Source organism: Tenrec ecaudatus, chromosome 9 (assembly GCF_050624435.1).
Source record: "Tenrec ecaudatus isolate mTenEca1 chromosome 9, mTenEca1.hap1, whole genome shotgun sequence".
Classification (NCBI taxonomy): domain Eukaryota; kingdom Metazoa; phylum Chordata; class Mammalia; order Afrosoricida; family Tenrecidae; genus Tenrec; species Tenrec ecaudatus.
Genome location: NC_134538.1, coordinates 90317525 through 90605882, shown reverse-complemented (window position 1 = coordinate 90605882; position 288358 = coordinate 90317525). Strand labels below are relative to the sequence as shown.

Here is a 288358-nt window from a genome sequence, read left to right as displayed (position 1 = left end):
TAGGCTAGATTGTTCCAAAGATATCATTAAACTATCTCCCACTTGCAAGGTGTATCCTTTCACCCTACATATTCAGTCTGAATGCCAAGCAAAAAATCTGAGAAACTGGACTAAATGGAAAAAGAATATGGCATCGGGATGGGAAGGAGGTGTATTAACAATCTGTGATATGCACATGACACAACCTTGCTTTTAGAAAGTCAAGCGGACTTGAAACATTTGTTGATAATGCAGGGCTACAGACTTCCATATGGAATAGACTTCAAAGTAAAGAAAATGAAAATTTCACAAATAGACCAATAGGCAGCATCATGATAAATAGAGGAAGCAATGAGAATTTCTTTCATTAAGAAAACATTTTGCAAAAACCTCCTTTATTTATTCTAATTTTTATCATTTTACTGGGGTATCATACAACTCTTATCACAATCCATACATACATCCACGTTTGTACATATGTTACCATCATCATTTTCAAAACATTTTCTTTCTACTTGATCCCTTGGTATCAGCTCCTCATTTTCCCCCACTCTCCCTCCCTAATGAACCCTTAATAATTTATAAATTATTATTATTTTCATGTCTTACACTGAGCAATGTCTCCCTTCACCCACTTTTCTGTTGTCCATCCCCCTGGGAGAGGGATATATGTAAATCATTGGGATCAGTTCCCCCTTTCTCCCCTCACCTCTCCCTAACCCTTCTGGTATTGCTACTCTCATTATTGGTCTTGAGGATTTTATCTGCCCTGGATTCCCTGCATTTCTAGCTCTTATCTGCACCAGTGTGCATGCTCTGGAAAAGACCTCTTTTAAAGTGGTTAAAAAAAAAGGCAGATGTCCCTTTGAGGCCTAAGGTGCACCTAATCCAAGCTACAGTGTTTTTAGGTAGACCAAAGAATAACTAACTAATGCCTTTGAACTATGTTGGTGAAGAATATTGAATAGATCATGTATTTTAAAATATTTAATATATTTTGGACTTCTAGATGATTTGTTTGTTTTGGGAGAAGTATAGTCAGACTGTGCCTTAAAAGTGAGGATGACAAGGATTCATCTCAGGTATTTTTTTTAATTACAGCACACTGTTTAATTTGGGGGTGTATATTTTTGCCATAATTAAAAATTAATATTTACACTAATAATAATGAATATAAGGAAGAAGAAAATGTTCTAATATTAATTGTGAAAATTATTATACAACTCTTTTTGATGATTGCACGATTGAATTGTATATATGTAGATGACGTGCCAATAAAATTTTGTTATTTTATTTTATTGGGGGCTCTTACAGATTTTATCACAATCCATACATATATCCACTGTGTCATACACATCTGTATATATATTGTCATCATCTTTGTTCAAAACATTTTCTTTCTACTTGAGCCCTTAGTATCAACTCTATTTTTATCCTCCCTCTCCCACCATCCCTCTCCCATAAACCCTTGATAATTTATAAATTATTCTTTTTTTCTTTTCCAAGTCTTACACCAACCACAATAATATGTGCAAATAACAAAGCAGAGCAAAACATAGCAACACCAGAAAAGAACTAAAACAACAAACCAAAAGAAAATGTTTTAAATTAAAAACCAACAGCAATAAAAAAAATTTTTTTAAGCCCTCAAACAGTTCCAGGTCTGTCTGTTGACCTTTATCAGTGTTTTGCAGTCGAGTCTGCTGGGGTGCCATAACCTGGCCCCAAAGTCTGCCTTTGGCATTCCTCAGGGACTTCATTGCTTTGCTCCTCTTGCTGCTCCACGGCATGTCCTTAGTGTTTCCCTCAGTGCAGTATGGTCAGATCTGACACATATCCAATGCCTTGTCCCCAGTGCTGTCCCCATACCGCTGTGGTTCAGTTAGGGATGTCATGTCTCCTGCTGGGGCCAACACTGTGATCTTCTTTGTGCATTGGCTGCTCTGACCCAGAATATTGTCCTCAGGGCTTGGTGGGTCAGGATATGTTCCACTCTCTCTCCCTCTTCATTTTCTCCTAAGCAGACGCGCCCCTCTTCCTGAGCTTCCGCTTAAGTTCTGTTCTCTGAAGTGCGTTCCTCTGAGGGGTTGGGGGTGGGGGGTTCCTATGTAGTTGGGAGTGAGGCCCAGCCATGCAGGCCTCTCTATTGGTTCTTTGCTTCGTGCCTGTATGTTGCTTCCATGTCTTGGTGCACCAGGTTGAAGTCTGGTCCATTTCTCACTCTCCTGTGACAATATAAACAATACCCTTGGTTGGGCTATGCCCTGTTCCCCCACTACCCCTGTCTCTCTCTCTTTCCACCCACCTCCCTCTTTTTTAGTTGGCCACCATACCTATGCCTGAGTTGGGTTTGGCTCCTGCCCTGGACCTCACCCCAGGCATGTATGTGTATAGTAGCTTTCCCCTATGCCCCTTTTGCATTGTTAAACTTACTTCAGTGGACTCGTGTTATACTTGTCCTTTTGTGCTTGGCTTACTTTGCTTAGCATAATTTCCTCCAATTCTCCCCCTGTAGCCATGTAATTCAGACGTTCACCACTGCTTTTTAAAGGATGCGTAGTACTCCATTGTATGTACGTACCACAATTTTTTAATCCATTCATCCACTAATGGAAATTTGGGTTGTTTCCAACTCTTTGTGAACTGCACTACGATGAACATTGGAGCACAGATGTTTGGCCATAGTCTGTTTCTTGCCTCTTCAGGGTACATGACCAGCAGGGGAATTGCTGGTTCGTATGGTAGCTCAATTTCCATCTGTTTTAGTTAATGCCAAATCGATTTCCATAATAGCTGTACATACTTACAGGTCAGCCATCAGTGCACAAGCGTCCCTATTCCTCCACATCCCCTCTAACACCTGTTACTTTCTGATTTCTTGCATTGGGCTATCTTTCAGGGTGTTAGGTGGTATATAATAGTTGTTTTAATTTGCATTTCTCTTATGGCTAATTACTGGGAACATTTTCTCATGTTTGCCAAATAAGGCTGTTTTTTAATTATTTTGGGGGGGCTCATACAATTCTTATCATACATCCATTGTGTCAAGCACATGTGTACATTTGTTGCCATCATCATTCTCAAACCATTTGCCTTCTACTTGTGCCCTTAATATAGGCTCCTCCTTTTCTCCCCTCCTTCCCCAACTCCCTCCTCCCTCGTGATTTTTTAAAAATGTGTTTGTGATTTTCTTTGTGTGGGTGTATAAAATTAACTCTTCAAACAATTTTTAAAAACTGAATTGTTCCACGTTGTGGGGCAAGAGTTAGGAATGACAGGTGGGTAAGGGTGTTGGCTGGTGGCCCCTTTGGTGTCACAGGGATTGGGGTGTCACTTGCAGTGAGCACATCACTACAGGGGTCTTGATGTGTCAACACAATGCAAGAAGCACCTCCAGGACTCTGCCCCCTAGAGCAGGAACGTATGGCCTGCGGGTACACTAACCTAAACCTGCTCGTGGGCCCCAGAGCCAGGCCAACTGACGTTTCTTGGTCCTTCATACCATTATGACAGATGTAAGTAGTTCAGCGAGATCTGGAATTTATGATTGGTCTAATTGACTTACATATGTATAGACATGGCGGGTATTCAGCAAAGTCACTTAGAATCCATGTGAGCCCCAAAGTCTCAGGCTCATAGCAACACTTGGCACATTCCACCTTCTTTGTGCAATCAATTAATTAAAAATAGGGTCTTCATTTTAAGAAAAGACCCACTTCTTTCTGTATTTGGTTCTCTACAATTAGCAGAAGGTTTTTAAAACTCAAATTGCTGCCATTTACTGCAGATTATTATCTCAGCCCTTTACCCAGAGCCTCAAAGCACTGGGCACCCTCCCAGCAAAATGAGATGTGTGGCAGTAAAGTCAATTTGCTAATTTTTAATGAATCTAAAAAAAAGCCCAATAAATGACTTAATCATTTTAAGAATGTGTTGCCGCTTCAACCCTATTCTTCCTTCCTGTATATGAAAAAGCTTTTTAAAAAATCATTTCCATTCCTCCTTTTATCCTCCTCAAGGCTATAATAAATCTCTACTTTTACCACCACTAACAAAAGCAACCCATAAAATTGAAGATCAAATATAACAAGAGAGTATTTCATAGCACGACAGGCGTTTCAAAGCAACCAGATTCTTTGACTCCACTTAGAAACTGAGGATGATAATTCATAGTCCTGACATGAGAGTTAACATATTACGGGGCTTCCTCATTGTGGGTGACAATTTACTACATTATGAGGCTTTGGCTCATTTCTACACGACTAATGGATTAGGTTATATACTAATGTTCATTTTAATTGATCATTTCCTTAATTAACTAAATGTTTACGTAACGGTTAACAAGTGTGTGGGAAGACATTCCAAAGCAGACAATTAAAAATCCATGAGGGTGCAAATCCATGGATACTTTCTTCCCTGTGTACCCTCAGGACGTTGAAGCATGTCCAGCACATGGCTCACAGCCATCAAGTCACTCACTACCAATTCACAGCCACAGGTTTCTGAAGCTATAAATCTTTACCAGAGCAGAAAGTTGGTGGGTTGGAACCACTGTTGGTGCCCAAGGGGTAAACCCCTCTGTCGCCAAGGATTTTTTTCCAACTCACCCCACTACCAGACAGCCAATTCTGACCCATCTTGACCCCACAGGGCAGAACAGAACTGCCCTCATTGGTGTCCTGGGCTGTCAATCTTTACAGGAGTGGAAAGCCTGGTTTGTCTGTCTGAGCAGCTGGCAGTTGCGCACCGCTGACCCTGTGTTTAGCAGCACCATGCACACCCACTAGGCCACCAGCATTCCTCCAGGCACATTAGAGGTGCTTAATAAATACATTTCCATGAATAATGTTTCAAAGATTTCCCACTGCCCCACCAGTAAGGACTCTGTCCCTTGAGGATAATGGAGTCATCAGCAGCACAGGTTGCAGGCAGTATCAAACATGCGACTACTGCCCGTGACACCAAGTGCTTTCCCGGGATGGAAGGTAAAGATGTACTACCCAGCCTGTCAGACTTCACATACTGTAAAGCATGAAAGCCCCTTCTCTTCGAGGCCACTGGAGGGCACTTTCCCAAGTATGGTGGTAAATTAAAGATGTGTCCAACAATTTCAACCCAAGAAGTCACTTTAAGGAAACCTACAGGGCACATGACAAAAATCTTCACTACTTCATCCTGCTGGGAGGTGCACGCCCAAAGGCTGGGGTCAGCAGCTGTCATCCTGTCCCCTCACACCTAGAGTGATAAGACAGCATGGAAATTGAAGTCATCACACCCCGACCTAAAGCCCAGCTCTACTCCTCCTCCACTAAATGTGCAAGGAAAGTTTCTCCGAGTCTCCATGGCTTTCTCCGCGAAGGGCAGCTAACTCCCCTTTTACAGAGCGGGGTGATGGTCAGGCCCTGAGTGCTGCATTTTGTGCAGACAGGCCACAGGCCACGTGATCTTCCCGGAGGTGTCCTGCAGCGCTCATGTTCTGAGTGCAATCTCTCTATCCCAAATGAAGAAACCGAGGCCCAGGCAGCATGAAGTGGATTACTGAAGGACTCTCCAATACCTTGAGGCAGACTGAGTGAGGGGGGATACCAAGGGCAGACAAGCAAGCACGGATTTATGCCTTGATGGACACTGCCGTCATCTCTACAGAAGGGGCAGACCATTATTCAAAGCATGCTCCTTTCGGATTTCTTTTCAACTGATGATCCTAACTTGCCATTCATTTTCTCTCTCTGTTGTGAACTGAGTGGGAAGTTGCTATTTCAGATCATCAACTGCATTAAACAGTTCAGACCACTCATCATCTCCCCAGCCCCTGCATCCTACATCACCCCCTTCCTCTAGTTTCTCTTCTCCCTCGTGTGGGCCTCCACCCTCCCTTTTTCCCAGGCCAGTACCTGTCAGCCTTCTGGTTCATGCTTCACCTTTCCTGTCTTGCCTCCCCACTTGGTAGCCTCCAACATCTGTTCCTTTGGTTGCTTTTTATCCTTTTAGTAGGGGTCACATACAATATTCATCCTTTTGTGATTGACGAATTTTACGCAGCCACGTCATCTGCTTTCCTCAAGGATTGTAAATAGTTACTTTTCCACCAGCAGTGTATGAGGATCCCCATCTCTCCACACCCTCTCCAGCATTTGTTGCTTTGTTTTTGTTTTTATTTGGACTCTCATTGTTAGTGTAAGATGATAGCTCATCCTCTTTTGATTTGCATCTCCTGCATGGCTAATGAGCATCTTTTCATGTTTGTTAGCCATTCGAGTGTCATTTTCTGTTCATGTCCTTTGCCCACTTTTTCACTGGGCTGTTCATGCTAACTTATTGAGGTATTTCAGCTTGCCATAGATTTTAGAGATTAGTCCTTTATGGATTGTATTGTTATCAATGATGCTTTCCCAATCCATGGCTTCTCTATTCTTTTGATGAAGACTTTTGATGTACATAAGTGTCTTATTTTTAGTAGGTCTCAATCATCTAGTTTGTCTTCTACTGTGTGTACTTCCTTCATTATGTTTCATAGTATGTCTATACTCTGTAACAAGGCATTACGTTTGTCCAGGTATGGGTTGCGTTTCAATCTTCTGCAGATGAAGATTCCATTTTTCCAGCACTGTTTGTTAAAAGGACTAGCTCTCTCATTTAATGTGTTTTGGGGGTTGGTTTGGTTGGGTTTTTTTGTTTGTTTGTTTTCAGGATTGGTTTGGTTTGGGGCTGCTAGCTGAAAGGTTGATGGTGTGAGTCCACCCAGAAGCACCTAGGAAGAAAAACATGGACATCTACTTCTGAAAACTCAGCCATGGAAAGCCGTATGGCGTACACTTGTACTATGATACACATATGAGTGGTCACCAGTCAGATAGACTCCATTGCAACTGTATTTGTGTGTGTGTGTGTATGTTTTATACCATTTCACACTTCACCTGCAAAAAAGGGTGTGATAGTTAGGTTTATTGTGCCAACTATGCCTCCATGGGAACACATGGGTGCAGTTTAATCAAGTTGAAGCTTGATTGGAGGTCAATCGAGATACTTTCCAAGGACAACATCCCATTTCCCTTCGTCCCTGGTGACTGGACCAGCGTGCCGCTGCTTGAGCTAGTTCTTTGCCTTAACATTGTGCTGCACTACCTGTGGACTGAGCCAACCCATGGATTGTGTTGCTAGACCTTGAGGCTCCTTTGAGACCTGCTTCACAGTGTTGCTGGTGGATCTTGTCCCTGTGCATACATCGATGAGTTTTAGATCCTATCAGGTCCTGTCTCACTAAGCTCCCAGTGCTACTGACTGTTGCTGCCCTACCCTGGTGTCTGCTGCCTGTCTTACCTAGGAGCAGACTCTGCTATCTGCTTCCTTCACCTTGAACCGGCAGCCCGAGTGAGTTGAAGGGCCTTCAGTATATTAACTGGTCATTGATAGTGAGTTGAACTGAGCCTTCTGTACTGCTGTGTGAATTAATTTGCCATTATATTCCTTCTCACTATAAATTATATATATACATCTATTATATACTCGCATATAAGCTGAGTTTTTCAACACATTTTTATGCAGTTTTTGTGGTAAAATTAGGTGACTCAGCTGATATTCAGGTCAGCTTATATGCTAATAATATATATTTATATAGCACCCCGGTTTTGTCTCTCTAGAGAACTCTGCCTAACTCAAACAGGATAATTAATTTTTGTCTGTGCAGTCCACTTGTGGTTGTTGTTGTTTGTATCACTCACCCAAAATATTAAGCAACTAAGCATTTTCTGCAACTGCAGTATATATGAGCTTATGTAACACTATCTACATCGGTTGTTCACAAAAGTTAGTGTGGATAAAAATCATCTGAGGATCTTGTTGAAATGCAGATTCTGACTCGCTGTCTCTGAGGTGGACCCTAACATTCTGTATTTCAGATGATGCTCTCAGATGATGCCAACGCTGCCAGGTCCTGAATTACACTACGAGTAGCAAGAAACACATTTAATAAACTGAGGACATATATATAACAGGGCATCATCTCTCAGTCCCTTACTCCAGTGATTGTCGACTATGATTCCACAGTACAGTCATAAGACTCGCTGCATGAGGAGAAAATAAGTGGAACTGAGTCTAATACCTCGAATATTTCTCACTATCACTGCCATGGAGTCAAAGCTGACTCATCGCCGCCCTGTGTGGGCTTCCAAGACTGTAACTCATTATTGGAGTAGAAAGCCCAATCTTTCTGCCCAGGAGCTGTTGGTGGTTTTGAAGTGCCGGCCATGCAGATTCCGGCCCAACACTTAACCACCTTGAGAATTACACAATTACACCTCTGCCTCCATGCAACTATGAGTTACTGGTGAAGCTGCGTTGCAGATTCAAGACGTGTGAGCTGGTGTGTGGAAGAAGAGAAAATAGACTTGGAAGCCACCAGCTCAAGCACTTCTGGACTGCAATACAGGAGCAGTCACCTGTGTGTCGCAAGTGCAGCCCTTTAGGCTAGGTTGAATACGTGCGTAAAGTCAGTAGTCATGGAAGGGTGATAGGGTTGGAGGGCACCATGAAACTGTGACTATTGTAATCCTTCCCTTCAATTGCTACGAGAGTATGTTAAAAGATATATATATGTAAATATATACACACATCGATTATAAAGCTACTATTTAGCAGCATATCTTTCACCAAGATCTACATAGTTCTGATGACAGTGTTTTCATCTCTCCAATCCTCCCATCAAAGAATTCTGCACTCTCTGTTGTACACACAACAGTTTTGACATCCTCAAGGGACTCGAATTGGGATCCCTTAAATGACCTTGTGATCATGCTCTGAGGGGGGCATGTCCAGGGCTATAAGGTGGGGAAGGTAAGGTTTCTCCTTGAAATTCTTAGGACAGTCCCGTCCAAGATGAGCAGGTGCATTGTCACGATGCGGCAGGGAGTGCTGAGATTTCTCCAAACAACCTTCCTAGCCTTTTCCTTACCTATGTAGTTTTCAGTTTTCTTAAAGCTCTTCCTAATAAGTCCCTGTGCTAATCAAGAAACCCTTAGGAATCCACAAAAACAGTTGTCATAACCTTCTGAGCTGACCGCTTGATAACAACGGGTTTGAAATTTTGAAAATAGCCCAAATTCTTTGAACTCAAGTATAATGCACCAGGCAAGACAAATTCTGTTTGAGATTAAACACAGGGAAGTCATCAGGACTGATTTTCTTTTGTGACAAACAAGTTCTATTTTTGAGAATTCCAAAGCTGGGGCTCCAGAGAAACGCTGGGTTTCCAAAGCATCATTTGATTAACCTCACAATGTGTTGCCGAGGGTGGGATTGGCCTTTCCTTCACAGCCAGTCTTGACTGCAGAGAACAGGGAAGCTGGTAAAGTCCCTAGAGTCCCAGGGGAAAAAGAGAGATGGCCCATCTAAAGTCAGGGGAGGGTAGCCTGGAAACTATTCCATCAACTGGCCAAAGCAGCTCAGCAGGAGAGATGAACTTTTAACCAAGTTCAGTAGTAATTTAGACATTTCTTTAAAAACAATATCTGGTGTGTAGTTTGGCTGTCATTGCCGTGTGGGCCATTATTTTGCATACTCTCTGCTGGGAGAAGCAATGTGGCCCAGACTAATTTTACACTGGTCATCAACGCTGGCGTTTAGAAACACCCAAAGGGAGTTTTAGTCAAATGAACTTGATATCTGCTCTATAACACTGTTCCTAGGGGAAAATATTTTTCAGATGCTTGAAGTTACTCCAAAGGACGATATGAATACCTAGTAACATTCATGTACTTTTTAAACACTTATTGTTTCCACAGGACTTCTTATCAACAGTCTCTTTTTATTCTTTCAACAGACTTATTCTTTCAAGAACTATGTTTGAGGCCCTACTATATGCCCTAGAGACGCTGTGGATTAGCCACTGGGCTGCTAACAGCAAGATCACGGTTCAAACTTTCTGACTGCCATGTGGGAGAAAGATGAGGCTGTCAACTTCTGTAAAGATTTACAATTTTGGAAACTCCACCCAGAGTCACGATGAATAGGAATCGAGTTGGTGGCAGTGTGTTTGTTTGGTTATCGGGTGCCTCGCTCTACTTCGGGCACTGGGAATACAGTCATGACAGGACAGAGTATATATACTGTACATACTCGAGGATAAGCCGACCTGACCATCGGCCAAGGCACCTACTTTTACCACAAAAACTGCATAAAAATGTGCTGAAAAAAACTTGGATTATACATGAGTGTAGACGGTATATGTACGTATATTATAAGCTTGTAACATATATAACTGGATGAAAACGTGGGAGCTTTCGCTTGATCAGGAACTAGGCTTGGCAGAGAACTACATGAATAGGTAAAGAGAGAAGATCATGCCTCACTTGTAAGTAGAGCTTCAAAATGAGTTACTGAGTGGATAAGATTATTCTTAAACTAGAGCTTTAGAGTTGTTTTTAAAAAAGTGGATCTTTTAAAAAAGATAAACAATGTAGAAAATTGCAAAGAGAGCAGCAAGCCCCCCTTTATCCCTCTTCCCAGGTTAGCCCATGGTATCTCCAAGGAACACATCTCCAGGCATCTTTATGCAGTGTTAAAGGAAGGTAGCTAGAGAAGCTGTTATATAATTGGATCATACTGTAAATGTTATTTTAATTAAAATACTAAAAAAATGGATTTCAATGAAAAGAAACTGAAATAGAAATTATTGAACATCAAAAAAGTAGTCTTCAATTGTTTCTGGTGCCACCGGATGGGTTCAGACTCGTGCTATCCGTATGCCCAACAGAGCAAACCGTACCCAGTTCTGTACCTTCCTCTTAACTGATGTCCCACCCGGGCCCATAGTTTCAGCCTCTGCACCAGTGCCTCTTGCTGACGGTCCCTCTTGATTTCACTGACACTTTCCTTTGCCAAGCACGAGGGGCCTTTTCAAGTCAATCCTCAGAAGTATGTTCTCCACAGTGCTCTTCACAACTCCCAAATATTATTGCCATCAAATGAACTCCGGCCAATACTGACCCTGGGGAGCCGGCTGGAACGGCCATCAGACCTCCAAGGATGGCATCTTCAAGAAAGCAGACATCTTTCCTCCACGAAACAGTCAGTCCGCACCACTGACCTTTTGGTTAGCGAGACAACCATTGTGCTACCAGATCTCCTTATTTACAAACACAGACACCAACCGATCCATCCAAGGGAAGGCTGGCAAATGCAAACGCATGCCGGGGGCAAGCAGAGAGAGTGGGGCTGGAACAGAAGGGAAAACTGAAAACACAAACTGACCTTTGAGGAAGCAGCCAGTGCACAGGCCCAGACCGTGCTGCCCTTTTTGGTTAGACTCTGGTTATTTCATATCTTCCACATACACAAGAAAATCCAGAAGTGAGTGTTTTGTTTTGTGTGTTTTTTTAACATTAGCCCTGATTTAAAGACATAGACACATACTTTTTAGGAGAATCATACTGAAAGAAAAAAATTTTAAGTTGATCCCTGCCTATTCTTTCTGACTCATTCATCTCAATCCCCTAAAATAAGCACCATGGATGGCTTGCATTTTTCAGTTAGTGATCCCCATATTTCTCAAAGTTGTGCCTGTTATGATATTTCTTGATTTATCATAAGCTACAACATTCCATTCAAGAGGATAGCTAACTTATCTCCGCCTCCCCACCCCCCCCCCCACACACACACTATTTTTGTTGCCATGGCCAGGACTGTCCACACCACTCGCTGCTTTGTCAAGTGGTGAGATACAATTATTTCCTTCACGCATAACTTGGGTTTGTTTTTCCAGAAAGAACTAACATGCTCAAATTTGGTTTTCAATTTTATTTTTGGCTTTTCGTTACTATGTCACACTAGGTAATCCTTTACCCACTACCAAATAGAAACTCAAAACAAATTTTCACATTCTGAAATACCAAATTCTAAGCATTCCACTCTTCCAACCTGAAGATTTCTCGCATTCTTTCTTTCCTTTTTCTTATTTTGCTACAATATTTAATGCCTTTTTCTACACATTTCCTAATGTCCCCATAGATTCTTGTGGTGAAAGACAAGAAATAATGACACTTTCTTTTTCTATTTTTATATTTTAATAAATCATTCTATTGGTGGCTCTTATATCTCTTGTAACAATCCACATATCTATGGTGTCAAGCACATTTGTACATATGTTGCCATCATCCTTTTCAAAACATTTTCTCTCTGCTTGAGCCCTTGGTATCAATCAGTGCATTTTCCCCCTCTCCTGCCCTCCCACTTTCACGAACCTTTGATCAATTGTAAATTATTATTCTTTTCATATCTTACACCATCTGCTGTCTCCCTTCACCCATGTTTCTGTTGCTCGTCATCCTTGTGGTCGGGGGTGGGGGGAAAGGGCAGGCTTATACATCGATCATTGTGATTGGTTCCCCTTTCTCCCCCCACCTTCCCCTACTTTCATGGTATCACTACTCCCATTATTGTTTCTGAGGGGTTATCTGTCCTGGATTCCCTGTGTCAAGGGCTCTTTTCTACACCACTGTACATAGTCTGGTCTACTGGATTTTTAAGGTAAATGGGGTCAGGATAGTGGGGGGAAGGAAGCATTAAAGAACTAGAGTAATGGTGTATGTTTCATCAGTGCTATACTGCACCCTGGCTGACTCATTCCTTCCCTGTGACTACTCAGTGAGGGAATGTCCAATTGTCTACAGATGGGCTTTGGGTCTCCACCCCGGGCCTTCTTGTTCACATCAATATGATTGTTTGTTTTGAATCATTTGATAGCTGATACCTGATCCCGTTGACACTTCATGATCACACAGGTTGATGTGTTTCTTCCATCTGGGTTTTGTTGCTTCCCCGCTAAATGGCTGCTTGTTTAACTCCAAGCCTTTAAGATTCTAGATGCTAGATCTTTTAATATCCAGCTACCATCAGCTTTCTTCACCATATTTGCTTATGTGCCCATTTTGTCTTCAGCAATCACATCAAGAAGGTGAACATCACAGAATGCCAGGTTATTAGAACAAAGTATTCTTGTGTTTATGGAGGACTTGAGTAGAGGCCCAATGTCCATCTGCTACCTTAATACTTAACATATAAGTATGTGTACATAGATCTATTTCCCTATCATTATATATAAATGTATTTACATATGTACAGGGCTGTATTTATATGTCAATAAATGTCTTTTGCCTCCTAGTCCTTTCCTCTATTTCCTTTTACTTTCTTCCTGTTCCACTCTCATGTTCAACCCTCATTGGCTACATTGCACTTGATCAAACCCCACCAGACATTCTATGCCCTCCTCACCATCGATTTTAGATCACTTGTGTTCCCTTGTCCCAGTCTTTGTTGGTTCCCCACTCTCCTATGTTCTCCCAGCACCATTTTTTTCTCCTCAGGGGTGTTTAGCCTGCCTATCTTATATAGATAGACATGGGAAGGAAAAAAAGCCTATAAATAGTTCCAGGTCTGTCTGCTGACCTTTAGGAATGTTTTCCGATTGAGTCTGTGCCAAGTCCTGCCCCTAAAGTCTATTTTTGGGATTCTTCAGGGACTTCATTGCTTTGTTCCCCTTGCTGCTCTGTTGTGCGCCCTTCCTGTTTTGCACTGATGTGGGAGAGTCAGACCAGCACAATTCTTGAACTGCATCTTCAGTGTTGTCCCCTGTAGCACTATGGGTCAGTGACAGGATGCCATGTCCTTGTGGTGGTACTGGCTCTCTAGTCCTTCCTATGCATTGGCTGCTCCAAGCAGAAATATTGTCCTCAGGGCTCGGTGGGCCAGGATACAGCGCTCTCTCTCTTCTCTCTCTCTCTCTCTCTTTCTCTCTCGTTCACTCTCTCTCCTACTTTGCTCCCTTGTGGTCTGAGCAGATCTGCCCCTCTCACCCCGGGCTATGTCTTCAGTGCTGTCGTCTGTAGTGCACTGTTCTGGAGAGGGTCCACATAGCTAGGACTGGGACAGCCCCCCGCAGCTCCTCTGTTAGTTCACAGTTTCATGCCAGTATGTTGCCTTCAAGTCTTGGTGCACCAGGCACCAGGTTGAGATCTGGTCCCTCCCGCCATTTCCTGCGAAGACATAAACAATATCCTCCCCATGGGTGTGTTAGTGTCCTGTTTCCCCCACTACTCACGCCCTCTTCTTTTTTTTCTTTTTCCCTCCTCCTTTGACACTTTCTTAAGTGTTCTTATTTAAATAAACATTGGCTGGCTTTGGCTCATCAGAATTAGGTTTCTTTGCCCAAGATGACCCTTGTTCCCTCTTGGCTGCCACATTACTGGAAAGCCTAAACCTAATCCTATCCATTGGCTCTGAGACAGAACCCTATCAGTTTAACTCTTCTTTCTTGAGGAAGCTCATTTTAGGGGCTCTCTCTCTACTCCCACTCTTTAATAGAGACTAGTAACTTCACTTTGTTTCCCAATATTAGTTCTAATTTCTTAGTGGGTCTTTAAGCTTTTTTACATCTAATACAGCAGAAGTTAGCTCCCGAGCATTGAATTCCAGCAGTTTGCAAAGGCTGTATAAACGCCTGTGTGCATTTGCTGGGGAGCTGGTCCATGGCTTTCATCAAGTCCTCAAAGCAGTCCTTGAAGCCAAGATGGTAGAAAGCTCCCCTCTGTAGAATAGATGTGATTGTGATTTGAAGAATCAGAACAATGGAGTTAGAAGGGTCTCAGAACCCCTGTCTGGTAGTTAAGCCATTAACCCATTCAGGAGAGGGAGTGTGCTATTCTCACCTGGAAGTGCTACCTCCTTGACTAAAACACACAGCTTGTCACCTGTCAAAACCACTAGCCTTTAAGTCTCCGCTCCAGACAGTGGAGCCCAAGCCCTCTGATGAAGAGGCGCTGATGGTCTGTCATTACATCTCTTTAGAGACATCCATATAACCCTTAGGCGTTGAAAATGATTATGGGACAATGAATAGGACCTAAACCGTGTGCCCGGTCAGTTTTCCACAGGCGACCCTCACAAACAGGACCTCACAATTAGGTGCTGTCAACCTGCTTGGTGAGCATTCCCATGAACAAAAGCACACACATTACAAGCTGTGGGCTGCACTAGGTTTCTGAGAACATGTGGGATCGGAGAAAACCTACTCACTGATCACAGAGGGAGACTACCTGTATTCCGCCCCACCCTAACATCTATATCCTCACAGGTAACATCAAAGATGAGAGGTGGGAAGGCATTAATGTGTTCTCCGTGCCCCCCCCCCTTACTTTTCTTTACCATCTGTTTTATTTTCTGAATTATTCCTTTCAATAGTATGACACAGTCTATTTACCTTCACTTTACAGATTAAAAACCCAAGTCTCAGTGAGATCAATAACTTGTTGCCCAAGATCACATCAATGTGAGTTGTTGAGTTGAAGTTCTAGCCAACATTTTGTTTCTTTAACGTTGGAAAAAAGCAAAAACGATGTTTTCTCTTTTCCACCACAGCTCAGTGATTTTTATCCAAAGACAGAACAGCAAGTGGATTCAGGAAATATCCCATTTACAAGTTTGTATTATTACTCTTTTTTCAAGCAAAGGGTGTTATGAAAACTGAATAACTAACAACTGCTCACTTTTTTGGAGAAACTGTGGAGTTTCCCATTTAGGATTTTTTTAGAGGAGGTTACAATTTTACCTAAAACTAGTCCACAGAATAAAATGACACCATGGAAGCTACATCCGTATTCTGAACCATAGTAAATGCCATGTTTTTAAAAATTCCTTGTGAGATAAAATTTTAAACTGTCTCCATCTGCATAAAGTTCTCTGCAAATCAAAAGCAAGGAAAACAAATTCCCAAAAGTGCAGCATCTCACTACATCACTGAAGCCATTCAAACAGACACCCAACTAACACAGGAAAGCAGACAAAAGAATTATCATTTAAATGAGTTTTTGGTAAAAGGCAGCCTAAATATGTCAAAAAGATGAGAAGGTTGACCATCTTGAAAGTATATGACAGCTTACTTAATCTCTCAGAGCTTCGGTTTCCTCGTCTATAAAACCTGGGTGCTAATCAGAACGGCCTCTTGGAGTCCCTGTGAGAATTCCTCTTGCCTGCGCTTGTTGAAGTCATGTGTTCTCCCTCTTTATACTGCCCTGGGAGCTTGTGATTGATCGCATTGTGCACCCAAAAAGGGATGCAACGCCCTAGCCCCTGCACCCAGGAGCCCCGGTGGCATGGTGGGTTACACATGAAGCTGCTAGCCACAGGTTAGCAGTTCAAACCCATCCGCTGCTCCAGGGAAGAAAGATGAGCCTTTGGGCTCCCATAAAGATGCACAGCCCCAGAAACCCCCAGGCACAGCTCTTCTCGATTCCCAGAGGCTCACTCTGAGTGGGAATCGGCTCAGGGGCAGTGAGCGAAACCCTTGCACCTGTCATGGCCTTATGTGGAAATCGGTGTTTCTTTTGGTACGTTAACAAGGTCTTACCAAAGAAAAGTGGGACTTGACCATCATTACTTCTGAGTGGCATCTTAAAAGGCAGAAGAGACACAGATATACACACAGAGGAACAGAGAGACCTCCCAGAAAGATAAGAAATGCCAAGGAACACAGAACTATAAAGACCAGAAAGAACTCTGCCCTAGAGCTGATAACTGGATTTAGATGTACAGTCTCCAAAATCATGAAGCAACAAATTCTTGAGCTAATCTTCTGCTAGGGCTGCACTAGGAAGCATTAGAGTTGTATTTGTGAAGATTGCACCTAAGTACCTCTAAGCTAATAATGAAAAAACATTACATGGGATCATCTTCACCTTTATTATACTTTCCCCTAAGGATCTACCAACTGTTCCTTATTGAAGTAATGATATGTTACGTTTAAAATAAGTTGAAATCTACCTAAGGCTTCAGCAGGAGACAGAGCGGTCTGGTCAGCCACAGGACTGCATGTGGTACCTGCAATCTGCCATGGAAAGCCTTTCTTCAGCCACATGAGATTCACACTGCACAAATGTTCAATTCAGTCTTAGCGGGGAATCTACCTCCTGTCGGTGTTAGGTGCCATTGAGTCAGTTTCCACCCATAGCGACCCTGTTACAACAGAACAAAATGCCCCCGTCCTGCCCCATCCTCACACTAGTTCTTGGGTTTGCTCCAGTTATTGCAGCCACTGTCAATCCAAGTAGTTCAGGGCCTTCCTCCTCCACTCACCGTGCACGAAGTCCTTCCCCAGGGACTGAAGGGACTCTTGGGATGTGATTAAGAAATAGCTGAGCTGAAAAGCAGCTGTCTGGGAGCTCTGTTATTGCCATCACGTTCACTGTCCTCTAAAAGGAGCCCTGCTGGCACAGGAGTTACACTTTGGGCAGATATGAGCCAGAAGGTCAGCAGTTCAAGACCACTAGCCCTTACAAGGGAGAAAGAGGAGACTTTCTACTCCTGTAAACAGTTCCCGTCTCAGAAACCCACAGGAGCAGCTCGACACTGTCCTCTAGGGTCGCTGTGAGTGCACCCAGGTGAAGGCAGTGAGTTCAGTTTTATTTAGTTATGTGTTTGTCTGTTTCATTATCGTACCACTATCTCAATCAACAAAATGAATTATGAGTGTACCTATTGGCATGTAGCCAACATCTGTCTCTCAGAAATATCAGGGCATCCAAAAATCTAACATTGAAACCGAATTTCAGATGTAATTCAGTTTGATTTTTCCCCCCAGAACACAATCTTTAAAAAGCCAAATGAAGATTATGGAGAAAGAAACCACAACTAAGCTTTTTCTTTTCTCTACAGGATTTTAAAATTCTATTTACATTCCTAAATTTTGAAGTGCATCGTTGTCATAGCAACCCTACAGGACAGAGTAGAACCGCTGCATAGACCAACCAAGATGGTACCTCTAGAGCAGTGCTTCGCCACCTTCCTCAGGCCACAACCCGTCCATACAGCTCCTCCTGTGGTGGTGACCCCCAACCATAGTTATTTTTGTTGCTACTTCATCACTGTCATTTTGCTACTATTATGAATCGCGGGAGCGCTGTAAAAGAAATATTGACCCCAAAGGGGTCTCAACCCACAAGTTGAGAACCACTGGTCTATAGGAACAGACAACTTTATCGTTCAATTACACCGAACAGCTGATGTATTTGAACCTCCAAGTTTGCCCAGTGTTTACCCCAATGTGCTGCCTGCGCTTCTTCATCTTGAAAAGTCTACTGTCATTGAGTTGATGCCAATTCATAGTGGCCCTTCGTAGGGTTTCCAAGACTGTAAATATTGACAGGAGCAGACAGCCTCATCCTTGTGTCACAGAGTGGCTGGTGGCTTTGACACAGATCTCGCTGCCATCATCCAGTGCTTAACTCACAGCACCACGGGGGAAAGAGGTCTCAAATTTAAGTGCCTTAGCCAGGATCACCCAATCGAGCCAACATTAGGGCAAAACCCCAAATATCCATATGCCCATCTCAGGGCATTTTATCTACCTCCAGTTGCCTGACTATCAAAATAAAGTATTTAAAAGCAAGCCCTCTCCCCACACCAAGCTGCCTAGAGCCGTTATGCTTTAAAGTTAAAACAATGGCAGGAATACCAACAATTCAGTGCAATCAGTTCATCTAGAAGCAAAAATAAGGGGTTCTCTTCCAAGGTTCTAGAAGACCTCACCCCAAAATAATATCTACTGACAGCTGGAAGAGCCAGGATTTTGGCATCTGGCTATAGAGCTCCAAGCTCAATCCATTTTCAGATGTGCCTAGAAATACCCAGGGCATTCTCCCCAGATGCTTAAAACCAGCCATGGAAACATCTTTAAGTTACATGGGAGCAATTGTTCTCATCCTCTGGGAAATGTGGCATCTTTGAAATATAAATGGCACATGCCCACTATAGTCATACTTCTATCTGGTGGAGAATGAATGGCAACTAGAACTTCATTTTTGACTTTTCTGTTTACTGCAGGATATGTTTATGCTGCCAATTATTTCCTCAAACAACCATCCTTAAGCTCACGCTGCCTTAGTCTTTGTATGAACAGATACAAGAGGAAAGGGGCTTTCATCTAAACTGCCTGGGGAGAGTTTGTATAAATTTAGACTGTATATAGCCATCGCTTGTTATTCTGCTTATTCTCACTAGTAACACACATAAACAAGTATCTTCCCAGTAGAGCCAAAATAAATCAAAGTTCAAGAACCTAGATTCCAAAAAAGTGCTAGTTTCCCGTCCTTCTCCCTTCCCACTGCTGCCTCTCTTTACCACCATTCAAAAGGACAGTCGTCCCTTGACAAACAGTGCCTTCATGTTTAAGCACGAACAAAGCTGACGGAAAACTGAAACCCAAACTCACTGCTGTTGGATTGACGCTGACCTATAGCTACCCAATAAGACAGGGTGGCGCTGCCTGTGAGTTTCTGAGACTAACTTTACGGGCACAGAAAGGCCCATCTCTCTCCCAACCTGGATGGAAGCAGACCCGTAATAATATTCTTTTGTCATCACTGTCTTTACTACTGTCAGCATTCTGCTGAATGTAATGTTGGAGTTATGCATAGTAGGTGCCTATTTTTAGTTTTCATGATGATTTGGACAGCTGGATTCAATTAGGTACTGCCAGAAAGTCCAGAAAAGTGGGCTCTCTCCCGTACCACTCTCTAACACTTTCATCAGAATCCTCTGGACTTCGGGACAAAACTGACTCGCCTTGACATGAGGGCCAGCCTTAGTCAGTTCTGCTTCGTGTCGAATGCAGAAGGAGAGAACTTCAACATGTTGATGAAGGCTGCATATGACAGCAGCATAATTAAGAAATGAACAAAGTTGCTTTGGAATTACATTGCATATAAAAAAGCCATAAGCCTGACACCATTATGTAATATAAAATCATTCTAAACTAAGAACCAACTCACTGGTTCTAATCTAAAATTGTTTTAATAGCAAACATATACCAGAAAAATCACTGAGTTCATCTGGAGAATGTCTCCTTGTTTAGTCGCATAAACTCTGTAGCACATGTATTTTCAAATCACAGCCCAGGTTTTAAAAAAAATTTTTTAATTGTTTTTTAAGTGCAGAGCAGAACCCTCCATCTACTAATTTCAGTTATTTGTCAATTAATTATCAATGTTAAAGTAAAAATAAATTTTACATTTAAAATAATGTCAATTTTATCATTTAAAACATAGCAATAAACTCACCAGGCTTTTGATGAAGAATGTCTTTTGTTTTCACAGAAGTTTTATTTTTCTAATTTCTTTTCAGGTACTTTTAGATGAAGTTGCTCTCTATAATGCAATCATTCGTTCCATAATAAAGTGGAACCATCCAAATCTAAAACGCCTTCAGGACACTTTCAGGTTGTTAATCACATGAAACATTTTTAGATGTCATGGGTTTTTAAGATTATGGTACATTCTCCCCTTGTCACTAACTCGTGTTTTTTTCTGTTTACCCTGTAGGTCTATGTACCATTTGCTTCAAAACTGAATGACAGGGATGAGTCTAGTTCCAGGCCTGGAGCATGTCCAGGGACTACAGCCTCAGCAGTCCCACAACTCTCGATTCATCCAGTAAGCCAGCTCTATTTTATCATGTTCAGTTTTTGTTTTGTATTTCCCCCCACTCTGTGCAATGCAATCCCTTTTGACTGTGATCACTTTCAGAGCAGTCAATAGTTTCAGCTGGGCACCACCTAGTTCTTCTGATCTCAGGGTAATGGAGGCTGAGGTTAACCTGGGCTTGTTTTAATCCACTGGGCTACCTATTTTCCTGTGTCTGGTTTGTTTTTGTTTTTTTCACTGTTCTTTTCCACAAGATAGGAAGAGAGCAATAGTTCTACCTTAGAGGGTCACCCACAAATTTCTGGAAAAGGACCTCGTGCCTCTAGGAGTGCTTTTAATAATAAAGAACAACAGCATGAGATTTTCAGAGGCAACAAAAATTCACTCTAGGACTACATGGAAACTCATGAGATGTTACTTATATTTTTATTGTACAGTTTCATTCATATTTCTATTGACTAAAGCAAGTGTGTTGTGGTCTACCCTGAGAAAACCTTTCTGTCTTGGTGCCCTTTCCTGTCTATCTTGATGTTTGGGAAACAATTTATGCAGATCCAAAATAACTCCTTTTTTTCACCTCTTTTTAGATAAGTACCAGCCACATATTCTCTTGTGCATGGTGAATATACATATATTTATGCCTGTTTATATTTTCCCTTAAGCTTTAAGAGGATGGAGTCTAGAATCAATGAATATCAATTCCTTTATCTACTATGAAATTACATCCTCTCGCTCGTCTACCTATAAGAATATAGTCATGATTCACTTTGAACTGGGTAGCCCATCATCACACCAGGAAATGCTTCATTACAGGACTGCTCTTCTTTCTTCTCTCATTTATACCAAAGGAAAACAATTCTCCCGTGTTATGGGGGGGGTTTCAATCACCGCATATGCATGTGAAACACTCGTACATTGAAAGTGGAAGATTGAAGAAGAACCCGTGCATTTTGGTTAGGGTGCTGGCAAAGATTATTGGAAATACCAGGGACTCCAAAAGAACAAAGAAATCGGTCTTGGAAGAAGTACAGCCAGAATGCTCCTTAGAAGCAAGGATGGTGAGACTTCTTCTCACATTCTTTGAACATGTCATCAGCATAGGCTGATCGCTAGTGAAGGACTTGGAAAAGTAAAAGGACAACAAAAAAAAATAGCAAGACCCTCAAGAAGATGAATTGACACAGTGGCTGCTGAACCATAGGAACCTGCAAAACTGGGCGGTGTTTCTCGCTGTTGTACATAAGGTCGCTATGAGTCAACCAACTCAACGGCACCTGACAACCACACCACGGAGGGGAAGACAAAAATCTCAAGAGATAATTTATATCTTTATCACAGCCCATCCTGGTGAAACTAGGATGAGTTAAGTTCAGTTCTTAAGCGCATGACACCACTGCAAAGCTACAATTTTATTTTTCTAGAAAAGCACTGCTAAACAAATCTGCCTTGCATTGACATCTGCTGGGCGCCGCTGGCACTGCAAACGCGCAATCCTGAAGCTAGTAAATTCTGAAGCTTTTGCTTCTACCCAAACTAGTTATTCCCAAGTGGCTGATATAGGATTGAAGAAACAAAAACATTGGACTAGATCCTATAACCCCCCTTCTATTTTGTTCCATAAATTAGGCTCAGTTTGACACAAGCTTCCATAAAGGCATGTTCAGCGCCTGATGCCCAAGTTGACTCTGGCCTCTCTTTGTCACCAAAAAAGAAGACAGTACCTATGAAGTAGCTACCTTAATTCACAAACTTAAGATCTGTTTTCACCTTGAGCAAGAGCTGAAAGTCATTAGATACCCTGAATGTTAAAGATTTCTCTTGCCTCTCTACATAGTACTCATGCCCTTTACCAAAAGTTCGTCATAAGAGGATCCAATAAAATGATTTTTTTTTTATGTAGCACACAATATGTGTTTCAGTGGAGCCTTGGTGGCATTGTGGGACACAACCTGGGCTGCAAACCACACGATCCGCAGTCCAAACCCACCAGCCACTCCACGGAGAAAGAGGAGGCTTCCTGTCCCCAGAAGGATTCCATCCTTAGGAACCCTTGAGAGCAGGTCTCCTCTGTGCTCAAACTCATGGCCAGGCTGTCAGTTCTGACTCATAGTGCCCTAGAGGGCGGAAGAGACCTGACCCTGCGGGCTTCTGAGACGGGGAATCTTACAGGAGTAGTAGCCCTGTCTTCCCACTCTGTCCCCTAGGACCACACTGAGTGGGAACCAACTCCCTTTAGTAGTTTGGGGGTTTTGTTTGATGTTGTGCTTTTTTGTAAGTTTCACTGGAGCCCCTGGGTGGCACCAAAAGTTAAGCACTTAACGACTAGCTGAAAGAGTGTTGGTTTGAACCCGTCCAGAGGTCCCTTGGAAGCCAGGCCTGGCAGCCCACCTGCCTGGTCACACTTATGAGGCTGCCAGGGGTCTGTATCAACTTGATGGCTGCTGACAAATTTCTTTCAGCAAGTATGTGCTAGACAAATGAAGAGCCTGGTTATGGATCTGACTGACTTGTGTGATCTTGGTAAAATTAGTATGATATCTGTTTAGGTAATTCAGCTTTAACAAGTAGGCAACCCTAATCAATCAATACCACCATGGTGGCCATTATTTGTACAGCTCAGAGATTCTCACAATTAGCTTCTTCCCCCCCAAATCAACTGTGAGGTTTATAACACAGGAAGTCTTACTAAGACAATGCTTCAGTAGATCTGAGGAAAATATATTCTCAAGGAACTCCATGTTTATCCACGTAGAGAACATTGTTTTGTCAAGAGAGATTACAGTAAATTTCTTATCAATTTACCTGAAAATATACCAGACCATGAGATGTCAAAGAAGCCATACAAACAATAGATTTTTTAGTTGCTCTACAGATTAAAGAAAAATCAGGAAGATTTGCCTTTAAATGCCAATTCTATAGTCCTTAGATACAATGATTTAAAGTATTTTTTGTTTGATTTTGGTATCATCTGCACAAACTAACAATTAGGAGGTGAGATGCCCACCTGTGAGCATGCCTCAGAAACATCTGGAAACAATGTTAACTACTCATTGACCCTCTGAACCAGGATCTCTTAAGAATGAACCCACAAGACACCTTTTTCTGAATCTTCCTTTGGAGCAGAAAGGTGTGGGAATCTCTTTTAGGCGAGTTCAAATGAATATTTATAAACCTAAAAGAGCTGCCTGGTAAGTCTCCACCCAATTCAAACAAAGCTTCCTGCTGTGAGTTCTTCCCAACTGCATTCCAAAAATCCATATGAGGAGCTTTAAAGCACACAAGGAAGTGATGAAAGTGTGCGTGGAAGAAGACCACAATTTGGTTTGGGTTAGCTGACATTCTTTCATCTTTCAAGTGGTCATCACACTGGTCGCTCAGCTTGGTCATTGTTGTTGCATGAGTCGCTGACGTCTTTCGATTGGCCTCGTCTCCAGCACACACCCCGCTCCTCTTGCCTAGGGATAACCCAACTTCTTGCTTTACTGAAGATGAAAAGCAGCTAAACGGTTAAGAGTAAGCGCCTCATGAATAAATAGGGTCACTGAGTATTTATAGTTTTAGCCGGCACTGCTTTGCGGGCATGTGGAGACTGTGTTTTTCGATCGCAAAACAAAAATATCATCATGGTGAAACTTCCCTCCTTATTGTGACACAGGAGATATGTTGAAGCACTACACCCAATACAAAAGAGCCTGCTTGCCAGTTGGTATTTAGTCATTATTATATCAAACTGAAAATGGAGACTGTGACCTTGTTGAAAACATTGAAATTCCAGGAAGGAAGATTAGTCATACTTGTTGTGTATCAGGGTTACATTTCAAACAGCAAGTAAAATTTCCCTGACTACCAGTGGAAGCAAGCATGCTCAAATTAAAATTTTAGAAGACTAGGCATGTTTCGAAGAGCCAAAATGGGGGTGAATAACGTTTGACATTTGAAAGGCTGGAATCTCAGCAAATGGCTTTCTCCCAAAGGAGAAACGTCTTCCCAAATATTTGGTTTATTGTGGTAGCTAGCTTTCTTTGAAACTGCAGGCTGAATGTCCTCAGGGGAAAGGCAAATTAATGAAAATTTCTTCAGCTTAACTCCTCAGAGCCTGGGAACTGTTGCAATGCCATCAAGGAGCGCCCCTTGAGTTTTTAATCATAAAATGGTCCTAGGAGTGGGAAAGGCATCCACTGTGAGTGGTTTCCTGGCAGATCTGGGGATCCTCCCTGGGTGGTCATTCTCTGAGGGCCCTAGGGGGCTTCTAACTTCCCCATTCATAGTTAATAAGCGCTCATTGTTTTCAGAGGTTGGATCTCCTTCCTTTGTTTTGTGCATTAGGACAGTTGCTACTTTTATGATAAACAAAACAGCAAAGTAGGTGAAAGGGGAGTAAGGAATCAAAAATCTGCTCTGTCACCCACATAATTCAGAGAGACACACAAGGGGACAAAGAAACTGACAGCCAAAAAGAGAAATAGAGGTAATCTTGGCTAGGTCTTCTGACTTGCCTTATTCTTTCTCAGGCCAGGCACATTGGATCTATCCACAAAAGAAAGACAGACAAGACCCAATTGTCCATCCTATCTGACCATCGTAGTGTCTGAGAAGTTTTTCATTATTCTGTATACATCTTCTTCTCCTTCAAGTCAGTCTATAATGTGCAGGGCCATAAAGAATCCCTAGGCAGCATGATGCTGTGCATACTGCTGACAGTGTTCAAGGGTGATTTGCAGTCTGAGGAACAAGGATGCCAACTCATTAGGCCAGATTTCAGTTCATTAACACCTTTGGAAGATAGATCACTGAATCACCCTTACACATAAGTACCCCGTAATGCTAAATGACATTCCCTGGAATCTCTTCTGTCCATTATCTCTGTAACTCCCACCAAAGGACGGGGTGGGATTATACAAACTAAGTGCTGAGGGCTCTTGGGGATTGGTGCATTTTGCCATTCCACCCTGGATAAGGCGAGCCATTTCGGAAGCAGGAACCCAGAGTGGCACACAGAGACGTAGGCATTCTGGCCCACAAAATGAGTACTTTGAGGCACAAGACTGGGGTACATTTTTCTGTGCCAACAGAGCTCTGGAACACTTACTCAAAAAGGCCAGAGGTCAAGGAACCATGTGGCTGAAGACCAGAAAAAAGTGTGCCGGCCTGCATGTCTGAGATGAGACACAGAGGGAAAAGGGACTGTACTGTTAACATTTATGATCCTGACTTGTTGTATCCTGACTCCCTAATAAACCCTGTGATTGTGAGAACTGTATTATCTGTGAGTTTTTGTTTCAATGGATTATCAAAGCCAACAGAACAATAGAGTGCTGTTGGAAGGAAGGTTAGCACCGAATGTCAAAATAGGGAAACGCAGGTTAGAGGGTGAAGGTATATCCGACGTCTGTCTTGTAGGAATCAGCCGTGGGCTGGTGTGGAGTTGGCTTCTCCTTCTCCAGCTACATTAGGAGCTGGATGAGGCTCACCACTCTTAAAACAAAAACAAACAAACAAAAACCTTGCCATTGACTCAATTACAACGCCAAGCTACTCTACAGGACTCAGTAGAACTATCCCACAGGGTTCCCAAGCCCGCAAATCTTTACAGAAACAGACTGCCATGTGGCTGAGTGGCTGCTGAGCTCAAACCTCCGGTCTTTCCATTAGCAGCCAATAGCTTTGCCACCAAGTCTCCCACTGCAATCTTAGACTCTCAAAAACTTACTGCAGGGGAGTCACTGACTCAGAGTGGCCCTGTGGGACGGGGTAGAACTGTCCCTGTGGGTTTTAGAGACTGTGACTCTTTACAGGAGGAGACCACCTCATCTTTCTCCCAAGTACAATCTTTGAAGTTTTTGTGCAGTGATCCATACAGGTAGACCCCAACTTAACACCAAGTTTGCTTCCAAAGCCTCCCTCATCAGGCAGTTCTGCCATGAGCTCAATACCTCTTTTCTTTCTTGCTTGCTTGCTTTCTGTCTTTCTTTCTCTCTTTCTTTCTCAGTTTTATTGACTTTTATTATCACTATCACTTCAAACTTTACTTGCTTTGGGGTCTTGGAAACATATGTAAACTTACAGATAAGACTGTAATGCGTATATATATATATTGAAAAATATACAAATCATAAACATCTACTCCAACAAAGATAGGAACAGTCATACATTGCTGGTGGGATCACAGAATTGTAGAGCCACTATGGAAGACAGTAGGGCACTTTCTTAAATAAATGTGACTAGACACATCACCCAACCCTGTCATCTCTCTACTTGGGACATACCCCAAAGAAATAAAACTGAGATGCATGCACATCCATGCGTGTCACAGTGCTATCTACAATAACAACAGGATGGGAAAACTGAACAGCCCATCTGGAGGAATGGATAAATATACTCTGGCACATACACTGGAATATTATGCATCTCTAAGAAACAACAATGAAACCATTAAACACTTCATGAAATGAATGAAATTTGGAAGGCATTATATTACATCAGTTGAAGACAAATGTTACATGACACCACTATTATAAAATAAAAATTATTCTCACACATCAACTAATTTCAATAACTTTCTTGTAAAATCTCTGAGATTTTTCTATGTATAAGATCATGTCCTTCCGGATAGGGCAAGATATGACAAAATAATGATGTATAAATTACCAAGGGCACATGAGGGAGAGGGGAGCGGGGAGGGGGCGGGGGCGGGGAAGAGGACCTGATGCAAAGGGCTTAAGTGGAGAGCAAATGCTTTGAGAATGATTGGGGCAGGGAATGTATGGATGTGCTTTATACAATTGATGTATGTATATGTATGGATTGTGATAAGAGTTGTATGAGCCCCTAATAAATTGTTTTTTAAAAAAAGATCATGTCCTGTTTGAATATGGATATTTTTCAGTTCTTCCTTACCAATTTGGATGGCCTTTATTTGCGTTTCTTGCCTTATTGCTTTGGCTAGGATATGCCATAAAATATTGAATAATGGCAGTGATCATGGGAATTCTTGTCTTGTTCCTGTTTGCAAAGTGAATGCTTTCAATCTCTTTCCACTGAGGACAATTTAGGGTGTTATAAAAAATATATGAAAACAACACAAGAACACTGTTCTAACAACCTGGCATTCTGTGATGCTCACCCTCCCAACACAATCACTGAAGACATAATGAGTGCAAAAGCAAATGTGGTGAAGAAAGCTGATGGTGCCTGGCTATCAAAAGATATAGCATCTGGGGTATTAAAGGCATGAAGTTAAACGAGCAGCCATCAGGCAGAGAAGCAACAAGTCCACGTGGAAGAAGCACACCAGCCTGTACAGTCATGACAAATCGATGGAATCAGGTAAAAGGAACCCAAAGACCCCAAACAAACAAACAAGAAACATATTGTTGAGAATGAGGGGCGGTCAGAGCAAAGACCCAAAACCGATCTATAGACAATAGGATATCCCCTCACAGAAGGGTCACAAGGAAGGGATGAGTCAACCAGGGCAAAGTATAGCACTGATGAAACACAAACTATTCCTCTGGTTCTTTGAGGCTTCTTCACTCCCCACTATCATGACCCCAGTCCCGCCTTTCAGTTCTTGCTAGACCGGAGCATGTACACTGGTACAGATGAGAGCTCACAACACACAGAATCCAGGTCAGAGAAAATCCTCAGGAACAGATTTGGAACTAGTGATAGCAGGAGGGGAAGGAGAAGGTGGGGACAGCAGGGGAGGAAGGGGGAACAGATCACAATGATCAACCCATAATCTGCCCCCTCCCCCAAGGGGGATGAACAACAGAAACATGGATGAAGAGAGACACCGGTGGGTGTAAGACATGAAAATGATAATAATTTATAAGTTAACAAGGGGTCACAAGGGTCGAAGGGGGAGGGAGGGAAAAAAAGAGTAGCTGATACCAAGAGCTCAAATAGAAAGTAAATGTTTAGAAAATGATGATGACAACATATGTACAAATATGCTTCAAACAATTGATGTATGGAATTTTATAAGAGCTGTAAGAGCCCCTAATAAAATGATTTTTAAAAGAAATATATGAAGAAAAGGCCATACAAACAACTTTCATTAATTCCCTGAGTAGGAATACCCAGGGAAGATCCATTTGGATATTTGTAACATCATTAGAGGATCATGCTGGTTAAACATTTAATTAATTCGCCCCTAATGTGATGATTGGAACTGCTTCTTTTTGGTGAGGCATGTGCTGTTAGCTGGTATCAATGATTTCATGAACCTTAAATGGTCCATAGACCAGGCATTCCTCATCCATGCTCTACATTAGCAGGAATTCTAAAAAGGACGTCAAGAAAACAGTATCATTTACAATGGCCCCTAAAATGATAAAATCTAGGAATGAATTTATTCAGGAATATAAAATATATACATATGAAAAACTATATTACTGGAAAAAATAAAGAGACCTACGTAAATGGAAAAGCATACTATGCTCATGGATTGGAAGACTTTATATTGTGAATATATGATTATTCAGACTCATTTTTATACACACTGCAACTAATCAACCTGGCACAGTCCCCTGACTTCTACCTTAGACACTGTAGCCCCTGATGGACTTCACTTTGATCCAGACCTGATGCTACCGCAAGGTCTTGTGAAGTCCGAGTCCTTTGCCTTTCTTAGGGCTACTTCAATTCTGGATTAAAAATAGAATCAGCCCCACAAAACTTAAGAAGCTCTTCATCTGTTCCCAACTACCATCTCTTCTCCAACCTCAGACATTGGGCTCTGGGTCAAAATTCATGTGGCTTTATCATGGGGTGCATCTAAGCATTGCCATGCTGTGTAGAACCAGCCTACAACAGGAATTCGTTTCTGGTTCCACTCCCTGGAAACACATGAGAAACACATGGAAAGACAGAAACGTTCCATCTTTTCCTCGGCACTGCTCAATTTCTCCACCAAGAAAAATTGACCTCAAAGTCTTTTAGAAGGAACATTTTTGAGTTTTAGTTCTTTAGTTTTTTCAGCATCAGATGGATGGAGCATGGTCTTCGTTTTTGGCTTTCTAACTCCGGGTGTTTGCACATTTCATTATAATACTTTGCTTTGTCTTCTCAAGCTACCCTTTGAAGGTTTCTGTTCAGCTCTTTCATTTCATCACTTCTTCTACTTGCTTTACTTACTCTACCTTGAAGAGCAAGTTGCAGATCTCTTCTGACATCCAGTTCGAGGTAACCTTGAGTATAGTTTGTAAGTACATCTAAATGGTAAGTACATCTCTCCATGTATGAGCTGGCCTTAAATATCTTTTGTAGCGCAAAAGAGACTGATATGAGACACATTAACTAATTCAAAATATGTACATCCACCGTGACTCAATCACATAACAAAAACGATCCATTTCAAAATGCGATGTTACCTACAATCATAGGGGTCAGGGATTTTAACACATATTCGGGGGGAACACAATTCAATCCACAGCACTTGCTTACTGCTGGAGTAAACTGCCCTGGTAGAGCTCTCCTATGGTTGGGGTACTGGCCATTGAGTCTGTTCCAGCTCATAGCGGCCCTGTGTACAACAGAATGAAACACTGCCTGCTCCTGTACCAGCCTCACAATTGTTCATAGATTTGAACCCATCATTTCAGCCTCTGTGTCAGTCTATCTTATCAAAGAACTTCCTTTTTTTTTCTTCCCTTCTATCATGCATGATGTCCTTCTCCAGGGTCTAATTTCTCCTGACAACAAGTCTAAAATATGTGAAACAAAGTCTCACTATCCTTCTTCTAAAGAGCATTCTAGCTGTACTTCTTCCAAGTAGAGATTTTTTTGGGGGGGGGCAGTCCAAGGTACTTTCAAGGTCCCCTATACAGAAGTTTATGTGGCAAGGAAGTGAGAATGATCTCAAATCAATATATATCAAGGAACCAAACTTTCAATTCAACACTCCACAAGAAATTCATTTCCTTGTGAGTAAAATTAGAAATGACTCCTCCCCTAAACAAGTCTTGAGACAATTGTACTCTCGAATGACACCTTGCTTGCATCCTTGCGAAAGATCCTTGCGAAAGATCCTGAGCCAAAGCACCCAGTTCAGACATGCATCAATTCTTAACCACACAAATGATGATATCATATATATTGTATTTTAAGATACTAAATTTGGGAGTAGTTTGTTACACAATGATGGATAGCGGAGGCACTGAGAATACTGCAAGTTTTCTCATTAATTTTCTAATAACTTCTCCTAATATTTCAAAATAGTTTTCTAACCACACTTCAACTTCTACTCTTGACCCTCAATAGTGCAGCCAGATCTATCCTGGTAAATAAATCTGATCAGGTACTTCCTCAGTTTCCAAAGCCCAAGTGGCTTCATTTTCTCTCCCAGTAGAAGTAAGGGTCTTCATGTGACCTGACAGAGCCCACCGCCTTCCTCGGCTGTGATTTCCTACCCTACTCTTCTCTCTCTTGCCCTCCCTTCACTGTGCTCCCTCGGGCATCTTGGATATTCCTCAATAGACAGGTGCGCTCACACACTGGCCTTTGCACTGGCTAGTCCCTGTGCCCGACGGTCCTTCATAGCTATCCACACATTTCCCTCCTACGTACTGCCTTCAAATGTTCCCGTCGCAGTGATGCCTACCTGACCATTATGTCATAAATGTCCATGTGCTCCACACCTAAATGCCAGTTACTCTTTCCCCACACTTCCCTCCTCACCACCAATACCTATACTTTCTAGCCTGGGGTTTATTTTACTGACTGACCGTGACCACTGGTTAATGATTGTCACCGTTGAATAAATGTAGGCTCCTCAAGCAAAGAGAGCTCTGTCTTTTTCTACCCCTCTCTTTTTAGAAAATGACAAAATGAGTTTCGAGTTCTCAGTAACCACCTAGAAGAAGGTTATTCTTCCATTAAGATCATGCTAGCCCTTTTTTTAACATGTAAAAGGTTAATTAGATTCCAGTGAAATACATTACTCTTTATTATGATTCTTTATGTTGGTGTGGTCAATCAGATTTTTCAGTGCCAGTGTCAAGTGTGCAGCGATCAAGCAAACAAAGGTGAATTACACCTGCTATGATTGTCCACGCAATATGAGTGATTCGAGCAACCCGCCACAAGTAAATCAACTCGCAGGACAGGTGCAGAGGAAAGACTGTGAGTTGTGTTGAATATGGTATTCAAGGAGACAGAATGGATGCAGGTTGACAAAGAACTGTCTCCTCAAATAGAGGAAGGAGAGAGTTATTTTATACATTGGGACAGGAGGGTGCTTGGAACAGTAGCAGCGTCTCAGGAAATGCCTGGTCTTCTTTCTGATGCTGCCTTCTGCTTTGGATGGTAGTGGGACGATGGGCAACATTGGATTTTTTTTTAATAGGACTCCAAGGAATAAGTTTCAGTCTTGTTAGTCTTTAGCCAGCATTTCTGGTCCTCTGTTTTAAAATTACAAATTAATTATCTGGTTCAATTTTTACTCATAAAGAAGCTTTAACAGATTAGCCTTACATTATAATAATTTTAATAATTCTTAACCTACTCTTCATTTATTTTATGATGAATCTATTTGCATCTCATTTACTTAAATCATTTCAATAAAAATTACCTAACTCTAACTTCCAGAAGAAAACAGCAAAGACAAGTTAATCAACAATAAAGGCAAGTTGACACACTCTCACCAAAACCACAAACAAACAAAAGGCTCCAACTGTTCCCTGGGGACTGATGTGCTTTCAAGACCATCTTCCCAAGAAGCTTCTCTGAAGGCATCGTATCATTAGGATCACAAGGAGAAGATAACTTAAAAATCCAAAACATGGATCTAATTTAAAAGCATGACTATATCTTCTACATTAGCTCTATCAAATAAAATAATAGCTCACAAATTCAAAATACATGATGCAATAAGACTATCTGGCCGCCAACTGTGTTTTAGACTATTACATTCATCTTGACTACATGGGAGTATGAAATAGTTCAGAGGCAACCTTTATATTTGTCAGACCCTTGATTGTTAAGCAGTAATTGTATTTCTTTGTTCAGTTTTATAAGATTATGTCATACCTTGGTCCTAAAACAAATTCCCTGGTAACAAAAGCAGGATTCAACTTGTCAGGAGCCCAAAAATAAAGACTGCTTTTGTTCTGCTCACGTCCTTCTGAATGAGAAGACCTTCCCTCCGCTGTGGCTGGGCAGCCTCTGTGTGCAAGTAAGGGTGGTTCTTTTACCTCCAAGTGGGCAAAAGGCAACGGCTCCCCACTGCGTGTGCTCATTGGCTGCAGAGCTGAACAGTCCCAAGCAAAGCAACACATTTGTGTTTTGATACTGGAAACCTGGCATGTTAGCTGTCCCTCCACCCTTCCTGCCCATCCCTTCTCACCCAAGTGCAAAAGTCAGCGTGCCACACACACACTTAATGTGCTGTCATAAAACTGCCTTTGGATTTTCTTTGCAACGTAACAGCTGCATGACAATAAGTGAAATGCAGAGAACAAGCGAAACTGAGCATTTTGTGTTTGTTTTTAAAACGATGCAAATGATTTCTGGGTCCAGCCGAGTCACCATACATAGCCCCCGACACACAGATATCTCTGAGCGTTCTTAGCAGGACAGCAGGCTGGTCCCCAGATAGCTGCTCCTGAACGTCCTGCTTCACATGGAGCCTGCAGGTGTCCCTGGCGAACCCTGTGCGAGCGCCTGGCAACAGGATCCCGGGCCCTGAGCATGCGCTCCTGGCCCAGCAATGGACGCCCCACCTGTCCAAGGGGTTAGTCACTAGGCTGTGGGGCAGCCTCGCCCAGCGGTCCACATGTGGCTGAGGGAACGTGAGAGACGGTGAAGCAGGAGGCAGAGTCCCCATCCTGCCCTGGAGAACACACCTCTCCCCTGACTGTTAGAGGAGAAGCTGTTCCAGGGAGTCGGCTCGCGCTTCTTTCTGTGTTTGTTGGACACTGCCTTTTCTTCCAGGGGTATTCGTCACCTCAGAAATATTCCCCGAGAGCCTGATCCTGGTGAGGGGGAGCACACAGCAGCAACGAACGAACGCAGCCCTCGTGAAGGAGTGATGGAGCAGTTAGGGGCAAATGCCTGTGTGGCTTTGGAGAAACGTGTTTTAAGTTTTGGTGCCTTCAGTTTTCTCCTCTTGTCAAATGGGACTAAAGATACTATCAATGTGGAAGTGACATAATTTGGTGTCAATTTGGGACTTGAGCGGATTAAGAGTGAAGGGGTGGAATTTAGTCAGTCGATAAGTTCACACCCAATGAGGCCTTTGTGTGGGTGTGGCCTTCTGAGAATTCAGGTGGAAGACACCCTGCTCTCTGCTCACTCCCTGGGAGACATTACAGCTGCTGACAAGATACCTGGAACTACCCTAGTGCTCTGAGCTGGAGAAGCCATATGGACTAACCCGGATGCAACCACACCTCTAAAGCCAGAGAAGCCACATGGAGACCCCTGTCAGCTCTGAGTTGCTTACAATGTCACTGGATCCAAAGGCTTTCTACCCACTGGCCTGTGATCGTCCTGCATTCAGTATCATTGCATGTGTTTCGTAAGTCCACAGAGGACTTTATAGATTGGTCTTGGATATATGGGCTAATATCGGATTTATGGGCTTGGACTGGACTGGGTTGGGATGCTTTCTTAATATACAATTACCCTTTAAATAAAAGCTCTCTCTTATACACATACAAATGTCTATAGATTTGTTTCTCTAGTCTACTCAAACACAATCAAGCTCCAAGGGCTTTTGTAAAGTCAACTAATTCAATAAAAGTCAAGTGCTTTATTACATAAGCATGCTCAAAGCAAATGTTTGCTAGATCCTAGTTACTATCAGCTGTTATTGTCACTATCTGCCAGTTACCATACTAGGTGCCCAGAACAAAACATGTGGCCCCAGTCAATTTGAAACATGTACTCTGCTGAGGGTGACAGTCAATGGACAAATAATCAAATATGTACATAGTATGTCAGACAATAAGTGATATGAAGAAAATTAAAGCAGAGGGCCAGGGAAATGAAGTAAATCCACACTAAAGTTTAAAGAAAGGAAACATCATTAACTAAGAAAGCATATATTCTTCGCTTGCATGACAGACCTCCATGACCAAAATGCAGAAGAGAATCACCCCACTCCCCCACATACTTAATGCCACAGGAAGCAGCCCCGTGAATTCCATGTCTGCTCAATTCCAGAGGCTCCTGGGAATTGAGAAAAGTGTCCTTCAGTAATTTCCCTGAGAAGGCCGTTACGGATGCCATTCGGCATATCCAAATTGGGTCTTCTTGCCATTTCAGGACACCACAGTTTCAAAAGCCCAATCTAGAATGTGTTGTGGCTGCTGTTGTTCACATATCTCAAACAGATTCCCAACTGGTGGCAACCCCACGTAGCACAGAACAGAATGCTTCTCCTCCTACACCATCTCCTTGAGTCATAGAGCATCAGACCCTTGGAGTTTATAGGGTTTTCATCAGCTAATTTTCAGAAGTAGACCACCAGGCCTTTCTTCCCAAGTCTGCCTTCGTCTCAAAGCTCCACTGACACTTCCCCATGGTAGCAGAGGTGCATTGACCTGCCATTGGGCTCGACAGTCAAGCAGTCTTGACTCCTTTGACTTCATTCAGAAGAACCCAAACTGATTGCCCTTGGGTCGATTCTGACTCCTCTCAAGCCAAAGGGGCAGTTCTGAGACTTCACATCGTACGGGAGCAGGCAGACAGCTTCCTCTTACTCCAGCGAAGCGGCTGGTGGGTTGAAACTGCTGACCTAGCCATTAGCAGTTTCATGTGTAGCCCACTTGGTCACCAGGACTCCTGCTTATGGTCAAGTGTCAGTCAAAGTAGGCTCCATGAAAGCCACCACACTGCACCACACTGCTGACAAGGAACCTCGATGACTGCATACTTAGCGCACCTCATTGCTCCTATCAATAGAATCCCCAGAGAGGATCTTTGCACGGCTTCCACTTAATTAATTATTAAATGGAAACCTCAAAGGCAAGAACTCACCCAATCATAGTTTTATTTACCTCCCTCACCTGCTGTTTGCTCTGGATTTATTTAAGCCCATAATCATGTCTCCTGGGATGAAGGATTTGACTTGCTTTGTGGTCACATATGGAAAATATTATATGCCCACATCAAAAGCAACTGTGGCTCCCTCAGTAGAAACTGATGCCATTTCCTCAGAAGTAGACCATGTCGAACCTGTGGGTATGAGATGTAAGTCCACAGGGAGCCCTCGAGGGGAAAAAATACTTCAAGGATCCACAGAGAGGGATAATTGCCTGGACTTTTCGTAGCACTGTGTAGTCATTGCTAACCACTACAAAAGTACAGCTGAAGAGCCAAAAAGGTGCACTAATTTGATTTGCAATTTTGTCTTTGTTCCAAGGATTGTTTTGCTTTATCCACGGAAGAACATGAGAGAAATCTTCAACACCTACTCAAAGACCCTGTGCGCTGTAAACTGAGGAGGAGGTACAAACAGATTCCTCTCCAGATTCAAGGCAGGTGTCATGGCCTGGGACTGTGTAGTCCACATTCTATCTGAGAAGGGCCCTGCTCATGAGGGCTAATGTTTCTCAGTTACCACCTTGAATTTCTGATAAGGTGAGCTAGAAATTTGCATGAGTGATTTGGAGCCTCAGCTCAGGCATAACCCGACCTCTCTTGCCTCCCCACCTGCCCCAGATGGTTCTCAGTCAGCTGCCCCTAGCCCCATTCAGCCTTCCGCGCCCCAAAATCTCATCCACAGTGAGGCCCATATTTCACCATTATTCTCAGCCTCTGAATGCAACTGGGCACAGAGAGGGTGGAAGTCAGGGTTCTCCTCACCCCGCCATACATATTTCTCTATGTAAAGTGTGTTCGACTGGGTTGACTAGAGAAACAAATCCAGAAACACGCACACACATATATATATAATGTGTGTGTGAAAGAGCTTTACACTGAGAAGTAAATACATATATCAAGCAAACCTCCCAGCCCAGTCCAGATCAAGTCCATTCAGTCCATTACTAGTCCATAAATCCACTATTAATCCATAAGTCCCTCTTCAGACTCATGTAGCCACATTCCAGGATGCAGACTGCCGGTGGGTGCAAGGTCTTGTGGATCCAATGGCAGCGGAAGCATCACAGGGCTTGGAGGTCTCAGTGTGGAGGCTTGCCGGCAAGAAGGTGAATGGAGAGAGTGGGACGCTCGCGGGTCTCAGCAACTCTCCATGTGGTTTGTCACCAGGAAGGTGAAGGAAAGAGAGAGAGTGTGGCCCATAGAGAAAGAAGGAGGGAGGTCAGGCTAGAAAAGCCATTTGTCCCAGTAGCCCTTGAATGAACTGCAACCTGATTGACAGTCTAAACTCCGCCCACTTGTTCTTCGGGGAGCCATGAAAACCTAACTATCACAGAGAGCATGTTAGTAAAATGCCGCGATGCCTTAGACAGGCGGTCAATGAGTGGGGGCCTTTTGCCTTCCCCTATGTCCACAGTTACTTACTTGTTGAGCCCCACAGCCCAGGTTACAACACCTTGAGTTGGAGTTGCCAGTTGTGGGGAGAGATCATTGATTCCCCACCCCCAGCCTACCCTCAGACAGCTAGCTAAAGGGCAACTCATGGGGGCTTGGCATCTGTGAGGATCTGTGCCCCTAGAACATAACAATCAACATCAAGCAAAAATATCTCATCTAACTGAGAGACTGTTGATGGAAAGAAAAAGTTCTATTTTTATTATTTTAAACCACTTTCTTTTAACCAGGGGCCCCCACTTGTTCCCTTTTCCCTGAGCCTCTAAAATTATGTACCTGTCCTGCCTAGGGCATGGTCCAAGGCTATGCTAGGCAAACGTGGGCCGGAGGCGTTCGAACTCAGGCTCTGGGCACATGCTTGTACCCACCATACACCAGACTCATGATCTCAGGCAACTCATTTAAGATCTTTGCTTCCATTTTTCATCTATGAAATGGAGATCATAATGCCTTATGGTGCTCTTGTGAAGAGTACATGATTTATAAGACCTAGGTTGGAGTAACTCTCCCTCACATACTAACTAAAGCCGAGATTTGAAAGCAACCTGTGTTGCTCCAGGAGTACCTGGATGGTGCGAATCTTGAAGTCCCGAGCAACGAGCCAAAAAGCACTGGGTGATTCAGACCCACTCAGAAGTGCCTCAGAAGAAATCTCTGATGATCTGTTTCCCAAAGGTCACACCGGGAAAACCCTGTGGAGCTAGCTCAGTGATCCGCTACACCCCAAGTCACCATGACTTGGCATCGACTGGAGAGCAACAAGCTTGTCGCATCCGGCCTGCAGCTGTGCACAGTGCGCCATGAGGAAACATCTGGGGATAATTTGTAAAACACTGAGCCCCATCTCTTCAGAAATGTGCCATAGATGGAACCCTGTTAGGGACAAGTCAGTTACGAAGATCTACCTGGTTAGTGGTTTACACAATATCTGACCCAGAACAGATTCCCAAATAATGTTTTACTAAAATTAGTATTTAACCCCCCACCCCCAATAGTATGCCCAAGGGCAGAGCAATATAAACTCTTAACTGATTCGGGGGTGATCGGTGCATATTGGCATCTTAGGGAAAGAGAAACTAGACCCACAGCCGGAGGTTGCAATTTCTTTAAGGTTTGATTTTATCTTAAATAATCCTATAAATTTGATATCCTAATCCAAATGTGGCAAGGCTTCATCTTACCTACTTTGGACATGCTATCAGGGGAGAACAGTCTTTGCAGAAGGACATCACACTTGGGAAAGTGGGGGAGCGACAGAAACGAGGAAGGAGCAGCTGACAGCATGACCGCACCACCAGCCCGGGCACAGGAACCATCGTGCCCACGGCGCAGGGCCTGCGGAGTTTCCTCCTGTCGTGTACTGCCTTCGGCCGCTCTGGGTTGGAACCGACTCCATGACACCTAACAACCACAGCCACAATCCAAAAGTCAGCTTTTTGAAAGTGAAAAACTAAAGTCTTCTCACAATAGAGGAGCCCTGGTGGTATACAGTGGGTAAGCACTTGGCCGCTAATCAAAGAGGTCTACTGGGATTCGAACCCACCAGCTCTTTTCTGGAAAATGATGTAGCAGTCAGCTTCGGGAAAGACACACAGTCTTGGAAATGCTGTGGAGACGCTCTACTCGGTCCTCCAGGTCAGTGTGGGTCAGGATTGACTCACTGGCAGTGGTTTGATGTCAATGAGTTTTCTCAAAATACTTGAATACATTCCAGGAAGCTATGCCATATTTAAGGCTTGGAGCTTCTCCCAAATGACCACCAACTAGTCTAGGTTGCCAGCCATGGGCCTCGGGTATTCAAGCCTGGGTTTCCAAGATGTCTCTGCTATTTACTACAGTTCCTTACCCAATCACATCCATCAACCCAACCCTTCAGACACCCCCATAAGCAATTCATGGTAGATGAAGCTGAAAGGACCAAGGGAGTTCTTCGGAACTCCTAAGTGCCCATTACAGCAGGAGCTCACCTATGCACCGATTATATCCTATCGGAAAAGCAGAGATCACGTTGGGGATCTAGGAGATTGTACCGCAACCTCCTGTTCATTCCAGACAGACTCGGGCCATTTCTGAGGGGCTCTCATGCTCCATTGCAGAAGGATGGCCCCATCAGGCTTCTCCAGCCCTTTGCATTATGACCTTGCTTGATTTTCTAATTTAATTTATTGTCCTTCTTACCATTCTCCTTCTGCTTTCTACACTCTAGCCATGCTCAATGAACGCAGGCCATCGGATGTGTCATGGTCTCCCAGCTCTGAAACCTTGCCTATGGTTGTGTCTCCGGCTGGAAATGCCTTCGCTGCTGCCCTCTTGCCTGCCTGAGCACTCTGCTTCCTTCTGCACAGCCAAGCCTTCTTGTTCCCAGGAAGCCTCGCCTGCTCCTCTGGGCCAAGTCGGTTTCTCTCCCTTCCTAACTCGGACAGGTGGTTGGACCTTGCGGGCACTCAGGTTTCCCCTCCTGTAATGGAAACCATCTTTCCTGATTTGCAGTGTCACCGAGAATTAACTAATGAAAACAAACTGTACAGAGCAGTGCTGATATAGCAAATGAAAACTAGATGCTAGTTATGTACGGAAACAATTCACTGGACTGTAATGATGTATCCACATCTCTGCTTTTCCTCGGCATCTTGGAGCTCAAGCTCATTGCTTGGTTTTGTTTGATTTTTTTTTTCTTTTTGGAGAGCTCAGTTACATTCCTGGAAATGATTGAACTTCCATGACGTGCTAAAATGATTTGTAGCCATGCAGCTGACAGAGCTGTTGTCTCTCAGTAAGCAGGACACCCGTGGGGAGTTTGTCTCCCAAGGTATTGGAGGTCCTCAACACCATTTCTCCCTCCTGCCTTTCTGGCCATAAATTCATCTCAGCACTGGTAACTTCACCCCCCACTTCTGCCTTCTTCCAAGACATCTAGCATCAAATATGGTTGAATGGGATGCAAGGAGTCGATAAAGCTGTCACTAGAAGAATTGCCACAGCCTTCTCCTTCTCCCCAAATCCTTACCGGGAGGCTGCTGCCAAGACTGCCGATCTGCAGGAAAGACTGCTGGATGGAGATGAAAACCCGCCCCCTGATCTACCACCTCTTCCACTTGGCCTTTGCAGCCAGCGAAGCTCTGCAGTGGACGGAGTCATTTAGGGGAAATGGAGCTGCAGAAGGACACGTGCTCAATCCGCCCCAGGGTCTAACAGCTCCCATCACCAACTCTTGCATTACAATCATTCTTATGGTCACGACCCACTGCCTAACATCTTTGGAGTCTGGTAACTGAAATAAGCCATGTAGCAGCAAGGACCTAGGGAATGAAATCCAGGCTGTGATAGTTGTTGCTGGTGTGGTTGTCAGGTGCTGCCAAGTTGGTTCTAGCTCAGGAAGGCATGACACACAACACCACGGACCACTGCTTGGTCCTGCAGCATCATCACAATTGTGAGGTTTGAGCCCATTGTTGTAGCCACTGCGTCCATCCAGCTCCTGGACAGCCTTCCCGTTTCCCCAAGCACGATGCCCCTTTCCACAGACTAGTCTCTCCTGACAATATTTCCGAAATATGTGAGACCAGGTCTCTCCATCCTCATGTCTAAGATACATTCTGGATGGACTTCTTCCAAGGTAGACTTGTTCTTCTGGCAGTCCATAGCACCTTCAATCATCGTCGCCAACACCATGATTCAAATGCATGGAACTCCAAAGCAGCAAAGGATGTGGTTTTCTCCATTTCTGCCACTTTGGTAAATTGCTGGGCAGGTGAACTACCTAAGCTCTAACTAACTAAGAGCTCCATCTTAAGTAAGAAGGAGGCAATTGTCCAATGTTTACCTGCCTGACTCTAGACAACTCACAAGGAAGTTGCCGATTTCTCAATAACCAACCATCAAAATAAGCACTCACTACATCCTCCTCCAGCCCCACCCTGCAACAACCAATGACTCTTACTCAGTGGAGGTGCGATACAGCAGCCGAGAATTCTAAACGTTCCTGACACATTTCCAAGTGTAATAACACAAAATCAACAAGGGAGCAGCAGCTACTGAATCAATAAAGAGAGTGTCACCTTTTCCAGATTATGTAGTTTCATGTTTCTCAAACCTGGAGTTCGTTCAGGCACCTGCACCAGAAGTTGCTGGAGAAAGGGTGGAGGGCAGAGGGAGGCCCTTTGTTAAAAATTCAGATTCCTGGCTTCCTTCCATTACGTCTGAGCCTAAGGGAAGGTCATTGAATGTGTACTTTTACAAGCCCTCTCATTGTTTATTACGGTAAGGCGTGCAAGTCATTCTTACACGCTTCTCGTAGTTATAGGCATCAACTGGGGTTCCACTTAAACATTCCGATTCTCTGGCAATAAGCCCCCCAGAGTTTCTGGTTCACTGGATCTTGCAGGGAGCACAGATATCTGCATTTGGACAAGCAGCCAGACCCAAACTCTACTGAGGGCAGTTCCCATATCTATTCCTTGAGAAATGCTAACATAAAAATAAGTAAATAGACAAAGTCAAGCATCTTAGCTTAATATTTTAGAACACTCACAATAATAGTCAAATATTTTAATAGCCAACCAATACATGATAAATACCCACCATGTGCAAGGGTGTTGTAGTGGACTATGTGTTGGGCTGCTAACCACAGGTCCATAGTTCGAGACTACCAGTAGCTCTGCAGGAGAAAGACAGGGCTTTCTACTACTGGAAAGATTTTGAGCCTCAGAAACTCATAGGGGCAGCTCTACCCAGTCCTAAAGAGATGCTATGAGTTGACATCAACTTGATGGCTCACTTACTTTCACTGCCATCGAACCGATGCCAACCCATAGCTACCCTCTAGGGCAGGTAGAATTGCAGCTCTCTACAGGAGGAGAAAGCCATGTCTTTCTCCAACTGCATGGCTGGTGGATTTCAACTACTGTCCTACTATGCCACCAGGGCTCCTTGTAGTGAGTTTGTTTGTTTGTTTGTTTGTTTGGGGGGGGCTGTTGCTATTGTTGCTTTCTGAGTTTATGTCAAAGGGGGTGTCTGCTCCCAAAACGATTCACAAGACCTTGGAGGGTCGCCATGTGTCAGAATCCACTAGCAATGGGGTTGGGGCGTGTGCAGGGGAGTTTCAGGGTTGTGCCCATGGTTAACATGCTCAGCTGCTAACTGAACTGCTTGGCAGTTCAAGCCCATACAGAACACTCTCATCAGAAAGAGCTGGAAACTATGTTAGAAAGATCAACCACTGAAGTGCAGAGCCATAGGAAACCCAGTCCTACCCTGGCACACAGGGGATTATCATGACAGCGTCGCCTCATTGTAATGGGCGGTCTGGGGTGTTGTTATTGGTTGCTAAGTCTCATTCTCCTTCTTACACCTGTTGTGTTTAATGTGTCTGTCTGTGCATCCACGCTTAGATTATGGTTATTGTAGGACTGAGGACATGATAGTAAACAATTTCAAACACCTCTGCATCAAAAATCCCTTCTGTTCCTTGTGCTGTCGGTTTCTTACGCTGGTAGCAGCACTGCCTACACATATTCCTGGCATCTGACACGAGGGCAGAGGGCAAGAGGCATGGAGTTGCATTTCTCTGGAGCCCAACCGTATTCATCACCAGATCATACATTTAAGTTTGGGGTTTGTAGTCTGCCAGGGCTGAGGGCTGAAACCTGAGACAAAGGCCCTCTTGGGTATTCCCAGGGCTTTGTATGTGTTTGTGGGGCCCCATGAACCCCAATATAATTACTACATATCTCAGCACCTTTTGACATCTGATTTGTGTAGGCAGTCAGTGGTAGAGTACATGGCAAATAAGTCATCATTGACGTTAAAGTATCAAAGTTTTTAACGTAATGGGCACTTTTGAAGACATGGAGATAAATCACGGGGTAGCCTTTAAGTAGCAGTCTGCTTTTTCACTTGCATTTTAGTGTTCGCTTGATCAGGAGCTAAAGGAATGAGGTTATAGCTCTTCCTGAAAATCGTCTTTAGTGATGATTACTTCCATGAGTACGTGTCACACATGTAAACTGCAATGTGCATGTGTGATGTGGCGGAAAACCAGGCTAAGAGCCACTTATTCAAACCACAACCACATTCATCACCGCGGCAAACAATCCCATGTGTTTTCCCACCAACCAGGAAGCAAGCATCCCAAGAACAAGAAACATGATTTCCCTTTGCCTTCTCTTGATGCTACGCTCTCCATCCGTTGTCTCAAGTGATTAGAAGGAATGTGTCGCAGGTGGGGCTTTCCTCCTTAGGCAGGCTCCCTGATTTAGAGGGGAGGGGGCTCTAATGAGGGACATATAGTGAGAACAACATGTGGGGAACAGAGAGACATTGTATCTATTGACAGAGCCAAGTGATAAGGTGGGAACTTCCCCTTTGCATCTGCAAACAGAAAGTACTTATAAATAATCATGGTGGATCTGGAACAATAACAGCAAAAACGGGAAGAAAAAAAAAAGAAATCAATGGCCTTTGAGTGAGTTCCAATTTGTGGGAACCCTGAGTGTTGAAAAATAGAACTGATTTCTTCAGGTCTTCAAACTAATGCCCTTGAGAAAACAAGACAACCAGACCTTTCTTTCAAGATACCTCTCAGTAACTTTGACCCACCAATCTTTCGGTTAAGAGTCAAGGTTCACACCACCCATTGCATCCTATGGTGAAGCTTAGAACAAGGATCACGGCTCCTTTCCTCCTCACAGCTGACAGGACATAGGAGAATCCCCACAGGTTTGCCATGAGGGAGATTTGACCTGACGGCAGCGGGTGTCTGGTTTTGTTTCGAATTAAGTGTTTACAGAAGCAGATTTCTCCCCCAGATCTTTCTCCCAAAGAGCAGCTGGCAGGTTATCAGACCAGTGCTTAACCACTGCACCACTAGGCCTTTGGGTGATGGCATTTACAGGCTTCCAAAAAAACTGTTCACAATAATGAATTTCAGCAGGATAGAAAAAATTTAGTTGTGGGGGTTATCTAACAACTAGCTTAGTTTTTGGTTTTCCCCATATGCCTTGGAGCAGAGCTAGGGGTGAGCAGTGAATAGCCCACAGTGATCTCTGTGGTGGAGAATTCGGGGAGCAACGTGGCCAAAGACTCCCACTTTCCCACACAGAGTCCCAGGGCTGGGACTTCATACCCTCAAGAAAAGAGATTGCTTGTCCAAAGACCAGAATGAATGTCCAGTCTCAGAGTCTCAACTCACCGATCTTGGGCTACATAATTATGAAACCGTTACAGGATACAGAGAAACGCAAGCATCTGGAGATGGTCTAAATCCCTAAGTGACCGACTGTGAGAAATCAAATCTACAGTCACGGCAATGTCCGCGCCAGAGCACGTGAGCCAACAGAAGGGACTCTTTTTTTTTCCTTCCAATGAGCAGGCGTGCCTCACAGAGTCTCCTCCCAAGAAAAGGGCAATCTTCTTACACGTGAAAGGCCGTAAAAGTTGAGTCTCAAAGAATATCAAAGCAGGGAGCTATAGGCTTCCTCGTCTCTCTTACACAACGCAGCTCCCGACGGGCTACCAGGACACACAAAGAAATAGAAGACTCCAGTACATGCCGTGCCCCCCTGGATGCCATCTTTGAGTTTCCCGTGCATGGGCAGGCCGGCTGATGAGCTGCAGGAGAGATGGGAGGCAGACCCAATGCCACCTTTCAAAATCAGACACGGCAGCTCCTAAGAGCAACCCTGCCTACAGGCTTCCTGCCCACACTGCCACGTCTCGCAAGTGGAACTCTGTGTATTGTTGAAAAATCATCATCCTCACAATTGCTCCGAGACTATCTTTTTTCCTTCTATTTCTCACATAGATCAATTTAAGCAAAGCCAAAGCATGAACTATATTCAGAAAGGCTCCATGGGCTTCTGATTCCCTCGGTTTAGGGGGAGGAAACTGGACCCCCCACCCCCTGCGGAGAGGCCTGAGCTCCAGCTGCAGAGAGACATGCCTCTGGGGGCGGAGCGAGAGCAGCACAGTCCTATGGAGCGGGACCCTCTGTTCTTTTACCTTCCTGCCTCCTCTTTGGCGGCTACAGAAAGGAACCCTTGATTTCCACCACTCTTGGGGAAAAAAAAGAAAAGATGAGCTTATCTTTAGGACCTTTTCCTTAAACTAAGGAGAGGTGGTGGCTTCCTCAGCATAGAATGGCTACAGGCAATTCAGTGGCCCCTTCAGTGGATACTTCACTCCGAAACAGAGCCAAGGACTGAGGACAGGCTGGTGAGTCAGAGACAGTGGGGAGAAGTGAGTTCGAACCATGGTAGAGGAGGAGAAGGCTTTGGGAAGCTAGAGTGCTAGCGAGGTAAAGAAGGAAGCTGCCATCTGTGCTATTTAGGGTGGGAAGTACTTTACCTGAGAGGACCTCAAAAAGCCTGTAGAGAAATGGAATTAAAAAGAACCCCCCCCCAATTTCTTTAAACACCCTCGTACATATGTTTAATCTTCCCAGTTAATCTATGAGCAAATGATGACTGCCTTCACTTCAGACTGAAAAAAATGAAGTGTAGAGAGATCGATACTTTCCTGACTTTTGTTTGCTTGTAAGGTGCTCCGAGGCTATCTCTGACAGAGTAAACCAGAGGCTGATTATAGTCACATAATCATAAGAGCCATTCAGGCAATGTCCAATCAAATATAAGGCCATGGTCCCGTCAGTTTAAAATAGAATTGAGGAATCCTCTTCAGAGAATGGGACATGGGGACACAGACTCATCCCCCACGGAACGCTTGTATCCCACATGTCTTTTTATTCAAGGTGACGGGCTGCCAGGCATATCTCACACACCGTGCCTAAGTCGCCGGTAGTACAGATGGAGCTGCAAAAGGTCTGTGGGAAAATTCCATGTTCTTTATATTTCATTTCACCCTGAACTTTTTGCAGTCCTCTCTTCTGTCTTGGCAGTCAAAATAAACGCCCATGCTACTGGTCTATACATGTACTGTGCTTAGAGGCCAATTACCCCAAACAATACCCAATAAAAAGGAAACCGGCTTGCTTATGAATCTGCAGTGAATGGTTTCACCATACACATAAAACTAGACACTACAGATTCGTGGCAAGGCGTTGCCAGTCTACCCGGTCCTTCATCCCCCTCAACATTGTAAATTTGAAAATAGCTTTGATTCTTTGGTGCTATCAGGTTGAGAGAGAGAGATGCAGTCATCCCTAGAAGTAGAATCGGTGATGTGGTGAGAAGAATGTAAAATTCGGAACTAACCGAATACACTGCACTTTCTATCTAAGTGTTTCACACATAATGATGTATGCTTCAACTTGAAGGCAGCCGCATCCATTGTTGTATGTATTGAACGTCTCTTGCGTGTTATAGTTTTACTTCTCTGTTTTTGCTTTTGTTTTTTTTTTCTTTTCAAATTTTACCCACAGCCTGTATGATGGACCCCAAACACAGCAAAACCACGGCAAGGGGGAGAAGCAGCAGGAAGAGGAAGGAATGTCACTTGGAAATGAAACAAAAGGCTATTAACACAAAGGTGGGAAATCAGGGCGTGCCATGCTCTTGGTTTCGTCCAATTGTTGCACCTTAGATGGCTGCTGATCAGCTTTTAAGACTCCATTCACTACTCATCAGAGTGGGATGTAGACCACTGTTCTTGGTGAATTACGTTAAGCCAACTAGCTTTGAAGCTATGCATAAGGTCTGCAGGGGCTTCCTCCTTCTAAGTGCGAGCTGGGCCCTTCTTCATAGTCTGCTCTTGGTCTGGAAGCTCTGCTGAAACCTGTTCACTTTGGGTGACCCTGCTGAGATCTGAGATGTCAGGGACACAGCTTCCAGCTTCATCGCAACACACAAGGCACCCCGTAGGACAAACTGACAGACGGCTCCTTAGAGCGCTGCTTAGAGGCAAGGCTGGCAAGACTTTGTCTCACGTGCTTTGGACATATTGTCAGGAGAGACCAGTCCCTGGAGAGGGACATAGTATTTGTCACACTGAAAGGGCAGCTAAGAGGTGGACTGACTCAGTGGCTGCATCAATGGGCTCAGGCACAGGAACAATGGTGAGGATGGCGCAGGGCCATGCAGCATTTTGTTCTGTGATGCATGGGGTTGCTACGGACCCCCAATCAGTGACACCCAAGACCAGCAAGTTGATGGTCCTGAGCCCACAGGCCAGTGACTCATTCTCTCAGTGTGCCTGCTTATATCTAAGAAGTCTTCCCAACTCAGCCCCACGTACGTGAATGTAGCTGCAGCGAAGGTAAATAAATGCCCATCTACACATATCCTCGGTCAGACTTGTGTCCATCTTCAGGATTCTAAGCCCACGCTCCCGCTCACAGAGTAAATCTGATCCTTGAAGGGATTCTATGACGCTAAAGAGATTCAGAACTTTACCTGTAAAAATGTACAAAATATTTGATCACTTTTTATTCCCATCAGTAGTCATAGGAGTTCGTTGAGAGTGAAGACCTGAAATATTGCAGACCACCAACCACCAAAAACAAGAAACCGGAAAAGCAACCCCACAGCTGTACAGTCAACTTCAATTAACTGTAGCCGGAAAGGACCGAGTGGACCTGCCCCGTAGGGTTTGTCCAAACATAGGGACCATTATATATGGCGGCCTCAACTACTGAGCTCTGAAAACCATCTGCACTTATTGCTCCCACAGGCTTCCCTCACCAAGGACTCAGAGGGCCCCTTTCCGAACCTTCCAGACCCTCACATCTAGAGAGGTTCTGCCCCACCTTCCTTCCAATGTTTCTCCCCCCTTTGCAAGATCTGAGGTCCTCACCCAGCTTTCTGCCCATTTTGTTTTGTCTTTCCTCTCAAGGTGACACCCCTAATAAAGTCCTTGCATGCTTAATCCTGTCTTGAATCTGCTTTGTCAGATGAGCTGGACTAAGGGACAACAATTCTGATGCCTCATGAAATTTACTGAGAGTGACCGATGAGAGAACAGAGCAGCGGCATGGTCAGCTCTGAAACACAAAGAACTCACTCAACTCCCCACCTGGAAGGCACCAAGATCACCTATTCAGATCTAGGTCTCCAAATTTATCTGGCCCACCTTTCCCTTTTCAGAAAAAAATTACTCAGTTTCCCCTTAGCTATGGAAAGCTTCAGCTCTATGGCCCATAATCCAGTATCTGCTTTTGCATCAGGTTTGTACTTTAGGAAACACTGGTGTAGATTCATGTCTGGAACAAATGACAAACTAGTGATTACTTGTTGGGTTGCGAACTGCAAGGTCAGTAGTTAGAAACCACCAGCTGCTCCTTGGTAGGAAGATATGGTTTTCTGTTCCTGTAAAGAGTTAATCTTGGGACCCAGGGACAGTTCTACCCTGTCCTAAGGGGTGGTTGTGAGTTGGAATTGACTCAACTGCAGTGAGTTTTTTGTTTTGTTTTCCGAGACTATATTCTTAATTTTTTAATTATATAGCTATACCTATATCTAGTTACATATAGGTATAGGGAATTAATGACATGTCTTAATATGGCTTTTCTACTGTGGATCTCTTTAGCTCCTACCAAATGATTGGGTGGAAGAATGCAAAGAGGGCGTGTGCAACACGGATAGAGGGAATGAGTACGTTTTCATTACCATCGTCCGGGCCATGAGGATGAGCCTTTCTCTGAAGCAAGGGGAGAAGACAGAAACCCTAAGGACCTTGGAAGAGTATGTTTAAGACCACTGTCCAGACGAAACACACAACATTCCTCTAGTTCTTTAATGCTTCCTCCCTTGCACTATCATAACCCCAGTTTTGCTGGTACAGATAAGAGTTCTTGATGCACAGAATACAGGACAGATAAACTCCCCCACCCCCCTGCCCCAAGAACAGTAATGGGAGTAGTGATACCATGAGGGTAGGGGGAAGGTGGGAGGGAAAAGGGGGAGAGAGCAGGAACCTATAGCTAGGATCATAGTGTAACCCCACCCCCATCCCCTGAGGGAGGACAAACAACAGAAATGTGGGTGAATGGAGACAACAGATGGTGTAAGATATGAAAAAATAATAACTTATCAAGGGTTCACCAGGGTGGGAAGGCGGGGGTAGGGAGGGGGAAAAGAGGAGCTGATACTAAGGACTGAAGTAGAAAAAATGTTTTGAAAATGATGGTGGCAACATTTGTACAACATTGATACAACTGATGTATAGATTGTTATAAGAGCTGTCCAAGACTCTAATGGAATGATCTATTAAAAGATAGATAGATAGATAGATAGATAGATAGATAGATAGATAGATAGATAGATAGATAATCTCTGTCTGAAGTGGTGGAGGCCACTGAGGCAAGATGCAGCACAGACTTGGGATGGAGACTCTGCAGGGCAGCGCTGAGACCATGGTGGGCTTGCTCTTTATCTGGCCTAGGAAGACAACTGTGTAGTTTGGGGAACCAGCCTCCCCACAACCGAATGGGTCCAAAGGGCAATTGCATAACTCAGGGGTAAATTTGGAAGACGTCAGACACGACACAGCATGCAAGGGCTCACCTCTTCCATGGAGACCGGAACCAGGAGGGAGTAATGTTTTCTCCCTCACAAGCTTATATAATCTCAGGCCTGCCAGCCACACTCAGCACATACGTAGCAGGAAGGGGCTGTATTAGAGGCATACATGTAGCAGGAGGGGGGTGACCTAGGGGTACACGCACAATAGGAAGGGAAGGCACTACAGCACACATGTGACAGGGAGTACATATGTAACAAGCTGGGTGGGCTCTAGAGTTAAGATGGCAGCCTGATCTTAGTCGTGTCTGAGCTGTCTTGACGTTAGGAGCTCTTCTCCAGGGGAGCAATCTCTGATCCTTATCAGAAGGGAGCGGGACAGACAATAGGCAGACAGCCTTCAAGCAGTTAACCTCTGAGAGTATAAGAAGCAACCATGTGCTTGCAAGTAGTCCCTTAACTTTGGCCTCATTACGGGGACATCATGAGGATCACTTTTACTTAGGAGAATGTAACTGGGACGCATCTCCCTCCTCGGAGCCCCGGCCTCCCAGGCTCTTTACATATGCACATAGCGAATGTGTCTGCATGCGCTCCACTCTCTCCCTGGTTCTCAGTTGCCCACAGGGTGGGACAGAGAGAGTGGCAAACTGGTTCCCTGGACCATGGAGCCAAAGGACCACATGGCTGAGAGGCTGAGAGCTAGAGAGAGGCTCAGATACTCAGCTGCTGGTTGAGGAGTCCCCTGGCTGTATCCTGTTCATCGATCCTCACTTGTGGCAACCTCTTCACTTCCCTAATAAACGCCCTTGACCATGGGTATTGTCTCTGTGTTTCGTGTGCCGGTGCAGGGCATTGTGGAAGCCGGAGCAGATGGAGGACGGCGTGGGAAGAACAGTTGGTGTCAGAAGAGATAAAGAATGGGGGCCCGTGGGGGCAGGTCTGGCTCCTGTCTCGTGGCACTAGGAAAGCCAGAAGAGGCCAAAAATGGTTCTTCATTGCCGTTTACAGCATACGCACACACGTGAGAATGTGTAGACATGAGTGCTAGATCCAAACACATCACAAATCTGCTCTACTGAGCACCGAAACTATTCTGCTCACGTCAAAAACCCACAGTCGTCTGAAGCCTCCAGGCCTCCCTACACCTTTCTGTCAGTTCACATCCCTTTTCCTCAGCCCAGAAAGCCTTCCCTCCTTTCTCTCCAGCTACTGCATTTCTACTTAGCCTTCAAAACGCAGCTCAGAATTCGCTCTTAGAGGAAACGTCTTGAGATTTCTCTCGGCCAAGTTAGCTCCTAGGACTCTGGTTTTCTTTGAAGGATGTGTGCACCCCTTTAGGAAAATACCGGCCCACTGGGACTTTTCAACTATCACTCATTGAATGACAAAAGAGGCTTTGGACAAGAAGGAGATCATTATGCTGTCACCGGGACAAGAGTTCCGAGGAAATGCCGTAGCAGAGTGCTCTCAGTCGCCCCACTGTATCTCAAAGATGCAACCTCTTTCCTCTGTCTGAGCGCGCACTCCCAGGGCGTCAGAAATATCTCCGTGATCGCAAGCAAGCTTCCACTCAGCGAGAGCGAGAAAGAGAGTCCCCACATCTCTCTTGTTTGATTCCTGAGACAATCCTTTGGAGATATTTCTCAGAAGACCCTGCCTTTTGTCTTATTGACCAATCTGGGGTCTTGTGGCTTCTCTGACGAACCACAGCAAAGAGGGAAAGGATGACAGGGTTGACTGGTGATGGTTCATCTTTGAATGGGGCTCACCTTCTATGGGCATATTGCCCCCACATGTGGAAAGAAAATCGTGTGTGTGTGTTTTAAAGTCACTTAGCAAGGAAGATGCAGAGAGTGACCATTGAATGGAGCCTAGAGTGTTAGTCCCAGGCTGCCCCATGCTTTGCAGTCCTGGGAGGGCAGGAAACCCTGCCTGATTCATTGCTTCTTCTTTCATAACTGAACCGTAGTGGTTGAAAAGGTTAAGGAGAAGCCACATGGACCTACCCTGATGCAGCCCTGGGTGCTGGAGCAGCCATGTGGAGACCCCTGCCAGAGCTGAGATGCTTACATGTTCACTGACTCGGCTTTCCTCCTGCAGTCGGTATCATTGTTTCTGTTTTGTGAGATGGAGGAGGACTTTGTAGATTGGTGTCAGACATGTGGGTTATTGGGTTAATGATGGACTTGTGGGCTTGGGCAGCACTGGGTTGGGATGTTTTCTTGATGTGCACTTAACCTTTATATAAAATTCTCTCTTATACACGAGTTTCTATGGATTTGTTTCTCTAAAGTACCCAGACTAATACAATGGTGTTCACTATATTGCCTGAACATTTGAAACATTGATTTGGTTTACTGAATAAATAAGCTGAGCACATAAACAATAAGCCAAAAATAAATAAATGCCTACATCGTAAAATATTAGCTCAACCTTCCAACTCGTCCCCTGCATGACTGAACGAACGCTGCCTTGATTGCTGAAAGCAACATCCTGAGGCTAAAAGAAGCAACAGTCGTGCTGACGTCATGAACTGACGCACGGACCACACTCAAAATCCCAGACCTCTTAGCCCTCTGGCTGCCTGTACACACACACACACACTTTCTGGGCGTCCCTCGGGGACACACAGCTACCCAAATAATTTTCACAACTACATGGTGCACAGAGAGATCCTGAAACTAGTTAACATCCACACATTTTGTCCATCTTTTACTGGAGGGCACAGAAAATGGCTTTGATTTCCATCTGTCTTGGGAGAAGTACGGCCAGCGTGCTCTTTAGAGGGAGGGATGATGAGATGTTGTCTTACATACTTTGGACATGCTGTCAGGAGGGACCAGTCCCTGGATCATGCGTGTTGAAGCGGAGGGGCAGCAAAACAGAGGGATGCGGTGACACAGTGGCTGCAACAATGGGCTCAAGAAAAGGATCAACAGTAAGGACGAGGCAGGACCGGGCAGGGTCATTGTGTTGTGCACACAGGCCCCACAGTAGGAACCGGCTTGTTGGCCCCTCACAATGCCAGCAGCCGCATGACGTAGCCGCTGCCTGCGCAAGCTTTGACCCTAAGAGCTCGCCCAGTGATGGACTCACCCTCTCTCTGCTGGGTCCCTGCAATATTTCTAATTGCACACAGCTAGTCTTGTGGTTCCCGAGTGCGAGTTTGTAACCTCCTCCCCCTCAGACTAATGATAGAGGTCAGATGATCATTGCTCTTCAAAATAATCTTGCCCAATTTAGGACCAGATGTTATGAAACGTTTTCCTCCAGCAGCAAACCTTTTCAAAACGACATTTCTGAGAAAGCACAAACAGATCTAGACAAAGGCACCTTTCTGCAGGATGTGGGGAGGATATAAATATTACTCCCCAAACGTAACTGTGTGCGTCAAAACCTTTGCAACTGCCCGAGCATGCGTTACAATGCATTGCTGCAAGGGATGCAGTTCATGCCCACACAGACCTACTGCAGACAAAATCATTCCAAATATGTCTCTCAACTCCGTGCATGGCTGCAGACACGTCCTCACTCTCACACATTTGGCTTAGCTGCACTCGGGAGCCTCCACAAAGGAGACTTTTGTGTGCCCTGGGGGTGGGGGGCAGGAAGGGAATGATTTTGATGTCAGGGCCAGTAACACATTTTTAACAAAACTCCAGCGAACATCTTCGGAAATCATGGAAATTATGACAAGTGTGCAGGACTGCCGCCCACACACAACAATCGCCTTTAGATGGAGCCAGAGTCTTAATGAGGGAGGGGACCTATCGGAGACGAATTCACGGCAGAGGGCAGCTCGGAAATCTAAGGTGTCTATATGGGGGACTCCAAAGAAATGATCTGAACGGAGTTTCTCAAAAGACTCACAATGATCACAAGGGATAATTCTGAAGAAGTGATCAGAAAACAGAATACCGAGTTGGTGAGAAAAAAGGCCAGGAAAATTTCAACGAGGAATTGTCTATCCTTACACCAATGTACCTGCGCATCCTTTGAGAGAAGCAAGGCCCGTCCTGTGCGAATTTCACTGAGAATCCTCACTCTGCCCACCCTCCCACCCTGCCCCGGCCCATTCAGACTGCTCTTTGTTCTCAACACTCGAAGAACATTGAAAAGGAACTCCGCTGGTCTTCCTGTGAACGGCCAGCTCGGCCACTGGGCTGTGATGGGCGGTGCAGAATTCTTAGGAGTTTAAGAGGAGGAAGGCCCGGCTCTAGGAATGTGTAGGCCTAGACGGAGGCTGTGTCTACGAACAGCAGCTTCACATTGTGAGCTTTTCATTTGCTAAAGGTTTATATGATTTCACAGCAATGCTTTTTTTAATGAGGCTCATATATTTTCCATAATTTTATTTCATTATGAGCTCCGTCCAGGCTATAAAGGTGAAAATGTAACTTAGTCACTGGGCTTCTTGCGCACACAAAACCAGCCTGAATCCATGGGTGAAGGTCAAGGGCTCCAGAGTCTCGAGTCGTTTAAAGTCTACACAGTCTAGAGTCTAGACTGTGTAAGGTATCCTGAGGCTGGACAGTGTAGTTTTAGTCATCAATCTTCTATCAACAAATTCTCTTACATCTCAAGTAGCTAGTAGATCATTTCCCCGCTAACATGGGGTCTCTCCTTAGCTCCTCCCTCCTGGCCCAGAGAAACTTTTCTATTCTGGGAGAAGAGCTATTGTTGATGGAGACACATAAACATGGACTGTTTCTGTATGAATCATAAGAAGTTTCAAAACAAAAATCAAAACGTGCCGCTTTTGCAAACTATCGTGTTCCACAAATTGTGTCTACTGCTGTGGAAAGGCAGGAGGCCTCCAGATTATGCGCTCAGACTCTGGACCCCGGCTGCCTCAGTCCATGGGTAACCGTAGAAAATAGAATTCATCTGCCCGTTTCTCGGTTTCCTCCCTCGTAAATGGGAATAAGAAAAACACCGACCTCAACTGAGATGATATGGGGCTTAAGTGAATACATCCAAGGGGCTTCAAAAAGCTTGTGGCAGAGGGAAATTAAAAGACAGGGGATGATTTCTGTAAACATGTTCAAGTCCCCTCCTGGACTGTGCATCCTCAAGATTCAGCAGCCCTGTCACCTGTCCATGTTTTTTGGTGGTGCGATCCTCGTGGTCAGCAGTTCAAGACCACCAGCAGCTCCTTGGGAGAGAGATTGGGCTTTCTACTCCCATAAGCCTCGGAAACCCACAGGTTGCTGTGAGGCAGCCTGGACAGGCTGGCAGGGAGCTTTGTGAGATCAGGGCTCTCCACTGGCCTAAAGAAGAGGTATGTCTGACATTCAAATTGAATGCAAAGTTCATCTGATTTCTTAGGGATACTGGATAGGCAGGGGTGGACTAGCTTGAAAAAGCCACCATCTTTCCATTTTCTATGAACTTTTTGAAACCCCTTCGTACCTTTCTTTTGGATCCCTCAGTGTAACTCTCCCACTTACAAACTTGTTGATTGTGTTAGTCCAGGCAGACTAGAGAAACAAATCCATAGAAACACATGTTATAAGAGAGAGTTTTATATAAAAGGCAATTGTACTTTGAGAAAGCATCCCAGCCCAGTCAATCGAGTATGTCAGCCCAATATTAGCTCATAGGTCCAACACAAATCTATAAAGACCTCTTCACACTCATGAAACACATGTAATGATGTCGAATGCAGGACGATTACAGCCAATTGGTCAGAAGTCATGTGGATCCATTGGTGTTGTAAGCATCTCAGCACTGGCAGGGGGCTCCATGCGGCTTCTCCAGGTCCAGGGTTCTGGCTGCATCAGGGTAGGTCCATCTGGCTTTTCCTCAGGGATGTCTAGCAAGGAGTGAGCAGAGAGAGAAAATGTCTCCACCTCCAAGGAGTCCCCAGATTTCTCAGGAGAAGGCCATGCCCACACAGAGGCCTCATTGGCTATGATCGGATTGACAGACTAGACTCCACCCCTTTCCTCTTAATCCTCTCAAGTCCCAAATTGACACCAGATTATGTAACTACCACATTGACCGTTAGATGAAAATGAACCTTGAGAAGGAGGCGTGGGATTAAGGTGGGGAAGAGGAACCTGAGTTAGAGTCTGATCAGCTTACAGCTAGATTCCCTCTCTAGTGGGGGGCGGCCTGGGGTCTCCTTAAAGCTTGGCACTTTGCTTCATGGTGAACCGCTGTGGTGGGCAGGGAGAGGGGAGGAGGGAGAGGCAAGCTGGTATCTTCGTGGCCTTTTCCAGCTTTGTTCACAGTGGGTCTCAGGCTCGCTGCACATTAGAAGCGCCTGGGAGCTTTTTAAAAATCTGATGTCCAGGGAAAGGGCACCAACATCAGTATTTTTTTTTAACTCCCCAGGTCATTCCCATGTGGAGCCAAATTGGAACCTTAATACTACTTGCCCTGGGATCACAGCTAGGAAGACATTAGCCACACCTGGCTATCCCAGACTCCACGATGGGTTCATGGTCACTTCCCAGTGCAGGCCTTGTCAGAGTGGACATGATTCTCATCCTGGCTTGTTCCACAGTGCATGCAGCAGCCATTCCACATGGCTGCAGGACCCCACCTCAGCGAACGTGCTGCTGAAGGCAAATCCAGTTTCTGTAGGCTTCTCATTCAGGTCCATGATCCAGTCTAAGAACACCATTGTGGTTTTATGGAGCCTTGCACATGAAAATGTGACCTCTATCAGCAGTAGGTCTTACCCGGAGGGCTGTTGACATATAGAGAATTTCAAGCTCCACTCAGATCTGCTTCATCAAACGCTGCCATTGGAGAAGATGGGGTGATGATATACAAACAGATACTACAGATTTGTGACACACAAAAAAAGATTTGTGACATCCAAGATTGCTTTCCTAAACCCTATAGAATATGAACGTGGGTACTCCTGACAGTGTGCTTGAGAATATGAGAATTTTCAAAAATGGGCTACAGAGAGCAAAGAGGACTGTGAACACCCACATCTCCTCCCCTGTGCATGCAAATTACCTGACAGGTGACGGTGAGCCCAACAGCTCTTTCTTTTTTGGTTTTGGTTCTCATTTTCTTTCCTTTTTTTGTTTGTTTTTTGTTGTTGGTTTTTTCAATCATTTTATTGGGGGTTCGTATAACTCTTATCACAATCTATGTATACATTCATGCATCAAGCACATTTGTATATTTGTTGCCATCATCATTCTCAAAACATTTGCTTTCTACTTGAGCCCTTGGTATCAGCTCCTCATTTAAAAAAATTATTTTATTAGGGGCTCATACAACTCCTATCAGAATCCATACATACATCAATTGTGTAAAGCACATTTGTACATTCATTGCCCTCATCATTCTCAAAACATTTGCTCTCCACCCAAGCCCCTGGCATCAGGTCCTCTTTTTATCCCCCTCCTTCCCCACTCCTCCCTTCCTCATGAACCCTTGATAATTTATAAATTATTATTTTGTCATATTTTGCTCTGTCCCATGTCTCCCTTCCCCCACTTTTCTGTTGTCTGTCCCCAGGGAGGAGATCACATTTAGATCCTTGAAATAGGTTCCCCCTTTGCAACCCACCCTCCCTCTGCCCTCCCAGTATCGCCACTCACACCACTGGTCCTGAGGGGATCATTCACCCTGGCTTCCCTGTGTTTCCAATTCCCATCCGTACCAGTGTACATCCTCTGGTCTAGTCAGACTCGCAAGATAGGATTCGGATCATGACAGTGGGAGGTGGGGGAGGAAGCATTTAGGAACTAGAGGAAAGTTGTATTTTTCATCGTTGCTACATCACACCCTGGCTGGCTCGGCTCCTCCTTAAGACCCTTCTGTAAGGGGATGTCCAGTGCCCTACAAATGGGCTTTGGGTCTCCACTCCGCACTCCCCTGCTCATTCACTATGGTAATATTTTTTGTTCTGATGATGCCTGATACCTGATCCCTTCTACACCTCGTGACTGCACAGGCTGGTGTGCTTCTTCCATGTGGGCTTTGTTGCTTCTGAGCTAGATGGCCACTTGTTCACCTTCAAGCCTTTAAGACCCCAGATGCCACATACTTTGTTAGCCGGGCACCATCAGCTTTTTTGTCACATTTTCTTATGTACCCATTTGTCTTCAGAGGTAGTATCAGGGAGATGAGCACAAAAGGATATGTTTTTTTGTTCTTTGATAACTGATCCCTTCAGCATCTCGTGGTCACACAGGCTGGTGTGCTTCTTCCATGTGGGCTTTATTGCTTCTGAGCCGGATGGCTGCTTGTTTACCTTCAAGTCTTTAAGACCCCAGATGCTATCTCTTTTGATAGCTGGGCACCATCAGCTTTCTTTACCACATTTACTTGTTCACCCACTTTGTCTTCGGCGGTTGTGATGGGAAGGTGAGCATCATAGAATGCCAGTTTTAATAGATGAAAGTATTCTTGCATTGAGGGAGCACTTGAGTGGAGGTCCAATGTCCCTCTGCTACCTTAATACTAACCTTATAAATATATGAGCATAGATGTATTTCCCCATCCTCATGTATAAAATATTTGCATAAGTACATGTCTTTATCTAGACCTGTATAAATGCCCTCTGCCTCCCAGCTCTTTCCTCTATTTCCTTTGACTTCCCTCCTGTCCCACTCTCTTTCTAAAGGTTCATTTACATCTTAGGATCAAAGAGTTTTTAAGTGAGAAATTATGTTAAGGTACACAAAACAAACAGATGAGGGGGCTTCAAACAGTTCATAGAACATTGAAATTGAAAGATAGTGGGCTTCCCACGAACTCGTGCACTCATCATATCATTATGCGATGATTTCTAGGTGCTATAGGATGTATTCCAAACCAAACTCCAAACTCACTGTCCCCGAGACAGTTCCTACTTGCAGACAGCCTACAGAACAGGGTAGAACCACCCCTGTGGGTTTCCCAGACTGCAACTCTTTAGGGAATAGTAGAAAGCCTCATCTTCCTCTGCTGGAGTGGCTGGTGGCATAGAACTGCTGACCTTGAGGTTCACATATCAATGCACAACTCCCTATACCACCAGGGCTCCGTATAGAATATAGTAGCTTGTTGATATTACTTACTTGATTGAAAGAAATGCTCATAGCTTGACAAGCCACGGATAGAGACTTAGGAAAAGAGGACAAAATGAGCATGTATAAAAGAGGAGGGTGAGTATACTATAACCTGAGTCATTAGAAACTTATTTTCTGTGGTTGTCAGTGTTGTTCTTTGTTCTGGTTTTTCTCTGTTTTAGAATGAGCACCAGGAAGGGAGCAACAAATAAAAACCATAATAGTAAGGGGAAGAAATATTAAAGAACTAGAAGATAGTTATGTGTTTCATCGGTGCCATACCACACCTTGGATTTATCTTCCCTTCCATGTGGCCCTTCTGAGAGGATCTGTCCAATTAGCTTGCAGGTAAGTTTTGGGTTTTCACTATATCGCCACCCCGACACATTGATTTGGTTGCTTGTTTTTGAACTTCTGATACCTTTTCCTGTAGACACCTCATGATCACACAGGCGGGTGTGTTTGTTCCACGTGGGCTTTGTTGCTTCCCTGTTAGATGGCAGCTTGCTTGACTACAAGCCCAAACGCTATATCTTTTATTTATTTATTTAATATTAAAAGATTGCTTTATTGGGGACTCTTATAACAATCCATACATCAATTGTATCAAGCATATTTGTACATATGTTGCCATCATTCTTTTCTAGACATTTACTTTCTATTTAGCCCTTGGTATCAGCTCCTCTGTTTACATGCCTCCCCATGACCCCTTGATAAATTATTATTTTCATATCTTACACTAGCCTTTGTCTCCTTGCCCCCCCCCCATTTCTGTTGTTGGTGTCCCTAGAGGTGTGGGTGTAGGTATGTGTCCATCATTGCAATCGATTACCTTTCCTGCCCTCCTCTCCAAACCTTCCCCCTCCCCTAGCCTTCTGGTATTGCTATTCCTACGCCTGGATTCCTTGTGGCATGAGCTCTTATTTCTTATCTGTACCTGTGTACATGCTCCAGTCTAGTCTGAAGTGAGAGGCAACATTGGGGTCATGATAGTGGGAGGGTGAGGAAGCCTCAAGGAACCAGAGGAATATTGTGTGTTTCATCGTTGCTTTACTATGTCCTGGTTGACTCATTCCTTCCCTGTGACCTCTGTGGGGGGATGTCCCATTGTCTACAGATGGGCTTTGGGTCTCTGATCTGACCCCCTTCATTCTTAATGATATGTTTTTCATTTGCTTGTTTGTTATGGGCCTTCTGATGCCTGTTACCCAGTCCTGAGGACATGTCATGATGGCACCGACTGATGAGCTTCTTCCAGGTGGGCTTGTTGCTTCTCTGCTAGATGGCTGCCTGTTAAACTGCAAGCCTTTAAGACTCCAGTTCGCTATATCCTTTAATAGCCAGGCACCATCAGCTCTCTTTGCCACATTTGCTTATGCACCCATTTTTTTCTATAGCGATTATGTAAAGAAGGTAAGTATCCTAGAGTCCCACATTATTAGAACAAACCATCCTTATACTGAGGTAAGATTTAAGGAATGGCCCAAAGTCCTTCTGCTTCCTGTTGCATTTATGTACATATATAGACAAATGTGCCTATATTTAGATATTTATATATTTACATATACATACACCTATATATGGATTATATGTATTACATTGTGTTAGACAGGGTTCTCTAGAGAGATAAAACCAGATTGCTGATATATATATATATATATCACAAGAAATTAACTGTTAAATTATATACAGATAGATAGATATATAATACAAGAAATGAACAGTTAAATTATAAAGCAATACAAATGGCTTAGTACAACTCACTCCCATGAGAGAGCTGTGAGACACTGGCAGTCCTTCAAATCTTGAAGGCTGCCAGGTAGTCCTCTGTACAGAGAAATAGGCTATCCCGGCACAGGCAGCAGTCAGTCCCCAACTCCAGAGATGTATATTCCAATTCTCTGGCGAAGCAGGTCTTAAAGAGGCCTCAAATTACAGCAACACAGTCCATAGGTTAGGCGTCCCACAGATAGTGTAGCTTTCAAATTGAGGCACAGAACAAGCAAGGCAGCCGCAGTCTGGTCGGATGATCAAAGAGTGAGAGACAAGAAAGGCGAGGCTCGCCAAGTCATTTATCTCTCTGCCCTTCAATTAATCCCACATGTGTTTATGTCAGGCAAGCACAATAAACTAACTATCTAAATCTACTCCTTGCCAATCTGGCACCTATACACAATTATTTAGCCATATATACTTATATAATTTCTGGACATTGATGAAATCACACTTATACATATCATCAATCATCTATCATACATATAAATGAAAGCACACTGAGTACAATTGTGTCTGATATATCATACCTGAACAAAGCCAATATATGCAATAAACACATAAAAAGAAAATACATTGACAATTACAAACCTTGCTTTTGCAATTGATCACGTGGTGGTAACTGATAGGTAGAACTACCTTCTTTTACTACCCATTCTGCATTACCTTTGCCTTCAGCAAACACTTCAGCTGGCTGTGGATTTTTGCCTGGTGGGGTGACCCAGACCTTCATTCCTGAGGGGTCTGGGTCATTATAAGTCCTGTCAGGATTTGGTTGCTATAATTTACCATTTACTTTAATCACAGGACATGGTAGCACTAAGAGTCAGTCTATGGGATTTCCTGGATTCCAGACATACTCTTCTTTACCTCCATTATGTAGTACCAGTCCAATTTCTCCTTGATAATCAGAATCAATCATACCACTTAGTACAGTGACACCCTTCCTGACCTGTTGACCCAAAGGCATGAGAAGCCCAAAGTGGCCAGGGGGCATTCTCAGCTGCCAGTTCAGTGGAATCTGTGCTGTGTTTCCAGGTGGGAGAGTTTCTTCCTTTGGGACCAGGACCTCCAGGCCTGAGGAACACAGGGTTGCTGGGACAGGAAGCAAAAATGCTGCAAGGGGATCACTAGGAGAAATAGTGAGTGGTGCCACTCCAGCTTCCACCCCTTGGTTCCTGGACCCATGAATTCTGGCTATTGGAGACACAGCACCATATATTGGCCACTGGTTTAGAACACACACAGTTTCCTGGAGTACATTGCCCAAGACCCACATGTTGTTGCCACCTAGTTGACACTGTAATTGTGTCTTTAGGAGTCCATTCCATCGTTCTATCAAGCCGGCAGCTTCAGGATGATGAGGAACATGATACGACCAGTGGATTCCATGGGAATGGGCCCATTGCCGCACTGCATTTGCTGTGAAGTGAGTTCCTTGATCTGAAGCAATGCTATGTGGGATGCCATGCCGGTGGATGAGGCATTCTGTAAGTCTGCGAATAGTAGTTTTGGCAGAAGCATCACATGCAGGGAAGGCAAATCCATATCCAGAGTAGGTGTCTGTTCCAGTAAGAACAAAACGCTGTCCCCTCCATGATGGAAGTGGTCCTATGTAGTCAACCTGCCACCAAGTTGCTGGTTGATCTCCCCGAGGAATTGTCCCATATCTTGGACTTAATATTGGTTTCTGTTGCTGGCAAACGGGACACTCAGCGGTGGCAGTGGTCAAGTCAGCCTTGGTGAGTGGAAGTCCATGTTGCTGTGCCCATGCATAAGCTCCATCCCTGCCGCCATGTCCACTTTGTTCATGTGCCCATTGGGTGATGACAGGAGTGGCAGAGGAAAGAAGAGGACCAGTCTCCATAGTGTGTGTCATCTTATCCACTTGATTATTAAAGTCCTCCTCTTCAGAGGTAATCCTTTGGTGAGCATTCACGTGAGATACAATTAACTTTACTTTCTTGGCCAATTCAGAGAGGTCTATCCACATACCTCTTCCCCACACCTCCTTGTCACCAATTCTCCAATCATGGTCCTTCCAATTCCCTGACCATCCAGCCAAGCCATTAGCCACAGTCCATGAATCAGTATATAATCTCACACTGGTCCGGTGATTGAAGCGTGAGAGACAAGAAAGGCGAGGCTCGCTAAGCCATTTATCTATCTGCCTTTCAATTAATCCCACATGTGTTTATCGGCCAGGTTGGCACAATAAACTATCTCATACACATAGACTTTTGTTGACTATGGATATGTTCTCCCCCTCCCCCCACCTTTTTTTGTTTATCTATAAAGATAAGCAGGATCGGCAGTCCTATGGAGACAGTGATGATGATTCCTGGGGTCACAGGAGGGGAGAGGGAGGAGGAGAGAGCATTGATGACTGCATAACCCCTCTCCAGGGGAGCAAACATTGGGGTAAAATGCTACCAAAATAAGTAAATAATAAATAAGAGTTCCTGGCGCGGGGAGTGGGCAGGGAGGGGAAAAGGGGAGTTGATATCCAGGAGTTGAAGAAGAAAGTAAAATGTTTTGAAACTGATTATGGTAGCAATTGTACAACACTACTTGATGTGATTGAACTTTGGAATGCTATAGTATCTGTAAGACCTCCCAATAAAAATGATAAAAAGAAAGAAAACCAATATATATCAATGGATTAAATAATTAAATGTAAATTATTAATTACAACTTAAGTACAAAAATAAAAGAATCAGAGGTATGAATGATCAAGTTCTGGGACTAAAGGACAGTGGTTACCAAATGTCTTTCTCTAAGTCTTAATTTCCTCAGGTTTAAATTGATGCCTCTGAACTGAACCATCATTAAGGTCTCTTCTTGCTCAAAAAATATTTACATTATATGCTGGAATCCTTGATACATGAAACCCGCAACTAACTGAAAGTTTCAAGCCACATAAAATGGTAAGAATTGTTTTACCACTAGGTGGCAATGCTGACCTAAGAATGCAACAAGCAACCATCGCCATGAGTTTTGCAGCTAAGTCTAAGGGTCAAGACATCTGGAAAGTGAAACCGTTCCGCTCCACATGAAGCCCCAAAGCTGTGATGTGTGGAACTAAAAGTACAGCGGAGGAGAAAGAGCAGAAGCTTCACGCATAGAAACATACCTTGAAGGATAGGCAGGGCACCAAGAATTCATGGAGGACAGCAGAAGAGAAAGTTGATGGATCTGCACTGGTGGCTTAGTGGCTAGCACTGGACTACTACCCACATAGTCAGAAGGTCAAAACCACCAGCTACTCTTCAAGAGAAAGACCATGATCTCTACTACTGTAACTCAGGAACTCACAGGGACAGTTCTACGCTGGCCTGCAGGGACACTATGAATCAGCATCAACTCGAGGTAGTGAATTAGAACCCCAAGTGGCACAGTGAGTTAAGCTTTGGCTACTAACTGCAAAGTTTTGTGGTTCAAACCCATCAGCTCTTCCAGAGGGAGAAAGGTAAGGCTGTCTGCCCCCATATAGACTTCCAGTCTCTAAAACCCTGTGGGGCAGTTCTACTCTGCCCTATAGGTTTACTGTGAGTCAAGATTGACTCTATGGCAGTGGGTCGGACAATACAAATCCCTTAATGACTCCTAGGTCTAATCCTTAGACTTAATGTCTACATGACTCCCATGTAATCAACAGATGTCTGGTTCCTTAGTACTCAGCACTCAGACAGGGTCTTACAGAACTGTATACCCAAGAATCTAAATGCAGGCAAAACTTTGTCATCAGAATGCTCTGCCTGCCCTATCCCTGGTTGTCTACATCTCCCATATTATTACAACAGCCTCCTTCCCTGGAACTCAGGAGCAAAGTTCTGCTGTAGGAGAGCTCCATGTCTGTAGCAGTGACATCATCTCCTGTCAATCAGGTCATAGCCAATACTGTCTCTGTGTGGGCATGGCCTTCTCCTGAGTATTCTGGAAACTACTGTCTTCCTCCCTGGAGGCAGGACACACTCTCTGCTTTGTCGAGCCACTTGGAGTTATGCTGATGGCAGCCAGAGTCCTGGAGCTGGAGGAGCCACATAGAGACCCACACTAGCGCTGAGACCCTTCCACTGCCACGTGATCCACAAGACTTTCTACCCACTGGCCTGTGATCTTCTTGCATTTGGCACCATTGCATGTGTTTCGTGAGTCTGAAGAGTTTATAGATAGATATTGGACAGATGAGCTAATTTCAGGTTTATGGACTTGATCTGGACTGGGCTGGGTTGTTTTCTTAATATACAATTACTCTTTGATATAAAGTTCTCTCTTACACATATGTAAGTGTAAATTAAGTAGTTTCTCTAGTCTACCTGGACTAACACAATGTCCCTCCTGAGATCCACAGCACTGACTTCACTGACTCATACTGATGCTATCTCCTGGGAGCAGACAAACCTGACCCTAACTCAGATTGCACCTGTGCCTCCCTCCAGATATCCTTCTTGACAAATCTCATCTCCCTTGGAAATGCACACCGTGAAGGACTTTCAGGAAAGACCCATCAATTGTTATACACAAAAGAAACTATCTGTGAGAATGGAGGGGGATTGGACCAGAGACCCAAAGCCCATCTATGGGCAATGGAACATCCCCCCACGGAGGGGTTGCAGGGAGGGGTTGAGTCAATCAGGGTGCAGTAGAACACTAATGGGTCACACAATGTGCTGACTAAATACCTCTGATCCCTTGAGGCCTCCTCACCCCTTGCCATCATGATCCCAGTGCCACTTCCCAATCTAGAGTAGATGGGAGCATGCATGTGGGTATAGGCAAGAGAAAAATTCACAATATACGGAACCCAGGAACAGGAATGGGAATAAAGATATCAAAAGGGTAGGGGGTGTGGGTGGAGTGGAGGAGGGAGACACCGATCACAACGAATGGCACATAACCACACGCCCCCATCCAGGGGGAAGAACAACAGAAACCCAGGGGAAGGGACACAGCAGTGGGCATGAGATTTGAAAATAATTAACAATCTATCAAGGGGCCACGAGGAGTGGGGTGGGGGCAGGAGGGAGGGGGGAAAAAGAGGAGCTGATCCCAAGGCTCAATGGAAAGTAAATGTCTACAAAAGAATGATGCAATATATGTACGAATATGTCGGATACAATTGATGTATGGATTGTAACAAGAGTTGTAAGAACCCCCAATAAAATGATTATATATAAAAAGAAACTACTCGCCACCATATCAACCTCTTTTTTTACATAATGAAACATGAAGGAGAGAGAAGCAACAATAAACATTTAAGCATAAACTTTATGATCTCAGGGGACAAAAGATCTGATTCAGGCAACTCTCTCACCCACACCCCACTCCCAAATGCCCCCAAGTCTACTCTGACTCATACGATCCTATCTCGGGTTTCCAACCCAAATAGCACGGGTAGATTCCCACACTTGAGCAAGCATGATGGCATGCTGTAATACCCAATTTTCAAAACTAATAATCCTTTGATCTGCAATTATGAAAGCCTGGTTTGGTAATTGAGTGAAAAGTTGTTCAGCAGACAACCTCATTTTCCTCCATCCTGGTGGGCTCCAACTGCCAATCCTCCGTTAAGCAGCTCAAAGAGTCACCGCTGCCACTCCAGGGTTCCCCAAAGGCAAGTGGTGGATGCAGTGACTCCGCAACATTCTCAGGGGCCCAGGCTCGCCCCACTTCCATTCTGCTATCCATGGGTTGACTAAAGCCCTTGGGTCGCCGAGCAGCCCATCATCACACACCAAAGTCCAAGACAGAACAAAAGTGGACCATTCTCGGCCAGCAATTGAAAGAACAAAGAAAGGTTTCACAGAAACTCAGCAGCAAACTTGCCTGCAAAATTCCTTGGCCAGAACTGGGTCACCTGGCCAGTCCTCCACCAGTCACTGCTGAGAAAATGAGACTCGACATGGGAAAGACAGACACTCACGAAAGAAGAAACGCAGTGTCTGAAGCATCTGGGTAGAGCCACCAAGCCTAGGGATGTCAGAGAGGGTTGCACCTATCTGTGAAATGGGACCTAGAATATAAGGGGCGTCCAGAGTAAAAGCACATTCCTCTGAGAAACTACATGGGTTCCTTCGGGCCTTCACTAACCACTCACCAGAGGAGCCAGCCTCTGCTACGCCTCACAGCAGCTTCTCAGCATCTGCATGCGTTGATCCCTTCGAGGCGACACTGTCCACTTGTGAAGCTCTAATGAGCAGCAGCTTTTCCCAATAAACCAAATGAGGGTGAGAGATCAAAGACAGGGTCCTAATTTAGCAAGGGCTGATTCACTCCCTGAGCTTGAGCAAGCATTATTGCAGGCTGCAAGACCCAATTTGCAAAACTAACACTCCATCAATCTGCAATTAAAAGCCTTGTTTGGTAGTTGAATGAAGAGGAATTTAGTGGCAGACTATGGAAGTCGCCTTCACAGAGAGAGCTTTAAAACAGGGAGCAAAGTAATGATGAATATTAACTCAGCAGTGACATCTGAAAAGGGCATTATATTTTTTTTTAATTCAGGAGATTTAAAAAACAGAAGCTATTTTTAAATATAATCAAGATATAAAATTAAATCTGAAATTCAACTGAGAATCTTCTAGAGTCTGTTGGAATGATTTCCCACTGTAGTTAGTAAGTTTTTCCATATATCTATCTTGAAATTTTTTTGAAGTTGAGAAAACAAATAAACAAGTAAACATATAAAAACATTTAAAAAAACAGGTAACTAAACCCTAGACTGAAGTCTCACACATACACATACACAAAGGCTTTTAATTGGAGCAATATCATACCTTAAGACAATGCGTCAGTAATTTAAAATCTCCCTGGTGTCTAGAGGAAATCATATATATGATTTTTTTCTTTTTAACAAAAAAATCAAATGAACCAGTCCTCATTTTCTCATGGTGATTTCACAGTGGATCAGAAATGTCCTTACATAAACAACAGCTCACTGAATCCCGGTTTGCAACTACAGATCCTCAGGGAGTTTACAGCATCCCCAGGGAGAAGACAAGCACAGTACAGTATAGCGTACTCTCATTTTATTATGTCATTAAAAACATAACAAGTGCTTCAGACTCAGGAACTCAGGAGTATTTTGTTAAAATGTTATGTCATTTTAAAAGACGAGGTAATTTAAAGAAAAGATTAAGTGTATATAATAGTCATGTGAGAGGGCTTCAGAAAGTTCATAGGGAAATTCCATGATTGTTCATTTTTCCACAAACTTTTTGAAGCCCCCTCATGCAGTCATCCTCTCTACCGTCCTGCAGTCGACTGTTTGAAGCTCTGTTTTTCAGAGCTTGGGCACCTCAGGGGATCTGTATATTCTCCAGCCTCTTCCAAAACACAGGAAGGTATTTCCGAACTGGCTCAATGTCTAGGTGCTTAATGGTTGTGTTTCCGGCAAATTGGGTTTTAGCGTCACATGGCTCTATGTCTGCATTTGCTTTTGTGCCCGGGAAGCTCTTTAAGCAATAAGTAACACAGTACCTTACATTCTGTAATGAGTCAGTGGGTTCACCATAGTTTGGCAAACCGAAACTAATTTTTTGTTGAGTTCATCAAACTGGTTGATAAAATAGCACTTGTAATCAGGGTTCTCTCTGAGGTGGGTGTCTGGGCCGCCAACCAATGAGGAAGTCACAAATTTACATTCCTTACTCTTCCTTAACCTTCATCTGCACAACGGGGTGTTCTAAGAGCCCACAGTCATGTTCACTTGATACCATAAGTACCAAAAGTTAAACAGAACTATGCTTGTAACATTTGTTTGCTTCATAAAGCTCATTATACTTTTGATGAATTGCTACATTGTTATTCCCTTGCATGTCACTCCAGTAAATAACAGACAATGTTAAGAGAAAAGGTGCCAAACAGCCAAAGGGTGGCTTGCTATCATTTGTTATCCCCCAAGTTCCCACGAGATGTTATGAATGAATTATTCAATTCCTGAAAGTGTTCACCAAGCTAAAAATATTGTCAGAACCATTGCTGTAAGTTCAGCAGAAGAAAGATGTTTTCCAAAGATGAATATCATATGTTCAGAGAAGAGAAATGTCTTTTAAAATATATCAAACATAATGACTAAATGACTATTGTCTCATTGGCCTGCCGCTAAAGGAGCAGTGGAAAGATGCTTCAGTGGAAAGATGCGTCAGGATAATTCACACAGCCCATGATGCTCAGATAACTAGGAAGAACATTGCAAGTGTGGAAATCGATCATGAAGCAATATGGGAATATCTTGATAACAGTTTATATCAGGTTTTTTCATGAATTATTTTAAACGCTTTCTTCGAACATAATCTCGTTTTGTGTACCTCTTTTATTGGTCTTATTTAAGTATTAACTGAATGAAATAATAATCTACCTTTATATCGATGGAGCAGCAAACTGGTGGTTACATTATTTGAATCCCACCGCTGCTTACAATAGTGGCTTAAGCAAAGGAAAGAGCTGACCTCCTATAGCCTAAGGCTAATGGCAGCCCTGGCAGCGCAGGGATCCAGCGTTGGCCTGGCCGCATGAACACCGGCTGCTGGCAAGGAAGCAGACAAGAAGGTGGCAACCTGGGTCCAGAAAGATTAAAAAAACCTCACTTCCATGGGGTGGATGCTGACTCATAGTAAGGGTCGCACTGTCCCCTGTGAGTTCCCAAGACCGTAACCCCCTCGGAGGGGCTGCTGGTTTGTAACTGCTCATCTTGCTGGTCACAGAACCCCGACCCCGCCAGGGCGCCCCGCCCCGCTGCGCAGCCCGCCCTCACCCTGTAGAGACCACAGCCTGGGACTAGAGACCTGCCACTGCCCGGGTCTCTCTGTGCCCTTCTCATCGGTTTGTCGTTGTCTGTCTGGTGTGGGAGGCCTTTGGGGGTTTTGTTTTGACCCAAATCTGAGCAGCGGTTGCAACAGAAAGGTGTCCCTCATATTGAATTCTTCACCTGGTACCTGCGACAAGCAGCCGGGAGACGCAGGGAGGGAAGCATGGGCCGCTGACAGTGAAGTAGCAGTTCTTCCTCCCCAGCCCCTGCTCGCAGAAAGAAGAGGCTGCCTGGATGGATTTGGAGGACATTCGAGTATACTGGAGAATCGTTAGTCAATCACAAAAAGACAAAGCTTGCATGAGCCCATTATTATAAAAGAAAAAAACTCAAGGTAAAGATGTTCTTATATCGAAAGAACCAGACATTGCTGCTACCCGAGGTGGGCAGGAGGGGAGCTAGAGGGAAGACTAGACTGGGGATAGCCAGATGTTAGCTACAGTGACAGGGCGCATCATATTTTCCAACAGGAAGACAAGAAGAAAAAAGAGCGAGGGCAGGGCAGACCATTGGGAGGTTTTTGAGAAGTGTGTAAATTGCTGAATATCGAAATGATGATCTGGAATGTAAACCCCACCTGCTTCATAATACAGTGTTGAACAAGAAAGATGAGGCTGTGTATTCTGTAAAGGAGGGGACCGTACACCCAGGCAGACGGTAGCCTTGAGCAGGAATTACCGATAGCAGTGGGGCTGGGTTTGCTGGGCAGCAGAAGCCAACAATGGACCGATTTCCCTTCATAGCGCACAAACTTCCGCTAGTCCTGACATCACATTCTGCTTCCTATGGTCCAGCTTCTCTGATTCTTTGCTCAGCATGCAGATGGACTCAGTACTGGGAAAGACTGCAACCCTGCCATACCCTGTTCCTAATGTCAAACCATGCAGTATCCCCTGCTTCTGTCCGAACACCTGTCTCGTGATCCATGCACAGGTGCTGCAAAGCACAGAATGTGTCCTGGAATTCCCATCTGCTCAATGCTCTCCGTAGTCTGCGATGACCCACATGGCCACTGCCTTGGCATGGTCAATCAAACACAAGGAACCCGTACTTGATCCTCACAACAGCCCCACGAAGCAGTGCCGTATATGGTTGTACGTCAGAGAATCCTTGGCTGTAATTCCTCCTGCATAAGAATCCCTCTCTTTTTGTAGGGGACAAGCCTCCTTCTATAAGAAAATGGGGAACTTGATGCCACTAGAGCATACCATCCCCCAAGACTTGATCATTCCATTCCCCCAAAAGCTAGTTGATAGAAAATAAAGTGGGGTGTACATGTATGTGATTTCTGTAGTTTTGTTTTTATTCCCCGTGTCCTGGGAGTTTTCACATGCCTCCTCTTTTGTAATGTTTCTTTTGGAGAGAAGAGGAACCTGGTGTCTTGGCGACCTGAATGAGAAAGCAAAGACTTCACTGTACTCACTGCATCCTGGGGGGAAAGCAGCAGCAGACTGGATCCCTGGACCTGACCACGTCTGCCTGCCAAGATTGGGGTCAGGGAGCAGTGGCCACTGCTCTACGGTGCAATAAAGGAGGAGAACACCTTAGATCAGAAGACATAGAAACTAGCCTGGAGCGCTCTGGTTATCTACTAATGTTCGCTGCAATCTACAATGAAAGGAATGCTATTTTTAAAACTCCTGCTTGATGTCTCTCTTAAAATTCTAAAACTTTTATGTTTGTCTTACCAAAAAAAAAAAAAAAACAACCCTACTCATTAATTTAGGACATAAGAGAGAAAGGAGGCTCACATTTTGCCTGAGTTAAGAAGTATCGTATGTACTTTAAGGATTAAAAACCAAAAACTGAACATCAGAAAGTCTGGAACTTTCTCTTTTCCCGCATCCTTTCCCACATTAGGGTTCACCCTGAAATTGATCATTTGTGTACAGAACAGTTTGGTGAAGTTCTTCCTTTTTAAAAAAAAATTGACAAGCGTAATATTAAATGTATTTAATTCCAATGCAAATGTATTTAAGTTCAATAGAACTTACTATATCAAAGATTTCCAGGTAAAGGGGAAGTTCAGGTTTGCAAAAGGTGTGTGCATATTAGAACAGTCGTTCTCTAGTGAACACTACCAGGTCATAGATGCCACCAAGCGGCAAAATCAATCGTTTTTTCTGATGGAAGTGGGTGTACGCACTCATGCCACACCCAACCCTCTGGCCAGAGCTCAGACTCAGTGAGACCAAGCCTGGGAGTCGGAGACAAGGCAGAGAAGAAGAGGAGGGGACGCGTGCCCAGTTCTGCTAGTCTGTGCGTGTGCTCCCCAGAAGCGGTCAGTGTAGCTGGACTTCACCTGGGACAACCCGCTTAGCTTCTCAGGGCTCCGTTCCTCGGCCTGTGAAGTGGGCTCAGGGCGCCTCCCTGGCGAGTTCAAGTGGCAGAAAGGCTCAACGTGGGCCTGCAAAGTCTATTTACAGCTCCCTGGAGCAAGCGGGCCGGAGCTAAAAGGATCGTTATTTTTTCAGTTGGGAAAGTCAGAATCCATCCTCCATCACGTTTCCAGCTTTTGAAAGAGCCCTTTGTTGTTCCGCCTGAGCGTGGGCCCACGAGGGAAAATATTTTGTCTTTCAAAAGGGTCCTTTCATAAACAGGCCATTCTTTTTGAGTGCGTTTCCCTGACGCGGTTGATGAACGTGAACGTGAACCCACACTGGCGGCAGGCTGCACTTGGCGCTGGGAAGAAAGCAGGAGTGGGGGCAGCTGGCCGCTTTATTTGCCAGCGAGGGCCATTGTCAAGAACAAAACTCCGGGAGGCCGGGCAAAGAGGCCCGTGCTGTTGCAGGTTGCTGCCTGGGTCTTGCACTCCGAAAGGCCAGCAGTACAAACAAAGACAATTGTCTCAGGGCTCTCAGCTGCTCACCCGGGCTCCCTTAGTCATGGCATGCCGTCCACCAGAAAGAAACTTCTGTCAACAAGGGGAAGGAGAAGAGAGCGCAGGGGATAAACGGCAGGAAGTTGCACTCAACCAGCAGGCTTCCACCTTCTCTTTCTGTCCCCCGGCTTGACTGCTTCTCTGGACTCTGAAGGAAGGATCCCCGTCTGTCCTTCCGTGGATGTCCTGTTTGAGTCTGCTCGCTCACCCTGCTAGTCTTTTCTGCTCTCCCTCCTTCACCATGCCTCCCTTCCTACCTCTAGCTCCCCAGGTTTCTTTTCTCTTGTTTCTTGTTGGCAAAACCCAGAAATCCCCTCAGTCAAAGCCATCCCCGGTGGGTAAATCTGGTAAATCGTCCTACAAGGCCGTCCCTTCATTTCCTTTCGCAGGTGAGAAGATGGCTCCGGAGCAGTCTGGAGTGAGGACAGTCCGTTGGAAATGGGCCATCTGAGGCATGTGAGGGAGGAGCACCCACGGAGCACATCAGCCTCAAGAGGAGCCAGAGGGCTTTGAATGAAAGCCTGCAGGGCCAGCAGGGCAGGCCTCTCCTCTCTGCTTTGCTAGGATTTTGACTGTGAGCGCTCACCAGGCACCAGCAAAGTCCAAAACAAGGAGCAAATGTTTGTCTTAAGGTAAAAACACTTACCATTTGCTCTTTCAACATGCAACCTTTGGAAACTTCAGCCCAGAACCATCCCGTTTCACATCCCCAGCACCGCCAACACCGACCGATGATTTGTTAGAAGTTAAACTAAAGAAAGTAAAATCAGGCCAGTATTTCATTAAGCACTCTTCCAGAGTTAAATGAAGTTCTCCATAGCTCCCAAGAATTCAAATGATCAGCAAAAATTTGGAGAAGATCTAATCCCTGAAGTAAATAAAAGAAACTCCAACAAGTCCAGACTTGTGCTGTGGTAATAATGCAGTGCCTCTTCTGAAACACTAGTTACTTTTAAAAGTTTAATCTAATGGCTTCGTGTGTGTGTGTGTGTGTGTGTGTGTGTGTGTGTGTGTGTTCTTTGCTGAGGTTCAAGGCTTATGGACAGTTGGTGTACTGGGGATTCTTTCTCTGTCTCTGCCCACCCTGCACAGCCACACCAAACATCTGTCCTTTGATTGGTTTGGTCATTTGAGCAAGTGTGTCTTTGGGAACAATCATCCTTGATGTGACCTTCTTTTTCTTTAAGGAGCTCTAAAGAAGCACCAGTAAGTTTCAACACAAATTTTATTAAAGAGCCAAGACATTCATCCAGTGCCTACTTCTTGTTGCAGGAAAGATACTGTGTTAGTCTGAGTAGACTAGAGAAACAAATTCATGGACACTCATAGGTGTATAAGCAAGAGCTTTATATACAAGAGCAATTGAATATTGAGAAAACATCCCAGCCCAGTCCAGATCAAGTCCATAAGTCCGATATTAGCCCATATGTCTGATACCAATCTACAAAGTTTTCTTCACACTCACAAAACACGTGCAATGACACTGAATGCAGGTAGATCGCAGACCAGTGGGTGGAAGGTCGTGTGGATTTAGTGGTGGGGTAAGCATCTCAGCCCTGGCAGGGGTCTCCCCGTGGCTGGCTCCTCTGGCTCCAGAGCTCTGGCTCCATCAGTCTCTTTCAATGGGTCTTCTCCACGGGGAGGTCTTGCAGGAAGCGAGCATGTGTCCTGCTGGGGCCTCCAGTGAGCTATTTGTCTCCTTAGTGCCCCCAAATGAGGTCCTCAAGCAGCAACCTGATTGACAGGCTAAACTCCACCCCTTCATTCTTAAGTATCAAATTGACAGCAGATTATGTAACTTCCATAGACACCACTGGGTAGCTGCCATATCGGGATAAGCCACACATGGAGAAGGTCTTAAAATAATGAGAAAAGACCAAAGTGAACAGGTAGAAATAAGACTCTTCAGGGTGCAAGGAATCGCACCCACAAGGGGCTAGAGGAAAAGCAGCTGAGAGGATTGAGCAAGAAGGTGGGATGTGGAGGCACACTTACCTAGTGTAAATATGTTGAGATTTTAAAATCTGCCAATCCCAAACGCAATACCATCAAATCAAGTGAGACTCCCAGGGACCCTAGTAAGTGTTTTTAGGGCTGGAAATCTTCACCAAAGCAGAGCCTCCTTGGTCTTCTTCAGAGTGGAGGAGGTATGACCCACGGCTTGTCATTGGTAGTCCAGTGCTTGCTCACCACCACCACCACCACCACCACCACCACCACCACCACCACCGCTTTAAAGATTGCCCCCAAAACAAGCTCACTGTCAACAACAGGGCTAGAATGGGCCCAGTGTGTTTCCAAGACTGCAACTCTTGACAGGAGTAGAAGCTCCTTCTTTCTCCTGCACAGCAGCTGGTAGTTTTGAACTTCTGACCCTGTAGTTGACAGCCCAATGTGTTACCACTATGCCACCAGGACACCTTAAAGGTCTGTCACCTTAAATTACAGGAGGAAGTGACAGCTGAGGGAGAAATCAAGATTATTAGGATACTGAAATGCTCATGTTCTTTTAGGGTGGAAATTTATATTGGCGTGTTATGGATTGAATTGTGTGTCTCATCCCCATCCCCCAATAAGTATCAACTTAGTGAAATCATTACTGTAAGTATTAGGTAATTATCCTCCACTTTGCAATCTGATGTAATAATCCCAGATGCTGTAAATCCTCACTTCTATGATGTTAAAAAGTCAAGGTTAGGGGAAGCTATATTAATGAGGCAGCGTGTCATCTATAGGATTAGGTTCTGTTTTGTCAATCACTTTGAGATACAAAGGAGATTTAACAAGCAAGCAGAGATCAGAAAACCTACTACTACCAAGAAAGTAGCAGAGTTTGTCCTTTGTGATCAGAAGGTACCTCAGCTGGAAGCTTCCTAGACCCCGAGGAAGATTAAGCCAAAGCACCTGGGGACCTCCAAGAAACACTGGGCCCACAGACACTGAGAGAAGACAAGGACTGTCCTCCTAAACCATGAACTAAGTGAGAAAATATGTCTACCACTAAGAGTGTATTTCCATTTGTTGAAGCCAACACGCAATAACTAAGAAAGAGGATGCTGTGAGCCAGTGATGGAAATCTGTGGTAGAAATCAGTAGTTCACAAAATGTAGCCACCTATCCAGGCTACTTGGGAGTCTTGGTGGAGTAGTTGCTTAAAGTTGAGCTGCTAATTAAAGGTCCATAGTTCAAACCCACCAACCACACTGTGGGAGAGAGATGAGGTTGTCTGTCTCCATAAACTTTACAGCCTGAAAAACCCCATGGAGCAAACCTACACTGCCCTATATATAATGTTGATATGAGAAGAACTGGACTTCATCGCAGTGGGTTTGGGGGTTTGCTTAGACTGCGGGTTTTATTGTTCAAGCCGGTTGTTCTTTCAAGTTTCCTCACAAGAGGGCAGTGCAGCCTAACAGTTGTGGTTTCACTGAGCAAACCAATCTATGTTACACAGGTAACACCTGAAGAATTTTTGTTTTGTCCATGCTTGACTGTTGCTTGTTCATTTGTTTTGTTTAGGAAAGGTTCTTTTTTAATTTAATTTTTATTATAAAAATTATTATATTTATTTAATTTTGTACTCCCCCAAAATGACCGAAGTCTCTGGAATAAAAGCAGGCTCAATACTTCAGCTTCAACCTTGGAAATTATTAAAACCAGGCTTCAAACCATCTATTTCCATTCAATCCCTAATAAGGATTTGGATTCCTACCACAGATACATTGCATCGGAATTTATAGTTTGACAAGATCCCCAGGTTATTCTAATGGGTTGTTGAGCAGATGAACCAAGAAGAATCACCTGGGAACTTGTTAATGTGTGTGTTTCAGGTGGTTGTGCATTGGGCTATGATCCACAGAGTCTGCAGCTCGAAAGCTCCAGGTGCTCCTGGGAGACAGATGGGGCTTTCTCTTCCCCGAGGCCTAGACAGCTGCAGTCGAAGAAACACAGGGGCCGTTCAGCCCTGTGCTTACAGGTTCACTATGAATCAGCATCAACTCAATGGTAAATGAGTTTGGGTTTGGTTTGGTGTATCTGGGTCAACATGCAAACTCTCAGCAGGAGTTGGTAGCAGAATGAAGCCTCTCGGGCCAGTTTGACAGAGGATCGTGTGCCCCTGTAAAAGCGTGAGATGAAAGAGCTGGGGTTGATTTAATACTCTTTATAGGTAAACACTCCTGAAAGATACTGAAGTACTGTGTTCTTGAGACCCAAAACTACCCTTGGAGACAGCTGAGATGTGTTTTATAGAAGCAATTAAAACCTTCTAGCTAGTTGCACAAGAATAAAATTATTAATAAAATTTCAGAATTAGGATGAGTTGAATCTGAAAAATAAGGCATTTCCAACATGCTCATTTCAGAACTGGATGCTTTTGTGTGCCCCTCTTAATAAGCACTGGTCACAAATGTCTCACAACTTATTGGCAAAGGGATCACCTCTAAAAAGTTAAACAGCTTTGAAATGTGCTCAAATTTTGAGGAGCTACCCAAAAAAGGGGGGAAAAGGCTTATGTGATTTTAATATTTCTCTAAATTTTTATGCTAAAATAAAAGAAAGACACCTTTTCTGGGAGCTAGAGGTGAGAGTTAATGACTTTTTCAACTGTATTTAAAATGCATTCTTAGCAAAGAGAGTGTGCTCATCAAAATGAATCATCCAACGTGGAAAATAAGAAAACAACCTCATTTATAATAGTATCTAAAACAATTGAAGCCTTAGGAACAGTTTTAACAAAAGAAGTGCAAGATTTAGACACTGAACAAGATATTACTGAACAACATTGTGGACGAGCTAAATAAACATGAAGGAAGCACTCATTTATTGATTTGGAAGACTTATATTGTTAAGATGGCAATACTCCCCAAATACAGCTCCATCTTCAACACAATTGGTATCAAAATCTCAGCTAATAGTCTTGTAGAAATTGGTGAGGAAACCCCATAAACCCTATGAAAAATGTGAAGAGCCCAGAGTAGAAGATGTAATCTTGAATAAGAAGAACAAAGTTGGAAGACTCACACATTCCAATTATAAAATTTACTGCAAAGGTACAGTAACCAAGACAGAGATAGAATTGAAAGACCAAAAATAAGCCCACATAATTATGATTAATTGGTATTTGGAGGCTGTGAAGACAATTGAAATCGAGAGGGAACAGTCTTTGAATCCTATGGTACTGCGACAACTGAATAACCACTTTCAAAATAAAGAATGTGTACTCTTCTCTCCCATCATGTATAAAAAAGTACATAAACAATGGATCAAAGACCTAACTGTAAGAGTTAAGATACTTAGAAGGAAACACAGGTAAATCTGTATGACTTTTGTCTAGGCAATGTGTGTTAGTCTGGGTTGACTAGAGAAACAGATTCATAGACACTCATATGTATATAAATAAGAAAGAGCTTTATATACAAGAGCAGTTGTATATTGAGAAAACATCCCAGCCCAGTCCAGATCACATCCAGTATTAGCCCATATGTCTGATACAAACTTAAAAATTCCTCTTCAGACTCACAAAACACATGCAATGATGCCGAATGCAGGAAGATCACAGGCCAGTGGGTGGGAAGTCTTGTGGATCTAGTGATGGTGTGAACATCTCAGTGATGGCAGGGGTCTCTATGTGACTTCTCCAGATGCAGAGGCCTGGTTGCATCAGGATAGGTCCAGGGCACTAACGTAGTCCCATGTGTCTTGTTAGCTGCAAAGTCTCCCAAGTAGTGAACCAGTGTCCCACCTCCAGCGAGCCATTTATCTCCTTAGCACTTCCAAATGAGATCAAGCTTCAACCTGATTGACAGGCTAAATTCCATCCCTTCATGCATAAGTCTCAAATTGACAACAGGCTATGTAACTACCACACAATGGTTTCTCGAATATGACACCAAAATTCCAAGCATCTAAAGAAAAAGAATTAGACTTCAAAAATTTCAAGCCGAGTGCTTCAGAGGGCACCACGAAGAAAGTAAAATAATAATAATAACCTAGAAAATGGCAGAAAATGTAGTAAATCAAATATATGGCCCATGTCTAGTACCCAGAATATCTTAAGAACTCTTAAAACTGAACAATAAAAAATTTAATTAATTCTATTGTAAAAGGGGCAAATGACTCACATAGAATAAATATAAATGACCAATAAATAAATAAAAATGCTTGACATCCTTATGCATTAGGGAAACACACTTTAAAACCACAATGACATGTCACTTCGCACCTACTAACAGGGCAATAATCAGACAGCTGGAATATAACAAATGTAGATTAGGATGTGAAGAAATTGGAAGCCTTGACATTGTAAATACCTGATTGACAGGCTAGACTCCACCCCTTCATAAATGACAGATTATGTAACTGCCACATTTGTGTTTATCAACTATGCAAAGGCATTTGTGTGAATCATTACAAACTTTGGAAAACATTGAGAAGAATAGGAATTCTTGAACACTTCATTGTGCTTATACAGAACCTGTAATATAATGTAATGTAAGGCAATAATTCAGCGTTAAAAATCAAGAAAGGTATCGGTCAGGGTTGAATCCTTTCATCATAATGATTTAATCTGTATACTGAGTTAGTGACTTAAGAAACTGGACTACATAGCATCAAGATTTGAGAAAGGCTCACTAACAATCTAAAATATGCAGATGATACAACCTTGCTGGCCCAAAATAAGGAGGACTGGAGGTGCTTGCTGATAAAACATCAGAAACTGTGGCCTTCGGTATGAACTACAACTCAGCGTAAAGAAGACAAATATCCCTACAACCAGATCACCAAAATACTAATAAAGGGAGAAAACATTTAAGTTACCTAGGATTTTTATCTTATTTGGATCCACAATCAGTGTCCATGGAATCCCCAGTCATTAAATCAAATGACATACTACACTGAGCCATCTGTTACAACAACACACCTCTTTAGAGTGTCGAGGAACTAAGGCACACTTGAACCAACTCATGATATGTTCAACAGCCTCATAAAGAAAACCTGAGAAAATTTGTTCTTCTTGTTAGATGCCATCTAGTCAGTCCCAACACATAGCGAGCCAACCTACAACGGAACGAAACCTGGCAGGTCTTGTACCATTCTCACAATGCTTCCTATGGCTTGGTTTGTAAATCATTTCACTGGGGGCTCGTACAGCTCTTATCACAATCCACCCATCCATCCATCCATCCATCGTGTCAAGCACATTTGTACATTTGTTGCCATCACCATCTTTAAGACATTTTCTTTCTACTTGAACCCTTGGTATCAGCTCATTTATCACCCTTGCCCACCCTCACCCCCACGTGAACCCTTGATAATTTGTTACTATGTTCTCATGTCTTTCACTGACTGATGTCTCCCTTCACCCACTTTTCTGTTGTCTGTCCCCTTGGGAGGGGGATATGTGTAGATCATTGTGATTGGTTTCCCCTTTCTCTCCTCACCTTCCCCTTCTCCTTCCCCTCCTGGTATCGCTACTCTCATTATTAGTCCTGAGGGATTTATCTGTCCTGTATTCCCTGTGTTTCCAGCTCTTATCTGTACCCATGTATATGCTCTGGTTTAGCCAGATTTGTAAGGTAGAATTGGGGTCATGATAGTGGGGGTGAAGAAGCATTAAAGAACTGGAGGAAAGTTGTAGGTTTCATTGGTGCTATACTGCACCCTGACTGGCTCATCACCTCCCCTAAGACCCTTAGGGGATGTCCAGTTGCCTACAGATGGACTTTGTGTCTCCATTTTGCACTCCCCCTCATTCACAATCATATGATTTTTTGTTTTTTGATGCCTGATATCTGATCCCATGATACCTCCTGATCACACAGGCTAGTGTGCTTCTTCCTTATGGACTTTGTTGTTTCTCAGTTAGATAGCCGCTTGTTTTATCTCCAAGTCTTTAAGACCCCAGATGCTATATCTTTTGATAACCAGGCACCATAAGCTTTCTTCACCCCATTTGCTTCTGCACCCACTTTTTTTCAGAGATTGTGTCAGGAAGGTGAGCATCATGGAACACCAGTTTAATAGAACAAAATGTTCTTGCATTGAGGGAGTATTTGAGTAGAGGTCCAATGGGCATCTGCTACCTTAATACTAAACCTATAAACATATGTACATAGATCTATTTCCCTATCATCATAAATATATTTACATATGTACATACCTGTATTTAGACCTCTATAAATGTCCTTTGCCTCCTAGTTCTTTCCTCTATTTCCTTTTACTTTCCTCTTGTCCCACTATCATGTTTGGCCTTCATTCAGGTTTTGGTAATTCTTCTCAGCTACATTGCCCTTGATCATGCCCCACCAGGCATCCTACACCCTCCTTGCCATCAATTTTACATCACTATTCCCTTGTCCCTGGGTTTGTTGGCACCTCCCTTCCTTTCCTCCACCTGACCCTCTCACATGTCCCCCTGGAACCGTCGGTCCTGTTGTTTCCTCCTCCAGCTTGTTTATCCCGCCTATCTTATCTAGATAGACATGCAGACAATAATAAGCACACACACACACACACACACACACACACAAACCAAGACAAAACAAAACAAAAAAGCAACAAAAAAAGAAAAAAGCCCATAAATATTTCCAGATCTGTTTGTTGACCTTCAGGAGTGTTTTCTGGTAGAGTCTAATGAGGTGCGATGCCCTGACCCCAAAGTATAATTTTGGTGTTCCTTGGGTACGTCATTGCTTTGCTTCCCTTGCTGCCCTGCTGCATGCCCTTGGTGTTTCACCCTGTGTGGTGGGGTCCAATCGGGCACAATCCCCGCACCGTGTCTCCAGCATTGTCCCCTATATCACTATGGGTCAGTGAGGGACAGACATTGTGTCTCGTGATGGGGCCTGCCCTATGGTCCTCTCTGGGCAATGTCTTTTTGTTGTGGGGGTTTTCTGTAAAGTTTTAGAGATTCGTGTCCTAATCGATATGTCATTAGTGATTTTTTCCTCTCCCTCTAGGTTCTCTTTTTTACTCCGTAAGTGAAGCCGTTTGTTTAATGTTTAGGAGTCCGCAGTAGTCTAGTTTGTTTTCTGCTCTTTATATTTATTTAGATGTGTTTAACAGTGTATTCATGGCAGATATTAGAATCGCTATGATTTTCCTTATTTTTTCCTATGATGATCATTATAGTTTGAGGTTTTGCACTGAGGTCTTTGATCCACCTTAAGTTCGTTTTTGTATATTGTATGAAATATAGATCCTTTTATATTTTTCTACAAATCAATTTTCAGCTTTGCTAGCACCTATGTGTTAAAGAACCTCTCTCTTTAATAGATTTTGGACCTTTGTCAAGCATAAGAGAACACCTTGCCTGTCTCAGAGACAGTGCATGTGTTGTGCTCGTTCTCTGCAGAGTAGGGGAGGCCGACAGCGGGAGGAGGGAAGTAGTGGTCGAATGCCGTTGTGGTCACCAATGGGTTGGGGGCTTGGTGGCCTTGCTTCTGAGCACCAGGAGGGCTGGCTTGACAGCCACCAATGTGGACCCTGGTGCACTTTTGGTGAGCAGAGCTCATTTTCTGGTCTTCCCCCAGTTGGATTTTTGATTTCAATAATTCAAACTAGCCATGATTTGCTGGGCCAGTTGACAATTCACCACTCCTTTTGTCTCTGTGGTCACAAGTTTTGTTCAATTCCTTCTTCTAATTGGTATTTGATCAATTGTTAATCCTTTTTTGGAAGTTCAGCATTCCAGGGCTCTCACTGTATGTGTTTCACATGGTTCCTCAGGCCTTCATTGTGTAAGGTCTGGGTAGCATGCCTGCTCCACTGTACTCTCCATTCTGCATGGTGTTGTCATGGCTGGGAGATCAGAGGAAGGTCACCATGTCCCTCTTCTGAGAAGCATCTGGGTGAACTACCTCTCCATTATGCTGGCTGAATTGTTGAAGGAAATCTTTTATGATTAAAGCATAACATATATGAAAGGGATTTAAAAGTTCACAGGAAGAAAGAAAAGGTTTTGAAAATGATGGCAATATTTGTACAAGTTCACTTGATGTAACTGATTTGTAGATTATTATAATATCTTTAAGATCCCCTAATAAAAAGATCAGCTTTTTAAAAGTACATGGGAATATTCCATCATCTTTCCATTCTATTCTTCCATGAACCTTTTGAAGCCTCTGTTTATATGTTGGAAAATACTACTTAAATCACACAGATACAGCTGGATACATTTCGCAAGTCAAACCCACTCATCATATTGAGCAGTAAACAGACCTTTCAAGCATCCAGGAACTATTTTCATAAATTTATCTCCAAAAGTAACCACAGTTCTGTTTTCTCTGATCATCAGTTTTACCTTCTTTGAAGCTTTAAATACACAGTCATATAGAATGAACTCTGTGTGTCTGGTTATTTTTGCTCAATGCTATGTTTTGTACACGTTATCGTGTTTTTCTTTGTGGCGAATGTATGTTCATTCGATGAATATACCAAAAGGAATGTCTTCATAATACTTTTCATCAGCACTTGCTAATTTCAGAAAAAGCACCCTGTAGGGTGCCTGTGAGGACTGTGTGACTATCCATCCGATTGCCAGACTGGTGTCGCTTGCATATTGCTCTCACACTGGAAGCGATGCCACTAATATTTGAAATAGCAGCAGGGTCACCATGAAGCACAGATTGGAGTGGAGCTTGCAGAGTAAGACAGGTTAAGGAGAAAGATGTGGGCATCAAAACCCTGTGGATCATGAGAAACCACTGCTTGACTCGCTCGCTTTGGCTATCTCCTCGGGAAGAATTGAGTGCAAGACGAGGGTGTGGCGTTTGCTGAAGTCGAGGGTCCGGGAACACAGGAGAGACTTGGCGAGATGAATGAACACAACAGCCTGCTCGGCACGGATGGACTCAAACAGGTTGGCAATGGTGGGGATGATGTAACACTAGGCAGTGTTTCTCTCTAGGATACAAAGGGCCAAGTTGCCAACAACTAACATCAACAAGGATAAAATGAAATTCATAGGTGCAAATTCCTAGCATATAGTAGCTATATGTTAGATTTCCATAATTTTGTCATATTTGGGGTAAATATTATTTTATATTTTATTTTGCTTCACACTCTTGTGCTTTGGTATATGGAAATGTATGATTTATTGACATTTTATGTTATGTTTTTGGTTGTGTGTGTTTTTGTTTCGTTTTGGGGGGAGAGGTGTTGTATTGTTTCCAAGAGTTACAAGCTCTGCATCTTCCGTTGCTTTCTAGCATATCTAATTGAATTCTTCCAGGTTTCAAATGGCCTGAATATCTTTTGATGTTAATCCTCCAATAAGGTATCCTTTGAAATATCCTCAGTAGCCTCTCAAATGCCCAACTCCACGGTGAAACGCGCCAAGTCTCTTTCCTACCAGTCTCTCTATTGTGTAGGTTCTTGCGTCTTCCTGTCTTCAGCTGATTGGTGCTGCTCTTGGGCCTTCATCTGAACGTCCTCTGGGTCTCCTCCCTTTCAGATTTGCCCCAGGACAGCAGTTGAATTAAGCCAAAATGCTTTTAACAGATTAAAAGTGGTATTTCCCAATAGTGAGGAAATAAATTACCTACAGGCTTGTTAAAAATTAGATTCCCAAGTTTCTGGCTCAGAGAGTCTTGATAGAACTCCATTATTTCTGTATTGTTACCAGAGATTCTTTTAAAACATCCAGAGCCCCGGAGGTGTGGTGGTTGTGCTTTGGACTGTTCACAGTTTGAAGTCCCAGCAGCTCCACAGGAGGGATCCAGGGCTTTCTCTCTGGTCAAGAGCTACCGTCTGGGACAGCCACAAGGGACATTCTTCCCTTTTCTCTGTGGTTACTATGAGCTAGTCAATTGGATGGCAGTGAGTCTGGGCTTGAGTTCCACGTTCAAGGAATCCGGGTGGCATGCTGGGCTGTGCTGTGCATTCAAACCTACCAGCTTCACCTCAGAAGAAAGATGAGCCTGTCTGTTCCCATAAAAATGTACAGACTCAGGGATCCACAGGGCAGTTCTACTTTGTCCTGTAAGGCTGCTATGAGTTCGAATCAACTTGATGACCATGAGTTTACTGAGTCCCACATTTAGAGAAAGTGACTTAATGTATAACACTTTTTCCAGAAACTTTGAACATCTGGTCTTAAACTATACAGGGGGTACTTTAAGTAACATCGTTTGCAGCACCAGACAGTCAACAAGAAAGCTATTCTTGAGAGACGAAAGGTTACCCTGTGCCCTCAAGAATGTATAGATTCTTCTTTAGAGTTACCCAAACTGTAATCACCTTCTTATCCTTCTTCTTTTTTTAAATTATGATTTGGAAGAATGTTTCAGAAAAGGTTGGGGTTTTTTTTTCATTAAAAATCTATATAGATTTTGTTTCACTTCATCTTTTTAATAGCTTAAATTTTTTTAGAAGAGGATTCAATAGTTTGGCAGCCTTAGCAAAATCTTATCCAAAATCAAACCAAGGACCAAATATTTTCCGGTCGACTTCTCTGTGGGTTCTGTAATTTAGTGTCGAAGAAACATAAAATGACTAGATTGTCATCAGGAAGAAAAAAAATCCAATAGAAATCAAATGTTATATTTCAACATGTGGATTTCTGTGAGGGCTTCAAGCAGTTAGTCTTCGTATTGAATCCACTAACATTATAAATATCTGTATTCCACAGTCATTTTCTTCCTCAGCACCACCAAAAAAAAAAAAGTTAGCACTTCACAAACCTCCTTACTGGGTTGAATGGATAAAACAAAAAACCAGACCCATGAAGTGATTCTTACTCATCACAACCCTACAGGATGGAGTAGAACTGCCCTGCAGGGCTTCCCAGGCAGTAAATCTTTATGGATGACGACTGTCACAAGTTCCTCCTGGCTGATAGGACTTTCTGTTGGCATTAAACCTTACTTTGAGTCTGAGAATAAAGAGATTGTGGGGTTCTGCAGAACAGAGTTACAAGAGTGGCTTTCATCGCAACCGACTGCCAGTTGAGGCATCACCCTATAGAAGCCTGGTGTTAAAAGGACAAAGGGAAAAGAACAAAATAGGAATGATACATGGAAGAAGTGTTGTCATTCATGAAGACCTGTGCGACTGACAGAGAGCAGTGAGACTGAGGACCAAAAGCTTACAGGGCATAAATATTCTCCTAAGGGCCAAGACATCTCTCCCAGAATTATTAGTGACTCCGTTTGATCATCAAATGAAAGGCTGCCATAAATCAGGAAGATAAAAGGTCAGTTTCATGCAGAGGTCTGAAGAGTCTGCAAACATCTGGTCTGGAACAGGCTTAGCGGAGTCGGGTGTGTTTCAGATACCCTCTTGGAAAGTGAAAAGAAGGAATTTCGGTTGTCTTATTTCAAAGTACAGGGATGAATAGCCAGATAGGTGAGCTAATGGCCCAACCAGGATGGACTCTTATTCAGCCTGGCTGGAAGAAATCCCTTTGGATATATTATTTATCCACTGATTATATTAATTTTTTTCTTCAAAGGAAAAGTAGTTCCATTGTCTCCTTCTCAGTTATTTTTAACTGATGTCTCACAGGACCATTCAATTAGCAGTCAAGCACTTAATCAGGGTTCTTGGTCTGTTTTGGATAAATCCACCACTCACCAATGCGTTTGTCCTCTTTGGGTGACATGTGTGTTGTTAAGATACGATGTGATGATCTAGCACAACTATACCACAAACATTTCAAATAACAGTAGCGTCATTCATGAGGCCAGTTTCAACGGAGCTTCCAGACTAAGCCAGACTCGATCTATTTTTCTTCCAAACTAAGACAGGCTGGCAATTGACTTTTGAAAATTCGTCGATGAAAACCCTACAAATCACAGCAGAAGAGTGTACCACTTAGTGCTGAAAGGTGAGCCCACTAGGTGGAACTCCTTCCAAATACATAGCACCTAGCAACCACTATGAAGACAGTGCAGGATTGGACAACGTTGGGTTCTTTTGTGCCTGGGGTCTCCTTGAGTTGGCAACAACTCAACAACAACTGACACAACAACAATAGTAACTAGATACACAGATTAAGAAAATAATCATTGTTGATCATTGCTCCAAAAAGATAAACTCAGAACAGTAAGCACGCTATCGGTGCACTGGATAAGCACTAAATGATTAAAATAACTTGAAAATGAAGTCTGATTCCTATGAACCTCACAACCCTCTGACTTAGAGAAGAGTGTCAAAAAGTAATCAGTGCTAGATCATTGTTGCGATGGTTGACAGGTATAAGCTACCCCCCCCCCACCCCACGCGCCTCTGTCATGATCCTGTAGATCAGGGCCAAATGTCACCATGTCACTGAGTAATAGAGGAGCAAGTCCAGCGCGTACCTGCACAGCCAAACAAAACCTGTTTAAACAGTCTCTCCGGGTGCTGAAGAAAGGTTCTCTCAGTGATGTTGGTCCATATACTCTCGTTTGGGTGCCTTCAGGGGAAAGGGTTGCTCTTTCCACCCATATTTTAAGCATGATTGAAGTTGATGAAAATAATTTATGGAACAAATCATTAACTAGCCACTGGTTTATGAATTTTCCAATATCATCCAATGAGCAAAGTTCCATCCCAGGGGATCTGTGGGGCCAGTCCCACTCTAGGGAGAGGAGGCAGTTCAGAAGGCTACGGCTGTTGATTTTGGTGATGCCAAAGGAGCAATCTTGATAGATGTTTTCAGAGGACACGGGAGATTTAATCATGAGATTTTATTCTGAAGAAGTTTGAAGAAACTTGAATACTAAATAGGTCAAGAAAAGCTGAACTTGGAAGGTTCTCCCCTCAAGGCAATGCACCTGCTCGGTCCTCAAGGGTAGTCAAGGCTGCCCTGCCAGAGACCTTACCACCCGACAGCCCTGGTCTTGACCCGTCACATGTCTCATTTCCAAAACTCAAAGATATATATTTAAACAGAAAATCTCTTGAGGATGCCCAAAGCGGGGTTTGACATGAAGTAAATGGAAGAGCGCAGAATTCTTTAGGGAAGAGGTAGAGAGAGGGAAAACTGCCTTCAGAAGGGTACAGACTTGGATGAAGAGTTTGTTGAGAAATGGAACTTCACGTTTGGATATTCTTGTTTTCGAAAGATTTTGGTGAATTTTCAGCAATACTTTTTCATTTACCCTCATATTTCCTTAATTGTACCATCCCTGTGAGTTTCTAACTCATTACAATCCGTAGTAAACGTCTCCTTTTCTCGGGAGAGCCCAAATGCAACCGCACGTCAGCTTCTCAGTCTTGTACTATGATCGCAGTTCATTTTTTTATGGAGTGGGGGCCGGGGGAACTGGGAGGGGGCCAGAGCGCTGCCGCGGGCAACTTCAAAGGGAGGCTGACGGAGCGCAGGTGCGCTGCTCTCCGGGGAAGGTGCAGGGGACAGCGCTGGACTGGAACGCACAGGTGGCCGTGCAGCAAGTGAGGGGCGCTGCAAGATCAAAAGGAAACCTGAAAATCACAGGTCACCCTCAAGCTGTCCCTCTCAACGAGGATTACGACGGCAGGCGTTTGAAAAGCGGCTCCTGATCTTTACAAGGTCAAGAGCCACCGTCTTCCGTTTAGCCTGTAATGGATCAGATTCTGCTAGTTTCATTACAGCTCAGGGCAGAATCATTCCACGCCTGCGAAATTCAGCCAGTGCCCAAAGCTTTGTGAAGGAAAAGCCTGCATTCCACAGGCTTCCATGGGCTCCTTTGAAGCCTCCCTAGGAACTCCCAGCCTTCCCAGCGTTGCTCAATTAGCAATGCTCACCAGGCAGTGTGAGCCGCTACAGGTGGAAAGAGGACGTCTTCGTGCCGTTTTGCCTTAGGTCGAGACTCTTGCAATCCGATCACTTATAAATATTTCAAGGCCCTCATCCATTAAGTTCTGGCCTTTTTCCTTGTCTAAGAGAAATAAACCATGTCTGGCTTTACCAGGTTTGACTTTCCCATGTGCAGTTTTGACAGAATGGCAACCCTGTGGCTAAGACAAAGCTCGGTGAGGCTTGTTCCCTGCTACCTTATGGAAAGCAAAGTACTCTAGCCACTGATCTAGTCATTGGCATTGTAACCACAAGCAAGTTACGGGGCCCTCTGTGCTCTGGTTTCTTCTTTTTTACAGCTTCTAACCAGGCGGAATGGAAGAAGATGGAATTCATGAAAAAAATTGATGAGTTCCGCATAGCATCTTAGAAGCTGGCAGAAGGAGTACATAAAAGATCCTTCGCAGTGTTTGGGTGTGCCTTGCAGATCTTATTTGCAAAACGAATTGCTGATTGGCTTCTACTGTTTCCCTTTAGCTAAGTACATTTAAAGCATCTGCAAAAGGCAGCCCCAGCTCCAGGGTTCCTTGGAGGAAAGAGTGTCGGGAAAGAACCCCTTTTTCCCAGCTGCAATTGCACGCATACAAGTCATTTAAGCCACGACCACTCAGCCTGTTTACTCCCTCAGCTGGGGCTAAAGCGTCTGCATCACTTAGATAAGTCGAATTTGCTGGGTACACAACACGTGAGGTTTATTACATTTTGTATCTCATCTTGCATGGCTTAGTGTGTCCATCTACACAATTTCACAAAGTAACACATGCAATAAATGTCCAAGTCACATTCGCTCTGCTTGAGTGCCTAGAACTGTTCGCGTATTTGATTTAATTACAAAAGAGCAGAACATCGAGCTCTGCATGCTCAATAACTCACTCAGCTGCCAGAAAACACATCAAATGCTCTGGCAAAAAATTCAAATTATCTGATTATATTTGATTCAAACTGAAGTAAAACCAATGGGGAGAAAATATCAATAGTTTGTTGTGAAATCCTAACAGGGTGATTTGGATTGCATGATAATTAAGGTTGCTATTGAATAACGTTTAAGATTGATTTGAAAAGAAAAAAAACAGCCTGTAGAGACAACAAAGACTGGGAAAAAATAGTCCATTTAATTATAAAGGTCCCTACTTCTGAAATGCAAGTGTTTACTAACCTTTCATGATTTTTGTTAGAGAGCAATGGCGGGAAACCCAAGTGGATGGGTGCTGGGAGGAAGCAGCAGGAGGAATGGACTGGAACCATGGGTCCTGCAGTCAGGGGACAAGTGTAGAGTGGCCGGTCCACCTGCAGTGATACCCAGAGCAGACCATTCTGTGGCAGAAATTTGTCTGTACCTTTGTTTCTGCCTAAGTTGTTTCCTGGGATTTCACATAGATTCCTCTCAGTCTAACTAGATTTTTTTTTAATAATTTTATTAGGGGCTTTTACATCTCTTATCACAATCCATACATTCATCCAGTGTGTCAAGCAAATGTGCACATATGCCGCCATCATCATTTTCAAAGCATTCTCTTCCCACCTGATCCCCTAATATCCGCTCCCCCTTTCTTTCCCCTCCCTCCTCTGTCAGCTCTCCCTCACAAACCCTGGAAAAATTAAAGATTATTATTTTCCTATCTTACATCATGCTCCATTGCCCCTCACCCACTTTTCTGTTATTTGTCCCCCTGGGAGGGGGTTCTAGTTGATCCTAGTGATCGATTCCCCCTTTCTCCCCTCCCCTAATCCTCCTGGTATCTCTACTCTCTTTGTTGGCCCTGAGGGGCTCATCTATCCTGGAGTCCCTGTGTTGCGGGTTCTTATCTGTAGCGGTGTGCATGTTCTGGTCTAATCTGATTTGTAAGGTAGAAGTGAGGTCATGATAGTGGGATGAAGGAAGTACCAAAGAACTAGAGGAAAGTTGTGGGCCCTAACTAGATTTTTGAAGGTGTAGGTGGTGGAGATGGTTACAATACCTTATTCTTACTACCTGAAAGGTTGGAGACTTGAGTCTGCCCAGAAGCACCTTGGAAAAGAGGCCTGGTGATCTCCTTCATAAGAATCAGCGACTGAAAACCTCATGGAACATGTTTCCACCTCACACACGGGACCTTCATGCATCAGAACCAACACCTGATTGTGTTTTGTTGTTGATGATGTTTTTAACATACTTTTAATAGATTCAATTTTTGTTTTCAGTTAGTTGGGCTTTTCCCATTGTTTGTATCCCAGGATCCTAAAAGCATCAAATATAATACAGAAAAAGGAATTGTGGCAAATAAAGAAGACTTTATTATGGATTTGTCTGGGTAAAAAACTTAGAGCAGAAATAAATGATAGCACAGCTAATATCTCTAGCTGAGAAACTGATGACTTTTCTTAGAATGTTGTGAAACAGCTTCATAGTTAGAGGTTATACCTTAGGATACAGAGGCTATTGTATAAAAGGAAATAGGAAGACCTGTGCTGGTGGAACATATTACATACAACTGTTTAGTCCTAACAACAACAAAAGCAGACATGTGTAGGCCTACGGTGACCAAATTGAAAGCAGAGAGCCTGTACATGATTCAACACTGAGCCAACCATCTGGACTTCCTCTTATCTGAGCAAGACACTCCAGACTTCATACAATTGAAGAGGTCAGCTTGCATTTTCAATCATTTCACTAAAACCCAAATTAATGGTATACCAATGCTCAAGAGAAGAACAAGAACCTTTCACATACGTGTCCTGTTGCTTAGCGTGGGCCCGAAGATAACGTCTCTTATTATGGGCTCTCTCTGTCCACAGGATTAACTGAGTTTCAACTTGACTCGCTGAGGATCCAGGCGAAACTGCCCTGATATAAATCACCGCCTTCTACCAAGACTTCCTTACTTGCTACTTTAGGTGCTCTTGGCAGCACCTGCCCCCAGGCTCCTGGCCACTTGTCTGTGGTAGCTGCCGTGGCACCACCCACAACCCAGCGGGAGTGCTCCTGGCTCACCACACCTGCCCCTCCTCAACTCCTGCCACTCCTTGTTGCCCCTAATGCACGAGAACCTAGAGCAGTGGTTCTCAACCTTCCTCAGGCCGCGACCCTTTCATGCAGTTCCTCATGTTGTGGTGACCCCCTACCATAACATTGTTTTTGTTGATGCTTAATCACTGTAATTTTGCTACTGTTATGAATTGGGCAACCTCTGTGAAAGGTTCATTAGACCCCCAAAGGGGTCATGACCCACCAATTGAGAACCACTGACCTAGGGTTTCAGTAGAGGTTCAGTGTGCCGTTAATATTCTGTGAAGAGCTTATACCCTTCAAAGTAAATCGTTGACTTGGAAAATGGTAGATAGTGGATAAATTCTTCTCCTTTCTCTGCCGTAACATTTGAGGGAGTACAGGGCCGATGAAGGTCAACAGCATGACCAGACCATGGAAGTGTTATGAAAGAATCTAGCAACTTTTCTTGGGGTCAACACATTGACAGCTGCATGTAGGAGGTCATCCCCCGACACAGGTCCTTGAGAAGCTGTCCAGGAGGCCAGCAGAAGGAATTTACTCTTTTAATGAGTCACCAGCCATATGATTTTCTTTCCAGTAGTGCACATACTGACACACTTGTATTACTGAGTCTTCTTAGATTTCCTGGTGTTCAACTAGTCCCCATCATAATCCCTGCCTTTGGGGACACACCATTAAAATCATATTTTCTTTTATTCAATGCACACGAATCCTAGTTGGACAGAGAGTGACAAACTTCATCGTTAGTAGGCATCATTGCCAGCAGGTCAGCCCTCAGTAGATGATGAATCCTTCCCAATCATATAGATAGCACATCTGCTCCCCTCCATCCACTTTCGTTTTCCCCAGAGCATTAATGAGAAATAAGAAAAGTAAATAAAGTTTGTGGTGCGATTTGTTTGTTTTTAACGTGAGTGCTTCCAGTTATGGCAGCTGTAGCTGGTTCACTGCTGGCCCGTCGGTGTCTCACTCCTGCCTCGCAGAGTGGAATTGCTTCCCATGCTCTTTCCCAAGGTACTTCTGGGTGGGTTCAAACTGGCAACCTCTTGGCTAATAGTCAAGTTCTTGCCCATTGTGCTTTCCAGGGACCTAAAGCTAGAATTAAAAGTAGAAACTGCTTTCTATATCTGAAGCACATTTGCTGGTGTAGGCACATCTGTTCTTGTGCAAACTTCCCTCGCTGGGGCTATGTGGTGGTGAGATTATTTGAAGATGCATGGATGTGTACGGGTCGAGTCAAACTTGTCAATCAGTGGTAGCTTGATGACACTTCCTTTGCGGGGGGGGGTGTGTCCTTTAGTATAATAGTGAGGGCCTCTGGTAACCACTTTCTCTGCCAGTCTGCCTTCCTGCCTGCTGGAACTCTTGTCTGCCTCCATGACTCCACGTGGATGACCTGAGAGCTGTGGGCACCCTGTCATGTTTCCATTGACCTTGGATCGGTGTGATTCTGTCCACCCCGGCCTGTGATTCACTTTTCTACAGCCCCGGCCTGCAGGTCCGTGAGTCTGGAGAGGGAGTAGGGACCAGCATCAGACTATGGACTTGAGTCTGGCTGGGCTGGGACGCCTTCTCGATGTGTAATTACCCCTTGATGTCAAGCTCTTCCTTATCCATAGATGAGTGTCACTGGCTTCCTTTCTCCAGCCTAGACCTAACACCGGCTATAAGCACGCTTCTCCAGCCCTGCAGTTATTCTCCATTGTCACTACACACTGAGGGTGCATTTGCCTTATCACATGCGTTCTAGAACCCAACACCAGCATCACTGATAGGCCAGCCGATCAGAGTTTAGGAGAAGCAACATTTCATTTCCAAATGATAGGAATTAACAAAGACATTGTTTTCCCCAATAAATGTTTGGACTAAATGGCCTCTTTTCAATTCAATTATGCTGATGATCCAAGTTTCTGCTAGATATAATTTATCTCCAAACAACAATTTCTATCTATTCACAGAAATAATTAGATACAGAAAGATTTTCACAACTTGCATCTGAAAACAAAGCGCTGGTGATCGGTGCAAGAACGCCAGTGATGACTTGCCAAAATGCTCAACAAATATGTGGTTGACTCAAGCTAATGGACCAATTTTGAAGACTGAGTGGAAGGAACTTTTTATAAAAGAGAAAGCGCATCACATTTATTATGTAAGAAATCCCAAGCTGAGATTAGACTGGAGCCTAAACCACCACGACACACCATCACGCCGGCTGTGCTGTCAACTGCACACAAGGTACTTGCCGGGTCTAAGCAAAGTGGTGCCCCCTCGCATCCAGCCTCCAGCCCATCCTCCCAGAGTCAGTTGCCTGAGGCCAGCCATCAGACTCAGGGCACACAGGAGGCAAGTCACCTGAGAAGAGGCGTGTCCTCCACAGTGATCATTCAGCTCAGTTATCAACGACTCCATTCGGACTCAGAGCCATCCCATGAGGACTAGGCTTTTGTGAAAATTAACCAAATTCAAGGATGCAAAATAAGGAGCGCAGAGTCTGGCACGAAGTACGATTTCGATAACTGGTTGCTCTTTCATGGCCCGCACTCACCATGGTCTTCTTTCTTAAGGTTCCCGGAAGTTTTCCCTGCTCTCCCCTCTACTTATTTCTAATTCCATTTGCCTCGTGGTTTCTGCTAATGAGGACATAAGACACATTATTCTATTCCAGTTTTCCAAAGGGCGGCACTCAAGCTACGTGTTTGGACTTTAGTCTGTTTGTTGCGCCCAAAGAGGAACTCTGGTAGTCCTTCGCCTCACATGCTGGTCCACGGGTTCTCAATGGGGATAGTATCGCCCTGAGTGAAAGTTCTGGAGGCTTGTAGGGACAGTCCGGCTGTCCGATGGTTGGGGGAGGGGGTCCGTGGCACGCACTGTGGCTTAGGCAATGGGCTGCTCTCCAGATGTGGACTGCTCACCCGCAGCGCAGCTAGAGAAAGAGGAGTCTGTGCACTCGTGTGAAGGTTTACAATCTCAGCACCCGTGGAAGGTCACTGTGAGTCAGAAGGACCCGATGGCAGTCATTCTGGTTTGCGATTTGGTTACTGACCACGGAAAGAAGCTCTGGTGGCAGTGTGGGTTAGGTGTTGAGGGGCTGACCACAAGGTCAGTGGTTCAAACTCATCAGTGCTTTGTGGCAAAAACAACAAACCAACCAGAGTTGTTATGAGTTTGAATGACTCAATGGTAGTGGATTTTTTGTTTATTATTTATTTTTTTAATGACTGGGAACACTATTTGCATTTAGTATGAAATTGGGAATGCTAGAGAGTCTGGCACAACAACAACAAAAAAACACTTTGTCCCAATTTCTTAGGGTGCTCAAATATTGCTCCAGACATTCATGTGAATAATAAAAACTACATTAAACCCATTCAAAAAAGCCTAGACTCTAAAGCTGTTGCTAAGATAAAGACAAAGTGCACTTCAATACACTGCTTTGAAAACGCAAAGCCTAGCAACAGGGCTATTTAAAATTTCAAATGGAAATGTGTTGTTATTTTAACAACTGATAGGCAGTATTAACACAAATCAGTTATCATATCCATAATTGTGCCTGTTCCTGTATTTCATGTTAACTGAGGCAATGAATGCATCATCTCCCACAATCTCACAATGGAGGTGAGGAAGGTGACTTTTTTGGGGGCAATACATGCTTGTTGTCTTGCACAGATTAAGTCCTTATGTGATGGGACACTATTTACACAAATAATAGGAGTTGGTGGTCATACAAACTGACAATAATATCCACTGACAACGTCAGACACAGGTCTGCCAGAACAACACATATCTTTTTAAAAAAACATTTTATTAGGGGCTCATACAACTCTTATCACAATCCATACATATACATACATCAATTGTATAAAGCACATCGGCACATTCCCTGCCCCAATCATTCTCAAAGCATTTGCTCTCCACTTAAGCCCTCTGCATCAGGTCCTCTTTTTTTTCCCCTCCCTTCCCTCTCCCCCCTCCCTCATGTGCCCTTGGTAATTTATACATTGTTATTTTGTCATATCTTGCCCTATCCGGAATCTCCCTTCCCCCCCTTCTCTGCCATCCATCTCCCAGGGAGGAGGTCACATGTGGATCCTTGTAATCAGTTCCCTCTTTCCAACCCACTCACCCTCCACTCTCCCAGCATCGCCCCTCACACTCTTGGTCCTGAAGGTATCATCCACCCTGGATTCCCTGTGCCTCCAGCCCTCATATGTACCAGTGTACAACCTCTGCTCTATCCAGTCCTGCAAGGTGGAATTCGGATCATGGTAGTTGTGGGGAGGAAGCATCCAGGATCTGGGGGAAAGCTGTGTTCTTCATCGGTACTATCTCGCACCCTGACTGACCCATCTCCTCTCCTAAACCCCTCTATGAGGGGTTCTCCAGTGGCCATCACTTGGGCCTTGGGTCTCCACTCTGTACTTCCCCCTTCATTCAATATGGTATATATGTCTTTACAACACATATCTTAATAAACCAAGTAGAGCATTGAAGTACTAAGTAAATGTTAGTCCTCTTGCCAACATATCTTTCCTCTTTTTTTGCCCAATGTAATAGGTTTGGTTTCTTTTTTCTCTTTTCCCCCCTCATTTTATTGGGGGGTGTTACAACTCTTATAACAATCCATACATCAATTGTATCAAGCACATTTATACATATGTTGCCATCATTTCCAAAACATTTTCTTTCTACCTGAGCCTATTGGTATCAACTCCTCTATTTTCCCTTCCTCCCTCCCCCACCATCATGACCCCTTGATAAATTATAAATTATTATTAATTTCATATCTTACACTATCCGCTGTCTCCCTTTACCCACATTTCTGCTGTTTGTCATTGCAATCGGTTCCCCATTTCTCAACCCTTCTCCCCACACCATCCTCCTACCCTCTGGTGTCACCCCTCCCATTGCTGTTCCTGGGGGTTTTATCTGTCCTGGATGCCATGTGTTGAGCAAGCACTCTTATCTACAGCAGGATACATGCTCCAGGCTAGCCAGATTTGTAAGGTAGAAGTGGGGTCATGATGGTGGTGGGAGGAAGCTTTAAAGAAGTAGATGAATGTTATATGCTTCGTGGTGCTACACTGCACCCTGGCTGAATTGTCCCCTATGACCCTTCTGTGAAGGGATGTTCAACAGTCTTCAGACAGCTTGGGGTCTCTACTCTGACTCCCCCCACCCTCATTCACAATGATATGATTGATTGTTTGGGGCATTCTGATGCCTGATACCTGATCCCATTGACACCTCGTGATCACACAGGCTGGTGTGCTTCTTCCATGTGAGCTTTGTTGCTTCCCCACTAGATGATTGCTTGTTTAACTTCAAGCTGTGAAGGACGTGGCTGGACCAGCCTGGGATGCCCCTGTTTTTCTTAATTCAGTGGCTTATGAAGTTACCTTTGCTTCTCTTTTAGCCTCAAACCATGTCTAGGATTTTCCTGAAAAGTTATGATGATGCTCTAAATCAGTTGCATAAGTAGGTCTTCATAAAGACGGAGCGCCCTGGGGCTTCCCGTCCAATCATCTCAGCGCTCCTGATTACCTGAGGTGATCAAGTTGGGGCTTTCATTCAGGGTCATTGGCACAGAGTGGACTGTTCCCAGGAAAGTCTCGAGGATGCTCTTCCTTAAGCAGAAGTTGTTTTTCCACTTGTGTTGTCCACCTGTGGGTGCCGATATAAAAAGGCCCTTGTAAGTTCATTTGGGTATTGTTCCAAACTGCGGCCCTCCAAGTCCATGCCTGTTGAAGTCAATTGAAAGTTTGCTTCTCAATACTTTCTCACTTTGCTTTCTATACTCTATCACTGCCTCCAAATGATAACTGGCTAATCAGGCACCAACATGGCTATGAAGTCAATGCTGCCTCATGGCAACCCCAATGTTTACATTAGAAAGCCCAGTCTTTCTCCCTCTGAGATGCTCGCGGTTTTGAACTGTTGACCATCGGATTTTCTCAGATGACACCAACAGGGCTCCATTATGAACAATTAATTAATTTCAAATATATATATAGACTCATAACATCAGCCCTTTTAAAACTAGGCTCTATTGTGTCCTCTTGGACATACCCTTCAGGCTCAGCAAATAAATAAATAACAATGGATCACAAATGCTGTAGGTTAGCTGGCATTTTATGAGGCAACATGGGCCATTGGGACATCTCAGAGGGATAAGGGTTTAATAAGTGATTGCTATTTCTATGCTTTTTTGAGAAAGTTTAATTTTCACTTTTATCAAGCTGTCAATTAGCAAGCTAGACTATGTGTAAAACCCTTGAAATTAAAATTTATTTTTTGCTTACTTATGGATACCCCAAGAGATGCTAATAATTTCTAGATGAAGGTGTTATACAACTCTAAAAAAAGAACATGGAGTGATACAAACAGTGGAGAATTAAGATGTAGTTACATGAGAAGGGGTGTCTACTATGAGGGGGCTTCAGAACGCTCATGGAAATAATGGAATTAAAAGACAACGGAATTGTCCCAGGAACGCATCGAAGCACCATCAATGTACTGTACCGTGCGGCTTGTGTGTTTGTATGACACTGAGAGTTATGACACCAGGACTTCAAATGCTCGCACGGTCGCCCCTGCTGGACAGGTTTCGATGGAGTTTTCACACTAAGACTAGAAGAAGTGCCTGTCACACGACAGAGAATGAGCCTGTAAAAGCACCAGGACTTTAAACCAGTCTGAGCCGGTCTGAGACAGAAAACTTGGCACAGCCCCAGATCTTTAAAGTGGAATGATAAGTGCAACAGGGGAAGCTGCCGCTCGAAGGCCTGGAAGAGGGGTCTCAGAGGAGCCCAGGCTGGGTTGTGGCTAGGGCTGCAGAGAATGAGCGGAAGAGAGACCCGACCCGGTCCTGCAAGGAGTTACCTTTTCGGAAACCCGCAGGGGCAGTTCCACTGTGTGGAGGGTCTCCATGAGTCAGAAGGACCCAGTGGCAGTGAGTTTGGCATTTTGGCGGACAGTGACACCTAGTCAGCGTGGCGTGGTCGGCTGCCGCCTCGGAGCGGCTGGTGTTGTTTCTGACTCTGCCGCACAGGTGCTTTGGCTGACGAGCTGTGCTTGGTTTCTCTGCACATGGGCGCGTTCTAGCAGGGTGTGCACACACGGGCGTTCTTCTGTCTATCGTTCCAGTCCTGGCTTATTTCACAAACCCGGTTTTGCTTTGTTGGTCATGACTGAACCTGGAAGGAGGATTTGATGCCCTGGTAGAAACTCTACGGATTACAGGGTCCACTTGGTCCAGGCAGTGCTGCTTGCGTCTTCCAGGCCGAAAGGCTCTCGGAATACTCAGCGGTTCCAACAGTCTCCAGCATCCCAGCCATCATGCAACCTTTCATTCTGCTGTGCACACGGTCACAAGAACCACCTGACGGCAGCACACATACAGACGTTTATATTCAAATGCACTATCATTTAGCAAAAGATTTACCTTGTTCAAGACGTTACCTTAATAGCTAGTCCACTTAAGCGTGAATAAAAAAGATTTCACTTTTTCTCCACTTCTGTAAACCAAGTTCACCTCTCCCTTGGGAACCACCCAATATTGGTAGCACGAGCCCTCACGTCAGGGAAATAAAAAACATGCTTCAAAGACAACTTTCTTCTGCCCAGTCTCTTTTCTGAATTGGCTTACTTTGGTTCTTCGAGTCAAGAATTCATGTCTCATGTAGATGTTCCCCAAAGATAAGGAAGATGGTTATTAAGATGCAAAGTTTGGCTTTGAAAATCTCTAGAATTTTGGTCTGTGAGCATTTCTTGGGTGTATCTTTAATGCATATTTATCACCAAACCCTACGGTGAGGCTCAGAGAAGAGTTTCAAAACTGATGATCAGTCCTGTAGTTTTCACATTCTAAGAAAAACTCAGAATGAGAAAAACCTAATATTCTGTTCTTTTCCATATAAAAAACAGTTAAGGTAAAATATAGAAACTCTGAGACACCATTACTATTATTTATAAGGATCTTCACATCTCTGCATCTACAAAATACTCATAAGATTCTTAATTTATACACTCATAAAATACTTAATAAATACTCATAAAATTCTTAATATAATTTAATTTAAAATTAAATTAGAAATTAATTTTTGTTGCAATTTTTAAAAATTAGCTTTGCAATACATAGAAGATAGAACAGAAGAGTAATAAGCTTGGGGCATGTACTTTAAGGCTAGCATGACTGATGTGTCTCCTGTGGACCCCTGGCCGGGTAGCAGGTTCTGCTTTGGGTTCCGGTCAGCCACTCAGAGGAAGAGAAGTGAAGCTCTCCCTCCAGTAAAGATTGACAGTCTTGGAATAGAACTTGGGAACAGTTCTATTCTGTCTTAGAGGGCTTTGTTGTTGTTGCTTTTATTGCGAAAGTGCAGCAAAGTAAACTCAATCCTCTCTTTAAAAACTTATTTTAAGTTGATGTATTTCTGCCCTACAAAAGCCCAAGTTTACAAATCATCATGTATTGACTGTGTTATGCAATTTACCGGCATGTAATATTCTGTACTACTGTCTGCACGTGTGCAAGAAAGATCAGAGTCAGAGTTAGGATCGCGATCTTCAAAATACAAAGCAATAGTTGTCCTGTTGATGAATTATATTCAAATTTCATATTTCTCTTCATTATTTGAGTTTCTTCAGAAGACAAATTATTATTACTACTACACTCTCCCTGCCTTGAAGTCGATGCCGACTCACAGCGACTCTTTAGGGCAGGACAGAACCGCTCTTGTGGGTCCCACGACTGTAACGCTTTGTGGGAGCACAGAGCCCCATCTTTCTTCCTCAGAGTGGCGGTGGTCTCAAACTGCTGACCTCACAGGTCGCAGCCCACACGCAACCATTACATCACCAGCCCTCCTCATTCCCACGACAGTCAAAACAATTAGTCCCCTAAAATGTAAGCTTTGCTCAATTCATTCTTATGGTTCTCGACTGGAAGCAAGGCCCACTGAGCTCTTCAAACAAGCACGAGAGTTCACCTCCCTATACCCGGCACCCCAGTGCTCACCACCATCTCCTGGGCAGATTCTGAAATGCGGGTAAGATCCCCCGCAGCTCCAAAGCCTGCAACACCTGTTTGCAGGAATCTATGCGTCTTTGGTTGGTACACATGGTCCCTTTGTTAAACTGCTAACAGAAAGGATGCCAGTTCGAGTCCACTTAGAGACACCTATAAGAAAAGCTTGTAGCTCTACTGCCAAGAAAGTCAGTTATCGAGAACCTTATCACCCACAGGTCTACTCGGATGCTTACAGGTCGCCCTAAGTCAGGGTAAACACAACAACAGCTGGTTTTCCCTGTGACCACTGGAGTCTGTCCTTCTGCTCCCACCCAGCTGTCGAACCTCAGCAGGCAGCGGTGTCCAGTTTTTGACTCGGACCGTCTCAGGTGGAGTCCTGAATATGTGCACTCCAGTAAGATCAGCAAGGAAGGCACATCTGAGCTCATGATATCCCCATGACTGTTCTCTGCAGCCGAGTAGATCTTTCTTCTTTCTCCACATCAGCCGGTCTCCTCAGCGGCTCAGTGACCATTAGGAGGCTGGGTGCTACAGCAGGTGAGTCCGGGAACACTGGCGTTCTGAGCACACCTCAGCGAAGGGATAACACGAAGCGAGGCTCAAGCCCACTTTCTTAGGAGCCAGGCCAAGCCGATGCTCCCAATGCTCCAGCCCCAGCTGCTCGGAGCCCCCTGGTCCCTTGTTAGCGCGATTGCAGGTTGTGCTCTCATTCTACTGGAGTGTGGAGCATTAGAGCATCTCGGTGAAGGATACAGGCTTCAGAGTCAGCTGCTTTTGTACCTGGACTCCGTCACGAGTCTGTGTGTCCTTGGTCCAGCCTCAGATACTTTATCTATTCGATAGAAATGATGCTTGCCTTATAAGTTGTTCTCCACTACATTTGAACAACGTGACGAAGATGTATTGCATATCATAACGCACATCGATTTAAAGTGCAGAAGGGGGCAGTAGGGAGTAAGACCCTGTCAGGACTGTGCAATGATGACCGCTCTCCCATTCTAGAAACATTCACTGACCCAGAAAAGAACTGCAGACTCTCTTGCAGTCATTCCTCATGTCCCCTCTGCCCCGGGGCCTGGTCGACTACTAGAGAATCAGTTGTATATGTCTGTTGCTGTAGATTTGCTAATTGTGGACATCTCAAATAAGTAGAACTATACATTAGATGACCTTTGGAAAGGAGCTCCCTTCAATGAACACATTTTCAATGGGTTATGACACGTATTTCCGATGGCCTTAGGAACCGAGACACCGCTCCTCTATCCATCTCCAGGTGGGTCTGCCCACATGCAGAGACGCCCACATATGAGTATCCGATGTGAAGACTGTGAGCCATGATACACCAGGCTTCAAGACAAAATTTCATTTATTTGTCATTAGAAATACATATTTCACAATCTATAATTACATATTGTTTTTGTGATGAATCACTATGCTTTAATTATGCTCAGCCTGTAACAATGAAGTTACATTCTGCCTATCAGATATTTACATGACGATTCATAACAGTAGCAAAAGTACAGTGATGAAGTGGCAATGAAAATCGTTTGATGGTTGGGGGTCACCACCGCATGAGGACCTGTATGAAAGGGCTGCAGCAAGAGGAAGGCTGAGAACGGCTGCCATGAAGGAACACCAGGAGTCAAAACCAACTCTGAGCCAGGGGGTGGGTTAGTAAGTACAAAGGACTACCCTGCCGTTCCTATTCTCCTAATCACTAATGACATTGAGCTGATTGGCCATTTGTAAGTCTCCTTTGGGGAAATATTTATTCCCGCCCTTTGCCCCATTTTTAACTTACGTAAGTTTGTCTTTTTACAGAATCTCAGTGCAAGACCCTATGACAGGCTTATGATTTGTAAGTATTTTCTTCCATTAACCAGCCCCTCTGTCTGTTTTTCTTGATAATTCCCCTTTGGGGCATAGAAGCTTGTTAATTTTGATGTCCAATTTATTTATTTTGCTTTAGTTGCTTGTGGGAAACACAAAGATTTCTCCCAAGTCATGTCCCCCAAATATGTTAGACTTGGGCCACTGCTTGCAGGCGTCCGCCCTGAGGGGGATCAGTCCAGGCCGCAGTGCCCACCCCCCCTTGTTAAGGACAATGGACAGGCCTGCAGTCATAGTCATCAATGTGGTTCCTGTCGGTGGAGTTCACACCCTACTGATAATGGTTCCTATGGAGAGCCAGAGAACAGGTCAAAGTTAAGCTGCCATCCTAAATCTAGGATCCACCCATCTTGTCACATGTATACCCCCAATCCCTCCTCTTCCTATTGCGTGTACGTCCCTAGATCACACCCTCTCATTGCTGTATAGCCTATAGTGCAACCCCTTCCCGTGACGTATGTCTTTACCTGTAATTAGTGAGCTTGCATGCCCCCAAAAGGTATATAGGCCTGGGTTAGCAACAGATGTCTCTCCTCACTTGGCTCCCTCTGTCCTCTCCCATCTTGGCTCCCCTGCTCCCTTGCCCTCCTTCCCCTCTCTTTCTCCACGTGGACATCAAGCAGGGCTGAGGTGAGCATGCTACCATGAAATGTGTCTGACTCCATTATCTTGACTCTCTTCTATCTCTTATGTTCATGATGACTTTAATATAATATATTATGCTTATTGAACCTGTGATTAGTTGATTAGTGGTGGGGGCTGGCACCCCCTAACTCATACCACAGTTGCTTATGTTTTGGATGTCCCAAACTTCTGCTTAATCCAAGGTCAAAAAGAATTATTCCTATATCCTATATGATTTTGGTGACAATCAAACAACATATCTACATTCTAGACCTATTGAAAACGTGAATAGGAAGTAAGTGTAATAATTGATATTATCAGTCAGAAACAATACCCCTGCCCTCTACTCCTCCCACCCTGTTCTGCCTTGCTATATCATGTGTCTTCCCCCCCCCCCTCTGGTTTCTACAACCTCTCTCTCCTGGATTCCCCTCTTGGTTGGTTCCACCATATGGAACTGATTTCAAACTCTTCCTAATAAACTGCCTATGGATCACCCATGACCTTTTTAGTTCCAAACACATATGCTGACTCTCGCTTAACCCAGGTCTGGACTGTCCAGGAGGGGGCACCAGGCAACCAGAAGACAGTTCCCTGTAAAAATCAGCTCTCATCAATTAAATGCCAACCATTCACGGAGCACCTGTGTGCAGTGCCGTCTTTATAAACACTATCTAGGGACATTGCTATAACTATGGGCATTGTGTATTAGCATCCCAGTACTACAAATGAGACAACTGATTTTCAGGAGCATTTAGTCCTTTAAAAAAAAAAAACATCATTTCCTAGTTTGGCTGGGCTTTGGCTATCAAACTCGTGTTCTCTATTTCAGTATCTCATGGAATTTCCGTATTATTGGGCAACAACAAATCCTGAAGCAATGTCAGAAGTTCTTTCTTCAGTACACTAAATAGCCCTAACGACAGTTAATAAGAAGGTGCCAAGTGGGTACGTGTTAGATTCAGGGGATATGAAAAATCTGGAAGCCGGTTTCCCTGATCTCCAGACTTGAAATACCAATTAGAATGCAAAGCACAAACAATCACTCCATTTGAAGGCAGTAACGAAGCCAAAGTATCCCAGTCAAGTCAGCATTGTCAATCTTGGCACCGAGCTGGATTTTTCTCTCTGGACCGAGTTATGGTAATTGTCACAGCTACACTATGGCTCAATTGTAAAGAAACCTGACCAGTTTCTCTAGGACACTATGCCTACAATTTGAGTATCAATCATCAAGTGGGCCATTACCATTACTTTCTCAAAATACTGTCTGGAACCATTTGCAACAGAGTGCGCTGGCTTGCTGCATTTCCAACCAGGCTCTTCGGTATCAAAAGGAGAAACAGTGATTCAGAGAGTGGGTCCTTTGCAGGCCCCTTTTTGACTATAGGTAAGAGTATCTCCCCTTCAGATCTCTTCGTCTTCCAATGAGCCAAATCATTCTGAAAACAAGCTTATCCGGTGACCTTAACACTAGCTAAGACTCCTCAAGAACCAGGTATGACTCTAAGTTGTTATGTGCCTTAATACAGTGAATCTCTACAAGATCTCATACTGTTGGCACTATTATCTTAAAACTCATTATGCAAATGAGGAAGCCAGTCTAGCAACTCAGCCAACATCAAATACCTTGAAAGTAATATAGCCTACATTTTTAAAACAGGCAATCTAATGTCAGAGTCTGAATACATATACATACATACATGCATACATATATACACATATATATAAATTGTGAATTAGGTAGGAGTGAGAGAAAGATGAGGCTTTCTACACCTGTAAAGACCTACAGTTTCAGAAACCCTGAAGGGCAGTTCTTCCCTGTCTTATAAAGTGATTAGGTTCAAGGCTGTCCTTTGAAATAAATTATTCTGGGGGGAGGGGCAGGTGTCCACTTAGTAGTTGGGATTGGGGCCGGCACCCCAGACCTCTGCACTGGTTCCCTACACCACGCTAGCATGTTGCATTCACATCTTGGAGCACTGGGTTGAATCTGCAGCTCCGGGAGTGGGACATACCTGATCGGAGCATACTGGAGCAGATGAAGGGGGAGGAGGAGAGAGTAGAGCACATTCTGGCCCACCAGGCCTTGAGGACGATGTTCCTGATTGGAGCAGCCAATCCACAGACAGGACCACATGGCCGGTCCCACTATGAGACATGACGCCCCTCACTGACCCATGGCCCTACAGGGGACAACACTGGAGACACTGTGGGGGAATTGCATCCAATCTGATGCCGCCACACCGAGGCAAAACACAAAGAGGGTGCAACAGAACAGCAAGAGAATAGATCAGCGAAGTCCCCAGGGAATGCTGAAGGTGGACTTTTGGGCCAGGGCGTGGTGCCCCAACAGACTAGACTGGAAAACACTCCAAAAGGCCAACAAACTACTACACTACACTAACTACAAGCCTTTCTTTCTTGTTTTGTTGTGTATTGTTGCTTGGTTTTGCTCTGTCTTGTTTTTGTGCATGTTATTATCTCTGCAGGTCTGTCTAAATAAGATAGGCTGGATGAACAATCTGGAGGAGAAAACAATGGAACCGACAGTTCTGGGGGGACATGGGATAAGAGGGAGGTGGGGGGAAAGGTAGTGGTATTAACAAATCCAGTGACAAGGGAACAACAAGTGATCCAAATCGGTTGTGAGAAGGGTGTGGGAGGCCTGGTAGGGCATGATCAATGGTAGTGTAACCAAGAGGAATTGCTGAAACCCTGGTGGGAATTGAGCATGATGGTGGGACAGGAGGAAAATCCCAGGAAATAGAGGAAAGAGCTGGAAAGCAAAGGGCATTTATAGAGGTCTAGATAAAGACATGGACATATGCAAACATATTTATATATGAGGATGGGGAAGTAGATCTATGTGCTTATATTTATAGGTTTAGTATTAAGGTAGCAGAAGGACATTGGGCTTCCACTCAAGCACGTCCTCAATGCAAGAATACTTTCTTCTGTTAAATTGGCATTCTGTGATGCTCACCTTCTGGACACAACCATTGAAGACAAAGCGGGTGAATAAGCAAATGTGGTGAAGAAAGTTGATGGTGCCCGGCTATCAAGAGATATAGCATCTGGGGTCTTAAAGGTTTGAAGGTAAACAAGTGGCCATCTAGCTCAGAAGCAAAAAAGCTCACATGGAAGAAGCACACCAGCCTGTGTGATCACGAGGTGCTGAAGGGATCAGTTACCTGGCATCAAAGAACAAAAAAATCATATCATTGTTTGCTCACCTACATGACATGATCGCTGAAGACAAATGGGTACATAAGCAAATGTGGTGAAGAAAGCTTATGGTACCTGGCTATCAAAAGATATAGCATCTCGTGTCTTAAAGGCTTGAAGGCAAACAAGCGGCCATCCAAAGCCCACATGGAAGAAGCACACCAGCCTGTGTGTTCACGAGGTGTTGAAGGGATCAGGTATCAGGCATCATCAGAACAAAAACTCTTACCATAGTGAATGAGGGGAGGAGTGCAGAGAGGAGACCCAACGCCCATTTGTCGGCCACTGAACATCCCCTTTCAGAAGTGTCTCAGGAGGAGACGAGCCAGTCAAGGTGCAATGTAGCAACGATGAAACTTACAACTTTCGTCTAGTTCCTAAATGCTTCTTCCACGCCCCCCTCCCATCTCTCCACGATCATGGTCCCAGTTCTACCTTGCAAGTCTGGCTAGACCAGAGGGTATACACTGGTACAGATAGGAACTGGAAGCACAGGGAATCCAGGGAGGATGATCCCTTCAGGACCAGTGGTGTGAGTGGCAATACTGGGAGGATAGAGGAAGGGTGGGTTGGAAAGGGGGAACCGATTAAAAGGATCTACATGTGACCTCCTCCCTGGGGGACGGACAACAGAAGCGTGGCTGAAGGGAGACGTCGGACAGGGCAAGATATTGACCAAATAGTTTATAAATTATCAAGGGTTCATGAGGGAGGAGGGAGCGGGGAGGGGAGGGAAAAATGAGGAGCTGATGTCAGGGACTTAAGTGGAGAGCAAATGTTTTGAGAATGATGAGGGCAATGAATATACAGATGTGCTTTACACAATTGATGTATGTATGGATTGTGATAAGAGTTGTATGAGCCCCCAATAAAATGATTTTAAAAAGTCATTAGGAGTCAGAATCCACTAGATGGTAGTGGGTTAGCTTTTGGGTTTACATATCAGATCGACATTTTGTATTCAGCTGCTTAAACGACCTATCAAACAGCGTGGTCTTTTTTCTTTGCCCAGCAACCTCCTGTAGCATATTACCTCCCACCTTGCCAAGTTAAAGCCTCTACCCTCTCTTCTATTCCCCCCACTTCCTTCGATTCCCTCCCACACTTGGTAAATATCAAAATCTGTTTCTTTGGGTATGAACACTTTCACCTGGATTTTTTATTATAGTGATTTCATACAATAGTTGTCCTTTTGTGAATGACCGGCTTCACTCAGCATCATGTCCTTCAAATTCTTCCGTGTCATGATGGGTTTCACAGACTTGCTCGGTAGACGGACAAGAAGGAAAGAGCCGGCAGTGGGAGGATCTCGCATAGAGGGAGCGAAAGGCAGAGAAGATCCACTTCCTTTATTAATTGTTTTTAAAGGAAGGAATTCCCAAGACAGGAAGGGGAGGCAAGTGCAATGGTTGAATATGTGCACAGCCCCCAGAACTGATGGGATGGGCCCTGGCGTTCTGGCGGGAGAACAGGGGTACAGCATGAACTCTGGGTGTGCTAACAACCTTTGTAAAGGGGAGCTATACAGCGCAGAATGAGCCAATGGCATAAGGTCCACCAACACACACACATATTCCTATCCAGCTGTGCACTCTCAGACTAGCTGAGGTACTCATCTGCATGATCCATGCTGGATGTGACGATGAAATAAACTGCCATGCTCAGTTGGAACACTCAGACCAGGACTCCCAAGTGCCAGCTGGCAGATAGACAGGAGAAAGGGAATCTTTCATTTGGTTGCCATATAAAATTCAGTGAGGTTTCATCCACGTTAGCAAATCACCCTCACGTGGAAGTTCAGCAGTTTATTGGCTGTGCCGTCATTTACAAGCTGAGAAATCATTTGAGAAATAAAAGTATCCTGCAACCCTATCACTGGTGCAAACAACTGACAAGATCGGAAGCCCGGTTGCCTAGGCGAAAGGAACGCACACCTGGGCGGGAGCCTGGCCCCGGGCCCTGCCCTGTCGAGCCCTTGTTCCGGGCACCACGCCTGCCTGTGTCCCCACGCGCTCCAGGTGCCTGCCCCCGTCTCTCGAAGCCCGGGCGCACCAAAGCCCGTCTGCCGAAGTGAGGTGGCTTCCCCACTGCACTGCTCTGGTCAGTCTCCGTCGCCTGGGTCCCACGTGGTTGCCCCGCCGCTCTGAGGTTTTGATGCGATTTGGGGAAAGTGGGTAGTATTTCTTTCTGATGACCAGGACAATCTTATTTGATAAGTTTCCATCGCAGACGCCTTCTCTATTGAGGGCACATTATTTTTCAGAGACTCCTGGGGGTACCCTCATAACTCAATTATGGGCCCCAAACCTCTGAATTTCACGTTGAGGAAAACTGAGACTCACCCCAGTCTCTGCGCCAGTGGATTGTCGAGCTCAGCCTGCATGTTGGCCAGGCGTCCTCTTCCAACACCCTTTTCGCGCCCCTTCCCCTCACTGCAAGCTGAAACTGCTTAAGTCAGTGGCCGGTAGGCGCAGAAATCCAGAAGGAGCAGGTTCTCACTGCAGCTAGTAAAGGCTCAGTTTCCCCCACCATCGCCTTCAGCCGAGGGGATTCATAAGGCAAGTTGTTAAAAGCTGTGGTCTATGCTCCAACTCAGACCAGGGCCGTCAGTGGAATGTGCCTCTGGGTCGTTGGGAGGACGTGAGAGCTGGCGTCCCCAGAGCTGAAGTGCATCACCTGCTACTTGCTTGGTAACGCTCTCCTCGCCGAGCCCTGGACTAGGCGGGGTACGATGTAAGCAGCTAGCTCCTACGCCCCCACCTAGGTACCCGCAGACTTGAGAATTGCTATGCTTGGGAACATGAAAAAGGAAATCAGCTTGATCTCCCTCTCCCAAAGGACAAGCTTGCCTGGACTTCCTCCTCTCCCTTGTTGTCTGTCTTGGGCTAGCGCAGTGGTTCTCAACCTTCCCAACGCTGCGACCCTTGAATATAGTTCCTCATGGTGTGGTGACCCTCCCCCCACCACCCAACCATCAAATTATGTTCATTGCTACTTCATCACTGTAATTTGGCTACTGTTATGAATCGGGCGAGCCCTGTGAAGGGTCGTTCAACCCCCCCAAAGGGGTCGTGAACCACAGGTTGAGAACCGTAGGTCTAGCGTCTGCCACATTTGTAGTTGTTAGCCATGCCCTTCGCCGCTTCTCTGTCGGAATGGCCCGGAGAGAGGTTCTGCTACAATAAACAGCTGCTGGCAACTCCTCGCCACCCAGTAAGGCATTGCAGGAGCTGACTAGAGGGAGGGCGCCTGACCAAAGGCTGACTCGGCAGTGGTCAGTCTAGGTACCTGTGTCACACTGGAGTGCCCTAATCTGGACGCTCATGGGACTAATCAACCAAACCCTCTCTCTGGGTAAGCCACAACCAGTATGAAATGTGTGTGTCCTAAGCACAAGGTGGCGGCAGCCCACCACTTTAGAGGAACACGACGCCTGGGAGTCCTACATTGGACATTTCTAGAACAGTAACACCCCAATCTAGCTTAACTCTATCAGATTGACAATGAAGAGGCAAGCCCGTTTTTAGAGCTCAATATTGTCTTCCTCAGGAGAGACCATTCTACATCCAAAGTCAGCATCCAAGACAAAAGTAAAACACGTGCGCACGCGCACGTTAACAGATCAAAGGGGAAAGACACTGTCAGGTGATCGAAACACTAAACAGAATGAGGTGCAAATATGATTCAGGTGTTGGAGCCAACAGACAAGGACTCTTAAATCCGGTCAATCTATGGAAGTTTGGACTGCTGAAGACGGAAACCAGGCATGAACACAGGGGGGGTTTCAGCAGAGAGACAGGAATGAAGTCAAACAGAAAAGCTAGGAAGAGGGAGGAAAAACCATACCAGAGAGAGAGGATTCCGTGGGGCTCCTTAGTGGACAATCGATGCGAAAGGAGTTAGTGAATCTGACAACAGATCAATAGATGTATCCACTGAGAACACAAAGAGGAAAACGAATGGAAATAAAATCCAAGACGTGTGAGATACGAGACGGAAGTCTTCTACATGTCTGAGGAGAGACTACTCATCAGAGGGAACAAGAAACAAGGGATGCAGGAAGATCATTTCCCATTATAATGAAAGACCCCAAACTAGAGATTTTATAAATCCGAGAATTCTTAGATTAAAACAATGCGTGTGTGGTGCAGGTGCGTGCTACACGCAGGAACCAAGGTTCATCAAGGTCAAAGTGCTGCAAACCAAAGGTAATGGAAACATTGCCAGCAGCTATTGAAAAGGGCGCTGTGACATAGAAACGACAAAGACAAGAGTTATCGTCAGCTTCTCAGCCCCAACCAGGTCAGGCATAAACTGGAGTGCTCTAGCGTTAGAATACTATCTTTCAGTTTAGTACACTTTCAGATTTACAAAATAATTGAGGGGCCGATAACATATAGTTCTATTTACCCACCGAACACAATGGCCTGGGGACCGCATGTGATCTCATCCCGCTACACGCAGAGGAGAATCCAGCCCGCGCTGAGCTAATGGGCATCGCCACGAGGCGGGCGTTAGCCATACCGCCAGCCCAATTTTACTCCATTCTGAGACCAATCTTTCCTCCACGGCACTCTAGTTCTCGGCGAGGCATAATAATCAGTTGTAATGCCACACAGAACTCAGACAATACTCACAATTACACGGCTTTAGTAAGGAAGTTAACAGGTTACCACCAGTCATGACCACAAAACTAAGAGATGCAATCTTTGGTCCGCAGCGGTACCTCCCAAACTGCAGCCAAGTCTCGCTCTCTGATCCTCAGACTCTCAGCCACGTGGTCCCCATATGGGTGGCTCCTCTGCTCTGTCTTAGGGTCTCGTTGCTTTAGCCTCTGGTCTTAATGGGTCTTAATGGTCGCTGCTGCTTATACTAGAATTCTGGCAGGGATTTCCCAGGCACACAGCTGTTAGCTATCCTTTCTTGAAGGCCCCAAGAATACCCTTCTTCCTGCTTGAGATGTCTCATTCTTATACCTTCTAATTCCTTCTACCAGTGTTTCACACACCCTGTCTGCATGGTCCCACACCATCATTCTGTGGGAGTTAAAAACATGGATAGAAGAGTCATGCCAAGTAATTTCACTTTACACTACCCCTACTCTCACCTCCCCACACGCCTGCGCTAGATTCCTTCCATTAACAACTTGAATTACTGAGATACATTAGATCATAATTGTTACATTTTTACTAACTATAGGGCATAATTTACATTACAGCTTACTCTTTGTACTATTCAGTTCTATAGATTTCAGCAAGGAATAATGCCATATTTCGTATAGTTTTGTAACCCTAAAAATCCCCTATATTTCACCTGTTTATCACTCCCTTGCCTCCCTCCAAGGATCTGGAGATGACTGATTTTACTATCATAGAGTGGCACACTTAAGGTATGTAAATAAAAGTACTTTCAGAACCATGAATTCTAGGCACGAAAATGAAGGCGAAATAAAGACTTCTGTAGACAACGAAAGTAGAGAACTCAGTGTCCGCCGATGCTGCCCGCGGGGAGTGCAATACTGCCCAGGCAGGAGTAGATTGCCAGATGGAAGCTTGGACTTCCACAAAGAAACACACTGGAAATTGGAAAACTGAAGGGAAATGTCACAGGTATGTCGGTCTTATTTTTAATCACTTTAAAAGGTAGTTAGCTATTTCCTGCAAAACAAACTTACTGTAAGGCTTATAATTTATATATCAATAAAACATGACAAGAAAAGTCATAATAAAAGTTAGGAGAGCGATATGGGAACTATGTAGATACTTAAATAAGTAGTATTTTATCTTAAGGTAGCTGTGATGGTTAAATTGTATAACGTAAGCCTATGGTAACCACTTAAATGTTTTCAAAGCAGTTGAAATAAGCCACTCCGTCAATTGCCGTTTAGTTGATTCTGCTTCATGGCAACCCCGTCAGTGTGAAACAGAACTGAGTTCCATAGGGCTTTCAATCCCTACTCTTTACAAAGTAGATCGGCAGAGTTTTCTTCCTTTAGGTGGACTTGACCCTTCAACCTTTCAGGGGCACCAATTAGAGATATCTAATTAGCCACCCTTCACTCTCCCCCTCACCCCCCAAATCCAAATCTACTACCAACAAGTCAAATTTGCCTCACAGGGACCCTCTCCACAGCAAAGTAGAACGAACTCTGTGGGTTTCTGAGACGCATCTTTCTCCCGAGGAATGACTGGTGGATTCGAACTGCTGACCTAGTGGTTAGCAGCCCAATTTGTAATCCACTAGGTCTCCAGGGCTCCTAATTAATTAGCCAATAGAGAAGATGAAATAATTATTTAAAAAGAGTCCATTTGAGAGCAACAGAAGGAAACCGAGAGCAAAGAGAAAACAATAGGAAGAAAGCCATCCTACAGGGTCGCTTTGAGTTGAATCAGCTCGGTGACAGTGGGTTTGGTTTTTGAAATATATATCATTCAGTGATAACGGTGACTTTCCCACATTTTCTCAACATTCTCATTATTTCCACTCTGGTTCATCTGTTTCCATTCATCTGACTCTCCTGCCCTCCCCCCTTCTAACTACCTCCTTTGCTTTAGAAGACATGTTGACCATTTTTTCTCCTATACTTTTAAAGAATTAAAATATTCATGGTGCTGTCTATGAGTCAATTTATGATTTGAGCTGAAAGGTGACCTCTGGGAGTGTTTTCAATCCAGAATTTAAAGGGTATTTCCTTTTTTAAAAAAATATCATTTTATTGGGGGCTCATACAACTCTTATCACAATCCATACATACATCCATTGTGTCAAGCACATTTGTACATTTGTTGCCATCATCATTCTCAAAACATTTGCTTTCTACTTGGGCCCTTGGGCTCATTTTCCCCGTCCCTCCCTCAGGGACCCTTGATAATTTGTTATTTTTTCATGTCTTACACTGTTCAATGTCTCCCTTCACTCACGTTTCTGTTGTCCATCCCCAGGGAGGGGGTTATATGTAAATCATTGTGATCAGTTCCCAGTTTCTCCCCCACCTTCCCCTTACCCTCCTGGTATTGCCAATCACATTATTGGTCATGAGGTGTTTATCTGTCCTGGATCCCCTGTGATTCCTGCTGTTATCTGTACTAGTGTGTATGCTGTGGTCTAGCCAGATTTGTAAGGTAGATTTGGGATCATGACAGTGGGGGGAGGAAGCATTAAAGAACTAGAGGAAAGTTGTATGTTTCACACTGCACTCTGACTGGCTCGTCTCCTCCCCTGACCCTTCTGTAAGGGAATGTCCAGTTGCCTACAGATGGGACTTGGGTTCCCACTCTGTACCCCCCTCACTCACAATATGATGCTGTTCTTTGATGCCCGATACCTCATCCCTTTGACACCTTGCGGTCACACAGGCTGGTGTGCTTCTTCCATGTGGCCTTTGTTGCTTCTGAGCTAGACGGCTGCTTGTTTACCTTCAAGCCTTTAAGACCCCAGACCTATATCTTTTGATAGCCGTGCACCATTAGTTTCATCACATTTGCTTATGCACCAGTTTTGTCTTCAGTGATTGTGTCAGGAAGGTGAGCATCATGGAATGCCAGTTTAATAGAACAAAGTGTTCTTGCATTGAGGGAGTACTTGAGTAGAGGCCCAATGTCCATCTGCAACCTTAATACTAAACCCATAAATATATGTACACAGATCTATTTTCCCATTGTCATATATATATATATATATTTACATGTGCACATGCCTGTATTTCCACCTCCGAAAATGCCCTTTGCCTCCTAGTTCTTTCTTCTTTTTCCTTTTATTATCCTCTTGTCCCACTATCATGCTCAACCTTCATTTGGGTTTCAGTAATTCCTCTCGGTTACATTGCCCCAAATCACACCCTACCAGGCCTCCTATATCCTCCTCGCCATCGATTTTATATCACTTGTTGTTGCCATGTCCCTGGGTCCCTTAATACACACTTCCTTTCTCCCACCTCCTTTGCTCCCATGTGCCCCGCCTCCCAGAACTGTCAGTCCCGTTGTTTTATCCTCCAGCTTGTTTATCCCGCCTACCTTATCTAGCTAGACCTGCAGAGATAATATGCACAAAAAAACAAGACAGAGCAAAACAAAGCTAGAGGGCATCCCGTGATGAGTCTTAGAGCCTGTCTACTCCCTACCAGTCTAGATTTTTTTCCTTGTTTAGCTTGGTCTATGTTTTCACATTCTCTTGCAGTAGCCAGGCCCTCTAGTTATTCTGGACCCTACAAGGCTGAGCCAAACTGCCCACATAGGGTTTGCAAGGCTGTATTTTATTCTTAAGGCCGTGTTCTTTCTGGGAGCCCATACCACATCTTCCTGCCATGTGTTACTGTTGTGCTCACACTGCCGCCCTTCTGGTGAGCAGCTGGGAGTCACCAGGAGGACTTTACATTTATCCAAGTCCTAATTAAAGTCAAAATAACCCCCGTGACATTTGAGACTTTCTAATATATTTTATTAACTAACTTTGGAGATATGCTAAACCCTACATATCTATCCATAAACACACTTAAAATGTCATATTCATGTAATGTTAGAATCTCATCCTACTCTTGGGCAAGCTAGGGATTCTGGAAAAGTCTAGTGCTGGATTTCTCCCTATTTCAGTATGTTGTTAGTTTTTAACACAGGTTCTCTTTATTCCTACAGCAGGTTCATTTGTTTTTTTATTGGATTTTTTTAAATAGAAAAGTTAAAATAGGTACTCAGCATCCAACAGGTTGTTTAGAAAGCCATGAAACTTCTTCAGCTGTTAGACATTCTCTTTCCCATTCCATAACGCATATGAGGGTAAGCAAAATCATATTGCTAACGGAGGTCTGGTTCACATAGTTTATTCCAAATTTAATGCACATCTCTGTAGTTTATGGATGGCTGCAGACCGATTCTCTCAGTAACACATTTGTTTTAGTTTCATAAGGCAGAGTTCAGTTGAGAAGACTATGACTCTTGTTTTGGAAGATAATCTTGATGGATTTTCCGGAACGACACAGGATGATTATGGGAGCTAATGAACAAATGATAAAGAAATGGAGAACTGCATTGGTGAGCAAAGGGGCAGGGAAATGGTGTCAAAGAACATTTTCCCCATTAAGACAATGCACCTGCTCACGCTTCCAGGGCAGCGAGCACTGTCTTCTAGAATTTTAGTTTAAGACCTTACCCTATCCATTCTACAGCCCTTCAGACTCTTTTGTACCCCAAATGTAAAAAACACCATCTAGGTTCCCCCATGAAGTCAAAACTGTTGTTTTGATGTATGTAAATCAAGGTGCACAGAATTCTTCAGGGAAGAGTTAAAGGAGATGGAAACACTGCCTTCAGAGGTGTATGAGGTGTATAGACATACATGAGAAACACTCTACTCCACACTTTAACACTCTTTTAAAATCATTTTATTGGGGCTCATACAACTCATCGCATCCATACAAACATCAATTGTGTAGAGCACCCTTATACATTCATTGTCCTCATCATTCTCAAAATTTGCCTTCCGCGTGGGTTCCTGGAATCAGCTCATTTTCCTTTTTCCCTCCCGCTCCCTCCCTGCTCCCCACTCCTTCATGAACCCTTAATAATTTATAAATTATTATTTTATCTTATCTTACACTGCCCGGCGTCTCCCTTTACCCACTTTGCTGTTGCCCATCCCCCAGAGAGGAGGTCATATGTAGATCCCCGAGATCGGTTCCCCCTTTCTACCCCACTTCCCTCCCGGTATCGCCACTCTCACCGTTGGTCCTGAGGGATTCATCTGTCCTGGATTCCCTGTGTTTCCAGATCCCAATTGTACTGCTGTGCATCCTCTGGTCTAGCCAGGTTCGCAAAGCAGAATTGGGATCATGATAGTTGGGGGAAGGAAGCATTTAAGAACTAGAGGAAGGTTTTGAGTTTAATTATAGCTACACTGAACCCTGAGTGACTCATCTCCTCCCCACTACCCCTCTGGAAGGGATGTCCAGCTGTCTACAGATGGGCCTTAGGTCCCCATCATGCACTCCCCTCATTCACGATATGATCCCCCCCCGCCCCCCGCCGCCTTTGTTGGTTGAAACCTGGTCCCCTCGGCCCTTCATGATCAAACATGTTGGTGTGCTGCTTCCATGTGGGCTTCGTTGCTTCTGGGCTAGATGGCCGCTTGTTTACTTTCAACCCTTTAAGTTTTAAAATACAGGTTTCTATGCTTTTGTAGAAATATTTGCTTATTCTCATACATATGCATTGCTATAATTCGCCTCTCAATAACTTACTCTAAAACCAAATAAGGCTAATTTCTCATTTGATGATTAATCTTTTTATTTTAAAAAATTAGAATCCCCTATACTGTATATATAACTATTATATGCAAAATTAATTTACAGGAGAAACAGTATGTGGGAAAATGCCTAGGTAAAAATACAGAAAATTTACAATGAAAAACAAATCACTTGTAAAAAGCTCTCTTTTCTTTACAAAGGGCACCCCTTAAGACGTGTGACACACACACTTCTGTCTATGAATCAAAACTAAAAGAATAAAATCTCACCAATTTGCTGCACAAGCTTTTAAGGAGTGAGATGCACAGGGGGTCTCAAAACTTTGATATTTAAAAAAAATTGCTCATGATAATGTGTAATGAGATATGTAGGAGTCCACCATGAGCTGAAAGAACAGCTGCACTGTGAACAGCTTCTTAAGTTCACAGGTAAACCTGTATCTGAAATGCTAGCAGGTATTTAGAATCTTTTAGACAGCACTCCCCCCACCCACAAAAAAAAAGACAAGAGGATCAAGCCTCACTAAAAATCAGCTTCCCAACATTGCTTTCACCAATTTAGAAATAACACAGATATGCACTAATCCAAACCAGGAGCAGGCAATTAAAACAGAAAAAGAACTGGCGTCAGGGGAAAGAGGGACCAGAACACAAAGGAAGCAGGGGTGAAAGCTTGCAGGGCTGGACGAAATTCTTCTTGGAACCAGTGCCTACAGACACCCTAAGGGACACATCTCACAGGCAAAACCAGCATAAACGGTGGGCCACAACAAGTGGGTCTTCCACTTGCCAATGGCAGCCTGGGAGACAAGAGCAGTCAGAAGTGTTTACTGGCCAAGAAAATGTCAAGGGGATTTTCAGGTTTTAGGAGGATGAACTAAAAAAAACAAAAGCGAAAGTATTTGAATGGAAAACTTCCTAGAAGCACCCAAGCTCCTGAGTTCCCAGTTGGCTTGGTCCTGGGACTGGCACCCGTTTCTCTCATATAATCCACAATTTCCTCCCCTGTGATGCCGCCTCACATCTCTGACGGTAGCACTGAGAGTCACAGGTTACGCCATTTATTAGGGAGTCATTTATCTCTGGCATTCCAGGCTTCATTAGCTTTGCAGGTCAGATGACAAGGCCACTCTATTTTATTTCAAATTTCAGACTACGAATTGCCCTGTGCGAAGCTAAGGGTTGCCTGCTTAAATGAAGCCACATAAAACATTTGCTTTTGTTGCTGCCCCACAGTTAGGCATTCCATCTCCATTCTCCTGAGGACGCAAGGCAAACCTGTCAGGCGTTTGCTTAGTGAAGACACGAGGCTGTCCACAGAGAAGAGTCCTCAGTCACTAACTTGCCTTTTTGACTAAGAGCCAGCTGTCATTTGGCAGTATCTGAAGACACGTAGCGGTCGCCACTGGGGATGAGAGGTCGTTACCGGCATTTTTTAAGATGCTGCAAACCTTCCAATATGTACATGGGCAGCCCTCACAACAAAGGATGCAGCCCCCAAATGTCAGCAGTGTTGTTGGCAACAGTGGACACTTACCCGAAGCGGTGAAACTTGGGGGAAATTTTAAGTTTTCCCATAGTTCCTACACTTGAAATTAGTAAATCTAGGTAGCCGTTTGCCATGATTATCACCAGAAATAACATACTATTTCTCCCACTGCTCAGATTACAATATGTCATAACCACATCACATTTATGGTGCTCCCCAGACACTGTATTGTACTTGCTCTTACAAACTGAAGGTTCGCGACAGGATGGTTACTTGTGCTCTGCCTTTTCCCCAATAGCAGGTGCTCACTTCCTGTCAGCTTGCTCATTTTCTTAATATCCCAAACCTTTTTCATGCTCCTGTACACTTAATAGGTTGAGTGTAAACATAGCTTTTATATGCACTGAGAAACCCCCAAATTTGGGCGACTTACTTTATCGCGATAGTTTTAATTGCCGTGGTCTAGAGTAGGTCCCGTAACTTATGCTGCATATTACATATATATACATATATTTTATATATATACACATATATGTACATATAATGTAATCAGTATCAACATCCTGCATATTCCCTTTTGTCTACATCTACATCCTGACCAAGTCCTAGCAGGCATTCATCATTTTGGTACTCTATTACAGCTCATCACTTCCTGTTTGCCACTTCTTTGGATTAAGGTAGATGGTAGTACAGAGCTGATATCAAAACCCAAACCAAGCTCACTGACATCAGTGGATGCCTTCTCATAGGGGTCCTATGGGTAGAGCAGAACGGCCAGTGATTTTCCGAGACTGTGAACTCTTTACGGAGTTCCAAGGAGTTGCTGGTGGTTTTGAACTGCTAACTCTGAGGATCACAGCCCAACGCATAACCACTATGGCAGCAAGGCTCCTCGGTTAACACAGTAGGCCTGAACCTGATCTCCTTTGAAGGGATGTGCTAATAAAGTTGGCACTTGGCTGGCAGCTGGGAGTTTGTAATTCAGGAGAGGCTGCGTCCTTCCCCAAGTGCCTCATAGGTTTGGCTGAAAATGTGCTTTCCTTCCAGTAGAGAACTCAGGTACCCGTCAGACAGAAACTGCCTATCTGACCAGTGCACGCACACACACAAAACCCTCAGCTGGTTGACATGTCACAGTTGTCAACACTTAGTGGAGGCATTCAGTGTGGCCAAATAACACCCAGGGCAAGATCCTCGAGAGCTTGCCCCTGGTCTCCCCACAATCCCGCCCCCGCCCCAGCTTTAAGCCATGGGCCATTTCTCTTTGGCCTTATTCTATATTCTTTCGTGCAAAAATCTACATCATGCTTTCTATTTAATGAAAAGTACTGGATCTTTGGGGGGCCTCCAACATATTGTTGTATTCCATTATTTTTGATGGAAAGTGTTACATTTACCAATTAATATTCACGCATATAAACTTCCTTACATTGTGCACGGGAAGGCAGACACAAGTTGTTAAATGCAACGTTAGGTCTTTTTCCTCTTGGGAAACACCTGTTGTGGTTGCTTCTGGAGGAAACAGCCTCTGGAAATAAATCTGGGTCAATACCTGGCACGTGCTATTTTTAAAAATTGAAATGTATGCCATTTTTTAATTCCTGATCACCTCAGCAAGAACCAGGATACATGCATTTCCCAATCCTTATGAAATGCACATTATATGAAATGAATTCATTATTCCAGTATCTAGGGACAAGTTTAATTAGTTAATTCTTCTGTGTAACCAGCTGTTAACTCCCTATATTCTTTTTCTTCCCCAAATTAAATGTATCATGGGAATGATCACTTACTCTCTCACTGCTATCGAGTTGATGCCAATTCATAGCAACCCTACAGGACAGGGTGGAACTGCCCGTGTTTCCAAGACTAGCTCGTCATGCTCATCTTTGTCCTGAGCAGTTGCTAGAATCTTATGGTTAGCAGCCCCACACTTAACCACTATGCTACCAAGTCTCATGGGAATGTTTTGTATCCCAGATTCACTGGCTTTTATGGTAATTGGCTGTATGTATTATCTTTCCTAACTAAAGATTCTTTACTTAAAAAAAAATCCTCTGCACAATCTTCACAGGACTTCAAAAGGAGTGCCAACATCAGTGTGCTCAGTTGCTAACCAAAATGTTGGATGTTCAAGTTCACCCAGATAAATGGCACAAGAAAGGCCTGGCAAACCATCAGCCACTGAAAACCTAACAAGCAGTTCTACGCTGACACACACACAGCTGCCATTGGTTGGAAAATACTTGACAACTGGGCAATTAAACCTTTTTCAAACTAAGTTCCTTGGGGGCACTGTCTTCAGGCTACTAGTAAAAGGTGCTCAAGAGACATGCTGGGGTTTGAATGGTGGATCATGTTCATAAAGGACACAGGAGTATCGTGAAGGAGCCAGGATTTGCAGCAGTCCTGGGAGAGATGCTATGCACGTGCACCATGAGATGCCGGTGCTCGGATCTACTCGAGAAAGGCTGCCGAGATGACCAACCCATGCTTAACTACTGAGTCGTCAACCTATTTCCTTTTAGGACTGAAAACATCTAATATTACATAAAATATGAATTTGAGACATCTTGTCATGGATTATTAATTTTAAACACTCCCCCTATGTGAAAATTACATGATAATTTTCTGTGATAGAAAAGTATGTAGTTTGATAATGGATGTGTGTATGGATTGTGATAAGCATTGCATGAGCCCCCAATAAAATGATTTTTTTAAAGTATGCAGTTTATTTAACATTATGGTAGTAAGTTATTTGCTCATGAAAGGAAAATATAAATTCCTTTTATACTAGTTCTACGTCAATAATGCTCATCTATCAACCTGAAACTTGAATTGCATGACTTCTAAAATGTAAAGAAAATACACACTCAGTAAGAAAAGACTGCTAACAGTTTTCCAACAACATATATATATATATATATATATACATATATCAGCTAAATAAATGAAACAAAAATGTTTGTTAATACTTTATTAGTATTTTTCTTATGGATAGAACATAACACAAACCAAATAAAATGTTTAATCCTTTGCTTTTAGTTCAATAAAAATAACTAACATTCTGATTGTTGTTTCTTTTTTTGTTTAGGAAGGAAAATGTTGATAGAACAATTAGGCACAAGAGTTGACACTTACTGTACAAGTTATTACTTCAACAACTGGAGTCCGAAGACGTGCTCTTTGTAGTTTTCCCTTGAAATATAGGAGTCATGCTCCTATAAGCAAAATGTATTAAGAACAAAATAATTTTACAAGGAGTGACAAAGAGACTTTTAAAACAAGTCCTTAAATAAAAGGATGTAGCAACAACGGAATGTAAGTTGTTGGGTTAAGAAGACAGTTTAAACTAGATCTCAAAACATTAGAAAATCCATTTATTTTACAATTACTCAAATACACATGCATTAAATGAAAATATTGCACAAAATTAAAAGATTGTGAAATTTATAGTTAATTTTTAAAAAATTGGTTCAATTTCTGGTAGCATTTAATGGTTTGATTCCCCCTCCCGAATACCAGCAGCACAAACATAAGATGAGTCAAATGAAAAAGTTTTCTTTTTTATGTTCTTAAAAAAAAAATTAAGGCTAACCAAGTGCATCCATTGGTCAATGGCACAATTGTTTTCAGCAACTATTCAGAACATCCTAATTGTAGGAAAGGCCCACCTAAGTGCTATATTTAATTATACAATCAATTTTGCAGGTGAATGAACTGTAAGTTAATAGTGATGGTTCCTAAATATCCATTACCTGAAAAATTAGAAAGCCCAAAGAATGACTACTTTTGAAAGTTCTTGCCTAAAGGCACCACTGACTTAAAAACACATTCAGAAATCAAATGTCAGAAGACGCATAGCCTCTTCATGTATATATTCATATATGCAGTAAGTGCACTAAATATAGTAGCTTTATTAAACATTGTACACTGTACTTGACTTATGGGTTAAATATTTTACACATAGCTTAACCAAGTCATCCAAAAGTCTCTCTGATGTTAGCATGACCACCACTCTCTCTGATGTGAAAGCACAGACGTGCACAGAGGAGATACACCACCATTTACATAAACTACTATTGGATATTTCTGCTTTTGAAATATAAACTCCTTTAAACAAAACATATTTTTTAAAAACTCATCTAATCAAATGATTTTTTGGTCTGACTGCAGTTACCTTGCAGGGTTCTGTCATGAAAACTTGCAATCTTGCATAACCTCTTTTCCCTGGTTGATAGCCAGTGTTCCTCACGTGACATAGGAATAGGTTTTCATGTGTACATGGCAGGCTCTTACATAAAGTCTTCTGTACACTCCTAACTTTACTTATGTCAAAAATACACTTGAAACGGGCAGGGGCACATCAGAAAGTCATTGCACTTATGGCCAGGCTGATGCCTCCGACAGACTTGCTTCACATCTCCGCCTGAGGTATGGGGGGAAAGGGGTGCATGTAGGGAGGCACACTGAGAAGAAGAAAGACGATTTCTTCCACCAGAGTCACTAAAGATCTTTTCTCACTTGCAAACTGCAATGAAGGGGACTTCATGTACTTATTTCTGAATACATGCAATATCTGCTGAACTTGCGCATACTGCAAGTACCCACAACAGCATTACTTCTAAATATGATGATTAATATAAAGCTTTAAAGGTAGGCTTTAGTCTGTTAAGAGGCTTCAGTTCGTAGGTCAGATCTAGGTGAAAACAAGACTGTGTTATCTTGTTCCAATCTTCAAGCTCCCGAATCACTGGGATACCAATTACTACTCCATCCTCTACAGCACCGAGACTTGCTTTTAATACCTGGATCTTGGCTCAGTGGTCTGAGAAGTACCTTCACTATTTTAAGGTTTTAGTGTTAAACATTTCTGAAACAACAACAACTTAGTGGACACACTCAAACCCTTAATCAATGGAAACATTTAAAACTATGCGGAAATCCTGCATGCAAGGGATGTGCAACTTCTGGGATGGGCAAAACGGAAATGAGAAAACGATATGAAATTTAGAGGCTCCAAAATTTGAAAAGGTATTTGTTTCTGTTGTTGGCATAAAATTAGGGACTTAAACAGATACACAGAAGAGTTTTGCCTTTATTTAGAATTTTACATTATGCGTAATATAAATAAAAGCATATTTTAAAAAAATATTATAATTCTGTTTTCATTATTTTCATATATGTACAATGTAATAGAATTAGGAATTTGTATATTTTCATATGACTAATAAATTCACTTAATCCTTTGATTTGCTATGGTTTTAATTACCTAAGGTATGTCTAGATCACACAATTTAAAGTTAGCATATGGTAACTTCAATAGGGTACTGTTTTTACCATTTCCACATTTTTAGAAGGACAGAATGTATTTGGCAGTTCTTCCAAAGAATTATACTCTTTCCTGCATAATCAGTAATCTACTAAAGACAAAGGTGTAATAATTTTGGAACTAAAATAAAGTCCTCACATGCTTCTTTCTGCACACAGAACATCAAAAGCAAACCTACGGTCGAGTGCCTAGGAGCAAGCTAGAGCCCTGTAAGGACACAAGGGTCCGTTAAAAGTGTTTGTTATCACTGAACCACAACTCCAACCAAATTCTGGTTTTATGTCACAAACTGCCATTCACTATAAACTTACTTCATATTTTAAGGGCATTCTGTCACTTTCCCTAGACTTGAAACAGTTGTTCCAAAGATCATTCACTGACGAATTCTTATGCTATCAAAATGCTGACATTAACCTACAAAATCAGTATGCAAAGCAAAGCCTCAAACCAACCATACATTGCACAGACTCCCACTGTTAAACAAGTTAGTCAGCTGATCCGAAACCCAGGGTTCTGTGCTTTCCTTTGCTCTCATATATACATGCTGGCACTTCGTCGCTGCTGGAGAACGCAGATTCGTTTGAAACGGAAGAAACAGACATCTTTCTTGCTTGAGACAAGGGCAGTATCCTCTTAATGTTGCAAAACGATGCACCAAATCATTTAAGACACGGGAACCTCTCTTGGTAGTGGCTGGATTATCAACGGGATGAGAAGAACCACGTCTTGATGGCTATATCGATCATCTACTTTGAGACACTAAAGACTGGTGCAGATACACAGTACAGGAGTTAAGTCCCAGAGGTCGTGTCCATACCGTTAGTCCTGAACAAACTGAACACCGGCTGCACAGACTGGAGTGTCACCTTTTCTGTATGGAAGGTGCTTGAGTAGTTTGAAGTTTCTGTTTATATTTCTGCATCTGCTTCGACCGTGAGTGCAGTCTGTTGAAAAGTTCCCGAAATTTATATTGTGGAAACAAGGTTTCCAAAAAGCCTTCCAAGAAGACATAAACCATTCTCCTATTTAACTGGTTGTGCTGAAACATTTCAAACACACGAAGAATGCCTTTCCTTGTTGTCTCAGCCCCAATAATGTGCTTCAGTTCATCTAAAAGAGGACCCAAGAATAAAAAAAAAATTAAAAACCACAACTCAAACTCAAAGGAACTAAATTATAACTGTCAATAAAGTGTGTAAACTGCAGAGAAAATGCTAAATTGTAGCCATCCAAGGAATACATTTCGACTAGCATAATGGGGAGCATTCACTTATGCACGTCTGCATGCAGGTGTGCATCCATCTGTTCGTGATCCAGGGGACAAAAGTGCACAGGGGAAAGAGGTGGGATCCAGACTCAGAACTCCCAAGTTAGAGCCACAATCGCCTCCCTTCCTACTCATGGGGCACTTAGCCACAGCAAGTCTGCGTCTTGATCTGTACAATGAGGGTTATGGTCATCAGTACTGTTGTAGGCCTAGGATTTACAGAGTTATTGAGATACTACAAACTCTAAAGCACTCTACAAATATGCCTATGCTAGTGCACAGTGAGAAAAGCTATAAGGAAATGAGATGTGTGCAAACTGGTCCAGGATCTCAAAAAACTTGTGGCACAGAATCAAGACTATCATAGTTATACTGAAAGTGTAACCATGTTTACAGGGAGAAAAGTTCCAGATTGGATAAAAAAGAAATATTTTTCTCAAGGAAGTACCAACTAAAGTAGACTTTGCCACCTGGGAAGGGCTGTGATAGCCGCAAACAGATGAAGTATTAGCCTTGGGAGACAGAACAGAGTAGTATGTGAAAAATAACAATGTGCAAAAAGTTGAGGCAGTTCAGTCTGGTTCAATTTGAGGATTTCTATAAGAAAGGAAGGGAAAACCAGCAATGCTGTGAGTGCCACAGTGAGCCAATGGGGAGTGTACTCACAGGCAATGGAGTCCTACTGGTGTCGTGGGTTACATGCTCAAATGCTACCAGCAAAGTCAGCCACTGGAGCCCAGCAGCTGCTCCAAAGGGGAAAGATGTGGCTGTCTGATCTTGTCAGGATTTACCATCCCAGAACTCCAAAGGGGCAACTCTGCCCTGTCTACAGGGCCACCTTGAGTTCAGGACAGGTATATGATTATAGAGATAAGATATTCTTAGTAATTCAGAGTCAGGACTCCAATAGCAGTAAACATTATCTTGTTGTTTAGAAAGAAATATCCAACAGGCAAAGGGTCTGCATCTAACTGTAGAGTTGGAAACAAATTGTGTTTGTTGTGTGGCCTTGAGTTAATTCCTACTAGCAGTGAACCTACAGGGCAGAGTGCAACTGCCCCCACAGGGCCCTACATGGTGAGCTCGATGAGTTGCTGAGCTTACAGTTAGACAAGCACTTTCAACACTGCACCACCAGAGCATGTGGATGTTGCAAAAACAAGAAACATGGGATTATGTCCATATAAAACCAAACCTTTACATAGGTAATAGATATACTATACTATATATTATATATTTTTATATATTATATTGTTAATATATATTTCCTTCTCTAACGTTCTTCAGGTCTTCACACACATGTCGTCAGCTCAGTGGGCCTGCCTGGGTGCCCAGCCTAAAACTGTAACTTAACCAACACTTCCATTCTCTTTGCCTGCATTAGTTTTCTCCTTACACACTGCCCACCTCTAACACACAATACGTTGAATTTATGTACTGCTTTGTTTTCTGTCTCCCCTAAAAGAAAGAAGTTACAAGTCAGCAAAGATTGTGCAGAAAACAAGGTGTGGCACACTGTAGGTATTTGACAAGACTTATTGGAATGAGTAAAGTTTCTTCTGGTTCTGTAACTCAGGCTTTGTAGCACAATCAAGTGCACACTATTATTCTAAGTTACTGTTTCTTCTATTTTTTCTAGAATATTTTCTCTATAATTTGACTTCTACACAAATACAACCGTATATAAAGTAGAATTAATAGCCATGTGGCACATTCCCGATATAATTGTCTGACAGAAGACAGAGGTGATTTAAGTTTTATGAAGAAATAAATTTTAATAATATGAAAAATAGGTATCATGATATTGTTTTAAAAACTCTCAATACATAAAATGAGCAGAAGGTATTTCTAGAAATTTTAAACATTACTAATTAACCAAACAACCACCACTACCTTCCAGCCACATAAACTTCTCTTCATATTATATAACTTCTCTTACCCTTTTGTGAGAAAAGACAAAAGGGGACAAAATGAATGTAAATCAGTGAGAGTTGTATCCTACATTACATTAGGCAAATTAGGCCAACAAAATGCTGCTATGCTTACTCTTTTGGAAATCATATTTTAATAAAGCTCAATAATGGATTCTTTGAAAGAATTAATGTTGGTTCTTTACAGTAGAACAAATCTTCTTCCTGAAAACCTTGTGTTTCATAGTCCTTTTAGTAGGCATCTATTTTATTTATCTTACAACCTTATTACGAAAGGGCTCAAGGCCTTACTGCCCTGAGTCGAGTCCAATATATAGGCCCAACTCACATGGGTTTAGGACCTTTCAATCTTAACTGGAACAGAAAGTTTCCTCTTTCCCCGGAGAGTGGGTGGTGGTTTCACACTGCTGACCTTGAGGCAAGCAGCCCAGCTTACAACCCACTGTGCCACCAGCGTAAAAGAGTTCAAAGTCGAGGCTTTTAACTCATTCAGAACTGAGTCAGAACCCCAAACTTCTGCTTCCTCACATCCTGAAGCTACGGCACTCACAAAGCTTAGCTTCATTAGAATGCCTAACAAGTTACCCGGTATGTAGGAGATCATCAAATGGTAAGTATTATAATAAAGAGATAGCTAAAATTGCATGCTCAATGATTAAAATGCAGAGAACTACAAATCAATGAGATTTCTACCAAAAGTGCCCACTCACCTGGCATAATCGCAAATAATTTAGTTTTTCCAGCAATTCTTGTTCTCATTCGTATAGATTTATCTCTGCATGGAACAGTCTCTGCTAAAATGCCATTTGGCCAAAATGCATCTCTATTTAAGAAGATCAAATAAACTTGGTAAACATTTTCTAAAGATACAAGTGTTCAAAACTATGCTGGTTTTCTAGAGAAAACAAATATAAACAGTAAGAAGAAACAATTCTGACATGTTGTCTCAGTAGAATGATAGTCAATACGCTGCACTGACTTACAGAGGATTCGGTTTTTAGTGAACCGGGACACATACACATAAATTAACAAATGAATTCTGTTTTGCAGTGATTTATAAACACTAGCAAATACTAAAGATAAAAACGTGGAACAGATAAATATATCACTGCCATTTACTAAACCCACATAGATTGTAGTATTTCTAGAACACAACCCTATAGTAAGTTGAATTTGGACCCTTAGTTTTCCATAGCTCATTTCTCTTGGTCAGGTTACTCCGGTCCCCTTTATAACTAAGCCAACATAAAACCAAATTCAGCACTCAGCCTCAAAGCTGGATTAATTACAACATTCCTTTCACACATAATTAACAACCCATTGTCCTTTACATTCACAATGTACTTGAGAATTGTTCCTTGGTTCTTGGGCAAAGACAGGAACTTGCACCTGGGAATTTCATCTGAGGAACAGAGACTCCCCAGAGGGGGTGGAGGATAGGTGGGGGTTTAACTTTGTACATTAGGATCACCTGGGAGCATTAAACACATCTTTTACAAGGTCAGGCCGTACTCCAGACGAATTAAGTCAGACTATCTGAGGCTGGGACACAGGCATTTGTACAAGTTGAAGTCCTCCAGGTGATTCTACCATACAACTAAGATTGAGAACCACTGCTCTAGAGGAGGAAAACCCTTCGTTTACCCTGAAACAAAACAAATGTGCCAAGACGGGCATTGCCACGTTGGAAGCAACACCGACTGGTTGGTACCTAACAACAACATGCCTATGGTTATAGCCCCATTTTGGAGGAACTTCTCTGTTACAGGATTAAGTTAGGATGTACCCTTAGTCTCCACTCTATTAGAAGGGGTGACTTCAATTTTCCTTGGGGGTATGGTGTGCTTAAAGATAAAAATCATGGCACCTCCACCAAATCTACCCACCCCCCACCCCCGTGTCTTGACTGAGCATTGCAGAAGCAGGAAGACCTGCTCTGACTTCCAGGCATATCTGTCTCTGGACCCTGTATTTGGCTTGCCCCTGCGTCATCTCTGGATTTGGGACTTAACAGCACCCACTGCCAGGTGACACATTTCCAGAAAGCTTTGTGACTTTCTGTGAGACACGTCAGTTTACTGCAGAAGCCAGGGACCTAAGGAAATGTTCTAAGAGGAAGAGTGGACAGAATAACATCTTGGAAAAATTAGACACTGGGGACATGTTTAATCTCCACCTCCTTGGAACGAGCCTAGTATCAATTCTTTAAAATAAGTTATTTCCACAGCAACTGAGCCCCCAAATAGGCATTTGATCATAATGAAGGGGCTTCAAAAAGTGTACGGATAACTGTGAAAAACTGTAATTAAGAGAGAAGGGAATTTTTACACAAACCGTTTCAAGCCCCCTTGTGTGGCTCCATGCCATGTGTACATTAATTCCCCCGTGATCTTACTGGCACAGTCCTGGACCAAAATGTAGCTGATTAGCTTAAGGATTTTTCTTTCAAATTTTTCCCATTCTGTTTTAAAGAAAGATCAGTATATCTACCGCAAAAAATATCTCTAGTATTTGTCATAAATCCTTTCGTATGTCTGCCAGAGTCTGACCAAAATAGGCTTTAAGGTTAGAAAGGAAACAAAAACGATGGAAACCCATGAGTGATGGCAATGCTAAACTCCAGACTACCTGAAAGAAGTGACCTTGTCTGAGACATACCTGAAACGTTTCACTGAGTCGGCTACTTGTTCTGGTGAGGTCATCCAGTCAACATAGTCAACAATTTTTCTGAAAATTAAATAATTTAAAAGTGTAAGCTCAAAATTTTACAAGGTGAACAAAATAAACACTACATTCACAACCACAGCAGCTTCATTTGGAAGTACATTACCTCTTAGAGCATGTACACTTCAATGATCTTTAAAGGAGTAGAGTGCTCGACTCCAGAAGCAAGTTTAACATCTAAGTAAAAGTAGAACCTGCATTTTAAATTAAATACATTCATAAAAGTGGTACCTGTTAATGGTGTCACCGTACGTTGCTCTAATTAGCTGCTGAAGGAGGTTTTTGATATTCCTTCGCAACCACTGATTTCTCTCTTTCAAGTCAAACACTTCGTCCATGAGCAGCAGCATCACTCTGAGTGGGATATTGTCATCCACCTGAAAAACCACAGGAAGAAAGACAGGTAGGGCTAGCTGAGGTAGAGATCTACTAAGAGCGGCTACTTGCTTTCCTCTTAGGAAACTAAGTTCACAAGTGAAGAATTTACTGGAAGGCATTCATAATTTGAGCTTTCATTCTAATTAAATAGATGGCCAACTTGATAAAAATTTAACTTTACACCCATGTAATGATTAATAAATTCTAAGACAGTTGTAAAATCATTTCTCTCAAAATAGATCTGACTCCCTTGTCCGGTCTTGTGTACTAACATTTGATAAAGCAAATGTTAACTTCATTCTCTATGTACCTGATGGATCTTTTTTATACGAGTAAGAAATCTTCAACATCTCTCTGTATTTAATAGAATAAAATACAATCTACACAGATTGATATGTTATGGTTGGTTAGTGAGTGACCAGGTATTTTCAAGAAAAGTACTTGTATATTTTTATCGGGGAAGTATTCAATGATGCAAGCCATAAAGAAACTAACGATTTCAAAACACCTGTCACCATGTCAGAGAATTTAATTACTTATAGGAAGACAATCTGGAACACACAGATGTGACAAAAATAAATAAAGCAAAAAACTGGTGAGATTTAGTACTTCATTAAAACTGCATATAGTTGCCAGTAATTAATAATTCTTTCATCACTAAGATCCTCTAATTAGTACCTCTTCAATGTTGGGATTTAAATGTAGAGAAAACCGCCTGAGTTGTAACCATTTCCTTCGTCACTCTCCATTTCATAGACTGAAAGCTTACCTTAGCAACGAGGGAGAGGAGACTAATTTCATTACTAAGGAAAGTAAATACTGCTTTAAAATGTGATCATGGCTCAATGTCACAAGACACTCTAATGAACAGTGAAACTATTAAAGAACACGTAACAAGGTATGATACCATGGGTACTATACTAGCAAAGTTTAGTAAATAAAACATTCTATGATATTCAAAGGCCAATTAAACATATCTTTAAGACAGCTTACTAAGGAGAAGTTCAGTGGCAACAGAAGGAAAACAGTTCTAATTTTAAAACAACTCTGTTTAATAACATTGTCCATTCAGAGAGGGCTCTACTTTCTACTATGGTGAGTAGTGACTGGAGTCTTAGAAGTCTGAAGTAGCATCTATGGTATTCTTCCTGCCCAGAGCACAGAAGAGTGATGGATATTATTAAATGCGTGGAAACCACGAGCCCAATGATCAATTGGAGCAGAACCAGGAGAACTACATGGTGCCTGGCTACCACTGCCAACTGCTCTGAAATAGGACAACTTAGAAGATAAAGTGAGAGAGAAGTGTGAAATAAAATGCACACACAGGCTCACTGTGGTGTAGGGGTGAAGGGGAACACTGGTGGAGTCCCTGAAAATATGGTCCTTAGTCAGTCATCCTGTAGGCCTCACACTGAACTCATTCCCATTGCTCAATATGAGGAGAAACAAGAGACCAGAGTATAAAGGGAACATTAAAATTACAGATAATATTAATAATAAATCATTTGCAATTAGAAAAAAAAGAATCAGCATTTACCCAAGAACCAAGTTCGGAAGAGTTAAGAAAGGAGGGGAATGGAAACAAGAAACATTGGCATGAAGCAGAATAAGTGGCGCTACATGTGTGAATCACAACCAGTAATATGGAACAAAATATTTATATTTATCAGCTGTTGAGTGAAAGATGGGTTTGCTCTGTAAACCTTTACATAATTCACAGTAACAAAAAAAAAATTTGCTGAAGAAAATAGAGGCCAGAAAAAGACTCAAACATAAACAATAATCTGATTTATGACAAAGAGAAACAGAATACTGGGGAGAAAATGGCCTTTTCAATGTGTTCTGTTTGGCCCAACTGGACCCTACCTTATTCCACATACAAAAATTAAATCCAGGTCAATTATAAATTAAAATGATGAAATGTTAAAATAATAAAGATTTTCAAAGAAAACGTTAAAAGATTTCAATGACCCCATCTGTAGACAATGGGACATCCATCCCCTCAGCGGGGTCACAGGGAAGGGCTGAGTCAACCAGGACACAGTAAAATACCGATGAAAAGCACAATACTCCTCTGGTTCCTTGAGGCTTCCTCATCCCCCACTATCATGACCCCAGTACTGCCTTTCACTGTGGGCTAGACCGGAGCATGTGCACAGGTACAGATAAGGCACAAGAGCTCACCACACACGGAATCCAGGTACAGGAATGGGAGTAGCGATACCAGACGGGTAGGGGAAGGCGGTGGGAGGAATGGGAGGAAGGAGGAACCAATCTCAATGATTGGCACATAATCACACACACACACTCCCTCCAGGGGGGATAAACAACAGAAACCAGGGGGGAAGGCAGACAGCAGTTGGTGTAAGATAGAAAAATAATAACTATTTATAATTTATGAAGGGGTCACGAGGGTGGGGGAAGGAGCTGATACCAAGGGCTCAATAGAAAGTAAATGTCTAGAAAAGAATGATGGCAACATATGTACAAAAATATGCTTGATACAATTGATGCATGCATTGTTATGAGCTGTAAGAGCCCCAAATAAAATGATCTTTCAATACAAAAAGAAAAGATTTCTGTAACCTTGTATTATGCACCAATGACATACACACAGAGAGAACAGAAGACAGCTGCAGTACATATGTATCTGATGAATTCATTCAAATTGTACAAAGCACTCCTATTAAGCACTGAGGTAATGAAAAAAAAATGAACTGGTTTTCTATTTTTTTTGCCCAAAAGTGGGCAAAAGATCTACAGAGACAACTTTTATCAAGGTACACAAATGGCTTAGCATTTGAATAATTATTGGAGAAATGCAAATTCATATGATATACCATAATCAGAATGGTAAAATCTAAACAAACACAAAATCTTTGGAACTGGTAGGTTGTGCAAGAGGCCTTGTCACCAATCACCTCTTCAGAGAAAAATGTGGCAGTCTGCTTCCATAAAGACTACAGCTTTGATAGTGGGACAGGAGGAAAGCGTAAGGAAATAGAGGAAAGGAGTAGGAGGCAAAGGGCATACATAGAAGCCTAAATAGAGGCATGTACATATGAAAATATATTTATGATTAGGGGGAAATAGACCAAATGTGTATATATTTATAGGTTCAGTGGTAGGGTAGCAGGTGGACATTGGGCCTCCTCGCGCACACTCCCTGAATACAATAGCATCTTGCTCAGCTAAATGGTCATTCCATGATACCCACCTTCCAGACATGATCGCTGAAGACAGACATGTGCATAAGCAAACATGGTGAAGAAAGCTGATGGTGCCTGGCTATCAAAAAGATATAGAGTCTGGGGTCTTAAAGGCTTAAAGGCAAACAAGCAGCCATCTAGCTCAGAAGCAGCAAAGCCCACAGAGAAGAAGCACACAGCCTAAGTGAACACGAGGTGTTGAAGGGATGAGGTAGCAGATACCAAAGAACAAAAACCATCATGTGTGATCACCTTCCCCACATGAACGCTGAAGATGAATGTGTGCGCTGGGGTCTTAAAGGCTTGAAAGTAAACAAGTAGCCATCTAGCCCAGAAGCAACAAAGCCCACATGGAAGCAGCACACCAACATGGGTGATCATGAAGGGCCGAGGAGACCAGGCTTCAAGCAACAAAGGCGGGAAAAAAAATCGTATCATTGTGAATGAGGGGAGTGCATGATGGGGACTCAATGCTCACCTGTAGACAACTGGACATTCCTTCCAGAGGGGTAGTGGGGAGATGAGTCACTCAGGGTTCAGTGTAGCAATAATTAAACTCAAAACCTTCCTCTAGTTCTTAAACGCTTCCTCCACCTCAATTTATCATGATTCCAATTCTACCTTGCAAACCTGGTTACACCAGAGGATGCACAGCAGTACAGTTGGGATCTGGAAACACAGAGAATCTAGGACAGATGAACCCCTCAGGACCAATGGTAAGAGTGGCGATACCGGGAGGGAAGTGGGGTAGAAAGGGGAAACTGATCTCGGGGATCTACAGATAACCTCCTCTCTGGGAGATGGGCAACAGGAAAGTGGGTGAAGGGAGACGCCGGGCAGTATAAGATAAGATAAAATAATAATTTATAAATTATTAAGGGTTTGGGAGTGGGGAGCGGAGAGGGAGGGGGATGGAAAAAGGAAAATGAGCTGATTCCAGGAACCCAAGTGGAAGGTGAATTTTGAGAATGATGAGGGCAACGAATGTATAAGGGTGCTTTACTCAATTGCTGTATGTATGGATTGTGATAACAGTTGTATGAGCCCCAATAAAATGATATATATATATATATATATGTATTCTATATCTATAAAAGGCCAGCGCCTCGAATAGCCAATGGAGTGGGCTCTCCCCTTAACTCTCAGCAGAGTTGCGATGAGCTGCATCAGCTCTATGGAGTGGGGGTGGGCAAGATGAACGCTCGTGCTCTGCTGCTGAGGGTAAGGGGAGCAATTTGATTTGGCATTATCTACTGAAACTGAACTTGCACGTTACCTCTGACCCAGAAATTCACTCCTAGGGTTAGACCCAACATAAATGTGCACTTGGTTTTCACCAGAAGTCATGAACTGGAATGTTCATAACAGTACTACTCAACTACAATGAATGAATTGTGCTAAGGAGGCTTCAAAAAGTTTGTGGAAAACGTGTGTTGCCTTTTTAAATTCCATTTGTCCATAGGCTTTTTGAAGTCCCCGATACTTAAGAACTAGAGTACTATACAGTCATGGGACTGAAGTCACAATCACCCCAAAACAACATGAAGAACATCAAAATGCTGGTCAACAAAGTGTAGACTTAAAGGAACGTACACTGTAGTTTCTTTTTACACAGTAAGGTTTCATTTATATAATGCAATGTTTCCCAAAGTAGGCAATACCCTTTCATGGGTACCCTGGAACAATCCAGGAGACTTATAAAAGCAAATACTTATACTATTCTATGCTGGATTTGGGGCTATAGTTTCTATTTTATAAGCGTTGTATTGCCAGGAAGGCACTAATTTTTTCACCCAATGAAAAGGGGAAAGCAGGCCAAATTATAGAACCTACCCTTTCAAAGCCTACAAGTAGGAGCAAGGCCAGGAGTAGGTGAGCACTGACAGGAAGAAAGGGTGCCGGCTGTGCTGCTCCTTTGTCAGAGAGCCGACTACATGGTCTGGGTCAGTGCTGAGGCTTCTCTCAGCCTCCAGAGTACAATGTGTTACCCAGCAGTAGTTATTTACACAAATACACAGACACACAAACAAACACAAGTTTATCTTTCACAAATATTGCTTGTAAGGTTCCAGCTCATGCACACAGAAGTTTACTTGAAGAAAGTATGTTTAAACCCGTCTTTTTACTCAGCGGCGGGCTGTGGGTAAGTTCTCTCAGGAATAGACGTGACTCAGTACATAAGAGTGTTTAAAAAAAAGAGAGGGAGATTTTGCTCTGGGGTGTGGGGTAAAGGAGACTAGGGTCAGAGCTAACATAAAATACTGACCAAAACTCAAGTAAACATCTTCCCAAATCATCGACGCACTGCTATTAACTTTATAAGAATGCTTTTTCACGTAAAACCATCCTTAGATTATGAGTTTTCAGGAAGGTCAGGAAGCTCTCCGTGAAAGGCAATGAGGACCTGTGGTGGATGAAGAGACTGGTGGCAGTCTGCATTATCACTGGTGTGATAACGACCTGGGATGATGCCACCTGCTTCAGCAGTACTCATTAAGTACGCATTTTGGCCCCACAAACTTCTGGCTACAGGAGTGCCAAAAGTGTTACGTGAAGATCAGCTAGCTCAAAGGGCTGATCGTTCCACACATATTTTAAGCAAGATCACAGCTAATAAAGACAATTTTATGGTGTAAATTGTAACTGGGAATTAGTCTTAGATTTATTAATATGATCCAGAGAGCAAGGCAAAATATTGCTTCCGAGGGATCTCTGTACTCTATTGGTGAAGTGCAGTGATCTCTCAACCTTCCTAATGCCGTGACCCTTTAATACAGTTCCTCATGTGGTGGTGACCCCCCCCCCAACCATAACATTATTTTCGTCGTTACTTCATAATTGTCATTTTGCTGCTGTTATGAATCGGATGGCCCCCGTGAAAGGGTCATTCAACCCCCAGAAGGGGTTGGGACCCACAGGTTGAGAACCACTGATGTAGTGAGTTATGCATTGGGCTCCTGATCACAAGGTCAGCAGTTCGAAACCAACAGCTGTTCTGCAGAAGAAAGATAAGGTTTTCTATTCCCATAAAGAACTACAGGCTTGGAAACCCACAGGAGGCAGTTCTCTGCTCCATGGGGTCCTAAGAGTTGGAATGCAAATGATGGCAGTGAGAAGGGGTAATCTTGACAGATTTTCTTAAAGGACAAAGGACCATCATGAAGGCTTATTAAAAACTTAAAGGAACTTAAAAACCATACTGGTGAGTAAAAGAGCAGCAAAGCTGTGCTAAGGAATGCTTTGAATATCATCGTTTAACGATATTAATTTTTTCAAAGTAGCAAAGGCTAACCTATTAAAATTTCATAGAAAACCTTACTGTGGAAAGCCCTGATCTTGATTCTTCCAGACTCTTTTTGGTCCCCAAACTCAAAGACGCTGAAAAGTAACACTACCCGAATCATTCAAAGATGACAAAGCCCTTATTTTGACAAGATACAACTGAAGAACTACAGAATTCTTCCAAGACATAACAGCTAGGGAAATGGAAATACCACCTTCAGAAGTGTATTGACCTAGATGGAGGATATGCTGAGAAACAATAGCTTCACAGTTTGACATTTTTTGTTTAATAAATGTTACCAAGATTTTATAGCAATACTTTTGGATTCACCCTTGTATGAAACATTTTATTAAAAGCTAAAGCCAACTTCCAAGTATAATCAACTCACATTATCATCAAGCTGAGCTGAGACTCGACAATGTTCAGGATCTGAATCAGTCTTAGGAATTAAAGGAGGCACCTAGCAATAAAACAAAGAGCAAACAATGTAAACATACTACCACAGAGAAAGAAAGAACACAATATAACAATAAACTAGAAAAGTCTCAAAAATAATAAACAGTTTCAATTTGATTTTATTTTTGGTGTAATACAAGCAAAGTTGAACAATCAAAAATAAGAAATCAAACATTAAAAGGTGACTATTATCCTGTGGTGGTTACCAAAGAATTTTTTATTTTCCTTTAAAAAAAAAGGAATAATCACTTTTGAGTTGGAAGGAGAGATTTGTTAGTCAGACTCCCATATTTGTTTAGAAGAAGAATTTAAAACTAAGAAAGGTAAAGATTAATTAGTAGAACAGCCAGGAAATAGAACGCCAATCTTCTTTGTCTACCTTAAAGTTTTTGAGAGTACGTGAACAGGTTTAAATAATTAATTAATCATTTGTTAGGTGATTTTAAGAGACTATGGAGAGACAAGGACAGAAAACTCAGTGTTAGCTGACAATTATTTGTCAACACTAGAAGTACCATTAAGATCAACTAGATCATCAAGATCATGTAGCTCCTTTGTGTTATTCCTGAGCAAAAGATGACAAGAAAAGGCAGTGACTCTTGGAGGAAGCCATCTAAGAGGAGGAGCAGAGTGGTACGAAGCCAGATGGATTTCAGGATGAGTGTGATTCCCACAATTAGAAATAAAAATGAAGCATCAGAAAAAGTCGAACAGAAAAGCATGACTCATACAAACTCTTAGGATTTGCTCTCTTACATTGAAGAAAATGTATCTGTATTTATGTATAGTCTCCCTTTTATAAACAATTCTTACAGCTATTTGTTTTCTTTTATAATATTGATTACAACCTTAAATAACCGGGCAGAAATTCTACATAAAGTATAAATTAGGAATGTAGCAAAGTTCTTGATCTACTACCTTTGTTTGTTAATTTAATTTACAAAAAGCTTTTTGAGAAATTCCTTTTATGCAACTTTCAGAAATCCATATATATTAATAGTAATTGATGGGCTCAAGGATGGTGATGAAGGCTTTTCTCTCCTTTCGAGCTAGTGTTCACTTAATCACATGAACACAGGAGGAGTGAGACTTGATTTTCCTGAATAAAATACTAAAATAACACATTTGCAACAATGGTACCTACTTGTTTTATTTAGTAGCACCATAGGACAAAAATGGCAATAATGGAATAAAACAGTTCAAAATGACTAACTTTACTAAAGTTAAATATTCTCTCAAAATTAGTATCAAAATTCTATCACAGAATAGAATTGAGGATTGAATGGATACTAATATCCATTTCTGTTAAGAGTTAGTTGTCTTAGATTTTTTCACTGTATGAGACTAGGTATCTAGAAAACTTGAGACTAGAAAAACATAAAGTAAATCTAGGCAAGAGCTCAACAAATCTCACTTAACTTAAAAAGTTTGCTTTAGACATTAGTGAAAATGTCTTCTTACCTTGAAAAACGATTGCCTTATGTCTTGACCTAATCTTTCTGACATTTTGCCCATGTTGTCTGACATTTTATTCATTCCCTCTGCCAAGCTATCAGGAAGGGATTTAACTGCATTTGAAACATTCCTCATGGAATTGCGAAGCGGATTTACAAAAGTGTCCATCTAAAGGGGAAAAGATGTTACACCATGATTTTACTATTATCAGATTTCCTGTTCAACTGAGAAGTGTGGAAAAAGAGTGAAACACACATGAACGATGCAATAATTTTCTAGTTACGAAATTTCATTGCATTTTAAAAATATAACTTTTGCTTTCAGTGTGTCTTTAAAATTTATATTCACACACACCTACTTATATAATTTTTAAAAAATTAGAGTGCTGAGGTTATTGCTAGAAAATGAACATGAACTTTAGCTACCTTTTAAAAAAGACTTAGGGGGAATTTAAACAGTTTTCCAGAATGGAAATTGAAGCACATAGTACTAGTCACAATAAATTTCTGCCAAATTTCCACAAAATTTTAATAGATACAGGGATATTTAGTAGATAAAGTAAACAAGCAGTTATAATAAACATAAAGAATGCTCAATAATTAACATGTAGATTAAAAAACAATTAAAAATTGAATTACCATATATACTTGTGTATAAGCCGAGTATTTTCAGCACATTTTTTAATACAGTCTTTGTGGTAAAATTAGGTGCCTCGGCTGATATTTGGGTCGGCTTATACTCGACTATATAGGGACTTGTAGAATTAGAGTCCTGATTCTGATGTTTTATAATGGACTTTATTGTAAAGAAGGGAAAAACAAGCTCACAATCAGACATGTAAGCTATATTTTAACAAGGCACAATATCCAACCTATAGAAGAAATTATGACCAGAGCTATTTACAGAAATAATAACCTCCAGAGGGATGTGAGGCTTTAAAAATCGATACTGAAGGTACAGATGTCAAAACTTCAATTAAGAAATAAAGATACAGCTAAATAAACCAAAGGACATGGAATTATCAAAGGACTTTTAACATACAAGATCAAATAAATGAGAAAAGGGATAAAACCCCAAAATCCTACAATGTACAAGAACAGTCTCCTGAAAATATTGAATCTCACAGAAACTGTAAAAGAGAGCAAATTAAGTCCCATGCAAAAATAAAACAGCAACAAGAACCTCACTGCTTGACCAACATACCATATCATACCACACCATACCATACACCATACCACACCACACCAATAGAAGGCACCAAAAAGATACAACTCTTTCACTCTAATGTGTTTTCATGACTATCACTAAGAAAAATAAGAAAATGTGAAATAAGTACTGCAATAAACAAACAGAAAGTGAGTTTGAAATGAACCATCAAAAAGTGGGGAGTGTTAGTTACTACCAACTGATAAGGAGGTAATAGTGCTACAGACATGCTTGATGACTATGCAGCCTGTAGGAGGTCAGTAAAATATTTGAGTGGAACTACAATACAAAAATCAGAATGAAGAATTAGAAAAATACCACCCCTAGTGAAGAATAGTATGACGATAAACGATGACACTAACTCCTTGTATATGTACGCATGTGTGTATATAAACACACATATAACCATATGTGCTTCTAATCCTGATCTCTGTTCAAATGAACAGGGACATTATTTCCAACACTATCAGTGATTATGTGTTGGTGTATTTTTAAAACTAAAATGACATTTAAATTAGCTAACTCAAGAGAACACTAGTAGTAAATTGTGGTGTTAACTGCCATCCCCTTAACAAGCATGATATCCTTCTCCAAGGACTAGTCTCTCCTGAAAACATGGCCAAAGTACGTAAGACTAAGTCTTGCCATCTTTGCTTCTAAGGAGCATTCTGGCTGTAGTTCGTCCAAACAGATCAGTTTGTCCTTTTTTTTCTAATCGTGTCATTAGAGGCTCATACAACTCTTATCACAATCCATACATACATCAATTGTGTACAGCACATTTGTATATTCACTGCCCTCATCATTCTCAAAACATTTGCTCTCCACTTAAGCCCGACATAAGCTCATTTTTTCACCTCGCTCCACACTCCCCCCTCCCTCACGAGCCCCTGATAATTTATAAATTATTATTTTGTCATATCTTGCCCTGTCCGACATCTCCCTTCACCCACTTTTCTGTTGTCTGTCGCCCAGGGAAGAGGTCACATGTAGATCCTTGTAATCGGTTCCCTCTTTCCAACTCATTCTCCCTCTACCCTCCCAGTATCGCCATTCACACCACTGGTCCTGAAGGGATCATTTGCCCTGGATCCCCTGTGTTTCCAGTTACTATCTGTACCAGTGTTCATCCTCTGGTCTAGCCAGAATTGCAAGGTAGAATTCGGATCATCATAGTGGGGAGGGGGGGTGAGGGAGAGGAAGCATTTAGGAACTAGAGGATAGTTGTATTTTTCATCATTGCTAAGTCACACCTTGACTGGCTTGTCTCCTCCCCTAGATCCATCTGCAAGGGGATCTCCAGTGGCCGACAAATGGGCTTTTAGTCTTCACTCTGCACTCCCCCTGCCCTCATTCACTATGATAAGATTTTTTTTTGTTCTGATGATGCCTTATACCTGATCCCTTTAACACCTTGTGTTCGTATAGGCTGGTGTAGTTCTTCCATGTGGGTTTTGGTGCTTCTGAGCTACATGGCTGCTTGTTTACCTTCAAGCCTTTAAGACCCCAGACGCTATACCTATTGATAGTCAGGCATCATTAGCTTTCTTTGCCACATTTCCTTATGCACCCATTTGTCTTCAGCGATCATGTCATGTAGGTGTGCAGCCAATGATATGATTTTTTGTTCTTTGATGCCTGATAACTGATCCCTTCGGCACCTCGTGGTCACACAGGCTGGTGTGTTCTTCCATGTGGGCCGTGTTGCTTCTGAGCTAGATGGCTGCATGTCCTTCAGTTTGGGTTTGACTGTTTCCTCAGGATGAAAATCAGGTTATGTATTTTGGGCAAAAATATCAAGAAGCAATCATGTACTTTTGTCAGTGCACTGTACCAAGAAGTACAGGGTATACCAATACCTTTATTACCGAAGGTGTTTCAACTCTTAATTGCTTAGCTCCTGTGGTATATGCCAGGTTTCTCCACTATAAAATCATTGCTTTCCTTCTGCACTTGAGAAGTATCTTATACAGATGTAATCAGGGAGCTATGCATGTATCCTATCATATTTCTGCCTACAAATTGTAGCATCCTGAAACATGATGTTTGCCAATTAACAATTTTCTATTTCAGTCATTAGTCACTAGTACATAGAGCTTCTTCTGTATGGAAGAACTGTGTCATCTCTCAATTTATGTATTTAATCTATCATTCATTTATTTGAGGGTGGATTAATGGACATTTATTTTATTATATGGATTACGATCAATTGCTATAATTATTCTTATTGTTTAAGTTATATAATTTCTAGTCTTAATACCTAATAAGAATCACCAGCTGAGTCTTATTTTTTCCTTAAATATATTCTCAGATCTACTCTTTCCCTTTAAATTCTTGCTCTCCACTCTCTCTCGAGAGTCCTTCCGTAAGAATAAACATTTCTTCTAGTATCTAATCTCCTGCCTTTGGATAATTCTGTACACTGTTACTGGAATAATTTCCATGCACAGCTTTACTGTAAGTCTTTTCTCAAACCCTCCATCCAATGGACTTCATCTACACAGAAGACAAAATCCAAGACTGCGCACCTTAGTCTCTAGGATCTTCCAAAGACCAGCAGCGTCGTACAGATTTTAGTTCCCTCACGTGAGTAGACAATCTGAGGCAACTTCTTTTGTAACTCACTTATAGAAAAGTTGTTTTGCATTATAGAAACTAAGTACGATATACTGATTACCTAAGCCTTACACCATACTTGTCTATCCTAGCCTTTTAGCGACTGCTTCTACTAATAGAAAACATTTATTCAGCGTTATTTAGGTGCCAGCCACTGTAATACAGAGGTATTTAATCTGATTTATATAATGCTTCAAAATGAAGATTAAACATCCTTGTTTCTCCAGGAAATGAGGTTGAATGGTTAAGTGCTCGTTCACGGCCGCAGTTAACAAACGGGTGAGCAGGAATGTGAGCCCAAGTCTGTATGAGCCAGTTTGTTTTCTTACTCCAGCTAGCTTGGCCAATTTGAGAATGACCGCAATCATTCATTGTCTTACCCTCTCAGCTTAGTTCCAGTACAGGCTTTATATTCCCAAGGGGATTTCAGGTAATAAAGAGCTTGGGTACAAGAGCCATCGATGCTGTTCAGGGACACAGCCTTTTTAACAGCTTTCTAATCTTTGTTTCTAGTCAGACGTTTCCTTCCAGTAAGAGACACCGCCTTCTCCAGCTAACAGAGAGTGCCTGGCCTAGCTTGCATAAGCTCTCCTCAGTGTGCAATTCTCAAAGATGCTTGTCCTTGCCGCTTCTGCTGGACTATCATCGACAAGTGTACACGTATGACTTATCAATTGACACAGTATAGAAGACAAATACAGTAAGTTTCACTTTAAAATGCTGTCATTTTAAAATACACACATTCAAATGTAACTTTATTTACTTTTATTAAAAACAAAGTACAAAAACAGTCCTGATAATACCCCCAATGAAATGGTGCACTTACCTTGCGAGCAAAATCGCCTTTCCCTTTACTGTAGGCCTTGTTCTCAAGGAAATCGTATACACAGTGAGCCAAAGCTGGGGTTGCTCTCATCGTTTCAGGAGTTAATAGTAACTAACAAGAAAAAGAGGCATTCTAAATTAATAGGATACTGGGAGCTAACTGTATTTATATTTCATTTAATGAAATGCTGGTAATAGGTATTAAAGAACTTTAATTTTATATTGAAAATACATTAGAGTTAAAATGATCAATTACGTTAAGACCATTAACTGTTTGGTGTATTGTACACTTTTCCCATTCTGGTGCTCTGAGCTCCAATGCATCTGATGTAACAGTTTTCTGGATGTAGTTCCTTCTTCATTTTCAGGCTTTATAGCTGCTCTGGATATACTGTGACATTCCACAGCACTATAAAGTTGCTACGTTATTCATAACATTCTAAAGTTCAAGAATTCTAAAGTTGACATTAGTAGAAAGCACATGTACACAAAATCTTTTTGTCATGTCTCAAAACAAATAGCATTGTTTTCACAACTGCTGAATATACAAAGGGACTGAAAGGAAAAAAAAATACGTTGAAAAATTCCATTATCTTTCAGTTGTATTTTCTCAGGAACTTCTTGACTTCCCCTTATACAAACTTAACACCCTAGCTTAGTTCCTTTCATGCAATATGTTTTGATATACTAAGTTCCATTAACTTAGAAGTATACCGTAAGTACAGTCACATTTAAAAGTGAGATTATGGCACCATGTTATACAGCCGGTCGTTTTCTAAATAGTATGAAACACTCACTGGTACAGATAGGAACTGGAAACACAGGGAATTCAGTGCGGAATATCCCTTCAGAACCAGTGCTGAGAGTGGTGAAACGGGGAGGGTGGAGGAAGGGTGGGTTGGAAAGGGGGAACCAATTACAAGGCTCTACATTTAACCTCCTCCCTGGAGGATGGGCAACAGAAAAGAGGGTGAAGGGAGATGTCGGACAGGGCAAGATATGACAAAATAATAATTTGTAAATTATTAAGACTTCATGAGGGAGGGAGAGCAGGGAGAGAGAGGGAAAATGAGGACCTGATGCCAGGGGCTTAAGTGGAGAGCAAATGCTTTGAGAATGATGAGGGCATTGAATGTACAAATGAGCTTTACACAACTGATGTATGAATGGTTGTGATAAGAGTTGTATGAGCCCCTAATAAAACGATTAAAAAATCAAAATAATATAAAACACTGATAAAGATTTTGATGGAATTGAATTTCATACATTTGACAAGAACCATACTAAAGAGATCAAATATTTAGTTTTTAAGACAAGAAAATAGTGGTGAATAACAATAGCAGAGATTTAAGGTTTGGGGTATCCTTTGAGTGTATAATAATGTGAAAAATTCTAACTACATTTTATAAATAGAGTCAGAATTACATGTATGAGAGTAGAGAGAGAAAGCTTCCAAGTGAAATATCCATTTGCATACTAGCTAAATTCCACTACCTTTAAGATGGGGTCGTCATGCTCTCCCTGAAGGGTCAGACAGTAGTTACAGTAGGCTCTGCAATCCAGAGACTGGCACAACTACTCAGTGTTGCTGTTGAAGTGCAGAAAACAGTCGAAATGATCTAGCCTCTAAGTTTTCAGGTTAAAATCCAAGTTCTTTCTAGAATTCCTACAAGCATATTCAGTCACTAACTTGTGAGACACGTTTTGTTATTCCACATGAGAAATCTACATGTCTAGGATGTACATATTAGAATTAGTCCCTTAATCTATCGGTCTCTACCACGCTCATAGTTTTCGAAACCCCAGAAGTACTCTGAATCATAGGAAGTAGCCACAGAAATTTCTGGGCACTGTAATCTGCTCCCTCTGGTGGTGCTGTAGTGTACACACTGTACTAACTGCAAAGGCAGATCAAATCCACCAGCCTCTCTGTGGGAGAAAGATGAACTTCTGTCTGTTTCTGTAAAGGTTTACAGCCTCGGAACCTCTGCATAGGCTTATTATGAATGAGTACTGGTTCCATGGAAGTAGGTAAGCTTTGTACGTGGAGGCCTTAGGGGACACAGAGATTGACAACTCAAACTCACCCAGAGGCACGTCAGAAGAAAGGCTTGGTGAGCTACTTCTGAATGCTGAGAGCCATTGAAGACTCTCTAAAACACGAGGCTGCCATGATTTGGAATCCAATGCACATCAACCAGTTCTTTAACTGTTGCTTTAAAGCTTTGTAAATGCTAATACAAGTTACTATCAACTGAAATGGAAATGTGATTATTTAGTCTATCACAATACACCCAGATTTTTATAGTAATCTAGAATGGATATGAATGTACGTGTACATGTGATCATCTGAACCTGAAAGGAAAACCACCCTTTAAACTGAGTGATCAGAAATATCTAAGCTAATTAATAAACAGAAATGTTTATAAATTAATAAGTCAATTACAAGTGGTATCTGACATGTTGCTCAGAATAAGCTGCAATTCCAATTACAATAAAAACATTTTAATAAGGAAATATACTTTATTTAAATAAAATTCCACGGATACTAACATAGACTCACCTGCAAATATGCATTTAGATCTTTTTTCCTCTTTTCTAAAAAATCCCTATCCATATTATTAAATGTCTTTTTACCAGGAAGCTTCAATATGCTTGACAGACTTTCAAACTGGAAGACAAAATAAGTTCAACATTCTTAGTTTTTCATGAGATAAAATTCTTCCAAATGCCAAATTCTCTCTCTATAAAAAAAATCTAAAACAGGGAATTTCAAAATTTTATGCTTTATTATATTAGTAAGATGTTAAAAAAAATCTGTCCAGGATTTCTAAAACGGTTTTAATGCTATTTATTATAAAACAGCATCGTGACCAAAATTTTCTCTGTGAAAACAGAGACCTGATGAAGCTAGGTAGTAGGCACAGAGGTTTTCATGACATATTTCTCTCTTAATTTTGAAATTGATAAAATGTCTATAAGGTTATAAAATATATTTTTTTAAATCTCCCGAGGGGGGTGCACCGTTCCCGGAGGTACTGCAATACCAGGTCGATGCGTGGAGTGGACGGAGCAAGCTCCTATTCCAACTCCCTGCTCCAAAAATCCATTTAATATATTGTCCTTGGATAGAGGACGTATCAGATATTAAACTGATAAGAACAGATACTATACTTGATCTTAGCCAAAAGGCCGAGAAGCGATATAAAATATTTTCATTATAACTCTTTGACCTATAAATAAAGCACTACTAAATAAAAATTTCATGACCAAAGTTATGGGTTTCTAGATTTTTATAAGCTTTAATAGAGTAATATTTAATATCAATGGTTTCATAATTATTAAAAGCAGAAAATGTAAATATCAAAGTAACAATTATCTTACAACTCTCATTACATATAGCGCTGATACTTCTCTCCCACAAACTATATAAAAAAGAAAATCAGACATTATACTAAGAAAAAATGATCCACTAGTATGTGCCTTGTCTTCACACAAAACTAAAAAGTTCAGTATATTGACAGTAAGTTTAGTATCTACTACTATTACTATTTGGGTTGACTTTTAGAGGTCCATGCTAGGGAGTGAGCTGTGTTGCCCTAGTGAAGCACAAATGGTAACCATGCTATATAATGATAGTCATCTCGGTAGTGACTGGCTAGCCAGCAACTAATACCTGAAACTCAAGCCATTGCCTTTCCAATGGAAAAATATTGTGCAGAATGATGTTTCTGAAAGAAAACTTAAGAGATTAAACCAAAGAAGATATGTAGAGGAGTCAAACTATGATTCTATTAAATGATAAAGCTGATATTTGCTTATAGCTAAAACTTGAACAAATTCATTATACGTTGTCTATGAAAAGTAAAGTTCTTTCAGCAATTGCTCCAATCATAGCCAGAACAGAACAAGAAGGTGGAGTCATAATTCACACAGAAAATGTCATGCTGTAGTCAGAGTCCCAAATTTAGTGACTCACAAGAGTATGAAAATAGGTTGTCTAATGGGTTATTTGAATTAATTTTTTTAATCTCACCTTAATAAATAAAGGTAAATATTTTTTTTAGTTTCATAAGACTATTTTTTAATTTCCTGATACATAACTTATTTATATTGTCTTAAAAGCAGCCTTGGCAGAATAGTGGGCTATGCACTGAGCTGCTAACCGAAGATGAAGCTGCCTCGTTCTAGAAAGATGTAAAGTCTCAAAAGTCCAAAGCAGTTCTACCCTGCCCTATACGATCACTGTGAATCGGAACAGACTCAACGATTATGAGTAAGGCTTTTTTGGTTTGTTACATCTTAAACCACTTAAAATTTTGCATAGACAAACTCATTGCCTCTGAGCCAATTCAGACTCATAGAAACCCTGTAGGACAGAATAAAACTGTCCCTTAGGCATTGCTTATCCAGTAACAGGTCTGGTGAGTTTTAACCTCTCTACCTTTTGCTCAGCAACCCAACATTTAAACATATTATCTATACTTACAAGCAATCAATCCAATAAAAGGTAAATGTGCAGAGCTACTGAGATGTATGCCCCAGAGAGCAGCAACTTGGCTGCTACTCACTCTTCTCTCACCAGCACTGAAAGCAAAGACTAGTCTACAGGAAGTGTTCAGTAAATATTTGTCGAATCAGAGAATGGGAGTTTGGGCACTTAATAAAATATGGCATTTAGCATTTTAATATGCATCTTTAATATAAAAAAATTTAAACTATTGAAAAGCATTAAATGCTTGTTTTAAAGCAAGCTGAGTACTTTAATAGCTACAGAGTTAACACTTACATATGTGAATAGGATGTGTTAAGAATCAACAACTTATTTTTCTTCTGTGCTTTTATAAAGAGTCAGAGTTTAGAAAATACTTATAAAGCAGAATTAAGAGGTAAACTCCCATTTATAAATGCTTAGTGTTTAATTGCTCAAGCTCTGTGAGGAATCGGAAACTAAAGTTTAAGTTATCACAACTAATTTTACAGACACACAGTCAAAACATGTCTAATTCACCTGCACTGTCATTTAAAAGTGAATTATACTATATAAAGAAAATTTCATGTTAAATCAAATTCCCATTAAGTTGCAAGCAAATAAAATTTATCTTAGTAATTAAAATTATTACTTTTTAAAATATCATGTTTGGTAAAGTATAGGCATGGACAGAAAGAAATACAAGCTTTGTGATTTTGAAACAGTGTCAGTTTTTAAAACAATACCAAAAAGCACACAAATCAAGCAAGGTAAGGCATGAAAGAAAATGTCTACTCAACAACAAAAGTCACATCTAAAGCCACTAATTTCTTGACAAACATATGGGTAATTCAAAATAGCCCCTAATCATGGACTTCAGGATTTAGTGCAAATGTGATTTTAACTAGTTTTAAGCTATTAAGTTTATCTCACTGTATTACAAAATTTTAGTGATATTATATGGTACCAATCATACTGTTTCACCTACCTTAATTGAAAAAGATAATTTTGGATCAGTAAAATGTACAACATCATTTCAAAGCTTTAGGTATCTAATCTGGTGTCACCTTAAATTATTATTATTTTTATTGGTTTATTATCAGTTGTACATCTAAATCACTTTAATGAATCAAGGATTCCTGAGTTAAAAAAATTTCACTGAACACTTGTTCTACTTATCTAGTGATAGTTTAATGTTTAAAAGACAAATATAAATTTACTTTAGCTGATTTTCAAAACTAATAGATCTGGAATTTCCCTTGTTAAGCTAGTAGAAGAGTTCATGTAAAATAAATGGAGCCGTGAAATGTGCCTTTCAAAATAAAACCACAGAATGTCTTATAATAGGGCCCATCTCAAGAACAAACTACAAACTATATCCACATACATAGACACTGTGTGCTTGGGAGGTTATGTGACACTAAGGTTAGAGTTTCTATGCTACACAAAGCTCAAGAAGAAAAAAAATTACAAAATAGACATTAATTTATCTGGACACATGATATTAAAACACAAACTGTGATTATACCCCACTATGGTGGGCCCCAAAATTAATGTCTACAAGCAAAAACATTGGCCAGCAAATACTCCACACCCACCTGTTGTGTAAATCAGTAAGCCCTGACGGGCCTCACCACCCCTTGCTTATTCTTAATCTAATTTTCCAAAATATACCACTGATATACCTTGACCACGATGGTTTGGACTGCTTAAGAGTTCCAACATCTGATGCATTTGTTAAGTATGCAAAATCATCCTAAAATGTATGAGGATCATATTAAAAACAAAAACCTTATATTTTCTTTCATTAGCTTCAATCTACACTCTCATATCCTTCAAACTTTCAGAAACAAATGTCTACTCAAGAAACAATGTAAAGCACATAAGGTTGAAAAACACCAGTACCTGTTCAGTGATTCTCATGTGGAAATCGTGGAAGTCACTGTAACGGCGGTAGGTTTTCCACATCTCCTCGCTGTGCAGATTTCGCCGGTGTACAGTGATGGCATACAGCGCATAGGTCTTGCCATGATCGTTACAAACGCCTGCCACGGCATATGGGTCATAGTCAGCATATACTAGTAGTCATTTAAAACAAAATGAAGAACAAAAGACACAAAAAGGAGGGAGATGAAGAACAAAAACAAAGACACCATGAAATGAAGAATCTGGAATGACAGACTAAGGCAAAAGGATGTCACGAAAGGATTCAACAAAGCCCCGTCCTCAATACTCATGTGAGGTCACCTCGAGCTGGAATCACCTCCACAAGCAACTCCCATGTGGGCGCTTCAAAAACTGCATGGAAAAATTCCACTAGCTTGCAACTCTAATTTTCCACACACTTTTTGAAGCCCTCGCATATATATACTCAATTCTAGTAAGTGTTCTAAAACAATGGTTCTATTACAACAAAAACTAAAAGACGATGATACTGTCAACCATACAACGATGCCTGCTTTGGACTTCCTTCTCCAAAAGTTTTGAACTATTATCAGTTACATTCCCACAATACCACCAGATGGCATAGCATCAGTCTCTTCAATTTAATCGAACAAAAATAATAGAAACAAATACCAATATGGTTAAACCTTCATCTACCTTTATTTTGATTAAAAAACTTTTAAAACTATACAGACAGCAAAAATCAAGATGAGATCTAGTTTTTCTAGAAATTCTCTTCCTATTTAATATTCTACAACTTACGAGTGTAATTTATTCTGAAATTTTTAAAAAAGGGGGGAGAGGGGTATTTTCCAGATACCATTCAAGTCAGGTAGTCTTTAAAATTGAAACCTCTCCTTCCACACATCCCTCCTATTTTTCATTTTTCTATCTTTCTGAGCTGCATTCTACTCTATACCATTTTCTCTTCTGGTCTCTAAGTGCATGGAGTGTGTTTTTGTGCTCCTAGAATTGTACTTGATTCTTTTCAAACATTGTTTAATGCTAGCCTTTGGATCACATTCTCTACTTATCTCCTTATTTTTAACACACTTAAAGTCTATTTCAGGGAGGAAAAAAAGTCTACTTCAGATTGTCGCCTCGTTATTAGTATGTAAATTATCCCTTCAATAAGGGCTGCCTCCCTTTTTGAAGCTCAGTTTTCTTTGTGACTTCTCGCTGCTTCCTATAACTACTCTTCAACTGACATTGCTTCTCCCAGAGATGTCTGCGTGTCCCTCAAGGGAAGCATTCCTTGGATTAAGGAAGCATTCATATTGAACAGTATTAACACTGAAATTGCTGGTTTCAAGCTCAGAACCAATTTTAATACTAATCCTACGGCTTAGAAATCCTACAAGCTACCTGAAGCCATCTAAATACGAGACATTAATGTTGGAGTAAGATTTTCCATTTCTATTGGGTGACAGAGATCCTCTTCCAGCCATGACTTTGACATTTCTTGTTCTTATCCCTGTAGGTAGGACAAATTTTTCCAGTTCCTCTTTTTATCGTGTTACCTTTTCTGACTCTAAGCTTTTCGAAAAGGACTTGGTTCTACATTCCTAAAACCGTAGCTACATGTCTCTTCTTCTCTTGAGGGAATTAAAATGCTATCAAAAGTAAGACAGCAGTAGTTACGTTCCTCTAAGCCTTTTGACTCAGCTCCTCAGCACTTCCTTGAATTTGCTTTTCTTCTTGTTTTGGGCACTTGTGGACTTCCCTCTTTAGCTATTTTTAGTTTCGTGTTCCCCACCTTTCTATGGGAAGACAGTACTTTTCAAAGCAGTTCAGACTAATATATGGCCAAAAGTCTAGCCGAGGTCCCCAAACTTACTTAGCCGACCACCCACCCCTTTTCTGGCAATTAAAAACATTTGTTCTATAGCTCATAATCCAGGATTAAGCAAACACATCTCTTGCTTTTGCAAACCCACCCCTAGGGGGCAGCATTGCACACTTGGAAGAAACACTGGTCTACACTGCTATCTGTAATAATGGACTGACCCAAATAATGGCGCTAACCAAAGTCTGCTATTTTACACAAAAAAAGGTAAAGAGGATCTGTGGAGCTTTTCAGCACATTATTTTGATCACATAAAAGCTACAAATCCACACTGATGATTATAATAGAGGATTTCTCTCACTCGGGTTAAATAATTTTTTTTCCCCTAACATTTATACTTTTTACTCAAAATTGTTATTTATTCTCTCCCATTCCACCTAGGATCAGTGTTGCTGATTTGACAAAATAGAAGTAAGAATAAACTGGCCACACTGCTCTACATTGAAGCTGTAACTGTAGCTTGCACTGCTTCATCTTTTCCAAGCATCTTTCAGATCAAACAGCTAATCATCACTTCCTCACCAAGTCAGAGAAGCAACATGTCTCAATGCAGACAGCACAACAAGAGGATGGCTTTCTCTCTGGTTCCTACAACAGATGTGGGAAAGGCAGAGAAAAGCCGGAGGCATTTAGGCAACTAACCATAACCACTTAGAAGACACTGAGAACAAGGGGAACAGAAGGCATAGAAAAGGAGACAAGAGAAAAATGCAAGAAAGTGTTCTACAAAAGATAAAACTGAATTTTGTCATACATTGATAGGAAGAAGAGATATCAGGACCTGGTGCATGCACAAGAGTAAAAACAACCTGGTGATTATGAGAATGATGAAGAAGGCAGAAAAATAACTTAATCGTAAAAGAAGATAAGGAGGTTGTATTTATTGGTTTCGGAAGGGTAGAAATAGCTAGCAGGTTTTATTTTCTCTAGACCAGGTGACCAGAAAACTACTTGTTACTAGTCCACAAGGAGATTAGACACCACATGTAAATCAGTAAGGACATTGTCTCACTTAGGAACATGCAATGAAAAAAGCAGAGTACACTAACCAGTCCAAGAACCATTCTCTAATTTGTACTGCTTTAGACTGACTACAAATCCTACAAGAGTAATAAGGATCCTAAATATATGGGATGTGGAATCAATGACTCTGGAGGCTAAGTGGCAAAATATGTATATATTGAATAAACATTCATATATAATACCCAGGATAGGAGAGGAACTTTATTGTTATTTACTTAATTATATTAGTCCTATAGCAACTGGATGAAGTCAGTATTACTATTATTCTTCCTTTTACTGATGAGGAAGTATTAAATGACAAGGCTGGAGTTTGAAGCCACAACAATTAGGTGAAAAAAGTTGCCGCTTCAGTCTCTACATATACATTTCTTCAAAAAGAAATACTAATATATTAAAAACACCTAGTTCAGTCTTTCTGTATCTATTCAGAACCTAGTAAATATTTGCTAAACAACAAATGAAAAATAGCAGCTGAAAATCATTCATTCTTTTTTGAAGAGAAAGTTCAACATTTAGAAATATGCATATAAGAAATGTCTTCCTCAAGACATAAATGCTCAAGGTCTCAAATAAGAAATAAAATAAAATTACTAAACATTTGCACATAAAAATGATCTCACATTTGGGAGAAAAGCAAACTGAAAAAAAAGAGATGTTTTTAAAAGAATTTTTAAATTTTGGGGCAGAAAAAAGGTGAGAAAATTTTGTCAAAAGCTAGAAAAAAGCAAAAAATAACTCTGGATTTATTTGACAAGAGTTAATATCTAAGGATCCTTTAAGAGCAGCATATATTTTTAAATATAAAAGTTAAAGAAAAAAAGCATGGTGAAGAAATTAAGATAGCATTTACCAAAAAAATATCTATTTTGTAAATTTGGCAGGAAACAGATGCAAAATGAGACTTTAAAGGATAGATCTTAGCAACAATCCCTTACTCCCATCCCTGAACCAGATACAAATTATTAAGTTTTAAATTATACTCATAAAATATCTTTACTATTGTTATGGACTGACTAGGGCTGCTAAACCTAATTACATTTGTGGATGGGATGTAATCCCATTTGGGAGTGAGAGTTTGTTAGGTTAATGAGACCATATCAGTGGAGGGTATATTAAAGCCAATCACCTTTGAGGCATAAAAATGGCAGATTAGACCAAAAAAGGAATGAGAGAAGGCAACGGAGGGGAAGATACACATCACAAGAAGATCTAAGATCACCCGAAGCTAGAAATAGCCAGGATTTCCATCACAGAGAGACAGAGATAAAGGCTCTCTCTCCCTAGAGTTGCTGCCCAGAAATCAGCCTCCTAAACTGCTATTTGTTAAAGCCACTCTGTTGTCACTGTTTCTGTTATAATAGCACCACGTCTTGGTGACACAGAAGTTCAAAACCCCCAGTGGCTCCATGGGAGATAGAGAAGGTTTTCTACTCCTGTAAAGAGTTACAATCTCAGAAACTCAGAAGCAGTTCTACTCTATCCTATAGGGTTATGAGTCAAATGAGTTTTTAAGTAAAGAAACTAAATCAGGTATCTGGAATGTAAGCAGAAAATTGAACTGAGGTATGTACACTTCAGAACATAATTTGACAAACACACTCCCACACAGTGACTCTTAAGAATCGTGAGAGGCCATATAATAATCATTATCTAGTGGAGATCTGGTGGCATACTGGTTATACACTGGGCTACGATCCACCTGGTACACAGCTGGAAATCACCAGTATCTCCATGAGAGGAAACAGTGGGCTTTCTACTCCCCTTAGTAGTTATAGTCTAAGAAACCCACAGGGGTCACTATGAGTCAGTTTTGACTTGATGGCAGTGAGTTGGGTTTTTTGGTTTTGAGTGCTCCCTGGAATTCTTCAAATGAAAATGGAAATGATGGGAATGGGTTACTTTTTCTCAGCTCTCTAACCATTCAGAATGTGTGCTGACTGAGACAGTGCAAGTCTTGGAAGTTTTTCACCTGAACCATGCATTTTTTAAACTTCTACAAACGTCTAAATCCAAAGACTTCATTTATTCCAGGTTATCTTCCTATTCTGACTTTGCATGTATGAAGAAAAATATTGAGTTAAAATCTCTTCCAAATATATAATTATACAGTTAACTAACCTCAAAAATATAAAGGACTAGTTTCAGTTGATTGCAAATGAAAAAATGCTTAAAACTTAAGCATTTCCAAATGTCCATAACGGCACAAGATCAGAGAGAGGAGACTTGCAAATGAGCACCACAGGATTTATGAGACAAGCACCTACTACAGAGAAGAACAAGCAGGAACTTACAAGCATGGCTATAGAATGGGGGGGGAGGGGGGAGGTTTTAAGAGTAAGTGTGGACAGTAATTTTGGTATGAAAATAATAGCTTCTCAAAATTGATACTATAAAGTATCTTACCAGTGTCTGAAATGTAGGCATGCAGTTGTACTGAGTCATCAGAAGATACATTTGAAAGATCATCCAAAGACTGGGAAAGAGAAAGGGCAATCAGAAAACAAATTTTTTTTTATTTCATAGAAAAAGAAAGTTAAAGAAATTTTTCTTTTTTTATTATAAATCATTTTATTGGGGCTCATACAACTGTTATCACAATAAATACATACATCAATTGAGTAAAGCACCCTTATACACTCGTTGCCCTCATCACTCTCAAAATTTGCCCTGATTCCAGGAACCCAAAAGTTAAATAAAGAACTTTAGATCAAGCATGCACTACACTCTTTATCCAATGTAAGGCTTAAATAATAAAACCAAGTACTTTAGTGATCAGTTTAATAATCAGACTCTTTCTTCCCTCTTATCTATATATAATAATCTATAAACTATAGCTCACTATGTCTCATATTTAATGAGAAGAAAATTTAAATTGTACTTAAAAAGCATTTCACAACAAGTACTAATTGACTATGATATTTTAATAATTCTATACTAGAAATACACATACACAGATAAAATGAATACTTTTAGGCATATTAATTCAGTGCCAATACCAATCTTTATTTTCAAAACTGTTTCATCTTCTCAAGCAGAAACTCAGTAGTAACTTAATAACTCTCCTTTCTTTTTCCCAGAACCCCTAGTGACTGCTAATAAAACTTTTCATCTCGAAGCATTTGCCGGTGCCAGATACCGCACGTGAATGAGTGAGACCACGTGATAGCTGCCATTTTTGGGTCAGGTTTATTTCACTTAGCATAAACTATTCAATGTTCATCCATGCTACAATCCAATTCAAATTTTCACTTCACTTTACCGCAAATGGGATCCCTGGTTGTGTAGTGCTTATACACTGGGCTGAAATCTGCAAAGTCGGCAGTTAGAAACCAGTCTGGTCCATGGGAAAAAGAGAGGGCTTTCTATGCCCATAAACAGTGAGAGCAGCGGTTCTCAACCTGTGGGTCGCAACCTCTTTGGGGGGTTGAACGATCCTTTCACAAGGGTCACCTGATTGATAACAGTAGCAAAATTACAGTTATGAAGTAACAACGAAAATAATGTTATGGTTGGGGGTCACCAACACATTAGACAAACTGTATTAACGGATCACAGCAATAGGAAGGTTGAGAATCACTCAGTTCGAGTCTCCAAAACTCAACAGGGCAGTTCGACTCTCTCCCTTAGGGTCGCTGAGTCACAACTCCATTGCAAAGATGTCTCTGGGTTTTTGGTTTGGTGGTTTGTTTTTGGTTTTATGGCAAATATTTCACTGTTGGCATACAACTTTTACTTATTTTTATTGATGGACATTTGAATTAATTCTACTTTTTTGGTTACACCACATACCGTATATAGTTGAGTTTAAGCTGACCCGACGATCAGCCTACGCACCTAATTTTACCACAAAAACTGCATTACAAAGGTGCTAGAAAACTCAGCTTATACACGAGAATATATGGTAATACTGTAATGAACGCTGATGAACAGATAACTTGTCTGAACTCCTTCTTTCAAATCTTCAGGTATCTATCTATCTAGGAGTGGCACTGCTGAGATAAACAGTTCTTTTACACTTAATACAATAAAAATTTCAAATTAGTAATTTTCAAGAAAATTCCACAATTAAAAAAAAATACTGATAAACCCAGATTTAGATGGATAAAACCTAAACAGCCTATATAGAGAAAAATGAACACAGCATGCCTGAAAACTACTTCTCTAAAAAAAGTCTACTGTGAAAATGATTGTTTAGTCAGCTTCTGGCAACTCAAACTAAGATTCCAGCCACTCGCTGACTGATAGGCATCGCTTATTGTGCCTAAACTGGTCTTGAACATATATGTTCCTTCTGAGAGTCTAGTATTTTTGTTTATTTTAATAAAAAAATGCCTTCGTGTCCGATTACCAGTAAGAAGCCTAGGCAATGAAACACAAATGAGCATCCCAATTTTGCAATATGCCAAGTATGCTAAGCACATGTCATTCTTAAGCTACAGTGATTGTTGCAGAGGAAGTTGCTTAATACACCAGGAAACATTCAGCAAAATTAAAATTAAAAAATGTTTACCTATCCATATTTTTAAATGTGGAATTTTTCTGTTATCTCAACTACATATTTTTCTTTTAATATTCCTTTTCTAAATAGGATGTCACTTACCAATTTATCATCTATTATAACACTGTAATCAAGAGAATCATTAAAAAATATTACAGTCACTTTACTATTTAAAATATCCATTAAAAATACTCACCAAATTTATGCTCCCTGTAGGAGACCCATTAAAAGATTCTGTTGGGGAAAAAAAATGAAATTAGAAAGAAACCGAAAAAGAACTTTTGAAATAGTTCTTTTTATTAAAAATCATTTTATTGGGAGCTCATACAATGCTTATCACAATCCATACATCCATCCATGTGTCAAGCACATTTGTGCATTTGTTAATAGTTCTTTTTTAAAAAGCTCAAGTCATTGAAGTTAAGATAGTGTCATCTGCTTTGATTGCTTAGGTCTAAGTATTGTGCAAGAAAATATTTTTAAAATACCTGCACTACCCAGAAAAAAAAAAGCCTTTTTGTACAAAATTAAATATTTTTATTCTCACAGTAGCATATTAAGTTATCTACTAGAGCAAAAGCATGTGGGACACACTGCACATGAAATCTCTTACTGTTATTATTTTTCCCTAATTGGATTAGAAATATTACAAATAAAATTCATTTTTAGTGTAAAAAATAAGCTACAGATTGATTTTTAATATCGCTATTAGGTCTATCTATTTTTGGTAGACTCACCTCAAAAACATTAAGTCTAGATACTTAAGTCAATATAAAAAGTAATAGAACAATACAGTTAATGTAATATATACAGTCAATAAATCAAAAGATATTTAAAATTCTATATGCAATGCCATTTAATTAAAAAGCAACTATGAAAAATAACTTAAACATTTAGGTTAGAGTAAATAGATTAAAATGAATACTAAGCAATAATCTTTTCCCTCCAGGTTTTAATATATATCTGAGCAAATTAAGTTACCAATTAAAGTATTCCTGTTAAAAACATATGGTAAGGCAAGGCTCATATACAATTTAAAGTTAATATACAGTTTCTATCATTTTTAAGATTACTCATGAATTTAGATCTTTGAGTAACCAAAAGCAAGTTCCCATTATTCCTAGAAAGAAGCAGTTAGTGCTTGCCACCGAATTTCAGTAACTCCAAACACATAACAGCATGCTTTGATTCCTCAGACCTTTAGTCATCAAAGCTAAACAGGTCATTTCATCTGCAGAGGTATCCTTTTTTAACAAAGTGATCGTCAAAATTAGTAAACAGGTAAATAAACTCTTGCACTTATTCAATTAGAGACTGCACATGATATGGCAAACTCAAGTATCTTTGAACAGTGTTGTAATGTCTGCTCAACCTCTTATGTTTTCCCAACAAAGACAAGTTCAGTTAAAAGGACAAGTCATATGCAAACTAAAGCAAATAATATAAAGAAACACATGCTATTAGAATTAATCTTGGTTCATATTTAATCAAGAAATCTGTAGCAGGCTATCGATAGCACCAGAAAACAAAATATTATTGGGCATAGTGTGAAAAAATGTGAGTGAAAGTATACTAAAAATAAGAAAGCTTAATTTAAGTATTTTTCAAGAAACTGTGTGATCTTGTTTTAATAAAATGAAAAATATCTGCCTTTAGATAGATTGAAGCTGAAATATCTACAAAAGCATTCATGAATAAAGAGGAAAAACTAGAGGGGAGAAAAGGGAGTGCTGGAGTTAAGGTACAACAACAAATTTTCTTGCCCAATCCAGAAATACTACCCAAGATGACTGGTGTTAGGGCACATTTGTTAAGCTGTGGGCCATTAATTCCAAGTTCAATTTTGCCATTAAAAAAAAAATCAACCATATGCCTTAAAAAAAATCAACTACACATTAATCTCTTATTGCATAATTATTTCAGGATATCTAAAAAGTAATTGAAACTTCAAACAACCAAAATATAAGACAAACCTAATTCAAAAGGCTGAAAATTGATTTCTAATAAACAATGTAAAGGCCTAACTTTGACTAAATTATAAAGGAAAAGGAATCATAAGCAAGTTACTTGAAAAAGTTGTAGCAAAGGCAATAAACCTGCAAGTTGTTTTTAGCAATAATGTTTCATATTACATCTATCATCCTACATATTGTTTTTAAATGGTTTCAAGGGAGGTTAGGCAATTTCTTAGCTATAATTTAAAAGCTTACCAATTAGAACTTGGAGTGTTCAAATAAGCAAAGTATTTTAGTATGACAATAAGATATACCAAGTACATAATTCCAAATTATAACCCACGAGTTATAAATGGTGAGAGATCATTTAATGACATATATAATAAAAGTAAATTTGTATTCAGATCAAAACTATAAGAGAAAAAACTTATGAAACAGTTAATGTATTAACTAAGTGTGATGCTTTAAGAAGTTTGAGATGGCGCATAGATCATTTATGTCCTTCAGTTCCACACATGAAAAAAGACTGGCTGGAAGGGTATGAATGGGGCTGAAAGCCAATTTCGAAAGCACACAAAGTATATACTACTCCCAGGGAGTATAATGCTAATGTATTATCATCTTAGAACAGCATATTACTTGCAGTTCCCGGATTTCGAATATCCAATTTATGGACAACTACTTGCCCTTTAATGCTGAGTTGTAATTGCTAACAAAGCAAGCAGGAACAGAACGTTGACTTTTGGAATTTGTACTACCTGAGTGAGTTATTGTCACAGGAACTAGAATGGGAAATACATGGGTAGAATTGCTGGAACGAGAGACTGAGAAGGGACAAAGGAAGCCCATTGATGAGATAGTTGGCAGGACTGAGGGAAGGCACACACATTCAAACTGGTGCAGTCTGCTGCCATCTTTGAGTAGGGTACCAACATATTCGAAGCCCCATTTTAATGTTAAGTAGATTTGTCTTCTCTTTGAAAACTAAAACCAACCCTTCTTACAGCAAATTCTTAAACACAATCACATTCACTGCTTCATGTGCAGCTATTAAGTCATTGAAAAGGCTCTGACCTTTTCTTGTGTAAAAATTAAAATTATGTACACCTCTTCCAACTGACTTACAAATTCTTAAAGTTAAGAATGGATCTTATTCGGAACATGAACTTAGAAACTCTTCACTTACTGATTATGATTCACTTTACCTTCTTACATTCTGGCTCATGTATCAATGAATTTCATAAATACTTGAACATTTTTAAACGTAAAAAATTAATATAAACAATACATTTATAAGATTTATTTTAGGATGGTTCAGCGATATAAAACTATCACTGCAAATTTCAAAATAGCTCTAAAACAGCACATTTTTTTCACTGAAACATGTACAGATTAATATTCTTGAACTAGAGGTACAATAAATTTTACTAGAGTTACTACAGACATGTTATTTTTCAAAAAGGTTTCCTTAATTATGCAAATTCAGTTATGCAAATATTACTCTAATTTTAAAAATACGTAGAAAATCTTCATTATAAAACCCAAGGTATTGGATCAACAATCAATAAAGTGAAATGCAATCTTCAGTAACTAGGTTTCTTAGATTATTATTATTGAAAAAGTAAAATTCCTGTAGTGTAGACTACAGGAATCAGGCAGAGGAGGAGGAGGCTGGGAATCTTCTGTTCTAAAATTTACTAACATCTCTTATAGAAGAAACAGATACAGGTCTGTCACAGAAGGAAATCTTCAGAAGTCTGCGCGCAGTAATACAGGAGCTTAGGAAAGCAACCCAGAATAAGCAACCAATGATAGAGGAGATGAAGTCCACAGTAGAGGGGATGAAGTCCACCCACCAAAGAGAACTGCAGGAGCTAACAGAGGAGGTAGCAGAAACCACACACACGGTCACAGAATTTACGAGTCGGCTTGAGGAGGCAGAGAACTGTATCAGTGATCTCAAGGACACTCAAACAGACGCAAGCAAGTGAGAAAGACAGTCAGATAGGAAAATTAAAGAAACAGAAGATAGCCTGAGATCAATGACAGACGCTATGAAGAGGAATAATATTCGAATAATCATTATACCGGAGCACAACACAACACACAAGTCGACAGCCAAGATAGCAAAGGAATTTCCGGAAGAAAACTTTCCCACCCTAACAAAGGAGACCCAGGCACTCACACAGGAAGCAGAAAGGACGCCAGCTAGACTAGACCCCAAGAAGAAGACACCAAGACACATAATAGTAAAAATATCCAACTTCGAGGAAAAAGAGAAAATTTTACAAGCAGCAAGAGAAAGGAAGGCAGTCACATACAAAGGTGCGCAGGTAAGAATATGCTCAGACCTATCAGCAGATACTATGAAGAGGAGAGAATGGAGCAACATCTTCCAAAAGCTGAAAGAAAAAAATGTCTCTCCCAGAATCCTGTACCCTGCCAAGTTATCCATTAAGCTAGATGGTGAGATAAGGGTCTCCCAGGACAAGAAAAGACTGGCGATAATACTTATAGAAAATGGAAATTGATCTATCTTATGACCCAGTCATCCCTCTATTGGGCATATACCCGGTGGAAGCAACAAATAAAACACGACCAGTCATCTGCGCTCCAATGTGTATTGCGGCGCAATTCACAATCGCAAAGACTAGGAAACAGCCTAAGTTTTTATTGATAGATTGAGTGGATTAGTAAACTCTGGCACATTCACACAATGGAGTATTATGAAGCACTGAAAATCACAGATGATCACATGAAACATGTCGTTTTGTGGGAGGAGCTGGAAGGAATCATGTTAAGCAAGGTAAGCCGAACTCAAAAGTACTCAAAATGTATAATATGAGTCTCCTGAGTTAAGTGCAATCAGCACGCCAGACATAGAATAAACACCTATCTTACAATAAATGGGTAGAAGCGTAGATAGTTGGAGGGAGGGCAAGCCAGAGCTAAGGAGGTACATGTGAGTTCAACATAAAGAAGGGGAAGAGGGGCAGGTGGAGGGAGAAGCGGGAGGATAGAAACCGAGTTGACAGCATGGGGGAACAGGGCACTATCCCACCTGGGGGCGAGTATTGGTTGTGTTCCCACAGAACTGGAACATGCATACAGACTCCACCATGACATACCAAACCAGGAGTGCAAAGTAACACACGGAAGAATCCACAAAGAGACTGGACCATATGTCAGCCCTAACCAGAATTAGCCCAACCCCCACCATGGAAGGGAGTACGTCAGAAAATGAAAAAAGATCGTCTGGTGTGGGAAAGGAACTGACCTACCACACCACACCCAGAAGGAAGGGAGCAAAAGAAGGAGAAGAACGGAGCAGAGCACACCTAGGACCACCACGCTCAGAGGACGATAGCCCGGCTTGAAGGGCCCAATGTACAGATAAGACCATATAGCCCCACAGCGAGATGCATCATCCTGCACTGACCCATGGCCCTACGCGGGACAGCACCGGAGAAACAGTGGGGGAATGTGCGACTGAGCTGACCCCACCATACTGAGGCAAACCACTGCGGGTGTGCAATGGAGCGGTGGGAGAAGCAGAGCAAGGAGGTCCCGAGGGAGTATAAAGGATGGATTCTGGGGCTAGGAGGTGGTACCCCATCAGACTCATCTGGAAAACACTCTTAAATGTCAACAAACAAACTTGAACTACTAACAGGCTTTTTGCCCTTCTGTCTGTTTTCTTTTTTTTTTTCTCTCTTCTTTTACATTTTGTATGTCAGTGGCTTTTTTGTTTGTCAACTTGTTGGTGCTACTGCTGTCATCGCCATGTTCTTATGTGCCACTTTGGTCCTGACAAGGCCATCAGCATTTGTATGCACATATTACTATATCTGCAGGTCCACCTAGGTATGATAGGCTGGACAAACAATGTGAGAAGAAAACAACAGGACCAATGGTCCCTGAGGGACATGAGAGTGTGTGAGGTAGGGGAAGGGAGGAGGTGTTGGCCAACCCAGGGACAAGGGAACAATGAGTGGTTCAAAGCCAGTGAAGGGAGGGGATGGAAGGACTGGTAGGGAGTGACCAAGGGCAAGGTAACTGAGAGGAATTACTGAAACCAGAATGAAGGCTGAACATGGTAGTGGGACAGGAGGAAAGCGTAAGGAAATAGAGGAAAGGAGTAGGAGGCAAAGGATATATATAGATGCCGAAATATAGACATGTACATATGTAAATATATTTACGATTACGGAGGAAATAGACCTATGTGCATATAAGTTTAGTAGTAGGGTAGCAGGTGGACATTGGACCTCCTCGCGTGCATTCCCGTAATACAAGAGCACCTTGCTCAGCTAAACAGTCATTTCATGATACCCACCTTCCCGACATAATAGCTAAAGACAGACATGTGCATAAGCAAACATGGTAAAGAAAGCTGATGGTGCCCCGTTATCAAAAGATATAGCGTCTGGGGTCTTAAAAGCTTGAAGGCAAACAAGCAGCCATCTAGCTCGGAAGCAATAAAGCCCACAGAGAAGAAGCACACAGCCTAAGTGAACACGAGGTGTTGAAGAGATCAGGTAGCAGACACCAAAGTACAAAAACCATCATTGTGCGATCACCTTCCCCACATAAATGCCAAAGACGAAAGTGTGCATAAGCAAGTGTGGTGAAGGCTGATGGTGCCCAGCTATTTAGAGATATAGCGTCTGGGGTCTTAAAGGCTTGAAAGTAAACAAGCGGCCATCTAGCCCAGAAGCAACAAAGCCCACATGGAAGCAGCACACCAACATATGTGATCATGAAGGACTGAGGGGACCAGGCTTCAAGCAACAAAGGCAGGGTGGGGGGTTGGGGGGGGATCATATCATGGTGAATGAGGGGAGTACGTGATGAGGACCCAATACCCATCTGTAGACAACTGGACATCCCTTGCAGGAGGGTAGTGGGAAGGAGATGAGTCACTCAGGGTTCAGTGTAGCAATAATGAAACTCAAAACCTTCCTCTAGTTCTTAAACACTTCCTTCCCCTATCATGATCCCAATTCTACCTTGCAAACCTGGTTACACCAGAGGATACACAGTAGTACAGTTGGGTTCTGCCAACACAGGGAATCTAGAACAGATGAACCCCTCAGGACCAAGGGTGAGAGTGGTGACATTGGGAGGGAAGGAGCGGTAGAAAGGGGGATCCAATCTCGGGGATCTACATGTAAACTCCTCTCTGGGGGATGGGCAACAGGAAAAGTGGGGAAGGGAAACGCCGGGCAGTGCAAGATAAGATAAAATTATAATTTATAAGTTATTAAGGGTTCATGAGGGAGGGGAGAGCGGAGAGGGAGGGGGAGAGAAAAAAAGAAAATGAGGAGCTGATTCCAGGAACCCAAGTGGAAAGTGAATTTTGAGAATGATGAGGGCAACGAATGTATAAGGGTGCTTTACTCAATTGATGTATGTATGGATTGTGATGAGTTGTATGAGCCCTAATAAAATGATCTTTAAAAATTTGCTTAAATCGCTGACTACTTAAAAAACCTATTATGTGGCTATCTCAAGTAGTCCATTCATAAAACCTCTTCATATGTGAATGGTCATAACAAAAGCACTCAATAGAATTACTTCGCCCAAATTTCTCAGTTTAATTTTATTTACATTTGTGCATTTGCTTAGTGAGACATATCAGAGAGTTCTTATAATTCTAGGTATCTAATTAATTTAAAACTTCTGAATTAAACCACAGGTGAAATAGTCATAGGGCTCCGGGTTCTGGAGGTTCAGGCCCAAACAGTCACTTCTCCCAATATTCTTAATATGAGAGAGATTTAAATCGTTCATGGATAATCGTAAAATCCGAAGTTGAAGGAGGGACCAGGACCAAAACCTAAACTGAGAGTCTTCTGTGCACAAAGCTCTGGCTGACAGTGGGAGTCCATGATTCAATTGTGAGACTACACAGGAAGTATATCTCCAGAGAACTCCCCTCTCTAAAATAGAGGGATGGGAGGAGAGGGGCCACTAAAGAGAAAACATGGGAGAGATGAGTATAAAGGACCAAAGGCATAAATCTGACTTGAACAGGTAAAACTTTGTCATTAGATGCCCGCTACGATGCAGGCTGGACCTGATCTATTTTCCAAAACTTTCTGTATTTTTTGGTTAGTATTGTTTTGTTTGTTTTTTGTTTATTCATATTAGGGTGCATCTCAGATGTGTTATGTCATTGTAGGTCACCTCTTGAAGTTATGTTATATGCTTATCCATTTTTCAGTATAGGAAATCCAGGATAGATGAACCTACAGGGACAGCAAGTAGAATAAGGGTTTTGGGGGTTGAAGGATACAGTGGCAATGGGGGGGGGGGGGACAAAGGGAGGTGATGTCAAGTAGTTCACGTAGAAAAACAATGTCTGGAAACTAGTGGTAGCAATTTACAATTCTACTTGACATGATTGAACTATGGAATGATATATGTAGTAAACCCTAATAAAAATAAGTAAATAAATAGCTCGTGGAATATGAAATTAAAGGACAACAGAATTTTTTTCATGAATGTTTGAAGCCTCTTCATATAACTATTTACTACTAATAATAACCGATACTAATATGTTCACTTATAAACCATCTTACATATGTAAATCCACTCAAATATCACAATGACTGAGTTATTATGATGAGATTTCAGATTTACAATGAATAAAAACGAGGTCAAAGAAATGAAATAACCTCAAGCAGGTGTGGTAAGCGTAAAATGAGTAAACCCAAAGAGGCTTACTTAAAATCTTTCCTCACTGTGATGGGACTAAATCACCTGCCTCAGAACAATGGAACGGCTAGAATAAATGATAGGAAGCTTCTTCCGGCTCAAAAAGTCTCTCAGACTGTGCAGGACTTTAAAGCTATATATGCTTGAATTTTTTTTAAACAGGTTTTTTTAATGGTAAACTCCATCACTGCATGTTAATTAATTTAATCTCAAAGCTCCTGCCATTAATATAATTTAATCTAATTAATAATCCTAAAATTAAAAACTATGAAAATATGTAGTTGACATACCTTAAAGATCACATTCCACTTAAGAATTTAGGCTTCTACAGTAATATTCTAGGTTAATGCTATGTTTCAACATTTTAACTTAGCACAATAACTAAGCATTGATATTCATTTGTACTTTAAACTATGTAACAATTTACATTTGTGCTTTAGGTACACGTTGTAGCTTAGTTGAAAAGTCATCTCTTTAAAAGCAGGGGATAGAAATACCCTCACTCATGTAAAATGTGCATCATCTTACCTCCATCACCATCATCTGATCCTCTGAAACTTGGGTCTTTTAACATATCCAGCTCTGCTAGCATGCGTAGATACAGTGCATTCTGTCTGAAGGAAGGGTAAAATCTTTCGTCCCGCAGCATCAGCTCATATACCTTATGGAAATCAAGATATGCAGACCATCAATACAGGGAATCTACTTGTTTTTACTCAATAAGCTTTAACCCCAAACTACGCTGAGGTTTTCCCATACTGCATCACAAGCCTCTTTGCTCTAAGATGTCAGCAGCACAACTACTGTGAGTTTGTGGTTGTTCACAAAAAAAGGGAAGCAGTGTCATGGCTGGTTAAACATCAGCCTGCTAACCACACGGTCTATGGTTCAAACTCACTAGCAACTCTGTGGAAGGGGAAAACAAAAGAATCTGGCTGCTCTCAAAAGACTTGCAATCTCAGAAACCCTACACAAGTTCAAGTGAGTCAGAATCAACTCGATGCCAGTGGGTTTGGTGTTTTGAAAATGTGTCCTTGTAAATAATGTGTGCTCACATATAATGAGTAAAAAAGATAATATTAAATAGTACTGTTTGGGCAACAGAATGATTAGCAAAAGTATATGGTAAGCACTTAAAAAGTAGAACGGTATCTCATAACTAAAGGTACTTTCATGTGCCTCCAGGAATTAAATTGTACTGAAACACACATCACATGACAATAATCTATTCATAACAGCCTAAGAAATAATGTTCTCCAAGAAGTCCAATAAATGCTCCAGGTGCATTGTAGAATGAATTTGAGAGGTACATTATTTATACATACAGCAATTCATGAAGTTTTAAGCCTCTGGCTCGTTGGTCAGATTTAAATACACAATACAACATAATGATTTCTCTGTCAGCTACTGCAAATAAATAAGCAAACAAACTGGACTACTCTTTGGAAGGGGGTGGTAATTAGGAGATACTACTGCCATAACTTTATCTTTTTTATTTTTTTTAACATTTTATTAGGAGCTCTTACAAATAATATTATAATCCATAGTTTCATTAGATCAAGCATAACTGTACAATCGCTGCCCTCATCATTTTCAATACATTTTCTTTTCTTCTTGAACCCCTTGAGATCAGCTCCCCGTTATCCCCTCCCTCCCTTCTTTTTAAGTTACCACTCCATTTTTTCAAATGTTTCAATAACCTTTTAAAATTATGAGCACATGGAATGTATATTCTTTTCCAACAGAAATAAGATGGAAAATATTATATATAATACCTTCCTTTGAATGTCATCAAATATTTCAGGGGTTGGATCTTCATGATTCAAAGTATCTGCTAATTTTGCTACCAAATAGTCATCAACAGTCACCCGTGGGGATGCCTACCAAAAAGAGAAAAAAAATAGTAGTTAAAATCTATGACATTTCTATATACAAGTTAATATCTGTTGGTAGAATAGAATCATATTATTAAGTTACTGATAAATAAGAATCAGGTTGTAAATAAGAATGCTTGGTGGCGTAGTGGGTTATTCATTGGCCTGCTAACTGAAAAGTTAGCAGTTCAAACCCACCAGTCACTCCATGGAAAAACACCCACAGGGGAAATTCTATACTGTCCTATATAGTCATTATGAGGAAAACGGATTTAATGGCAGTGAGGTTGGGTTGTAAATGATGGCTTGATGTTTAAGAAAGATAAACTCTTAGTTAGTACCTTCTTTTGAAAGTGAACTATATAGTTAGTACCTTCTTTTGAAAGTGAACTATATAGTTGGCTGTTAGTAAAACCAACATTGATTAAACATTGGGTCTAAATGCTGAATCTTTTGTATGGGATATTTTGATTCTATGGTTTTTCAATCTTTTTGCTTATTCTCAGCAGAATGGTTATTTCAATTTGATTCATAGTTATCCTATGCAGGGTTTTTGAGGCTGTACATTACAGGGCAGACAGCCTCATCTTTGACCAACAGTGGCTAGTGGCTTTGGACCACTAACCTTGCAGATGGCGTTTCAAAGTGGACCCAACAGTAACACCAGCACTCCTTTAGGTTTAGACCAAAAAAACAGACCCATTGCCATTGATTAGATTCCGCCTCATTGCAACCCCACATAGGATTTCTGACGTGTAAATCTTTAGGGGTGCAGACACCCTCATCTTTCTTTGGTAAGAACCACCACACTTGCAGTTAGCAATCCAGTACTACCTGGAAGAGCCAGGGACATTCCTGTATGGTATAAGACAAAAAGTATTAAAAGATGTCTAATGAGAGGTAGACAGACCAAATCAAGGAAGTCATTTTCCAAAGCAGGATTCTATTTTATGATGTTGTTTGTTAGTGTTTCGAGTCAGCTCTGACCCTTAACACCTAACACATTCACCGGAATGAAACACTGACCGGTCCTGAGCCATCCTCACCATTGTTCCTATCCCTGAGCCCGTTGATGCAGGCACGGTGTCAGTCCATTTTTTTTTTAGGGCATTCATCTACGCTTTACTAATACCAATTTATTCCATACCAATTTATGAATACAAATACATTTTCAAATGTACTTCTTAAGCAGTATTAATCTATCATGAAAGTTAATGCTCCCATTGTATGGATTCCAACTCACAGTGATCCTGTTTAAAATTTCTTAAGTCTATAAATCTTCATTGCACAGGCAGGCTATCTGCCTCCCGAAGAGGTGTTTGAACTGTCAAACTTTTGGTTAGCCTTTCAACACTTACCTGACAGTGCCCTAGGGTTTCCTATTAAAGTTAATGCTCGCTATAAACTTGAGGCTTTGAAGGGATTGAAAGAATAATCTGATTAGCCTTACTTTAAAAAAATCCAGTTGGATAAAAACAATGAAATGATTAACATCAAAAATACTAAAAAAAATGAAAGTCTGAAGATTTTAGTAGTGAAATAAAACACAACAACAAAAATCAAACATTGCAAAACTGAAACAAATAACTGGATAGGTAGGTTTTAATTAGACACAGATGAATAGAAACTTTCGGAACAGAAATATGAATCAATAGAACATATTCAGAATAATGCAAAGAAAGACAACAGAGAGCATTAGATACATAGGAAATATGATGAAAAGCATAAAATAATTGGAATGCCAGATGGTAAGAAAAAAATAAGAGAACAAATAATTTTATAACACTGATCTTTTTTCAAAACTAAGAGAAGACAAAAAGTCACAGATTCAGGAAGCAATAAATACCTCAAGAAGTATACATAAAACAGAAACTGCTAAAATAATTTTAAAATTTTAATATGAAAAGCAACCAGAAAAAGTAAAAACATGTCTGCTAAAAAAAACCCCACAAAATTTAAAAACTGACCATTTCTATTTCTCTTTTCCATTCCATCAACTTTTATTTTGTGCATGAATTACAGTCCATAACTCACAGGGACTGTACTACACTGTCCTATAGGGTTGCTACCAATCAGTCTTGGCTCAAGGACAGTGATCTCCCCTATAACTACAGCCTAGCGGCTACATACTGAGCTGCGACGCACACGGTCAGCAATTCACAACCACCAACAAAGTTGGTGCCGTCTACTTCCCGGCAAACTGTCAGTCTCAGAAATCCACAAGGGCAGTTCTATCGTCTTCTGTCGTATTGTTTTGAGTCAGAATCAACTCTATGGCAGGAAGACTATCTCATTATTTTAAGTACTAATATACAGTAACACCAGTTGGCACGAACGGGCACCAAGGTTCCAGGTGATAGTAATGCCGGCCACAATGGTTTAGGTTACAGGCCAATTTGTTTGGAAGGTATGTAATGATGTAATTTGTCAATAATATACTGATGTAAATTACTAGCTATTTAACAATGCAGTTATCCACCATTTTGTGATCTGATATGAGCAGATTTCATTTTTATTGATTTTCACCTAACAATCTGGTCTTTGGAACCTGGTAGAGGTATTCTAGTTGTGTTTTGGTTATTGTTTCCATGTATCATCTTTTCCCATTATTCTATTTTCCACCAATCTGTGCCTTTGAATCTAAACTTTGTCTGACATTAAATCGTGGCTCTCACATATGTTTGCGCAGCCCTGCCCAAACTAAGTTGGTTTCGAAAGATCAGTTTCTTCATTTGTAAGCTGAAGATGAAAAGACTGCTGGCATGGTGAGGTGACTTGCCATTTGAGAGTTCGTTTTACTCAGTATAGATAATGGCTATTTGCAGGTTTACAATGAGTGTTATTATTGATAGTGCAAAAGAGAAGAAAAGAGTAATCAAAATGCGTCTTTACCTTTTCTGATAAATACTGCTCATATATCCCAAAAGCAGCTGCTCTTAAAAGACCTTTGGTTTGGTTGGTTTGATGTTTTCCATCTTTCTGACGACTTGATAAAACCTCTAGCTGCTGCTGGGCTGTGACCCGGTATCCTTCCACTGTCATCCAGAAGAAGAGGTGTGCTTGACCTCCAGTTTGCTGCATGTAATCTAGCAAACAACATTTGGAACAGCAGGTATTAAAGCTACACATTCGATGTGCATGTAGCTACAAGCAGGCAGAAAACTATTAAACTATCAAGTATACAAAATTCTACATTGTGAAGATGTTTACAAATATGTCAAAATGGTTAAGACAAAAACTGGTTAAGCTAAAAATAAAAAGTCTAGTTATATAGGAAATACTTAGGAAAGCACAAAATTTTTAAAAATCTGTATTTCATGATACATTCTTTAAGAAATAAGTTGTTATATAATAAGGTCTCACCCCAAAAAAGAAGTTTCACCAAGATTCCAGGTTCTTTACCTAATTAAGATTATAAATAATATTTCCAGATATTAAAAATAAGGATTGGTCTCTGAAAGCCATGTACCTACATCTTTGATTACAAAAATAAAGAATTCTGTTGAAAATGTCCTCCAGATAAGAGGAATTTTAATTTAAAAATAATAAATTATTTATGTATATATACATACATGTATGTATGTATGTCCACGTGGATATAAAACTCATTGACATCAGGTCAATTCTGATTTTCAATGTAGCCTCTAACCCATACAGTTCCTAAAGCTACAAATCGTTTCAAAAGCAGAATGTCAGACCCTTTCTACCCTGGAATGGGTGGATGACGGGCTCGGATCCCTGACCTTTCATTTAGCGGTGGTGCCTTTAACCACTTGTGACACAGAGCTCCTATGTGCGCATGTGTTTTTATGTGTTAATATATGGCATAAAAGGAATGTCGCTATTTACTCACGTACAAAATTGTTATCAATAGGAAATGTGTACAATGAGTTCTGAATACTCTTAATGAATTTATAGTACACGTTCCTATAGTTTATTTTAAAAGCTTAGCAAATGTGCACTGATGATTCCCAAAGAAAAGCAAGCGTTTCAGAGGACACAGAGAAAAGGGTGCCCTGGGGTGTGTTCAACATTGCTAGCTGCTTTCAGAGTGGCTCCCGGCTCAGGGACCCTTGGACAACGGGGAAACGTTGTTTGGTGCCCTTTCATCCCCACTACTGCTTGCAAATCAGTCCTCTGTGACCCAGAGTTTTCATTAGCTCATTTTCAGGAAATAGGTTGCCACGCCTTTCTTCCTAGTCTGTCTTGTTCTAGAAGCTCAGATAAAACCTGCTCCCTATCTGAGCAAAATGCAAGCCTGCACTAGCAAAGGAGTGAATTGCAGCATGGACGTGAGAACTCTTCCACCATCCCATCACGTTGAATATCGACTAGCTAAAACTGGTAAGCGTTGCAAGCCCTCGATAGTCCTCATGAAATGGCTGTACCTACCCATAAAAAATTGTAGTGCGACATTGTCTACAAGAATGCTGTCCAGGGGGACTGTGCAAAGTTTCCCAAAGTTGGCTGCCAGTTTCACAGTATTTATTTCCTACAGATAAAGTGAAGACGGGTTAACATTTCATCTACATTCGATTATGTTAAGGATCTTTACATAACTCTAAGTAAAATATTCCCCACTAAAGTGGAACTTACTTCTCTAGGTGCTACATACACATTATTTCATTTATTTCCACCTATCCTACTGATTAAATATAACCAAGTCCATTTATCAGATGAGTAAACTAAAGAACATAAAGGTTGCTCAAGGCCGACTGTCTTTTCCACAAGAACCATGGTGTTGCTGTGAATTTTTCTCACTGGTCTCTCTATACTTCCGAATCCAGGTCTACTCCTCAAATTCAAGTGCACACAGCTATTTAAAAGAAACAGATTCAAGGCCACATCAAAGTACTCTTCCTAGGGCTCCAGATTAAACATGCAGGGGGTTTGTGCCAAATGGTGCCAGGAAAGCTCTCCAATAGACTTGCCTTGGTCTGCTTAGAGCAGCTTCAAAACAAAAGATCCACGCATAACCGTGGCTTCCGTGAGGGTATGCGGGGCCAGTTTAGGTAAAGGCAGAGAGGTCTGCATCGAAGTATGCTATAGTGATTGTTCTTTTTGAGATTCTAAAGGAAATCATAATAGGTTTGCTCAGAGGACATATGACAATCATGAATATTTATTATGAAGAAGTTTGAAGAAAATATAAAACTGCATTCATTGGTGAGTAAAAGGCCAGGAAGTTGCACCGAAGAAATTTTTTTCCCAATTATGACAATGCACCTACTCCTCAGTCTTCCAGGGTAGGAAGCACTGTCGCAGGAGAATTTTGCTGGGAAATCTTACCCCGTCCATGCTATACCCCTGATCTTCCCTACTTCCAGCTTCTTTCAATATATATTTCAATGAGTAGTTAAAAATACTACTTTCAGAATTGTATAGACCTAGATGGAAGATACATTGAGAAACAATACTTTCACATGTTGATAGTTTTGCTTGATATGGGTTTCTACAATTTTATAGCAATGCTTTTTGTTCTAACCCTCATATTGGAAAATTTTTAAAAATCCATTCTCTCTGCAGTAACACTCTTCCTAAGGGCTATCTATAATCGCCATCTCCAACTTTTCTCTACCTGTTCTCTCCTGGAACGGACTTCAATCAGCAATTTTTTCTGTCATTCTATACTAGAGCTGCCCTCATCTCATTAGATTACCAATAAATCCCCTAGTGGCAAATTCAACGGTTAAGGCTCAGGCTCATCTTAATCTACTTCTTCATAGTCTTTGCCATACCTGTCATCTTGCACCCCTTACGGACATTGTGATTTGACTTCTAGGATATCCTACACCCAGAGTTTTCAATCTCACTAGCCATTTAACCTTTTATTTCTTTGTCTGGAACCTCCACCATCCATGCCCTAGATCAGCGGTTCTCAACCTGTGAGTCGCGACCCCTTTGGGGGTCGAACGACCCTTTCACAAGCGTCGCCCGATTCATAACAGTAGCAAAATTGCAGTTCTGAAGTAACAACAAGAGTAACTTTATGGTTGGGGGTCACCACATGAGGAACTGTATTAAAGGGTCATGGCATTAGGAAGGTTGAGAACCACTGCCCTAGACTCTAGTCACTGAAATGCTCCTTGAGACAAGATTCAAAAAGTTCATGGAAACATTCCACTAGCTTTTAAGTCCATTATGCAATAAACTTCTTAGAGCCCTTATATTTTTGCTACCTACATTCGCTCTTTCAGTAAATATACTTCCGTTTCATTGACTTTAAATAAATGGACGGTGTCAAAAGCTCTAACCTTTAATGAAAGCACACGGACCACGTCGCTCGCCTGCGGACAGGATGGTGGTTCCCACTGCTGACAGTGTGGCCGGCAGCTGTTCACTGTAACTACTGTGCCCCTAGGGCTCCTGCAGCGAGTTCTACAGGGCATTGGACACTAACTGTCTCATTGGGTTAGTTTTGACTCTGGAACTAAAATATGAACTCCATGAAGGGAAATGTGAGCTATGTAGTCCACCACAAATAATGCCCAACTTACAAAACTCAACAATCGTTGGATAATTAATGGAATATATATATAAAGATATATAGTAATTTTGAATCATTTTTTAGTATATTTCTGGCAGGATTTTAATCTCCTGAGTTTGGTTTAGGAAGCACTTATTGCACCATCTTATATAAAAGAAAACTCTCTGGTATGTTTTTTGTAGGATGGAACACTGGTTAATTTCCACCTTCTTCGCATTCGCTAAGCATTTTAACTTATTAAAGCATTTACAACTAAATATTGATTCCCAAGTACTTACTTTGCCTGATTGCAACCGCTGTATTCTTGAGTCACATACTTTCTTTACAAATAACAGGCTATTTATTTGATTTTTTATAGTGTTGATATCTAAACACAAATTACAAATTGATTATGAATTAGAAAGCAGTAATGTCATCTGTGAGAGGGTTTAAACATGTATTTAATGTAACTTAATCAATCAATCTCTGGAGCAATAAAAGAGACTATCTGAAATTACATATGGTTATTAATTCAAATTAAGCCATGCCAGTTATCTTTAAGGATCACTGCTATAACAGTCTAATGGTATATTGTAGCACATGTTAACATAATAAGGAATATTTAGTTAAAATAAAACAATTAATAGCAGCGCATGACATTTAAGTCCATCAAAATTTCATTTGAAGATACAGTAATCATTAAGAAAGGAAAACAGTTTTATACTTAAATAAATTCTTACCATCTCCAGCTGTATCTAGAGATCTAAGATACTGTAATTCTTCTGCTGCCTTATCTCTGACTGCTTCTAATTCTCCAATATTGTCACTCAATTTAATAATATTCATAAAGGCCTCATAGTTGCAATTAGAATCACGGATCTGAAAATGAAATTATTTAAAAGGCTAAACATCAATTTTAAGATAATGGTTATTTAAAGGGTGAAAAGAGCAACTACAGTAAAATACTAACAGTTAAATCTGAACAGTTAGTGTTTAACTGTTTAATGTATTATCCTCCACACTCTTCTATTTCAGATTATTCCTAATCAAGACAATAAACTAAAAATATGTTAATAAATATGTAAACTAATAAATATGTCAATGCAATCTACCCATTTATCAAGAGGAAAATAGAATTTCCAGCACCACTATGTGTTGAATGCTATTCACTATATTACCAAGAAAGCTGAAAAATAAAAAATATATAAATAGAAATAAGGATTATTCCTAATCTATTCTGGTAAAAATTTAGTATGATTGAAGGATGAGAAAACCATTATTGCAGTATCTGCATACAGTCGTATTAAAGTACCAGAAAGAAACATTGCAGAACACAAATTTTCTAGCATGTATCCCTCACTCCACATCCCTTCCCCCACTACATTGTATTAAATATGAAGTATATCTCACTTTAAGTACTTTAAATAAATTGTATTTAAAACCAAAAGTAACTTTTAAAATCATTATATACATAGGCATGCATTGAAATCTCATTTGTAAAAACACAATTTGCCTAACACATTCAACATATTAGTAAATAGAAATATTGTGAATATAAAGGCTATCTTTTAAAACATTTTTCCTTAAACATTTTTCTTAATTTCTGTCATAAATTATTAATCACACTGATCTCTATATTTTAAAAATAGAAGTAATTTTTAAAAGTACTTACCATCCATATGACATACTGATTAATATAATCAGGATCACTGAGCTGGTTTATTAATGGAAGAAGAATTCCTCGTGCAAGGATTTCCTGGGGGAAAAAGTAAAAATTTTAGAATTCACATAATATACTTCTCAAATCTATAGCATAATATAAATTTTCTAACAGAATGATGTTATTTGTAAAAGTCAAACTTGATAATCAACATAAGCTTACAAAAAGATGAACTACTATTCATCAGTAATACCAATGAAACACAGCTAAGCGCAGTGACAATTAGTAGTTAATGAGAAAGCACAAGGACATTTCTAAACGTGTGTTGCTGTTTATGTCAACCTAGGACTGTAGCTGTGGTGTTGAAGGGTTCAAACGTCTAGACTGAAAGTATACAATCAGAAAATAAAAGGCAACTCATCAATTTTAAGATTATGGTTATTTTAAAGGAGAAAGAGAGAAACTAGTAAAATACTAACATTGATCAAATCGGAATTTCTGCATAACTCTCTATTGTATGATTCTTTACACTTTTGTTTCAGATTTTTCCTAATGAAAATAATAAGATAAAATAACAAATGTTAATACAATCTCCTCACCACTCTCCAGAAGATAGAACATACGTTCCCATCCTCTGCAACTGTATGTGCTCCTACCTATTAAAATCCTGCCCTTCCTTCAAGGACTGACTGCAGAATCAATTCTCCTATTAAATAAACTGTCATCATTCCAGAGTAAGATTTTTTCACTGATATGCTCAAAATACACTCATGTCCTGTATGTATGGCATTTATCACTTTCCATTTTATGAAACTGTAGCTTATACATCTCTAAAATCTGCAACATATGAGAATTCTCTGAGAGATTGCTCAGATTGACTTAACCTATCTTCAAAAATATTTACTCCCTCTGATCAAGTTCACTGTCTTATCTATAGTAAATACTTAGTAAATACTGAATGAATGAAAATAGAGTATGCATATAGTGCTGATTACATTATATAATGCTTCTTTCCTTGGTGCCAATGTTATCTAACTTTACTAAACAAAATATAAAGCGTACTGGAGAAGTTAAGAGTTAACCGGATATTTTACTTTTTAAAGTCAAGAAGCAATTTGGTTATTCTCTCGTTCCAGACCTCTGATTTTTTTTGACATGTTATGGTATAAGTTTATGGAAAGTGATCGTCACTTTAATTTCCCTTATAGTAATATTTTATATAAAGCTGTAGGCATCTCTAGCAAATAATCACATCATAACAAGCTAATAATTGCAAAGAAGCACTTATGGAAGCTTTGGGAACATTTTGAAATGTTTTTTGATATACTTTACATTACCATGTTACAAGACATTATTTCACTTATCCAAGATAGAAATTCTAGTCTATATAACTTTGACAATTATAATTACTGACATACTTCTTCAAATTATGCCTTTGGTTCCATATGTTCAAAATTAATTGTATTATTATGTAAGGAGAAACTTCACAAAGAATACATTTTCCAAAGTGTTTTTCAAAATGGGATAATAATGCTGGAGAAATTTTCTGAGTACATTTATTGTCTATTTTGAGGTCATGCAACTAGTTGTTGTATCTGAGAAAATGACTTTGATTTTCTAATCTCACTCTTCCTAATCTGTTTCATAAAGTAGCTTGGTTAGCCATAGGCTAGCCATATGACTCAACAATTCTGGTACAGGACCCAGTGAGAGCTCTAAACATTCTAAAACATATTTACATATGCACTTTTAGACACAAACTGTTTATTATGTAGCACCAGCTTCCAAATAAGAACGCCTAGAAGATGCAAAGTTACAAAGGATGTAAATCTTTAAGTTAATAAAGTGTACTTATGGAAATAAACAGGATAACAATGGTCTCAAATAAATATTCTGGCTTATGTAATCTACACACAAAAAGTGAGAGAGAAGAACTCCAAAAATGTCACCCTCTGGTACAACTTGGATGTAACTAATTACTCACAAAAGAAAAATAATAGAGAACTGCTAATGCTGTTATTTTGAAAGGAAAACAAAACTGATTCAGTGACTGCAGTGCTTTAAATACAGGGGGCAAAAAGAAAAGAAATATTGACTAGTGGGCAACAGCAAGAATACTTCAGAAAACGGCCCAGAAACCCCATTACAAAGGAGAACTGCGCCACAGGAGTTTATTGGCTGAGGTCATTATGGAAGCAAACTGTCAAGCCGTTTGGCCACTGGACTAGCAGGTGAGTTAGACCTACCAACCTTAAGTCAGTAGTCCAATGGTAATCTGTTTGCCTCCTCTAGACAGGATGTTCAAAGGCAGTATCTCTGAGGAAGTGACTTTGTGAAATGTGAGGGAAAAGCACAAATTAACCAAAGAAAGGGAAGCATCATTCTTTGTTTAAAAGAGAAAAAAAACGTATAAGACAGCCCAAAGTAGAGGGGAAAGAACAGCACTTTTCAGAGGAGAGCTGCTGAGGAATGCAGTGAGTGAGGGGTAGTGAAATAGAAAGAGCAGCATTGTGGCACCATGGGGGGCCTTGCAGAGCCCTTCTGGATTGTAAGTGCTGTCAGTAGGAGAGGGCGACCCCGGTGGCTAGTCAGTTATACTACAGGGCACTCCAGCAGCTGGAAGGCACCACTGTCTGCTGCCATTAAGATTCGGTTCAAAGGAGAAGGAAAGAATGAGGAGCTGATACAAAGGGCTCAAGTAGAAAGGAAATGTTTTGAAAAGGATCATGATAATATATGTACAAATGTGCTTGACACAATGGATGCATGTATGGATTGTGATAATAGTTGTATGAGTCCCCAATAAAATATAAAAGCATTTTTTTAAGAAAAGATTTATGGTCTCAGAAACCCTAGGATTCAACTATGTTCTATAGGGCTGCTATATATTTGGAAATGACTTGATGGTAGGGGGGTTGATTTTGGTTAATGGTAAGCTATAAAAAAAGATTTTACACAAATCACTGAAATAATGTGAATTTTATTTCAATCCATTCCAACTATAAAATGGCGATTAGGCAAAGGGGAATAATTGAAATATAAGGATGAAAATTAAGAGGCTTGAATGAAGGTCAATACAGTAACTTTAAAGCTAGAAAAACCAATTAACAGATTACAGACATTATTATAAAAATAGAATAAACAGAATTTAAATATAGAATGGGAGAGAAATGTGGAAAATCAACAATAACTTTTAAAACCTACAGAGAAAAAAAAAGCAATAGGAAAATTTTTCCAAAAATCGATTGCATCCACTGAGATAAAGAAAAATGAAAACAAGATATACAGGTAAGAGCAAAACTGAAATAAAGAAAGAATGAAAAAAAAGAGCAAGACTGTCAGTTTGGACATCTTACATTCACAAGACCTGTGTCTTTCAGGTGGTGATTTCATGTGGCTGCTGATCAGAGTAGCCTGGAGCTCAGGCGGGAAATGTGGGCAAAAGGTCAGAGGTCACTAGCATAGGGATAATATTTAAAGTCATGGGGATGAATGATCTTACCCAAGGAGGAAGTCAAAGAGTTGAAGAACCTGCTCACTGCAGAGTTAGGCAGAAGAGGAGGGGTAACAAAAATGAATTCAATGAAGAAAGAAGTCAGAAGAGAGCAATGACATGAAAGCTAACAAAAGAGAACTTCAAGAAGGAAAAGACAATTATGTCAATGTTAATGAGAGTCCCTAGCAGTAGCTGTCGGAGCATCATGTAGACTGACACCAAACAGACATGCATCCTTTCACTATGGCTATGAATGCAGTTATAGGCATACCAGACTTTTATCACCCCTGAGAATGACTTCCCATCAAAACTAAGTACTTTTACTCACTTACAGGATCCCAAACCAGTTACAGTGACCTTAACTGCCCCATCGGGCTACGAAGGCTGTAAGTCTTTACAGAGCACACTGCCATGTCTTCTTCCATTGGCGTGGCTATTAGGTTCAAACCCGTGACTTTTGGTTAGCAATCCAAACATACTAAGTACTTCTCTACTGAAACAAGCAACTAAAGCCAAATGTAAATCCTTTGTAACTGTATGTTTTAAACGTGCAAAAGGGTCCAAGGACAAAGCTTTTGAAATCACTCTTTTAAAGTCTTTATTACTATTATTTGGTATAAATTTATGCTTACCCTGACAAAATATCGCATGATCTTGTTCTGGAAATCTCCAGGAGGTAGCAATAAATATAGTAAGACCTCACACAAATCCCTGAGGAATCCTAGCAATAGAAATGGTGGACATCACTTTAGAAAACAAAATATCACCATCCACTTTAATATAAAACATATAACACACTGGAGGGGAAAGCAAGTAGTTTCCTGAATATACCAGTTTATCACTTAAGTGATTAGCTCTTATCAGTATCCATAAAAAACTAATTCACTATTCTCTAAATAGTGACTGTTAATCAGAGTATTTTAACATTTTACTCATTCTTAGCCTATTTTTTGAATCATAAAAAAAAAATCACATACAAAAGTTTATTTCCTCTCAAAGCAACATTTTATGGAGACTAAACTATAGAATGGTATAATATCTATATTACCTCCCAATAAAATGCGTTTTTTGAGGGGAAAGCATAATTTTAGCAGTAGCATGTCTTAGGAGCTTCTATCACTTAACAATTACCTTTGTACACTTTATAATTCTATGCTCATTTGAAAGCAAAGTTATGTTTCTTTGAAGAAATAATCACAAAACTGCATAAAAACATGCTGAAAAACTAGGTTTATACACAAGTATATATGGTAAATTCAATGGTAATGTAAATTAGTATAGATAAAAATATAAAATTTCAATTACAAAATGTTTGTGTTTACTGTATTTCAAAAGCAAACATTTATAAAGGTGATTTTTAAGAGTCTGCAAACTACTTTTAAGAGTTAAAAAATCAAATAGAATAAAATGAAAAGTCTCGTTATTTTGTTTTTTTACCCTTTGATTTTTCTCATTGGTTCTAATTTGTCTCTGATTGATCTGAACAGTCACTGTTCTCAAAGGAGTTAAAGGCAATAGTAACCTTCTTCATCTTTGGGAGAAGTACAGACTAGATCACGGCAAATTTCCTTCTCCATTTCAACTTCAACTTCAAAGAAGGTATCTACAAGATCTTCTGCTGTACCTGCAATCAAAAGGAGATACAATTCAAGATTATATGTATTTGATAAGGAAAACATGTTCAAATTCTCAGTTTCAAATAGAATAAAAATGTTACCTTTTACTTGATCATCTTTCTCTGTTATTTTCTGTTGAGCTTTTCTGAATACTCGCAGATGTGTGCCAAAATCATCTACAATGCGTGTAGTAAAATAAGGTTGCCAGTCTATTTCTTTTGACCTTACAGAAAACACATCATATGATAGCATTATAAAAACATTTTATATGAAAATATAAAGCTACATAAATAACTATTAACAAACATTACCACCTTAGAGACCATATATCTATCTCTACAGAGGCTTTGGTCATTAATTACTATATTTAGCACTTGGCTTAACAAGCTCTACCTCACTAAGTTTTCTAATAGTTTCATTTGAAGTAAGTTATATGTCTAAGCTTGAAAGCATTATCTAAGTGATTGAAATAAATGGGAAAATAAACTAGTTTTTCCAATTAATCTGAAATGAGTCTGATAAGAGGCAGATTGTGTAATCTATATGGTCAGATATAAGAATGCCCAAGGGATTCTGAACATGCTTACCTTTAAAAGAGTACTTGTTGAAATATTTAATTCTTTCTGGACCTTTTCTCAGTTTTACATATTCTTCATTTTAGTTATAAACCTCAAGTTCTGAACTAAACACCACCGGTATGAATATGAATGATTTGTTTGAATATGATAGTACTTAAAAACTTGGCTATCAGAAAGAGCATATAAAATGTATAAAGCAATATAAAATACCAGACGTGAAAGTGTATAGAATAACACATGAAAAGACGTTCACCGCTTATAAAGTTACCCACTCCTCTATCTCAAATGCAACAGGTCTCAAGAAATCGTAAAGAAAACATAGCCCTTTCTGGTAATTCAGTACATCAGTGAAATAGATAGCAAAAGAAATCATCTAAAAGTAGTATGTATTTGTCCTTAAATAAAGTGAGATTTATAACAAAACCTTTTTCAGTGCTGTTTTTCGTAAAATAGCACTAAATATAATCTATCCTTTTAAGAACAGACTACAGATATGGAAGACAAAGAACCTATCCAAAATGATGCTGGAGAATGAAGGAGCATGGCCATAATTTATTATGTTCATAATACAAACTAAACTGACCTAAGGTAATGTAAATTAAGGATTAATATTTACAATACAACAATTATGCATATAAGCATACACTAAACAAGATACTAATCTTCAGCCTCAACCTAAGAACTAAAACAAACTTTTACACGGACTTGGTGTCTTGAGTCTTTCTTACTAGTAAGTAAACACCCCACAGTCTGTTTAAGCTTCTTTCAAAAATCTTTAAATGAATGTGTATTCAAATTCATGTGTCCACGCTTGAAAGTTTTATAGAAACAAAACTCTATATAGGCAACTGAAAGAAAAGTCTATACTTAAATTTTAAAATATTAATAAATTTACATTGCGTGCTAGTTTCCACTCATTTAAAATATTACATTATAATGCATTAAAACAGCTAACATTATTAAATTATCATGGGGGAATCTACTGACAAAGTTCTAACTGTTCAGATCAAATTTATGCCTTTCGTCGTCTGAATTTTCTGCATTTTTGGTTTACATGGTTTTGTTTGTTTATATTAGAGTGTAACTCAGAGGTGCTATGTCAATGAAGGTCACTCTCTGAAAGCTGTGCTATATGCTTCTCCTTTTTTCAGTTTATGAAACCCAGGACGATGAACTTAAGAAACAGCAAGTAGAATAGGGGGTTCATTGTGCATGGGATAGAGTCATAGTGGTGGTGGGGTAAAAGGGAGAGGACGTCAAGGAGTCCATGGAGAAAGAGAATGACCGGAAGCACACTGGGATAACAATTGTACAGTTCTACTTGACCCAACTGAAATATGGCATATGTTCTATGTATTAAATCCCCACTAATAAAACATTGATTAACTGCTGAAATTATATTTTGTTTGAAAATATCCCTCTCTCCCCCGCATTCACTTGCCAATTCCCACTTGCATTTTGGAATTCATCTCGAAATGATCATTTCAATGCCTACCCCTACCTTCTCCCTTATTGCCTCACACTAGTATGGTTCCCAGGCTTTATATTCTTATAGCACAAGTACTTCACTTCATAAAAGGTTTATCCCAACAAATTTAGAAATATACAATATCTAATAACTTATATTACAATTGTTCTCTTTCAAAAACTCAAAAGAAAATTTTGAAAGGCGTTTAAAATCCATCTCAATTCATTATAGACTAGTAACATCTAACATGAGTAAAACAACCATCATCACAAATATATAATAATATTACAAATTTTAAATACAGGTTCCTTCTTTCAATGTTTGTGAATTATGTTGAAAGTGGAAAAAATTGAATGTAAATCTCATTTCACATACAGGTGTCTAAATTAAGAACTATAGTACACTGCTTCTCATTTACAGAGTAGGAGAATGACTAACAAGTCTTAGCATTTTTTTATCTTAGAAAAATTAGAAAATATTTGTGTGGCCATTAAGTAATTTTAAAAGTATGGTATATGATAAGTACATAATAAATGAAATGTTATTAAGAAACAAATTAAATAACTCAATGTATGTAATAAGTCACACTTTCTCCTACTGTACTCACAATGACACTCCCTAATAAAATTCATTATTCTTAAATGATGTTTACACTTAAAGCTCTTTTACAATTTGCTTAAAATATTCCCCCTTTGACAAGAGGAAAGTAAAAGGAAATAGAGGAAACTACTAGGAGGCAAAGGGCATTGATGGAGGTCTAAATACAGGCATGTACATATGTAAGTATATTGATATATGGCAATAGGGAAATAGATCTATGTGCATTTATTTATAGGTTTAGTATTAAGGTAGCAGATGGATATTGGGTCTCTAATCAAGTACTCCCTCAATGCAAGAACACTTTGTTCTATTAAACTGGCATTCCATGATGCTCCTCTTTCTAACGTGATCGCTGAAGACAAAGCGGGTGCATAGCAAATGTGATGAAGACAGCTGATGGTGCCTGGCTATCAAAAACTATAGCATCTGGGGTCTTAAAGGCTTAAAGATAAACAAGCGGCCATCTGGCTGAGAAGGAACAAAGCCCACATACAAGAAGTACACCAGCCTGTGTGATCACAAAGTGTGAATGGGATCAGGGATCAAAAAATGAAAAATCATATCATCGTGAAGGAGGGGGAGTGCAGAGTGGAGACCCAAAGTCCATCTGTAGGCAACTGGATATCCCCTTACAGAAGAGTCGCGGGGAGGAGATGAGCCAGTCAGGGTGCAGCATAGCAACGATGAAACATACAACTTTCCTATTGTTCTTTAATGCTTCCTCCCCTCCCACTACCATGATCCCAATCCTACCTTACAAATCTGGCCTAGACCAGAGGATATACATTGGTACAGATAAGAGCTGGAAACACAGGGAATCCAGGGCAGATAAACCCCTCAGGGACCAATAATAAGAGTAGTGATACCAGGAGGGGAAGTGGAAGGTGGGGGAAAAAGGGGGAACTGATCTCAATGATCTACATGTAACCCTCTTCCTGGGGGACAGACAACAGAAAAGTAGGTGAAGGTAGACATCGGACAGTGTAAGACTTGAAAAAATAATAATTTATAAGTTATCAAGGGTTCATGGGGGGGGGATAATGAAAAGCTGATACCAAGGGCTCAAGTAGAAAGCAAATGTTTTGAGAATGATGATGGCAACAAATGTACAAATGTGCTTGACACAAGGGATGTATGTATGGATTACAATAAAATGCTGTAAAAAAAAAAGTTCCCCTGTGATTTTTTTATCTACTTAAAAGGGGGGGCTATTATACCTTAATACCTAAATCAAACCAAACCCACAGAAATCAAATTGATTCCAATTCATACTGAGAGTAGAACTGCTCTTTAATATATCCAAGATAGTAAACCTTTATAGGAACAAACAGCCTGGCCTTCTTCCTGTCTGTAATATCTACTCTTTCATGATTACTGAAGCTCTCACTCTGGAACTTTAGAGACTGCATTTTCTATGTGATCACATTCAACTCTACTTTGAAAAGAAAAAACCTATAGAAGCAGTCTAAAGCTTATATAACCTTATAGAATTAAGGTTAACTGGGAAGGCAATAAGCAATGATGTTTTCATAGAAGCACAAAGCAAAAGCAACACTATAAAGAGTACCTTCATGACTACATGTTTTGCATCCTTTATTTCCATCTCTGGCTTCACTATCTCCATTCCACTTTCCACAGAAATGTCAACTACAAATACAAACACAACAGCCCAAGAGGAGAGGTTTAAATTTCCTTCAATCATGTTCCACTGATCTGAGGACTAAGCTCTAACACATCCTTCAGCTGTGGCACACTGGGGCAGGTGCTTACCTTCTTAGCCTCTTCTTCTGCTCTGCTCTGCAGACTCGCAGGCTTTCTTTCCATTGCTCCAGCTAAAGTACACCTCCTTGGACCTCATTGCCTCAGCACAGGTTGGCTTGTACTACCCACTCTCCACAAAATTCCAACCCTTACTTCACTTTCAGCTGACAATTCCCACTTACACTTTTAAAGTTCATCTCACATATCAATTCCATTAGAAGTCTTCACTGACCCTCCCCCCCTACTTTTCCCTCTTACTTCAAACAATGTCTGGCTCCCAAGTTATATATTCTTACAGCACCATGCTTTTCCCATTTCAAACCGCTTACAACTTGTAGTTAAACATTCAACTCCTACAGTAAAAATCTCAGGAAAGCAGGAACTGTGTCTGTTCTGTTAAACTGTGTCTCTTTTATTTATACTTAAAACCCAGTGGAATCTCAAATCAAACCAAACTCACTGCCATCAAGTTGATCCCAACGTATAGTGATCTGACAAACCAGATTACAAACTGGAAGATGACGTCTACATCTTTAGATAACAGCCCTATTAGATCATTACATAACTGCCTAACCACAGGAGAATCAAGATCCAGCCAGGATGACATATAAACATTACCTAACCATCAGAACTAGCATTATTCTTTCCTCCGACATCAGCCTTCACACCACCAAACACAACATTAAAGTGAAAAATAATGGGATGAACTTTTTAATATTGACATAAATCAGAAATGTTTCATGAGAAGAAAATAAGTGAAAAATAGACATATTTCAGGACTGAAAGGTACCTCAAATAATTACAACAAACTGTAATATTATAAATCCAGAATTTAAATTACTTAGATCCCTGGTGGCATAGTTGTTACAAGGTGGGCTGGGATCCACAAGGTCTGCTAATTGACTATTGTAATTATTGAGAGTTTGGTAAGATCTAATAAACATTTCATCAAAGAAGCATGTTAAATTTGGAGAGCAGGGACAAAGATAACATGAAAGTCTCATTTAACAAGAATTTAATGACTATCCACCATTCTATCTATTTACATATTTATATATATACATATATGTATGTATATTTTCTTTCTTTTTTCTTTCCTTCTACCCACTATCGTGTTTACACATTGTTCACATCTCAGTAATTCCTTTCAGATAAAATTCTATTGATCAGAGAAGATCAGAAAGTATACACCCTTCTTATCATCCACTTAGAACCCTTTCTATTGCCCTGTACCTGTCTTCAATGGCTCACCACTCTCCTCCACATCGCACCGCAACTTCCTCCCCTCCCATGCCCTCCAGGAACCGTCAGTCCCATCGTTTTCTGCCCTGCCACTGTCTACATAAGATTGCCTATACTGCCTATCTCGTATAGATAGACCCCTTCCCAAAAACAAAACAGAGAAAAGAACATACAAGTAATCACAAGTCTATCAGGATCCCGACACAGAGCAGATGAATACCTCTGTTAAATAGAGAGACAGACACATTATCATGCATCAGCCCACTCCCCTTTTCTTTCAGGACTCCATCTCCCGGGTCAGTCCTGCTTATTCATACATATATATATAAGTGCAAGAGCAACAAGGAGCCAGACAGACTTTGGGCCACAAAATAAATGTTACTTCAGTACAAGAATAGTTTGGGGAGGAGGGAGCGGAGAGGGCGGAGAAAATGAGGAGCTGATGCCAGGGGCTCAGATGGAGAGTGGATGTTTTGAGAATGATGATGGCAACATATGTACAAATGTGCTGGACACAAATGATGTATGTACGGATTGTAAAAAGAGTTGTATGAGCCCCTAATAAAATGATTTAAAAAAAAAAGGTTTGGTCCAATAATGTGGCATTGTATGATACTCACCTTCCTGACATGATCACTGAAGACAAAAGAGGTGCCTAAAACAAATGTAGTGAAGAAAGTTGATGCTGCCTGGCATATAGTAGTGTCTGGGGTCATAAAGGCCTGGAGTTAAACAAGCAGCAATCTAGCAGGGAAGCAACAAAACCCACATGGAAGAAGCAAACCAGCGTGTGTGATCATGACCATCCTGTGTGATCATAAGGTATCAACGAGAAAAGGTATCAGAAATTCAAAAACAAGCAACCAAATCGATGTGAAGGAGTGGCAATGTAGTGGAAACCCAAAACCCACCTGCAAATTAATTGGACAGATCCTCTCAGAAGGGCCACATGGAAGGGATGATAAATCCAGGGTGTGGTATGGCACTGATGAAACACATAATTATTCTCTTGTTCTTTAATATTTTATCCCCTACTATGGCTTTTATTTGTTTAACCTCATTAGTCATGTTAGACTTTCCTATGTTCATTTGTATAATTATGATCGTTGATACATGAAAGTCAAGCTAGATAACCCTTCCGACAGAATAACAGAAATAATGGTTCCCTGAGTGAACAGGAAGTGAGGGGGGGAAGGAGGGGATTAGGGAGCAGCTGATGGTACTGACGACTGTATAACCCCACTCAAGGGAAGCAAACACAGAACTGTATATGAATGGATATATTGGATGGTATAAGATGTGGATAAATGATAGGTAGGTAGGTAGGTAGGTAGGTAGGTAGGTAGGTAGGTAGGTAGGTAGGTAGGTAGGTAGGCAGGCAGGCAGGCAGACAGACAGACAGACAGACAGACAGACAGATAGATAAAGAGTTCTTGGTAGGTAGGGTGGGGGAATGTGGAAGTTATATAATCTCCTGTCAACTTGAGCGAAGGGATGGGTCATAGCCAATGGTACCTCTTTGTGGGCATGGCCTTCTCCTGAGGATTCTGGGAACTCCAGAGCCTGGAGGAGCATGTGCAGACCCACACCAGCACTGAAATGCTTCCGTGGTCTCTGGATCCACAAGACTTTCCACCCACTAGGCTGTGATCTTCCTGCATTTGGCATCACTGCATGTTGCATAAGTTTGAAGAGGAATGTATGGACTGGTATCGGACATATGGGGCTAATATCAGACTTATGGATTTGATATACAATTACTCTTTGATATAAAGTTCTCTCATACACATAAGTGTCTCTGGATTTGTTTCTCTAGTCAACCCAGACTAACACAGGGAGGGAGGGGATAAAGGTGAGCTGAGATCAATGAGTTCAAGATGAAAGAAAATGTTTTGAAACTGACTGTGGTAGCAATTACACAATACTGCTTGAAGTGATCGAACAACAGAATTATGACATCCGTAAGAACTCCCAATAAAGTTTTTTTTAAAAAACAAAAGGCAAAACAATGCAGTTTTTTAAAAAAGGCAAACCTCAGGTATCTTTAGTGGTGATTATCAAATATTCTTATTTGCTACCAGCTCTAAAAGTAAGGCATGCTCATTTGGTAAAATATAATTTCCTTCTTGAGATTTTCACATTCATCTGTAATTAGTCATAAACCCAGAATCTAAAGATGACTATTAATGTGTACTTCATTTTAGATTCTTTGCTACTTACAGAACTTTAATGCTGAAACCATGTAGTATACAATGCTTTGTCTGACTTTTCTACTCTGCTTTTACTTTCTATATACTTGTTGCTGTTGTTACTTGGTTGGCCCCAATTCACATAGACCCCATGAACAAGAGAGCAAAGCACTGCCCTTTCCTGAGCCATCCCCATAGCTGCTTATGGGTTAGGGTTTTCACTGATTTTCTTGGGGGGAGGGGGGTAGGGGGAAGTAGTTTACCAGGTCTTTCTTCCAGCCTTAGTCTGGAAGCTCTGCTAACAGCTATTCAATAGCCTAGCAACAAGCAAGCCACCACTGAGACAGGTGGTGACTGCATTTGAGGTAAGCTGCCTAAGGATGACTTCTGGTCTCCACTGAAGGAAATAATCTACTACTAAATTTCCACTGTCTCATAGATTATATGTAATATCTAGTCTTCAGTATTATAATGGCTGTACAATTGTGTAATGCAGCTATCAGCAAATTTTTCTCTAAAGGGTCAGGTGGCATGCTATTTTAGGCTTTCCAGGCTATGTTTTCACTGTAACAACTACACAACTTGCCACTGAGCATAAATACAACCATAGAAATATGAAAACTACTGATGCTGAAAGTTTCAAAAAGTGTACTTACAAAAACCGGGTGCAGTAAACTCAATAATAAAATTATATATAATCCGATTAAAATGCAAGAGGATTAGAATATATTTCCTTAAGGAAAATATATAAATCTACAAAATAGTCAAGTATTGTTAGCTGCCATGAATCAGCCCTCAACCATATATATTGCAAAGCAGAGTTCTTCCACGAAGGTTTTTTGGTTATCGCAATCTTTCCATAAGCAGTCATCAGGCCTTTCCTTCTGTGCACTCAAGATGAGTCCAATCTGTTAACCATTACATTAGTAAGCTACTTCACTAGCCAAGGGCACGGCAAAAATGCTCAATCTTACTAATCATCAAGAAAATGCAAATCAAAACCACGCCGAGCTACCACTTCATATCTGCTCAGATAATTATAATAAAAAAGGAAAGAAAATAACAAATGCCAAGTGAGGATGCAGAGAAACTGGAATCCTCTTATGTTGGGCTAAAAAAATGTAAAAGAGTGCAGTCACTTTAGAGAGCAATTTACAGCCCCCTGAAAAGATTAAACAAGCTTATACATTATCATATATGACTCGGCAATCTTAAATGTACCTCAGAGAAATGAAAACGTGTACATACAAACACTTGAACATAAATGTTAGGCTAATAAGTGGAAGTAGCATATACGATAATATAGTGGGGTGAATAAAGCAAGGACATGAATTTTGGGGACTCAGGGGAATAATGCTCTAGAGTTCTAAGCCTGATTCGAGCCCAGGTTCCACAGGGAAGAACTCAATAGTGTTCTGAATAACTGTGTTCCCCCAACTACTACTGAAATAATAGATAGTCACAATAGTATTCACCACTCATCTGTCAGATTGTCATCTTGTGGTGACTGCCTTGGTACTGTGACACTGGAAGCTATGGCCCCACTAATTCAAACAATAGTAGGCTAACTCATAGTGGACTGATTTTAGTGGAACTGTCAGGCTAGGAGAGAAAGGAAGGATAGGTGGCATACTTTTGAGGGATTAGCAACAGAAAACCTTATGACCGGCAGTGGCACACTGTCAGATGTGCTGTTGGAAAATGAGCCCCTGGGCTGCACGGCACTCAAAAAATCTATTGGGCAAGGGGTCTCCCCAAAGTACTTCACTTTAGTGACCTCAAAGGAGCAATGTGTTCCAGATCTTCATCTGTTAATGGGGCATGATGCAAAATGAGAATAGGTGTAAACAGCCATTAATAATTAAAATCTGGAATGTCCAAAATATTAATATAGAAAAATTAGGAGTTGTCAAAAATGAAATTGCATGCATAGAGATCAATATCCTAGGCATTAGCGAGCTGAAATGGACTGGTATTAGCTATTTTGAGTTCTACAATTACATGGTTTATTACACCAAGAATGACAAATTCAAAGGGAAGACATTGCACTCATTATCAAACGACCATTTCCAGATCTATGCTGAAGTGCAATGCTGTCTGTGAGAGGGTAAGGTCTGCATACTAAACAGGAAGGTCACTTAATAAAGCCACTATGCTAATCCATCGACCAACCACTAAAGCCAGTGATGTTTAAATCTAGAAACTCCACAACTTCTTCAGTCCAAAATAGATGTATTCAAGATGTACTGATTATAACTGGTGATTGGAATGCAAAAGTTGGAAGCAAAGAGAAAAGATCAGCAGTTCAAAAATATGACCTTGGTGATAGAAACAAAGTTGGAAACCCCATGATAGAATTTTAGTAGACCAACAAATTCATCCCAAATGAAATTTTTCAAAAACATAACCATCAAAGGTCCCCATGTACCTTGCCAGATAGAATGTACAGAAATCAAAGTAACTATATCTATAAGTTCTGGTTGTATAGATATTCTCAGGTTCAGCAGTTCAAATCCACCAGCTGCTCCTCAGGAGGGCCCTACAGTGCCACTGTTACTCAGAATCTACTCAGAGACAGTGAGTTTTTGAGTGAGAAAAGATACTGGAAAAGGTCACAATCATCAGCCATAACGAGACCAGCAGTCAATTGTATAACGGATTGCTCATTGCACATATGCAATTTCAGGTAGAAACTAAAAAAAAAAAAAGCAACGGCAAAAAGAACAACAAAAATTACACCTATAGTATAACTTACCTGAATTTAGAGGCCATCTCAAAAAAATACCTGATGCACTGAACTAACGACCACAGATCAAGAGTTGTAAGAGCATATTAAGAACATCATTAAAAACAAGGCTCCAGGACTTGACAGAGTATGTCAATGCTTCATCAAATTGATGCAGCACTGGAAAGACTCAATAGTTTATGCCAAGCACTCCCTCAATGCACGAATACTTTCTTTAATTAAATTGGCACTCTACAACACAACTGCTTAAGACAAAGCGAGTGAACAAGTAAATGTGGTGAAGAAAGCTGATGGTGCCCGGCTATCAAAAGAGATAATGTCTGGGGTCTTAAAGGCTTGAAGGTGAACAAGCGGCCATCTAGCTCAGAAGCAATAAAGCCCACAGGGAAGAAGCACACCAGCCTGTGCGATCACAAGGTGCCAAAGGGACCAGGTATAAGGCATCATGCAAAAAAAATAAAGAATATGTGGAATGTGTGCATATATGTGTGTGTGTATGTATGTGTGTGTGTATATATATGTGTGTGTGTATATATATATATATACATATATATATATGTATATGCCATAGTGAATGAAGGGGGAAGTGCAGAGTGGAGACGCAAGGCCCATTTGTTGGCCACTGGAGATCGCCTCATAGAGGGGTTTAAGAGAGGAGATGGGACAGTCAGGGTGCGATGTAGTACCGATAAAGAACACAGCTTTCCCCCAGATCCTGGATGCTTCCTCCCCCCAACTACCATGACCCGAATTCTACCTTGCAGGACTGGATGGGGCAGAGGTTGTACACTGGTGCATGTGGGAGCTGGAGGCACAGGGAATCCAGGGTGGATGATACCTTCAGGACCAGGGGTGTGAGGGGCGATGTTGGGAGAGTGGAGGGTGAGTGGGTTGGAAAGGGGGAACTGATTACAGGGATCCACATGTGACCTCCTCCCTGGGAGAAGGACGGCAGGGAAGGGAGACTCTGGATAGGGCATGATATGACAAAATAATCTATAAATTATCAAGGGCTCATGAGGGAGGGGTGAGTAGGGAGGGAGGAGAAAAAAAGAGGACGTGATGCAAAGGGCTTAAGTGGAGAGCAAATGCTTTGAGAGTGATTAGGGCAAAGAATGTGCTTTATACAATTGATGTATGTATATGTATGGATTGTGATAAGAGTTGTATGAGCCCCTAATAAAATGTTAAAAAAAAAAGTTTATGCCAAGAAAACACCCACATGGAAAAATTTCATAATTCCGCCCATTCCAAAGAAAGGTGAGCCAACAGAATTTGGAAATTATCAAATAATAGCAGAAATATGACATAGAAATATAATTTTTCTAGATAATTCAAAAATAGTTATACCGGTACTTCAAAAGGGAGTACCAGAAATGCAGGCCAAATTCAGAAGTAGACATGGAAGGGCAGCATGATATTGCTGAAAGCAGAGAATACCCAGAAAACGTTTACTTCTGTTTACTGAGTATGCAAAGGCCTTTGACTGGGGATGTTACATTATGCCTGACATTACAAAGGGGAGGAGCTGCAGAACATGTAGCTCTGCTCATGTGACTCATAGAGACCAAGAAGCAGCTGTTCAAACAGCAAAATGCTAGGTGGCGTAAAACCAGGAAAGGTGTATGTGGAATAAATAACCCAAGAGCTGTATCATATGAAGAACAACACAGCATCAGAATTGGAGGAAGGCTTATTTAACAACCTGCAATATGCAGATGACACAGCCTTGCTTCCTGTAAACTAGAATGATATGAGGCATTTGTTCTAAGATCTAAGACTTCAGTATGAATTAAAACTCAATACAAAGAAAACCAAAAATGTTAGAAATGGACCAATAGACAATACCGTGAAAAGCAGAGAAAAGATGGAATTAGATTTCATTCTACTTAGATTCCAAAATGTAATTAGGAGGTATGGGTTACTATAGACAAAGGGATCCATGTCTTGCCTCCTTAGAGCCACAGAGTTTAATGAGAAATAAAGAGGACTTCAGATTTTCAAATATGTTTTTTTCTTCTATTATGCCTCAAATTTTAGTATTTCATTTTATGCTCCATTAATATTTCTCCAAGTGAAGAATATGAGCATTAGAATCCAATGGTTCTAAAGCTTTTCAGGCTTCATAGGCCCTTTTTAAAAATGAAATCTATGGGAACACTCAAATAGAAGGGGAAAAAAATCCAAGGCAATTTTGCATATATTTTCAAGGTTTGGCATGTCCCTGGATAAGAACCATATAAAAGATTATAAATTAAAGGACTGAGGTGATAACTTATGCTTTTTTCATATATTTCATGGTACACAGGATAAGCAAATAACAAGGATTAAGGTAAGCATGACATGAAGATTAAAGATACATTTCAATTACTGTAATCAGATCTAATTTCCTGGATATGGTTATTGAAACTGGCCCTGGACAATCTATTAAAATGCTTATTTTAGTACCAATAAAAAAGCCAAGTAAAGATAAAAAAAATTAAGTCATTCATAAAGAAAGCCCAAAGGAACAGCAATTATTCTAGCCTAATTGTATGCTTGTAGCTTTATTTCATATCATTTTTTTTAGGCTTGAAGTATCCCAAAGTTCTAAGGACAAAGATAAATCAACAATTTATACTAAAGTCAACTGAAGACTGAATAAACCTGGCTTTTCTTATAGTTACCCAAATGTTTTGTTTGAGTGAAAGGGGCGAGGAGACATAAAGGAAAAGACAAAATGTTTAAAGAAGGATAGAGACACAAACACATACTGCTTCATGATTCCAGGGCTGACAGGGAGTAAGAAAAGAGCATCAGACGGTTCAGAACAATCTGATTGTAATTTCAATTCTGCTAACTTAGTTGATAATCTTGGACTAATCACTTAATTTTTCTGGACCTTAACTTTCTCGCTTGTGAAAATTACGGGGCTTGTGTGGCATACAAGTTAAAGAGTAAATTCCTTCACAACTTACAAAACACTGTCACCAGCTACTTTCACTCCATTGAGCAAAGAGTTCATTTGCTTTGGCTTCCCCAGCACCTGCGGGTACAGTGTAGGTATAAAATGTTGTGGAATGAATCAATGAATTTGAACCTGACAATGACCCTATGGGGCACACTTAGCAGAACAGGTGCTGCTGTTTTTACAAGAGAACACAAGGTTCAAGCTCTCACAGGCAAGTTGTGGAGTCAAGATGCATACTCCAGTCTTTCAGGTATCTTTAGAACTTTAAAAAATGTCATATTTTAATACACTCTTAATAGACACAATAACAAAACTCTTATTACCACCCTATCCAAGAAAAAAAACAACAGAAAAGTACTGCTACAGAAATCTGTTAGTGACTGATTATTTGTAAGAGTTATAGGAAAGATAATTTCACTAGTTTTGCATATGAAATAGAAAAATAAAATCCAATTTCTTACTTTTTTTATTATATCAATAATATTTCCTGTATTCTAAAGAGTTAGTCCACATCAATAATTATGGCGGGCAAGTTAGTAAATGACTGCTGCTTAATTAGAGTTCATATTTATCTCTAAAACTAAAATTATTGTTCAAACCACAAAAGCCTTACTAAGGGCTACTCACTGGTTGCATGTTGAGAGCTAAGCCTTCCTAATCTGAAGGCTGTGAGCAGCTGAGTCAGAGAGAAGTGCAATGAGATTCTTTGTTCAAGAGCAAAAAACACCTGGTCAAATCCTAGGGCAAATTTTTATTCTCCGAAGGCTCTTAAAAAAATTATACACCTTAGTTTGGTTTGGTTTGGATGTGGAGAGTGGGGAGAAGGATGCTGGAGACAAAATTTTAAAATTTGATAGTGTACTCATGACCTGTGAAGTAGCCTCTTGCCTTAGTTATACCGACTAATAGGGCATTTTTTATGTATGGTGTGTAGCATGTCCATTCAACAACAAAAAATTTATAAACTCATCAAATTTGAAATCCCTTCTTTGAAGTCATAAATTTCTAGAGAACAATTTTTGTTTCATATAATGTTGCTATATAATATAAAATGATGCTTTTACAAATAAAAATAAAAATCAACATCAATTAAACAGACACAAGAATGCCAAAAAAACAAAACTCATATGACTGAAGTGCAACCATGCAGCCTAAAATATTTGGTATGAAAAGTAGTACATATTTTGCAAGATAAAAACTTCCCTGTATTTCATAAAAGAAAGGTATATAAAACAAATGTGTGCATAAGCAAATGTGGTGAAGAAAGCTAACGGTGTCCGGCTATCAAAAGATACAGCATCTGGGGTCTTAAAAACATGGAGATAAACAATCGGCCATCTAGCTTAGAAGCAACAAAGCCCACATGGAAGAAGCACACCAGCCTGTGTGACCATGAGGTGTCGAAGGGATCAGCTATCAGGCATCAAAGAACAAAAAATCATATCATTGTGAATGAGGTTGAGTGCAGAGTGGAGATCCAAAGCCCATCTGTAGGCAACTGGACATCCCCTTACAGAAGCGTCACAGGGAGGAGACGAGCCAGTCAGGGTGCAGAATAGCAACGATGAAACACACAACTTTCCTCGAGTTCTTAAATGCTTCCTTCGTCCTACTGTCACGATCCCAATTCTACCTTACTAATCTGGCTAGACCAGAGATGTACATTGGTACAGACAGGAACTGCAAACACAGGGAATCCAGGACAGATGATCCCTTCAGGACCAGTGGTAAGAGTGGCAATACCGGTAAGGTGGGGGTAGGGTGTAAAGGGGGAATCGATTACAGGAATCTACATATAACCTCCTCCCTGGGGGATGGACAACAGAAAAGTGAGAGAAGGGAGACATCGGACAGTGTAAGATATGACAAAATAATAACATAAATTATCAAGGACTCTGAGGGAAGGGGAGCGGGGAAGGAGAGGCGAAAATGAGGTGCTGGTATCAAGGGCTAGTGTGGAAAGCAAATGTTTTGAGAATGATGATGGCAACAAATGTACAAATGTGTTTTACACAATGGATGGATGTATGGATTGTGGTAAGAGTTGTAAGAGCCCCCAATAAAATGATTTTTAAAAAATTCAATTAAAATATACGTAATTTCCAAAAGAAAAAGAATTTATGCAAATAAACTGAATATTCTCCACTGAATTTCTATTAGCTAGAAGCCAAAGGTGAGAGAGCAATTATATTGAAACTAAACTGGGAACAGCAGTAATACTAAAACTAATTTGTATAGTTCTTAAATAAGAGTATCTGAATTAAAAGGGAAAAAAGTTGGGTGAACAATACTTTGAAAAGTCACCTAATTTAACCCTAAGGAAGAAACTGGCATATCGACTGAGTGAGCAGGGCTTAATCAAAATAAACGTTCCATAAAAATCACAAGCCGGGGTATTTTAAAGTGTTGAGGAGGCCTTGGTTCTGTAATCTGGGGATTACTCCATAATAACAATTTATTATTCCACTTTTGAAACTTTTAGTAAACAAACCCCCTCCCATTTAAGTCATTTTATTAGTGCAAACCACTTATTTAAATATTTCTGCATAAACACAGTGCAGTAATCTTACCGAGTAGCAAACTGAATGAGTGCGTTTTGAAGAGTCTGCCTAATTTCAAGAAGAAAAGATTCATCATCACTTAATGTATAATACCAATACTGAACATAATCCCTCAAGGAAAACTGGATAACCTAAAGCAAAAAGAGTGGGAGAAAATAAATACAACTTTTTAGCATTTAAAAGGAAAAAGGTGGCAAAATAAAACCATAAGGATTGTCTGCCAAATTTATATTTATCCTCTACTTATCAAGCTGTGGTGCTACATAGCTGCCTTGACTATAAAAGTATCAACATAAATCTCATTTCATAAATTTTAGAAATTAATAAGGTGTCTACTCATCCACTGATCTTTTTCTAATTAAAGTATTATTGATGACCAAACTCCATTCAAATCCAGATAAAGACAGAGATAGTAGAAAGAAAGAAATTTTCAATACCATAATAAAGAGTTTGACTCAGTATGATGGTATAAGATATAAAAGAATGCTAATGGATCCGAATTCCCCAAAAGAAAGTGTTTTCTTAAGCTATTATCAGATCCATCACAGTAATTGCAAAAAGGCCTGAGGAGTTCACTAAATTCTACTGATGCAACACTGCCAACAGTATTCAGTTAATAAATACCAAATAATATGACTCAATGATGATTTTTATAATCTGATCAACTAAACATAGAATCATCTATAAAATATTACAACTAGAAGTACACATTATTTACAACAAATAATATAATCAAATAAACATAAAATATTTGGGGATAGGCATAATTTTCTTCCCTAATTTTAGCTTTCTCAGTATTTTAGATGAAACTAGGTGGTACTTCTATTTCTAACAATAACAAAAGTAGAAAGTACTACCTGATTTACCGAGCTACTAAGCCTTTTCATGAGCTAAAAACTAATGCTTTAGCTATGCATTTACTGGCAATATTATTAAATGTTTTTAAAATTTTTAAGTGTTACAATGAAAGTCCCGTATAAATTTTAAAATAAGTATTTCTTAGTATTTTCAAAAGAAATACATCTGATATACAAGATATGAAATCCAAATACCACATACTTACTTGCTGGAGCGGTTCATCAATTATGTTGGCACCTGTCAATCTTCTATCAATCTTAATAGTCCTGGCCTCTCGTTTCATTTCTTCTAAACACTTAAAAGAAACCCGTAACATTTTACTTAATTTAAAATATCCCTACTTCTCATCAAATACTCATTAATCATTGCCTTTCTTGAGTACTCCCCTGTCTCTACTCTCCAAATACTCACACCCAGTCCAAAAGAGTACCATTAACTACCAAAATAATAATTTCCACTGATTTAACTTAGGGATGAGTTATGCAAAGTAGAAAAATTTGACTCCTCTATTTATCCCTATTTATCCAAGAAGTCTGAGAATAGGGAAAAGGCACATACAGACTACACAAATCAAACTGTACACACGCACAGTTCAAGTCATAACATTGTAACTACCCATTCCTTTTTCATGCTTCTATTAATGATGAATGAAAAATAAATAAAACCTATTTTTTCACATTTCTATAAAAATTGATTTTAAAAACTTAAAAGTCTTGACTGATTTACTACTGTTTAAACATTAATTCCTACATGTTCCCCATTCACTCTATGTTTACTCAAATGAATGAAAAGGATGGGTAGATAAGAAATAATTTTTAAAAGAAATGGTCCATTTTCTCAGACAGACTTTTGAACAAAGTAAAAAATACTTAACAAGAGCTCTAAAGAAACAGAAGAAAATTCAGAGATTAAAAAAAAACGTGTAAGTATTAGAGGAAAATAGCTTATTTATCAATAAAGATTCATTATGGTATCAACTCTAGGACAGTTATCTCTCTTTATACAAGATGAACTCACCTATTATAAGAACTGAAAACATACAAAGTGTGAAGTCTACTTATAATCCTCAATTCCAATTTAATTTAGAGTAATAATATTGAATAAAAAGAAAAGAGGAAAAAGGACCACAAAATAATAAAAATATTGTTCCTGAATTATTAAAGTGAGTTATTATATCACTTAATTACAATGTATATTTTTCTAAGTATTTTGATGAACATTGTCAACTATTTTTGAGGAAAGTATCAACTACAAAATATATTTTACTGAAAATAGAATGCTCACACTCATTGACATTCCTACAGATGAAGCACAAGATATTCGGGATTTTTATGTTAAGATAACAATAAAAGATCCCAAACTGAACTAACTAATTTGGATCTTTTCCCAAAATTTACTTTCTCACTGTTTCTATACAACACTAATAGAATTTTTTACTTATCTCTTCTACTGCCCTTTCTAAGACTTAACAGAGTAGATCAACTACTTAAAGTAACGATTAGTGAACTACAGGGAAATCTGCTGCATTATATACAGATGATCACACTATAATCATTGCAAAGAATCCGATTGTGAAGTTTCACATTCTTACCTTAGGAACCCCAGCTGATGTTGAAGGAAGAAATGAGTGCTCACACTGCTCTAGATACTTCTCGGAATTCGTTTTTCCAAACAGGAGAATAACCACAAAACCTCTACAAACAAAAATGCAATTATAAATTTTTTTAATGTTTTATGTAACACATTTATCACTAAGTACATCTTTCAGATATCAGATAGCTTATTACTTACTCAAAAGTGTGGGTAAAAATATTTTGCTCTGAAATTTAAAGCAACTATAAATATTAATGAATTTATACAATAATGATTTTCAAAATGAGTCAGAATCAACTCAATGGCAGTCGGTTTGGGTTTGGTACTTCAAAATAACAATGAACTATATTTCAAAAAAAATCTCAGGCAACAATTGAAAATGTATTGAAAAAATAATCTCAGGTAACATTTTCACACTTCCAGAGAATGAGCATTCATTAAATAAGTAAGCTAGCTAATTAGCAAGGATAAAAACAAATGAAATATAAGTTATACTTAAATAATATATTTCTGTACTTCTGTTAACTGATTTAATGTGAGATTAACAAATTTAATTTGTGACTATTCATAATGAATAAACCAAGGCTATATAGAACAAATTATAATTTCTATAAATAAGCCTGGGATAAAAAAATGCAAATACATCCCAAAAGAGGGCTAATTATAAAATATTAATAGAACAAGGGCAGATAAACACTGGTTTAGAAGTACTCTACTAAAAAAGATTAATCAAGTATTAGAATATTTTTATATTTAAAATTTTCCAACATTGGCATTTCCCAACATTTAAAGCCTCATCAAATAACAAAAAATGACTAGACAATCAGAATAATAAGTGAAGATCATGTCAGTTCCAGCAAAAAAAAAAAAATGAATGAATTAGTTCCCACGGGGGGTGGGGGGGGGGGGGGGAACACACTAATCCGTCTCAAACTTGCATTTCAAGTAAAAAAAAATGCATTTTTAAACTTACAAAATTTACAAAAAAAACATACTAAACCTAAAATTATTCTTTAAATTATAAATTAAGCTTATTTTACTTAAACTCAATTTTTATTCTTTATATTCACAAGATACTATACAAAATTATAACAAAAGAGATGATAATTCTCTGTAATAGCCAAAACAAGAAAATTTGACTTAAGAGATGAACACACACACACACACACACACACACACACACACACACACACACACACACACCACCCACCGCCCCGAACCATACTGGGTAAGGTAAGAATACTTAAGTGGCCAATTTCTATGAGAGAAATTAGGAGGACACATATACATAATATACATAATTAGAAATTTCCTCATTAGGACAGTGAGTACCATGGAGATCAGCACAGTACGGAATAGAACATTATCAGTTCAAGTTACATATGATACCCCAATGACCTTGGAATTTCAAATCTTATCATTACCTAAAGAGGCTTTTGGTGCCCTTTTCTATATCCTTCAATATTTAATCATATCCAAAATTTGTATAGGACTTTGCAAGTTTCCAAAAGATGCCCTGCAATGTTCCTTGATAAAGTAGCAGGCGAAGAAAGGAAACACAGAGGATTCTGGGACCTTGGAATGAATAACGAACTCATCCAGCACCTCTCGCTTCCAAATGTCCTACAGCCTTCACTAAGGGCTCCCTCCTGTGCATGACTGACACGCTGCAATCTCACACACACACACACACACACAAACACACGCACGCGCGCGCACACACACACACACACACATGCACGTTCTGAAGAACAGGGAAATACAAGCAACTTGGAACGCCTTCCCTCACTCTAGCCAAGTCCTCCCAGAATTAAAGCATGTCCTTCTCAATCGGTAAAAACAGCATTTCCACTGTGTGGGAGAAGTGCACCAATACAAATGCGGCAACCCATTCTGGCCTTCAAAGATGTAATAATCTCAGGTAATGTTTTCACACTTCCGGAAAATGAGCCTTCACTAAAGGCTCAAAGGTGTGGCTGAGGATTATGATTACCAAAAAAGCCTCACTGTCATTGACTTGATTCCAACTGATAGCGACCTGATTGCACAAGGAGAAGGGCCCCTGCGGGTTTCTGTAATTGCTAACTGTTTATAGAAGTAGAAAGCCACATCTTCCTTCCTGGGAATGGTGGGTTGGTTGATTCAAACTGCTGACCTATGATTAGCAGCCCAATGCTAGCCTACCACGCCCCAGGGCTATGATAGGAAGCAAGAACAGCAAACTCAATGTCATGGAGCTGATGCTGACTCACAGCGACCCTAAAAGGCAGGGTAGGTCTACCTTTGCAAATTTCCAAGACTGTAACTGTTTAGGGGAATAAATAGTCCTATCTTTCTCCTGCAGAGCAGCTGATGGTTTCAAACTGTGGACCTTGGAAATCTGAACCCAATTCCTAACCAATAGGCATGAAGGGCTCTTCAGATTATGTGGGCATTAGGTTGCAAATCTGTGATAAGGTTTTCAATAATCTTTATTATCACAAAAGGTATTCTAAACTCCATGAATCTGACTACTATGGTTCATTAAAAATTTAATATCATCTCAATTTATATATTCACTTTAAAAATCTCAAACATGTTTTTGTATTATCAAAAACTTTAAACCTTTGAAAAACTGAAGTTTTATTTCTCCTTTTACCAACATTTCAGGTACAAAAATTAACAAAAACCATCACTTAATTTCGTGAATACCTCTATTTTACTTTATTTGGTAAAACAAACTACCGAATATACTCGTGTATAAGCCGAGGTTTTCAGCACATTTTGAATGCAGTTTTTGTGGTAAAATTAGGTGTCTCGGCTGATATTCGGGTCGGCTGATACTCAACTATAGACAGTATAAGAATGTGTTTCAATTCTGAACAATAGGACATGGCATTTGAATTTTTAAAATATAATAAAGTATACTTACCCACCCACAAAGCAGAGGATATAAAATGCAAAATAAAATATTACAAAAGGTCCAAAAGTGACTAGGAAAAGGACAATGCCAAGGCTTCCCCATCCCCATATGGAAAGACTGGCCTGAAATAAAGCAGAAAAATAAATACATAAATAATTATTCATATAAACTAGAAAATAAAACTTCAAATTACATTCTTAATTCCTCCTTTTGAACATTTATGCCTGCCAATATTTATTAAAATATATAATTTTGGAACTGTTAAATTATATTCTTAGAAAATATCCAAGAAATGATATGTATATTTGCATAAAGAGATTTATAAAGCAGTAACATTGTTAAATCAATAAATAACTGGTTGCATAGTAAAGGTACAATAAGATGGAGATAGATCTACAAATTTTTAATTTGTAGCATGGTAAATTACAGCCCAATATAAAAGCCATTTATACACATATATAAAAAAGTCATGTATAAAAGATGAACTACAAAAAATATTTTAGAATATTTCCCTTCAAAATAAGCTGTAATATAACAGAGACATTGAAAAAAATGAAAATTTCATGGAAAGAAATCCTTATTTTATTGAAAGTGATACTTTTGGTTTACTAAAATTAGGTACAGAAACCCAAAATTATATTTGCACATGTTTCAACTTCCAATTAGTTACCAACATTTCCCATCAACAAACAGATCCAAGAAATATCCATCCTTTAAAAAAAATACCTATCTCATACAGATATATACAGTTTTATCCAATAAAGAATTCCTGCTATAAAGGGCAAACTGTACTTTAGTATTGAAGTCATTATGAATAGATAAATGTATCCAATTTAGCAAGTTACTACATGCCATTGGCCTTGCACTGAGGTCTACAAAGGAAGTACTGATCCCATTCCTGCAGTCAAGGAACAGAGAAGCATGTCTTATAGGAATGAAACAAAAGAAAAGAACAGAAAGCATTATAAGATGTTAAACTGAAAAAATGTTAGTGACCAAAGAAGCTACAGAATAGACAATGCGTGCTACAAATCATAGAAGAAAGAAGAGTTTTATTTATTCATTCACTCATGAGTCATTAACTGCTTCTTATATGCTAAGCACGGTGAACTTTGAAAGTGGTAGGGATAAAAACCAATAAAAATCTCACGGCTCTCCAGTAGATTCTGACTCATAGCAACCCTGTAGGATAATATAAAACTGCCCCCATGGATTTCCAAAACTAACACTATGGCAGTGGAAACACTGTCTTTCTCCAGAGGTGCAGTTGTTAGTTTTAAACCGCTAGCCTTGAGGCTCACATTATGGACCACTACGCCACTAGGGCAAAACATGTCCTCATAGACCAGGAAGTTTCAAAAGTTGACAGGAAAATTACCTATCTTTAATGTCCATCTTGCTAAGAAATGTTCAGCTCCCTGTACTTGATCATCTTGTTTGGGGACACTAAAGCTCCATTATTATTGAGCTGGAGTGGGGCGAGGAGAAAACGTTAGTTGGCGTCCAGTCAGCCCCTGACTCATCATGATCCCATCCACAACATAACAAAAGGGCTACCTGCTCCTGGCCATCCACAGGTTGTGGGTTCAACCATAATCATCCAAAAGCTTTCATCAGCTGATTTTCCAGAAGTCAATTTCTAGACCTTTCTTCCTAGTCAGTCTTGTCTAGAAGCTGTACTGAAGCCTGTTCATCATCAGGGCAACACGTGAACCCCAAGAACTAAGAGATGGTGGCAGGTTACACATGAGATCTATTGGCCAGAAATCAAACCCTGGTCTCTAGTACTTAATACTAGAATTCTATCACCGAACCGCCAATACTTCACATTAAAATTAATAATTCTCCCCATTTTAATTTCCAGGTCTGATCCATAATATCTTATTCATATTTTCAAAATCTAAAAAGCTCTGGGTACCAAAAATTGGCCGAGCCCCGTACTTAACATACTACACAGCACAATTGATTTCCTTTCCCGAGGATAATTTAGGTAGTCAAGAAGGTAATATATAGGAAAATGTTCAAAAAGTATATGCTCTGGTATAAATACCACTTGCAATCTAATTCACATTTACGATGTGTTAGCTGTGGAACCCACTATATGCCTTTCCTTCCTCAACTGTCTCTGGGGGATAATTAACTGATCAAGATCAATTTTAGCTTAATCCCTACTGTTATTTCTAGTTTAACAAGAAAGGAACAAAGGTTCAGAGGTTTGAAAAATTGTCCAAGGTCACACAGAGCAAGATTGGACCCTAGGCAAATTCTAACTCCTTAACCAACTTTTAAGCTTGCCAACTGACAACTAACTGAAGTTAAGGACAGTAAGAAAAATTCTAAAATTAAAAATGATTGCTTTCTACTATCCAAATATTTATCAGCTTAATATGTTCCTAAGAAACTGGTTAGAAAATGATTTGTGATAAACAAACGTAATAAATCATTGGTCTAAGCAGAAAGTACATAATCTTATTAGAAAATCAGTTCATCTGGAATAGAAGAAGCGTCAATGCACTAGTGTTTCCAGACAGCTACTTGCATTGGTTTGGCTGTGAGCTCAAGGACACACACACATGAAGGTTCTATTTTCTCAATAATGTTCTGTGAAACTTCTGAGATCGTCTCTCAGCCAATCCCACTGCAGTAGACTGGGTGAGCGAGTTTGCTCACAATTGCACAGCTAATTAGAGGCAGCACCAGGCCCCAACTACCCTGACTGCCTGTGGAAAGTGGAGGCTACGTGGAAACAGCTGTTTCAGATCAGATGGAACAGACTGTGGGAGGACTCACAGTTAAGGACCTTGGACTTGGTATGAGTCTCAAGTGTAAGTCAACCACGCTCATAGTTCTCTCATAGCTATGCACTTGGTACAGTTAAATACGGTATGATGCAAGGCAGACAGCCAGAGAGGGCTGAGTGTCTTAAAACTGACATTCCTTCCGTGCTAACTTAGATCACAGATACTGAACATAAAATAACTAAAATAAGTAGCCATAAGAAAATGACCTGTTTTCTCTCAACTTTTTCAGCTACAAGAACTAGAAATATCTTCACACAATAATTACAACTGACTGTGTGCTCATGACATGAGAATCTGTCTCATTTAACTTGGGTCTGGTGCACAGAAGCTGCTTGCTTCACAGAGAACGAGTTTACCAAAGAGAGGAGTAAAACGGAGGAAAAGAAGAACGTGGAAAAGAAAACAACCCTGAGATAAGATGATGCGACTTCACCTGACTTCATGTTAAGGCTTCAAGTAAAGCTATACACTCCTACCAGCCTGCACCCAAATTACCCAATGCTAGACAACTTACCCTGACACCAATTCAAAGCATTTGCATTTTTTCCAAGGAAGCCACTACATAGCAGTTAAACAAGGATCAGTCAGGCAGCAGGTCAACTGACAATCCTAAACCCACTCTTCATTCTCCAGGGACAGGAAGATCCTCGTCCACTCTTCTCTATTTAAGAGGCCTAGTTCATCATGGCAAGAATGATTATAAAGATTGGTGATAGTGTGCAAGTTTTCAATCCAGCTGTGTAACCAGGATGGATACCGGGTCTGTGAAAAGGGTGTATACTTGAATCACTCTAGTTTCCAACCATACCAACCTGCCAGTAGGCAAAATATGGTGGCCACTCAATACTTGGTGAGTTGCTACTCCCTCTCAACTTGGGGTATCAGTAAGTTATACAATAAAATACTTTGAGTGCACTGGTTATTACCATAGGCTAACACCCAAAGAAGGAGAAAAGGCACAAAACAACAACAGGAAAGATACCTTATTTGTGTTTTTAAATCAAATTATATGAATTAAAAAACACCTATAGACAGTTTAATATAGTAACGGGTATGCAAATGATAATAGATTAAGTACACGTCACTGTACCTTTTATAGTAATTTTGCAGGCATATCTATGCCATCATACATCAGTGAATTACATACTCAAGCAAGTACATCATTGGGGGAAAAAACAAAACAGACATGTATTTAGCAAATGTTTTCTTTTATACAAGAAAAGCAGTGAGTAAAATATGGGAATGACAGGAGAACAGAGAACAACTCTCAACTACTGTTTGTATGTGGTAGGCTTCCAAGCCAACTTTCAAAATCACAATTCGTGCATCTACCAAAGCTTCCTGAATTTCTGACAAAAAGTCAAAATAAATAGACAAAAATGGTAAAAGTTAATCAATGGTGCTTTCCAAACAGCTTATATTTTTATAACCATCTGTTGTTGCTATGTTTCAATAAGAATATATATCCTATCGTCATAAAAGTAAAAATATTAGGTTGCTTCAAAGCAGAAATTTTAACATTTGGAAAGCAAAACATATGAGGTGGTAAAAAAAAAAAGGAAATTTTTTTCAAAACTATGTATTTAAAATTTTTAGCCAAACAACCTTGTCACCTTCAAAGTATTCTCCATTAATTTAATACATTTGTCTAATGTGAGATTCCATTCTTGGAAATATTTTTAAACTCATCTGTCTGGATGACTAACAGCACCTCCCTCGATTTTTCCTTCACCTCTTCCAGTCATCAAATTGCTGTCCTTTCATGTCCCTCTTCATTCACAAGAAAAATAAGATGTCACTCAGAGCAAGATCAGGTAAGTAGGGTGTGCGGGGCGAGAGGCATGCTATCTCTTTGCCAAAAACTGGCACACATAGATGGCTGTGTGAGCAGGTGCATTGGCTGATAATAGAACGACTCCCCTGTCTGCCACAAATCAGGCCGCTTTACAAAAAATAACTTTATCGGTGGCTCTTAACAGCTCTTATAACAATCCATATATCAATTTATCAAGTATATTTGTACATAATTTTCTAAACATTTACTTTCTATTTGAGCCCTTGGTATCAGCTCCCCTTTTTTCCCTCCCTCCCCCTTCACATCCTCATGACCCCTTGATAAATTATTATCATTTTCATATCTTATACCAACTACTATCTCCCTTCACCCACGTTTTTGTTGTTCATCCCCCGGGGTGAGAGAGAGGGTGTGTGTGTGTGTGTGTGTGTGTGTGTGTGCGCGTGCGTGCGTGTGTGTGTGTGTGTGTGTGTGATGTCAATCACTGCAATTGGTTCTCCTGCCCTACCCCTGTCCTCCTGGTACCACTACTCCCATTTCTGTCCCTGAGGGGTTTATCTGACCTGGATTCCACGTGTCCTGAGCTCTTATCTGTACCAGTTTACATGCTCCAGACTGGGATCATGATACAGAAAATCAGAGAAATATTGTTTTTTTCATCGGTGCTTTATTGTCCCTGGTTGACTCATCCCTTCTGGGAGGGGATGTCCTATTGTCCAGATATGGGTTTTGAGTCTCCCTTTCGTTCTCAACAATATGTTTTTGTTTTGTTTTGGGTCTTCTGATAAGTCAGGCCTTTTTGTCCCACACTGTTATGCAATCTTTTCAGAACCTATAAACAGAACGCTTGATTAACAGTCCACATTGACACTTTCCTCCCTTCGGAAAGTTGATGGACATACAGAATGAAGTTTGTCATCAAACGACTTTTCACTTTTTTTTGAAATGAGAAAACCACTTGTACACTTGAGTTTTTCCCATAGTGCTCTCCTTGTAAGTTGTGTTCAACATCACAAGTTTCTGAGGCATTTTTCCCGAACAAGAAACAAAATTTCACAGCCATACACTGTTCTCTTAAATCAGCCATCACAAAAATGAGTTTCTAATGAAACTTCTTTGACAAAAAATTTCACTGATCAGAGAGAACCTACCCAAGCACACCACTGGGTGCACCAACTCAGAGCAAGGTAGTTGCTCAATGCTCACATAGCAGGGAAAAATATTTTTATTTTTGGTACACCCTCATATTATTCCTCCAAATGTCTCTGTAACAAATCCAGGTTATACTTGTTTAGGAATGAGACATATGTGTGTGTAGAATTAAACTGACATCCAAGAGGCCAACAATCATATAAAGAAATGTTCAAGTTTATTATGCAATAAAAGACAAATTAAAACAATGATACAGCACTTCACATCTATACTTTTAGCAAAATATAGATAGATAGATGATAGATAGATAGATAGATAGATGATAGATAGATAGATAGATAGATAGATAGATAGATAGATAGATAGATAGATGATGGATGGATGGATGTCAAAGAAAGAGAATGCAGAAAGACTGGAATGCTCATGCACTGCTGCTGGGGTCGTAGAATTGTACAACTGCTATGGAAATCGGAATGGCCCTTCCTTAAACAAGTACAAATTCAATTACCTATGATCCTGCAGTCTCTTTACTGGGTATATGCGCTAAGGAAATCAAGAACACAACACAAACATATAAATGCACACCCCTGTTTAGTGCAGCAATTTCCATAACACCAAAAACATGGAAACAACTAAAGGTCTGCTTAGAGAAGAAGGGATAAGCCCTCATACAAAGGAATACTATGCATTAATAAAAATAAAACAAAAAGGACTCTCTTAATCACCTCAAGACATAGACAAAGCTAGGAAACATCCTGTTGAGCAATGTTAATCTGATAAAGATAAATATTTAATTATACATAAGGAAAAACAAAGAAAAAAGAAAGTGATTTTTATACCCATAGATAAGACTTTGAAGACTACAGGAGGCCAGAGATCAGGGGTAGGGAGAGGAAAAAGCAGAAAAGGAAGAAATAGATTAGAGGAGTAAGAAGAGGTATACATATCTTAAAACACCATGCTTTACAGATTTTATTTCTTTTATATAATTTTTAAAAGTACAAGTTTATACATTAATCCTTAAAAATGTAAACAAATTTAACTGTATACTGACCAAGATAGAATAACCACACCGAGATATTATTTCAAATGATTTCACAACACAGTAATTCAACAGTGAAATCCTTAATGGAATATACCCTAAGAACAAGAAATATATATATATATATATATTTAATCTGAAAATGCTTGAGTAAAAATACTGTTGACAGTACCACTAAAACCAACCAACCAACAGTATGTACTTGAAGGGAAGGTCTGACTCCAAGTCCCAGAGTCCTTTAAGATTAGCCTAGAGCACTTCATCATGCCAAAAATACACTACTGAGGACATGTCAAAAGGCATCAACAGCCAACCTGTAGAGACAGAGTGGTTAAATGTGGGATCAGTAAGAACTCAGTTGCTATGGGCTGGAATGCTTCAAATATTTGATTTAACAAGACTGTAAAGATGCTTAAAAAAATTTCCAGTTTGAAAAGCGATGCAGAAGCTGAATGATTTAACGTGGCTCTTCTAGCCAAAGTCTCTAGCTCCCACCCAATGACGTTTTTCTTCCATGCGCCTGGTAGAAGGTGGAGGAAGATACTGATAGGATTCACATGTGCGTAACTGTAACTAAGAGTTCCTGTAATCCCATCCTGTTGGGTATAAAATGAGTACTCTGAGAAGCAGCAGGAGGGATCTCATTATTAGCAGGAGATAGGAGTGGAGGGAGTTCTCTGGCCCAGAGATTCCTGCACAGTGAGCCTACTGGATACAGAAGACAGCAATAGTATCTGAGGAGAAACAGCAGAACCAGGAGCTATCACGTGAGAAAGACTGGCTGGTGAACTTCCCAGCCTAGAAGCCTTATTCCTTCGAGTAAAGTTGGGTGCGCTTCAAGGCAGGAGGTTGGCTTGTGAGTGTGCTCTGGGTACTTGTTCCAGGAGGTGGATCTAGTAACCCACAGAGTTTAAGCTGAATATTTTAGGATTTAGGCTCACAGCAGAATGGTACGGCCCTTTAGGCATTTATTAGCACACCTGACAAGTCCTGATAACCAACTGTAACCTGAGCATTTCTTACTTGTATTAGAACCTGTCAACTTCCTTAATAAACCTTCTAATCATGAATATTGTCTGTAAATACTGTGTAGGCATTAGAGTATTACCATATTAAAAAGCCCAATTCATTAATTAGGGGGCTAACAATGATTACTACCAATGCTCCCAGATACTGTGTGCCCTAAGAAAAATATGCAAGACCACTTAGGGAACAGTCTTGCTGGGAATGAAATAAAAGCAAACCTGAAACTGATTAAGGAAATACAGAAGACTGGAAAGATTTCATTATACCATGGAGGTGAACTAAGTAAAGTTCACAGTGTAAGGCAAATGACTTTTGTCCTTCAACAAATGACCTATGGTCCCTTCAACAAATGAATTTCAGGGGAAGGGAGTAAGGAATCTGTGGATTAAAAAATGAGAATATGTAGGCAGTACACACATAGGTTTATCTTTTCTATAAATTGTACTGAAATATCCACATAGGCTTTCATTAATGCCATTGTTAAAAATAAAATAAACTGATACCTACCTCCTCACCCCCAAAAAACTGGAGTATGTAAATTTTATTTGATCCTTTTTTTTTAACAAAAATAAATTGGAAGAAGAAAAATAGCAGGAGGGCAAGGAAAAAAAGAGAAATCGGCCAATTCTAAATAATGTCCAAATATTTAATAGTTTTACCAAGTTACTACATATTTTTAACTAGCATGAAAGTACTATACAGTTATATGTTAGAATTACATGATGAAATGTTTATAGAGGATATCATATCTGGAATTTTCTTCAAGATAATTCTAGATGTGAGAAGTATGAGAACAGTTTTAAAAAGAAAGATAGATGAAAGAGGGTTGGCCATAAGTTGATAAAAATGTCTATAGGAACAGGAAGTTTATTACGCTATTTCTATTTTTAATATTTGAAAATTTCAGAAAAAATTTAAACACAAAATTCACTTGTGTTCCACTATATCACCACAGCTCCTACTTGGATTAAAAGAGAGACGCCAAGAGTGGACAAAGTCCTTTGGATCTGGGTTTCCTGCACTGAGAACTTCCTAAACCCTGTAAACAAGCAGATGGATTCTGGGCTCCCCCTTAACCCTAGGCCCAAGCTAGGAATAGTTAGTTCTGATAAGATGGCCCTGCTCAATACTCATGAAAGGATCACTAAAGATAAGCAGATGGTCCCCAGCCACCAAATGGAATAATGTCTGGGGTCTTAAAGGCTTATATTCAAACAAACAGCCATCTAAGTGAGGAGTCAGCCAAGTTACAAGGAAGAAGCACACCAGCCTGTGTGATCCAAAGATGACAATAACAAAACCCAAATATGATGAAGGAAAAGTAGTAAAAGGCTGGGGCAGGAGAGTGGGGGGAAAGTGGGGCAATGAGAATCCAAAATAGATCTACAGAGTATCAGTAAGATTATAGTTAGTATAGTTAGATCTCACAAATCCCTTCTAATGACAGGCAAGGGATTCAAACAGTTTTCCTGTCAGATACAGGAATCTGTAATCTTGATTATGGTAGATCAAGCAAGGTATACTGTGAAACTTGGTCAACTGACCTCCATCTTGACCCAACCTGAATTTGAGGTGGTCTCAAGAATTTCTTGCTTGTTCCACAACAAAAATTTCTTCCCTGGTTTTTAAAATATTGATGGTGGTCTTTTCTTTATTTGTATTTTTATATTATTCTTTTTTTATTCTTCCCATTTTATCTGTTTTTGTTTTTGACTGTTACTGCTGAGTTTCCCAGTTTGAGAAACACAAAAGGAGTTGATGCATAGAGGTAATAACTGATTCAATGGTTTTTCAGAGATGTGGAGGGTGGGGGGTGAAGATAGAGAGGGTGAGGGGATTTGGGGAGCAAACAAGGAATCCAGGAGCGGGTAGCAAGCACTAAAAAATTGATTGTGATTAAGTATATACAACTCATTTTAAAAGTGATTTAACCATGAGGGTACATGATTTGTGAATACTAGATCAAGAAAACCACTTAAAATATTGATATAATATGAAAAATGTAATCAATGTCACTGAACAATATGTACAGACATTGTTTAATGGGATTCGAATTTGCTATGTAAACTCTCACCAAAAAACTAAAAGAAAAACATTTTTAAAGAGAGTCAGCAGTGCAGCCGTAGCAAGAGCGATGGTGGCCCTAGATGGCAGGAACCAGGGAAGCAATGCAAGACGGAGACGGAAGGCAAGAAGTTGTTGTCCAGATCACAAACTGTATCTTGAGTTGTTCCTGTTCCTTTCCAGTCACTCCAGCTCCCAAATTGTGCCCTGTTACTGCTCTAATAAACCCCATACTGTGAAGTATGTCTGTAAGTTCCTTGTGTCTACCGCAACAAATTATCACACCCAGCAGAGAAATACAGAATGCCATAGAAGGGATGGCTTTTATCATGATTGGGAAAAGTGCTCCCCTTCATATGATTCGTCTTTGATCACATGTTAATGTGCTCCTTCCTGCCTCATGAGAAGTTAGATGTCCTCTGGCCCTCACCAAAAGAGAAAAACATTACTTCCTTTGTTAAGGAGAACTGCAGTAAACTGACTCTCACAGTCCAACCTGATATGATCAAAACCGGTAAGACAAAAGAGTAACACTCAAATTCTAAGGCTCGATGGAACATTTTTTAACATGTACATTAATTATATGATCTAATTATTTACAAAAATTCAATTTATTGCCAGGGGAACAAAGGTCCAGATATGAAGGTGTGCAAGCAAAAGTATGAAATTCTATTTGAAAGAATTACTACTCTTCTCTCCCACAGAATCAACACATAGAAAAGTCCAAAGACCAGTTCAAATATAGCTCCTAAATTTCCTGTGAAACCACTGTACTTTTATTTAAAAAGGATAAAGACAATGCTGTCAGAGTTAATGAATCACAAGTTCATCTGATGAATCAGTTCGTCAGAACTTGAAATTCATAGTCTGCTCGGCTATTTTACTAGGGCAAACACAAAAGCAGTTTTCTGTGAGTTTGGGTTCATGTCTTGCTGCCTTTATTGTGCAGGGTAGAGTAACAGAAAAACATCTTTCCTACTTAACCATCCAATTTTGTCACTGATTTCCACACCCAATATCAAAAACTCAGCAAATGGGAATCAAAAAGAAGTTGACACTATAAAAGTAAATAGTGTTTTGATTCCTGACCATATTGTTTAATCTGTTGGACTCAACGACTTCGTGATAAATACTTTCTTTCAACAACACAAATTGCAACTATACATGCCAACTTTTCTAGATGGAATACACAGAAATAAACTTCCTCTCATAAATTTTGAATAATGTCCTAGAAAAGGACATCCGCTTGGTAAAGTATCGGGGCAGTGAAAAACAGGGAGACCCTTGCCAACACGGATTGACACAGTGGCTGCAATGATGAGCTTGAACATTACGGCCTCGAGGAAGATGGAGCAGGACTGGGTGATGTTCTGTTCTGTTATACACCAGGGTCGCAGTGAGTGGATACCACTTCAACAGCACCTATCAATAACCCTTTCCCTGAGGAATTCTAGACTCTTCTACTTACAACTTAGTGAAAGAGCAGTCTATACATCCTTGAGGGACTCCAAAGCATGTTCCTTTTAAATGTTCCTGGCATTTGAGTGGGGTGGGAGAAAGAAGTTTGAAGGTGGCAAAGTAGTGTGGATGGGGTAAGGCGTCTCGACAAAAATCACCAAGGGCAGCCTTTACTACCCTGGAAGAATGAATATTATCATGGTAGGTAAGATTCCCCAGTGCAACAATCTCGGCATTTTTCTTACAACTTCATCATATAAGCTCCCGTGATCATCCTGTGTCCTTTGAGAAATACCCACTGGGATCTCCAGGAGTCATCCTAACCATCTTAGCTGAGCTCTGCCTTGAAATGAACTGACCCTTAAAAGTCAGTTTTGATTAGACTTTGTTCTCTAGATCATATTGCTTAATTCAAGAATTGCCCTAGTTGTGATTTGTTCTATAAAATCCTCTCCATTAGCTTTGATTTTGCTTAAAACACACAGAAGGAAAGACCAGTTCTTTGAACACGCTGTTCTTTATGGCATTTTATTGATGTTCCCATCAAGCCAAAAGTTGGATGAAGACAAGATGTTTGCTTAAAATTCAATACCAAAATCATGTAAGATGCCAACTTCATTAGACAGTGCATCAATGGCGATTCTAGAGTCTTGTACTACTAGTTTCTGGACTTTAGCCAACCTCTCAATTCACTGAGCCCGTTGACCTTCCCCTCACTCAGCTCATCTCTGATGTTTTCTAGGCTTTCCTGAAAATACTTGATCCATCTAAAAACTTGTTTTATATGGGACAGCATTCCTGTAAGTTTGCTGCAAAGCTTCAATCATTTGGGAAGATGTCTGCTTGAATTTTGACCTCAAAACAATTTTTCCATGGCACAAAATACCTTTTTGATGGCAGACTTAGCCAGAGTAAGACAAGCATATTACCGAGAACTTGTCTGCAGTCATCTACTGATCATGGAGACATGTTTTGTTTAGAAACAAAAAAGTGTGTGTGTGAGAGAGAAAGAGAGAGAGAGAGAGAGAGAGAGAGAGAGAGAGAGAGAGAGAGAGAGAGAGAGAGAGAGAGAGAGAGAGAGAGAGAGAAACTGGAACCCTAGTAGCAATACATTTTGACTTACTGCCATATCTACAAGGGAGCTCCAAAAAGTTCATGGGAAAAATTTTTTTTGAAGGTCCCTTCCTATGTATGTCATAGTAAACTCAGACCGTATCTAAATGTCTTGAGGTAATCAGGTCCAAAATTAAATCCATTACACACCCAAAATATCTCCTGTACGTTATTATTAGCTGACACCAAGTCATCCCTGACTCAAGGCAACTACAATACAAAAGGAATAGGACATTGTGATTTACAGTTTTCACTGGCAGATTTTCTGAGGGAGATCATCAGGCCTGCCTTTCTTCCTAATCTTAGGCTAGAGACTCTGCTGAAACCTACCAGAATTATTAAAACAGTTAAGCCTCCACTGACAGATGATCTACTCCTGACTCAACCCCATGGAAGCCAAGAATTCCACCAATGACCTGCTACTGCCCTTACCTGTATATCCTAACTTACAACGTCATAGCAGTGCCTATCCAAGTATCAGAAAGAGAAATAGCGGCATCACCTTGGATTGCCCTGTTGGTATTTACTCACTTGGTTATCAGTACTTACTCAGATCCTAAATATCTATTTGGCTTCTCCCCTCCAGACTGTCAAAGCATTATACAGGGCAAGGCAATTCTCTTCCATCCTCCTTTGTGCCAAAATGACCTTTGAAAAGACTGTGAACCACCTGGTTCTTCCATGATCAGAATCTGTTCTCTCACTTCTATTCTCTAACCTGGATTTCAGTTACGACTGCCTGCTCATATAGAGGCTGGTGGGTGAAAACCAATCAAACAGCTCCAAGGAAGCTTTCCAGTCTAATTCCATAGAGTACAGACAAGAAAACATCACAGAACAGTTAGACAGTGTAGCGCATGTATGCGGCCACTGTCAGTTGCAATCAACTCAACAGCAATGGCTTTGTTTCTGGTTCTCTGGCAAAAAAAAAAAATCCTAGCAATTCTTTTTTAGGAGTCTTCAAATATGCATGGAGGGTCCAAAAGCTCATGGAAAAATTCCATTTTATCTTCATTCTATTTTTCCATGAACTTTTTGAAAATGTTTCATAAGTCTTATATGAAGTAAGGCTATCCACCCTTTTTGCACAGAAAACACAATCCTTGTATTCTTTGCCTCCAAAGAACTAGTTAAAATTCCACAGAAGTTTTGTAAATACATCTGCATCACCTAGACTGGAAGTGTCTTTTAGTCACTCATCACACATTTGCTGAGGTCCACCATTTGCGTACAGACTGTTGGTTCAGCGGTAGATTTCTTTTCTTGCCTTGCATATAGGTGACCCAGATTCAATTCCCAGCCAGTATAATGAATGTGCAGCCACTGCAATGTAGGCAATTTAAACCCACCAACCACTCAATGAGCGGAAAACAAGGCTCTGCTCTCTGCTTCTAAACTCACCCACCACTCAATGAGAGTAAGAGGAAGCTGTCAGCTTCCACAAAGATTTACAATCTACCCCAGAAGAATTGACTTTAGAGGACAGCACTGAAGTTGCAGCTCAGGGAGAGGGGCATGTCGGATCAGAGCACACCAGAGCAAATGAATCACCTACCAAGCCTGGAGGACGATATCCCAGCTCAGAACAGCCAATGCACAGAGTGGACCATATGGCTGATCCCACTATGAGACACGACGTCCCTCGCTGACCCACGGCCCTATGGGGGACAACACTGGAGACTATGTGTCAGGACTGGCCTGGTCTGACTCCACCACACCGAGGCAAAAACACTAAGGGCGTGCAGCAGAGCAGTGGGGAGAGCAGAGCAGGGAGCTCCCAAGGGAGTGCAAAGGATAGACTTTGGGGCCAAAGCGTGGCACCCCACCAAACTCAACTGGAGGATACTCTTAGAGGTCAACAAACAGACCTTGAACTATTTACCGGTTTTCCTTTTTTTGATTTTTCTCTTTATTTATTTGTTTGTTTTGGTCACTGGTTTTCTTTGTTGTCGTAGTGTTCTCTTTTGTCGCTTTGTCCTTGCTATGCCTTTTTTGGGTGCATATTACTATCTCTGCAGGTCTATCTAGATAAGATAGGCTGGATAAACAGTCTGGAGGAAAAAATAACAGAAGGGTTGCAGGGAGGAGACCAGCCAGTCAGCTTGCAGTGTAGCAACAATAAAACATACAACTTTTCTCTAATTCTTTTTTTTAATCATTTTATTAGGGGCTCATACAACTCTTTTCACAATCTGTACATACATCATTTGTGCCCAGCACATTCATGTACGTATGTTGTCATCATCATTCAAATGCTTCCTCCCCACCACTATCATGATCCCAATTCTACCTTAATCCAGCGAGACCAGAGGATGTACACTGGTACAAATAGGAACCAGAAACACAGGGAATCCAGGACAGATGATCTCTTCAGGACCAGTGGTGAGAGTAGCAATACTGGGAGTGTAGAGGGAGGGTGGAGGGAAGGTGGGGTAGAAAGGGGGAACTGATTATAAGGATCTACATATAACCTCCTCCCTGGGGCATGGACAACAGAAAAGTAGGTGAATAATAATAATAATTTAGAGATTATAAAGGGTTCATGAGGGAGGGTGGAAAATGAGGAGCTGATACTAAGGGCTTAAATGGAAAGCAAATATTTTGAGAATGATGATGGCAACAAATGTACAAATGTGCTTGACACAATTGATGTATGTATGGGTTGTGATAAGAGTTGTATGAGACCCCAATAAAATGATTTTAAAAAAAGATTTACAATCTCAAAAAACACTATGTATATTTGCTGGGAGTCGGAATTGACTTGATAGCAATAGGTCTGTTTTTTGGGTTTTGGTTTTGTTTTAAATGACATTGAAAAGAGTTCAACAGATTTTTGAGACTTCATACAACAGCCTAAGAGAAAAGACCTAGAAATCTACTTCAAAAAAAATTAACCAATGATGTACAACTCAAAGAATGTAATCAATATAACTACATGGTACATGTCAAAACATATTAAATTTATGTATGTTCTGTTGACTTATTTTCAATAAAACAAAGAAAATGTTTGGAAAACTCAAGCAATGAGAATCCTGTGGATTACAACAATATAATCTGCAGCCAATTGTGGAAATGGTGCAGGGCTGAGGCAGCATTTTATTGGTAGAGCATAGGATTCCCAGGAGTCAAAAGCTTACTTGATAGCAGTTTATGACATGCTTCCTATATGCAGACCCTGCAATTATAAAGTTAAATACTGTAAAGTATATTTGCTCAGGAAGTACACCAGCATACAATTATGAAATTATACAGTAAGAAAAATTATATACACACATTAAATTATTACAAGGCACTAAGAGAGAGCAGCCTGAAGGGCCGGGTAAGAAAAAGCATCATGAAAAAAAAAAAAAAAAGACTAGCCAGGTGACAGGAAGCAATTGATAAATAGAAGATAACATGACTAGGCACTGGAGCAAGAATCAATGTTATCTGGAGAATGTAAAGAAGAGTCTTTACAACAAAGAGTATGAGAAGCATAGGGGACATTCAAGTTTAAATCTCTCTTTGAACTATCTGCAATATTTGAAATAGGCAATCCTGTAAGGTTTGAATGGAAAGATCTGTGGGATAGCAGTTACAGTCAGTCTCAGAGTCAGAAATTGGACAGAAACAGTGAAGATGGAGAGGAGGCAGTCAATTGAAGAACTATTTAGATGACTCAATCAACAGAGTTCTATGATTAGCTGCACGGAGTATCAGAAAACAGGTGAACACACTTTTCAGGTTGAGTCAAATTTTATACTCTCCCCGAAAGATTTATACAGGAAAGGTATGAATATTTTTTCAGGGGAAAAATAAGTTATCAAACCACAATTTTAATGCCTAAATTTTTAAAATTATACAGGTAAAATATAACAATTCTAAAACATACATATAAAAAATAAAAACCACCTATAACCCATGATAAAGAAATAAATCAATGTGTACATACACCAAATTCACTGCTAGCTTTGTCAGTATCTGCCACCACGTGATTCAAGAGAAGCCTTGATTCTGACTCAGAGCGCCTCTTTCTATGGCTTCTGAGGCAGTGAATCTTCGTGGAATCGGACAGCCTTCTCGCTCTCCCACGGAGTGGCTGTTGGGTTTAAAGGACGACCTGCAGTAGGAAGCCCAGCTTATCCCAGAGCACCACCAGGGTTCTTGGTGCACAAATAGAGTCTTCCCTTTAATTCTACAGAACATACGTTTTTATTAATTGAATCATAGCGTATATGCTCATTATGAGACCCTAAGTAATCTACTTAACCTTTCTGGATTCCCTTCTCTTCTCAAAGGAATGAAGGACTATGATTCCTATATATATGCCCAAAAGTTCTAGCACTTAAGTTATATTCTCCTTTATAAAAATCTACCAATTGGTAGGCATGATGACCTTGTCAGCTGAAAATGACCAAATCAGCTAGCTGGTGGGTAGAAAACATGCTAATGTCAATTCTGAAAAGCCTGAATTTTGCTATTCTGCTTAAGGACTTTTTCTTCTGTCTTTCTTGGCAATCAGACAATTAAGAGAAACACATGATTAAAATAGAATAAAAACTGAAAATACAAGATTAAAAAAGCATACTTCAGTAATGGCAAAAGGTGTCCAAACTAAATCAAAAGCAGCGCCACATCCAAAATGTAGGAGATTTGAATCATTATTCAACCAATCTCAAACCATCTGCTTTATATGTTCTAAAATATCCATTTATCAGGTGTGGTACATTTTTTATTAAACATGTTATTGTAATATCATAGCCTCAAATTTAAGAATATTCAAAAGATAATTGACAAGCTTCCTCTACTGACTTCTCTGGAGCCATGTGGAAAACAAAGCACTTAAATAAATTAAAATGTAAACATAATTCCTTTGAAATATCGAAGACTATTTCACTGTTGCTGCTCTTCCTTTTGATTAATTTTTTTATGCTGTACAATAAATACATTGGTATTTACTCAGGACTTTAACACCATTCTCCTCAGTTCCAAGGACATAAATATAGTAAGGGAAAATAAAGGAATGTAATTTCATCACAATGTGAATGACCGAAAAATTGATATTAGTTTTAAAAATTGTTGCAAATGATGCATCAAATAAACATTCCCACCTTTTTAAACTTTAACTTTGGCCGCCATGATGTCACCATGATGAGGACAAGAGGAAAACAAAGACAAACAGGGCCAGTTGTTAGAGTGCCCCATTTACAAGAGCCATGTCATACAGGGTCGCCGTGAGTCAGAACTGGTCCCGTGGCAGGGAGCTCCGAGTCAGGCTCAGTATCCTACAAAAATGTATGTGAAAGACAGCCCATGAAGTACAGAAGTTACCGTTGTCAGAAAATTCGTAAGGTGGACTGTGATGCTTATACTGTTTCAACCTGGCTAGGTTATGATTCCCTGTATCCTGTAGTTGTCCTCTATTTATGATTTGCTGTAATTATCCTCTATTGAATGACATATAATTATCATCCATTTTAGGTTGTAAATCCTAACTTCTCTGTTAATGAATCAGGATTAGTGTGAGGTGTAACTTTAGGCACAGCCTTACAAGTGGGTGTGACTTCAGCCATACTCATACTCAGACCATGCCTTTAATCAGATGTAAAAAACACTTATACTTGAAGATGTGGCCTATACCCAGTATATAGAAAGAGGCTTCAGTAAGTTCATATAAAAAATTATTATCTTTTAATGCCATTTTTCTGTGAACTTTTTTTTAATGAGCTAGTTTATTACAGGCTTTTACAGCTTTATAGTAATCCATACATCAATTGTATTCCTTCAAGTCCCCTCATATATGAATGCTCTGGTAAGACTCTTCATTGCTCCGGATCTTGCATTTAGTTTACTTGTCCTCTCTTGGTACTGGAGCTGTCAATCTGTCCCTTGATCTGTAAATTAGGGAATTCACCAGCTTCTGTAGCCTTGTTTGACAGTAGAAAGGCTCCTCTTTCTCCCTTGGAGTGGCTAGTGGTTTTGAGCTTTCAACCTTGCAGATTGCAGCCCAGTTTGTAATTAGTGTACCCTCAGGGCGCCTACAAATAGGGTAGACCCACCCTTATGTGTTCCCGAGAATCTGGCACCCCAGGTCCAGCAAGTGCCAGTGTCAAATAGCTCCCACTCGGGTACAAAGTCCCTTATTTCTCTTGAGTGGTTCGAACTGTTGACTTTGTGGATCACAGCCTAATGCATAACCATTATGCCACCAGGCCCCACAGGGAGTGTTATTGTCCCCTTTAGGAACCCTGCTCTAAAGTCACTTCATGAGTTCTGGGACACAGCTCTACTCATTCAGATGTGCTTGGGGTGGGTTTTGCATAGTAGCTACAGTAACAGAGCCTTGACTGTTTCTGGGTTTGTAGATGTGATACTTTCCAGGAACAATTTAGTCCAGTCCCAGATTTGTGATTCTCAATGGACTGACATTGAGGTGATTTCCAACGCATAACAATCCTTACAGGTCAGGGTAGAACTCCCCCCACCCCCCACCATGTGTTTCTGAGGCTGTAAATCTTTGTGGGAGGAGAAATCCTTATTTTTCTCTTATAGAACAGCTGGTGGTGGGTTTGATCACAAGCCTTGTGGTTAGCAGCCAAACGCCATGAGTAATTACGTATGTTTCATTTTGTAATATACAAGAAATGTTATGAACGTAGGTTTAAAATTTAAAAAATTCCTGTGTTACCTAGACAAGGTCTCCTGTTTACTTTTGACTTTTTTACATAGAGAAAATGGGAACTTCACAAAGATAAAGAACAAAACAAAGCAATAATAATTACAATAAACCCCTCAGTTGCCATGGATTCTGACTCACAGTGACCCTACAGGACAGGGTAGAACTGCCCCTTGTGGGTTTCTGAGACTGATTCTTTACCAGAGTAAAAAGCCTCATCTTTCTCCCACGGAGTGGCTGGGGGTTTCGAACTCCTGCAGCCCAGTAAAAACCTATTCCACACAGGTGTAAATTAACTAAATGCATGTAACTGCTATACTGATTCGAAATTGTTTTAAGAATAAATTGGTTAACAGCAATCTTTAATTAATTTGAGACACAACCTTGATTATTTTACTATTAAACTCAGAAACAAAAGAACATTAGACCTGGCTGCCAGTAGATTGTGTTAAGTATATTTTTCTTTTAAAATGAAAGCTTTTAAAAAATAATTTGTGGACTTTGCTACCGTAGTTACGTGACTATAACATACCTTTTGAATGAAGTGTTCAGAAACCATATTTTGAGAAAATTTAAATATATTTTTGTTCAAACCAGGTAAGTTGGAAGGTGGTAGCGACTTGTTGAAGAAATAAGGGAAATTGTATGGTAACTGGAAAGTATTGCTATGGCACAAATGTACTCAAACATGCCAACCAGTAATTAAACCCGTGTGCTTTTACTAAGCAAAAGGTATTATAATTAAAGCTCTTATATTTTAAAAATTAGATAAGCTTGCATATAGAAACCCTATTTTATAAGCAAGGGAAATTATGAAAATATAAATAACCTTTTGAGTTGTGAAGACATATAAATGAAACCCATGATGGTCAAAGACTGAAAAATTAACAGATACTTTTAATGAATGTATTGCGACACACTTTTTTATATGTATTCTATTTTAAAATTCTTTTTTATTAATCGTTTAGTGGGGGGGGATCTTACACATCTTATAACAATCCATCACTCAACTACATGTTGCCACAATATTTCCAAAACATTTTCTTTTTAACATTTTCTTTCTACTTGAGTCCTTGGTACCAGGTTCCTCTTTTCCTTTATATGTATGTTTTGTGTTCATGGTTTTCAGATGTTTTATTTAGCAAGATGAAAACTAGTAATTATGTTAATTCATGATTTTTTTCTTTCTCTTTTTGGATTGTAATTATTGACCTACTTGATTTTGGGTGGATATTAATAGTATCCATTTCTCTAAAATTCATTTGATTTTTATCAACTGCCTAGCAAGACAATTGTCTCAGTTATCTAAGGGTTCAGTTTGTAGATTAGTTGCACAGATAGATTCAGACTTTTCTTTGGAAAGCTATTCATGTTCTTATTTGGTTCTAGCTTTAGATATTCTAGGTCAAAATTATATTATGCTACATTATGTGAAATTTTAGAAATTTAGGTCAACATTTGTTATGTTGGAACATTTCCAAAGCTGCTTCCTAAGGAAAAAATAGCTTTGTTTTTAGATAGCTTTGTTGTAGCTTGGCCCCTGAATATAAAAGTGGGATGATGAGGACACTAGTTAGACTCTGTAGTTTCTATTCATTTATGTGATTTTAGGTGGACATGTGTTAGCCCTAATTCAGACCTCAGACTATATGATACTGGGTACCACTCAGAGTCCAGAATTGATACTGGGGAAAATGCCCAGGTGTTATTTCATCTAACCAATCGTCTAGAATTTCCAAGATCTATCCTTTAGAACTTGACTGCTGAAAGGCTATATTCTTACAGATCATTAGTTTTACTCTTGAAAAAATTAATGTCATTGAACTACCTTTTAATGACCATCTTTAAAGAAGCAAGTATCTTAATTTTCTAATGACCTCTGTCTTCGGGTGGGCTCTCTAGAAGTGAAATTAGAGAAGCCTGTATATGTATGTACAGGATGCGTCAAAAAGTTGGTGAAAAATTTTGTTATCTTTGAACTTTTAAAGCTCGTGTGTGTGTGTGTGTGTGTATAATGTCAGCCACTTTTATGTATGTTTATCTATTTATAGACACATACACACAGACTGTAAATGAACCCACATATTCAGGTCCATTATGACTTATAGTGGCCCTATAGGACGGAGTAGAACTGCTCTGTAAAGGATTTCTGTAGATGTAAATCTCTTGGAGTGACTTTTGAGTTTGAACTGCTGTTCTTTTGGGTAATTATTCAACACACTTAACTGAGTATTCCATCGAGAGAGAGAGAGAGAGAGAGAGAGAGAGAATACACCTATCTATATCCAGAGAGAGAGAGAAATTGAAACTGTATCTCAAGAAGATGACTCCTATGACTGTGATAACTGGCATGTTCCAAATATGTGAGCAACATATGTTTGGAAGCTTCTCCTGAGTCATGTGGCTGCCAAGGGGACAGACCCACAATTGGCAGGTTAGATGGCAGACTGTGGCCTCACACTTTAGAGACCCACAGGGTGGTTGCAATGCATCAGTACTGACTGGATAGCAGTCGGTTTGGTTTGCTTCTTTAGTGGGGACTTGATGGGGGGCGGGGTTGTAAATGCAAATACCTACGCTTTATGCTGGATTTCAGCATAGAGTACAAAAGTTTTCCATTGGGAGTATGGAGTTATTTCTGAAAAGAATGCAGTAAGTCAAATAACTTTGGGAACCTATGCTCTTCCACTGCCAGTGTCAAAAGCAGCAGACCAGGTTTCTAAGCACTGTTCTGGGTAAGCCTGTGAGCCCAAAGCGTTGAACCATGGCCCTCTCCGTGGATCATGCACAATCAATCGGACTGCTTACCAAAGAGAACCCAAAAAAAGGGTTGAAGTTCCTATGAAATCTATCAACAAAACTGACTCTTGACAACCATTCACCTGTGCCGAGGTATCATCCACCATGGAACTGAATATATTTTGCAAACATAGGTTCCCACTCTGCCTTTATCCTTTGCCTACAGCAGTTGAGTATTTTATGCAGTTATCAAATGGGCCCAACACTCAACTATACTTGTCTTGCTTTGTGCCCTTGGTTCAACTTCCCTCCCTTCTAACCTTCTCTTCCTTGCTATTAGACTAAACAAATACTTCGATATTCTCACCAACTTCACTGTCTTCCTTTAAGTAAAAACTGATCCTCCCACAGTGACAAACATTCCTCTTGCAGTCAAGATTGCTTATTCTTTTATCATGTCCCCCAATTTCAGGAGGCAAGGTCAAAGTCCCAACCACAACTCCCTGGCAATTGACTGTAAAACTCCCTGTTGTTGTGCATTCTTACACATTAGAACCATCCTAAGGGGGGGTACTTCAGAGCCCTGCACAGTGGTTAAACACTCACCTGCTAACAAAAAGGCCAGCAGTTCAAACCTACATACAAGGCACTCCAGGGGGAAAAGATGAAGCACTTGCTTTTGTAAGGATTTCAGCACTGGAGAGCCTATGAGGCAGTTCTACTCGTCCAAAAGCATCACTAATAACTGTAATGTACTGAAAAGCTATGGTTGGATTTTGTTGTTTTGGGAGGCATTTAAATATCCCAATGCCTGAGGAGGGCATAGGATACCTGGTAGGGTTTGATCAAGGGCAATGTAACCGAGAGGAATTACTGAAACCCAAAAGCTGAACATGATAGTGGGACAAGAGGAAAGGAAAAGGAAATAGTAGAAAGAACTAGGAGGCAAAGGACATTTACAGAGGTCTAAATACAGGCAGGTACATAACCATATATACTTGAGTATAAGTCGACCCAAATGTGAGCCAAGGCACCTAATTTTACCACAAAAACTGGATTTTAAATTGCTGAAAAACTTGGCTCATACTCAAGTACATATGGTATGTAAATATATTTATATATGACGATGGGGAAATAGATCTATATACATATATTTATAGGTTTAATATTAAGGTAGTAGATAGACATTGGGCCTCCACTTAACTACTCCCTCAACACAAGAACACTTTGTTCTAATTACCTGGCATTCTGTGATGCTCACCTTCCCAACACATTTGCTGAACCAAAATGGGTGCATAAGCAAAAGTGGTGAAGAAAGCTGACAGTGTCCAGCTAGCAAAAGATCTAGCATCTGGGATCTTAACGGCTTAAAGATAAACAAGCAGCCAACTAGCTGAGAAGCAACAAAGTCCAAATGAAGGAAGCATGTGTGATTATGAGGTGTTGATAGGTTCAGGTATCAGGCATCAAAAACCCAGAACAAAAAAATCATATTATTCTGACTGAGGGGGAGTGCAGAGTGGAGACTCAGAGCCCATATGTAGACAATTGGACCTCCCCTGACAGAAGGGTCACAAGGAAATGATGAGCCAGTCAGGGTGCAGTATAGCATTAACAAAACATACAACTTTCCTCTAGTTCTTTAATGCTTCCTGCCCCCCTACTATCATGACCCCAATTCTACCTTACAAATCTGGCTAGACCAGAGCATGTACACAGGTACAGATAAGAACTGGAAACACAGAAAATCCAGGATGGATAAACCCCTCAGGGCCAATATTAAGAGTAGTGACAACCAGGAGGAGAAGGGGAAGGGGTGGGGGAGAGGGAATTGATCACAAATGATCTACATATCTACATATAACCCCCTGTCAGTGGGATGGACAACAGAAAAGTGGGTGAAAGGAGACACTGGTCAGTGTAAAACATGAAAAAAATATTAATTTATAAATTATCAAGGGTTCATGAGGGAGGGAGGGTAGGGGATGGAGGAGGGGATGAGGAGCTGATACCAAGAGCTCAAGTAGAAAGAAAATGTTTTGAAAACGATGGCAACAGATGTACAAATGTGCTTGGCACAACAGATGGATGTATGGATTGTGATGAGTTGTATGAGCCTCCAATAAAATGATCAAAAAATAATAAAATAAAATCCCAATACTTATGGTATACTCAATACAAACTAAATGAGAATAGCTAATTAAATTAGAATTTCCAGTGGGCAGCAAAGTGGGCATCAGGGCATTCGTCCTTTGTACAGTTCCCCATGTGATTCTGATATGCAATCAAGGGTAAAGACGACTTATTGCCACGTCCCTCCTAGTCACTAACACGGAAAACTCTGGCACAGAGCACTCCTATGCTGCTATGTATGAGTTACTTCAACATACATGGACAATCCATGCACACTTTTAGTGTAATAAGCACTTCACTTCCTCTAACTTTCACTCCAGCTCCACATAAGACAACACTCTAGACCGTATCCCTTCATTGATTCTGATGCTGAAATGTGAAAATTAGCTGTGAATATTTCCTTCTCTATCCATAACCTTCTACTTCTAAATTTTTCATTGGCATTCGGAGTCACAAGACACTGGATTCCTCTCGTTTCTCCTTGCTTAGCCTACTTCTACATTCACTTCCCTATCTAGATTAGACACTGTGGTTCACCATATTGCTCTCATGTCAATAACCTTACCTATCACAATATGTTGACACTATCTGTTTTAAGTTCCTGTAAATAAAGCATGATATAAGTTTGATACAGACATAAATGTGTGTTTGTTCATTTGTGTGCCTACCACCTAGCATCAAAAATAAAACAACTGCGTTCAAGCAGATCCTGACTCCCAGCAACTGTGCAGAACAGAGGACTGCTCACGTAACTTCTAAGGCGGTAAACCTCTATAGAAACACCATCACCTCTCTCTCGGGCTGAGTGGCTGGTGCGCTTTAACTGTGAACATTTTGGTTAGCAGCCAAGCACTTAAAACACTGTCATCAGGATTCTTTGCACATACAGTAGTGACCTACTATCTTGTTAATAAAATGAAAACACTGTATCATCTAATTAACACAGGTGGTGCAGTGAATTACTTAAACACTTACATATAACCTTTTAGCCCCTGTGTTTGTAACTCCTTCTAGATGACTGGGTGGGACCATACAAATAAAGAGATGGAACTTTAACAGGACGATTGGTCAGTTTTACACTCCACTGGCCATCTCAGAAGCAGGAATGCGGTTGCACAGCTGTACATCAAGAAAGAGCAAGGAGCAGATCCATTTGGACTCTGGGATCCCTGGACTGTGAACCGGAGATATGACAGGAAAGCGGGAGCAGTGGCAACAACAGAATCAGAATACCAGAACCCAAGCAGAGTGGTGGGCTTTCTAACCCACGGAGTGAAAAAATTGAACACCTTCAGGCAGAAGGGTTACTTTTGGAGTGGACTGTCTTCTGGGCATTTATCAGCATCAGTAAAGGAGCTTTCTAACACTTGACTGAAGAGAGCAGAGGCCAGGAAGCAATGTGGCTGAGAAGCCAAAGATGAGAGAAGTGTGTCTGTGGGTATGGCTAAGAGGTCCTGAGGACAAAAGAACTGTATCCTTAACCTTTCCAATCCTGCATTGTAACCTGTTAAACGTCCTGAATTGGAGACCTGATGGTATAGTGAGTTATGTGTTGGGCTGCTAATTGCAAGATCAACAGTTTGAAACCATCAGCTGCTCCAATAGAGAAAGATGAGGCTTTCTGCTCCCCTAAAGATTGACAGCCTCAGAAACCCAAAGGGGCAATTCTATTCTGCCCTATGGGGTCACTATGAGTCAGAATCAACTTAATAACAGTGAGTTTTTGGGAAGGCAGAGAGGGGATATGTACCACAACCCAGTAGTTGTGGGGACTGTCTGCGCGTTCTGTGTGGTTACTGCAAAGAATTACCAAGCCCAGTACACACGTAGTAAGTGCTTTGGTAGGGACAGTTTTTATCAGAACTGGTAAAGGAGAAAAGAAGGTGAAGACATGTATAACCTCTGCTTCACTGAGCTGGGTTGATGTGCAGGGGGAGTCTCCTTTCCCTGGTAGGTAGTTGGAGATCAGATCCTGTTTTCACACTGTGCCTACAATCATCTAAACCAAGGTTTATAAATCAAGATTGTCTTCTAGCAATACATCTTCACCAGTTTATCTTCCTTTTTGATCTTTCAGACCCGTTAATATTTAGGTTGCACTAGTTCTCAGTTTCTTTGTCAAATCAATTTAAAGAGCAACTACTACAGTGTCGAAGGAGCCAATAATAGAATACAATGTGTAGGAATAAATGAAAACTACTGGAAAATAAATAGAAAAGTGAGAAAAATTATCAAAGCATGAACAAATAATTCACATAATCACTCTGAAGAAAATTTTTAAACAGAGAATGGTATTAAAGTAGGTATCCAAACTATTTATAAAAAAGTAAATATTTCTGAACTGTTGACCTTTTAGGAAGCATAAGACGCAAGTAATAAATACATTGAAGAAAATACATGGGAGATTTTCCCCTCAAAACGGAGTTTTTTTCCCCCCAAAGCTACGTACTTAATTTTTTTTTTTTTACAAAATAACCTTATCACTTTACTCTCCATTGCACTTAATACATTTGTCTAATCTGTGATTCCATTCTTGGAAACATTTTTCAAGCTCATCTGTTTGATTGGCACCTCCCTCTTTTTTTTTTCTTCACCTATTCTATGTCATCAAATCAGTCCTTTCATGTCCCTCTTCATTTGCGGAGGGAAAAAAGAATTCACATAGAGTAAGGTCAGGTGAATAAGGTGCATTGGGCAAGAGAGGCATGCTGCTTTTTGGCAAAAACTGGTGCACTGAGATGGCTGCATGAGCAGGTGCAGTGTTGTGGTGGCGAAACCAGTTCCCCGTCTAGCACAAATCAAGCAGGATTTCTTTTGTCGCACACACTGTTACACAATCTTTGCAGAACCTCTAAGTAGAAAGCTTGATTAACAGTCTGACCTGGTTGAACAAACTCCAAATGCACTTTGCATCAACATTTTCAGCTGTTTAGGAATGAAAAAAAACACTCATACACTTCAGTTTTTCCTATACTTCTGTCCTTGTAAACTATGTTCAACATCACAACAGTTTCTGTGGTATTTTTCCCAAGCAGGAAACAAAATTTCACAGATTCCATGCTGTTCTTTTAAATTGGCAATCGCAAAAAATGAATTTTGAGCAAAAATGCTTTTACAGAAAAAATTCACTGTGACCAGAGACACCTTCGCAAGCAATGCCACTGTGTGCACTGACTCGGAGAGAGTGGCTGGATGCTCGCCTGGCAGGAAGAATGCATACGACAAAAGCTCTGGTCTGCCTAGTGCAATTCTGTTGGGGGGGGGAGATTAACTCCCTTCCATATGTCACAAAATTAAAAACAAAACTAAATTAAAAGCTGTGTCTGAAATGGCAGAGGCCACCAAGACCAGATGTACCAGAGGCTGTGGCATGGAAACACAGAGGAACAGTATCACATCTACAAGGTCCCAGACCACGGGACTGTGAAGCATAGGGGCAGGCTAAGGCGCTGAGGTCCAGAGAGAAACGTGGCTGAGGAAAGATGTAGATGTCAAGACAATGGCTGTATCCTAACTATTGGCTTATCCTGGTTTGTGGTAACCTTGTAACTTAATTAATAAACTCTTTTAAGCTTGAACGTGTCCATGAGTTCTGTGTGGCCACTACAACGAACTTGGAACAACAGCACAGAAGTACAGCACCATGAAAGGGGTGGTAAGGGTGCAAATAGGGAGAAGAAAGGCAAGAGGAAAGGCATGGTTGATCCCTTCCTCATCACAACAGGTAAGCCACAGGAGGTCAGATAAGCCTGCTTTCCATATCATTTATTGAAATAACATGAAAATGACATCGGGAATGATAGCAAAGGTGACAAAATGTTAGCACATCAAGTTAACTGTCATCCAGATGCTAATTGTGTTCGTTTTAACATTTTCGTATGTTTCAAATTTTATATTAGAAGAAAAACAGGTAACAAATTATCATTAGCCTATTTTCCTTTACAAAATACCTCATAAAATATTTGTACCATATACAACAAAAGGTTGAAAGTAATCAACAAAACGATGTTATAAAATCATTAACACTAACAGTCTAAAAAATATTGGATAGAAACAAGGAATGCAAAAAGGATACCCAGTTGGTAAGGTTACTAAAAATGATCAACCACCTTCCCCCACTCCATGAAACTACAAAGTCCAAAAATCTAAACCAATACTATAATTTTTTACCTATGAGCAAAAAATAAAGGTAATAATAAACCAAAATTTTCTGTGTTTAAAGTAAAACTAAGCATAAGATGAAAAGGTGTAAAGTATGTTTTTGAAGTTTAGACATTTAGTTTGTTTTAACAGTTATCTATCACTTTCTATTTTATTGAATATGTTTAATCAAGAATAGAAGTGCAGCACTGGTGGTATAATGGTGAGCATAGCTGCCTTCCAAGAAGTAAGTTAAATTTCATCAAATGCCCCATTGGCATTTACCAAAACCCTTAGAAGATTTTTTTCCTCTTTTTAACCAATTAATAAAGTCATAATGTATTTTCTAAATAATGAGCTACCTTTCCATATTTGAAAAGATAATTCATTGGGGCATTATATTCCTTAAAAGTACTAGTAAAGAGCCCTGGATTGCTATCTACAAAGTCAGAAGTTCAAGGTCAGTTGGTCCACAGGGTTGTCTAGGGCCCCAGAAACTCTACACAGAGTCGTTATGTATTGGAAACAACTAGAGGACAGTGAATTTGGTTTGCATTTTTAAGTCTCTATCTGGTCATTTTAAGTTGTTACATTAATATTCATAAATAAAATTGTTCTGTATATCTAAGCTATATTAAATACACACAGATGAGAACAAAGTTTTTAGTGTGATTCACTTTCTCTAAAAGGTACATAAATAGTGAAGACAAAAAATATTAATTGTGGTTATTTTGGATGATGAAATTACTAGTGAATAACATTTTCTCATACTTATTGCTTAAATCTTCTACAAGCATGCATTTTTTAAAACTATCCCTCCAAAAGCTATTTTTATTTGCAAAAGAAAAATAATTCGGCTGATTCCCTTTTGGACGCTGGGCCCCTGCTGTGCCGGGCAGCTGGGCAGTGGAGGGAGGAGGCCCTAGCTCGAGCTAGCAAATAAATTCCTTTTGCCACTTAAAAAAAAAAGAAAAATAATTCATTGTAATTGTTCACATGAAAAACACTTAAGGAATTCAAGGCTGAAACGTACAATAAAACCACCATTTTGAATTAAAATGGTTTGATCTCAAACTATGTTATTTAATGTCAATGTATGTGGGTAAATGAAAGAGAAAACGAAAAGGCCAGATTTCATTAACATTTGTGAGACTCAAAAGACTGAAAATTAGAATAACTACTAATTTTAATCACGCTTATTGAAATAATTAAGCATACTTAAAAATTTAGTGTTTCATATAAAACATCTTCTAGAACAACAAAAATGACTTTCAAAACTGCATTTAAATCATTCTTTTTTAAATGTCTCTTTTTAGTCACAACTCTGTTCAATAGAGAGGATTTGCTATAAACTACCTTTTATGTGTGTGTATCTACACAAGATAGGCAGGAACGGCAATCTTACCGAGAACTAGACCGACAGTTCCTAGGAGGCATTGGAGGGGAGGAGTGGGGGAGAGGTGAGTGGGAGTCAACAATGAAGGGTACAGGGGAATAGTAAGTGTTCGAAAATAGATGGCGAGGAGGGTGTAGCATTTCTAGTCCTGTTTCATCAATTAAATTGTATCTGAGAGTAGTTACTGAGAGATGAATGATGCGTAAACAGTGGAATAGAGGGGGGGGGAAGAAAAGAAGAAAAAAATGTGTATTTGTTTATATATGTATATGCAAATGCAACAAGGAAGCAGATGGGCTTTGGGCCACTACTTAAATCTTACTTCAGTACAGGAATGGTTTGTAATGTGGCAATGTATAATACTCACATTCCTGACATGATTGCTAAAGACAAAATGGGTGCATAAGCAAATGCGCTGAAGAAAGCTGATGGTGCCCAGCTATTAAAATAAATAGCATTTGGGGTCTTAAACAAGCAGCCATCTAGCTGGGAAGCAACAAAGCCACATAAAAGAAGCACACCAGCCTGTGTGATCATGAAGTGTTGACAAAAAGAAGTTCCAGAAGTTCAAAAACAATCAACCAAATCGATATGAAGGGGCATGGATACAGTGGAGACCCAAAACCCACCTGCAAGTTAGTTGGACAGTCCCTTTTCAGAGGGCCACCCGGAAGGGATAAATCCAGGATGTGATATGCCGCTGACGAACCACCTAACTATCATCTAGTTCTTTGAAAATTCCTCCCCTTACTGTTATGGTTTTCATTTGTTTTACCTCATTAATCATGCTAGATTTGAGCATGTTTATTTATAATCATTAGGTACATGAGGGTCAAGATAGATAACCCTTCGTTAACAGTAACAGGAGTAATGATTCCCTGAGGTTAAAGACAGAGAGAAGGGGGAGAAAGGTAATTGATAGTATTAATGACTGTATAACCCCATCTCCATGGGATCTAACAACAGAAGCATACATGAATGGATACATTGGGTTGTGTAAGATATGGCACACACACACAAAAACACCCAAAGACTATTATAGGAAAAAAAAAAAAGGGCTCCTAGGGAGTATGGGGAGGGAAGGGACAAAGGAGAGCTGATATCAAGGAGTTCAAGATGAAAGAAAATGTTTTTGTAACTGATTGTATAGCAATAGTACAATACTGTTTGATGTGAATAAACTGTGGAATGTTATATCTTTAAGAGCTCCCCCCAAAATGATTTTTTTAAGAAAAAGTCTCTTTCCGAATAATGAAGAGTTTTAATTCATTACATTCCTTGAAATAACTGGAAATGTTATAATGGGGTAGAAGGAGCCCGTTCCAGAAGGAAAACACCAAAAGTCTTTCTTGCCTACTGAGAGCCTGGTGGGACAGTGGGTTAAGAACGCAGCTTCTAAACAAAAGTTTGGCAGTTCAAACCCACCAGAAAGATATAGCAGTCTGCTTCCATAAAGATTTACAACCTCAGAAACTTTATGGAATAGTTCTAATCTGTCATATAGGATCACTAAGAGTCAGAATCTCCTAGGTGCGAATCGGTTTGTGGGATTTTTTTTCGGTTTTGGGTTTCTTGTCCTTGTTTTTCAATAGCACTCCTCTTATTTCATGAATACCCTGTTCTCTATAGTTCCCCTCTCATGCACTTTGACATTTCTAACCCAATAATCTGCCTATTGCCTGTCCATTCTATTTGAGCCATGCTACAGTACATAAAGCACCTCAAGCAGCTAGATCATTTCCTAGAAGTGATTGATTCTGAAAAAATAAGTTCAGTTAGAGAGCAATTCACCTTATTCTCCTTTAATATAACTGAATTAGGAAAAAAGAATTTAAATTATAAATCAGAATACTTCAGTTCATAAATTTTCTCCCTTAAGGTATGTAGAAATTTTTGAATAGCAGTTCAGAGTAAAAAAGTCATGATAAAATTGGCCATATTAATAAGTATTAACTCTTTCTCCTTAACTCACATAAAACTATAGCAACACATGAATAAAAATTCCAGTATATCCACAACTTTTAACTTGTGTCTCCGTAATATGAAATCCACGGAGACATCAAAATATCACAAATGATCTCAGGACAGAGTGTAACAATGAACTATCAGTAATCCCCAGCAGTTCATTCCTTTTCTATGAGACAGAATACTCTTTAAAACAGTCAGAGTAAGAGTTATCGCTTGTGCTTATTACTGGCTAGGGCCTATGCCAAACACTATTACATGTACTTAATTATCCAGCTCTATGACACAGGCTACAGCGTAGATTTTGTGTTGGACTGCTTACCACAATGTCAGCAGTTCAAATCCACCAACTACTCCAAGGGAGAACTATGAGGCTTTCTATTCTCCTAAGGAGTTACAGGCTTAGAAATCCACAAGAGCAGATCTACCCTGAGTTGGAACCAACTTGATAGCAGTGAGTTTGGTTCTTGATTATTCTACAGGCAATAAAAAAAGCTGGCAAAGTAGCTAAGTCATAGAACTGGTGTGAGAGAACTGAGATGGGTTTGCAATCCAAGAATGTTCTTTTAACTATTACTTATTATTGACTCTCAAGTTGGCTTTTTTAAAAGGAGGATGGTAAAAAATTTGGCACACAACATCTTTAAAAAATCTGATGTAGATTTTGTAGGTGTGCTCTTACTTAGTATTAAGATAACTTCACTGAGTACGAAACCAGAAAATTCCACTGCCATCAAGTCAATTCTGACTCATAGTGACCCTGTAAAACAAAGTAGAATTGACCCTTTGGGTTTCTAAGACTGTAAATCTTTGTAGGATTAAAAAGCCTCATCTTTCTCCTGGGTTATAGTAATCAGTTCAATTAAATTCTAACTCCTAGTAACCATACAGACTAGATCTGCCCTACACTATTTCCAAAGCTTTACATATTTATGGAAACATGGCGGCTACATCTTCTTCCCAAGGAGTAGCTATGGATTTGAACTGACAACCTCTGTGTTAATAGCTGAGCACTCAAGCACTGCACCATCAAGGCTCCATATGATCCTTTCAATTCACTAAAAACAAAAGAAGTTCAGCAGTATTAATTTAACTCAGCAAGATAAATTCAGACAAGACTGGGCTGCATTGTTTAAAGGAAATGTATAAACTGCTCTATCTGCTCATCTTTTAAATTAACAATGGAAAATATTTTTAAACTCATACAGAGTATAACAGGAAAAAAATAGAAAATCAATTCTCTATTGTGGTCTATTAATTTATGAGAAGGGGAGGAAGGAGTAGGTGGGGAAAGAGAAAAGAACCCCTGATAGAACAAGCTGCAAGGCTGTACACACAGAGGAAAATAATAAAGTCAGGAACAGGAAAAGAAATCCACAAACACAAAGCCACAGCAACAAAAAAGAAAAGAAATCAAGACAGGCACAGATTCACCCACAAAGGACCTTGATGGCTTCATCTCAAACTAAGCAAAACGCTAGTGTAACATGACCATCGCACTTCTTGAGTTTAATAGTGCACTATAGTCTTACTTGTTTCAAGCTCTCTGCCCTAAATCCTTTTGACGTGTTACACAGTACTATTAAAATCAGTCAAGCCAATATATGATTTTTAGAAAGACCTTAAAATTCTTCACCTTCCTATTAGCTGTTTAACATAAGCAATTCATGACTATAAATAAATTTTAATCACTTTACACAAACTTTATCAAATTAACAAGAATCATATTACCACCCCATCCCACAAGTCAAAAAACTGCAAAGAACTAGCACTTTTTAAAGCATAATACGAGATCTTCAAAAAGCTTGTAGAAATATTTTAATTATCTTTTAGTTTCATTTTTCTAAGAACTTTTTAGAGCTTCCTTCTATGGGCATATACTACATTTTCTCCCTTTTATTTACAGTAAAAAGCTTAGTGACCAGGAAAAAAAATAAACAAAATTCTGGTTCTGATCAATAGACATGATAGAGATGTTAATCCCTTCTAATTTTCCCCTAAAATTCAATCTAAACCTAGCTCTTAGTGTTCACTTTGGAAATACAATAAATAAGCTAAAAAGTTAGTAAGAACTGAGAAAGAACGTAAACATCACCTTAGATCATGAGTCAAGAGGTTTACTTTAACTGAACACTTTAAACTTCCTCAATGAAACAGAGAGAATATAGGAAACAACTTCAAACATTAAAGTCTAAGCTTCTTAAATAAACCACCTGCAATTTAGCTCTGAGGAAATAATAATAATACCTAACACCACTTCAGTGAACAATTCTATGGAGTGTGGTAAAATGAGGACTTGGTAGAAAGTATTTGACCATATTTCTACATGCCAAACACAGATGAGGGAAAAAATAGCCCTACTTTGAGAAAGAGCACCATTGTTCTGAGATACAAATGTTTTCAAATATACTTTCTCCAGGCTGAATACTGTGCCCCCACCCCTACCCCCTCAATAGCCCTCCATTAAGGAACCAGTTAACTGTAGATAAAAGCAATCAGGTTCTATAGCCAACCCTCCATAAAATGTAGCAGCAAACTGTTTGACATCTCTTGCTGATACTGATAGGATATAACTACCCCCGGGGAGGGCTGGGGGGCTGGGGAGGGGCTTCAAAGTCAAGGAGCACTAGGTTAAGATGGTGACTCACCTCACTGCTGGTCTATTATGCTACCTGCTTATGATATCACCCACTGACTATGGAATAAGTTAGCTGTGTGATGGGCAGGCATTACAAAAGATAGAAAAATACAGTCACTCACTCCTGGCACAGGGACGAGGAGGCCCCGTGCCCTGCTGTCTGTCTGTCTGTCTTTATTTTCCACAAACTCAAAGTCAATCCTGAGCATCTATTTGATTGTTGGGGACCCTTGCACCCTAACAATGGAGTACCCCAGCCCCAAAAAAGGGACCCTGACTCACAGAAGACACCATAGAGAACAGAAGAGAACTGCCTTATGGAAATCCAGACGCTAAATCTTTAAGGAAGCAGACAATCACATTTTTCTCCCTTGAAGCAGTTGGGTTTCAAACTGTCCAACGTTTGGTAGGCAGCCCAGTGTTTTAACCAATTAGCTATTAGGGTTTCTCTTCTGGAGTACCAATTGCCATCAGGTTGGCTCCAATTTAAGTACCATTAATTCACAAATGAAACACATAAGAAAACTAAGGTTCAGAAAGGTCATTTTGACCTTCCCAAGTCAAAATATTCAGAAGTGACAAAACTTAGATTCAAATCCTAAGAAGCTGACACCAGTAATCAACAGAAACAAGGAATGTTTGGTTTGTGATTAAAAGATAGATGACTAATAGTCTGAGTCTCAGTATAAAGATAAACTCACTAACTTCAGTAGTCATATCAGTTTCATATCAGTGTCTATTATTAGACAGAATATTCTGAGTTACCAGACAGAACTTTTACAGCTACCGTATATACTCAAGTAGAAGCCGAGTTTTTCAGCACATTTTTAATGCAGTTTTTGTGGTAAAATTTGGTGCCCCGGTGGATATTCGGGGCAGTTTATATTTGAGTAAATATGGTATTTAGTTCATAAAATATATTTTGATAAATTAACTCAAAACTAATTTATTTTTCTAAATCCTTAATGTAATCAACACTCATTGTTGAATATTATTTTAATGTCTTTTCTGTATGTTCGTTGTTTTCTACTCTTCAAGTTATTATTCTCCTGATTTCAACTGGAATTAAGCTACTGCAGCACTTCTTCAGTATTAAGATGTTAATAATTAACAACACATGTAGAAGTAGGTGATTGTTACATTAATAGCTGCCGTCTGATTAGCAAACACCAATAGCATTTCTGTGCTGAGAAAAGTTTTGAAAATGAAACTCTGTCTTGAGTAAACTCTGGAAATTAAAAAAAATGCATAGTAAAGAAACACTGGATAATACATAATACCATATCTTACAGGCAGACCATTATTTCTTTAAATATATGTAACCATTGGAAAATGGACCACTTCAGTCTCAAAAGATGGTAAATCCAAAAGTCATTCTCGAGATGCATGCTGTTACACAAGTCAAGCCTGAAAATAAAAGAACTCACTACACACACACAAAAATCACACATTCCCTCATGAGTGAAACCACTGCGAGGTTAAAAATAGCTTCAAGGCTCCAGGAGTAAAACCAATTCAGGTTTAAATAGAGTAACATCCAAGGACTCTCTCTCTAACACAGGGTGTGAAGGACAAGAGCAAAGTTTGGATTCACCTTAGGGATTTCACTAAGCCAGAATAAAAAAGGTTCCTTTGGAAATTTGAGGGAACAATAAACGAACTAGTGAGTTCTATCAGTTGATATTATATGGCAGAATGGTATTCATTTAAAAGTATATTATAAAGATTATCGAGCCATACTGTTCTCTGTAAAAATGCTTAATAGAACACAAGAATTATTATAATGAGTCTTTCTGATACATATTAGTTTTAGTACACAATAAAATTAATCCATACTCTGCATCCACAACAGTGAACAAGAGGCATGCATTTTAAGCAAACAATTACAGTTAGTAGCCCTCCTTGAAAATATGGACTAAACTGTCTGACTTTCTGAAATATAATACCAAATTCTTATTCAGTCTTAAAACTTTCAAGAAGTTTTCAAATGTTGAAAATTTCAACATCAGAAATCATGCAAACTATGAAATACAAAGTACAATAAGAATCATAGTTATTCTAAGTTTGCTGTCATAAGCCAAGATTCTTTTAAGTTTATCTAATTCAGGAATACAAATTTCAAATATCATTTATATGATTTACACAAAAAATCATGTAGGAAGAGATACAGAAGAAAATCCACATAGTTTTTGCACACTATGTAATTGGCTATGTCAAAATAACAGATACCTAATCTGGTTTTTCCCTTTGGAAAATAAAAAGACAAAAATCACATTCCTAACTAGAAGTCTGGTGGTTCACCTTCTATTCCACTGAACTGATCACTCAGTGTCTTTATTGTGATAGTTTAAAGTCATCATAGATAATTTTAGCTTAGCAATTTTTCATTCCTACCTTAATCTTACTGGAAGGAACATTTAATATTAATTCATTCAACTGACATTTATAGAAGTCTATGTGTCCGGCTGTTCTAGTCGGTGGGGATAAAACAGGGCGCTCCATACTCAAGTTATTTATATTCTAGTGAAAAACAATGCACGAGCAAATAAATAAATATACAATATATTGAGTTTGCAAACCAAGCATTATGTTCATTAAACTTTGATAGGCCTCTGTAAGGAGTGGAAAATATATTTTAAAATTATATATTTTTAATATAATTTTATATTGGTGGGGGAAACTTCTATTTTTTTTTTTTACCTTCTCACTATGATTGTCTTGGAGCAAATAGAAACGTCAGCAGTGGCTCTCCTCTCAGTTGCCAAGAGAAGCCGTTGTGAGGCTGCCTGCTTATCCAACCTAGCAGCTTTACCTGAAGTTGTAAAGCTGCCCAAGACCCGCTGTGAATAACCTTGGAATTACATTCTCCAAACGTGTCTTCCTCTTAATTTTTCATCCTTTAATCTCTCCCTTTTATTTGGCCAAATTGAAAAAGAGCTAAATTTAGCCCCCCTAGCGATATTTCTGAGGGCAGCTTTCTGTTCTGACTCACCGGGCAGCACCAGAACAGAGAGAGCATGTGCCTAACACACAATATCACTGCCCATCTGTCAGTTTTTCATACTGTCTTACAGTGACCTGCATGCTGCTCAGAGGCTACAAGCTATGCCCCTGGTTTTTCAAAGGCCAGCAAGGTCACCCATGGTGGACAGGAGTTAGCTGAGCTTCGAGACTAAGAAACCTAGCAAAGACACAGAGGAGCTAAATAACACAATTAGCCAACTTGACCTCTTAGACATATACGGAATACTCCACCTGAAAAAAAGCATAATATATCTTTTCCAGTACACATGAATTTTTATATGATGATCCTGTATCCTGCTACATTGATAATGTTTTCTAATTAGTTCCAACAATTTCCTTCTTGAGTCTCTCGGGTTTCCTATGTATAGGATCATATCATCAGCAAATAGTTTTACTTCTTTGCCAATTTGGGTGCCTTTAGTTTCCCCTTGTTGCCTGATGGCCCTGGCCATGACTTCCAGAACAGTGTTGAATAAAAGAGGCCCTAAAGAACCATCCCTGTTTTGTTCCATTAGCCTCTGACTTTGCACATATGGACCTTATCACGTTGAGTAATTTCCTTCCTATTCCTATTTTGTTGAGTGAATGGTATCAGGAATGGGAGTTGGATTTTGTTGAAACGTCATATGCAGAAGAATGAAAAAGAATCCAAACCTCAACTCCATATGCCAAAAGGAACTCAAGATGGATTAAAGACCTAAACCTAAAACCATAAAAATCTTCAATGAAAAACTAGGGACAAACTAATACATGGTCCTAATGCATAGCATAAGCATACTATCAAGAATAAGGAAAAACATGGTGGAAGACAAAATAGATAACTGGAATCTTCTAAAATTTACACTTAGGTACATCAAATGACTTCCTTGGAGCAGTGTGCGGGAGTGGAAGGTGGCAATGTTATATGGGATAAAAACTAATCTATAAAACCTACAGAAAATTTCAAATCCTTAGCAAGAAAAGGATGAAAAACCCAATCAATAACTGGTTAGAGAATACAACAGAGGTTCACCAAGAACATTCAGGCAGGCAATAAACATGAAGAAATGCTCACGATCATTTAGTCATACGAGGGAAGTTCAAAAAACAGACAACTATAAATGCTGGAGAAGGTGCAGATTGGAACCCTCATACACTGTTGGTGAAGCTCTAAAATGGTACTCTCACTGTGGAAAGCAGTATGGTGCCTCCTAAAAAAAACAGGAATGAAATACCATATGCCCCAGCAAGCACTCTACTTGGTACATATCCTAAAAAGGTAGGAGTCATATATATGCCCATCATATATATGCACATAGCAGCAGTATTCATAGAAAAAGCAAAAAGATGAAAACAGCTTAAGTGCCCACTGGTGAAAGAATAGACAAACACATTTGGTCCATACACACAACAGGACTATGCAACTTCTAGAGAATCTGTGCAACACCTCAGGATAGGGACGGACCGGAGGGCATTATGCTGCACGAAACTACTCAAAATGAAAACACCAATATTGTATAAGACCACTGCTGGGGGGGGGGCGGGGTTTCACAATAAAACACACAGACTTTGACAGTTACCCAGGGAGGGGTGGGAGGGCATAAATGCTAGAGGATAGACAGATAGTATTTGGGTGAAGGGGAGTATAATCTAACAGAGGGAGATGCGACAAGGGATTATGGGTACAATACAAGGCAATGTGAAGTTAGATGAGTTGCTGAAGTGAAACTATGATCTATTCATAAACTTTCACCTACTTCACAACAAAGTTTTGTTTTTTAAAGGTAGTGAACAGACCTTGGGGGAGAATATGTTGAAAAACAATAGGTTCACATTGGGATGTTTTTCTGTAATAAGGGTTTCTATGATTCGGGGTAGGGCTGGGGGTGGGCCAGGGAATAAATAAAACAGACTAGGAACAAAGGCTTGCTGATTCACTTCTGAAAACTAGCCAATGAAAACACTACGGATCACAACAAGAGTATGGTCCAATATATAGCACTAGAAGTTCAGCCCTAATAAGGGAGGGAAGGGCAGGAATTAAAATCTATAGAGGTTATTCAGGATGGACTAGACCATACCAATGATCTTTAAAGATGGAAAAATCTCAAGGTCTTGTACAGCTATGCGTACAGTCGCCAGGAATAGGAACCAACTCTACAGCAACTAGCAGTACAACAATACAAAAGCAAACTCACTGCCGCAGAGTCCACTCTGCTTCAAGGCAACCCTACTGGGCAGGGTAGAACTGCGCCTTTGGGTTTCCAAGGCTGTTAACTCTTTTTAGAGGTGAAGGGTAGAGAGAAAGCCTTATCTGTCTCTGAGGAGTGGCTGAGGGTTCCTAACTGCTCATCTTGCAGTTAGCAGTTCAACTAGGAAGCACTACACCACCGGAGCTCCTACAGGGGTTATTCATGTTTACCATAAGATCTAGAGCCAGTATAAATTATAACCCACGGTTTATAAAAGTATTATCTTACACAACAAGTCCTCAAGAATTGGTTTAAGAATTTACCAAGGTTGACTTTTTTAAAGTAGTAAAAGATTTCTTTGCCTACAGATATTTCTGAATATACACACAAACAACTGCTGACTCAAATAAGCCACCTTTTTGAAAACAATTTTTGGAACTTTCCTTTCCAAATTATTTGAATCAGTTTACCTGCCACACAAGAAACTACTGTCATTACTTATTAACAAGTAATCCCCTCAGCCTTTTTAATTTTCTTTCAGTGTTTTCTGTCGATTCCCTGCTTCCCTGGAAACTGCACAACAGCCAGGGGCCACCCACCACTTACCTACTGCGAGGCTAGTAAGGAGTGAAGTCAAATAAAGCCTTAGACTTGAATTCACACATCAGCTTAAAATATTTATATTAAAAAAAATCAAGTAAAATACAAAATATTTTAAATCTGCTGTTATTAACTATTTGTATAATGAATGAGTTTATTTGAAAGATAGTGTTGTTGAGCTTCACAACAATGTCACAGGGGTTAGGAAGGTGCTATTTTTACTGCAACTTTACACAGAAACTCAAACTTGACAGGTTCAAATAACTTCTCCAAGATCACAGCATAAATATGTGGTAAACTTGGGGCTCATTTCTTATAGCTAGTTTGATCTATGGTTACTGTAATGGGGCACAATTTAGAGAAAGATATAGTAGGTTGATCTCACCATCATCAGGCCTATGTTCACTGAATTTCAGCCATTTTTATGTTATAAAAATTGAAGAGTTGTTCATTTGCTTTACTTCGAAGCTCCATCTTTCACACATAGTAAAAGCAACGTTATTATCAAAATTAAACCTGACACTGAATTAGAAAGTTGATTCTAGATGACCATCAGTTGAGGGAGCACTTTCTGGTCTATAGAAACCACAAAATTCCAAAGCACAAATTAAAAAGTTATACCTCAGAACCTCAGTAATGATTGTGTAAGTCACTTGGTTTTGCCACAAAATAGCTTGTTCATGGCAAGCACTGGGAACTTTTTCCCATGATAGAATTTGCTTTCTTTCCCTCCCTCACCCACCTACCTTTCCCATGACTGCTCAGCGAGACCAGCATAGGTGATTTTACCTAATTTAGTACCGTACATACTCAAGTATAAGCCAAGTTTTTTCAGCACATTTTTAATGCAGTTTTTATAGTAAAATTAGGTGACTCGGCTGCTTTTCAGGTCAGCTTATACTCGAGTGTATACAGCATCTCTTTTTCGAACATACTCTTTTACTCTTTTTTGTCTCCTTTTTCTCAAATTTTATTCCAGAATTAACTTACTAATGATACTTATCATAATTGAGCATAAGAGTGTATTTAGCAGTATGACATAAAACTATAAACCACCCTGTACAATCTGTAAAACTGTATATACATGTTGATAGTTACTGCACTAAGAAAAGTCATACATTTTGCAGAAAGCAATTCCTAAAATCTCCAATTCTGTAAATTTCTTACTTCTTACTTTTGAATTTGTCCTATTTGCTCAAATAATAATTTCACTATTGTGTAGCAATTAATGTTGTAATACATATTATTCTAAACTTATAATACAAAGAAATTTACCTAAGAGACTATTCTTTATCAATTTTAATGGAAATTTGGTGAACAAATGTTAGAACAATTTATTTGAAAGATTGTGTGTGTGTGTGTGTGTGTGTGTGTGTGTAAAAGCTCCCTACGTAGATGTTGTTAAATGAAATTTCTTAATATGGCTCTTCTATCTAATGTCTCTGTAGCTCCCACCAAATAATGGGGTGGGACCATGCAAATAAGATATATAAAACACTAATAGAGGTATTCTTAACTCACTGTTACCAAGTAAATTCCAACTCTAGTTACCTTAGACAGAGTTGAACTGCCCCTGTGATTTTCCAAAATAGTAAAAGTCCTTATGTGAAAAGAAAATCTCACTTTTCTTCCTTGGAGCTGTTGATGGTTTCAAATTGCTAACTTCGTGGGTAGCAGTCCAACTCATAATCCATTATGCCACTGGGGTTCATAGACGGTATTAGTGGCGATAAAGGAGCCATCTCAGAAACAAGAAGAGAGAATTCCCAGGACAATCCAGGGAGAAGAGGCAGAGGCCAGGAGGCCAGGAGTGAGAACAGAGGAGCAGTGCTGAGATTTTGAGACTGTGAGCTAGAACAGTGGGGAAGGTTTCCTGGCCCTTAGAGACCAGAGCCCTAGAAGAGGCTGAGGACCAGACAGACGTGGCTCTTGGCTGAAGAAAAGCACTGCTGTAAACAAAAGACTGCACCCTTACTGTTTTCTCATCCTGGCTTGTTGTAACGTATTAACTTACCAAATAAAGCCCTGTAATTGTGATATTGTCTGTGAGTTGTGTGGCCACGGCAATGGCCCATCAAACCTAGCTGAGAAATACAGTATCATTGGAGGAACGGTTGGCGTCACAACAGGATAAAGAAAGATGAACAGTGGAGGCATGTGTGGTCCCTACCTTGTGGTTATCAGCCTTGGGCTGGTTTACAGAGGCATTCTCTCCTCCTACTGAAGCTGGAGCAGGTGGAAATGTGGCAGCCACGCCACTTTCACACAGGACTCTCAGGACAGTTATGAAAGTCTAGAAATTATTTTTAACATTTCAAAATGCCAAATGGAAAATGTGTATTTATCTGATATAAACTTAATGGCAATACCACGTGCATTTGCTTTTGTTTGTAATTCTATCAACTAGATATAGGAGCATTAGCTAGCTGGGTGCTGATAAAAAAGGGCAAATGTGTGCTGGATTAAATATAGTGAACTAATTACTTAATAAACATAATGGAACCAATGGAAATTAAAAATACGTAGGCCCTTTAAAATTCATGGAAAGGGCTAGAAAAAGTAGACTAGTCAAAAATGCTAATCAAGGCAATATACAACGTGGCAACCCAGTCTCACTCTGAATAGTAGTATCTACTTCCCTTATAAAAATACTCTCACTATGCTTTGCAAGTCAATTGATCTATGGTTTTCAAACTGGTTCATAACTCTTTGTGTCTCCAGCTTAGTAGCTGGTGGTTTCAAACCGCCGACCTTTCGGATCACAGCCCAATGCCTTAGAAATGTCAACCATTAATCACTTAAAAATAGCTTATGTAGTTTAAGGCTTAAACTGTCCCAAGCATATTTTCATTAAAACATATGAACGATAACAAGTCATTATCTTTTACTGATTACTTATTGTGTGCAAGACTGTGTGTGTGTGTGTGTGTGTGTGTGTGAGAGAGAGAGAGAGAGAGAGAGAGAGAGAGAGAGAGAGAGAGAGAGAGAGAGCGAGCGAGAGAGAGAGAGAGAGAGAGAGAGAGAGAGAGAGAGAGCGCTCTGAAGGCCTACGGCCATTCTTTAAAACACAACTAATCACTTCATCTCAGGATTGCCCAATGTTCAGCATAAGGCACTCTAGTCTTCAGCACTGTAACTTTGCAATATGCAGCCAAATTGTATTGCCCTCTTCAAGAAAGTCTTCCAGAGAAGAAATCTACTTCATTTCCTTTAGGTAAACATCTCCCAAATTTATTTGACTCACAAAATATTTTATTCCCTTAACAACTAAGCACTCAGTGCTTATAACAGGGCTGTAGTTGATGCCTCTTGCCCCAACCGTATCTTATCTGTCAACCTCAAAATCAGGAATCAGTGTTAATACATAAAATCACAGGCATAACAGCGTGCTTTTCATTTAATTACCCACACATCTATGCATCATCTAGATATGTAGTAAATCTACATAACTACACTTTTTATTCAGTGCTTTTAACAGCACATGAGAAGTGACAACAGGCTGAAAAAAATAGTTTTTAATTAAGAACAACCTCTTGAGTATGCCACTGGACAAGAACAAGTTCAACACATTTTCCTACATTTTCTATACTGTTAGCTGTCTGTCGAGATAAATGTTCCAAACAATCACTCTAATAGTTTTAGAAACACCAAGAAAAATGTAAGCCTTTAGTGAAGATTAACTGATAAAAATTTCATTATATTTCAATTTTGCAAAAACCCAGATTCAATGAAATGAAGCCTTAGTTAAACAACCATCTAGCCCCCACCTAGTTCTTCTAATAAGTTAATTTATTATTTTTTAAAAGGGAGAGTTTAGGATTAAATAATTTTCAGGTAGACAATGAAAAATCTTTTGCCCAAAGTAGGAGTAATATTAAGAGTAAGAAGTCCTAACAGGGACAAAGGCAGCAAAAGAGAAAAAGAAGAAGAAAACTAGGAAACTGGTATAGAAAAAAAATCTAATTCCTCTATGGAAAATGCACAAGACACAAACAGCAAGTTTTCTAAGTTAATTGCATCTAGTATAAACTAAATCAAAGCCGAAAGGTTTAAATTCAGACATAAAGGTCCAAGGTTTTTAAGTCTAGAGAAACTATTTGGGCTCTGCTTTCACACTAGCCTTTATTTCACAAGTTTCAAAGTTCACTATACATACTAGTTTGCTCAACTAAGTTATTTTCCCTTTTAGCTCTACATTGCCCTTAATTGATCACTTATAAGACTCCTCATTTTTTTAAAGCCACCAATTAATGGTTTATTTGACAAAATGAACAACTGAGAAGTTTCACTGGAATTTTTATCCATAGTTATCATTACATATCTATGTTCTTAGATAAAATAAAAAAACTAAAGATAGGATACTGATGATATCAACTACAAAAATATGAATGACGCATTTATGCATTTGGTAGTGAGCCACAAAGCGGATACATAATGTGGAATAAAATGACCTAAATATGTTTTCTTGCTCTATCACTCACTAAATAACTTTAATCAAGCTACTTTCCTCTCTCAGCCTGTTCTCTCATTTGGCTAATGAGAATAGTATCATCTACCGTAACATGTTGAGATGTAAAGGAATAGTAGAGAATTACCAAATCCTTGTTGAACATCAGTAATATAAAAGGCTGAGTAATCTGACTTACCACAGCTAATCATTTTGAGATGAGAAGCATCTCAAAAATTAAATCGTATTTCCCAAAAACCTCCTAGAAATTATCACTGAAACAACAACAGTAAAACAGAGTTCCACATAGTAAAGGTTTAGGAACAAATATTGAATAAATTTATATCAAAACACTTGAAAATAAAACTATTGCTGAGCCTTGTTTTTATAAAACAAGATGGCAAAAAGTCTCATGTGATGACAGGCACAGAGAACCGCTCCTTCAGAGGCAGCTGAATGACATGGTCAGAGTTATGCACCTACTGAGTCAACTTTAACGACTTTACTTAACCTTATACCAATCTCTGGGCTACAATCCCTCCTCTATAAGCTAACTGAAAGTCATGGATAAAGTCCATGTATCTTCAACCTGCCTTTTTGTAGAGGCTCTACAGAACCCAGTGCAGTAGCAGGGGACTGGACCCAGGAGCCAGGTGAAAACCCTGGCTCTGCCACTTCAAAACCAGGGAAACATGCACACGAAAAGCCTGAGTACATTTTACTATGACCCTTTACTTCTTTTTTTAGAATTTTCGGAGAACATTCACTATTTCCAAATCATGGTATTACCAACTTACCAACTGAAACTAGTGAGTTCAAATAAAACTATTTAACTCTTTTAAAATGCTGTTAAGTTAGACACATCAAGGGAAAACAGAAAAGGCATTCATTATCAATACCAGTAATAAAATTGAAAATTTCATTTTAGATATCCATGAATTTTTAATTATTAATATAACTAGATAATTCCTGAACAACTTTAAATCAATCAATTTTGAGGCAGCTGAAACGGAAATTCATAAACATAACTTACTAAAACTCAACAATATAAAAACTGTAAAAACTCCTCTAATAGTCCATCTTTCAAATTAAGCTTGTTATGGATTGAACGGTATCCCTTCCCCCAAAAATATGTGACCACTTGGCTAAGCCATGATTCTCAGTGTTATACAATTACCTCCCATTTTATGATTGATAGAATTATATACTCTAACCTCTCTAATGTTACTGAGACAGGATTAGAAACAGTTATGTTGATAAGGCATGGTAAAATTATGCTGTACCTTGAGTGAGTCCCTTTGGAACTATGAAAAGAGAGTGAACAAGGAAGAAGAGACAAGGGACCTAGTACCACCGAGAAAGAAGAGCTGAAAGCAGAGCACATCTTTGATGCGGGGAACCTTGTGCTGAGAAACTCCTAGACCCAGAGGAAGACTGATGCCAAGACAGAGATTTCCAGAGATGCCAGTACCACAAACATTGAAAGGAATTAAGACCTTCCCACAGGGTAGACAGAAAACGAAAACCGTCCCGTAAACTTTGCACTTTTAGTCTTCTAAACCCGTAAGAGAATAAATTCCTTTGTTAAAGCCACACGTTTGTGCTATTTCTGTTGTAGCAGCACGAGATAACTAAGACAAACTGGAATTTAAAACCTTCTACATAGGAAGTCAACAGCGGAGATGGCGGAATAAATGAAGGCTTCGAAGAAAAAATTGTTACCATCACTGTCAGATTTGTTTACAGAATAGGAGGGAAGCCTTGTGAATTCCTTTTATGTATTTAGTTAAAACAGTGAAATCAAAACAAGAATACTATTGAAAAAAATTACAAGGCAATTTCTCCCAAAGACAAAGATGGTTTTTAAAAAAAGGGGAAAAAAACTTAATATACTAGCAGATTGAATTCTATTGATACATAAAAGGGTAATATATCACAATGAAAATGACTTTACTTCAGGGATATAGGGTTAACAACATATAATCAACATAGTTAATTCAGTACAGAAGGAAAATGGTGAAAATCTAATGATCATCTCAATGGATTTAATAAAATTTCAATACCCATTCATATAAAATTGTTTAGCCATCAGGGAAAGAATAGCCAAAAAATCCCTAATCTGGTAAAGCGGGTTTACCAAAAACCTGTAGCATTGTGAGGTCTGGTTTTGTTTCAAAGTCTTTTGAGTTGATTTTCAATCTTGCGGGCACATTTATGAGAAGAACTGTACCCACAGTTTTCTGGTCTGTAATCTGTCAAGGAGCATTCATATCACCAGGTCTTTGTCCTGCTGAGCAGGATATTAGAGCCCTTAACTCTTCAGGTAGCAGCTGAGAGTTCAGCTATTTGTGGTACCAGGGCTCCTACAAATGTAAAATATTTAAAGCCTGTTGCCTAAAATTCCCCCAAGGTGAAGCTGTATGATATTTTTTTCCACATGAGCAGGATATCTGACAATAAATGTGTAAGATGCTTTCAGCTGCAACTGACTTGATGGCAACAGGAGTTAGTTTGTTTGCTTTAATCAACAGATTCATCAAATACTACACATTAGAGACCTCCTGAAAGCTCATGTGAATGCTTATTATTTCCACCAAAATACCAAACTAACGGTCAAAAGAGAACTTTCGCCACTGATCTTTTTCAATCTACTACTACTGAGAACAGAAGATTCTGGTAAGATTCACACCCCCTATCAGACAATCTTCAGGAATGAAAGAACTGAAGAATTTAGAAATGTGCACAGTGAACTTTAAACTACTAGAAATAAGTAGTTTGCTTAAGGAGTAGTAGTTCACTTCTGAAGTAGATGCTTCAGAAGTTACTATCAACCAATAAATATTTGCCAAATACGTTACATATGCCAAGTTCAGTGCATAGGTTATGAGGTACAAACAACAAAAGTAGGAAATGCCTCAGAATTCACAAATGAGTTGAAGGGGGCAACTCCGTCACTATCGCTTTTTCATATAACAGAAGTCATTCATCTACAAACTATTATTTTCTTAATGACCCAAGTGGGATTCTTTTTCAATACCCATAAAAACGGACTCTTGGACGAGTTTGGGCCCTCAAAGGGGCCCTGACACCTGATGACAGCTGTCATCAGGATCTGAGGGTATAAAACCCAGCAACTTCCAAGAAGATGATTCGCCAACGCCACAAGCCTCCGAAGTGACCTTCATTGGCGCCTACACCTGCACACTCAACTCGGGTCATCAGAGGGAAGCACCTAGTTGAACCAAGTGACTTTCCACTTGACGTCCTGCTGGCACACTCAACTTCTTCAAAAAGGCAGCTTGTGCAATGGACATCAGACACGAGAGGGAAACCGGCGGCGTGGACGTCGTTGCCCTACTTCCACGTCAGGTCCAAGGGCAAACGCGGCCGTCCCACAGCGGGGGACGGGGGGGGGGGGGGGGGGGGGGCCACGCGCACGGCCTGAGGGCAGATGCCAGAGCGAACTTCCCCGGGGGGCCCGACGGAGGCGGACGGTGGCCGCATGGGGAGGGGGCCGACGGCGCCGGGCGAGCTCCGTGGAGCTCGGGGTCGGCGGGCAGGGCGTCCTGTTGGGCGGTGCGCGGGGGGGAGGGGGCGGGGGTGAAGGTAGCCAACTAAGTCGTCTGGCCGGGCGACGAGCCGGGGTGCTGCCGGCGCCCCGAGGTGCAGGGCCCCGGAGGCTGGGCTCGAGGAAGGAAGACCTCCGGCGCACCGTACGGGTAACAGGCGTCAACAGCAGCAAGGAGTGGCAAACGCGGCCACCGAGACGCGGGGGAGGGGACTCGACGACGGGAACGGCGAGTTACGCGGCGGCAAGGGCGGGCGAGACCACGGCCAGGGGGACGGGCGGGTGGCGCCGGCCGGAGGCGAGGCTCGAGCAGCCGGCGGCGGTGGGACTCTGTTGAGTCAGCACAGCGCCCGCTGAGGGGGCACTTGTGGCCTCGCCGCGGCCCCGAGACGCGCGACGGAGGCTCCGACCGGCCGCAGGAGGAGATGCTCCGTTGTTGGGCGGGCTGGCGCCAGCCCGCGCCGCAGGTAAACACCGGCCGCCGGCGCGGCTTACCTCTGTGAACATTATTACATCCCGGGGAAGCGAGCTCCTCCCTAGCCTCGCCGCATGGCAACAGCCGTAGCAGCAGCGAAAACTGCCCGGGCCGCCGCCAACGGCGGCAGACACTCCTCCGCTCCTCTCCCGGCCGCTGGCTTGACTCGGCTCCGCTGGCTTCCCCCCGGCCCGACTGCTCCAGACGGACGCGCCGCCATCTTGGAAGAGCGACGTCCGCGTCCCCGCGCGACGTGCGCTCCCATTGGCGGCCGCCGGCGTCTCGTGATCGTCTCCATAGCGCCGGCGCGCGGGCACGCGGAGGGGGGCGCCGGGCCGCGGGCTGGGCGCCGGCCGCGAGGCCCCAGCGGCTGGGCGCTCGCGCGGACCGGGGGACACGGCGAGCGGGCCGAGGCCGCGGCTGGAGGGCTGCCCTCGGGGCCCGGAGGCCGGCGCGCGCGCGCTCTGGGGCCGCGGGTCCAGCTTCTCGCCCTGAGGTCGGTTGGCCGAGCGGAGGGACAAGAGTGGCTTCGGCCAAGCCTTCCACCTGGACGAGCGCCGCGGACCCTGCGCGTCCTGAGGACGAGGCGACACCTGCCCTGTAGAAAGACGTCTTGCTAGCATCTTCCTGCCCCGCGGCGGCCGTGGGGGGACGTGGCTGGCTTGCTCCACGGCCGGGGACTTCGTGTGACCGAAACGGCACCACGCAGCCCCTCTCGCCTTCGAAACTTTGCCCCAAACTTTCCTTTGCCCCTTGCTATCCGCAGGGAGTTCTCTGCCACTGTGGCGACAGGTGGCAGATGCAACACGGGCATATCGGCTTCACCCCGATTCCAGCCGGCTTAGGACTGCCGCTTCGTTTGCTGATTGGCCAGCGCGTGCCTAACAAAGAGGGCTTAGTTTTGTTTCATGGAAGAGACCTTTTAAAACTGGAAGTTGCTTTTTCCTTTGAAATGCTGCCTGGACGACTGGACTGCTTGCTCTATCTTTCTACAATGTGTTCGTGTTTCAGAGTGAAGAGATTTCCTAGGATATGGCCGTGAATAGCCCCAAAATAAACGAGGATCGACTATGAAACTGCTTCGAAGGCTAACTCAGTTCTGAACCTACCCCTGTTGGAAGTACACTATGCGGGATTAGAGGCAGCGCTCCCCCCCGCACCCCCCCCCCCCCGCACATTGTAATGAAAGTGATCAGCGCTTCCCCCAAACACACACATTGTAATGAAAGTGATGTACCTGAACATACTGTCAAAAGGCGCTTACCCATTTTGTGTTATCAGCCGCAGTCTCCAAGGAAACTGGGTAGTAAAATTTCCAACAATGTATGCAAAACTTTCTGTGACAACTTGACAAAGATTGCAGGAACATTTGCAAAAAATGAAGACAGTCGTATACATGTGAACCATGACACTATTGCAAAAAGAAAATTACTTTAAAAATTACATTTACATCAAGGGCGCATGAGGGAGAGGGGAGCAGGGAGGGAGGGGGGAAAAGAGGACCTGATGCAAAGTGGAGAGCACTTTGAAAATGATTAGGGCAAAGAATGTACGGATGTGCTTTATACAATTGATGTATGTATATGTATGGATTGTGATAAGAGTTGTATGAGTCCCTAATGTTAAAAAAAATTTCCAATTCAAAAAAAATTACATTTACAGTCTCAAAAACAGAAAAAGTAAGACCCTTACAAACCTTGCATTACCTTTATTCCTCTCTGTCCTCGCCAAGATTGAGGGTAGAGGTAATGGTTCAGGTAAGCTGTTCTTACAAAAATGCAAGAAAAACTCAGAATTTACATAATCCAACTAATAGAGGCAAAGTAATTTTTGCTGCTGCTGTTACCATAATGTACATTTTATACATAATTTCCCAGGGTTCCACCTTACCTTGCTAGCAAAATTCTGAAATTTGCATTACAGAATAAAATATGTTGCTGGTATCTTCCAGCAAACCTTGAACAGAAGCTAAGATTGGAAAGTCCTTTCTACCCCAGGACATTAAAGGAAACTTAGACACTAGAGACACTGAGGCACCTGGAAAAAGATACTGTTCCAACCTGTAAATAAAACGGAGGAGGCTCATTAATATTTAAGATAGCCACTAGTGAATTAAAACTTTTAGATGCCTGAACTATATATTCTGTTTTCATTTCCTCCCTCTTCCGTTTCCAGAAGCAAGGCATTTGACTTAAAAGTAAATTAAGTTGTTACCACCTGTCTGGCAGTTTGTGGTGGTCCAGCGCTGTGGGATTTGCTGTAATGCTGGTGATACTGATAACTATGATGTTGGTACTTTAACTACCAGCAGGGTTGCCTATGGTGGACAAGTGTCAGCACAGCTTTCAGACTAACACATATTTGGAAGAAAGGTCTAGCAGGTAGTTTCCAAATTTACCCATGGAGATCCTTACGGATCACAACAAAATATTGCCCTAAATAGTCTTGGAAGGTGAATTCCCTAGGTTGAAAGACACTTAAAATATACAGGAGCCAGAACAAAGAACTCACGCATGCTAAAGATCATGAAGGTGACATGGAGAAAGACTAGACAATATACAGGAGCCAGAACAAAGAACTCACGCATGCTAAAGATCATGAAGGTGACATGGAGAAAGACTAGACAATGTTGTTCATGGGGCCGCATGAGTAAGAGCTGATTCAGTAGCAACAACTACTTCAAGGGAGGCACAACTTGAGGTTTGTACTAACCTGTGCTATGACGTAGATACTTTGCTTATAAAATCAAGAGGTTTATAGACCTAGAAGTAAGTCAAACTTGGTTCTTCCTATGTATGGTTTCTCTGTGACCTGAAAATTCCTGCTTTGATTGGCCTCCCATGGCCCACCTCCCCTCCCCTCCCCCCTCTGACCTCATTTATCTCAAACACTCTGTTCTACCTACACTGCTCTGTTCCATGCTCCTGCCATCCAATGCATAAACTAACCCTCCGGCCTTTGCACTTACTGTTCTCTGTGAAAGGCCTTTCTCCAGATACCTGCATTCACTATTACTTTCACTTCTGTCCTGTGCTTGCTCGAGTATTTTTTTTTTTTTCAAATAAGCCGACTTTGACCACCCTGTTTTAAATATTGCCCCTTTCCCAGCATACTCCCTTTTCTTGATTCAGGTTTTTATTGTTTTACTTCTTTTTCTTTTTTTTTAAATTCTTTTTTCCATAGCATTTAAATCGTAAATTCATACTATTTTTCTTCCTTATTGGCTGTCTGGCCCCCTTACTAGAAAACAAATTCCAGATGATGGGAATGTTGTTCTGTTGTATTTGATAGCATTTCTTCAGCATCTGGAATGCTGGAAATAATGCATGGCATTGCTTGTTATTGAACTCAACTCAAACCTACAGGACAGAGCAGCAATCTTTATAAGAGCAGATTAAAGACCTTTTCTCTCAGAGAGCTACTAGTGGCTTCAAACTGCTGCGCTTTTGCTTAGTAGTCAGGTGCTTAACCATTAACTTCTTGCAAGGCACATAAACTCAAACTCATGGTCATAGAGTCAAGTCCAACGATACGACTGTGTGTTTCTGAGACGAACTCTATGGGAATAGAAAACCTCATCTTTCTCCCTCAAAGGGACTGCTGGTCTCGAGCTGCAGTGGGCACTTGTCATTTTTTGAGTGAACGAATCATCTCTGTTTAAATGACCCCCAAAGAAAAAAAAGACACAGCAACCCTATGGCTTCTGAGGCCTGAAATCTTTATGGGAGCAGAAAACCTCCAAAACCAAGCTCACTGCCGTCAAATCTAACTGATGGTGACTCTATAGGACAGAGTAGAACTGCCACTGTGGGTTTCCCAGGCTCAGAATCTTTACAGAAGCAGAAGGCCTCATCTTTCTCTTACTGAGCAGCTGGTGGCTTTGAACTACTAACCCTGCAGTTAGCAACCCAAAGCATATACCACACATTCCACGACCAGGACTCCTTAAGGGCTAAAAGGAAAAAGGCCTGCTTAAAATGAAAGTAAAATTACTGATATGGAAACACTAAATTGTTTTTTAAAGTTGTCCCTTTGTCATTATGGGAACATTCTACTGCCACTAGAATACTAGAAGCTTATGATAGAATGTTGACCTATATCTTCCCCTTCACCTTATAGGAAAATAAGTAAAAAGTATTGCAATTAGAGTCCTCATTCATATATGCATGATTTTATTCCAAATAAGATGTATTTCAACATGTCTGAAATCAGTGGATGGCTGCAGACACGTTCTCTCTGTAACCCCCATGACTTACTCTCACCTGGAGTGCCTTCAAAAAAAGGCTCAAGGAAACAGTGGCTTTCAAGGGGATCTTTGTGGCCACTTAAGGTCAAGGCAGAGGAGTTAGCTCACAAGTTATAACAACTGTTGGTAGATTTTTTCCTGTAACAAACACAAGATGATCATAGGGACTTATTAGGAAGAAGTTCTAAAAAAGTGGGAAAGTGTTGATGAGAAAAAGGCCAGGAAAGTTGCACTGAGGGTTTGTTTTTGTTCAGAACTCACCTGCTCATTCTTCAAGGGCAGCTACCTTATGAGACTTCATTGGGGGAAACCATACCCCATCCACTCTATAGCTCTGTTCTTACACCTCTTGGCTTTTTTTGTTCCCCAAAATCAACATTGAAAAGGGATACCATTTGAGTATTGTGAGGATGTCAAAAATGCTGTTGACATGATGAATCAAAGAGTGCAGAATTCTTGGGGAAGAGATTAAAACACCACCTTTAGAAGTGTGTAGATGATGAGGGTAACAAATGTACAAATGTGCTTTATACAATTGATGTATGTATGGATTATGATGAGTTGTATGAGCCCCCAATAAAATTTTTTAAGTGTGTAGAACTAGATGGGGACTAGAATTTAAAAAAATAGCTTTATATTTTGATATTTTTGTTTAATGGTATGTAATTATTTTGTAGCAATGCTTTTTGACTTTATAACACCACTGGTATTTTCTACAAGAGTGATAGGAGAAGGGGATGGGGATAAAATATATTGAAAACAAAATCTCTTAGACAAATCTTAAGCATGAGGCAAAATCAATTTGATAGCAAGAGAAGCTGCAAAGTGCAAAGGGGGCGTGCTATAACAGAGTGTTATGGAAATGGAGGTGTTATATAGTTCAGGAAAAAAATGCTCACAGAAGCAGGGAGCTACAAGGGAAAACGCGCCTAATTGGGCATAGATTGCGTTTCACTCTGTGTGATTTTGAAAAAGTGTATCCCTATCACTCTTTATAGAGGAAACCTGGACAGGATGATCGGAGATGTTAGGTTCTTTGGCTGGCTGAGAAATTAAAAACAAAACAATCCATCTTCAGAAGCACATGATAAGGATACATCTGTGACTGACATCAGAAAAAGTTTGGCTCCTTAAAAGCATTGTCCAGTCTTTCTGAGGAACACAGGAAAGGGTGACAAAAAGAAGTCAGAGGCAGAAATTAAATGTATGATACTTTTTTTACAGGATAAAGCGGGTGACTTCTCAAGATACACAATTTCCAGTTTGTCCTTATTTTTAATTTTAAAACCATACATGTTTGAGTTGTCTCAAATTAACTGATTCCTTTTGAGACACTAGAGAAGTATGGTATCAACCTTTCAAGCAAACTGCATCTACCAAATAGCTGTCACATTTGCTCTTTGGGTGCGTAAGCCTTTGCATTCATTCCAGTTCAGTTGTAATTCAATCTTATTAGTGTTGTCTACCACCTCTACTGAACACTAAATACTATAGTTCATTAAAAATATCTGTGTCAAAGTCAATAAGTCTGCATTGAAATAGTACGGTGCCAAGAGTCATTCTAAAAACACACAACAGCAGGATATCCCGTTTTTTTGTTTGGGGGTTTTGTTGTTCAGGTTTAATAGGTCAACAGTAAGTAGAATGTGCAGGACATTTAAGAGTACCCTGAAGTCTAGCTGCAAATAGCCCACATGCAGTTTGTTTGTTTTTCTTGCATAGCACTTTCTGGGCAAATAATAAGTCACAGGCAAAAATAACGTTAGACTTTGTTAATAGCATAAGCCAAACCAAAACTAAACTCTGTCATCAAGTCAATGCCTACTCATAAATACCCTAAAGGTCACGGCGGAACCGCCCCATCTGGGTTTCTGAGACTGGAAGCCTTCGGGAGAGTAGAAAGCCCTGTCTTTCTCCCTCAGAGTGGCTGATAGATTTGAACTGCTGATCTTGGAGATTGCAGCCCAACACATAACCACCAGGATTGCCAGCCCCAAAGTTAGCGGTTCAAAGCCAACAGCCACTCCGTGGGAGAAAGATTAGCCTTTCTGTTCCCATAACCTTCACAGCTTCCAAAACCCACAAGGGAGGTTCTACTCTCATATAAAGTTACTATGAGTTAGATTCAATTTGACAGCAGCTTTGAGTTTTATTCCTCAGAAACAATATTAAATCACAGGTCACTAAATTTTTCACATAGTAATTTTAAAACTTTTGTAAAACAAAGTTAACAACATTTTGTTGGATAACAATGAGTTCAAATGTCATACTTTAAGCGTGCTTTTTTTCTTCAGCATAATATGACAGTGATTGGCTCTGCTCACCTGACTAAGGTCATGTCTGTTTCTTCACTATAAGTTACTCTTGCTCTTCCTGTTTTCATTCTCTAGACTATGAATTTGGGAAAGAAGTCTAGGTGCAGATCGTATTTAAGGAATGGAGGATTACATTTTTCCCTCAAAGCTAAGAGTTGCTACATCAATTATTTGGAATTCTGCATGGGATATTTATTTATCTCTTGGCAATGTAAAAAAGCTTATTAAGTCACTCATGTATATAAGAATGTACTCATGGATATTTGTTTTTATACTTTTTATAAACCAATATTACATTGTTTAATCTGTTGCTAAAATTGCCCTAGCTTTGACCATTGGGAGCCTTTTTGTTTGTTTGTATTTTTCAGAACTTCCTTACTTTCTGCAACTACAGAGTGCTCCAGGGTCATCTTAAGCACTTCCTGTCCCAGATCTAGAATCTGTCATTTTCTAGGATGCCTTAGCTTCTTTGGTGGGGACAGTACTATACAGGGTTCCCATTTTCAGAGTGACTTGGGTCAGTAAAATTCGCTCCATTTGTTTAATACCATTGGAGTATCCTATCTGTATTATATTCTGGCATCTGCTAACCACCTAAAAGAGTTAATTGTTTTTTTAAGCCTTTCATGCACAACATGTTATTCTTTGTGCTGTAAAATTTTATGGGTTTTGATAATAAGAATATCGTGTGCTTACTATTGTAGTACTATACACAGCAGTTTCACTGCCCTTAAAAAAGGAAGTGAATATTGAAATTACTTTCATATTCTTATCTATAAACCTGACCAATGAACAATTTTATAGAAGAAACTTACTTGCTTCTTCTAGAGATGAATTTATAAAAGGAACTATTTCAACCTATACAGAGATATAGATTTAAAATAGCAATTTCTTTATGCCAGTAATGTATATTAAGTGCTTATTATCTGCCAGGCTCTGTTTTAAGCTCTTAACAACAATTCTATGATAGCAACATATGTACAAATGTGCTTGATACAATTGATGTATGGATTGTTCTAAGAGCTGTTAGAACCCCCAATAAAATGATTTATTAAAAATAAAATTCCATATGATAGGAACTATTCTCATTTTACAAGGGAGCAAGAAGAGGTGAGAAAGGTCAATTTCCTCCCCCAAGTTTATACTGCTTAGCAGTAGAGGCAACTTTTTAAGAAAAGCTTCAACTACACATACACATATGTTTATGTAATATACAATGTATATCTACATGGACAAGTGGAAGATTTTCAGCGACTCCTTCAGTTCCTCTGAAGTGGGCAGCTGAGGCTTGTGTTCCCTAGTCTTAGTCTGGAGGCTCTGCCGAAACCTGCTCACTTTGGGTGACCCTGCTGAGATCTGAAATACCAGCGCCGCAGCTTCCGGCGGTACAGCAACCCACGAGCCAGCACATACAAACTGATCGACATGTTGTCAGGAGAGACTTGTTCCTGGAGGACATCATGCTTGGTAAAGTAGAAGGCCAACAAAAAAAAAGGAAGACCCTTGACAGGATGGATTGGCTCCACGACTGCAACAATGGGCTTAAGAATAGGAACAATTGTGGGGATGGTGCAAGGCAGGGCAGTATTTCATTCTGTTGTGCACAAGGTCACATGGGACGAAACCAGCTCAATGGTACCTAACAGCAACATGTCTATATAATCAAGAATTGTGTTCATATATACACTATCTTAAAATAGGCTAATTAGGCTGACTTAAGAGACTAAAAATTGTAACCACGTTTGTCTCCGGTGTTTTATATGAATGGTTTCAGTTGTGATAGACCTCTGATCTTCTGTTTTGCCTTCAGCCAAAGGAGGAAGTGAGAAAAGGAATCAGTTCTCTCAGCTAAGACCTAATGTGTCTTTGTGCTTAAAGCTTAGTTCAGCTAAGTCCCATTTCTCTAGAATAAGGGTGAAATCAAAGTCTGCCAGTCTACTGCTTCCTACTTTTTACCTTAACAAGTAAACTAAAAAAGGACCAGATTCACTGTGGTGTCGAAGTGGTAATACTTTAGATCAATTGGACCAAGTGAATGCAATACTCCGCCACTTTTCCAGAGTCAGCTTGACAGCTGTGAGTTTGTCTTCACTTCATATATGGTGATCTTTTTGCTTTCAGTTTGCAGTTAGCGATGTGTAATGTGTACACACACAATTAGACGGAACAAACACAGACCTTACTATAGAGGAATGCTGTTTTCTATGGAATGGAAGGGACACAAGCCTGGATTATGATGTTAGCAGACCTATATTGAGGCTCTGTCTCTGCTGAAAAGACCTGTTGAGGTGAAAATCGTCTTGCTCAGCTTCCATTTCCTTTTAAGTTACTAGGGTAAAACATATCATCAGATTAACAGTGATATATACATAGCACACATATAATAGGTTGTGATATTAAATATAGGACAATTCCCTGTGGCTCAACATAAGCCCTAAGGCTTCTTCTAGTTTTAACACTGAGATAACGAGTAAATTGCAGTTCGTTGTCACAACACTGTCCTCCAACAAGCATAATATTCATCATCTTTTTCAAAACCTAGCTGCAGAGCAATGGCACCAACTGCTCTCAACCCTGTCACCTGGAATAATGATCTTTTGACCACTGGCCACGTAAAATGAGACACTTCCTAATTTACAGTGGCCAGATATGCAAACAGCTAGGAACAGAGGTATCAGTAGAAATGTCAAGAAAAGGTCTAGTGCGTAAAACCAACAATTTTTTTAAATAAAAAGCAAGTTGAAACCAGACTATTTATTCCAAAATCAATAAGACATTCATTTAATCTGGATAGATAAGATTTAAGGTTTATCCTCCCTGTTGCTCACTAAATCTGCAAAATGCTGAGGGCTACACATTTCATTTTTAAAAATAGATGTCCTTTTGAGTTTTCCTGTCACTGGGGAAGTGTTCTTTCTGTTGCTTGCAGCAAGCTGAATGTTCTGCTTTGAATGGGGCGTGTTTGTTTTTATTGGTAGAAGTGGCTGAAAGGGTCTATTTCTTACACTGTGTTTCTGTACTTGACTTGTCTGCCCTGTGAGTAAACGTACGTGATTGGCTATTTCCCAAAGAATCCATTAATAGAATCGTGGAATTTGCTCACTGGTTTACATATCATTTCCTTTATGGAATCCATGTCAGGATCATTTATTATCATTTAATTCCTGGTGGGACAGTTGTTATGCTGCTAACAGCAAGTTCAGCAGTTTGAAACCATCAGCTGCTCCAAGGGAGAAAGATGAGGCTTTCTCCTCCCCTAAAGAATGTACAGTCTTGGAAACCCGGAGAGGCAGGTCTATGCTCTCCTATAGGATCATTATGAGTTGGAATCAGCTCGATGGCAGTGGGTTTGAGTTTTGCTTGAATCATTAGTGATTAGAAAGCACAGAAAAGACATGGGTCTTCTTTACATTTTGCCTGATGTAGTTAATTAGTTTATTGTGCCAGCCTGGCCGATAAACACAAGTGGGATTAATTGAAGGACGGAGAGATAAATGGCTCGGTGAGACTTGCCTTACTTGTCTCTCGCTCTTTGATCATCAGACCAGTGCGGCTGCCTTGCTTGTTCTGTGCCTCAATTTACAGGCTACACTATTTGTGGGATGCCTAGCTGGTGGACTGTGTTGCTGAAAGTTGAGGTCCCTTTAAGCCCACACAATTGGAATGTACATCGCTGGAGCTGGGGACTGACGGTTAGTGACCTGGCTGACAGTTGGTGACCTGCCTTGCTGTTTGCTGCCTGTACTGAGATAGCCTAGCTCTACAGAAGACTAACTGGCGGGTCTCAGACTTAGAGCACTGCTAGTGTCTCACAACTCTCTCACGGGAGTGAGTTGCATTGAGCCATTTATACTGCTTTATAATTTAACTGTTCATTTCTTGTATTATATATCTATCTATCTGTATATAATTTAACAGTTCATTTCTTGTGCTGTATATATATATATATATATATATATATATATATATATATATATATATATATATATATATATATATATATATATATATATATATATTGACTAGCAATCTGGTATTGTCTCTCTAGAGAACCCTGTCTAACTCAGTCATCTTTTCATCTGACATCAATAACGATATTCTTTATTTCACACCCTTCTCTGAATCAGCCTTGAATTTCTGACCATTCTTTATTGGGGTACTGCTGCAACCACTCTTGGATTATCTTCAGCAAAATTTTATTTGTGTGTCATATTGATGATATTGTTCAATAATTCCTTTATTCTGTTGTGTCACCTTTATTTGGAATGGGCAAAATCACCTTTATTTGAATGGGCAAAACCAGGTTCTCTTCCAAGTGGTTGGCTAGATATCTGTCTCCCAATTTTCTTGGCTTAGACTAGAGAATGTTTCCAGAGCTGCATCAGTATTTTTAACCATTTCATTTGGTATCTCATCAATTCCTGAAGCCTTGCTTTTCACCCATGTCCCTAGAGAAACTCTGACTCCTTTTTCAATATCACTGTTTTTCCCCTTGATTCTGTGCTACCTCTTGAAATGGCTAATGTTGACCAGTTCTTTTTGGTTCGGTGACTGTCTGTAATTCCTTCCATCTTCTTTTGATGCTTCCTGCATCATTCCATATTTTGTGATAGAATCCTTCAATACTCCAAATGAAGGCTTGAATATTTTCCTCTTATTTCAGCTTGATATATGCAAGAGGGGGTTCTTTTTTTTTTCTTTGACCTTCTAACTCCAGGTCTTCGCAGAGTTAACTATCATATTTTGCTTTGTCTTCTTGGGCTGCCTTTTGCAATTTTCTCTTTCGCTCTTTTACTTCATCAGTTCTTTCACCTGCTTTAGCTCCCTTACCTTCAAGAGCAAGTTTCAGAGTCTCTTGTGATAGTCATGCTGGCCTTTCTTTCTTTCCTGTATTTCTAATGGCCTTTTGCTTTCTTTGTGTAGGGCGTCCTTGATGTTGCTGATCTCACAGCCCTTCTAGTCTACAGTCATCAGTTTCAGTGCATCAAATCTATTTTTAATATGGTATCCAAATTCAAGTGGAATATACTCAGAGTTGTATTTTGACTGTCAGAGACTTGTCTTAATTTTCTTTAGTAATGTAATAATAGTTTCAACCTCATAAATGAGCAACTGACGATCTGTCTATAATTGGTATATTTAGTACTCTGTAAAAGGACTATTGATTTTTTTTAAAGCAGGAAATTTTACTTTTAAGTCCTATCAACTCCTTTTTGTGATTCACTAAATTTCTATGATTTGTTCAATTTAAATTTGATGGTTATAGTGGGAATTTTACTTTCAATGATATTTGGTGGTGTGAAAATATAACTGAATTTCTGTCCTCCGGATTTTATTTTTGTCTTTTGAACAATTATTGTTCATCTTTAACCTTTCAGATCCCCCTGAGTTGAAATAGAGTCAATGGCAGTGAGGTTTGACTTGTGAGCCTTTGGCTTTTAGGCATAGATAACTATTCGTACTATCTCTTTAAACTACTCTGTGGGCAGGACATTACTATGTCTTCACCTAATCATTTCACTTTCCTCCTAGCCATGTAGAGGGAGGTTATATATCCTGTAGCAAGTAAAAGGGCTCCAGTGATGTAGTAGGTTATGAGTTAGGCTGCTAACCTCAGAGTTGGCAGTTCAAACCCACCAGCCATGCCAAGGGAGAAAGAAGAGACTGTCTGCTCCTGTGAAGATTTACCACTTCAGAAACCCAAAGGTACAGTTCTACTCTGTTATATAAAGTCATTATGAAGTGCAGCAGTGGGCTTCATGGTTTTGGGGGTTTTGTTTGGGTGTCTAGTTGAGGCCCTGTAACCAGCTCAGGTCAATCCCATGTAGTGGTTGTCTCTCCACCTTCCAAGGTGACCTAGAAAGCTACAGGTTAAAGTGATAGGGCCAAGTGGAAGGCACCAAACAGGAGAACCCATCCGAGAGGTCAAGCGAAATATTTGGGGGGGCCTTTCATGAGTGATAAATTACTATAGCAATACATACTCTGAATAAGACATTCTCAGAATCTACATACTGAGTTGAAAATGTCTAACTTGAAACCTCTTTTCCCCTAAGTTATTTCAAGTTAAATTTTACACACTGTTTTAAATGCTATTGCTTTAAAAAATCCCCAAAGACCTTTCAGGATTGCTGCTTTTAAAAGTCATGACCTGAGGCTACAGACTAGACTGGGGTGCTCAATACGTCCATTGCAATCTACTAGTCGATCTCAAATGTAGTCTATAGATCGCGTGGCATTAAAAAAATGGATGTAAACCTATCATCAATCCCGTCACATAACTGATATACTGTGCAGCCAATCAGATGCAAGCTTAGGTATCAAACGCATGGGCAAACAACTGCGCTAAGTGCAGCAAAACTGACACGCTAAGTTATCGCCAAGTTTTAGACCTTGGTTTTTTTCTCTGAAACATAAAAAAGGGTATTAAAATGAATAGGGGAGCTGGACCAAGTAAGAAGACAAAAATGTATCACTTTCACACAGAATGGGAGATTTTGCCACTACAAGCCAACATTCAGCTGAAGTCCAGAGCCTGTGAACAGTTCTGGAACTTACTCGCAGAGGCAAAGTCCCCAAACATGAGAAAATGTGCTACCTCCTTGACTGCATTATTCAGCTCTACTTATTGATGTGAGTCAGCCTTTTCCCACATAAGGTTCATGAAGTACAAGTCCAGTTCCACCATGACTGATGATCATTTGGAAGTGTGCTTGAGGCTGGCTGTCAGCAGCTCCTGTCTGGACTCTGCATCCCTGGCTCATTCCATTCAGTGCAACTCCTCAGAGTAAACTCAGGTCATGACCAAAAATGTATATAGCTAATTGTGTTGTGTTGTGCAATATGGACTCATGCAGTTATGCAGGGTACATAAACATACATTGTACAAATAAAGAATTCTCAATGCATTTATGAATAAATGTAATAAGTAAAAATATGTTTTGTTTTTTGTACTTGGTAGATCATTTTGACTTGATCATTTTATAAGTAGCCCTCATGCTGAGAAAGTGTGAGCACCCCTGGACTAGATACACAGAGAGCATCTAAAAGTTTGAACAGTGGAGGTTCAGGGTTATGGGGCAGGAGTTCGAGGACCTGACTCAGTCAAATTAATCAGGGTTGTGGAGGGGTGGGGGCGCAATGGGTGAAAGCCAGGTAAGAAGAAATCCAGTGGGACCAGGGGTGTGGCTAAGACAAGTGTGTGGAACAGAAACTGGGACTTATTAAACTGAACCTCCTGAGAGCTTTTGTAAAGAGTGTCAATAGCCTTTGTCTGAGGATCTAAACCATTGTCTGATTGGGAAATCAGGTGGGGAATACATTGAGGTGTTTGACTCAGGAATCAGTTCATCAAAGAAGGATTTCCTATCCACCTAGACTGTTGGCAGGTTGTGCCTTGGGGATATCTTGCAGGTTCTGCTGCCCTCTGACAAAGGGCATCACCCACACACGTTTCCTCCAAAAAACAAGGAAATTTGTGAAATGACTTCTCTCTGACAAGTGTATTACTGACCTTATTACCTTATAAGTATCGTTGGCCCTACTTAAAAATGAGGAATTAAGTCATAGAAGATCATTTAATTTGCTTAAAAGTGCTAGGTTTATAAATGTCAAATCTTGTTCTCTCTACCACCACCCCTTTTCTACCGCAGGCTCAGCCTCATCAGGACTTTAGGGTTAACACACACTGTGGATGGCCAGTGAGATCTGTCTCCTTTGCTCAAGTACTTTCTCCTTTCAGGCTTCGGTCTTGTGAATTAAACTATCCATCTAGGAATGATGTTTCCCAGTTAATCCACCTTTTTTTCTCCTCTCAAAAGTTACAAGGGTATGTGCCCCATTGAAGTTGTATCTGATTTCTTTTGTTATTTTGTACAAATCTAACCCCAATTCTACTCTAATGTAAACAAACTCAACCCAATCTATTGTAAATGTTAGCATTATTTATTTATTGGACACGGATCAAGAGGCAGTTGTGCGAACAGAACAAGGGAATGCTGCACTGTTTAAAACCAGGAAAGAAGAAAAAATAAATAAATAGACCCAGGAAAGATGTGTGACAGGACTGTATCCTCTTCCCATACTTGTTCAATCTGTATGTTAAGCAAATTATTTTTTAAAGCTGGTTTATATGAAGAAGAATGTGGCATCAGGATTGGAGGAAGGCTTATTAACAACCTGAAGTATGCAGGTGACACGATCTTGCTTAATGAAAGTGAGAGGGACCTGAAGCACTTGCTGATGAAGATCAAGGATGGCAGCCTTCGGTGTGGATTACAACTCAATGTAAAAAAGACCAAAATCCTTATAACTGGCCCATTCAGTAGCATCATGATACATGGAGAAAAGTTTGATGTTGTCAAGGAATTTGTCTTGCTTGGATCCACAATCAATGCTCCTGGAAGCAGCAGTCAAAGGAACAGAAAATGAGTTACAGGAAGTAAGTCTAGAGTCATACAAGCTGGATGAGCCCCTGAAATTATTGCCATGAAATACACCCTCAACCAAAAATATCTCCATGGGTGTTCTTAAAACTAAGCACAATGAGTAGAGACTGTCTGCTTTGGACATTGTACTCCTTCCAAGTCCATCTATATGGGGTCACAGGAACAACTTAAAAGATTGAGCAGATACATAGGGGTCAGTGAGTCTGTGTTACTGGGGGAGCAACGACTTGGAAAAGGAGGGTGAGACTGGCTGCATAACTCCAAGAATGTGATCACTGTCACTGAATTATACATGTGTAAATTGTTGAATTGGTGTATGTGCTACGCTTTATATTCTCAGCGATTGAAATAAAATAATATATATTAATATGTTTATGTAATATATGTAGATATCATTTTCCATCCAAAGCTTCCATTTTTAACTGCCAGACTACTAATGTAAATTTATTTTTAGTCATTGTTAATTATTTTCTCCGAGGCTCTACATTATCTTTTTCTTATTTTATTAGCCTCATTATCTGCTTTCTCTTTAACCTACTCCATAGAAACAATTTTGCTTCACTTTAACTGGCTTAATTGTATGTTTTTCTTTGTATGGCTTATTTCAAGAACTAAAGACATTAAAATTTAAAACATACCCCAAGAAAACAAATAGATTCATGCAAGTGTACAATATTTAAAAGAAACTAGTCCATACTCAACATAACATCAAAGACAAAATAATTACTAAATGAGACAATTACTATCCAGTTTCTAACTTAATTTACTCAGCAATTATTCTAATTTATCTATTTCTCCTATTGCTTAATAAGAGTTTGAGTTGCAGGAAATCCACCAAGCAAGCACTTCTAGATTTATTCTTAAATACACAGAAGTAAAGGAAAATATTGTTTCTCACTGTTATTGTTTTTTTCAGTCCTACTAGTTTCTCGCCAAAATGATATTCACTAGAAGACAGTAGTGCATTCTGAGATAAACACCATATTCCTAGTGCTGATTGCCCCACTTTCTTTTGAATGGGTGTTTCAGAAGATTATTAGAGTGTGAAAAAGATTCTGATAGAGTTTATGCTATGAAGAAATAGAAGTCAGATTTTAATCACACACATCAACGAAGGAATAGAAAAGGCTCAAAAAGATTCTCTTCTTCCTTTCTAGCTATAATATAAAGCTGATGGAAATTATAGTTTTGAAAATGTAACAGAAGAGTTTCTCAATCACTTGCAGTAATAAAAGAAAATGGATTTGAAAAATCTAAAATGGAGAATACCCTTTAAAATTTTAAGTTTTAAAGTAAAACCATTCAAATTCGAGTGTCTTTGGCATAGTATATTGTTGTTCTTAGTAGCTACCATTAAGTTAGTTCCGATTCATAGCAATTCTATGTCCTGCAAAATGAAACACTGCCAGATCCTGCACCACCCTCACAGTCTTTGCTATGTTTGAGTCCAGTCTTGCAACCCTGATGCCGACCCATCTCATTTAGGGTTTCTGCTTTTTTGCTGAACCTCTACTTTACCACGCATGATATTCGTCTCAACGGAATGGTTTCTCCTGATAATATATCTGAATATGTAAGTCAGCGGTTGTCAACCTTCCTAATGTCATGACCCTTTAATACAGTTCCTTATGTTGTGGTGACCCCCAACCATAAAATTATTTTCATTGTTACTTCTTAACTGTAATTTTACTGCTGTTATGAATCATAATGTAAATATCTGATATGCAGGATGTATTTTCATTTTTACAAATTGAACATAAGTATAGTGATTAACAAAAACAATATGTAATTATATATTGTGAAATATTTATTTCTAATTACAAATAAATGAAAGTTTGTCATGAAGCATGGTATAGCATGGGTTACAGTCAATATAACAACAGTAAACTACATTGCTACATTTTCTGACGATATTCATAAAAAACCAACATCAGTGAAAAGGTTGAGATAGCTTTTTTCTCACAAGATCGGCATATCTGCATGTGGACAGACTCGCCAGGAGATGGATAGAGGAGCAGTGTCTTGGTTCCTAAGACCATCGAAATATGTGTTTTCTGATGGCCTTAGGCCACTCCTGTGTGGGGTGTGTGTGTGTGTGTGTGTGTGTGTGTGTGTGTGTGTGTGTGTGTGTGTGTGTGTGAAGGAAAGGCATACAAAGGTGTAGAAGCAGGAAAGTCCAAGTTGGGGGAGGTTCCAAGTCCATGGGTCAGATGTCAGTCTAGAGGCTTATCCTGACTCAAGTGCCCTCCGGCACCAATGATGCAAGGGCTGATGAACCCATGCAGAGATGAATGAATACATGGTCCTCGAGTCAAATTCAATGGCAGGGTGTTGATGACTCTCAGGATTGGCCCTTGACTCAAGTCCGAAGAAGTGGAGGTAGCAGATTCAGAATCCAGATCCACCAAAGAGAAACGCAAGCTTTTCCTCTCCCTCACAAAATAAACCTAATGCCATTGAGTTGATTCAGCCCATGAAGAGCCTACAACTTTCCACCACATCCATTTATATTGGAAGCAGACCATACCCCTGAGGAAACTTGGCTTTAATTACATCAGAACTGTAACCTGAGTAAAGGTGTTTGCATCCTGCCATAATCTTCTTACAACTGATTGGCTGCTTATTGTAAATCCCATTTTGGAAGTCATGGGAATTGCTAGGTCAGGTCAGGTCATGGGAATTTCTAGGTCTCCACAGAGAAACTGGCCCAGCTAAGTTGACACAAAACCTAACCGGAACACTTTAAAGGCATATTTTGCAGCAACATGCTCAGTGAAGTATGCTGTTTGTTTCTTGACTGCAGTGGGCATTGATTGTGGATCCAATTAAAATGAGGAATTTGATAACTTCAGTCTTTCCTCTGTTTAGCATGATATTGTTATTTGGTCCAATTGTGGGAATTTTTTTCTTTATGCTGAGTTGAAGTTTGTACTGAAGGACCTAGTGTTCGATCTTTATCAGTAAGTGCCTAAAGCCCTCTTCATTTTCATCAACCAAGGTGTGTATTCATCGGAATACCCCAGGGCATTGAGTCTTCTTCCAATTCTTATGCCACCTTCTTCTTCATACGGTCAATCTTTCAAATGGTCTATTAAGCATAAAGATTGAGTATGGAGAAAGCTCATGATCCTGGAATACATCCTTCTTGATATTCAACTTCACACTATCCCCTTATTCTGTTTGCATGACTGCCTCTTGGTCTATATAAAGGTTATGCATGAGCACAATTAAGTGTCTTGGAACTCGTCTTATTTTAAATATTATCTATACTTTTTATGGCCAACACAGTCAAATGGCTTTGCATAGTTAATAAAACACAGGCAAACAACTTTCTGATAGCCACTTGTTTTCAGCTAAGATATCTATGATGTTAGTTAGCAAGGATCTCCTGTGTTCCCTGCCTTTTGGTGAATCTGGATCGAATTTTGGCAGCTTCGGGTCAATGTACTCCTGCTATCATTTTTTAAAAACATTTTATTGGGGGAACCTTACAGATATTATAAAAATCTATAGATCAATCATATTAGGTGAACTTGTACAAATGTTGCCATCATCATTTTCAAAACATCCTTTTACTTGAGGCCTTTGATGTCAGTTCTTCTTTTATTTAATCATTTTATTAGGCGTTCATACAACTCTTATCAAAATCCATACATACATCAATTGTGTAAAGCACATTTTTACATTCATTGCCCTCATCATTCTCAAAACATTTGCTCTCCATTTAAGTCCCTGTCATCAGGTCCTCATTTTATCCCCTCCCTCCCCGCTCCCTGCTCCCTCATGAACCCTAGATAATTTATAAATTATTATTTTGTCATATCCTGCCCTGTCTGGTCTCCCTTCATCCAATCTTCTTTGCCCGGCCCCCAGGGAGAAGATCACATGTAGATCCCTGAAATTGGTTCCCCCTTTCCAACCACCCTCCCTATCCCTTCCCAGTATCACCACTCACACCACTGGTCCTGAGGGGATCATCCACCCTGGATTCCCTGTGTTTCCAGTTGCTATCTGTGACAGTGTACATCCTCTTGTCTAGTCAGACATGCAAGGTAGGATTGGGATCATGATAGTGGGGGGTGAGAGGGGAGGAAGCATTTAGGAACTAGAGGAAAGTTGTATTTTTCATCATTGCTACATCGCACTCTGACTGGCTCATCTCCTCCCAGAGACCCTTCTTTAAGGGGATATCTAGTGGCCTACAAATGAGCTTTGGGTCTCCACTCCACACTGCCCCCTCATTCACTATGGTAAGATTTTTTTACTCTGATGATACCTGATACCTGATCTCTTCGACACCTTGTGATCTCACAGGCTGGTGTGCTTCAACCATTGGGCTTTGCTACTTCTGGGCTAGATGGTCGCTTGTTTATGTTCAAGCCTTTAAAATCCCAGATGCTGTATCTTTGGATAACTGGGCACCATCAGGTTTCTTCTCTACATTTGCTTATGCATCCATTTGTCTTCAGCGATCATATCATGGAGGTAAGCACACATATGTTTTTTTGTTCTTTGATGCCTGATAACTGATCCCTTTGGCACCTTGTGATCACACAGGCTGGTGTGCTTCTTCCATGTGGGCTTTTTTGCTTCTGTACTAGATGGCCACTTGTTTACCTTCAAGCCTTTAAGACCCCAGATGCTATCTCTTTTGATAGCCGGTCACCATCAGCTTTCTTCACCACATTTGCTTATTCATGCTCTTTGTCTTCAGTGGTTGTGTGGGAAGGTGAGCATCACAGAATACCAATTTAACAGAGGAAAATATTCTTACATTGAGGGAGTACTTGAGTGGAGATCCAATGTCCTTCTGCTACCTTATTATTAAACCTATAAATATATGCACATAGATCTATTTCCCCATCCTCTTACATAAATATATTTTCATATGTAAATGTCTTTATCTAGACCTCTATAAATGTCCTTTGCCTCCCAACAATTTCCTTTATTTCCTTTGACTTTCCTCCTGTCCCACTATCATGCTCAGTCCCCAACAGGATTTCAGCAATTCCTCTTGGTTACATTACACTTGATCATGCCCTACCAGTCCTCCCACACCCTCCTCACCACCAATTTGGATCACTTGTTGTTCCTTTGTCCCTGGGTTTGTTAACACCACTACCTTTTCCCCCACCTCCCCTTCTCCCATGTCCCCCCGGAACTGTCAGTCCCATTGTTTTCTCCTCCAGATTGTTCATCCAGCCTATCTTATTTAGACAGACCTGCAGAGATAATAACATGCACAAAAACAAGACAGAGCAGAACCAAGCAACAATATACAACAAAACAACAACAACAAACCAATGACAACAAAACAAAACACAAGAAAGAAAAGATTGTAGTTAGCGCAAGGATTGTTTGTTGGTCTTTAGGAGTGTTTTCCAGGCCAGTCTGTTGGGGCACCATGCCCTGGCCCCAAAGCCCACCTTCAGCATTCCCTGGGGACCTTGTTGCTGCATTACCTTGCTGTCCTGTTGCCCCCCATTAATGTTTTGCTTTGGTGTGGTGGGATCAGGTTGGGTGCAATTCCCACACTGTATCTCTGGTGTTGTCCCCTATAGGACTATGGGTCAGTGAGGGGCTTCATGTCTCATAGTGGGGCCGGCCATGTGTTCCTCTCTGTGGACTGGCTACTCTAATTGAGAACATCATCCTCGGGGCGTAGTGGGCCACGATGTGCTCCACTCTCTCCTCCTCCCCCTTCATCTGCTCCCATGTGCTCCAATCAGATAGGCCCCTCTCCCAGAGCTGCAGATTCAATTCTGTCCTTTGAAATAAATTCTTCCAGGGAGAGGGGCAGGTGCCCACTTAGTAGTTGGGGTTGGGGCTGGCCCCCCCAGACCTCGCCACTGGTTCCCTACTCCACCCTGGCATGTTGCATTCACATCTTGGAGCACTAGGTTGAAGTCTGGTCCCTCTTTCCCTGTGGAGATATAAACAATACCCTCGCCTTGTGTGGGTTAGTGCTCTGTGCCCCACTACCCATTTCTTTTTTTTTTTCCTTTCCCCACCACCTTTTTAGTTGTCTACCATGTGTATCCCTGTATTTGGTCTGTTCCCTGCCATATTACCTGGTTCTCACTCCAGGAATGTTTGTATACAGTAGCTATTTCCCTATGCCCTTTTTGCACTTTTTTTTAAAGATTTACCTCAGTGGACTTTGATTTCTTTCCATCCTTAAGCCAATGCTATCTTGGGGTCTGTTTCTCTTTGTTGCCCTCTGGGTGAGGTTGTTCTATGTGGCGGTCTCTTATTTATTCTTGGTGAGTGTTGTTCTTCTGCCCATACTGGTTTGGCAAGGATCTTTCATAGGGCTGAGCTTCTTCTAATGTATTCCTTGAGTTTTTCCTTGTCTGGGAAGACTCTTCTCCATCTATCTTGATTGATAATTTGGCTGGGTACAGTATTCTTGGCTTTGAATCATTTTCCTTCAATTTTTGGAATGTTACTCCACTCTCTCCTCTTCATAGTTTCTGCTGATAGGTCTGAGAATATTCTTATTTGGGAAACTTTATATGTTATTGTTTGTTTTTCCCTAGCCGCTCTCATGATTTTCTCCTTTTCCTTAAAATTGGCTAGTTTAGCTATTATGCGCCTTGGTCACTTCTTGGGATTCCATTTAGCTGGTGTTCTTTCAGCCTCCTGAATGGTTGCCTGGTTTTCATTCATTAAGCTGGGAAAGTTTTCCTCCTAGAATTCTCTCACTATTGTTGCAGATGACTTCTTTGTTGTGTCTTCCTCTGGTAAGCCAATAATTCTAATGTTGTTCCGCTTCATAGCATCAGACATAGCTCTTAAGTTTTCTTCACCTTCTCTGATCATCTTATTAGATTTTTATTTGCATTTGTTAAAGTCTGCTTGGCTGTCTTCCAAGGCACCGATGCAGTTCTCTGCTTCCTCCAGTTACCTCTCAAGGTGCGTGTTTCCGCTTCTGCTTTTGTTATCTCCTCCCTAAGCTTCTGTATTTTCCTTTGGTGTATGATCTTTATCTCCTCTATCATTTCATCTTTTTTCTGTATTGTTTCCCTCAAATCCTGTATGACTCCAAGCAGCATTCTGAAATTTTCTTTCTGTGGCAGCTCAATGTCTCCTTCTATGTATGTTGTTATGATTGGGACATCTTTTGCCATTGCCTTTTGTTTCTCCTGTTTTTTCATTGAGGTCGATGGGGCTGGTGGCTGTTTGTGTTGCGTTGTTTTAAAGGAGCCAGGTGCCATTTTCCAGGGAGTCGACGAGCACTGGCTCTCTCTGGGTGCCCTGTAGGAATGTTTCTTCAAAATGCCTACAGCTAATTTTACTATGTTACCCTACCACTTCATCCTCCTGTAGCTTCCCTCTCAGGCCAGTGCCCCAGAAGGCTGATGGGTTGCCTGCGTTGGTGTTCCAGAGGTTGGGCAGAGGTTCCTGCAGCAGCTTGGAATGTTGACGAGTGTTGGTTGAACTACCTTAGGACCCCAGGCACACAGGCAGGAATTCCTGGGTTAGAAGTTCAACAGGGTATCCCCTGATGGAGGTCAGCAGGGATTTCTCCAACCTTGGGCTAGCTACACAGGGTGGAGCTCATCTAGCTGGGCGTGGTGCATGTGTAAATGCCCTAGGCTACAGGGAGTGATCTGGAGGTCAGCAGTGGAGTGTGAGAGAACAAGAAAGAGACTAAGAGGAGAAAAAAATTTAAAAATTAAGCCAGATGAGCATGTTTGGGGAAATAGTGAAGAGATAGAAACAAAAGCAACAATGTAGCTGAGTCCTGATCTGCCATGGAGCTACAAGGGTTTAGTCCCTGCCCCAAGGCAGCAGGGGGCAAGCTGTGGCTGTGTTGAGGAAAAACCCCTGCGCAGCCCTCCAAGACTGTGGGGTGATAGAGAGAAGAGTTGGAAATAAAAGTAACAATGTAGCTGAACCCCAATCCCTGCCCGTATAGCTTGCAAGGATCCAGTCCCTACCCTGGGGCATATGGTGGCTGTGCTGAGACCAAGCCCCACTATGAGCTCCAAATGGTACCGTCCGGCAGAGACAGTGGTGGGGCCCAGGTCAAGCCCCAGCCAGCCTCCACTGAGGTAAGCCAAAAGCCCCCAGCCCCTCTAAACCACATGGGTCTGTGCCTACTTATCTTTATGATGCTCCTCCCTTGTTCCAGGCGAGTTGAATTTTCTTCTAAGCAACTCTCCCAGGCTGAATTCTGAGGAGTCCGTCTGATATGTGTAACTCCATCGCCATCTCCCTGCCATCATTTTTAAACTATCTTCAAACATTTTTACTAGCATGTAGTATGATGTTATTTGATAATTTCCTTATCCTGTTGAATCAGCTTTCTTTGGAATGGATGTCCACAAGGTTCGCTTCCAGCTGTTTGACCAATTTGGTCATCTTCCAAATTTGTTGCCAAGATGATTGAGTGCTTTCACTGTTTCCTGTAGTTCTTGAAAGTTCTTGCTATTCAGTCAATTCCTGGAATCTTGTTTTTCACCAATACCTTCAGTGCAGCTTGGACTTTTGCCTTCATCTTTGACATTAGTGATAAAAAAACAAAGACCAAACTCATTGGCATTGACTCAGTGCCAACTTATAACAACCCTCTAGGCTAGGGAAGAATGGCCTCTGTGAGTTTCCAAGACTAACTCTTTATAAGAGTCGAAAGCCTCTTCTTTCTCCTAAGGAGAGGCTAATGGTTTCTAAATACTGACCTTGCAGGTAGCAGCCCAACATGTAACCAGTCTACCAGGAGAGTTCCTGGCATTAGTGATGGGTGCACACATTTGAATCCTGGTCATATTTATTGGTCTTCCTTGTAGGTGCATGGATATTATCCTATCATTTTCAGTGTGGTATCACAGGATAGATTTTGAAAGATTCTTTTTAATGATGAATGTGACAATATTCCTTTTCAATTTGTCATTCCTAGCATACTAGGCCATAAGACTATCCAATTAAAAATAGCCAATTCTGACACAAAATGCTTACTATACAAATCTTTGTGATTTCACATTGTGACAGGTAGGTTTATTGTGCCAACATGGCCAATGAACACATGTGGGATTAATTAAAGGGCAGAAAGATAATATCTCAGCGAACCTTTCCTTTCTTGTCTCTTGCTCTTTGATCATAAGGCCAATACCCTTGTTTGTTCTGTGCCTCAATTTGCAAGCTCCACTACCGGTGGGACACCTAACCCGTGGACTATGTTTCTGTAATTTTAGGTTCCTTCAAGACCTGTTTCAACATGCTACTGGAATATACATATCTTGAGCAGGGGATTGTCGGACCCTGTCATCTGGCTTACTGTTGGTGACCTGCCTTGCTGTTTGCTGCATGTGGCTGGATAGACTGAATTGCTCTACAGAGGACTACCCAACAGCCCTCAAGACTTGAAGGACTGCCAACATACTAGCTGTCTCATGGAAGTGAGTTGCATTGAGCCATTGCACTGCTTTATAGATTAATTAACTGTTTATTTCTTCTGTTATCTATCTACATATATATATAAGTATTAGTGTCCTGGTTTTGTTTCTCTAGAGAACCCTGTCTACCATGCACATCATTTTTGATGGCTTCGTTTTCCTTGGTCCATACGTCATGCTTTCCATGCTCTGATGAATAAATGGGTGTTTGTAGATGTTTCTTTTCATTTTGAGTTCAGACACATTTAAAAATGAAGGTCTTGGGAGCTTTACTCAATCACTAGATTGGACTCTAGTGTGAGGAGGGGATCATCCCCCCACTGTATTGTGAGTGCCTTCCAACCTAAGTAGCTCATCCTCCAACACGTTTCAGACCATGTTCTGCTGGGAATCATTAGGGTTTAAGTGACAATTTTAACTAAAGTCGATTTCCAGGTCTCTTTCCTAGTCTGCCTTAATCTGGAAGCTCTAAGAAAATTTATACACAATATTTGACTCTGCTGAGCACCAATTGCCTGTTTGTTTGCTGTATAGTGGTAACTTATGGGTCCTGTATTTCAAATAACAGCAAACTCTTCCACAGGGATCAGTAGATCCCAAACCAAACTCGCTACCACCACGTTAATGCTGACTCATAGTGACTCTTAGTGCTGCCTGGTGAGTGTCTGAGACAGCATCTCTATTGCAGTAGAAAGCCCTGTCTTCTCCAATGGAGCAGCTGGAGTTTCCAACTGCTGACTTGTTAGCAGCCTACATGTAACCACGATAGCACCAAGGCTCCTCGACATTGGATGGTTACCTAAAAATAGTTAACTATGTTTTTTCTGAAAAATCATTGTCATGCATGCTATGACAGAACTGCAATTGAACATGTCAGCATTCTATATTACAATGACTTTAACAAGCTATTTCTTAGGTAATCTTTTTTCATAGAAAAAATACAAAGCATTAAAAAATCATTTTATTGGGGGATCATATAGCTCATATCACAATCCATACATACATTCATTATGTCAAGCATATTTGTTGCCATCATCACTTTCAAAATATTTTCTTTCTACTTGAGCCCTTGGTATCAGCTCCTCATTTTTTTGCCCTCCCTCATGAACCCTTGATAATTTCTAAATTTTTCCCCCATCTTACGCTGACCAATGTCTCCTTTCAACCATTTTCTGTTGTCCATCCCCCTGGATGTAAATATGTAAATCATTGTGATCAGTTTCCTCTTTCACCCCCACCTTCACCTTTCCCTCCTGGTGTCGTTACTGTCATTATTGGTCCTGAAAGGTTTATCTGTCCTGGATTCCTTGTGTTTCCAGCTCTTATCTATACCCATGTTCATGCTCTGGTTTTGCTGAATTTGTAAGGTAGAATTTGGGGGAGGAAAGAAGCACTAAAAACTAGAACAAAGTTGTATGTTTCATCATTGCCATGCTGCAACCTGACTGGCTCATCTCTTCTTTTTGAACCTTCTGTGGACTTTGGGTCTCCACTCTGCATTTTCCCTCGTTCACATTTATATGACATTTTGTTCTGGGTCTTTGATGCCTGATACCTGATCCCATTGACACCTCATGAACACACAGGCTGGTATGATTCTTCCATGTAGACTTTGTTGCTTCTCAGCTAGATGACCACTTGTTTATCTCCAAGTCTTTAAGACCCCAGATATCTTTTGGTAGCTGGGCACCATCAGCTTTCCTTATCACATTTGCTTATGTACCCATTTTGTCTTCAGCAATCATGTCAGGAAACTGAACATCACAGAATGCCAGGTTATTAGAACAAAGTGTTCTTGCATTGAGGGAGTACTCATGTCAAGGAAGCTCAATGTTCATCTGCTACATTAATACTTAACAGATAAATTTATGTACATAGGTCTATTTATATATAAATATATTTACATATGTACATGCCTGTATTTAGACCTCTATAAATGTCCTTTGCCTCCTAGTTCTTTCCTCTATTTCCTTTTACTTTCCTCTTGTCTCACTATCATGTTTGGCGATCATTCGGGTTTCAGTAATTCCTCTCAGTTACATTGCCCTTGATCAAGCCCTACCAGGTATCCTATGCCCTCCTCGCCATCGATTTTAGATCACTTGCTGTTCTCTTGTCCCTCGGTTTGTTAACACCCACTTCCTTTCCGCTGCCTCCCCCTCTCCTGTGTTCCCTGGAACCATCAGTCCTGCTGATTTCTCCTCTGGATTGTTTATCCCGCCTATCATATTGGATAGACATGCAGAGACAATAATAAGCACAAAAATAAGACAGAGAAAAACGAAACAAACAAACAAGCAACAACAAAACAAAGAAAAGCCTATAAATAGTTCCAAGTCTGTTTATTGACCTTTAGGAATGTTTTCTTGTTTTGTCTGATGGGGCGCCACACCCTGGCCCCAAAGTCATGCAGACTATTTTTAATGGTGTGCTGGAACTGGTGTGAACCAGCTTGTGGAGGGCTGTGCTTGGTATTTTTGGATATTTGTTAGCTTACTGCTAAATGTAGACACTGAGGAGCTTTGATGGTATAGTGGTTTTGAATTGGGCTACTAACTACAAGGTCAGCAGTTCTAAAACTCTAACTGTCCCATGGAAAAAAGATGAGGTTTTCTACTTTTTTTTAAAATCATTTTACTAGGGGCTTATACAACTCTTATCACAATCCATACATAGGTCAATTGTGTAAAGCACATTTGTACATTCATTGCCCTCATCATTCTCAAAACATTTGCTCTCTACTTAAGTCCCTGGCATCAGCTCTTCATTTTCTCCCCTCCCTCCCTTCTCCCCCCTCCGTCATGAACCCTTGATAATTTATAAATTATTATTTTGTCATATCTTACACTGTCCGACATTTCCCTTCACCCACTTTTCTGTTGTCCGTCCCCCAGGGAGGAGGTTATATGTATATCCTGGTGACCGGTTCCTCCTTTCTAACCCACCCTCCCTCCACCCTCCCGGTATTGCCACTCTCAGCACTGGTCCTGAAGGGATCATCTGTCCTGGATTCCCTGTGTTTCCAGTTCCTATCTGTACCAGTGTACGTCTTCTGGTCTACCCAGATTTGTAAAGTAGAATAGGGATCATGATGGGTGGGGGGGGGGGCAGAAAGAAGCATTTAGGAACTAGAGGAACTTCGTATGTTTTATCGTTGCTACACTGCACCCTGACTGGCTTGTCTCCTCCCCTAAACCCTACTGTAAGGGGATGTCCAGTTGCCTACAGATGGGCTTTGGGTCTCCACCCCGCCTCCCCCTCCTTCACAATGATAGGATTTTTTGTTCTTTGATGCCTGAGACCTGATAACTTTGGCACCTCATGATCACACAGGCTGGTTTGCTTCTTCCATGTGGGCTTTGTTGTTTCTAAGCAAGATGGCCCTTATTTACCTTCAATCCGAGGTTTTCTTCTTCTATAAACAATTATAACCTTGTAAACCTACAGGGGCAGTTCTCTCATGTCCTATAGAATCACTATGAGCCAGTGAGCAAACACAGTCACTATTGGAAACATTAAGTGTAAAATTAAATAAATTTACACAAAATAAAAAGAACACTCAATCGTCCTGGTTTTCTAATTGCTTTACCACCATTTACTGTCATCTGTGTTCTTGAGGTTATTTAATCTGACGTATGCTACAAATTGCTACAGAATGGAAATCTCTTTCTATGTACTTACATAAAAGAAAACACATAAGTACTAATAAGACATACTACAGAATGACTCTCATTGTACGCATCTCTTTCAAATTCTTTGTTCAATAGTGTCATGTTGGTAGCTTAAAACTGGCTGTATTGCAAGTAGTTACACCAGAGAAATGATCAAATACTACAAATCAAGCATTGGGTTGTTTTGTTGAGTTCCTTTAGTTAAAAAGATCAGGGAAAAGGCTAACAATGTGGATTACATTAAACATTTAACATGATTAGCTACTACATTGTGCCTAGATTTTTTTCCTCAGAAAATCGAGGTAAAACTATTATTCAAGCCAAAATGTCTTTCAGGCAATTGGCAATTGAGTGAAGTTCTAACATCTTATTTGTTAATGAAAATGAAATTCATGTTGAAATTGCCTTTCTTCATCTATTACAATTAGAGGTTAACTAGCACAAAATACCAGTAGTTAATAAGAAATCAACAAAAGTACTCTGGTAGAATCAATTGACTATATGAAAAAAAATTTAAATATCTTTTGAATACCTTATCTTTTCAAATAAAATTTGGTCATCCATCATTTATTTATTTATTTTTAAAGATCATTTTATTGGGGGATCTTACAACTCTTATAACAATCAATATGGCAAGTGTATCAAGCATAGTTGTACATATATTGCCATCATTATTTTCTAAACATCTACTTTCTATTTGAGCCCTTGTTATCAGCTCCTCTATTTTCTCCTTCATTCCTTCACACCCTTATGACCCCTTGATAAATTAAAAATTATTGTTATTTTCATATCTTATACTGACCGCTGTCTCCCTTCCCTCATGGTTTCTGTTGTTCATCCCTCTGGAGGTGGTGGGGTGGTGATGGTGGTGATGGTGGTGATGATAGTGATGTCTCAGTCATTGTGATCGGTTTCCCCTTCCTTCCCTCTGTTCCCTACTTTCCCCTTATGGACCATCCACACTTTATAACAATAACATTTATAATAGATGTATGCTATTGCTGTGTGCCCTGCCTGACTCATAGCCCACCCATGTGACAGAAGAGAACTGCCTTATAGGATTTCCAAGGCGCAGATTTTTACAGAAGCAGATGTTGTTAGGTGCCAGCCCATGGCAGCCCTATGAAGGAGCCATTACCTGGTCTCGCGACACTTTCTCAATTATTCTTAGACTTGGCACCTCATTTCAGACACTATGTCAACCATCTCATCAAAAGTCTTCCTCTGTTTGGTTGCCCTTCAAGTTTACAAAGTGTAATGTCCTTTTCTGGCACTGGTCCTGGTGGTGTAATGGATGCAAGGTCAGCAGTTTGAAACCACCAGCAACTAGGAAGGACAAAGACAGGGATTTTACTCTGTTAGAGTTACAGTCTTGGAAACTCACAGGGGCAGTTCTACTCTGTCCTATAAAGTTGCCATGAGTTTACATCGACTTAATGGCAATGAGTTGGCTTCTTTGGTTGTTGTTTTGTTTTTTGGTCTCTCCTAACAACACATCAAAGCAACCAGATCATTCAATTGCATACCTTGTGGTGAACAGCTGCATACTTAATCATTGCACCACCAGGGCCCCTTAATAAAAATTATATATACACATATGATGATATCCACCACCTGTCTGTCGTTTTTTCATACTTCCATGGCTTTTGTGTTGCTGTGATGTTGGAAGCTATGTCACAAGTATTTAAAATACCGGTAGGGTCACCCAAGGTGAATATTTTTCCAGCAGAGCTTTCAGACTAAGAGCAGACAACGACGAAGGAATAAGTGATCCAGTTCTGAGGAATTTGTCACTGAAAATTTTATGCACAGCAGTGAGATGTTCGGATAAATCCATTAATAATAGAAGAACAGTGTCAGATATAGTGCAGAAGATGGGCCCTGCAAGTCAGACAACACTTAAAATATGACTGAGGAAGGGTTGTCTTCTCAAAGTAGAGTTGTGAATGGAGTATGCTTTGAGACCTTCATTCGCTGGTAGAATTCACCTCAAAATGAGAAGTAACAGCGGCCAAGATCTGTTATTAATTGGAAATTAGAATGCATGAACTATGAATATAGGAACATTGGAAATCATGAAAACTGAAATGGAACACCTATAAATGGATGTCTTAGGCATTTGGGAGGTTCAATGGATGCATATTGGTCATTTTGAAAATGACCATCTTGATTTATTACTCCAGCAATGAGAAATTCAAGAGGAAAGGTGTCATGTACATTGTCAAAAAGGACATTTCAAGCTATATCATAAAGTGCAATGCTATAAGCGATAAGATAATATCTATATGCATACAAAGGCATCCAGTTAGTACAACTATTACTCAAATCTACACACCAACAACTAAAGCTAGTAATGAAGGAATTGAAGAATCCCACCAACATCTTAAGTCTGAAATTGATCAAACATGTGGTCAAGATGCATTGATAAGCATTGCTTGTTAAAATGCAAACGTTGGAAACAAACCGAAGGAACTTAACTTATAAATGTGGCCCTGGTGATGGAGAGGGAGCTGGAGAATGAATTTTGCAAGACCACTGATTTATTTGTTGAAAACTCCTTTTTGAATAAGATAAATGGCAACTATATCCATGGACTTTGTCAGATGGAATACACAGAAATCACATTGATTGCATCTGTGGGAAGAGAAGATGGAGAAGCTCGATGCCATCAGCCCAAACTAGGCCACAGGATGACTGTGGAGTAGACCAACAATTGTCCATAGGTAAGTTCAAGTTGAAGTTGGATAAAATTAAAATAAATTCTCAAGAGCCAAAATACAAACTTGAGTACTTGTTAGCTAAATTTTGAGAACATCTCAATTACAGATTGAGGAAAGAAAAAGGTCACTAAAAACAAACAAACAGGTAAGGATGAAAAGGCTATCAGAAGAGATATCAGAAGAGACCCTAAACCTTGCTCTTGACCACAGAGTAGCTAAAGTACATGGCAGAAATGATTAAATAAATGAGCTGAACAGAAAATTTCAAAGGGCAGCTTGAGAAGACAAAGTATTATAATGAAATTTGCAAAGACCCGGAGTTAGAAAACCAAAAAGGAATAAAAATGTCAGCAAATATCAAGCTGACAGAAATGAACAAATTTCAAACCTTGAATTGCAGTATTGAAAGATTCTTTCTGCAAAATATTGAGTAGGCAGGAAACATCAAAAGAAGATGGAAGAAATATACAGAGGCACTGTACCCAAAAGGGCTCATTGGCGATATCCAGTCATTTCAAAAGGTGGCATATGATCAAGAACCATGATACTAATGGAAGGAAGCCAAGGTGCACTCGGCTTTGGGAAAAGCAAGACTGTAGGAATTGGTGAAATAGTAGTAGAAATATTTGAACAAGCTGATGAAACAGTGGAAACTCACTAATCTTGGCCAAGAAATGTGGAAGACAACTAGCTGGTCAACCGACTAGAAGAGATTCATATTTGTACTCATTCCAAAGAAAGGTGATCCAACAGAATGCCCGAAGTATTGAACAGTGTTATAAATATCACATGCAAGTTAAAATCTGCTGAAGACATTCAACCATGGCTGCAGCAGTACCCAGAGAGGGAGCTGCCAGAAGAGAGCTTGGAACAAGGGATCTTATTGCTGACATCTGATGGAGCTTGGCACAAGCAGAGAACACCTAAAAGATGCTTACTTAAATTTTATTGGCAAGGCAATGGCATTCGGTAGTGTGGATCATAACACACTATGGATAGCCTTGAGAAGAATGGGAATCCCAACACTTCACTCTGCTCATACAGAACCTGTACATGGATCAAGGGGCAGCGATTCACACAGAGCGGGGGATATTCTTCCCCTGCTATTGAGTTGGTTCTCACAGCCCTATACAACAGGCTAGGACTGCCCCTGTGGGTTTCCAAGACATAACTCTAGGGCAACGTTCTCAACCTTCCTAATGCCATGACCCTTTAATACAGTTCCTCTTGTTGTGGTGATCCACAACAGTAACAATTTTCTTTGCTACTTCGTAACTATGATTTTGCTACTGTTATGAATTGTTATGTACATAGCTGATATGCAGGAAGTATTTTCATTATTCTAAATTGAACATAATTAAAGCATAGTGATTCATCACAAAACAATATGTAATTATATATTGTGAAATATTTATGCATTTTCTGATGGTCTCAGGTGACCACTGTGAAAGGGTCATTTGACCCCCAAAGGGTTCGTGACCCATAACTTGAGAACTACTGCTCTAGGAGAATAGAAAGCCTCATCTTTATCTCTCAGAGCTGCTGGTGGTCTCGAACTGCTGACCTTGTGGTTAGCAGCTTAATGTGTAATCACTTACAAGGTTTAAAATCAGGAAAAGTGTGTATCAAGGTTGTGTCCTTTTCTCCACACTTACTGAATTTATATGCTGAGCAAAAAATAATCTAAGAAGCTAGTATACGTGAAGAAGATGTAGCATCAAACTTGGAGGAAGGCTTCTTAACAATCTTCAGTGTGAAGATGTCACAACCTTGTTTGTTGAAAAGGAGGAGGACTTGAACCACTGCCTAATGAAGATCCAGGGCTGCAGGCTTCACTGTTGATAGCAACTCAATGTAAACAAAAACAAAATTAAAAAACCCGAATTTTCCCAACTTGACTGACAAATAACATCATCATAAATGGAGAAAAAAATCGAAGTTGTCAGGATTTCATTTTGTTTGGATCCATAATCAATGCTCACGGAATCAGCACTCGAGAAAATAAATGGTGCATTGCAGTGGATAAATCTGATGCATATGACGTCTTTAAAGCATTGAAGATCAAGAGGTCACTCTGGCCTAAGGTATACCTGACCCAAAGCATAGTATTTTCATTCACCTCAATTGTATGTGCAAACTGGGCCTTGCATAAGGAACATAAAAGAATGTATGCATTTGAATTATGATGTTAGCAAAAATATTGCAGGTGCCTTGTACTGCCAGAAAAACAAACAAATCTGTCTGACAAAGGGCATCACATTGGTCAAGTAAAGCGAAGCCCAAAGAGGAAGATCTTCAGTGAGATGGACTAGCACAGCGCACCATCAATAGATTCAAGCAAAGCAGTAATTGTGAGGACAGATTGGGACCGGGCAGTCTTTTCTTCTGTTGTACATAGGATCTCTGTACGTGGGAACCGTCTTGATGGTGTCTAACAAAACATGGAATGAAGAGAGACATCTGTTTTCCCACAGAGAGCCAATTTATCAGCATACCACTGTCTAGCACCGACAATCTCTGACTGCATCACAAAGCCTCGGTTTAGCTGTGGTCTGCCAGCTTCTTCCCCTCTCCACCTGCCTCTCTTTTGTTTAGTTATAATCTGAAAAGAACTTTCAGGTAAAGATTGAGAAAGGTAATTTCTTAGATCTTGTCTGCGCTCAGATTCCTGTCACAGCAATGCATGAATACTGTTTGGGGTGTTTAACTTTCTTTCTTCTAGTTACAGACTCTATGTCCCTTACCTTCCTGACACAGGTTTTCATGGGACTCAGATCTGGTTAATCAAAGCAACAGTGATTAGTAGATTAGCAAGTGGTTTAAGTAGAGAGAATCCTTCCTTGTCTTTGATTGGTAGGTGCCCATGAAAGCTGTTTCTCCTGAGATTGCTTATCTGGGTTAACTAGCAGGTTTGTTCTCTACTACAAGGAAAAAAGACTAATTGCAGAGGAAGAAAGTGAGAACCATATGCCAAGAGAAGTGGAGATGAGATGAAACGCAGGCAGAGACTATGTCCTGGTGATTTTTGTTGAACCAGTTCCTCCCACAGACCTCACTTCCTAAAACAATGATGTCATTTTCATGAGTAATAAGCACAGCCTCTTACCAGGTGTATAGGGCAATACTTTTGTCTTTGCCTTCAAATGAGAAGTAAGTCTCTTACTCAAAGCATTAGGAATCCGGATGCAATCCCAAGGCAGTTAATTGGGTAAGGCAGAGAGGACCAGTGAGAAAGAGGAAGCCCCTCCACGAGATGAACTGGCACAGCGGCCACAACAAAGTGCTGAAAGACAGCAGCAGTGGTGAGGCTGGCTCTGGGCCAGACCATCTTTCTTTCTGTTTCATACAGGGTCACAGAGAAAAACAGCAAAAGCACACAAGACATGGACAGGCTTCAGCAAGTCTGTAAAGCGCCTGAAGTATGCAAGAGTTTGGTTTTTAAGTGTATTTCAGTGTTTTGTTTTTTCTGAGAATAGGATTCATAGTATTCCTTGGGTTTCTGAAAAGTCTGTGAACTGACATAAAAGGATTTAAAAGAAACTAAATGGCTTTCTGTGTCGGACTTTGCTCATGCTTTACCTCAGCAACCGAGTACAGTCTATAGTCACTTGGGTCTAAGTTTGGGTATCTTGTTGCCTGGTACGTTTGACCTATGTTTAAATGCTTCCTAAGAGTTTTACATCCCGAGACAGTTACTTTTAATCGTATTTCTTTGCTGCTGTTGCTTTCTTCACATCCTAGCCTATTTGTATATGTGTGATACTGTCAGCATATTTCTCAAAAGAGACTAAAATGGGAGGCACTTGCAATTCATTTGATTTAGGAAACATCACGGAAGAGAAACATCTAATAAGAAGCTGTTCTATATTTACCAAATATTTAAAATTAATTTTTCTTTGTATCTTCAAGAATAACTTTTGAGGGCAATAGTATCAGACTTAAATTGAAATTTCATAAATATTTCTTAGATTTTTTTAGATTACTTTCAAAGAAATTTCTTACCTAAGAAGCCAATGAAATTATATTAGAGGGTAGAAGAAATTTTTATTGGGAGCAGACTAAAACTTGAGTCAATATGAATAAGAAAACACTGAAAATATAAGAAACCTATCTTGTTCTTCTGCAATGTTAGCTATGAAGTGGAAAATAATTGTATTTGATGAAAGGCAAAATAAAGTGTTCCCAACACTATGCATTTAATACCTTTATTTCAGAAAAAGCTCAAGCAATTTCAGGAGAAGATTTTTGTCTAGAAAGGTAATTTATTGCTTGGATAAGCATGACACAGAAGCCAGTACAGGTCCTGTTCTCCTCACTGAAGCAGTATTTTTGTCAGCCTATGTTAGAGGTTTTGGTCCATTGTATCTATTACACTACAAAAAGGAATACTATTTAAATCTTCTTTAAAATTTGATGGACACAAGTATATAGTGACAGATTTCACTGAAAATAAATTCAGTTGGGAAATTTAAACACGGTGTATTTAAAATTCTAAAAAAAGTAGTTTTCATCTGAACCAATGGAAATCTTTATAAATATCCTATCAAAACTACAGTTAGGAGGCAATGCAAGAACCTTATGCACAAGTACAACTAGACCAACGACTGGATGAATGGCTAGATCCCACAGTGGCATCTCAGGAGCGAAAGCTACAAAATTAGCTGGGCTATTTTAAGGATAATATTACTATATTTAAATATGTGCTTTAGTTTAAATTTAGTGCTGCTTCTCTAACTCATATCAATCATAACTGATGTGCAGAAAGAAATTCTATGCTTAGTTCTAAGCCTGCAGTAGGTTTAATCTAATAATGGGTGATTGGATTAGTCTGAACTTTCCCTAACTCAGATTCTTGGAAAATAAAATAGTCTTCACAGAAACTTCTTGTGCTATTATGGCCTATTATGTTCAGTTACACAATTACCAATGGAGATAGAAAGGTGGAGAAGCACTGTAAAAATGACAAAGAAAACTATGAGAGTCCTGTTCACTACATTGAAGCCACGATTTGCATCCTTACAACAAAATATACATTTGTATATATAAAAGTCTGGATGCAAGAATATTAAAGAATCAGTCCCTAAATATTTATAACCAGAGGACTCAGATGTTATGATGGTTCATTATCACAGAAGTGCACATTAAGATAGCTCTGTATGTTCAGCTCTGTGCTAGTCTGGGTACTTTAGAGAAACAAATCCACAGAAACTCATCCATAAGAGAGAGTTTTATATAAAGGTTAACTACACATCAAGAAAACACCCCAACCCAGTGCTGCACAAGCCCACAAGTCCAACATTGGCCCATATGTCTGACACCAATCCACAAACTCCTCCACATTCTCACAAAACACACGCAATGATGCCAACAGCAGGAAGAAAGTTGAGTCAGTGAATGTGTAAGTATCTCAGCACCGGCAGGGGTGTCCATACGGCTGCTCCAGCACCCAGGGCTGCATCAGGGTAGGTCCATGTGGCTTCTCCTCAGGGATCTCTTGCAGGAAGTGAGCCTTGCCAGCTAAAGCAGTAAACTGGCTAAAGCAGCTGCACCCTGGTCTGACCATCACAAAACAAGAGCCCCGAGGACTAGAAAGGTGAGGCTCACTGAACCATTTATCTCTCTGCCCATCAATTAAGCCCACATGTCTTTACTGGCCAGGTTGGCACAATAAACTAACTACCTCAAGCTCCAAGAAGAAAATATTAAAACTAAATAAATCTGGTTTGCAGCAAATGTCAAAGAGCAAACTGAAACTTCTGTGGAAAATTGAATTTACTAAAGGAATCACAGAATCCAGTATTGGACAATACCTAGTGAGGATTCATCAAACTGGGCTATGAAAGGAAATTTTCACAGAATGTAAATTCAGAGGAGTCAGGAATTTACAAGAAAATTCTGATTATCTGGCATGTACAAAATCAGGCTTCAAAACACACAATGACAAGACCCCTCAATTATTATTCTGCTGATTGTAAAGTTTTAATCATTTAGCAGCCTTTTCTCTGGATATTTCAAAGGACCAGCTTGAACTCTTCCTGGGGGTATGCTTGGGGAAGCATAGCAAAGAAGGAAGAAGGGAACCTCAAGGCTTCCTGAGGTTTACGGGCTAGTTTTTGTTTTGTTTTAATCAGCTCAGAATAAGCAATAAAAATCCAAACTCACTGCCATCGAGTTGATGCTGAATCATTGCAACCCTGTAGGACAGAAGAACTTCCCCTGTGGGTTTCTGAGACTGTAACGGAAGTTTGTAAGCCTATCTTTCTCCCGAAGACTTGCTGACTGGTGACTTCAAACTGATGACCTTGTGGTTAGCAGCCTAATATGTAAGCACTATACCACCAGGACTTGTGTTAGTCTGGGTTGACTAGAGAAACAAATTCATAGAAAGAGTATATAAGAGCAATTGAATATTGGGAAAACATTCCAGCTAGTCCAGATCAAGTCCATAAGTCCAATATTAACCCATATGACCAACACCAATCTATAACTTCCTCTTCAGACGCACGAAACACATGCTATGACACCGAATGCAGGAAGCTCACAGGCCAGTGGGTGGAAAGTCTTGTCGATCCAGTGGCAGTGGAAGCATCTCAGCACTCAGGGGTTTCCACGTGGCTCCTCCAGCTCAAGCGAACTAGCATAACTCCATGTGTCTTATCATCATGTATGTCTCAGAGGGAGTCAATGTGTGTCCCATTTCCAGTGAGCTATTTATCTTCTTAGCGCCTCCAAATGAGCTCATCAACCTGCAACCTGATTGACAGGCTAAACTCCACCCCTTCGCTCTTAAGTCTCAAATTGACAACAGATTATGTAGCTAACACAGGGCTCCTTAGAATATTACATCAACAGGAAAACAGTGGAATCTGATCTGCCTCTTAAGCAGAAGCCTCTCTTTAGGCCAAGCACCTTGACCTTCTGAGTTCCTTTACCCAAGGGACATGTTTTATCTTTTATTATCTTCTTACTGAAGTTATTAATTTCCTCCGTAAGAGAGGCCTTACCTTGACATGAACGGAAGCAACTTGTTCCACAGTAAATACTATATTGTGAATATTAAGCTCATTACCTTTTAAAAGTCATTATTTTATGCACATGAAGACACCCAGATGGAAACCAAAATGCAGACTAGATCATGAAGATTTGAATAGCCCCTTCTCACATGCAAGACCTTTGCCAGGTATCCGCTTTCAAGCTAGCTCTGACTCATGACCCAGGGCACAAAAACACACAATGCTTCCTAAGTCACTTGGATTGCTGCGATGCACAGGGCTTTCTTTGGCTGATTTTTGAAAGCTGATTGCTAGATATTTTTCATAGTCTATCCATAGCTGAAAGCTCAGTGGAAACCCACATTTAGCACTGATAAAATTTAGGATGTTTTCATCACCCAGGGAGAAAATTGTAAGCAGTTAGCGCAGTTCTCCATTGTGCTTAATGCATTTATGCCCCATGAAATGTAGAAACACTTGTAAATAATAAAAAGGGGAAAAATAAATTATGAATAGCTTTCAAAACATTTAGGAATTTACTGTTATAGTTCATAAAAGTAAAGACCAAGTAGTACCATACTTCTATATTGTATCAGCTTCTTAGATAGCTTTGTGAAAAAGCACTTGACTGTGCGAATGAGAACAAAGTGTGGATGACCTGGAGAAGAACAGGAATCTTTGACCATTTCATTGTGTTCATTCAGAACTTGTACTTGTCAAGAGACACTTGTGCGAACAAAGCAAGGAAATACTGCATGGTTTGAAATCAGGAAAGGTGTGCTTCAGGGTTGCATTTTCTCACCATTATTGTTCAATCTGTTTGTTGACCAAGTCATCAGAGAAGCTGGATCATAAGTAGAATGTGGCATCAGGATTCTAGAAAGGCTTGTTAACAACCTGCAGTGTGCAGATGACACAATCTTGCTTGCTGAAAGTGAGGACTTGAAGCCCTTGCTGATGAAGATCAAGGGTTGCAGGCTTCAGTATGGATTACAACTCAGTGACAAGAAGAACTGAAATCCTCACAACTGGACCAATCAATAATATCAGGATAAATTGGAAAAAGGTTAACAGTGTCCAAGATTTTGTCTTGTTTGAATCCACAATCAGTGCTCATGGAAGAAACAGTCAAGAGACCCAAAGATGTGTTGCATTAGGTAAATCTGCTGCACAAGACTTCTTCAGATTGAGTAGCAAGAATGTTACTTTGAGGAATAGAGTGCTCCTAGCCCAAGCCAGGATATTTTCCATTGCCTCATGTGCGTGTGAAATTTGGACATTAAATAAAGAAGACAGAAGGAGAATCGATGCATTTGAATTGTGGTGTTGGGGAAGGATATTAAAAATACCATGGACTGCTATAATGAGAAATCAA

General features: G+C 40.5%; 2 protein-coding genes and 1 non-coding gene across 4 annotated transcripts; 1 reads left to right on the top strand and 2 right to left on the bottom strand.

Moving 5' to 3' along the window:
- Positions 1-120095: 120095 nt before the first annotated feature.
- SNX13 (sorting nexin 13) lies at positions 120096-249430 on the bottom strand. Of its 2 annotated transcripts, none has more exons than XM_075558330.1 (26): positions 249215-249430; positions 200802-200914; positions 197889-197991; positions 196503-196592; positions 195449-195570; positions 179446-179567; positions 179251-179352; positions 178361-178449; positions 174245-174328; positions 173313-173451; positions 172872-172960; positions 170499-170598; positions 168999-169192; positions 166008-166112; positions 164761-164893; positions 155754-155791; positions 153463-153532; positions 148152-148324; positions 144339-144446; positions 141777-141887; positions 137135-137296; positions 135606-135677; positions 128576-128721; positions 128279-128347; positions 126331-126443; positions 120096-123532 (listed from the first exon to the last, which is right to left on the bottom strand). In XM_075558330.1, the coding sequence occupies exons 1-26, from the start codon at positions 249224-249226 to the stop codon at positions 123285-123287; spliced, it is 2907 nt and encodes a 968-aa protein (XP_075414445.1). In that variant the 5' UTR covers positions 249227-249430; the 3' UTR covers positions 120096-123284. The 2 variants fall into 2 exon arrangements, with proteins under 2 accessions (XP_075414445.1, XP_075414446.1); XM_075558331.1 differs by having other exon boundaries at positions 120097-123532; positions 148152-148291; positions 249215-249429.
- On the bottom strand, positions 144789-144979 carry LOC142457406 (U2 spliceosomal RNA). Its single transcript, XR_012786153.1, has one exon. It is a non-coding gene; the product is annotated as a U2 spliceosomal RNA (small nuclear RNA).
- Positions 248790-256412, top strand: LOC142456965 (uncharacterized). Its single transcript, XM_075558332.1, has 2 exons — positions 248790-251725; positions 251798-256412. Exon 1 carries the CDS (start codon positions 249269-249271, stop codon positions 249812-249814), a length of 546 nt encoding a protein of 181 aa, XP_075414447.1. The 5' UTR covers positions 248790-249268; the 3' UTR covers positions 249815-251725; positions 251798-256412.
- The last annotated feature ends 31946 nt before the right edge of the window (positions 256413-288358 follow it).

Bases quoted from the DNA above. Each gene is read 5' to 3' on its own strand.
- LOC142456965 (XM_075558332.1), top strand. From the start codon at position 249,269: ATGGCAACAGCCGTAGCAGCAGCGAAAACTGCCCGGGCCGCCGCCAAC.
- SNX13 (XM_075558330.1), bottom strand. The intron at 153,533-155,753 runs GTGAGTATTTTT...TCTCTTTCCCAG, and splicing joins CTACAGGGAGCATAAATTTG to TCTTTGGATGATCTTTCAAA. The intron at 126,444-128,278 runs GTATGTCTCAGA...CTTCTTAAATAG, and splicing joins GACTCAGTGAAACGTTTCAG to AGATGCATTTTGGCCAAATG.